Here is a 287,949-nt window from a genome sequence, read left to right as displayed (position 1 = left end):
TGTGTGCCTATCATGAATAAATAAAAATTAAAAAAAAAAATAAAACAATACACAGAGAGTGTAGTATGTAGGCAAATGGGTCAGGTTTTGTATATGATATACACAAAATATATGCTGAAATATCATATTACTGGGAAGACATTTTGAGTTGTATAATAGAAAAACATCCAGATCAAATAAATTAGAATTGCTATTTTCTCACTGAACAGAGAAAAGTGTTTACAAGAGAAAGAGCATAAAGGAAACTGGTAAGAAATCTAATTTCTTTTAAACTAAGATTTTATTTTTGAATAGTTTTAGTTTTATAGAAAAGTCTCAAAGCTAGTACAGAGGATTCCTAGATACCCTGTACCCAGATTTTCCTATTATTATCATCTCACAGTGTAGGATATAGTTGTAACAAATAGTACACAATTGATACATTCGAATTAACCAAAGTCTATGCTTGATTAGACATCCTTCATTTTTACCCACTGACCTCCTTCTGTCCTAGGATTGTATTCAGGATGCCACGTTACGGTTAGTTGTCAGGGCTGCTGAGTTGAGCCTCTGTACTGCCCTGTTTCCCACAGTCTGGTCCCTGCATGAAGCTGTTCCAGTCCTGCAGGCAGAAGCCTTCCATTCCTATCTTTGTTAAGTTGAGCTCGTACCAAAGACTACTGCTGAGGTACCAAGTTATTTCTGAAGTACAGGCTTTCCATGGTGCTCCATTCCAGAAACAGATTTCCTGAGGCCAAGACCCATTTCCTCTTACTTGATTTAGAAATAAAGTGTCTCCCGCTGACCTATGACCTCTGCACTCATGCCCTAATCACTGTCTCTCTTCCGGGCCATATTCTCAAAGGGTGGCCTTAACCCAAAACCTTACCCCTTTGCTATGTGCCTGTGATTCTACATTTGGGCTTCTGCCTTGATCCAATTGAAGATCTTTGTTAAATAACCTGCCTGCTTTACCTCAGGAAGCTGGGAACTTGTTTATTTTTCTGGGCAAATCCTCTACAGGGTATTGAAATCTCGTCCCTGAAATCTAGCACCCTAGTGAAAGCCTTGCTTCCCCAGGGACACCTAGGGCGCTTGTGGCGAGGACCCACCACCCACTGAGACTCTGATATTGTGTCATGGATGTGCCCTTTCACCCCAGTCCTCTGACATGCGTGCCAAGGACTCCCTAGAGGAGGGAGGATAATGATCGCCAGGGGGCTCCCATGGTTCCTGGCACTGAGGGGTGGACTCAGCCAGTTTTCTCTGACTAAATGCCTGTGAGCCTGAGCCTAGCTGTCAGCCTTAAAGCCTGGGTTAGGTTTCCCTGTGCACAGAGTGGGCCCTTCTGTCAAGCCTGGCTCCTCCCTGACTGCCCCACACTGTCAGTCACTGGCTACACTCTGCTAATGAAATACTCTTTCAAATAAACAACTCAACAAAAGGGGGAAATTGAGTCTTTGAGTGACACAAAATTTAGGAACATTTAGGACAATTTCTGACTTTATCTAAGGATGTGTTAAATTCCACACTATATTTTGTGATTTAACTAGCCAAAATTATAATAGTGATGGTATCTAACAGTGATTTTTTTCTTTGTTTAAGGCTACAGAAGTCATAATGGGGAAATGTGGTCAAGGTGAGCCATTTGCTTTAGTTCTTTTAACTGGACATGAAATTGATTAATAAAAATTTGAAAATGAAATAAAAATACTTGGAAATAAAACCATTGCTCATGGAAATACAAAACTATATTCACTTAGGAGTTTTTAAAAAAGATTTTATTTATTTATTCATGAGAGACCCAGACAAAGGGTCAGAGACATAGGCAGAGGGAGAAGCAGGCTCCCTCATGGGAGAACTTGATCCCAAGGACCCCAGGATCTCACCCTGAGCTGAAGGCAGATGCTCAACCACTGAGGCACCCAGACGTCCCTAGGAATTTTTTTTATTTGAAAAATATGAACATGTATTTTTTTTTTACCCAATACCCCAAATCAGATTTAGTAGCCAACATAAATCAGAATTCCTATAACAACTTCCAAAATTGGCTATGTTGATAAATACAACCTAGATGTTTTTCCTTATATTCTATTCATTTTAATTTAGAATAATGTTTACTATTGTTTGATAAAGTTATACTCTACTTATAATTATTGACACTTTTGTATTTAAGTGTTTCTGCCGTCTAGACAGGATACACTTATTTGTATGGTAAATAATAGATAAACGATTAGGTGCCATTTGCTGTTAATGTGATTGATGGATTCCCTATTGCATTACTTCTCTGTTCTTATTTTAGATCCGATGCCAATGATCTCTGTCATTGTACAATGCCTACAATGCCTGCATAAAAATGAATAGGGCTCCTCATGTTTCTGAAATTTGTTCTTTGTGTTTTCTCATTTCACAAAAAAATGATGTTAAAAATTGAAGGGTACAAATGGAGCTTCAAATCAGGATACATTTGATCTATTACCACCTTGCTATATAAAATTTATTTTTCAGAGGCAGAATCTTGGGGCTTTTTAGTGGGAAATAAAAAGGAAAATACTAGTAATGTAAAAGTACCTTTCTGTGGCTGGGTTTGCTGAGGTGATGCAAGATGGTGGAGTGGGGCTTCTTATTCCTTCTGTGCAAGTTCACAGAGCTTGTAAAGGGTGACTGTGATAGAGGCTGAGAATTTCAGGTAACCTCAGGAAGAGTGAAAGGCCTCTGCCCATCAAGCAAATAGCTATGCATCACCTTTACTCACATTAATATCAAAAGAAACATTGATGCTTTATTTCTACCAAGAACAGGACTCAAAGAATAGGCTTAAATTGAAGATGTTATATACATAATACATAATTATATATATATGTACATATACATATTTCATTGTAATCAGATTAAAATTGGAGAAAATATATCCATGATCACAGGATATAATACTAAATAAACCCAGTGTCAAGATCTTGGTTTCTGATACTTTTATCTCCAATAAAAGGAACCAGGCTCCATGGAGAAATGGCTGATTCTAGAACTGGGGCAGGAAATACACAAAATGAGCTTGGAGCATCTTGTAGTGTCATGAAGTAAAAAAGTGCTAAAGACAAAACAGACAAAAAAAACCAACATAACCAAAAAATCCTCAAACACCATCACCACCACCAATAAATCCAAAGATGAAGGTATGCTGAAGGGACCTAGGCGTCACTAGAGGAGCTCTCAATGGCCAAAGCTGAAAGAATTTGAACAAGAAGAGATATAATGTAGTATTGAATTATAATCCAAAGTCTATGACAAATACCTAAGAGTTCATAGTGACATAAATAAATGATTGAATAAATAACTTATCCGTGCAGAATAATTAGACATAGTTTGTATAGACACTGTCCCCTCAAGGAAGTAGAGAATAACTTCCACCCCTTAAGTATGGGCTACTCATAGTGACTTCCTTCCAAAGGGTACAATATGGAAAGGGGTGGAAAGAATCACCTCACAATGGAGAATCTTTAAGAACACTACCTCCACCAAGTGATCAAGCTTAATATCATCAACAATAAATCTGTTGACAGCATGTACCCTTGATATGATGTGATAAAATGGTATTCTACCTCAGCGTTCTTCTTCCCCCAAATCATTAATAACCTCTATAGTGATGAGAAAACATACAAGTACAAATTGAGTAGATTCAATCAAATACCTGACTAGTATTCCTCAAAACTATCAAAGTCTTCAAAAACAAGGGAAGACCGAGAAACTGTCCAGTCCAGAGGATCCTAGGAACACTTGATGGCTAAATGACCACCTAGATGGGAACCTGGAGCAGAAAAAGGACAACATATAAAATGTGAGGACATCTCAATAAAGTATGGGCTTTAGTGAATAATAATGTATCAATATTTACCTATTAGTTGTGACAAATATGTCCTACTAGGTGTTAACAATTGAAGAAACTGGTACAGGGTTTATGGGAACTTTCTGTACTGTATTTACAACATTCCTAAAAATCTAAAACTATTCCAGGATAAAAATATTTAGGGCGCATGGGTGACTCAGTGGTTGAGCCTCTGCCTTTGGCTCCGGTCATGATCCCGGGGTCCTGGGATCGAGTCCCACATCAGGCTTCTCCTGCTTCTCCCTCTGCCTATGTTTCTGTCTCTCTCTCTCTGTGTCTCTCATGAATAAATAAAATATTTAAAAATACATATAATTTAAAATAGTTTTTGAGAAATTTTTAAAAACTTTAAAAAGGTACAAGACCATGATATCACAATAGATAGATGTCGACATTCATAAGACCCTAATAACCCAAGATGCAGACAAAAATTACACATAAAGCTATTCAAAACAGAATTATTCAAGAGAGCAAAACATTAGGGAAAATCAGAGGAAGATAAAAATAAAATGATTATATAGTCTTATGCTATAATATTAGGTAGATATTTGATGTCAATTTTTAAAATATAATGGCATAGGAAAATGCATGTGAAATAATATTGAGTGAAAAAAATAATACAAACTTGTACATATAATATAAACAACAAAGGTATCACAAATACCCAATTAGAAATATAAAAGAATATAACTGGGCAAAAAAAAACTTGTTAATGTTAAAGGAGATATATTTGAAAATAGTTTTCTAATTAATAATACCAAAGTACAGGGCAGCTAGACAAAGGACAACTGACACTCTCCAACATTGTTGGTGAGAGTATATTTTGGTCATGTGTTCTGAGGGAATTTTAGCATTATGTTTTTTACAAAACTTCAAATAAGCACAATATATGTTGCAAGCCCTGAGGACAACTACCTCAAAGACATTCAAAGCCCCTCTTCCTGCCTTTCTCTAATATAGAAACTGAAAGGCTAAGATAACAACCTCCCACACCTGCGTCCCTGGTAATGAGGGTGTGTTACTATGCAATGTAGGTAGATTTCCCAGGGAAGGGCTTTCCCGAACAAATGATGAAGTGTCCCAAGAATAGTTTGGGGACTTTCCTCCTGCTTTGGACCAGCGACACTGACACAAGTATAGGCAAGTGGGGCAGTGGTTTTGCAACACAGAGAAAGCGAACCAAATGCTATTTTGCCAAGCTGGAAATCAGAAAAGACAGGCTCCCTGGTGATGTTGAGCATGAGTATCAGGCTGGCTCTGACCCTTGTTTTTTTTTTTTTTTTTTTTTTTTTTTTTTTTTTTTTTTTTTGTTTGTTTGTTTGTTTGTTTGTGGCCTGAGACAAATAGACATCTTTTTTAAACTGCTGTGGTCAGATTTTTCTGTTTCCTGTAGGCAGATGGAATCCTAATGATTGCAACAGAGACAGGGAAACAGTGCTTAAAGAGTGTAACTTGAGTAACTTGCCTACTTCTAGAGGCAGTATAGCAACATGTGATAAAAACTTTTAAATTTTAATATATATATATTTCACCTGTATGTATTTAAGGGAAAAGCTATGGATATGCATAAAGATTCACATATAAGAATATTAATTAGGCCACTGTTAATAATATTAAAAAGGACTCCTTCATGTCCCAACAATGTTATTTACATTATTATTATATAATACTTGGATTATTTATGGCTAATCATCCAATAAAATTATTAACAGTCATTAAAACTTGCATAAATTCACAGGAAAAGTTTCATAATACATATAAGAGGGAGTTTTTTCAAAGAAGTAGGAGCCATCTGATATTCTAATGATGGATTTATTAATATAAACATTATTATGCTATTAGTAAGTATTAATAGATATATTGATATAATAAAATTTAATATATGCCATATATGCCATATAATATGCATAATTTATATAATTATAAATGTAATCATGTGATATAAAAACATATAAGACAAGAAATAAATATTGGCAAGGGTGTAGAGAAAATGGAGCCCTTGTGCTCTGTTAGTAGGATTATATATTGGTAAACAGTATAAGAGTTCCTCAAAAAATTAAAAATAGAAATATGATCCAGTATTTCCATTACTGGATATTAACTGAAGGAAATGAAACACTAACTTGAAAAAATTTCTACACTTCATGTTCTTGCAGCATTATTTATAATTGCCAAGATAGGACAGCCCCGGTGGTGCGGCGGTTTAGTGCCACCTGCAGCCTAGGGCGTGAATCCTGGAGACCTTGGATCGAGTCCCACGTCAGGCTCTCTGCATGGTGCCTGCTTCTCCCTCTGCCTGTGTCTCTGCTGCTCTCTCTCTCTCTCTGTGTGTCTTTATGAATAAATAAATAAAAAATCTTTAAAAAAATTGCCAAGATATAGAAACAACCTAAGTGTTCATCAGTGTGTGAACAGATAAAAAAGCTGTGGTATATCTATACAATGGAATATTATTCAGCCATAAAAGAGAAGCAAATTCTGCCATTTGTGACAAGGTGAATGGACTGTGAGGAGATATGCTAAGAAAAATAAGTTAGAGAAAGACAAATACCATATGATCTCACTTCTATGTGAAATGTAAAAAATAAACCCAAAACCCTAAAATCAAAAAACAAAATGCCGAACTCACATATGCAGGGAACAGATTGCTTGTTGTTGTGTCAGAGGCAGAGAGGGTGGGTAAAATGGGTGAAAGGAGTCAACAGGTACAAGCTTAAGCTATAAAATAACTAAGATGTGGGGATGTAACATACAGCATAGTGACTAGTAGGGTTAACAATATTGTGCATTTGAAAGTTGTTAAGAGAGGAGATCTCAAAAGTGCTCATCACACAAAAAAATGTCTATCCATGCATGATGTTGAATGTTACCTAGATTTATTGTAATGATTATTTTGCAGTATATACATATATATGTCTTTGTGTTGTATACTTGAAACTAACATGTTATATATTAATTATATCTAAATAAAAATGCAAAAAAATGTATAACTATTTATTCATTTAAGAAGAGAGAGATTGGCAGAGGGAGAGAGAGAATCTTAAGCAGGCTCTATCTTAGCGCAGTGCTCAATGTGAGGCTCTGTCTCACAACCCGGAGATCATGACCTGAGCTAGAATCAAGAGTTGGATGCTTAAGCAATTGAGCCACCCAGGTGCCCCAAAATATAACTATATTAATATAGACAGAAATTTTTGGTGATTTTACTAACCAAAATTATAATCTTTAACATTACATTTTATTTTTTTTGCCTTACATTTACATTACATTTCACATTTTTTATATTACATTTTTCTGCATTTTCAAAGGGAGTTTACTGGGATGCCTGGGTGGCTCAGCAGTTGAGCATCTGCCTTTGGCCTAGGGCATGATCCCAGGATCTGGAATCGAGTCCCACATCGGGCTCCTTGCAGGGAGCCTGCTTCTCCCTCTGCCTGTGTCTCTGCCTCTCTCTCTCTCTCTCTCTCTCTCTCTGTGTCTCTCATGAGTAAATAAATAAAATCTTTAAAAAAGGGCGTTTACATTGATCTTGCATTACTTTTTAAGCCAGAAAAGAATAAACATTGTTCAGAAAATTTTAAAACCATGCTTAGAACTAGGCTCTAATATGAATGTAAAGTCAATGGGTATAAAGTTATTTTTAAATGGTTTGACATAGCCTTCTTGTTAGTTAAATGCATTCTACTGTGAGAAGATAGTCTGTCTTGTGTTTTAGAGTATAGAAAACCATGGCCTTATGTAACTCTGAAGTAGGGTCTTGTACATGTTAATAGAACTTTCTTGCATATCCCAAGGAGTATGAAGACAGTGGTTATTTTAAACATAGCCCTTGGAATCTGGAAATTTGATTTCTAAATTTGGATTATTTACATCTTCAACTGTGTTTCCACTAAGTCTCTTCACTCTTTGGGAATTCCATTTTCCCTTGTGTAAAAGGATACCTTCCATTATTAAATGAGGCATTCTGGAAAATGATGTGTTTGGTGACACTATGCCCTCAGCAAAGGGTGCCGCTGAAGTGCTTTCCTTTCATTTGAACATATATTTCCTCACTCATCTCTACAACCTCCTAAAAGGCAGATAAGCAACAGATGTTACCATTACAAACAATCATCAGATGAAGCAGTGGAATAAACAGGCACAGTGGGATGAGGATAAGTTGATTTGCAGACTATGTGGGAGGAGAAGCTTTCAGAGCCAAGGATGAATCCAGGGTTACAGTATCAGGTAAAAATGTACTTGCTCAACATTCCAGAGAGGGAACTCCTCCACTGCCTGACTTCTCAGGGCAGCTCAAGGCCAACTTCTAGGGTGGAATGAGAGGCACAGCTCACATGACTACTTTATAAGGTAGAAATGACATGCCAAATGGAGAAAAACCCAGGAGAGATCCACATTAGCTCCTTCTTATTCCCCTGATAGATTTCTAGGCTTTCCCAGTTAAAAAGGGAGTTAGCATTAGCACGATTCATGGCCCTGATGAGTTCTTTATCCTTGGCAAGTCTAACTTGACTCTGAGTAGCCTGGGATGGAAGGAGAGGAGATTCTTTCCAGTTCTTTTTTTTTTTTTAAATCCAAGTAGTTGAAAAACACAGACTAGAGAAAAAGATAGAGAGGTGTAGAAATGGATATAATGTACTCCTGAAAAAAGGTCAAGACTGTGCCCTCTCCCTCCCTCTCTCTTTATGACAAGTTGGGTGGGAAAATATGTACACATTCTGAGGGCTTTTTCATTTTTAAAAAAGCCTGGAATTTTACTTCAGTAACTTCAGGATTTGGGCACTAGGCAAGTAGTATGATTCCGGTTACATAGTAGTCATATCAATTTTTACTCTTGTGTTGAAAGATATGAAATGACATTTGAAGATTTTTTTTTGAAAGGATTCTATGTATTTATTCATGAGAGACACACACACAGAGAGAGAGAGAGAGGCAGAGGCATAGGCAGAGGGAGAGGCAGGCTCCCTTCTAGGGAGCCTGATGTGGGACTCCATCCCAGGACCCCAGGACCGTACCCTGAGCTGAAGGCAGATCCTCAACCACTGAGGCACCCAGGAGTCCCTAATATTTGAAGAGTGATTAAAAATCAGGAGAGTTGGGGTGCCTGGATGCTCATTTAAGTGTCTGCCTTGGGCTCAGGGTCCTGCTCAGCAGGGAGTCTGCTTTTCCCTCTCCCTCTGCCCCTCCCCGCTGCCTTTGCACTTTCTCTCTCTTTCTCTCTCTCTCAAATAAATAAATAAATAAATAAATAAATAAATAAAATCTTTTAAAAAATTTTCAGGAGAGTCATTCTGAAAACTGAGTTTATCAAATGAAATGGGTCAAAAGATAGTCATTTCTTTAAAGTTGTAACCAAACTTCCCCTTTTCACAGAAATACCGATGGAAAATGTCTTCTAGCATCTCAATCCCATTTCTCAATGTAAAAGACACTGAAGGTCTTTCTTGATTTCCCTCACAGAGGTGGTTGATCTTCAGCCAGAGCTCAGCTGGGCATTGTAGGCAATTCCCTTACTACCAAGTCATTTGGGGCACAACATGGCTCATGCATTGACTCTAAACTTAGTTTCTGGGCACCGTGCTCTAAGCCCAGAATTTTATGATGACTCAAACATTAGCTCTGTGGTCCTGCTTATGACCCATGTCTGAAGCCCAGCAAGATCCCACAGGGCAGTTTAACACCACCCCCCATCAACACTTTCTGACTCCAGTAAAAGTTTAATAGTGTCTAAAATACCAAGATACGTTTCAACTGGTAAAACTGAAAGCCAACAGCAATTTTTGTTTTAAAGCCAATCACTTGATGAAAACCCATACTTCCACGTGTCTTTTCTTGTCTTTCAACTATGATCTACAATTCATACTGTTTCCTAAACTAATATTTTAGGATTGACTTAAAGTGGTGGAATATGAGCTCTCATTTTCATTCACTATACATTAAACTAATCCTTAATGAAAGAAACTAAAACTCCGTAGAAAAATGGTGGATTCCAGGACTGAGACCAAAAAAAAAGTTCAGGATAAATCTGGAATACTCTGTGATACCAGGAAATAAGGAGGTGATCAAAAATGATGGGAGTATGTCAAAATGATACAGGAGTCAATTTGAAGGAAATCCAATGGCCAAATTTGAGGCAATTCATGCAAAAAATAAATGGTATATTCAGTGGTGGCTAAGACTCTGAGTTAGCTTCCCAGCTCCTTGTTTGGTTGTGGCCTGAATCAGGCCTAGTGTTCACTGAATTCCCTAGTGTGAGGCCCCTGGTTTTGCCCTGTAGACAGGGAGGCCACAGGTTGTGCTCTGTTTAAGGGCCACTGAATATAAGGCTGTTGACTGGGCTATGCAGCTTCCTATGTACTCAGGTCAAGTTCCTTGGTTGGACAGGTCGAAAGCTTTCGTCAGTGGTAAACAGGTCTACAAATTAGATTCCCTGCTCAGGTGCAGTGGGAGAAGCAACTCTAAAACCAGTAAAGCTCTTTGCTGTTGTAACTCAATCCGACTTACAATGCAAGTTCCCTGGGCAAATAGGGCCACTGATTTTGCTCTGTGAACTCTTGGCTCTTTCTGCTCTTCTTTTGCCTGGAGCGCCCTGGTACTGCACAGCTTTGAGATGTTTACACCAGCCCTTCTGGTTACCTAGGACTGGAAGACTACATCTCAGCTCCCTTGTCTAGGCTGGAGGAGATGCTCCAGACTATTCTCCATTTCCCTCTATTAGGCTTTCCTATAAGGGAGGGGCCAGGAGCTACCCTCAGCCTTGGCTATGAATTAATCTCCTGCCTATGGGAAAGCCCAGTACCGGCTTTCTTTGGGTATGATAAAAAAAAAAAATACTTATCAGAGATCACATATATGCAGTGACTGTTGCCAAACATCTAGACACCGTTGTTTTATGTTATTTTGTCCATTGTTCCAGATGTTTATGGTGGAAGAGTAGAACTGAGTTCTGTTCCTCTGTTAAGGCTATATATACAAGTCTACTATTTTTCTTTTGATTTGCTAAACTACATTTCACAAAGTCACTATTTCCTAAACCCATTTTCCCAGATCGACCTGTGTTTTATAGGCTGCAGAGGGCTTTCTGCTTCTTTTTTTATGATTCAGTTCCTTACAGCAGGACCTGAACAAGAACTGAGACCATATCAATCTCATGAAATAAATAATGAATAAAACATTGAAATGCTCTCAAGGTCAAAGTGACATTGAATAAGCATAAAGACGAGCTGCATCTTGGTGGCCCAATAACCAAACTCCTTTATAAGAAGAGAATGCTTTCCTATCATCATGCAGAATTTCATGAGTACTTACTGGGCACTTGGAAGGAAAGAGTTAATTAAATAAGAGATGGCTCTGGACCATTTTTGGCTGCTAAGACTTCTAACATCAATAAAGTCCTATCTAGGGATGCCTGGTGGCTCAGCGGTTGAGCGCCTGCCTTCAGCTCAGGGTGTGGTCCTGGGTCCCAGGATCGAGTCCCACATTGGGCTCCCTGCACGGAGCCTGCTTCTCCCTCTGCCTGTGTCTCTGCCTTTCTCTCTGTGTCTCTCATGAATAGATAAATAACATCTTTAAAAATAAATAAAGTCCTATCTAAAGATAACAATAGCCATATTAAATAAACAGCATGCTAACATTCTGTATCAGGAAAAGGAAAATGAAATATATTGTGTAGAGGTAATTATGACATTAAGTGTAGTTATTTCAATCTATGCTTGAAAACCTTTTAGGGACCCCCAATGTCCTCCAGATGATTGGAGATAATATAGACACTTTAGTATATGCTGAATTCTACTCTCCTAGACACTTCTCTTTTTTCTTTTCAACTTTATTGAGACAACCACTGACATATATACACGTAAGCTAAGGGTATACAATGTGATGATTTGATACATATTACAGAATGATAACCACAATAAGGTTGGTTAAACCTCCACTGCCTCACATAATTACTTTTGTGTGTGTATGGTAATATTTGAGTTCTACTCTCTCTACAGATTTCAAATATATAATGCAATATTGTTAATGGCAATCACCATGCTGTGCATTAGATCCCCAAAACGTATTCATCTTATGGCTAGGAGTTTGTACCCTTTGACGCATAACTCCCCCCTCCTCCACCCTGCCCCAACACATGGCAACTACCATTTTATTCTGTATTTCTATTGTTTCAGCTTTTTTAGATTTCACATATGAGAACATATAGTTTTTGTCTTTCTCTGGCTTATTTCATTTAGGTCCATCCATGTTGTCACCGATGGCAAGATTTCCTTCTTTTTATGGCTGAATAATATTTCATTGTATATACGTACCACAGCTTTTTAATCCCCTCATCCACTGATAGGCACTTAGGTTGCTTCCATTTCTTGAGTATTGTGAACAATGTTGCAATAAACATGGAAATAGTGTTTTTATTTCTCTGCAATATATACCCAAAAGTAGGATTGCTGGGTTATCTGGTAGTTCTTTTACTAATTTTTTGAGGAATCTCTATCCTGGAAAACCATAGTGGCTGCTCCAATTTATATTCTTACCAGCAGTGCACAAGAATTCCTTTACTTCCATGTCCTTGCCAACACTTATTTCTTATCTTTTTGATAATAGCCATTCTAACAGGTATGATATCTCATTGTGATTTTGATTTGCATTTTCCTGATGATGAGTGATGTCAAACCCCTCTTTCATGTACCTATTGGCCATTTGTATGCCTTCTTTGAAAAAAATGCCTAGATTCTTCCTTCGACTTGCTGCCTCCATCATTCCTCCCCTGCTCCCCAGTAGCCCATTCTCTTCCTCTCCACCTGATGGGGACCTACACAATTTTTATGACCCAACTCTTCTGGAAAGCTTCTCCTAGTTCACTCAAATAGTGTCTTTCATCCTCCTCTGTGCTTCCATAACAGCACTTTTATCTACCATACGTTGTATTTTGATTGTTTTTTAAACTTGTATCACCGTTAGTCCATGAAGACTGGAAAGTACTTCTAACCATATTTCATGTCTAGATTAAAATATTATAGCTGACACAGTCATATAATAAAAATTTGCTGGAAAAATAAATTCATCAGTGAGTGAGGGGATTAACATAAAACATCTTAATGAAGACACATGAAATTTCATTCTCGGACTAAGACCAGAAAGAATTTGCTAACTGGGAGTTTGTAATGAACAGAACAGAATCAGATCTTCTCCTGTAAAGCCTTGATAGTTTTGAGATGCAGTTTATGAACAACAACAAAAAAAAATGTGTGGAGAAAGAAAAGGCAGAAGTCAGCCAGGGGAAGGAGAGTTTCCATGTGTCTTGAGCTCATGGGGAATTTAATTGGTTGCCTTATTGAAGGTAGCTTTCGTTTAAGCAGCAATTTTGTCAAAGGGTCATGGAAAACACAGAATTTAAGGAACTTCTCCTATACCATTACAGGAACAAAAGATTAGCCAGACAATTGTATGTAGGCAAATTATGAAAGACATTACAGTAAAGCAATTGTTTTGAAATTATGATATATTGGGACACCAAATACACATGACATGATTCAATAGAAGACATTCATGCATTTTTAAATTTTGGTTTTAAAAAACAATGTTTTCTTGTTCTATTCATAGCCTTGGTTATTTCTTCTGTAAGCTGCCCACAGCTCAAAGGATAACATTATTATGTAAAAGAATAATAAAGGGCATTTTCAGGAAACTTAGAAAGCCTCAAATTTCAGTAAAAATCTCTATCCATCCATCTACTCTAATATCGTTATGAGGACCCAGCAGACCAAACAAAAGCATGGTGCTAGGAAAATAGAAAACTAGCATGCATAAAACAAAAATTTATAATAAATTCATTGAAAAAACCCATAATTCTGCAGAAAGAAAGAGAAGATATTGAACAAATAGGTTTATCTTGATAAAATGGAATAACTCGAGCACATAACAATACTTTGCTCATCTATAGAAGGGATCCATGCCCTACATATTTTACACCAAACCCTTTGTATACTTCTTAAAATATAAAAAAAGAAGACTGTAATTATTAAATTACTATATATTAGTAGTTAATTTGATGAATACACAGGAGAAGCCCTGAATTCTAAAAAAAATTATCAGAAACAATTTCCATCATAGCTTTCCATGGTATTTAAATTTTTACCATTTTAACTCTAAGTATTCTTTCATATTAAATCTAAATAGAAATACAGGTTTTTATAAAATATTGTTAATTTTTAAATATGATAAAAAGATACAGACACATACATTTATTGGTGTGCCTGGGTGACTCACTCAGTAAAGCATCTGCCTTTGGCTCAGTTCATGCTCTGGGGTCCTAGGATGAAGCCCCATGTGGGATCCCTGCTGAGCAGAGAGTCTGCAACTCCCTCTTCCTTTGCTCTTCCCTTCCCCCTTGTACGCTCTTTCTCTCTCTCTCAAATAAATAAAATCAGTTTTTGAAAAAGGATGTATTTATTTAAGAGAGGGGGAGGGGCAGAGGGAGAGAATCTTTTTTTTTTTTTAATTAATTAATTTATTTGAGAGGCAAGGTGGGGCAAAGGGAGAGGATCTTTCAAGCAGACTCCCTGCTAAATGTAGAGCCTCATGCAGGGCTCCATTCCATGGCCCATGAGATCATAACCTGAGCTGAAACCAAGAGTCAGATACTTAACCCACAGAGCCACTCAGGTGACCCAATGACAGGCATTATCTTATGTTGAGTTTCTTGGTCAGAGAATATCAGAGAAAGAAGGTATGAGGAAAAGAGAAAATCATGGTAAGGGAACTACTCTGAAACTTGTCACATGACCTTGAGAACTTAATTAAGATTAGACAGCAAGCTAAAATTTAGGACCACTATCCATTCTAAGGTCAGGGCATTCAACTCTAACTATTCACAATCAAAATACAATTCAGTAGTCAGGGTTGAAATTGGTGACATGCAGTAAGTAGCTCCCAAATGCAAGATCATATTGAAGAATTCTCTCTTTGTGTTGATTTTAAATCTTTTAAAAAAAATTTTAGAAGATTTTATGTAGGGGATCCCTGGATGGCTCAGCAGTTAAGAATCTGCCTTTGGGGATCCCTGGGTGGCACAGCGGTTTAGCGTCTGTCTTTGGCCCAGGGCGCGATCCTGGAGACCCAGGATCGAATCCCACGTCGGGCTCACGGTGCATGGAGCCTGCTTCTCCCTCTGCCTGTGTCTCTGCCTCTCTCTCTCTCTCTCTGTGACTATCATAAATAAATAAATAAATAAATAAATAAATAAATAAATAAATAAATAAATAAACAAATAGAATCTGCCTTTGGCCAGGCGTAGTCCTGGAGTCCCGGGATCCCACATTAGGCTCCCTGCATGGAGCCTGCTTCTCTCTCTGCCTATGTCTCTGCTTCTCTCTCTGTGTCTCTCATGAATAAATAAATAAAATCTTTAAAAAAAAGATTTTATGTTTTATGTACCTTTCAGAGAGAGAAAGAGAGAGAGAGAGAGAGAGAGCATGAGTGAGGGGAGGGAGAAAGAAAGGGAGAGAGAATCTGGAGCAGACTCCACACCTAGCAGGGAGCCTCACTAGGGGCTTGATCCCACAACTCTGAGATCATGACCTGAGCCAAAACCAAGAGTTGGAAGCTTGACCACCTGCATCACCCAGGTGCCCTGTGATTTAAAATCTTTATTTGAAAGTGTACATAGCAGTGTCTGATATAGAATATATACTTAATATATGTTGGCTTACCTTATGTGAAGTAGGAAATACAAGAGTAACAGAGCTTCTAGCCAGCTTGTACACTATTGAACAAATCACTTCACCCCTTTGACCTTTAATTTCTTTATGTAAAATTCCTACAATGAGAGCCCTTCTTATGCTAAGATATCCGCAACACAAAGCATTACAATTTCTATACACTGAAGACTAGCAATAGAGTACAATTCTCAAGTGTGAAAGATACCTCAATAGGCTGTTCATCTTTTCATGAGACTATTCAACTCGAAAGGCATAAGGCACTATGTTATGGAGGGTTCCAAGATGAATAAGACACGTCGTCCTCTCCTCTTGGGAAAAAAACATCTTCTTGAGCATAATATCAGTGTCATTAGGCACTTCTTTATTCCAGGCCCTGGACTACATTATCCACTTCCTCCCGTGTTTATGGCAACCTAATGGTTAAGGTACTAGCAGGGTTAAGAAGCCACTCAGAAAAGCCAAAGAAGAGGCTTATGGTCACACCTTACACAAACAGTAGGTAATACAATAGCAAGTACGACCCTGCAAAGGGAGAAACAGCACCGTGTCTTTTCTCAGGCCCTGCTTTACTTCAAGACAGAAAGGGTAAGTACTAAGTGGCTCCTTCAACAAAATGCTCAAGAGTTCCTGAGAAAGAAAGAAAGACTTCATTTTTTTCAAGAGGCTTTTGAATTGAAACTGTAACATGAGTAAGGTGATGTCAAAATAGTCCCATGTCCAAAAAGCTAGGTCAAAGTGGCTGTAACAATGTTGTGTGTCCCCATCATGGGTCAAGGAAGCAAATGTGATCCACCAGATGGGGACAGATAGTTTCTGAGGGAACAGGGTTGAATGACAGACAAGAAGTTTGGGACATGGTGCAAAACCTAAACGTAGTGATTGGTCTACCACTCCTGAGTCTAGCAGGGAAGTGGTTCTAAATTACACTTAGAACCACCTAGTGGAAGAGCTATTGCTGTTTGATATTTTCTGGTTAGTCAGAACTGTAGCTCTTTGCCTTTGCCAACGTTTTCACTTTGCTTAGGATATACTTCCTTTTTAGTTTTGTGTGTTAATGCTACCCAGTCAACACAAACTACATTCATTCACTCCATGAGGCTTTTTCCTGTGTAGCCTTCCTCTGCCCAGGTCTTTCTCATCTACATACCTGAACTCCTCAATAAAGGTTTTTTGAAAAAGATTTTAGGTTTTCAGAAAAATTGCAATGACATTATAGAGAATGCCTGTGTGCCTCTCACTCAGTGTCCCTCAATATTAATTCTGAAATTACAATAGTATATTTTTCCAAACTAAGAAATTAACAAAGGTATAATACTAGCAACTAAATTATAGACTTAATTCAGATTTCACTGGTTTTTCCACTAACATCCTTTTCTGTTTCACGATCCAACCCAGGATACTACATTGCATTTAGTAACCACGTTTTTTTTTTTTTTTTTTTTATCTTATGTTACTATTTGTGACTCATTCATCACTTTTTACCTTGCATTTGAATATTCTGTAGACATTTATTCATCTACCAGACTACTGTTACCTTCAAGGCAAGATTCATGACAGGTCTGATTCATTTTGTTACCCTGAAGTGACTTGAACAGATTATATACTTAGTAAATATTTTAAAGTTGTTGTATATTAAAGAAATTTTAGAGGAAACTTACCATGTCTTCACATTCACTTGAATTCTCTTCTCCCTCATGAGCCTTTCATTTGCTGGTTGCTTTTCAGGATACCAATTTCTAAATGTTTGTAGGCCCAAGCCTCAGACTTTAGGCCACCTTTCTATTTTTCTTTTTCTTTTCCTTCCTTCCTTCCTTCCTTCCTTCCTTCCTTCCTTCCTTCCTTCCTTCCCTCCCTCCTTCCTTCCTTCCTTCCTTCCTTCCTTCCTTCCTTCCTTCCTTCCTTCCCTCCCTCCCTCCCTCCCTCCTTCTTTCCTTCCTTCCTTCCTTCCTTCCTTCCTTCCTTCCTTCCTTCCTTCCTTCCTTCCTTTTGATGCTGCAGGTAACAGTAGGTGAACTCATGCAGTCTTAAGGCATTAAATACTTCCAGTATATTGAAGATTCTAAAAATTGTACCCCTCACCCTGACCTGTCTCTCAATTTCTAGACTTTTGTAGCAGCAGCCTTGTGGACCTCTAAGTTTGTATGTCTAATTGGTGTTTCGAAATTGACACCTCCAAAATGCAGCTGTGCCCTTGCTCCCCAGCCAGGCCTCCAGCGCCAGCATTTACCTCCACCTCAGTAAATAAAGCTCTGTTTACTCAGGTCAAACACCTGGGAGTCTCCTTCCCATTCTCTCTTACACTCCACAACCAGCCTCTCAGAGAACTCTGCTTCAGAAAGCTTTCATGTTTTAAATGATTGGCCCAAAGGTCACAGAGTGGCACGAGACTAAAATGCAAATCTGAGGCTTTTTTTTTTCTATCATCCCTTATCATCTTGAGCATTAGAAGCTATGGCAAGAAATTAATTTGGTACATGTGGGTCCAGCTGCAAGCATCAGGTAGAGGGAGTGTTAAAGTCAGTCACAGGACATGCGCTAAGTCAATGAGCAAAGAAGTAAGCAGCAGAAGGTGAAGTGAGGTAGGATCCTCAAATCTGGGAAAATAACTAAGAACTGAGTGACTTAAACTGGCAGGACATGAAAACCAGAGGAGATACGATGCTCCAATAATCAGAGGCCTTGTGAACAGAGATCTCAATCAAGGCTTTTTTCCTAAACATCTTCTTCAGCAAATAGGTGGCACAGGCTGCCAGAGCACAGAACGCACAACAATGGGAAAGAGAAATGAGGTTCACACTTTCCTATTTTTTACATTTTAGCCTCAGAAGTGAGGCAATGAGCAAGTCAACAAACAAAGAGACAAGGATTTTCAAATAAAGATAAGTGCTATGAAGAAAAAAGAGCAGGGTGAGGCACTAGTCAGTAAGAAGGTCAAGGAAGATCTCAAGAGAGGCTTCTCAGGGAAGGTTCCTGAGGAAATAACATTTGCACTGAGCCATGAAGATTGAATTGAAAGTATTTCAGATAGAGGGAACAGAAAATGTAGAAATAAAATAGAGAAATAAATACATAACAAAAATAAAATAAAATAACTTCAAATGTTATGGGAATATAAATAAGACCAGGGTGGCTGGGAAGTAACGGGGGGAGGGTAGTTTGAGATGAAAAGAGTGAGGATAGGCAGTGGTCAGACTGGACAAGGCTTTGTCTGCTCCGGAAAGGCATTTGTGTTTCTTTCTAAGGGCAATAGGAATCCTGATCTAATGAAAAATACGTAAGGATTGTGTCGGAATTTATCGCCATTTTACAACTTGAGCTGAACATCTGGTTCGTGGGAATTAAGAGGCTGAGCTAAATCTTGATACTCACTAGCATATTTGACTAAAACAAATGGTCAAAGATAATTAATGATAGTCCTAACTCTCTTGCTCCATTCTGCTTTTAGTCTCAGCAGAATCTTACTTAATCCTTTTATCAAAACAAAAGGTCAGAACCCAAGAACACCATTCTTTAATGATGGTATTCACCATTTGGTAATGAAATCGCTATTTCAGGCTAATGACTTTGTAACTATTGGCATTAAATGCTCAATATGTATTTCTTAAACAGATGTATGAAAGTAGGTAGTTAGGGACACCTGGGTGGCTCAGTGGTTGAGTGATCCCAGGGTCCTGGGATCGAGTCCTACATCGGGCTCCTTGCAAGGAGCCTAATTCTCCCTCTGTCTGTGTCTCTTTCTCTCTCTCTGTCTCTCATGAATAAATAAACACAATCTTTAAAAAAGAGAGAGAGAGAAAGAAAGGAGGTAGTTAACTTCAAGGAAAAAAAAATGAAATCACATTTTCTTTCTTCTCCTAAGAGCTTAGCTTAGCACATACCATGGAAGTCAGAGCAACGTGATTTAGATGTCTTCTCTGAACTGGTGGCCACATGCAGCATGCTTCAATTGCTAGCTGAATTCTTTCTCCCTCTCCTCCTCTCCCTCATTCCCTTCTTCCCCTAAACTCCCTCCCCATTAATCCATAATGAAAATTAAATCTATCAAGCTGAAGTACCAACCTGTGCTTGTCACACAAATCTGCATTCTGGGAGAAAAGAAACCTACACGGCAAGTCTGCAGAGCGGAATTATTCTGCTACCACTTTAAAAACGCTGCTTCAAATTACTCAGATTTCAATATCCCAGTTTTCTCTTCCGTTTGTAATTACCATTAGGATTCTATCAACAACAAAATTTTAGCCAATTATGCTACTGAGTGCTGGGTTAAAAAAAAAAAAAACAATTACAGATGGCAATCTACTTTGCAAATCTCCTATAAAAATAAAATAATTCGTTAAGTTGGTTTGCTGGCCAGACAAAAAAAATTAAAGCAAAGGAGTTTGGGATTTGTTTCTTATTTAGCAGTGGTCAGTTGCACACAAGAAAACTGGCAGGAGAAGCTGCAGTACTTTCCATTTGGTGAAGGTTGCCAAATAGAGTCAATTTATTTCCAGAATAACCTTGAAAATGTTCTTCTAATTTTCGGCAGATATGGTTTTGCTGAAAACGTTTTGGCCTTTCATTGAGGTCTTTCCCTTTTCTTGCTTCTTATTAGAGATTATAGTCTTTCTGATAAAGTGATATAAATCTTTGTTTCTGCCATAGATGGCATATGCTGAGTCACTCGGTTCTATAAAGGATCTGAGTCAGTGGGCAGAGTAAAAATACGATACATTTGCCATCCGAAATGCCCATCTAGAGCGTCACCATCCACATGTTTACAAGTTTTATTTTATTCAAGATAATTTTTCAAAAGATTAAAAAAGGGGAAATAGCATAAACCACATGAGAGAGTAGTATGTAGTAGGCTTGGAATATCTGGGTCATGTAGGATCATATTTAAACGGCATCCTGTTGAAAGTTGTATGTGTGTGCACACGTCTGCATGTGAGTGGGCCCATATTCCAATTTTATGTATTTATCAATCCACAGTCAGAAAATAGAGTGGGCCTCAATGAGACTAACATTCATTGTTTATCCAATAGAATAGGATAAATCTAATTATCCTTGAGATAATATAATTTTCTATGGGTATTGTTTTTAAAAACTGTTAATAACCAACTGGACATTTAGAATTTTAGAGAAGTTTTCTTTAACTAAACATATTTAACTATTACTTATGCACCGATCTACACATTAAATTTAATAACTTCAATGATCATAGGTAATTTAAGTAATGCTCTTTGACCAGTGAGTACCATATTCTTAGGTGTTGTGGTTATTTAGGTTATGATGTTTCAAACCACTTATTCTGTGTCGTGTGAAAGTTACATTTCATATTGGGGTTTCAGTAATAGTATAAGAAAATCTTAAATGAATACCAGAAGTATTATTTATCTTTAAAAAGCCAAACTGAAGTTTGTGGAGGAAAAATAAGTCAGCATTTAATGGATGGAACAGAGAGTGGAAACATCTGACAGAACAGTAGGAAACTTTGTACTGTTTTGAATGCCTCACCACTACTCATACCATCTGTCATGCATTTCTCATGAAATAAACAATTTTCAGAAATGTTTTGTCCAGGGAAGACACATTTTACATTTTATTGATTTATTTATTCTACGCGAACTAAGAGTCGTGGCGCTTAAGAAATTCACTTGTGAGGGAGGCAGTCTTATACTAATAGCTAGTAGTTTTCTGTTTGGAAGTATCCATTGAGGACCTGAGATGTGGATCGTAATATAATAGATAGATCAAATGGAAAATGTGGGAGGTGGCCTAAAAAGAAAGCAAGTGTTGCCAAGAACAAATGCTGAATTTCCTATCGTTTTTATTTTCCCAGATCGGAATTGCTGAGAAAAGTCTGGCTGCTAGAAGGATGGGGCAGGGGAGATGATCTTCTCCAGGGGGGTCTCCTTCATACAATTCTTGTACTATTGCCACAGTCTGGCCATATTTTTATGCCAGAGGAAGCATGGCATTCTCCTCATTATTTACAATTTTCATACTATGTCTCAGTTGATTAATATGACTCTTCCCACCATTCTGTCCGTGAAAATTAAGTTTTCTTAAATAGAAAATACCTCTTTTTAAAAAGGTAGCATTTCCTTAGTATAATTCCATGGGCATTTCCCATAGCAGTCCAGGGATACCCTTGACTTTGATGACTGGTGGCTTGGCGTAATGTTTTAACACCACATTTCTAAGATTTCTTCTATTTAATAATTTCACCTTAGCTTTTTTCCTTTTGTTTCTTCTATCCTATAGATGTCAGGAAGATGGACATTGTGATATTAGGTTCTGAATAAATGTCTCAGCTTCTGTGTGGCTCTGTGGTCTTGAACACATTACCTAACCTCTTGTTACTTCAATCTTAAGAAGGCGATATGGTGATGTGTGCTCGTCAGGGCTCTAGTGAACACTGAATGAGATAATGTGTTTAGAGCATCTGGTTCATATTAGGAAATAAATGTTTATTCCCTCCCACACTTCTTTCCTCTGTTTCTTTCATCATTATTCCCCTTACTGTATTTGTCTCTCCTGTGATGTCTCTCATCCATCAGCTTCTCTTCCTCCCTTGCATCCGTGGCACTGCCTTTGTCCTTCTCGTGGATTGATGACAGGACAGAGGTGCTGTGTGCTGAGACAGTGCACTCCCTGCATCTATTATGCTATGTTCAAAACAATTTCAAGGCTCCACAAGTCATACTTCACAGAGCAATATAAGTAGCAGGAGTTCTAAAGAAAGACTCTGGCCCTTTCTCATTTAATCTGTCTTCATTGACATATTTCTGAGCATTTTCAAATTTAATCTGTCTTTCATTGTCATATTTCTGAGCATTTTCTAAGCTCCAGCCATGTTTTTTTGCTTTCTTCTGTTGCTTCCCCACCCCCATATCTCTCATTGTAATTTCACTATTTCTTTACTTTTCTTGAATGTTCTTCCTCCCTTTGACTATCCCCCATTTGTGATCAACAGTGATTTCTTCTGATTAAATCCAGTGGCCTTACATCTCTGAATGTAGTGCCACACTACTGGTGTTCAATGCATTCCTGGTCTTGCTGCTTAATCTGTTCTCTGGTAATACCTTTTTCCTTGTATCACTCACGCCAGGTCCTCATGTTCATACATGGCTTAGCTTCCAATTCAGTACCTCTTGATGTGAAACATCCTTTATCAATTTTTTTCTCCTTTTTTTTTTTCTGGGCACTAAGAGTACTCCAAAACTGTACCTATTTTCCATTTTATTTGCTATGATGTTGTATTAGTCAGGGATCTCCAGCAAAACAGGACTGATAGAATACAAAGAGATACAGAGAGGAGGAGATTTATTATAGAAATTGGCTCACTTGGTTTTGGAGGCCAAGAAGTCCCACAATCTGCTATCTGCAAGCTGGAGAACCAGAAAAGCTGGTGGTATAATTCAGTCTAGTCTGAAAGCCTGAGAACCAGGGGGCCATTGGTGTAAGTCCTGGAGTCCAAAGGCTGGAGAACCAGGAGCTCAGGTGTCTCAAGGCAGGAAAAGATGGAGTCATCTGCCATATGAAGATATAACAAATTTGGTCCCTGGAAGAGGACCCTCATCTTACCATGCTGATCTCGGACTCCAGCCTCCAGAACTGTGAGCAATAAATTTCTTTGGCTTATAAGCTACTCAAGACTGTGGTATTTTGTAGTAATTTGTTACAACAGCCAAACAGACTAAAACAGAGCCTTTCTTCTTGGAATCTCCCATAAATCTTTCCAGTTTTTCCCTCATTTACCTTTTAACAGTTACTATAATTAAACGTTAAAATCCCATTTTAATTCTTGCTATCTTGTTCAGAAACTTGTCATCCTTCTCAGTTATTTTTTAAAATTAGTACCCAAAGCAAGTTGCACAGCTTCCCACCCAGTAGATTCCTGAAATCTGCTTTTTTTTAAAAATTTTTCTCTATAAGTTTTCTATATAGGCTTCATGGTATACAGAAAAGAATCCTGTAATGGGTGTACTACTTTGGATACTCCTTAGCCAATGTGTAGCCAGGGATAAAAGGTGAAGAGCATGTGCAGAGTTATTAGAAACCATCATGGCGAAAATGGAAAAACAAATGATTTGTTTGTGGATTTATTGCTAATTCATATCAAGACATCAATGTACCTATTTATGTATGAGCTTACTGGCTTTTCTCAGAATCACTGAACTGTTTGAGGCTGTTTAAAAACAATTAATATGGTTAGCTATTATTTCATATAGGCAAAATAAATAAATCCCTGTCAAATAATAACACCTTAGCTTTCTAGCTTTGCTTCTCGACAACAGCAAAGCCAAGTATTCAAACAAAAACATTTCTTACCAGCTCCTTTCACAAGCACCATCTCATGGCCTCCATGCTACATGGTGCATTTAGTATAAGGACTGGCGACTTAGTACTCACATTCCTAATAGATGCAAATACTTACTTTGCTGACATTTCTATTGATTTGGCATGGTCTCCATAGTCTCTGCAGTAGGGCAAGGCTAATTAGCCCATTTTCAACTCACAGGCCCAAGGACTGAGAGATTCTTCTCTCTCACCTTCTCCCACTACATAGTCTCTCTACTCTCCTTCCCTTTCCACATCCATAGGCTCATGAAATTTATGCCTTTCTCACACAGCATTTGAGTAGTTAGAACCAGATTGGTCTTTCTGTCCTCAGTTCTGCGTGACATTAGCATATCCACCTGTCACAGCAAGGGGAGATTTCCTAGAGCAGAACTCAGAGTCCTTCAACCTACTGCTCCAAGACTTTGATGCTCTTCCATTCAGGATATCAAGAGTGGGGGACAGTCAGGGACCTGCAGTTGTCCAGCACTATGTCCACAGTTCCAAACAAAACATACACTTTATCCTTTTTTTTTGTAAATTTATTTTTTATTGGTGTTCAATTTGCATACACTTTATCCTTACTGTGTCTTTTGCTTCTCCTTTTTCAAAAGGATCCCTGCCCTTGAAATATTTCACTACTTTTCCTCCAATCTCAGTTTATCAAAAACCCTATCTATTCTTTTTTTTAATGTTTCATTTATTTAACCCTATCTATTCTTAAAAAAAAAAAAAGAATCCAGACAAACTCCTACCTCCTCTACAAAGCCTTCCCAGTATTACCTTAAAAGTGTTTTATTTATTGCTCTGAATTATAATTATTTGTTACCTGTGTTATAAATGCAAGACTTTTTAAGGCTCTAGATCTACCAGGGAAGCTAACTCTTTATCTTGCACTTAAAATTGTTTTCTCATTGCTTCAAGAGACCCCATTGATAATAATCTTCTCATTTTATTCTGTACAGCTTTTGTTTCATTCTTCCCTAATATGTTAATCAGGACATATAGCATATCTTTTGGGGAAAAATGCTTGAAGTACAGTGATATACTGGATTCACACTGGCCAGCTGAGAGCTGGGAGTTAGAAAGTAGGAAGTGGGGGATCCCTGGGTGGCTTATGGGGATCCCTGGGTGGCTCAGCAGTTTAGTGCCTGCCTTCGGCCCAGGGCGTGATTCTGGAGTCCCAGGATCGAGTCCCACATCAGGCTCCCTGCATGGAGCCTGCTTCTCTCTCTGCCTATGTCTCTGCTTCTCTCTCTTTCTCTCTCTCTCTCTCTCTTTCTGTGTCTCTCATGAATAAATATATAAATAAAATCTTTTAAAAAAGAGAGAAGTATTTAAAAAAAAGAAAGTAGGAAATGGTAAGTGAGTAAAATATGCTAATTGAATAAAAATGATACACTTTAATTTCTTTTTAGTCTAGTCTTCACACTATAATGTACAGAGTGATTTCTATCTGTTCATATTGTTCCCCTGCCAAAGCCTTTAAAGTCTAGCTTTTGCTCTTAGGGTGTGTAAAGTCTTAAAAGTTCTAGCTATAATCTTGCTAGGTCCAATTTACCTTTATAGCCTTATTTGTCCACTCCATTCCACTTATCCCCTATGTTGAACTTCTTGTTATGTTTTGAAGAGTCTTTATTCTCTCTGGGTCTTTCTAAAAGTTATCACCTCTCTAGGAAATAATCTCCCTGTCTTTGTGCCACTCTCATTTCCCCAGAAAATTTCAACTCATTCTTTGATCTCAGCTTAGACATAATTTCTCCTGGGAAGCTCTCTGGGACTATCCAGAACTGGGATAGGTGGCCTTCCAAGATCCTCCTGTAGCTACCATACTTCTCCAGCATGGATCTATGCTGTTATTGCCAAGTTATCTGGATGAGTTCCTCACTAGTTTGACTGTGGAAGTGCAGGGCTATGTCTGGCTTATACTCCAGTTATATCTCTCTACATAAGACTATGCGTGTGAATATATATATATATTTATAAAATGTGTGTATAATGTATAAAATAAGAGGACAGATATGATGAGTGACAGGTTGGATGTGTCAAAAAATGACATAGACAAAATATTTCAAAAATCCATCAAACTTACATCCTGTCTTATATTTCACATCCTTAATAAACCTCCACTTCTTATCTGCATAAAATGTCTGCCTAACTCCTTTCTGACTTCCTTCTTCAGAATTATTTTTTCATATTATTCTCCTACTGATAGAGTTCCTCACTTTGACAGAATCAGTGAACACAGTCTTTGGGCACAGGACATTCATTTTGCACATCCTCAGGAAATCTTGCTTTCAGATTTGTTTTGTGATTTAAAGTAAACTAGACTATGGAACTAATGTTTTTACATTATCAACTCCACATTCTATTCTTGTTGTTATTACTATTATTATTACTAATTTCACTCCTGCAAACTCTCTGATGCCTGAAGCCCATTAGGAGGTCTTAGAAATCATGATGTTCTCAGTGAGTCTGTGAAGGAAGACATTCAGGCACTAGTAGAAATAAACTGAGATAAAAGTAACAGAGTACTTCAAAATGTAAATCATCGTTTATTTATTGGCAATTTTTGATGATTTTCATCCATCTTCTGGCCCATTAGCACAGAAACTTGAGGAAGTAGGAAGTCAGATCTTCTAATTTCTTATCTTTCAAATGTTGGATGACACCTTTAATAAACCGTGCAAGAAGTAGTCAGCATTCAGTAGGAGCATGCAAGTCTAGCAGCCCCATTGGAGCCTAGCCACATAGTGAAGATGTGCTATGGCCAAAATGGCTCCACATTCTTCACCCTATTCCCTGCCCAACTTAGTTGTTCTCCCTCTACCTACCAACAAGTGCCCCCTCTCTGCCCCTCCTCCATATACTTGGCATCTCTGACTTCTTCCTTCCCATCTCAACTACAGACTCATTATATATCTCTTGCTTTCTGGTTTAGCATACTATAAAGGACAACAGACTATTCCATTTCTCTAACTGGACGTAAGAGTTATTCTGGGTCCTGTTGCCTCCTCGGTTCTGGCTCCAGAGGGACCAATGTTGGTTGTTATCCTGAAAGCTTATAATCCTTGTGAAAATGGGAACGGTGAGATGCTTGAATTTTAGTCAATGTTATGATTCTACACTTGAAAGTGTGCAGTTCTTGAACCTATCCAAGTTCTCAGGTGAGGTGTTCTCCTCTGGGATTATTGATGCAATTGAGAAACTCTGTGTTCTTCTAGACACTATCATCTCCTCTTTTTGTAATAACTATCTTGGAATGCTATGATTCCAAAATAAAAGTCATAGATAATACAATCTACATACACATAGATTCAAAAATTCAACACAATATTCAAACTAATATAAAAGATATAATAGAAAATAATTTATAATAGACTAGTATGGATTTCATCGTATAAATGCTTAGTTAGGAATGAATACTCCAGAGGATATAATAGTGAGATGTTTGTATTTAAGGACCAAATCAACTTGTGGCTACTACAAAAGCAGATAGTTAGAGGTGTGTTTTATTTGGAAACTCAAATAGTATAGGAGAGGAACTAATGTCAGAATGTGATTTTGAGAAAACAGTGGTAAAGTCCCAGCAAAACAAAATACAATCTTCCTCCTGGGAAACCTAGTGATGCTATATAAAATGGAATGAACTTCTAAACTCAGATAATATAAATAGGTTTTTGACTTATACAAAAACCTTCTGGGGCATTGACAGGTGAGATGCAAGATTTTTACTGTCTGGTCTGTCTCCTGTCTTGCAGGACATCTGACATTCCTGGATCCTTTCTTCAGATTGAGTGAAAGCCAGTAGCTTCTTTGTCATGGTGGCAACCAAAAAATATTCCTCCTCCCATTTGTAAGAGGCCACCAAGAAAACAACAGAGCACCCATTGAAAACCACTGCTCTATCCATCTGCCAGGAAGTGTGAACAGGGAGAAAGAGGGAGTGGCAGAGTGGTGGGGGTGTGAATTGACATGTATTATGTACTTTCTATGCTGAAATGTCTGGGAAGGAATTTTACATGTTTTTTTAGCTTCATCTTCAAAATCGACCCTTGAGGTAGGAAGCCTAGAGAGGCTAAATAACTTACTCCAGGTCACACAGCCAGGAAGTAATGAGCTGAGTAGAGTTTAATCCCATAGTTGGTAGCATTCTTGGCTCTCTGGCTGTACAGAAAACTAAGAAATGGCCAATATCACACCCACAGCAGGAGAGATCCCTTAATGGAAATTTCAAGGGGGTTCCCAGCTGAGCCATGCCAGATGAATGAAAGCCCAGGCCAGGCAGAGAATGCCAATCAAGCTATTCACAAGCTCCAGCTGAGTAAGGCCCTGTCCACCACTGTGTTGCCACATCTAAATTTTGGCCCAAGACCCCAGCTCTGGAACAATGCTGCTCTCTGTGGGATTTTTCTTTTCTCCTTCTCCTTCTCCTTCTCCTTCTCCTTCTCCTTCTCCTTCTCCTTCTCCTTCTCCTTCTCCTTCTCCTTCTCCTTCTCCTTCTTCTTCTTCTTCTTCTTCTTCTTCTTCTTCTTGTCATTGGTTTCCCCTGTTATAATAGGAATAATAGATGCTCATTGTAAAATGTTCATACAATGTAGAAATGTATTAAATAGGAAGTGACAATTCTGTAATCCCATTCATCAAAGATAATTGTTGCTAATCACCTGGTAGATATCCTTTGGGATTTTTCTCCTGAGCATATAAAAATATGGACATATGTCAGAGATACCGAAGGTTCACTTCCAGACTATTGCAATAAACTAAAATTTTGGTTTCCCAGTGCATGTAGAAGTTATGGTTACACTGTATTGTAGTTTTCTAAGTGTGCAATAGCATTATATCTAAAAAGAAAATATATATAACTTAATTTAAAAATGAACATGCTAATCATCCCCTGAACTCTCAGTGATTCATAATCATTGATCACAGATTACCATAATGAACATAATGATAATGAAAAAGTTGAAATACTGTAAAAATTCCTAAGATGTGACAAACCACATGAAGTGAGTAAATGCTGTTAGAAACATGGTGCTGATAGACTTGATTGATGCAGAATAGCAACAAAACAATTTGTAAATAAACAAAGTCTGGGGCACCTGGGTGGCTCAGTCAGTTAGATCCCTGACTCATGATTTCAGCTCAGGTCCTGATCTTGGGGTCATGAGATCCAGCTCTGCTTGAGCTCTGCACTGAGCATGGAGCCTGCTTGAGATTCTCTCCCTCTCCCTCTGCCCTCTCCACTCCCTCTCTCTCTATAAAAAAAAATTACAATTAAAAGATAATTAATAAATAAATAAATAAAGCATCTGTGAAACACAACAAAGTGCAATAAAATGAGGCATACTTCTAGTAATGTTAAATGAGATCACACTATACATACTGTCTCTCATGTATTATTTTAAACTAACAATATATTGTAACATTCAATCCCTGTCAATGTGTGGAAAATGATCTCTCTCCCTTGTTTCTTATGGTTGTGTAATATAGAATTGTTTTCCTACTCTTACCCTAGACCCATAAGGAGATTTTGCTTGAGGATATAAACCACAAAAAGGTGATTATTTTTTTCATTTCTGCCATCACAAACAATGGTATAATGGGCATTGTTGGGCATATATCTTATATGCAAGGGTACAAATACTCCCACAGGATACATTCTTAGAAATTGAATTGTCAAATTGCCCTCCAAAAAGCTCTACCAATGTTCAATTATACCAATGGTACATGCAACTCTCAATTCTCTACAGCAAACTCTAGTTGTTAGCTTTCCTTTTTTTTTTTTTTTTCAATTAGTTTTGGAAAAATAATGCACGTTCCTTATTTTAAATATAGATCAGCACACAAAAAAGTAAAAATCTTCTGAAACCATACCCTTTGAGAATTTCCATAGAGTTGCTTGCTGCTCCATAGAGTTGCTGACTGGTACCCTGACAAGAGATATATCCAGTGGGAACCTGTGACTTATCTGTAGAAAAGTATTGGTATCAGTACCTGTATTATTCAAGGTTCTCCAGAGCAACAGAAATTATAGGATATATGAGATATTGATAAGAGGAGATTTAATGATAGAAACTGGTTCTTGCGATTACAGAAGCCATGAAGCCCCACAATCTGCCATCTGCAAGCTGGAGAATGAGGGAAGCTAGTGTTATAATTCAGTCTGAACCTGAAGGCCTGTGAACCAGGAAAAACAATCTCCCCATCTGAGGCCAAAATCCTGAGAACTTCATCTGCTGGGGTAAAGAGTCTGAAAGCCTGAGAGCCAGGAGCTCTGATGCTGGAAGGCAGGAGAGATATGACCAATGACTTTGAGCATATGATCATTTTTAAGCTTTAGAATATTCCATTGTATATGTATCACGATTTGTTTCATAGCTTATTTAAGCAGTTCCCTACTAAAAGGCATGCAGAGTTTTCCAAAATCTTTTTGCCATGTATAAGCAATTTTGCAGTGTATTTATTTAGTATGCTCAATCAGGAAAGTTCTTTAGTGTGAACTCCTAGGATTAAGATGACTAGTGACAAAGCATACTCATTTTACATTTTGACACATACTGTCAAACAGTCCTCCTGCATACTTGTGCTTATTTTTGGGTGGTGCCTCTTTCTCCCCCATGCTGGTTAATAGTGTTGCATCCAAGTCACTTTAAACCTGGGTATGTAAGAAATGTCATTTATTTTATTTATTTAAAACAAACCTAAATTAGACTCAGAGGCCTATCCTGTTGACGTGGAAGAGGGGATTAAATTCCACCCCTAATTGGGGATCTCCCCCAGATTTGGCCCCTAGGCGAAGCCACAAGGTCTTGCAGAGTTCCTGGGGGGTTTCTTAAAACCACTCTAGGGTGGAAGAGAGCTCTAGCCTTCTGCCTGCAGGGCTACTGCAAACACCAGTGTTCCGAGGCCTCATGGTCCCTTGGTGTCTGATGATTCTGCTGTTTCCATGGCACTCTTGGGGGTCTTTAAAGACCTGTGACTCTAGTGCTGGTGATTAGTTCATCAGGGTGCTGTCCCAAGGGGCACAAATGCTGCAGCCCTCACCTCATTTGACTCACTGCCTTCGTTCTTTTCCATGTAAATCACTCTGTGTTTCCATCTCTTTCTCTCTCTTTCTGCCTTCTCCCTACTTCTCTATAAAGCCAGATGTAATCTCATCAAATAAGTTCAGATGTAGACAAACGTCAGGAAAAGCCGGGCAGATTTGGCCTGCCATAGCCAGAGAAATCCATAAAATAAGGGAATAGAAAGGCTGGCTGGCGAAGGATAGGGCATCCTTACAGGGACACCAAACACATTCGGCTCTCAAGATCTTCTTTTTGAGTTCTGAACTTTTTACTGAGGGTCTCAATGGGCCTTTTTCATGCCAAAAAAATAGTCTCCTATATTTTGTTTTAGTGCTCTAGTGCTCCTATATTTTATTCTTCGTATTCTTTATTTGCATATTAAATTATCTAGGTTGTATATATGCAGAATATAATTTTATTTCCTAATTTAGCTATCAAAATTTCCCAAAACTATTTATGAGTGATCAATCAGTTATTCATTGATTTAAATTCGGCCTGCCCCCCATTATATTTTCTAATCAATATTGCCAATGTATAATGAGTTCTATGTATTTCCTTTACTTCTAGCCATATGCCTGAACTCGGTGCTAAGCTATCAGTTATTGCTCTTGGTTTTCTATAGACCAGAACGACGGCATCATCATAGAGAGAGAGCTTCAGCCTTCATGCAAACTCCGGTGAAATTGTACACCTTTCTTCATTCGAGTTTCATGCGTTTCTTGCTAAATGTGATTCCTGTTACTGCTATTGGGAATAGAGGATATATGTGAATTGTGGGTCTGTTTGTCTTATTGCTCAAGTAAGACATTTTGAACAATATTAAATTTTATAAAGATATGCCTTTTCAGTCTTTCTTCTGAACTCCTTCCCGTCTTTTAAAAAATCTTTGGCTCCTAGTGAATGCACATTTAAAATATTTAAGGGGCTTGTCAGTTTTTCTTCCTATTTGTACTCCCACTGAGTATTTGAGAGTGTCTATTTCCTACACCCATGGTAGAAAGAGGTCATGATACCTCATAATTCATCCACACACGTAAGCATGTCTTTGAAAGAGCAAATGAAATCACTCTAGCAATAGTCTGACATATTTTCCTCCTGGTCCTGTTTTTCCAGTGCACCAAGTCTGGGCTCAAATTCTTTGCCATACTGCTGGTACTTTCTTTACTCAGCTCACAGCCTCTGAATTTACCTCAATCTTGGCTCTACCCTAGCCATCCTCCCCCTGGTTTGATTTGCTAACTCACATCCCTACATGTAGGAGAAGGATCTGGCTTGGTCAGCCAGATACTTGCCAAGTGGGGCAGAACACGTCAAAGGTTGGGGTCCCCAGGGAGCAGAGATCAAACTCAGTCCAAGGCCATAGGTTGAAATGCAGAAGAAACCCTGTGCAGACGACAGGAAGAGCATATGCAAACGCTGCACTCAGATCTTAAAACCTACACCCAGCCAGCTCACTTCTGAGATTATGAGCCACTCTCCTACTTGGACCCAGTAACAAATCTTTAGGCATCATTTCTAATTTAAAAGCTCAAAGAGGGCAGCCCCAGTGGCCTAGCGGTTTGGTGCAGCCTTGGGCCTGGAGTGTGATCCTGGAGGCCCAGGATCAAGTCCCACGTCAGGCTCCCTGCATGGAGCCTGCTTCTCCCTCTGCCTGTGTCTCTGCTTCTCTCTCTCTGTGTCTGTCATGAATAAATAAATAAAATATTAAAAAAAAAAAAAAAAGCTCGGGATCCCTGGGTGGCGCAGCGGTTTGGCGCCTGCCTTTGGCCCAGGGCGCGATCCTGGAGACCCGGGATCGAATCCCACATCGGGCTCCCGGTGCATGGAGCCTGCTTCTTCCTCTGCCTGTGTCTCTGCCTCTTTCTCTCTCTCTGTGACTATCATAAATAAATAAAAATTAAAAAAAAAAAGCTCAAAGAGTGTTGATTAAAGACATTGCATATATTAGTTAGAATTATATTTGGTTGTGAGTGATACACCTAATTTCTCTGAAAGAATAGCTTAAATATGGTGAAAATTCTTTCCTGGGTTAAAGTGCAGAAATGAGTGATTTGGGGCTGGTATAGAGGCTTTTCTGTACAAAGTCTTCAGGGACCCAGGCTTCTGCAGCTTTCTATTTGACCACACCAAGAGTAACTTTTTTTTCTAAGAACCAAGATGGAACTTCAGTCATCATATCCATGAAGTAGGTTGGAAGAAAGGAGGAATAAAGGGCTAAGAGCTGATGTCAACTGCCTCTTATGGTTCTTGGATGTTGGCATAGGGCACTCTCACTTTGTTTCCGTTGGTTAGAACTCAGTCACATAGCCACACCAACTTGTGGAGGCTGAAAATGTAACCTCTGTTCTAGGTGGCCATGTGCTTAGGTAAAAGTTCTATTATTGGAGAAGGGGAGGATAGATATTGATGGGGTCATTAGCAATTGTTGACACAAGGATCTCCTAAATTAGGTATTGAATTAGGCCTCACAGTTTAATATAGGCAGAAAAACATGAATGAGCAAATGAAATACATTCCTGTATTATGGCTGTACATGGGTGAAGCATGCAAGAGGAAGCTGCGGTACAAAGGAAGAGTGGATCAATTCTGCTGGGCAAAGGGGAGGATGAAGAGGTTTCACAGAAGAGAAAACATTTCAACTATGTCTTGAAAGTTGAGTAGATTTTTTCCAGGTGCTCTATAAAGAAAGATATTTGAGGACAGAGGAGCAGCTTAGGCATAGAGGAATAAAATATAAAGGCACCTTAAAAAATATGGAAGCCTTTCCATTTAGATGGTAGGCATAAGGGAACTAGGTAGCTCAGCAAAGAGATGAGTCTGGAGAAGTAGGCAGGGACCAGATAATGAATAGCCATGTGTACCATATTTTAGAGATTTTGATCTCTAAGCAATAGGGAAAAGATCTGAGTTACAGAATTATATATCATATCTGATCACTATTTTAAAGAATAATTTGGAAGAGGTGTGACTGATGAAAGCCATAAGCAGAAGAAAGCATTGGGGAAGTCTCTTAGATTCTTAGCATGCAAAAAAAAAAAAAAAAAAAAAAGATTCTTAGCATGCTAATCTAGGTGGATGGAGTATCAGGCGTGTCTGGTATTTTCACGGTTAGCATCTTTGCGGTAAACATCTTTGCCACAAGCATTTTCACCACAAACATTGTTACCACAAACATTTTTACCATGTAACAAATTGGCCATAAGGCAATTTTGCCATAAAAGATAAAATAACGGTAGACAGTTTGGTTTCATTTCACTATTAGGAATCAACCACCTTCAGCAGAATTACTGTGTGGAAGCTAGTTGTCAGTTTGGTTTCATTTCTCCTTTGACAAGGTTCCTGTTTGTTCATTACATAAATTTTAGCTAGCCTTCATAATGGTCTATACAGAGCCCAGCAGACACGGTGGTCTTAAAATAGTAGTTGACCACTACTCTACAGACTTAATAAAAAATATAGTGACAAAACTTACTGAAAATGTAAATCAGAGCATATAAAGCTACGTACTAAATGGGACAATGACAACATATCAGTTACAACAGTAACAAAGCTCAGTTGCAAATGCATGACAGTGTTAGCACTTCTTCCACATTTCCAGTGGAACCTTGGAATGTCAATCAACAGACATGTGACAATATACCGAGAAGGAACAACAAGTGTAGAAGGCTTTCACAAAGCTCATTAATAAGTATGTGTCCTTGTATTTGGAAAACTGATACATTTTTAAATGCAGAGACGAATTAATAATTATTTTTATTAATTTTCCAAGTTTCATTACGTTGTTTATTAAAAAGGACATTAAGCCCCTCTTCTATTCTTTTGTGACTTTATCTCTTAGGCAGATTTGCCTTATGGCCAATTCATTTTGTGGCGAAAATGCATGCAGCAAAGGTGTCAATGGCAAAACTACCTTTACCCTTAGGTCAGAGCTCTTCCAGAGGAACAGAAGCAGGGGGACAGTGGGTGCTGGCAAGTCTGAATCATGTCAGGTAGGCCAATGGCTGACAACCTCCAGTCAGGAGCTGATGATACTTTTTAAGGTCCAAGTTCTTCTTCAGAGAACTCTCAGTTTCGTTCTTAAAGCTTTGCAACTGATTAAATGAGGCCCACTCAGATGATCAGAGATCATCTCTTCTACTTAAAGTCAATTGATTGCAGATGTTAAACCACATGTATTAAAATATCTTCTCAGCAAAAGTGAGATTTGAATAATTAGGTAATACAGCCCTGGCAGGTTCACACATAAAACTAACTATCTCAGAGAGTGACCCTATTAACTGTACAGGTACTATAGGAGAAGCAAATTTGGTGGCTTCTGAGAAAAATAATGCGTTTGGTTTTGGATACTGAGAATGAGGAATCTATAGTACATCTAGGGGGAACCAAGATATTGTGTAGTGTTTACAAATGTGTTCTGAATTAGAATTTTAGTCAGGTAGTTCAAACCACAAGAAAGGATGACATTACACAGTGTGAGTATATGAAGAATAGCTGCAAATGCTCGCCTAGGTGAACCAGTTAAAGGGGTGGGTCAGGGATTTAAGGCCTTGGGGAGAAGTGAGGACCATGGCACCTGGAGACCAGGTGTCCAATCTCTATGGAGAAACTTCCATTTACTTCCAGCTAATCATTGCCATACATAAATGTTGGTCTAATATTGTCAGTTCTTTCCATTTTCCAAAACTTGGAAAAGCCAAAGAAGTAAGTGAAGAGTTCAGGTTTTAAATACTATTTCTTGAATTTGCCTTCAAGGCTGTTGAGCCCAAACTGTATATATCTGTGCACTTTATCCAGTTTGTGGGCTTCTACTTTGAGAACTTTGATGAAGGATGAGAATAGAATACAATGGATGGGAACCCCAGAATTTAAGGATCAATAAGAGAATGTGCCAACAGCCTACTACAAGGACAAAAATGAGGCCTTAGAATACGACCATTAGAAGTTAATTGGTGAATTAGTTCAAGAATTGTTTTGGCAGTATTGTGGAGGGAAAAGGTGGATTATCCATGTTGAAGAAAGTTGAATCTATTATTAAGGCCTGCCTCATAATTTTTTTCACATAAGCAGTTTGGCAAACCTCCTTACTCTTAGCTCTTGAGAATGTTATATACATGTCTTGCTACCATCATGGTTCTGTGCTCAGACTGAGGGAACATGTGGTTCTGTGTTCCTAGAACACTTTAATATTCCTGGTTCCTGGTTAAACCTCAGGAAACAGGTACAAAAAAAAAAAAACCAATCCATAAACACAATTTATTTTTACCAATGAGTTATATATACAATATATAATGCAATTAACAGAAATAATACATTGCAATAATTTGTGAACACTGCCTTGAAAAGAATCCCTGTAAATTCACATATTCAGCAAAAATAAATAAATAAATAATAAAATTTACACAAAGTACTCATTCTTCCCAAGATTCTCTGAGACCTCCAGAGTGTAACTTAATCAAAGGGCAAACTTGAAGCTTGTGGCATCTACACGTTACTTGATAATTCAGGATTTAATCAAGCCCCAATCACACCTGTATTTTTCTATATTCTAATACCAGAAAGATGAAAATGTGCCCAATGCAATTGGAATTGTGTCTGCGTATGAATGAAGAGAAAGTGCTACTTTGTGTGTGTGTGTGTGCACGTGAATGAAAAACTTTATGGGTTTATGCCAATCAGTAGGACTCTGCAAGCTGCTTTCATGCTCCATGAATAAAGCTGCATTCTTGGTGTCAAACTCACGATGGCAGCCAGAAGTGACTCCTAATCCCTAAGCAGTAAGTCTTCTAGGGAAATAAATGCAGAGTCTCTAGAGATTGACCCTCACCAAAAAGGGAAGCGAGCTTCCATGTGAGTTAAAAGTTAAAGGAATGAAAAAAAGTTGTGGAGGCCGAGAAAAATTAAGGCCATTCCACCTCAAGTTTAGCATTAGCACAAGTACAGCCATCTTAGGCCCCTGGGAATAAGAGCTGAACTTTACAGGAAAAACTGCAGAATGTCCTAGGCAGGGAATCCCATATCGGAAAGACAATAAAGCTCAGAATGCCCTCGGCAGAGAATCCCATATCAGATCTTAAGAAACTCCCCCACCCTTTCCCCATATTGGAAAGAAACAAAAAATTTTCCTCCGCCCCTTCTGAAAATCCCCTAGACCAGCCCATAAAAACCCAGCTGTAACCCACTTCGGGGTCCAAGCCCCTGCTCTGCTGTGTGGAGTATACTTGGACCCAAGCTCGAGCTTGCTAATGAACCCTCATGTGCTTGCATCGGTGTCGGCTCCTTGGTGGTTTCTCAGAATCGCGATCTTGGGCACAACAAAGTCTGTTGCCCATAGATATCCCCACCCTGTAACCTCCATCCCCTTTAAGTTCCTTGGGATTCCACTAATTGTGGATGAATATGGGTTAACATGCTTAAATTGCAAAATCCCAGGAAAGAAAAAGCAGTTATTCACACGTTAGTCTTGATTAGTCGGTTTTTCTGTTTACATTCTCTCTGAGATCAGCAGGTTTGAGACGATGTGAGTTTGCTGGAAAAGGAAGCTGAAGAAGAAAAGGTAGTGACCATTTTAGGAATGAACAGCCTTCAGGGAGGTGCACTTAGCTGAGCTGCCAACATGAAGACATCAGATTCTGGGGAGCAGGGTGGGTGCAGCTCTGGAGAAGGATAAGGAAAGGGTTAGGAAAAAGAGGATAATGAGAACCAAGAAACTGAGGCAAAATGGTGAGTAATGAATAAAAATTCCATTTTCATCCTATTGCCACTTGACTCTCCTTGTGGTTCCTTGATGAAGTGCTTTTCCTGGTGGCTGTTCCCTAGCCAGCTGCCAGAGCTGGAGTGGGAGGTGCTGAGGGTGGGGGGGTGGGTGGAGGTCCATCCCACCCAGAGATGCTGGGCTAAAGCGAAAATGAGGAAGAATCTAATTAAAATGACTCAAATTAATTAAGAAACTGTGCACAGTAGTTGAGAGATGAATCATCAGACTACTACCATAGAAATTACTTCTAATGTGCTCACCTATGGGAAAGAATTTTACTCAAATCTGGTTTCTGCATTTGGCTACACCTATTGAAACTTTGTGTGTATGTGTGCATATCTGTATATATAATTATAATAGCTGATACAATTTAACTGTACAAGTTTACTTGTTAGTAACTTGACTTTAATTTGTCACAGGTTATTTTTACCTGTGTGACCGTATTTGCATCAGTTCTTGGATTTTGAGTATATTTTGAATAAATTTTGCCGTAATTTGCATGTCAAGGGAGGCATTAAAAAACTGGTGCTCAATTACCTTCAATGTTTTATATTCATATAGAGATTTACAGCACTTTTTTTTTTTTAACCAAACAGTTAAGTTTAAGAGAACATTTAACCTTTCCATTTTCACACATCCCCTGGGGAAGGTATTAGTATTTCTATTTTACAGCTAAAGAAATTGAGGCTCAGAGAGGTTCAGTGATTATGCTGCCAAAATGCAAGTACAGTGGTCACCTCTGAGCCAGAAATCTGGGCACCAGTATCAAGACATCCTTCTGTTATGATTCAGGATTATTCTCCACACTGCATTTGAGGGGAGAACAATTTCCTTCTCTATCCTGTCTGGACTATTTATTCACATGAGGTTGTTCAGAGGACATCAGGAACTGGCAGGCAATTAGGAGATAATCTTATTAAGGTGAACACTATATAGAATGCCATGGACTTTGATTAAGACTAGAGCTATTGATATTTAAAAGAGTGAAGTACAAAACAGGATTGCTAACAATTTGGCTGTCCATGGGTTTTTGTAATATCCATGACTGAGTCTAAGCAAATTTTGTTTTTGGTTTGTTGTGAAAGAGGAAATCCTTATCACTGCCTTATAACTTTGTTTTCTTCTGACGACCCAGTAAAATCAAATGAAGAAAAGAGTGTGACCAAATATGATAGATAAAAATAGAGGAACTATGTGTCAAACATGAAAACCTGAGGAGACCTACGAGGCCCCAACATTGTTATTTCTCTTACACTTCCCAGGGGATGCGAAATTTTTGCAAAAAGTCAGGAGGCTTAGAAACCACACAGAGAAACATTCCTTGGAAAGAGGAACTCTTCAATGGTCTAAGATTACAGATCCTTGAATTGGAATGGTATGCAGCTGAGTTTTCCATTCTCGGTTCCAGGAAAAAAATGGGATTTTTTTCCCATTAAGAATACTGTTAGTTAGTTATTTTGAAGTATACAGTACATACATGTTTTTTTTAAAAAAACCACTAAATTTCAAAAGTGGCACACATGCGAACCTTCTCTGTTGATTTTAGATCAGACCTAGAGCTCAACTGTAGAACAAATTCCATTTTAAGTACATAATAGAGCAGAAGCATCCATCATATAGCTCCTAAAGTGCTCAAATTTACTATTTGTTTCTTAAGAATGACTCCGCATTCATCTTTATAATAATATAATATACACAACACTGCCAATAAATATTGGAAAGCCTGAACTTTTTAAATTATGGTGCAGTAATTATTCTATCCTGACAAGACTTTTCTTCAGTCTTGATAGAAAAGAAAAATTGTTTTAAAACATAAGAAGAATCTTAATTAAATAATTAAATAATTAAAGCACTATGCTGTAAGTCAGTTTTTCCTTCTGTTTTGCCCGAGTAAGCGCAGGCCAAGCTATAGAGACTTGGTTAGGCTTCTGAAACCTGATTTCATTTTCCTATAAAGTAGAGAAAATGTCAACAGCTTGACCAAGAGCAACACAGGACTCTTTTGGCTGCAAGAAGAGATACTCAACTCAAAATGGCAAAAGGAAAGAAAAAGAATGCACTGACTCTAGTACGTGAGAAGTCCAGGAGTAGGCTGTGTCAGTGTGGCTGGGTCCTGATTCAAACAACGTTGTTCAGGATATAGTCACTGCTGTGGACTGAATGTTTGTGTTCCCCCAAAATTCATATTTTGAAACCTCAACTTCAATGCGATGGTATTTAGAGGTGGGGTCTTTGGGAGGTGATTGAGTCATGAAGGTAGGAAACTCATAAATGGAATTAGTGCTCTTATTAAAAAGGCCCCAGAGAGCTCCCTCATGCCTCTGCCTTGTGAGGGCATAGAGAGAGAATGGCATCTACGAACCGGGAAATATGTCCTCACCAGACATTGAATCTGCCAGCACCTTGATCATTTGCTAGCACCTTGATGATGCACTTTCCAGCTTCCAGGACTGAGAGAAATAAGTTGCTGTGGTTTACAAGCCACTCCATTCATGGTATTCTGTTAAGCAGCTTGAACATACTAAGACAGTCTCTGTGTGTCTGCTTTACTTTCTTCTAGTAGACCCAACTCTCAGGCAGGCTCTCCTCATGGGGCAAGATGGTCTCCAAAAACTCCAGCTCATATCTAGCTAACTTCAGAAAGAGAAAGTCTGTTTCTTAACTGTTACAACAGTAGTCCAATTATTGACTGGCAGTGCTCCCACTTAGCATGACTTATGTGTTGTGTTTATCTCTGAATCACTCCTTGAAGTCAGGCAGTTGTGAAGTTTGATTTGCCTGTTTTAGGTCAGGTGCCCATCCCCTAAATTAAAGGTAGAGTCAGCTCCAACCAAATGGTAGGAATTGGGGAGGAAGTGAGCTCCCCATAGAAAATCTCAGTACTATTAGGACAAATAGAATGTATTAGGGTCATTGTGATAATTAAATAAGATAGTACATGTACATAAGATAATAAGTAAAACAAAAGGCTTATTTGTTATGCCAGGTGTTATTTAATGAGAAATTTCTAAAAACCTATGTATCTTTTCAGTAATGACATTAGAGATTTTGCAACTTGGAGCATCAGTGTTATACACCTCTTAGAGGTCTCCATTCCAGTTTATCAAATTTTTCTCTGTAGTTATGGTAGCAAATTCCTTTAGAATTCATTGCAAGAGAAAAGAACCATCACTAAATATCATCTTCAGCATAAGGGTTTGAATTCCTCTAAAAGAACGAAGCAAGAATTAAGCAATTAAACCTTTGCCATCCAAATAGTGGAGTGTCTTAAATGAATAGAAGAGAATAGTATGATCTTGATTTGCCATTAAAAACAAATGATAAATTCTTGGAATAATAAGTTTGCACAGGACCACAAATTTTGACCACTGACATTTTATATTTGTTATTTGAGTACTTATTTGAAAAACGGTTCTTTGATTTTCAAGTGTTGTAGAGACCGGTTAGATGGTCATTGGTCTTAGTTTCTGTTCCTGTGCACACGTGGGGTCTGGATTTACCAGCTCCTTTGCATTGTGTTGAGAGAATGTGACTTTATCTGCTCAGTGGAATGGGGGCACTGATGATATAAGCTGCTTCTAGCCTTGCCCTTAAAACTTATTGGGTAATCCTTTAGTCCTATCATCTAATATGAGGCCCTCAGAAGTTACATCTTTAAGGTTGGTGTTAGATTAGATGATGTTGGGTTGTATTAATATTTGAAGCTTGAATCCCTGAGATAACAGAGAATTGGCCAAAGGGAACCACCAAAGTCACTTTGAGATGTTATTGAAGTGAGTAAACTTTTACTTCAATAAGTCTTTTATTTTGGAATTATTTCTTATGACTTGCTGAACATACGATGCAAGTCTAGAACAAAATAAAGTTTCACTAATAATAACATTACTTCATTTCTAGACAGATCTACATAGAAGAACATGAATTCATGGGAGTAGCAATTGATTCAGGCTTTCCTTGATGTTAGAGGAAGTTCTCCTTATCGTTTTCATCCTCAGGATAAACATAGTTGAAAAAAATTAACAAGTTTGACTCCTTCACTTATTTATTTATTTGTTTATATCATACAATGACTATATGTCAACATTGTGCCAAAAGCTTACTATGTGCCTTACATTGTGCCTCAAGGACAATATATCCACTACCTTTCTCTATTGGATGACATTGTCATCTACCCAACTGCCCAGGCCAAAAGCTTGAGGAATTGAATCCTTAATTTCTACATCTCTTCTATTAGGTCCTGTGGACTTTACTCATACATAATTCTCTCCTTTTCATCATCACTGATCTGGTCCAAAACATCTTTGTCTTTCACTTAGGTTGTTGAAATAGACAACTAATTACTAAAATTAATTGTTCTTATCCCAGTCTGTCCCTTATCCTAAATTCACTTTGCAGCTAGATTAATCTTTAGAAAAGGCCAGTCCGTTGTGCCAGCCTTATACTGAAAATCCTTCCGTAGCTCTACATAACTCTTAGGATACTCCAAATTCCTTAGTATGACTTAAAATACTCTGTGATCTGGCTTTTTAAAAAAATTTTATTTATTTATTCATGAGAGACACAGAGAAGCAGAGGGAGAAGCAGGCTCCCTGCAGGGACCCTGATGCAGGACTCAATCCCAGGACCCTGGGATCATGACCTGAGCTCAGTGGCTCAACCACTGAGCCACCCAGGTGCCCCATGATCTGGCTTTGTTTCCCTCTCCAGATTGTCTCTTGCCATTTTCCCTAACTCATTAGTCCAACAATTATTACTATGAATAATTCTTATGTATCTGATACTTCTGAGATGGTATTTTTGTTGACAGACACTAGAAGGTTGAAAGCAAGTTATATTTGCCTATTTGGTGCTCTTCATTCTGTCTTTCTGCCTGGCTTATCATATTTGTCAGACCCAGAGAAAAAGGCCCACTCACATTTTGTCTAAACATCTAAAAGTTAGCAGTAGAGCTCACAGACAATTACAATATTTTCTACCCTTCCATCTCACCATATACATTCAGACGAATTTAAATTCCAGTTTATTTTGAATTCTCAGTTTCTTCAGCTATATTGGAGCATGAAAGTAGTGTGAGGAGAGATGGCCACAATCAATGGAACGTAACAGAGTCCAGAAATAGACTGACACAAATATAGACAACTGATCTTTGACAGAGTGGCAAATGCATTTTAGTGGAGAAAGAATCATCTTTTCCATAAATATTACTGGAGCAATTGGACATCCCTATGCCAAAAAAGAAAATGAACTTGGATCTATATCTTGCATCTTATTAAAAAATTAACTCAAAATTAAATTGAGATCTAAATGTAAAACCTAAAACAGTTATACTTCTAGAACATGTAAGTGGTAATCTCTGTGACCTTAGATCAGGCTAAGATTCCTTAGTATGACACCAAAAGCATTAGAGGAAAAAAAAGGTTATATTAGGTTTCATCCAAAGAAAATGAAAGATGAGCCATAGACTAGGAGTAAATATTTGCAAGTCAGTTATCTGATAAAGAATCTATCCTAAATACTTAAAAGAACTCAAAATTCAACATTATAAAATAAACACTTCAAGTTTTGAAAATGGGCAAAAAGTCTCAACAAATGGTTGACCAAAGAAAATATATGGACAACTAATAAGCATATGAAAAGATGCTCAACATTGTTAGTCATTAGACAAATGTAAGTTAAAACCACAACAGGATACCACTTATACCTATTAAAATGGTTGAAATTCAAGGACTAACTATATCAGGTGTTGGCAAGGATGTAGCAGAACAGGAACTCCCGTAAACTGCTGATGGAAATATAAAATGTTTGGAAAACATTTTGGCAGTGTCTCTTTTTTTGGCAGTTTCTTAAGAAGTTAAACATATAGCAACCACCTGAACCAACCACTTCACTTTTAGATATTTACCCAAGAAAAAGAAAAGTATATATCCATTCAGAGACCTGTACATGAATATTTATAGATGTTAGATTTGTGATGATCAAAAACTGCAAACTTAAATGTCCATCTACAGGTGAATGGATGAAAAAAGGAATATAATCAGCAATGACAAATAATGAAATATTTGATACATACAACAGTATAAAACAATTCTTTCTCAGCTTTCTAATATTCTGTTTCCTAATGTTTGGTGCTATGGACCAAATGTTTGTGTTCTCCAAAAATTCTTATGTTGGAGCCTAATTCCTAATGTGATGGTGTTTAAGGAGGTGGGGCCCTAGGGAGGTAATTAGGTCATGAGGGTAGAGCCCTTATGAATGGGGTTAGTGCTTTTAAAAGAAAAGACACAGGGGCACCTGGGTGGCTCAGTGCTTGAGCATCTGTCTTCAGCTCAGGGCATGATTCCAGGGTCATGAGATCGAGTCCCACATCAGGCTCCTCACAGGGAACCTGCCTCTCCCTCTGCCTATGTATCTGCCTCTCTCTCCATGTTTCTCATGAATAAATAAATAAAATCTTTAAAATTAAATTAAAAATAAATAAAAGAAGAGACACAAGAGAGATGATCTCTGTCTCTATCATGTGAAGATGGAGTAGGAAAACAAAGCATGAGTTCTGAGAGCAGGGCTGGGAAGGCCTGGAAAAAACATGGCAACAGAAATAAAAAAGAGAAAAGTCATAGACTCTACAAGCACCTGGACACGTGAGCTTGGGCTGCAGCAGAAATGGCATCTGCGTGGTGCATCTGGAATAGAACAGGAGCTGCTCTGGCCTGTGATGCCGTGGAATGGACCCTGCTCTTGTGGCACGCAGCCACACCAAACAGTATCAAGGTAGAGGGGCTCCTTGGAGCACCAACGCTGTCAGTCATCTCGGAGCCCCAGAAACCTCGACCTATAGAAGGCTGGACTCATGATGAGGGCGCGAATGATTGATATGTGTGTGAGCAGATACACAGATGTATACTCATTTGTAAGTTGAGGTTTTTTTTTTAAAGATCCTAAAATTAAATTGCCACTAAAAAAAAAAATTTTTTTTTTTTTTTGTGGCAGGACACACTTTATTTTTTTTTATTTTTATTTTTTATATATTTTTTTTATTGGTGTTCAATTTACTAACATACAGAATAACCCCCAGTGCCCGTCACCCATTCACTCCCACCCCCCGCCCTCCTCCCCTTCCACCACCCCTAGTTCGTTTCCCAGAGTTAGGAGTCTTTACGTTCTGTCTCCCTTTCTGATATTTCCCACACATTTCTTCTCCCTTCCCTTATTTTCCCTTTCACTATTATTTATATTCCCCAAATGAATGAGAACATACAATGTTTGAAGGACACACTTTATTGAGCCCCTCAAGCCTAGTTCTCCTTCTCCTGCACAGTCTTGGTTCCCCGGAGACGCCCAGTCCGCCGGGCAGCAATAAGACCCACTTTGCGGCCAGCAGGGGCATCTCTGCGGATAGTAGAGGGTTTGCCCATGTGCTGGTGGTTGCCACCTCCAAAAGGATGCTCCACAGGATTCATGGCCACACCCCGCACACGTGGCCAGCAATTCCTCTTTGCCTTGTACTTGTGGTACAGCCTTCAGAATGGGCTTGTCAATGCGGCCACCTCCAGCAACCACACCCACCACGGCTCTGTTGGCAGAAGAAATGACCTTCTTTGAACCCGACGGCAGCTTCACTAGAGTCTTCTTGGTCTCCGGGTTGTGGGAGATGACAGTCGAGTAGTTCCCGGAGGCTCTACAAAGCAGGAAAAGGGTGAGCCAGGAACCAAATCAGGCAGCCTGTTCTTGGGCTTCCTAGCCTTCAAAACTGTGAGATTAAATTTCTGTTATTTAAGCAGTCTATGGTATTTTTATTATGGTAGTCTGAACTGACTAATATGTATGAATTAAGTCATTTCAGAATAAGGTGACTTCCATCTTGTAATGCTTATAGAAGTCTATACAAGGGGTTGGTAAACATTTTATGTAAAGGGTTGGACAGTAAATGTTTTAAGCTTAGCAGCCACATGGTCTCTGTCACAACTATTCAATTCTGACCTTGTAGCACAAAAGCAGCCATAGACTATACATAAACAAATGGGTGTGGCAGTGTTCCAACAACACTCTATCAAAATAGACAATGGGTGGATTTAGTCCACAGGATGTAGTTGGTCAACCTCTGTTTTAGACTGTTAGAATTGGTGCATGTCTTTCAGCCTCCCCCTTACTTGATATGTTGGATCTGGGTCCTATTGGCCATTTGCCGAAGCCATTGATCCTGGATATCAGGGGCGACATCAATGGATGTCAGCCATCTCTGTGGTGCCAAGAAGCCTGGGTACTTAAAGCTATCTGGGGACATTTCCAGTATCAGTAAGCAAGTTCTTTCTTTCACAAGATGCCAAAAGCCTATGAGAAGTGTGGTAGATTAAATATGACTGCAAATGATTTGTCATCGTCGTGGAGAGACAGAGTTTGTTTTGCTCCCCTTGGATCTGGGCTGGTGCTGTGACTAAGGTAACCAATAGAACTGATGAAAATGATGCTGTACCAGTTCTGTACCTACACCTTAAAAAGGTGGTAGAAGTGTCTGATTTTGTACTTTTAGAAGTCCTGAACCAGCATGTAAGTCATCTGCTGACTCTATGAAGAGACCATAAGGGGAGATCATGTGGTACAGTCATGTGAAGAGCTGAAGTCTCAGGGACCTCATGGACAGAGAGAAGCCCAGCCACACCAGTATCTGGAGCTAAGCTCAGCATTTCATCTATCCCTATCAAGGCATCAGAGTGGGTTTTCCTGATGTTCCAGCCAAGTCAAGCTACAGATTAATGCAGACTCAAATAACATTATATGGATGAGAACAACTTCCCAGATGATCCCAATAAACAAAGATGAGAAAACTATTTCAAGCTATTAAGTTTAGATGGGTCAAACAAGCAGATAAGAACACTGAGAGATTTATCTGAAAAAAAAAAAAAGGATTAGTTAGTGATCCTCAAAGTAGGTTCTGTGAGATGTGTATAGGTGTTCATCAAATAAGAGCATCAGAGTTTTGTGTTCAGTCATCAGGTTTTGTATCCAAATTTCCACTTGAGGTTGGAAACTATTTTGTGAACCAAATAGGTTTATTTACTGTGGAACTTCTCAGAGTCTTGAACATGTACATTTTAATAATAAACATTATGAAACTCTAGGAGAAGAACATAAGATTTGTTTGTGACTTTTTAAAAAGATGTACTTATTCATATCCTGAGAAGGATTCCCATAAGTGATGATGTCTTAGTTGTGTCCTGACCAAGAAATAAAGCCTGGGAGATGCAGAACAACATGGTCTCTAAGCTTATTTCCAGCTCTAAAATGTCATTATCTAGAATCCATTATGAGATAGTCTCTGTTAGCATTATTAGATCTCTAATACAAGAAGTGGAGCAAGCACTTGGAGTTCCTGGTGAATATCCAAACCTCTCATACAGTCTTCAATCAGTTCTACTCATTATGGATAAAGGCTTTTGCTTTGAGTACCTGAATACTTCTGACTTCCAATCATAACCTATGCCTTGAAGTGAAAATATGGTCATTGAGGATGGTAAAAAGTGTATATCATGATTTAATGGGGTAAGATCTTAGCAAAACCTTTGTATAAACAGAGATTGTCTCATTTGACTATCATATTTCAGAATAATATCATCTCTCCAATGACTTTGCTCCTTCAATTTGAAAATAGACTCAACTGGCTTTTTTTCTTGCACTAATAAAAGTGAAAACAACATAGCACTATTCAATCTCATCTACCTGTTAGGATATTACCTTGATTGCCCTACTTGACATCACAACACAATACTTTTTTTTTAACACAATACTTTTTGAATTAGTTGTCCACATTTTTTACATAAGAAATACAAAGTTCTCTCTTTTCCCACTTATTTCATAATCCCTCCTCAGGGACAGGGAACTAAATACAACACTTATATTTAGTATAACTAAATATAACACTTTCAATTATTTTAAAAAATGGCACCTTTTCCCAGGTTATCTCATTCAATCCCAAACTCTCAAGTCATATCTATATACAATATGACCGAGACTAAGGAGAGTTCTTATATATCTAAACCAACCTACATCCTGCCCATATCATCAGCCCAATACTCACACTGCAGACCAATATTCCAACTGCTTATTTCCCCCATGAATATCACACAGGTATAAAGAAACCTCTCCACTCCCAATGTCAATACAAGCCTTCCAAAATATTTATTCATTTTTTCAAATAATATTTGTTGAGTGCCCACTTTGGGTCAAGAACTTTACTAGGCATTAAATTCTAACAGTGAACAAGACTCCACTCTTAGGGAGCTTATGGTGCAGTGGTGATGACAGATAAATAACCAAACATTTTTTGGGGAAATATGAGTTTCTATGGAGTCATCCAGGACAGACCCTTCATTCAATCTTGAGAGTGGTGATGAGGGGTTGGAGGAAGTTGGTGTAAAGGCCTCCCAGAATAAAAAATGACTAGATGGAGTATTGAAGAATAGATAGGGCAGATGAAGAATAGAACAGCAACCAACAAGAGGAAGTACCTTGTAGGGAGACTTATAAGGGAGACCCTGAGTCACATACTCACAAACTCACACAGCAAGTCATTCTGCATGGCTGGGTGAGTGAATGAAGGTGGACAAGTAGCCATAGGTGAGCAGTACAGGTGGAGGAAGAGTTGCCTTTCCAAAAACCAAATTCATTGACATTTTGGCATTGTGCAACAGTTACATGTTTTGTTTTCGTGTTTTCCTTGTAGATGGAATATTTTAAGTACATATGCCATGTTTCTAGTAAAATTAAACATGCTTTACCTTGCGACCTAGCAATCCTATTTTCAGGTATTTACCCAAGAGAAAGGAAAACATACTATGTTCACAAAAAGACTTGTACATGAATGTTCAAAGCAGCCATATTCATAATAGCCCCAAGCTGGAAAGAATCCAAATGTCCATCAATGAGATGATGAATAAACAAATTGTGGTATACTTATACAATGGAATAGTACTTAGTAATAAAACAGAACAAATTACTAAGACATACTATCAAGATCAACAACATGGTTGATCCTTCAAATCATTAGGCTGAACAAATTAAGACAGACACAGATCACATACTGTATGACTCCATTTATATGAAGCCCAAGAATTGGCAAAATGTATTATGGTAAAAGAAACCAGAAAATGGTTGCTCTGGGGGTCAGAGTGATAGGAGAAAGACAAGAGAAACTTCCTGGAGTAGAGATGTTCTCTCTCTTGTTTTAGGTGGTGGGCTACATGGATTTATTCACAACTCATGGAATTGAACACTATATAAAATCTATACATTTTATTGAATGATAATTATACTTCAGTTTTTGAAAATGCCAACAATGTTGCTTTCAAGAGTCTAGGATGACAACGTGGTTTGCCCATACTAACGCTGCTCAGATCTTTCCATGTGCTACACTGCAGTATAATGATTCTAAAATATATTTTCAAATGTGTGGAAGAAAAACATAAACACAAACTAGATGTGAAAAGTTTATTCAAAAAGATGATAAAGCATAAATATTTTATTTTGATTGCAATTTACATAGATGTTTTGGAAATTTTACCTTTAAAAAAACCTGGAAATCAGTAACTTCTGATTGAGACATATATAAAGAACACTTCTTTTATCATCTGTGAATTAATTTATTAAAGCAATGAGACTAAATCCAGATGAAAATTAATGGAATATGAAAGAAAATTGAGTGACAAAATCAATAGAAGTTATTTTGACATCAAGCAATAAATTGTAATAATATTTTTCAGATAAGATAAAGAGGAAGAGATAAATTTTGAATTAAATTACTAAGTGACTATTCTTTGATAATCTAATTAATGAATCTAATACAAGAATGTATTGGAAAAATAAATTTCTTTCAAATTGAATATAGAATACTGAAACTGACAGAGATAAAATCATATTCATGATATACCTTTAAAACAGCACACCAGTGACAAGCTGATTCATAAATATCATCAACTGAAAGAGCATTTAAAATTATTCATATACAAGAAAATATGCAATGCCCTGAAATCTTACAGCTCTTACAATTCACATATGAAAGAAACCTGATTGAGGTTTCCCTGTGCTTGACAACAATCCTGAAACTTTGCTTATATAATTATGAATAAGCTGTGAATCAATCAGGAAGAAAACACATTTTGATCAAGCATACAGAGGGATGACTGAATTATCATTTTATTCTTTCTACAGAAAATGATATAAAAAATTCTTGTTCTGGGGTCACTAATATGCAACCAAAACATTGGACAAATAAAATCATAGATGTGAATCGGTCACATAGCCAACACTAGTTTTTTTTTTTTTCCCTAGATTTTGTGATGTTCCTTGAATTTGTCAGTTTTAAAAATTGTAATTTGTTGTGATTTCTTTTCTTGCTGCAATAAATATTCCCTTCCATTCTTAACTCCAGATTTGTAGTTTTCTAATCTTGTCCTTAAAATGCAGCTCCAAAATTAGATTGTTGTTAGGTCCCACCACCCCTGAATCCACCTGTTTGCTTTTTATTTTTTTTGATTGTGCATTTCTCAAGGTCAGAGTTTGTGACCCTTTTCTCTTTGTATTACTGGTACAGGGCCTAACAAAAAAACCCAGGAGCTTCACGAATACCTGTGCAATTAGATGGAGCGGTGGCAAATAGTCTGATAGCTTAGCATAAAACAAAATGTCAGTGATGGAGGCAGCAGTGTGGATATAACAGATCTCTGCAGAGAATACAAGCTTTACTTCTTGGGATCCTGATCTGGCAGACCCTAATTTTTAGTAAGGTTCTCCTATAACCTCAATCCCCTGGATACAAGTCCTACTAAGTTAAAATGAAAAATAGGATTCTGTATCTTGCCTTATCTATAACTTTCTTATAAGGAAGGACATAAACTCACTACCTTTCTGGTTTCATAATATTTTGAGGAAATCTTACAAATGGTTAAGTAAGGTTTGAGGCTTGGTGGTAAAGTCAACTATATCCCGAGTCATTTAGTTAACCTACCTCTGTACTACAAAACCCAATGAAAATAATTTTATGACAATATTAAAATGATAGACATCATCAGTCCCAGTTTGCTAGGTGAACTGAAGTTCTCTATTACTTTTCATGATCAGAAATAGAAGGGGTGGCATTACCAGGCTCTAGGTTTGCTTCGGCAGCTGTCTCATCAGGGAGAGCCACCATCATCCCATCCCAACAGATGTGATCCTATTTTTAAAGGCTTCTGGGAAAGGGAGATTCCCTCACCTCTCTTAGCAACCGGATTTGATATTTAACAACACTTCTGTCAAGAATGCTGGTCCTCTGAGACTGGACCATACTTTCACATGCTTCTGTGTTGGTGTTTCTCCTTACTCCCATTTCTTCTTTTAGTATTGATTCTACCTTTGTTTCGCCTTTGTTTCCCACTATTTTTTCTTGTAGATATCTTTTTTCCCCTCCAAATATAAATGGAATTTAAAGTCTATTACCAAAATCTAAAATAAAAGCAAAACAAAAAAGTAGAATGTTATTTTTGATGTCATACATACTTAAGATGGAAGTGAGCTTAAAACGTACACAAATGGTACACAGGCATTTGATGATCTCTCCCTATCTGCATCTATTAGACATTTGTGAACTTGGATAGGTTAAGGATATACATCATTTGATTGAAAAACAGTATATTGTGGTAGCTTTAAACATTTAAAAGTATTTATAATGTTTTAGTCTTTAGTCTCTTTTGCATGCTCTCAAATTTCCATATTTTTCCTTAAGTTGATGAATTCTGAATTGAATATGAATTCTAACAGAGGTCTCTGGTAGTGCTGGACATCTTGGGCTGAAGACATTTTATTTTTGCCTCATTAATTCAGTGTTTGCCTGTGAATCCATCAATACACTTACGTAGCTGATCACTAATGCTTGAATACCCAGCTGGCCAAGTCTCCTATGAGAGATGTGATTTGATGGGTGCCAGGAAAATAGTATTGCTTTGAAATAGTTCCCATTATCAGGTACCTGATTGCTTGAAATTCTGCTATTAGCTATTCACTTAATTGTACTTGTTGCTTTGTGGGCTTTTTTTAAAGTGAAAGAACTTCTGACAATAAGACTTTAATCAATTTGCTCCAAAAATTTAGCAATTGGCCAGAAGCACTGTGTACCTGGTAGATAGCTAGGAATGGAGAGATGTAGGGGGACGGTGACGATACATCCCAGTTGGCTCTGGACTATTTTGGTTCATGCCCATTGCCCAGGCAGACATATTTATAGTTTTTCCTTTTACTCTCAAATGTGTGATCACCTCAGTAGAGTCAACCAAAGTGGGAAATGGTTACTAAGTGCTGTGGTGAGGAGTCAGGGGCATAGCGTCAGAGGCCTTGGACCTGGACTTGAATCTCTGCTCTCCCACTTGCTGACTGGGCGACTGTAGGTAGATTACTTAACTTCTCTCACTCTCAGCCTCCCTATAGACAAACAGGGACTTAATATTAACTATATTTTGGATACATCTAGTAATGAATGGTGTAGCTATTATTGGAAACTCCCATTTTGCTCAGGCATCACATTTCTAAAGCATTCCAATCTACCAAGACATAGATATTTTTCTACTCTAAATCACTCTGCATCTTGCTATTTGCATTTCATTTCTAATTGCATTCCTAAATTTCACTCTTTATAATTTTCTTTGGGGTGCTTGGGTGGCTCAGTCAGTTAAGTGTCTGCCTTCCCCTCAGGTCTGATTCCAGCCCCTCATCGGGCTCTGAGAGGATTCTACTTCTCTCTGCCCCTCTCCCCACTCATGCTCGCTCTCTCTTTCAAATAAAGAAATAAAATCTTTTAAAAAGATAAAATTTTCTTTCATATGTACCAAGAAAACGGATGGCACTTATAATCTGCACCACTCAGGTTTAACACTGACTTTTACCTTCATCTATATCATTGGCTACGGTTCGGTGTGTGTTAACTATGTCTTTCTTACCTTGCCATAAATTTTTCGAAAGCCATAGGACTCATCTTACCTTTTCTCAGAACCCAGCACAATATGAAGACCACTTAAAGAACTGCCAGATTCGTTTGGCTTTGCTGAGTTAAAACTCCAGGCTACATCGCACTCTCAGTTTCATTCTCAAATTATTTTACCTGAGGCTAAAAGCTGCCAAAATTATTAACGTTTGTAAAGGGAGCCAAACAGCTTACAGGAGATTCAAACATGCTTTGGAAGAGTAGGAACTGCATCCTTCAGCATTGAGATCCAAAATAAAAATGACTTTGATAGTGACAAGTTCTTTGCAGCACAAACCAAGAAAATGAGGAAACTTCTACAGAGCTCGAGCTGTATCTCCATGGTTCACTGGGTTCTTAGCCTTCTCGCTGGACCTGCCAATCAAGATGCTTAGGAGAACGCTTTTTTGGCAGACAAGCCCTGACTACTTGAAATGAGGCAGACATCACCAGAGCATTTCAGAGGCCAGACACCAGATGGTAATAATACAATTCAACTATTAGAAGTTTGGATCAGAAAGCTAAAGGTGAAAGTCTTATCTCATTTGTCAAATGATGTAATTCATTATTAAATCAGGACAAACCAGTTAACATCTGAAGTATAATTCTGGTGGCTATTTAGAACACAGTCACCAGTTCATTTAGCTTGACTAGCTTATTTAATTGTGAGCAGCATTTCACAAAAACATAGGAAATGACCTATGCAAATCACAGTTCTGGATAAATCAAAATTTTTCTTCATGTACCAATGAAATGTGAGCATGTTTGAGTTACTTGAAATTTTGTCTTACTTAAAAATAAGTCAAAGCAGAAAACATGCCAGGTAAATTTAGTAGAGCTTTGACAACATGTGTAGGACTTGGGTACTATATGTTTTTTCAGAATGAAATTGCTCATAAAAGTGCTCATATCCAGGCTCGCAAAAAGAGAGGGTGGCCATAAATGAGCCAGTTAATTTTTCAAATGTTAATACCAAAAGTGAAAGCAAAGACATTAGCAGACTGGGATACATATCTACAGTGGAAAGTCTCTATATATTTCTTAGTGAGAAGTGAATGTGTTTAGTCTTTTTTTTTTTTTAAGATTTTATTTAATTATTCATGAGAGACAGAGAGACAGAGACATAGGCAGAGGGAGAAGCAGGATCCCTGCGGGGAGCCCAATGCAGGACTCGATCCCAGGACCCTGGGATCCCAGCCTGAGCCAAAGGCAGACGCTCAACCACTGAGCGACCCAGGTGTCCCTGTGTTTAGTTTTAAAGAATGTTTAGAAGATAAAATCTTTGTAATTCTAGCACTGACTTGGAAAGGAGAGATGATGTATTCAATCCAATACTGACTGTTTGACAGCTATCACACTGTACCACTGGAGTCACCAACATCCTTCTTTGTCAGCATCCTCATCATCATCACGGCGAAGATGTACTACGCACTTCCTATGTGCCAGGCACTGTTCTAAGAATTTCTACCTGTCTTTTTTTTTCTTTTATTATTTTTTTTATTGGAGTTCAATTTGCCAACATATAGCATATCACCCAGTGCTCATCCCATCAAGTACCCCACTCGTCACCCAGTCACCCCATCCCCCCGCCCACCTTCCCTTCCATTACCCTTGTTTGTTTTCCAGAGTTAGGAGTCTCTCATGTTCTGTCACCCTCACTGGTATTTTCCACTCATTTTCTCTCCTTTCCTCTATAATCCCTTTCACTATTTTTTATATTCCCCGAATGAATGAGACCATATAATGTTTGTCCTTCTCTGATTGACTCACTTCACTTAGCATAATACCCTCCAGTTCCATCCACATGGAAGCAAATGGTGGGTATTCATCATTTCTAATGGCTGAGTAATATTCCACTGTATACACAGAACACAGCTTCTTTATCCATTCATCTTTTAATGGACATTGAAGCTCTTGCCACAGTTTGGCTATTGTGGACATTGCTGCTAGAAACATCGGGGTGCAGGTGTCCCGGCGTTTCATTGCATCTGTATCTTTGGGGTAAATCCCCAGCAGTGCAATTGCTGGGTGGTAGGGCAGATCTATTTTTAACTCTTTGAGGAACCTCCTCCGCACAGTCTTCCAGAGTGGCTGCCCCAGTTCACATTCCCACCAACAGTGCAAGAGGCTTCCCCTTTCTCCACATCCTCTCCAACATTTGTTGTTTCCTGCCTTGTTAATTTTCACCCTTCTCACTGGTGGGAGGTGGTACCTCATTGTGGTTTTGATTTGTATTCTACCTGTCTTAATTCATTTTGTCCTCTCAAAAATTCTATGAGGTGAGTGCTTTTATTATCCCCATGATAAAGATGAGGAAACGGGTCCCTTAGTAAGAATCACAGAATATCAAAGTTGGAAGGAGACTTAGGGCTCACTTCTTTCAACTCTCAGTTTAAAAGGAGGACAAGTAGGCCCACAGATTAATGTCTTGCTCCGTGTCACTTAAAAAGTTAGTGGCTGAGCCCCAAATACTTAAACAGCTGGCATATATTAAGTGTTTACTATATGCCTTATCCTTTACAATAATACAATGAAATAAATCCCATGGTCTCAATTTCATGGAAAAAAAAAAGCTCTCAGAGATGTTAAGGTACTTGGACAATCACCGTCAGGTAAATTAGTGTGTTGGAATTTGGACCCCAGCCTACCCCTAAAGATCTTACTAATATCGATAGATTGCCTCTCCCATAGGACCACCTCTCCTCTCTATGCGCCTTCTCCTATGCCCTGTGGCCTCTTACCTATGCTATAAACAGCTGCCTTTTAATCTCTGGCCTTGGGAGGTCTCATGAGGGAGGAAATAGTTCATAGAATCCTGGAATGAGTAAGAAATAAGCCAAAATGAGTGACAGCCCCTTTTCTAAATTCTGAAATTAAATATCAATGATAATGGATACCTTAACAATATATCATTATGCTTTCAAATCTCCTGATATTTAAAATCATGAATATCTTCTTCATTTCTGCATTCATTTAGGTTTCTTGGGGGCATTTTGCAAACACTGTCCTTATGTTTATACAAATGCAATAAACCTAGTGATGACTCTCTCATTGAGAACTTAAACTCAAATGCAATTGTCTTGAGATTTTTCTTCCTCAAACTTCACTCTCATCATTCAATTTAGTATTTCCCATCACGTATGTTTGTTTTTAAAAAATAGCATCATGGTTTTCTTTAATAGAGAGTTTTAAAGGTGACAACCAGCAATTTGTTTTTAGCATATATTTAACTTTAAATATGTTTGGGTCAATAAATATTATTATGCATGTTTTTTTAAGATAAGAAATACACACACTGTATGTACTAAACAGAAGACATACACATATACCCAAGATCTTACATAGCCATTAATTTTTTTCTAGTTACATACACATGAAACTGTTGATGCTTTCAGCTGCCCAGCCAAACATCACATTTTCTGTATAAAGGGGAAAGACTGAAAAATTAGATTTTCAAGAGCAAAGTAAATTTGGGAGTCATTTCATTAACATGTAGACGTGATTTGATGTTGTTAAGTATTTGCTAATAAGAGACCCTTTATAGAGCTTCAGAAGGCTATTATTTTTACTCATCTACTCTGATAATACAATGCATGTTCTAAGACAAGCTGGGGGTGGTAACCAAGGGCTTCATTTATCTGAAATTAGAAGTGCCCATAATGGGTTGGCAGGGTTGTGGGCAGCATTGTGTGTTTCCCAGTTCTCTCTAATTAGCCATAGAAAAATGTGAAGAATAGCACCCACATTATCCAAATTCCCGTTAGGATTTGCTACCTTAAAAACTATTTTCCTTTTGTTATGTTCAATATGTATAATTATGCTTTCAGAAAGCCCTCGGCTTTGGAATTCTTTCCTTGCTGACCTGCCACCCAGTTTGCAAGCCCTCTCTAGCAGCCACTATTTTTTTACTGAGGGTTTTTTTTGGGGGAAAAGTTTTAAAAACTAATTAAGAGAATATATCAGGTATACATACCTGATATTATAAATATATGTTTTAAATATATATATATATATTTGATGTTATAAATATATATGTATATTTTAAATCTCCAATGTCTGTCTCTTCTTAATAAAGGAATCTTCCTCTGGCTTCTGGTTGCCTCTCTTACATCATCTTATGACTTTCTCCCCCAGCTCCTCACCTCTCACGTCTAGCCACACTGGCCTTTCATTTCCTCATGGCATGAACTGCTTCTTGGCTTAGGGATTTTACACTTTCAGTTCCTTCTTCCTGAGGCCCTTGTTCTCTGCTCTTCCTCAGTCAGTTCACAGCTCAAATGTCAACTTTGCAGATATCCCCTCAACCACTATTATTCCACCCCAATAGTTACTGTCTACCAAACATCTTGTTTTATTATTCATGCTATTTTTCATGATTTGAAGTGAGTCCAGAATGTGAGCAATACCGAGTCCAGAGGCCTCATCTGCTTTAGTATCTTTAATGACCAAATGGTGCCCAGCACATAGGCGTTGGATACATTATTTTTGGAACAAAGAGATAGATAGATAGATAGGTAGATAGATAGATAGATAGATAGATAGATAGATAGATAGATAGATAGATGATAGATAGATAGATGTCTTTACTTCAAGGTAGAAGTTATCATATTGATTACCTCAGGGGTACATTAGCTGAGAAGAGGCACAAGGGAGCATTCTGGAAGGTTAAAAATATTCTCCATCTTGATCAGAATAATGATTACACAAACACAAGCAAATACATATACAAAAGTTAATCTGGTTGTACATTTGTGGTTTGTTTATTTTGTGTACCAAAAATTTTTAAAAAATGACTGTTGTGTTAATCCATCAAGGACTAGACTACGTGTGTGACATTTAGCAATCTTGGTACCACTGGTGCCTGGGTCAGACATCTCTAGATGTCCAGCACGAAATCTTTGATTGTTGGAAAACAGTTGTTACATTAAAGGACAAATCTAAGATCAACCACACAACAGGACATCTTTCCAAAACCATGTGTTCTTCTAATGTGGATCTCTCTTAACTATGATCCTACCTATCTCATTGTATAAGACTCTATTTAGCTAAGGAGTCTCATTTTTATTTTTTTCAATGGTTATGCCATAGCTTATACACAGAACCTAGGAAAAGAAGGCAGGAATAAAATACTGACTTTAAAACTCAGAGTACTTATTCAGCATAATTCATAGCTGGCACAGCCTCTGCTAGTTGAGGGTTCCACAATGCAGATAGAAAAACTGATTATAAATAAGGATGGATGAAATTAAAGGGCCCTAGGGGACATGGGTATATCAGAATGCTAGAGAGAGGGTTTTGTATGCAAGAATATGAAATATTCTATATATGAAGGATGTCAATGGGAAATGACATATTGAATAAGTGGTTCCTTTATGAAAATCTTTTTTAAAAAGATATAAAACAAATAATTAGCTTTCTAATACTGTTATATTCTATGGAAATCAATGAGAATGGTCTCATTTACATAAGTGGACTTTTCAAATAATTGAATTTTAACCCTCTTGTGTAAAAAGTATTTTAAAAATGATTTTAATTTTCTATTGTAGAAATCTTTCTAAGCAATCATGAATTTATTCCTTCTCACTTTTGAAAGGTATTGCTGTGATACACTCCTCTCTCTGTTCTTTGGGCTCATCAAATGTGCTGATGGCTGCATGGGACCCTCTCAGCATTTACCGTGTTGTTATCCCAGTAACAAGTTGAACCTACCCCACTGCTTATCTGTGTACTTTCAGTATCTCCTTCCTTGCTGAGACCATTCTCCACTGGGTCTGGGATACTGTCCTCTACTAGCACATCTTCTCTTTAATATAATCCTTTTGACCTTATTTTACATAAAATTTCTAGCTAAGGGCCTGAATCATTGCACAAGCTTGTGACATTGTCACAATTATGTGACTGTGTTTTTTTTTCTCTCCTCCTAACTCATGGTTCAAAGCTACATATGAGAGGGAAAAATCTATCAGACATTTGACCAACAGGTAGAATAGAATGAGAGTGGATCAAGTCTCTGTTCTCAGAAATCCTAAGTTTAAGGACTGAGGTACCAATAAAAAATTTCATTGGCTATATCCAAGGGAAAAAAAAACACATTTGTTTCCCCAAAATATTTTAAGGCTTGATACTAAGAAATAACTCTTCTCGTTTCGGAACATATAGTATATCAAGTTCCTATGACATAGGTTTAAGCCAAAATCTCTATCCCCTCACCCACCACAAGAACTTGGTAGGAATACGAAGGTGCTTGATAAGCTCTCTCCCCTGTTCTTCCCCTTTCTGCTCTTCTCTCTTCCCATTCCTCCTTTTTTTTTTTCTCTCACTCTGTGTTGTCAGCAGTTCAAATTTCAGAATCTATGCTTATAAGGGAATCCCCTTGGATGAGGAAGTGGAGGCCCAGAGAAGGGAGGCAAGTCTGCTGCTGGTCAGGGTCAGAGCTGGGACACATGCTCTGGGCCACTGACTTTGCTCATGCATAAGAAGCCTATGTCATCACGGCATCCTCTCCATCGGCCCCAGGTAGAGGCTTTCTCAGTGGGCACCAAAGACCTATCTTTTGCTTTGCCTTTCACTTCATATTTCCACACTGTTTCCTCTTCAGTCTGTGTCCTATTCCTAGACCTCTACTGTTTCCCCACGTCAACCCTGCCCAAACTTTGAGCTTCTCTGTCTCACCCCCCCTCCACACCTGCCCATATCATCTCCATCCTATGCTTCGTCAAGATAAATCAGTTTGAGTCCTAAGCTAGCTGTCACTCTGGAAAGGCAATCTAATAAATTAATCTCTCATAAGAAGTTAATTACTTATTAAGAGCTTAGGATATTAAGAGTTCACTACTTATATTTGGCTTGTACTGGAAGATTTTCATCCATGCAAAGCCTTACCCCCAAGCAGTGACCGTTAAGTGGAGGAATTTCAACTATAACCCATTTTGGAGTGAGGGAAGGAAGAGAACATGATGGGGAGGGCTAATGTGATCCTCCTAAATTGTTAATGACGCACCATAAGCCTAAGTTCCCCTATATCTAAGGGGGTAGGCATTTCAGGCTTATCCCAGACAGTCTTATTCCTACTACTGTTTCCTAATAAGATTTTTTGTTCTCCAGTCTTCTGGTTTTCCTATCTTCCCTTAAGATAAAGATCTGATGTGGGCAGCCCTTGAGTGCTCTCGAGAATGTAAGAAGCTAGTCTACTAGCAATTTGGACTGCTTAAATGTGCAGAACCCTTCCATAAACTGTGGACATGGCTAGTCCTAAACTAAACCAGAAAATCATCAGTGTTTATTTGCATTCTGTTCTTTCCCACCAACTTACCTTCTCTCACCCTTCTCCTTACTGTGCATTCCTACTTCTGTGCCCCACAGACCTTTGTCATCTCTCCTTTCTTCTCATACCCAGCCTTGGTTCATTCACTGGGACCCTTTTCTTTCTTAACATATGTTTACACAGATGAGATCTGGTTAAAATAAGAGCCAGAAGAATATCTTTGAAGAATAAAAAGGGCTAACTTGTCATAAGGGATCACATGAAGCCTGAGGAATGTGATAAAGTGGGAAGAAGGGGTTTCTCAGGCAGTCAGCTAGCCCCATTTCAATCATAGAGGCAAAGTGTAAAGCAATGTTTCTCAGGCTTTAATGAGAATTGGAGTCACAGGTAGGGGAGACTGTTTATGTACCATGGAGTTTCTCAGGCTCTGTGAGGATTCCAATTTTACAAATTTAGGGGGTGGCCCAGACTTTTACAAAAAGCATTTCAAGAGATGTTGTTACTGGTAGTCTTTGGTCTTTGAAATATACCTAAAGAAACTCTGGAGTATGGGGTGATATGTGGTTGGTTGGAAGTCTATGAGCTCTGCCCATCCTATGAAAGCCAAGAGGATGAACACTTGATCCTTCAATCCTAACAGATGTCACCTTCAGTCTCAGAAAGTATGGCTCCAGGTGATTGGTCCTTAGTTACCACCTCCTCCCTCTACTCCCCAATGAATGGATGTTATAATGGAATAAAGAGACTGGTCCATATTAGAGTGTTTGGCTTGTATCCTAAGAACGATTCAACAGACAGGCAAATTCTCCCTCAAAATTCTTTTCTTCAACTAATTTTTGGAGTCCTATGTTTTCTTCACACCGTACAAGTCATGAAACTGCTTAATTCTTCTCCATATACCAAGTAAAGCAGGTGAGTAGAAAGTGGGCGGGGCATCAGTAAGGCAGTGCTAAGTCATCACTCTTTACTAAGACCGAAGGCTATATTCCATTTACTCATCAGAACTCTATGGCAGGTAACCCCTTTAGAGTCTTATTTATAGTACTATAAATTTATCTGAGGGAATGGCATGGTAGTTAATTCATTTTACACAGTTTTGTGGAGAGATTTATTGCAGTGATTTACATAGAATTTATAGCCATAAGGAGTTAGCCACGTCATCTTGACCAATTCCCTAACTTTAAAAATAGAGAAACTAAGGCCAGTAATTTAAGGGATATAGTGGACACCCCCCCCCCCCCACTACGACTCCTCTTCTTTCTTTGGGGAACTGCTCTTTCCATGAGGCCCATACCCGCACACATACCCCCCCTCAACTCCAGGTCTAGGTATGAGTAATCAGATTACCCTACCACCCAAGCCCAAGGACTTGACTAGGCTGCCTTGAATTATCTGGGAAGAAGGTCTTTTCCCACTGGGATTGCTAAATTGGGAAAATGATAAACTGGGACTGCTGCCATCACCCTGCAGAATGTTTGTCTAAAGAGTAAAGTGAAGCAGAGGGGTAGGAAGAGCTGAGAGAGGGCAAACAGATCAGGGTAAGATCATTTGAGCCCCAGGAGTGGGCTGACTAGGAATTTGGTTCTTGACTTCTAGCTGTACCAGTCCATGAAGTCCTTCTCATTCTTACACCAGTCTGAGATGAGGATTTAAACTTGCAACTGATCAGTAACATGGACATGCCTGGTTCTGAAGCTCTACGTACAATGTCTCCTGGTACTCAAGTCTCGTGCCTGGATGTATAGGTCTTTATGCTCTGTGGCAGTAGGTCTTGAGTTTAAGAATGCTTAAGTATAAACTGCATTATCTGCTAAAAATGCAGGTTTCTAGGCCCGCAAAGATTCAGATTTGATGGGACTGGCTGGCAAAAGGCCATAAACCTGCCTTTATCAAGCGTTTTCCTGAGTAAGAAAAGCCCTTTCTGAGTGGTTTACGAGGCTGTTCTGTTCACTGGCTGTCACCTTCTGTTCCAGTCACAGTGTTTCCCTTGAGGTCTACAAACATGCTGGGCTTGCTCTGGTCTTAGAGCTTTATCTTAGCTGTTCACTCTGTGTTAAGCCTCTTTACTCCAGCTAGATCTACCACTAAACCATTCCCTTTAATTATTGGCAAAAATGTCACTTTTGAGAAGTGGCACGTGTAACCTGATCCTCCCTATTTAATACAGCAACACATCTTACCCCACCCACATCCCTTAATTTATTTCATGTTTTCCCCCATAACTCTTTTTACCTTCCACAGTTATATACCCTATATCTCTTGTTTATTTTGTCTCCTCTTCCGCCTCCATCTCTCCCCCTTACCCCACTAGACTACAAGCTTCAGGAAAGTGGGCATCTTTGATTTGTTCACTGATGCATCCTAAGTACCTTCAGCACATGGCAGGTTAGTAATAAGTATTTTTTAAATGAAAGTGCTTAAAATCCAAGGTGATTTCTGACTCTGAAAAAAATGCCATACAGCCATGTGGACATTAATTATTTTACTTTCTTAATACCTCTTATTCCAGATCACCAGATTTTCTTTCCCTTTGAAATTGAGAAGCCGTAAGAAAGCTTATGAAAAGAAAGTTCTTACCTGACTGCTGCTGTTCCATATGGGTGTCCAAACTGGCTGGGCTATGCCCCACCCAACCTCACTTTCCTTAGACCCTCCTAGGGCTGAGTGCACAGTTTACCATTGCTGATTTCTTCTCTGGAGGTTCTCTGGAAAGAGTTGTTTTGTTTTTCTGTTACTATATTGCACTTGCTTTTAAGCAACTGGACAAACCTGTTGCTGCATTAGCAGCTGGAGACAGGGATGCATTTACTTCAACATAGTGATTTTTCCCAAGCTGAAGGGATGGTAGCTAGTTTACACATATTCACACATTCTGCTTCAACTCAATTCAGACTATCTCCTTTAGAGTTTGATGATTTTGGAACAGGGTAATAAAGTTCAATGAAACACTGCCTTTAAGGGTCCTCTTTGGTGGTGAAATCAGGTCATCAAAATTGACGTATATTTGCTTTTTTTAAAAAAATTTTTTTTACCTGCCCAATTAGCTAAATACCTTAATATTCACATTATGCCACTTAATCTCCTCTTTTAAAGAGACACAATTTCAACTAACATTCATTCTAGTGAAGCAAAACTCTGCCTACTATTCCTTTGCCTAGTTTCTGGGAGTTTGGGCAGCTGCTGTTGTGTGTGCTGAAGGGAAATTGGATTCTTAAAGAAACTGCTTAATCTTCTCTATTAAGCAATTAAATAAAATGGGCTCTGGGAGTATGTAGCAGGTGGGTTTGGAAGTGAAAAAAAACATTTTGAAAATCATGTTTTGCGTTTCAAATGGATGTTTAAAAATGCAACGGCATACATTTAAGAGAAAACGATGATGGGAGAGTTTTTATTAAGTGCTTCAAGTTAAGTGGAGAAAGGCTGAAAATTCAAGAACTTATACAATGGAAGAAGCCGGTTTAGTGGAAGTAGGCCCTGAATTTAAATGAGATCAATCTAAAAGGATACAGTGAAATTTATTCCAAATTACTCAGATTTTTTCTCCTTTGAAAAAAAAAAAAACCGCTAAAAAAAGATATCGCCGCTTTATTTTGCAGGGTCTTCCTTCACGGCAATGTCACCAGTGCACCGGGACCTGAGAAACAAACTGATTATAGGTCGAAATGAAAAACAGAACAAACCAAAACCGAAACCGGCAGTGCTAGTGTGGAAGTCATTTAGGGGGCTGTCCTCCCATCTAACGTGTTCGTTTTTAATGAAAAGGGAAGGGAATACTTGATACAGCCTGACATTTGGTGCCTTTCCGCGAAATCTGAAACTTGAGACGCAAAACATTCCGCAGTTGTCGGTGAAATACCTGCCTTAAAAGCAGAGGCACAGCGAGCGTCTCTGGCCCGGAATTCCAGAGACGAATTTCCACCCCTCCCACGGAGTCACCTGCTCAGGGGGAACCCCGGCCAGAAATCCGGGTCGCGCCAGGTCAAATCTTGCGCGTCTCTTGTTTACTCCGCCCGGGGCAGGGCGGCGGCGCGGCCGGGGGGGGCGGGGGGGCGGCAGGATGCGCGGGGGAGGGGGAGGGGGAGGGGGAGGCCGCCGGGGCCACCGGGGCCACCAGTGCCCGGGGCGCTGGGCTCCGCTCGGCTCTGCGCCGCGGCTCCGGAGCCCTGGAGGGGCGGCGCGCGGTCCGCGCCCGGCAGGCAGACCCCCCGGAGGCCGCGCTGCCGGCGCCCGCCCGGCCCTGCAGCCACCCGCCGCGGCCTCCGGGGAGCCTCCCCCGAGGGTGCACACGAGTCCGCACGCACGCAGGGGAGCGGCTGGAGGGAGCCCCGGTGTCCCCCGGGTGTCGCCGGGTCGGGGAGGAAGCCCAGGGCCCCGGTCCCCACTCGCCTGGGATTCCCCCGCCCCCGGGCCCCGCGCTCCCCGCGCTCCCCGCGCGGGCTGCGATCCGCTCGCGGGTCCTCCAGGCGAGGCCGCGCGCCGGCCAGACCCCCCAGGAACCGGCCGCTGCCCCGGCGGGTTGGAATCCCCCGCGGGGGCCGGCCGCGCGCCGCGAGCTGGGTGCGCCCCGGGCGCCCTGGTGAGTGACCCCAGGGAGAGCAGTTGGGGCATTTCAGGCGCGTGAAAAGTTCGCGCTTCCGCAGGGGCACGGAAAGAGCTAGGAAAAAGCTTTGCAGAGCTCCAGAAACGCCGCCGGCAGCGAGTCTGATTTTTTTTTTTTTTTTTTGACCCTAACAGAACCGTGAGCGGAGGCTGGGGGAGGGAGAGGAAAGGGGTCAGAGGTACACGGCCAGAATCCCGATGACAATACTAATTATTCTCTAATTCCGTGTGTCATCAAGACAGGGAACGATTAGATTTTAAGGGGGAAATGAGGAAGTTGGGGAGGGGGGCGGTTTCCACGTCCCTAAAGGAAATTCTCAGGCTCCTAGAGACGCCCAAGTGTTTTTTTTTTTTTTTTTTTTTTTTGCCTGACAAGCAGAGAGCGGCTCTCGGGGGAGTTCCCCGCTCGCAGCGAGCGGAGCGCGGCCGCGGTCTCCCCGGCCCGAGCGGCCGCAGCGGGGCCCGGCCCTGCCCTCGCCGTAGCCTCCCTCCCCGCCTCGCTCCCTCCCTCCCCGCCGCCCCGCGCGCCGCACATCCCGCTCTCGCTCTCGGGCTCCAGACTGGTTTTTCTGGTTCAGCCTCCCTCCCTGGGACGCGCTGGGGGATCCGATGACGTCGCTGGCTGAGTCTCTCCCTCTTCCTCCCTCCCTCCCTCCCTCCGCCTCCCCCCGCGCCCGCCCTCGCCGCGCACTCCTCCTAGTAACTTCTGTTCGGGGAGGCGCTGCCAGGAATAACCCGGTGCGTCCACGGCCCGGGAGGGGAGGCGGCCGCTGCGGCTCCCGCACGCAGCCTGCTCGCGGCCCGGGCCTCGCGCTCCCTCGCGAGCCCCGCGGCCCGCGCCCCGGGCCCGTCCCCGCGTAGTGTCAGAAAAATAAATAAAGGCAAGAGGAGCCCGGGCAGGCGGTCGGGATCTCTTCCCTCCCTCCGCGCCCGCCCTCCCTCTGTCCTTAAGGAAATGCTACCAGACACCCCCCACCAGACACGCTCAGCCTTGGCGAGGAGCGGCCGCCGCGCCAGCGAGAACAAGGGCACCAGGGGGGTTTCCTCCTCCTCCTCCTCCTCCTCCTCCTCCTCCTCTCCCTCCTCCTCTCCCTCCTCCTCTTCTCCGTCCTCCTCCTCCTCCTCCTCCTTCTCAGCGGTGACTTTCCAGGTGAGCGGCCGCCGCGGCTGCGAGGATCCCCCTCGCCCGCTCGGGCTCGGGCCGCCGCGTCGCGCCCTCCTCCCGCCCGGGTCACCCGGCGGCGGCCGGGAGCTGACAGCCGCCCGAGGGGCTCGCGGACCGGAGGCGGGCGGCCGGCGGGAGGCGGGCTGGCGGTGAGAGGGTGGAGAGGAGCGGAGCGGGGCGCCGCCGGGCGCTGCGTCCCCGCCGGAGGAGGGTCTCCGCCGGAACATCTGCGGGGACCGTGGCACAAGTCTTTGCCAAGTTGGGTCTTGGACCTGGAGGCTCCCCCGAGCCTGGAGCAACTTGGAGGGTCTCCCGGCTCCTTAGCACTGTTCCTGCACGCCTGGACTCTGGGGTGCCGGGTGCAGCCCCGGGGTGCGAGGAGGGCGGACCGGCCGTTCGGGAGAGCGGAGCGGCGGGAATCTAGGTTCCTCGGCGCGGTAAGTGGCCCGGGCGCGGGCGCCGTGTTTTTCCTGCCTCCCCTCGCCTCGGGAGCTTGTTTCACTTTATGCCGAGATCGCGTCCGCCGGCCTCGGTCGCCCGTCGCGGCGCGCGCCCCCGGCCCCTTGGCGGCGGCCCGAGGGTGAGGGTCGGAGGGGGCGGGGACGGGGGAGACCTCGCCCGGGGGGTCCGGCGCGCCGGGAAATGCGGGGAATACCCTGGCCGAGGATCTATGCAGATGAGGGGAGGCTGCTTTGCGTAATGTCCTGGGGGGAGGGGGCCGCGCGGGAGCGCCGGCGGCAGGAATGTGCCTGGGTACTAATGAGGGACGTGCACCGGCGCGCACCGCCGGCCACCGCTGCGGCTGCCGCGGCCGCCGGCCGCCCGTCGTCAGGTAGCGGGGGAGGGGGCCGCGGGCGGCGGGCGGCGGGCGTGCGGCGCGGGCCGGGGGCGGGCGGCGGGCGGGCGGCGCGGGGGCCGGGCCGCCGGCCTGCGGCCGAGCGAGCGCGGCGAAGGCGCTAGCGGTTGGCATTTCAGTGACTCCTTTCTCCTCCCGAGCGAGGAAGGAAGGAGGGAAGGAAGGAAGGAAGGAAGCAAGGAGGAGAGAAGGAGAGAAGGAAGGAAGCGAGCGAGGAGGGGACTGTCTCGATGGAAGGTTCAGGCGGAGGCGCCCTCGCCTCGCGGGTGCAGCGGCCGCACAGCGGCTCCCGGCGCGTCGGGCCGGCCGGGGGCGCGCGGAGACGGGTGGGGGCGGTTTGCATGCGTGTTGGTCTGTGCGTCTGCCCGGGGACCGGGAAGGGACATGTGTGTTTGCGCTCTGCACTGTGGGGAGCTGGGTCTGCGCCTTTATGTCTGTTCCCTGAAGTGGGTGGAACGTTGGCCCGTTCCGGGAATGTTCCATGACGTGGTGCGGCCACAGGAAGGGGGTTAACGAGGGGCTCTCTGCCGCGGCGGCTCCGCCGGCTGCTATCAAAGCAGATGTGCTGCCGCCGCCGCCGCCGCCGCTGCTCTCACCTCCCTCCACCCCTCCCCCCGCCTTCCCATTCCGTGCGTCGGGTGGTGGTAGGGGCGAGACAGGAAAACATTGCTCTGTGTGTGTGTGTGTGTGTGTGGGGGGGGGGGGGTGATGGACGTGTGGTGTCTGTCGTGTTGGGTGGGGGAGACTCCAGATTAGCTCTGCCACCCCAGCTGTTATCACAGATCGGTGCGCTTTATACGCATGTGCCTCTCGCGTTCTGTCCCTCTTACATAACACATCCAGTGCAGCAGAGGACACGGGAAAATGCGACCCCAACCCTCCAAGCCCAAATTGGGTGAGGGAGTAGAAGGTCAGGAAGTGCCCCCGGGTGGTGGTGTCCTTCAGGGACGTGGCTTCCAGTGGGAAAAGGGAGGAGGGGAAGAAGGGTTTTCTTCAAGTGGCTCCTCTCATCTCTGACTTGAAAGCATCTAACCGAAAAGGACTGCAGGAACTAGTCTTCTCTAATGGGAAAGCTTTTACAGGCTTCGCCGGGGGAAAGTGGGTACTTTAACCTCGGGAGTGCAGAGAAGACAGAGGGTCCTTAACAGACGCTTAGAGGAGCCGAGCAATAATATGTGTGGGGTAGGGGGCAGTGCGGGTGGCTTCGAGGGGACCGGAGGAATAACCTGATAATAGGTTTCGCTGGAGGCCTCAGGACACCTGTAATGGCTTAGAATTCTCACAGGAAGCAGTGTGTGCAACTGACATTGCAAAAGCCTTATTCTCTGCACAGTTTCTTAGGCCTAAAATGAACATAAAAAGGCTTGTTTCCGGTACTTTCATTATAATGGAAAATTTGAACCGATTGTTCTCCTTCCTTTTTTTTTTTTTTTTTTTTTGCCATTTTAAAAATAACTCCATTTACCTCCAAATAAATATTGGTACTCTCTCCCACCCCCAAAGGCTAGACCTTGATAATTCACAAGAGGACTGTGTTTTTCTAGCATACTCAGAGCTCTAGTCAAGGGCTATTGATTTTTCTCTTTAGTACAGTTGTTTCTTTTGTGGCGCATAATCAAGCCCAGAAATTACTTGAAATATTAATAAGATCCATTTTAATTAAATTTGCAATGATCTGTCCTCCTAGAAAAAGGCCATTTAACTTTATTAGAAACATTTCCTCCAGCGATATAGTAATGTTTGGTGATATTTGTCCTTGAGCAAACCGTTATTTTAAATCTTTGCATACATATATATGTACATTGATATGTATTAATTTATGTATTTGATACATATATTAGTGTTTGCACTAATCCTGTGCTTTTCACCTTATCAGGATGCCAAAACAAGATTTTAACCAAATAGATTGTGTAATGAAGCAGATTCGGTTTGATTTTTGAGATATAGGCCAAATGATTTGTTAAGACAAAAATGCCTTCTGTGTGCTATCACTTTCATTAGTAAGACTAAGAAATCATGTTACCAGATGAGAACTGTGCATTTTTATTTTGAGGTGAAAGGGATTTACCAACATCCACTTAATGATAGTGTGCTTCAAATGTCATAATCCCTTTTGACCGCTAGGTTTGAAATATGCAGCGTATTTTCTTATGTACAGAAAAAAGATACATGGCAATGGTGAATCTTTTGAAAATTGTCTGAGTTTCTTGCTTTGAACATAGGTCAGATATAAAACAAAATTCATTTGTTGGAATCTGTATTTCTGTACGGTGATTGTATTTTATTGGCTTTTTAAAGAGACTGCTTATGTTTATGGAAGAGTGTTTCTGATTACATTGATTTGGGGACGATTTTGGGAGTAGTAGCATATTGATGATGATTACAGACTTAAAATTCAACTGATTTTTAATCTGTTGGATCCTTGTGGAGGTCTTTGGAAAAATACCTTTGAAGTAGATAAAACATTTTTATATTTCTATTAAACATGGATGTGAAAGTGGATTTACAATATGTGTATTATTGCAGAATGAAATCATATTATTTGACTACATTGAAAGATTAGCCAGCAGAATCTTTTGATTGATTAGGCTACTTTTACATGAGATGTGTTTTCAAACGTTCTCGTTACTATGAAAACAAAACAGAGACGACACGTATGCAGGCGTTCCTTGTAGAATAATGGTACATGTGTCTGCTTGAGCTTTTGGCACTTTGTCATTATTCAGAAAACCAAGTTGAATTTTTTGTGCTGATTCAATTTAAAGTGAAGACTTTTTTTTTTTTAATTTGCCTATTTTGATTTTCAAAACAGGGCTTATTTCAACAGCAGCAACAACAAGTTAACAGTCTATTTGTGTTGGTATTAGATTTTCTTTAGTTATCAGTAATTAGCTGGAGTTAATCTGAAAGCTTCAGTGTAGCAAAAGTAGTTTTAAAGACCGATAGAAAATGTTATTTGGCATGAGTGAAAGGCGTATTCCATTACGGTATAGAATAATTTAATTCCTCATGTAGTAATTATTATAATAAGGGAAAAGTGGTTAAGAACAATTGGATGGATGGTCTGGGATCAAACAGGTTGCTACTCCCCTAAGTCTGTTTAAAAATGAACACTGCTTTCAAATTTTGGTTCCTAGTCAGCATCAGTAGGACTCTGTATTGGTCTATGCAACAATCCTGTAGGTGGAGAAGTGGTTCACAATTTAAACTTCCACCTGACAATTCCAGTGCTATGCTTCATATATAATGAATTTATGCACGAACTCATCATGAATCCATATTTTGGCTAAAATGTGGTATGTAAGTATTACAGCTTTTAAGGTGTTACTATATAAAAGAACAGAGGAAGTTTGCCATCTCAACTCAGTGGACTTCAGGCTTTATAAGGAACTTCACACTATCAGCGTGTATGGGTTTGCTGTAACCGCATAGGCAGAGCCTTCATTATTCTTGAGTAAAACTTCAGTGAATGTTCCAGTAAGGCTCCTCAATGCATGAAGTTGTGGATGAACACAGAAGATTGAGAGAAAATGGGAAAGCTTTATGAAAATAAGATGTTGCTTATTGGGGGAAATTGTACAACTGAAATAATTTTCTGTTTGTTCATGATATTTTATCACAATTTAAAAAAAACATTGCTTTCTATATGCTATTTATGGCAATGCTAACAAAAAGGAAGTTGTAAATCAGTATTTGTAGCTGTGAGATGGCTCTAAGTAATTTGGAAAAATATTTGAGCACTTTATCTATGATTGTGACACAGCCAGTCTTCACATACAAGAGGGTAACATAGCCTACTTGATTTGTGCAATCTTTGGCTTCTGTGGACCATGGCTACTAGCGTTAAGATAGATATAGGACTATACTGTCTTCACAACTGAATTTAGAATAGAATCCGGACTGCTTGATAAGTTGTGTCACCATTCTTTGAGCCAAATATGTGCTAATCTTAACATATATTATCTGTCATTTGAGGTATTAATTATGGCATTTGGTCTACTCTATAAGTGTCTATAACTTTAGATTTCCTCTCAGCTTAAAATTTGGAGCCTAACTAGGTAAACATATTTGAAGAAAGTGCTTTGGAGACAAGAGATGAAAATGAAGTTTGTATGCCTGAAGACAGCTCTGGGCGGAGAGCAGGTGGGGTTTGACCTACCACTTCTGGGTCATGAGGTGATTGGATGTAAGGGCTGGAAGCACTCAGGGCCAGGCAGCATTTTTGACTTGTCATTCAAATATAATCTTAGCTGTTTCTCCAGAGTACTATGACAAATGACCCAGTCATTGTTTATCAATACAACTTATTCATCCACTCATTCAACAAGTATTTACTATGGGTCAGGCCTTCTGCTAGACACCAAAAATATAATGATGATCCAGACCAGAAAAAAAGCTTCTAATCTAGTGGAGTTGACAGATATAGGCCATGAGGTGAACCAATAGCAGTAGAGCCACATTAAGTTGTGAGTGCTATGGAAAAAACATAAAGAAGTGTACAATAAGGGATATATCACCTCTGTCTGAGGAGGTAGTAATTGAGCTGAGACTGAAGAATAAGTTATAGTCAAGTGGAAAGAAGTGGGTGGGGAGAAAGAGAGTATTGTACAAAGAGGGGATAATGCAAATGCCTTGAGATTGGGGAATGTACAGTGTTTTTGGGAGCTGAAAGTGAGCCAGTGGGGCTGGAGGGCACCTAATAACAGAGGTAATGCAAGGTGCAGCCAGACAATGTGGTTGATATCACATCAATCATTCTGAATGTTTATGAATGATTATCTAACCTGGTATAAATGGGCACTGTCCTTGGAAAATCTGGGCATATGGTGACCCTACTCTTGGTGATGTTGATCATTGGAGAGGGAATTTTGGGGGGCAGGGTCTAGAAGTTGGAGGAGGCCTATCTATCTATAGCATGTTTACAATCAATGATACTTGAACAATGATCAATGATACTTTACCCCTGGAGGTTTGTTATGATTCTATGTGTTGACTTTCAGTTTGAGGAGTTTAGTTGTAGGTTAGCTATTGTTATTTGCAGATCACTCTTTAAAATAAATAATTTAAATGAAAAAATACGTATTAGAAGTTCAAGTTAACTAAATTCGTCAACATCATTGATTCAATTAATGAATAACTACCAATTCCGAAGTCTTTACAAGGTCGCTGTTTGAAGAACCAATTAATCTTTAGAGCCCTGCATGAGCTGAATCTATATGTTTCTAAAGAGCTAGTGAAACATTCAGTTCCCAGATAATTTCTCTACGTGACTGCAAATACCAGGACCTTTGGGAAAATGTGGATTTTATTTTTTTCTTTCTGTATGATTCAGGGTCAGTGTATCACAAAACAGTAGAGAAACAAGTTAGTGAAAATAACATTTCTTTGTGTAATTTTGGACTCATATTCCATTTCGTGAACTCTTGTCATTTAATTAATTTGCTCCCTGTTTTAAAATTTACAGAATGTAGAAAATTCAATTTATGTGGCAGAAGGAGTCAGTATGTATAGGAGAAGTCTCAAGCTTATGCCCTGGAGTCAGACTGGGAATCAGGATGAGTACTTGAGAGATAAGAGGATAATGAACCTTGGTTTAAGAATTTTTATAATCTAGAGAAGACATATGGCTTTTAAAATAAACTGTATTAAAACAAGTGGAAGTAGAGGATACATGGAGGCATTTTTTTTTTTTTTTTCCCAACTGGAAAGAGTAGAAGGTCCCTATGGGAATAAGTAAGTTTTGAGTGCGGGGCCTTGAAGGTTGAAGTGAATTTCAAGAAATCCTCCTGAGAGAGAAGGGAGGGGCACAGTGAATTTGATCTGGGATGGTGGGGCATAGTTGTGCCAAGGCGGAGGAGGAGTATGGTGAGCATTGGCTCTGGACCAGGTGGGATGTGAAGCCCTCCTGAGAAAGCTGGATTTCACTGAAGGTTTTTGAGCAGAGGAGTGATGCTAGAATGTGTGTGTGTTCAGAGAGAAAAGTTTATGGGCTGGATATCTTGGTGGCAAGGAGGCCATTAAATTGGTATCATGCCCCAAAAAGAAGTAATGAAGGTTGATATTACTGAATGACAATATGAATTTTTTATCTTATTCATAAACATTTAAATAATACATAACCAAGTGGTTAAAATAATTTGATAAGCATGACCAAATATGTATGATAGTCACTTTGTGCTACATCTTAAGAACATAGTACTACATTATTATTTTAACCTACTATAAAACTTTTAACCCTGAACATTATTCATAAATATTAATAGTAGAGGTTTGCTACCAAACACTAACTTATGGAAATGATTATACTTAAAATTATTTTAAGGTGTAAATATTTAAGGAATGGATAGATGATTCATTTTGTGGTTCATTAGAGTACTGCTTTCTAAATGATAGCTGATTATACCTAAATCATGACAATATTGGACAGATAGTGTAGTGCGGTGTCTTTGAAAGGCGGTGCTTCTTTGACAGATTTATTTGGTGGTTTCATTTTCTCGGAAAAAGAAAGCAGGAGATCAGGGAAGCTCTTATTTGCATTGTGGCAGATTCACTTGATTTCAGAAGGCCAAGGAAAAGGTGGGACTTTTGAAACTAGGCAGTGGGAAAATACAGACGCACCCTCATTTATATTTGCTTAGGGGTCTGTAGGTGTGCATATGTGTGCATGGACACCCATATATACTAATCTTAGAAAATCGTATGTATTCAGGGATCCCTGGGTGGCTCAGCGGTTTAATGCCTGCCTTCGGCCCAGGGTGTGTTCCTGGAGCCCCATGGATGGAGTCCCACGTCGGACTCCCTCCATGGAGCCTGCTTCTCCCGCTACCTGTGTCTCTGCCTTTCTCTCTCTGCATCTCTCATGAATAAATAAATAAAATCTTAAAAAAAAAAAAGAAAATCGTATGTATTCAGTGAGAAAGAAAATTTTGATACTTAAAATATAAGCATGAATTCTCATCCTGATAGTTGCGGAAAGAATTTCTTTTAAAATGGAGATTGGGTCTAATTCCATATAAAGAAGATTATAGGAAAGGTAATTTAAATTGTAAGTAGCTTTGTTCACTAAAATACTAGATTCATTTGAAACAGTGTTTTATTTCTTTTGGAAGCCAGACAACTAGTTTAATAGTGTACATATGAAACACTAATTTGGCTTGTTAATTGGATGCAATTAAACTGAGGTTATTTTATACTGCTTAATTGTCTGAAAATTACATGTGTTGCCATGCCTGTGTAATGTGAGGCAAAACTGGGGGTATAGTGAAAGTGGAGGTGGAGGGACGTAAGGTCTAGTAGTGTCTTTGCAATTAGCTTTCTGTAAAAACTTGGAAGCAAGTCGTTTAAACTCTCTGGACTTCATTTGGAAATGAAAGGATTGGAACAGATGGGCTTCTAAAGCCTCTTCCAACACATATTCTATCAGTTTATAAATTCTACTTTGTAGTTATAGAGAATGCAGTGTCATTATATTCTGTAATTATGGTATTACAAGGATGAACTAAACACTTTTATAAAATCAGCACAGTGCCAATTTGCAAATCCGTTAGAAGGAAGGGTATGTAGGCTGAAAGAGCACTTACTCTGTGCCAGGCTGCATACCAGGCACTCTCCAGTGATAGCTGTCAGAAGATTTGGTATTACCTTCATGTTTACATTTCAGAAGATCGAGACTCAGAAAGGTTAACAGACTTTTTACAGGGACACTCCAACAGTAGTGAAGCAGGATTTGAACTCAGGGCTATTTGGCTCCAAAAACATTTGGTCTTTTTAACATTTCATAAGCATAAGCAACTGTTAAACATCAAAATTACTACAGAAATTTTAAAAATTAAATTGCTAGCCATTTCGCTCACTTTAGCACAGTATAGTAGTATAGGCATATCCACTAGTGGGATACACACTGTGTGAAGGAGGTCACCTAGGAGCAAAGAGCCTGGATTTAAAGTCAGACAAGGGGCGCCTGGGTGGCTCACTGGGTTAAGTGTCTGCCTTCGGCTTAGGTCATGATTCCAGGGTCCTGGGATAGAGTTCCACATCAGGCTCCCTGCTCAGTGGGGAGCCTGTTTTTCTCTCCCTCTGCTGCTCTGCCTGCCTGTGCTCTCTCTCTCTCTGAGTCAAATAAATAAAAATCTTAAAAAAAAAAAAAAAAGAAAAGAAAAGAAAAGAAAGAAAGAACAGGGTAAATTCCAGCTCTATCACAAGCTCCAGGGAATTTCGGAAGGTCACTTAACCTCCTGGAGGTTACAAAATGAGGATGATAATATCTGTTTAAGGGTCGTTGTGAAATTTTTATGAGAATATGTGTACCTATCTCACTGAGTTCATAATAAACATTAAATACCTAATCACTATGATTATTATTAAGAAGGGATTAGACCAAAAGAAAAAAAAACACAAGAGAACTCAGTGTTGTGACAGTAAAATATCACTTACACATTTTCAAATGGTCTATTAAGCTCCTGATTGAAATGGCTTAAGAAATGATGTCAGAGAGCCCATGTTTTTCAACTTGGCAAGTGGAAATATCAGTTAGTTTGGGGATATTTCTCATTTAGCTCAGCCTGTGCTACACTAGTGAAGTGAACGAAATTCCCTGGTTCTTTATGGATCATCCTTCTGGAGTTTTTTGGTCTAAAAATAGCCTTCGGGGCCTGAATTACCCAACTTGAACTTCTATGTAAATTGCAAGAGCTGGAGAACCAGTGTTTACTCATGGGGCCTTGGACTTGCTTAGGAGGCACAACTGGAGTGTTCCTGGGACTGCTGGCTTTTAAGCAGACATTTATTAACTCAACAGAGATTTATTAAGCACCTACCTGCTCTGGGAAAGGTTCTGTTCTAGACATTGGGGATTAAATAGTTAAAAAAAAATTCCCTGTCCTCATGGTGTTTGTATTCTACTGGACTACTTTAGAAACTTTTTTAGGCAAATTTAGTTATGTACTACTTTCCAGTGTTTTTTTAAAAATCTCTACTTTCATCTTGTGTCTCTCAAACCAAATAATAGTTAGTGAAGTGTTGCAGGATTTACTAAATCACTAATGAAAAAATCCCATTTATTATACCCATATCTGTATCTATATTTTTCATAGTAGCATAGTACTATTTTTGCATGATTAAATATTATAGTACCTTTTTAAAATTCCTCTTTGTGGTTCAGCATGATGGCCTTTCCTAACCTATAGAATCAAGTTCTGGCTATTTTTTCATAAGGAAGAAAGAGAATGGTTTTTAAATGACACATTTTATTGTACAATGTATTCATAGTTTGTTAAAAGTGAAGAGATTACCACGACTTACATTTGGCATGTATATTTTTCATCTTTTTAAAATGAATTTTTCATTTTCGTATAATTTTTCGTGATCAAATTTCTAGTGGATTAGGGTGATTTGTTTATACTTTCCCCAAAATGTGGTAAACAGTCCATGGTAGATAGACAGTAGGAAGGCAGTAGGTATTTGGTGAATATTGAAAGTCATAATTCTCAAGAAACTCATACTTGAAATGGTAAGAAAAGACTTTGGACTCATTGTAAGATGGCAGGAGGGATCATCAGAATCAAATGATGGATGGAATCCTGGCTAGTCTTTGCTTCCTAAGTGTTTCTTCACCTTCATAAGATGTTCCCTGGGAAACAGCTGTCTCCCCTCTGCACCCACCAATCACACTTCTTACAGCCGTAGTCAGGGTCTCCCTGGGCTCTATGCTTCCCATTTGAATTTATAGCAACTGTCCAGGTAGAGCCATTTTGAGGTTGTTTTTTCCTACAGTTGGACCAGGAAGTTTATAGTGGACAAGGATTCTTCCATATAGGATAGTTTTCTTTGGCCATATTTTGTTTAGAGTGCTCTGAAAGGATCGCTATATGCAGGTAGTTACTGTATATAGGTGTAGGGGTTAAGGAAAAGTTGTTTCTTGGTAGGCCTGCTTGGATAGATTTAGCATAAAGAGAGAATGTATTTCTTTACTCCATTATGGATCCTGGCCCTTGGAAGCAAAGAAAAATACAGGAGGGAAGGCTGGGGGTGAATCTTTTCCTCTCAGGTGAAGTGATGAAATCTGTCTTGGCAATCCAGCAGGGGCCTGTGGGACAATCCTGATGGCCAGCCCCAACACTTTATGGACAAGTCATGGGAAGTTCAGCCTCTAATTATCCATGAAATAATTATCAAACTTTATTTTTCTTTCTTCTCCTGATGCCTACATTTTAAATAACCCCTGTTTGTCTAAGCAAAGGAAAAATCCAGGTTCATAAACATTCAATTTATTTTCTTTTTACTCAATTGATTTGCTATGTGTCAAAGTTTCTGTTTAGAGAAATACAAACTTTTTGGGTAAAATGAGGATTTTTAATATTTTGGGGGCTTTAGTGTCAGGATGTGCTCATTAGAGCCTACACTGGGGCCATAGAAGACACGAATGGCTGATAGTAAACCCTTATCCCACTAGTTCATTGCTTGCCTCATTATTGATTTTCAAAATGATTCAAGCAAAGTGGCTGTACTGTTATATTTCACTTCTTCTTCATCTGTAAAAATGAAGCATTGTTTATAGCACTGCCCTACCTCCTGGGAGCAGAGCAGGGTAACACAAGAGAATTGGAGTGGCTATTTTTAGAATGTGAAGCAACACTAAGTTTTGAGAATAATTCAGTTGTTGAAAAAAAATATGATACACAGCAATACATTTGTGACAAGGGTTAGTAAAGTGTTCTTGAGATAATTGACTGCTATTGATGCAATTTATTATAGGCATATGTAATTGTTTTCAGAAAGATAATGGTTAGCAGCTCCACAGCTTGTTGTAATATCCCCTGGTGCATTTAAATTTTGCGTAAGTCACTAATGCACATGTGTAACAAAATTTTGAGATAGTTATACCCATATTCAAGCAAAAGAAAAGGAATCCAAAGACAATTTGTTTTTGAATTTGTAATCTGTTTACTTGTCCCGATGGCCTCAGTAATGTCTATGGTGAACTTGGTGCCCAAATTTAATCAAGTGTAGCTTTTAAAAATGGGCCAAGTGGCTCAGAATATTCAAAATGACCTTTTAAAATAAATCACCTGACAGTATAGAATATAACAAATAATTGGATGCTGAGTGTAGAGATTAGACTTTTTTAATGGACAGACTCCAAATCTGTTCAGTCATCAGTTGATTTTGGCCATTTTTGGTGAGTTTACTAATATTAAATCTAATGATATCTGAAAGTAGTTATGATGGGTATCAATAGCTGATCTGGAAAACTTTCACATTTTAGCTAAACCCAGGAATTAATATTGTGAGGAAATTGTCCTGATAATTTGTCTTTCTTTTCCTATATTCTTATGGGTTATGTAGGATGGGAACAAAGAGAAGCAAAGAGAAGACACTTTGAAATTAATAACAAAATGGCCCTAGCTTTGAAGCCTGCTGTGATTATATTAATCTTCCTCATAGCTGTAAAAGCAGACCATGTCTAACAGTATCTCTAACATCTGTGATCTCCTTGACACCAACAGGTTTTGGGTTGAATTTCATAAGAAATTTTGACACTATGCTGCACAATTGTGTAAATCAAACTGCTGTTTTCATGTTTGACATAGACATGTTAAGTATTACTAAGAATATGAGGCAGGGAGAAGGAGAGCAGGATAGAAATGGGACTCTGAGGGTCTCTGGAGTATGCAAATGCCTTACTTACTTATTCAATGTAAACTTTCCCCGAGCTTTTATCCAGGTGGGTCAGATCTTAGGTTCTAGTGGGCAGCATCTTCCGTATCAGTTCAGCATCTAGTGAGAAGTTTTACTTCTTCCTACCCCCCCCTTTTTTTTAATATTTATTTATTCATGAGAAACATGGAGAGGAGACAGAGAGAGAGGCAGAGACACAGGCAGAGGGAGAAGCAGGCTCCAGGCAGGGAGCCTGACGTGGGACTCTCGATCCCAGGTCTCCAGGAGCATGCCCTGGGCCAAAGGCAGCACTAAACCATTGAGCCACCCGGGCTGCCCCTGTCCCTTTGATACAATTTGTAGTTCTGCAAGTTACACCTGATTTAGGGCATCTCTTAAAGTATCTGATTTCAGTTATGGTGATTAATTTGCATGGGTGTAGGACTGACGTATTGATTTGTCAAATGATGACAGGACATTTTGCGATGTAAGTCTTCTCAGAGAATGTCAGGATTAGATAAAGCCATTGGAGCCATCATTTAATCCCCAACTGAGCAAGGAGAAAGCACTCAGGACAAATCACCAACGATTACCTGCATTAGTCTCTACTTCTTTGCTTTGGGAGGCAGATTCCACTCCTGGAACACTGCAGTTTATCAGCAGTTTGGCCCCCTGTAGCTTTCCACGTTTCCTCATTCACTTGCATGACATTCCTACAACTATTTAAAGATAGTGATCATGTTCATCTTAAGTATTCCTTCCTCCAGGCTGAATATTCCTAGTTCCCTCAAGTAGACCTCTTATTATGGCTCTTTCATTTTTAAACTTTTTAAAAAATTTTTATTTATTTATGATAGTCACAGAGAGAGAGAGAGAGAGAGAGAGAGGCAGAGACATAGGCAGAGGGAGAAGCAGGCTCCATGCACCGGGAGCCCGACGTGGGATTTGATCCCGGGTCTCCAGGATCCTGCCCTGGGCCAAAGGCAGGCGCTAAACCGCTGCGCCACCCAGGGATCCCCGGCTCTTTCATTTTTATTCTATTAATTTCTTTAGGGATCAATCTGTTCATGTCTGAAATGTACTCTAGGCTATTGTTTGGTTTGAATCCTCAAAAGTAAATTGCTTATTGCTTTACTCTTTAGAATATAGCCTCTTATCAACTGGGTAGAGACCTTCTACAGGAAAGGCCTAAACGTGCTGAGACCTTTACAGCGGGAATAGAGTTGGAATGTGTAATAATGTAACACAAATCCATTTTTACAAATAAAGTTATTGAAATTCTGGTGTGACATGTATGGGAGTATAAAATACAATAGAGGTAGCAATAGAATATAAAAGATAAAGAGGAGTGTTTCACTATTCTCATCATCAAAACTTTTGTAATGTACGGTACTGAGCAAAAGAACTATTCAAAGGAAGCTATAATTAGAAGAAGCAGGTGAAGTACCACCAGAGAGGTGAAGTATTAAGGTGGAAAATCATCTCTGGCTGAGGAGTTCTGGGAACATTTCATGAGAAAGGGGATGCTTTAGATAGGCCTTGACTTTGATAGGCATCATGGTGGGAAAGTGTCGAGTATTATCACAGAAACATGTGATTTGAGGGTAGCACAAAATGCATATTTAGTGAATATTGGTGATAAAGTTAGAATACTTGAGATACATTGTCTAAGGACTTGTATTCCAGCTTACAGAGTTTGTATTTAATATGATAAGTAATGGTGGACGTACATACTGCAACACATTGAGAATTTGCCCCTGATTTTGGCAGTTTCATAACTTTGCAAACACAGTTAAATGAAATGAAACAGATAAAAGATATGTAGGAATTTTTATGCAGAAAATTCTGTTTCATGTGCATTTTTGCATGGGACATACTGGTTTTGAATTAGCATATCATTATTACTTTCTTTGTCCTAGAAGCTCAACAATCTTTAGGATAATGACTTTAATCACAAAGGTAAAGTAATTATATCACCAGTGGGCATTTTCCTGTGCTGATTATTCATGTCTTTTCTACTTCCTACTCTTTTTCCTATAAATGACATGCCATAGTGACACTAAGTTCTGCTCAAATGGTTGTAATTTTCTATGAACTAAATCAATCTTTTCTTTGATTTATATCTTCTATTAATAAAAAGTGGAGATATAGAATGTTGGGAAGTACTTCTATGCAAGTGTATGACTCGTAAGACCATCACCTTTGTAGTACCTGGGAGTATGCAATGAATTTTGTTGCATCTTAATAACAATTTAGAAAATTTTCTTACTTTAGATCTGGACTGTCTTTAGTGTCTGTGAGAAAATGCTTTTTTAATTTGGCTACATGGATTACTTCTTAATCCACATAATAAATAGGAAAGAAGATGATGAGCACGTATTTCACGGAACAAGAGGACCTATACACAGAAGTGATATACTAGACAATATATTAGACAAGAGTAACAAGACTCTATGTATGTTACTAAAACAAAAGTTACCATTTCCTGAGTGGGCACTTTGATTTTGGAACTCTCCTTTTAACCACTGTGGAAAGTAACTCATTTTAGATTTAGCTCTGGTCACACTGTTAGTCTCTAGAGAAGTACACAGGACTCTGTGAAGGACTAGGAGAGAATACAAAAATACTGTAGTGTAACATAGCAACTTATGCAGTTCATTAAATTTTAATTACACTTGAACGCATGTGGGAACACTAATATTTCAATGACACTTGATTACAGGCCATCTGAACACACTATTATTTAGAGTTTATTGAGGGCCTATTCTGAAATATTAAATATAGATGGAGGCTGGAAAAGGAGGTATGCTCTGAAACACTTAAGTACTACATAACATATTTCCATTTGAAGAACATACTGACTTTTATCTAGAGCCTAAAAAGTATGAGGTGATGATGTCCCATCTTGTTATGGTCTAGAAGAGGAAACGGACAGTCCTTGTACCACCTGTAGGTCCTAATATTGTTTTAAGTGACAGGTCTGTCTTTTGTGAAGTTGTCCAGCCTTGAGGGAATCAAGGCACTAATATTTTGCACTGAGGATCACTTAATAAATAGGAGGTTGTAGCTTTGGAGACATATTGTAAGAAAAATAAAATTATAGGGCTTGGAAATACTGAAGTAGAAAAAGATCTTATTGGAGCCAAAGATTGTGGAGCATGTAGTTAGATAGTTTTTTTTACAAAAGGTTTATTCATTCCTGTATGTGTGTGTGTAACGTAGTTCTCTCCTCATGTCTGTACCTTCTCCTTCCTGTTCAGTCAAGGAGCTGTACTTTTCTTTTGACTTTGCTTCACATATTTAATTTTGACCTGGACTCTGACTTGGGCAAGTACTAGCTCTAGAGGAACAATGCAGTCCTACAATGAGTAATGTAAGAAGGACATGGAGCTGAGAAAGAATAACATCCTAATGATTTTGTCATTGCATTTCTTGGGAGCTAGTTTTCTGGAAAAAAACATCAAATGATTGGTGAAGGCTTATTTGAGAAGAATAACCCTCAATATTGGATATTATGAGAGAAGAATAAAAACCTCATATGCCCTGAATACTTTTAGAGGTGCCAGTTTGTGTGATGAGTCAGCCTCTCCCAGTCAAGTTGTGTCGAAGTCCATTCAGAGTGTAAGGCAATGTGGAGGCTCTTATGGTAGAGAAGTGGGATCTCAGAAACATGGTGACCAAAATAGTACTGCAGCAGGTCACAGTTACTCTTCTATTGTAACTACATCGAAATGAGACCAATCCTGAATTTAATAATGAGTTTTAAAAGAATGAATTTGGAAAAGTTCAAGTCTTGGGACACCAACCTGGTGTCCCAGGTCGGTGGCTCAGTGGTTGAGCACCTCCCTTTGGCCCGGGGAGTGATCCTGGAGTCCAGGGATGGAGTCCCAGATCAGGTTCCCTGCAGGGAGCCTGCTTCTCCCTCTGCCTGTGTCTCTCTGCCTCTCTCTCTGTCTCTCATGAATAAATAAATAAATAAATAAAATCTAAAAAAAAAAAGTAAAAGTTCAAGTCTTAATTCTTCATAGTGAATGAAATGATAATATATTTTGTGAGGTTGGAACTGTGCAGTCTTGGAATGTATTTATTTATTTATTTATTTATTTATTTATTTATTTATTTATATTTATTTATTTGTGAGAGATACACAGAGAGAGGCAGAGACACAGGCAGAGGGAGAAGCAGCCTCCCTGTGAGGAGCTCGATGTGGAACTTGATCCCAGGACCCCAGGATCACAACCTGAGCCAAAGCAGACGCTCAACCACTGAGCCACCCAGGCATCCCTAGAATGTACTTTAAAGCACAAAATTAGAGCATTTTGTTTCTATAGACAAAGTGTAAAAATGCATTATCCTTATAAAACATCCTTTTGTCCTCACAGTTTCATGATCTAAAAGAGAAACCTTTGAAAATAGCACCAGGACCTAAGAATTCACCATAATTATGATTATGGTTTATATTATCAATTATGTATTTTTTCACAAGTTGATTTATTTAATGCTAACATTCAGGCCTTTTCTTTATCCTCGGTCTCTAATAAATTTGTGATAATACTGATTTCATTTGGTCTGTAATTAGGATTATAAAACAGGATAATTTTTAGTCATCCCTCCTTTGTTCTTTCCAAGTGCCATCATCAGCAGTTAAGCATGAACTAGAGAGCATGAACTTCGAATAAAATCTTCAGTGAGCTTAGACAGTATTTGGGCGGTTACTTGCAGCTTGTGGAGTGTTAATTATATACTATGGACAGGTGATTTGAAGGAATAAGTAAAAGTATGTTCTAATTGAAACCATGAGCATCACTGCAGAGATTTAATGGATAAAAAGATGATTGAATGAGGGGGATGATAAAAGGCAAGTGAAAAATGCTGGTGTGAGATGACCACTGTGCTATGTTCTAGGACTGGACATATTGAAATTACTTTTACATCAAGAATCTTTTGATAGTTTGGGAAGTTCAGGGAAGTTGCTTAAAAGTTACTGTATTCAAACTGGGGAAATAAAGCAGTTGGGGGTGTTTATTTCTTTGCTCCCCCTCCCCAACATTCATAAGCAAGAGGCACTGGCTACCAAGTTAGCCTAGAGCCTCCCCTGAAGGACTGAAGGGGTGGTTTTAGTTTGGAGTTCGGAGTATGGGAATGGGAAGGATTTGTGATTCCTTTCCAACAAGATTAAAAAGAGCCCATCTGAGTTCCATACTTTTAACTAGTCCTATGGTCTTTGAGCCTACTTTCTGATAAAATGGGGATAGGAATATATGAAATAAATGGTAAACTCAAATAAGCTAAGCAAGCTTAACATATTATATGTAAAGTATTTGTGTTAATCAGATGTTTGGAAAATAGGACAACCTAAGAAGTACTCAGGGGTTTTGGATCACTTTAAGTGGAAGCCAAGGTAACCTTTACTTTTTTTTTTTTTTTTTTTGAAGATTTTATTTATTTATTCATGAGAGACAGAGAGAGAGGCAGTGACTTTGGTCTAGAGAGAAGCAGGCTCCCTGTGGGAAGCCCAGTGTGGGACTGGATCCCACGAATCTGGGGATCACTACCTGAGCCCAAGGCAGATATTCAATCACTGCGCCACCCAGGTGCCCCCAAGGTAACCTTTAATATTGCCCCTAGGTAGTACATGACTGGGTAGAACAACCAACATTCATTAAATTATAAAGTCTTTCATGTACATTTAAATATTTTAAAAATTCAGTCAACTTTTAAAAATGTAAACTTCTTTATCAAGTTGGATGATGAACTTCATGAGAGCATAAAGATGATTTCTTTGTAATTCTTAAGATTTATTTACTTGTGACTCCATAGGTTACAATGCAGTGTACATTTTAAATATCATGACACTTAGCCTAAATATATTTTTTTAAAAATAGAGTTTATTTTTTAGAGCTGTTTTAGGTTCACAGCAACATTGAGTGGAACAGATTTCCCAGATCTCCCTGCATTGTGCCCCTCCCCCCACCAACCACACAGTCCTCCCACTATAAAAATCTTGCACCAGAGTGGTACAATTATTACAACTGATGAATCTACATGGACACAATCATTGTCACCCAACCTCACCGTTTATACTTGGTAAAGCCCTAAGTATTTTCATTCCATGCCCTGATGTGAAACGTGGCTTTCCTTAAATATTCAAGATGTTGGCACAATGTAACATTTGTTAACATTGTAAGAAGATGCCTTATTGTCTTCCTTTTAAACTTTATTAACCTTAAGCCACTGCTTCTCTACAATTACACATGCTTATAATTTGGTTCATGGTTTCAAACTAAATGGAAGCCTGGGAATGTAGGATAAAAGAAACGTTAAAAATCACCATTATTTTTACCGAATGGATAATTTCCATTTTAAAACATTCTGGCCCTAAGTTTTGTGTGCTATTAAAGTGGAGAAGTACAAGGTTGAAAGCTTTGGAAGAGACTGAGGTTTTTTTTTTTTATTTTTTTATTTTTAATATATTAGACATTTGAAACAGAACTAATGAAGGACCTGATAAGTGAAAGGACTTTGTATGTTGCGCAGTGGGTGTTTTAATAATGAACACATATAGACTGTGCTTTTAGAAACGACTAAACAGCCTTCTTGCCTCCTTTGGCCTCACTGGAGCTATGCGGTGTAGAAATGTTCTCTTTTGTCTTTTCTGACAGTTATTTAAGGAATCCACCATTAAGAGAAAAAGGAGGAGAAAACATACCTCAGCCACAACAGTAAAATCATATCCGCGTTTGATTATTTAAAAATAACCCTAGTGGGAGGGGAAAAAAAAAAAAAAGAGTCACCTTTGGGGGAAATTACGTTAAAAATTAAGCCAAGGGACGTGCGCAAGGCAAGTGCTTCCTCTAGGCCCCCGGGAATAGCGTCTTGCCCCGCGGGCCGGGGCGGGGCGGGGGAGGGGGCGGGGGCGGGGGCCGGAGAAGGGAGGGGGAGGGGGAGGCCCCCCCGCGGTGACCTGCGCGCAACCCGGGGGGAAAGGCGACTCCCTCGCGGCGGCCCCGCCGCGCCCCCGCCGCCGCGCCCGGGGCAGTGCGGGCACCGGCCCAGCGAGCCCTGCGCCGGGCCGGGGAGCCCCGCCGCCTCGCCCCCGCCCCCGCCCCCGCCCCGGCCGCCCTGCGAGGGGCTGAACTTCGGCCCCCGGTGCGCTGACACCCGAGGGAGTGTGAACGCAGTGACGTCTCCGCTCGGCTCAGCTGCACAACAGGAAATGCTCTCGGCCTCCCCCCTTCCTGCCCGGAGAAAGTGGGGCTCCTTTTTCCCGGCGGCCGCCGCTGCGCCGGCTGAGACCTACTTTCGGGGCCGCCTGCTCCGGGAGGCCGGGGAGCGGCGGGGCGGGGAGGGCGGGGAGGGCGCCGGGGACAAGGGACCCCCGAGGAGGATGCGCTGCGCTCGCTTTGCAAGGGCTTACTTTCCTGATTTTGCACGGGGACTCCCCTGTGCTGAAAAGCCCGATGTCGGTGGCAGTGGCCCTGGGCGGCCCCCACCTCTTGCCCAGCAGAGGGAACACCCGGTCAGGTGGGCCAGGAGCTTTGGCGGGCTCCCGGAATCCGGAATCCGACGAATAGTGCTGAATAATGCTGACCACAGAGGGCCTGAGCCGACTTTTCAGCGCCTTGATTGAATGGACAACCTTCCTTTTCACAAAACCCTGACAGGAAACCTTTTGTTTAACCTCCTCCTAACTGTCACCTCTTACTTTATTGTGGCAACAAAGATACGAAGTACGTTTAGTGCAAAGCACGAACATCATGCGGTTGTGCACTTCAAGACAGAATCATCACGAGAAAATCATCTCCATGTTCATGAGTCTAATCCTTGTTATTTAGGTAGTGAACCTTGTGTGAATAAATACTAATTGTTTTTGTCAATTTGAGAACGGTGCTATGGCCCTGGACTTACTGTCCTCAAGTTACAGATTTTTACTCTTTTCCTACATTATTATTATTATTTTTTTCTATGGTTAGGCTTACAAAATTGAAGCCAAGCAAGTAAATCCAGGCTTTTTAATTAAAGGCGTTTTATTTTGTACTAATGATCTTCCAAGTTACGCTTTAGAATATTTGGTATTAACAATCTGAAATCTAGTAACATAGATCTTGAGTGTTTCATATACTTGCCAGCATGTCAAAAAGAGTAAGTAGTATCAGTTGGGCAGTCATCATTGTGATTGCTTCTCTGGTTGACTCATGAATAGGCTTTGTAATGGTAGATTGTTCTTTTGGCCCCACAGCCAAAATGCCAAAGTTCACAGAGAGGTCTGCTAAGGTTTCTTCTATCAAAGACTTGACAGTGAAAAGATTTAATAGATGAAAATATCGCTTAGTAGTGCCTAGTAAATCTAGAAAATCATTTTACATTGGAATATACACTGTTTACATGTTTAACTGAGTCATAAGGCTATTTACTCATTTTGAGCTTTTATAATTGTTGCCAAAGTGTTTTTCTTTAAAAAAAATAAAGTCCTCATGGGATCATTGAGTGTGAATATAATACAGTATCATTTCCCTTGGGATGCTTTCAGCTGATTTATGCAATAAGGAAGTTGAAGATTATTTGAGACATTTGGAAGAAGAGCTGTAGATTTAAAAATTATATCTCTTTTAAGATACCTTTTTCCTTACAGAATTTAACACAAAGATTCTCTCTCTTTACTATCTAAGCCTTACTTTTTAGCACGCTTATTGGTTTTGAAATGCACAAACATATTTATACAGATATTCTCAGTGACCCACTAAAGCAAATAAAGTTAGAAGTTAAGAACAGAGGGGAGGTTGTGGCTCCTTGGAACTATACCAAAGAGAGTGGATTCCATTATAATACACTCTCAATATCTCAATAGTTAAATGGATTCAGGAGGCAAATGAGAGGTGTGAGTGGAAATGTTTCGAAAACTGGAAAGCACTGTGCTACTGCAAGATCATTTTTAAAAATATGATTATCTTTTCCCTTCTCTCCCCTACAGTAACATTATACAGAAGGTGTATCTGATATGACAAGGAAAACTGTTAATGTAAATGCTAGTTTCATCCTTTGTGGCCACATTATAGTTGGATCCCCTGTACTATGTTTGCTTGCTCTATAATAAGATTTAACTGCTTTTAAACTGACCTTGGCCATTTTAGAACTGGTGTTATGAAAGTATTTATTTAGCAGTATTAATCAAAGGATCAATTACTCCAGCTCTGTATTAACAACAATCTTTAGTTTTTATGCGGCACCTTGTTGGAGGGACTAAGTAGCATCCTTAGGCACATTAGTTAAGTCTCATAACAACGAGATCAGCATACTGTACTATGAAAGTCATTGTGTGAGGAGTTCTTACAGACTGTAGGTAAAACCTGAATTTCCTTAACATTAACCCAAACCCAATATTATATTTTGCTCTTTATGCTGCAGAAGAATTTTGTACCTTTATAGTGACCAAAACTACAGCTCTGACTAGGGTGGGTAAAAGAATATCTTTCATTTCTCAGCTAAGAAGCTTGTGTTTCTTGGAGGGAGATTCTGGAATAAATGCAGTCATCTATTATATCTTGGAATCATAATTTGAATCCTATCTTAAAAAGTATTTTTTAAAAATTGGGTTGACTACTGTCCGCCTTTCCTGACGAGGTACACAAACTAGGGCAGAGTTTGCCTCATCTCCACTTAATACCCAGGGCCTAGAACAGTGCTCTACCAGAAGCAGACGCCCAGTGAACAGGTGCTGAGTGAAGAAATTCAGATGATACCACTATCTCTCATGTTTCAGATGCTATTTCAAATTCCTGGGCCATAATTTCCAGAATCCTCTTTTTGTTAAGTGGCTTAAATTCAGTGATCATGGAACATTACTTGATTTTTCAATAGGATGTAAACATATAGTAAGTGTACAATAAGCATGTAGTAAATTGAAAAATATTGAAAGAAGCATGATATATAGCAGTAATATTATCATCCTGGGACACTAGTGTGTTTTGGATCTTCAGTTTAAAAGGTGGCTGCATTCAAACCCCAGGCTCCTTTTATCATGAATACAGCCTTCTTCCTTACTGGAGTTCATTATACATTTGTTGGATAAATGGGTGAACAGTTGAGTGAATTAGTGAAAAAGGATGGATTAATAATTACTTTATGCAGATGAGTAAATGTGAATAAATTTTTTTTCCCCTCCCTGTGGTGGTAGGTTCCTTTTGTTTTTCTAAGGGAAGTTTTTTCTTCTGTTATTTCAAATAATAATCCAGCTTCTAAATTCTTGAAGTTTAAGATGTATTTAGGAATTTGTTTCTTGGTAGTTGGGGAATAGCCAAAAGAGTTCTCCTTCTGGTGTGGGTCATGGGAGTCTTAGTTTATTGGGGGTGGTAATCCAAACACAAATGTATCATCTGGATGGTGCAAGAAGGAAACACCACTTGTAAAGCTGTAAACCATTGGACCAAGGCCAGCTTTGAGTTCCCTGACCTTTGGAAGCCAGGATTAGGGAGATACCAAGATAACTTGGTGACAAATAAGTAGCAGAAAAGGATAGGACGGACATTGTTCTTAGGTTTGTTACTTTCTTTTTAGCTATAACTCTGTGACATGTAGTGGTTATGCGAAAGGGCACTATAATTCTTATCTTTGGAGATGAAATGAATATGAAGGGACATGTTTGCTGGGCTTATAGAAAGATTGAACCACTGTGTCTTTATAATTAACAGAATAACTTTGTATGATGAAACTAACTTTCTGACTATAGGAATACTTTTAAAAAGTTTATTTATAAACTTTTATAAATAAACTGTAAAATCAATAAGGAAACATTGGCCTTAAATGACATGTTATACCAGATGGACTTAACAGATATATACAGAATATTCCATCCAAAAGCAACAGAATATGCCTTCTTCTCAAGTGCATATGGAACATTTTCCAGGATAGACCATACGTTAGGCTGCAAAACAAATCTTAATAAACTTAAGAGGATTGAAATCATATCAAGCAGCTTTTTCTGACCGCAGTGGTATGAAACTAAAAATTACATGAAGAAAATTGGACAATTTACAGACATGTGGAGATTAAACATATTACTGCACAATTAATGTGTCAAAGAAGAATTCAAAAGAGAAAAAGAAGAATAACTTGAGATAAATGAAAAAGAAAATATATCAAAATTTGTTGGTTGGAGCAAAAGCAGTTCTAACAAGAAACAAGAAATGTCTCAAATAAGCAGCCTAAATTTGCACCACAAGGAAATAGAAGAGAACAAATGAAGCCTGAAGTTAGTAGAAGGAAGTAATAACGAACATTAGAGCAGAAATAAATGAAACAGAGTCTAAAAAGACCATGGAAGAGATCAGTGAAACTAAGAGATATTTGAAAATAAAAATTGACAAACTTTAGTTACACTTACCAAATGAAAAAGAAGGAGGAATGAAATAAATGAAATAAATTTCAATACATGAAATCAGAAATGAAAGAGATGTTACAACTAATACTACAGAAATACAAATGATTATAAGAGACTACTCTGAACAGTTACATGCCAACAAATTGGACAACCTAGAAGAAATGGATTGATTCCTACAAGCATATGACCCACCAAGACTGAATCATGATGAAATAGAAAATCTGAACAGACTGATTATTAGTAAGGAGATTGAATCAGTAATAAAAAACATGCCAACAAACAAAAGTTCAGGATCAGACAGCTTCCCTGGTGAATTCTACAAAATATTCAAAGAAGAGATATCAATTCTTCTCAAACTCTTCAAGAAATTGAAGAGGAGGGAATTCTTCCAGACTTATTTTATGAGGCCTGTATTATCCTGATACCAAAACCAGACAAAGGATGTCACAAGAAAATAAAAGTAAAATTTAATCTCTTACAGAAATTCTCAACAAAATATGAGCAAACTGAATTCACTAATACATTCAAAGGATCATGCATCTTGATCAAGTGGGATTTATTCTAGTGATGCAAGGATGGTTCAACATCTACAAATCAGTCAGTGTGATATACTGCATTAACAAGATAAAGGACAAAAATCATGATCATCTCAATAGATACAGAAATATCATTTGACAAAATTCAACATTCATCTATTATAAAAACTTTCAACAAAGTGGGTACAGAGGGAACATACTTCAGTATGATAAAGGCATATATGACAAGCCCAGAGCTAACATCGTGCTCAGTGGTGGAAAGCTAAAAGCATTTCCTCTAAGATCAGAACAAGACAAAGATACCTATACTCACCTCTTTTATTCAACATAGTATTGGAAAACCTAGCCAGAGCAACTAGATAAGAAAGAGAAATAAAGTGCATCCAAATCGGAAAAGTAGAAATAAAACTGTCACTATTTGCAGATGGCATGATACTATATATATAGAAAACTCTCAGGACTCCATCAAAGAAGTGTTGGTTGCAGGATATACACAGTCAATACCCCAAAATATTTTGTGTTTCTATAAACTAACAATGAATTATCAGAAAGAGAAATAAAGAAAACAATTCCATTTATAATTACATCAAAAAGAATAAAATACCTAGGAATAAACTTAACTAGGTAAAATACTTGTATATTGAAAACTGCAAGACATTAACAAAATTGAAGAAGATATACACAAAAAAGGGAAAAAATGTTCTATGCTCATAGACTGGTAGAATAAATATAGTTAAAATGTCTGTACTATGCAAAGCAATCTATGGATTCAATGCAGTCCCTACTAAAATTACAATGACATTTTAAAAACTCACAATCCTAAAATTTGTCTGGAACCACAAAAAATCTCAAATAGTCAAAGCAATCTTGAGAAAGAAGAATAAAGCAGGAGCATCACACTTCCTGATTTCAAACTATATTATGAAGCTGTAGTAATGACAACAGTATGAGGTTGGCATAAAAACAGACATATGGATCAATGGAACAGAATAGAAAACCCAGAAAGTGTGTACATGTTCAATTGATTTATAGCAAAGTAGCCAAAAATATACAATGGGGAAAGGATAGTCTTCAGTAAAATGGTGTTGGGAAAACTGCACATGCAAATGAATAAATGAATGAATGAATGTACTACCTTAAACTATATGTAAAAGTAAATTCAAAAGGAATTAAAGAATTGAATGTGAGACCTGAAACCATAAAGCTTCTAGAAGAAAACGTAGGTGGTAAGCTCTTTGACATAGATCTTGTAGTTAATTTTTAAAATCTGACACCAAAAGTAAAAGTAACAAAAGCAAATATAAGTGAGACTAGTATCATACTAAAAAGCTTCTGCATAGCAAAGGGTACCATCAACAAAAGGAGAAGGCAGCCTGTTGAATGAAAGAAAATATTTGTACATCATGTATCTGACAAGGGGCTAATATCCAAAATACAGGAAGAACTCATCATACAACTCAATAGCAAAAACCCCATAAATCAAAAAGCCAAAAACAACCTCCCCCCCAAACCCAATCTGATTTAAAAAACAGGCAGAAGATTTGCATAGGCATTTCTTCAAAGATGACATACAGATTGCCAACAGGTACATGAAAGGATGCTCAATATCATTAATCATTAGGGGAATGCAAATCAAAACCACAATGAGATATCACCTCACACCTGTAAGAATGGCTATTATTAAAAAGACAAGTGTTGGCAAGGTTGTAGAGAAAAGGGAGCTCCTGTGCATTATATGGATGACCATATAAAGAAGATATATATATATATATATATATCATATATCTATATCATGATATCATATATCATATATGACATATCTATCAATCATCTGTCATATATATATTCTATCATGTATATAAGATTATCTATATAATATGATTTAGCCATAAAAAAGAATGAAATCTTGTCATTTGAGACAAGTGAATTAAGTCAGACAGGCAGGGGTGGGGGATCGGGAGAAAAGGGTAGAGCAGTACTTGAGTTCTCTTTCGAAGAAATAAAAGAAATCTTAAAAAAAAAAAAAAAAGGAAAGCTATCTGTTTTTACCCAGAATAAAGAATCTGCAGAGTGTTTTTTAAGGCCTATGGTTGCATCTTGTGAATAAGTAATTCTTTGATATATTTTTACCTCCATCGAGGACCAAGATTCTTTGCCATTTAACACTAGTGACCAATGTGAAGTTGGCATATATTTATTTAAATTTTGTTAATATTTTATGAGGATAGTCATAGTAAATGTGAAAGTCATGTCATGGTATCTTTTTAAAAATAAATATAATTATCAATATTTTAAAATGTGCTTTACTTTTCTTGCATAGATAGTGTATATTTCATTTTATTTCTTCAAGCTTAATAGGTTTGAACATGGAGTTTATTTGTAGAAGACAAATAAGAGGATATTTATAAAAGTGGGTCTTCGAATATAATTATGATAAATTTATCCATGCTATGAACTGTATTAGGACATGTGTTTTGTGAAGAGCAATGTGCTTCTGAAAAAAAGGCCTGTAAGTGATATTACTGTGGACCTAGATTTGTTTAGGGGATATTTGTAGGCAGTTCCTGATTTGAGTTGCAGTTGGGAAAGCACATTTCTGACCTCACCAATGAGAATTGAGTAGGATTCACTCTTTAATTTTTAAAACACAGTTATGAATCAAATATTAAATATAAAGCTCTGAAACTGGTGAAGAAAACCACTATTATCAGGAAGAGGGCAGAGAATATTTTATATATGTCACACAAAGGACATTTAATAGTACTGTGTTCTAATTTTCCTATTTTTTTATTTATTTTATTTTATTTTATTTTATTTTATTTTATTTTATTTTATTTTATTTTATTTTATTTTATTTATTTTATTTTATTATTTTAATCTTGTCTCATTAAAAAAAGAGAGTTGAGGGAGTGTGCCTAGATGGCTCAGTCAGTTAAGCAGCTGCCTTCAGCTCAGGTCATGATCCCAGGACCCTGGCATTGAGCCCCATGTGGGTTCCCTGCTCAGGGAGGAGTCTGCTTCTCCCTCTGCCCCTCCCCCCAGCTTGTGCACTTCTCTCTCTTTCTCTTAAATAAATAAATGGATTTTTTAAAAATAAGAGAGTTGAGATGTCTTACTTCAAAAGTCTTTATCATTTTTGAGAGTTCTTTTTGCTTGTGTTTCTATGAGAGCTAAAATAAAAACACATTGATAATACACTGAATTAAGAAAGCCAGTGTGAGTGAATTGAAGATGTCATTAAACTAGGTAGTGTTATGACATGTCTTGGAGTTAACAAGACATTTAATTCAAACCAGAAGAATATGTCTTAAAAATAAAATAATCTCAATTGTATGATTTAAAAGTGAAATAATATGTAGATAATTATATGGTATGAAGAAACACATGAAAGTGTTAACTACAGGTGTTTATATTTAAAGTAACATGGTGAGAATGATTTAATCTGTGACTTCAGGCTCTTTCAGTTAAAATTGCTTTTATGCCTTCATGTTTTCTGAATTATTGGAACCTGTTTGTGTCGGAGTTTGTTTTTACATTTCTTGGTCATGGGAAAACCTGTTTATGTAAGTTCAGGCTCATTCATTCATTTCACCTTGTATTTATGTAATTATATGAACATGTTAGTTCTCTAAAATTGAAAGAATGGTGTGTTTGTTGGTGAATAAAAAGTTGTTTTAGGGATGCTCTATTTTTATAGCTGTGTTTCAGCTTATCAGGCTCCAAAGAGGTCAGATGGGCATGACCTCATGGGGCATGGATCTTGGGGAGACAATTCTGGAACAGCCACAGGCCTGCAGAGTTGAAAGCTAGTGCAGAATATCCAAATGCTATAGTTTAGGAGGCATCTAGTCTGTTAATGCTTTAATAATTTTTTCTTACTAGCACCCACATTCAAAACTCAATCCAAAGATAAGAGGACCAGGTAGCTGTGTAAGGACCAGGTGGATATAGCTAGAGGGAAGTAGTATTTGCATCCGTGAAAACTCTCTGTGGGTACTTCACAGTTTTAACTGTGCATCTGTTTAGAAGAAAAAATAAATAGGAGGGTAGGTTATTAGAGAATTGAAGAAAGAAGGTATTAAGAAGGGGATAGAGAAATGATTGTGATTGTTTCATTTCATTACTAACATTGTTCTTGTTAAAATAATGGGAAAGTCTTATGGTTTTGAAAGTGTGTATTAAGCCACTTGAGAAACAGAATTTATCTGATATACAGATAGGATTGTTTTTGATATTGCATAGCATTGTTGTCTACCATGGACTCCTTTGTAAATCATGTTCAAGGTTGTGGCAGCTTTTGGGTTCACACATATCCTTAGAAGTTGTTTATAAGATTCTTCTTTAATTAAATAAATTCAGAAATACTAACATCTTACCATCTTTTAGAAAAGATGTTACATTGTCTTTTATCATCACTTTTAATGAGAATAAAATCTGTTAACTTGGAGTTCGTGTGCCCTCATGATTGTTGCCATCTGTTGTAGGTGTAAGTTTTCATGGAAGTCATGCATGTGGCTTCTGCTCTTCCCTTCTCAGCAGCATACCAACATAGGCACTCAAAAAGATTTGAGGAAAATTTACTAGGGCTGGGGTAAGTGATTCTTTAATTTGGGTGATGTAACATCACTACTTTATTTTCTATTATTAGCACATTTTATTTTTCATATAAAGTAGATTGATATGGAGAAGGAAACATTGGCGATAAAACCAACAGTACATCACATATGAAACTTTTAACTTTCACTTATACATAGACTATTAGGGTATGAGTAGGAAAGAAGTTGTCACTGATCAGATTTGACATTTTCAGTGACGTAAGTTCATAATTGCTTATGGCAGCATAACTATTAAGAATGCTGTATTAAAATAAATGTATTTAAAATCCAGTTAAACTAAACTGAACTATTTCCCGTTACATTGTTGTATGTATTACATTTGCTGTATTGTTGTATGCTGGAGTAGAAGCTTTTTGGAAAATTAACAAATACTGTATATATTTTTCTAAAGAAATAATTCGCATTACAATATGATAGACTAAACACAGCAACTTGTCTAGTGTTTGCTTACCATTCTAATTTAAATTTAAAGAATTGAAACTTAAATATTTAACAAATATTTATTGTCTCGTTATGTGCCTGGCACTATTCTAAGAGCTGGGGATGCAGCAGGAGCAACATAGGCATGGACTCAGCCCTCATAAGGGTCACTCATTCATACTAATCCAATAATTATACAGATGTATAATTACAAATTATGCTTAGTGCTATAATGGAGATGAATAAGGTGCTAAGAGAGAGGAGACGGGGAGAGCTTTGTCTCTGATGAAATCAAGGAAAGATACTTTGAGGGAGGGGTGTGTTGAGCCAAGTTTGGCTTTAACTTTAAAACTTAAAGTTTCACACATTAAGTGAAGGGGCTGTGGGTTCTGCAGGTTGAGGGAGCAGCCTCCACACAGGCCCTGTATTGGGCAGGATCATGGTTTTGATCAGAAACAATAAGGAACTCTACTGTAACTAGAGCACCAGGAGCAAGGAAGGTAAGGCTGGGAGAGTCTGCAGGGCCAGTCTATGCAGTCCTATAAACTTGATTTAGGATTTTGTTTTTAATTGTAAAATTCATAGAGTGGAAAGCCATGGAAGTTATTTAAGCAGGATGATGAAAGGGTCATATTTGCATTTGTAAGTTACTTGGTTTGCAGTATGAGGAAAAAATTGAAGGATGGCAAGAGTGGATGTAGGACTAGTCAAGAATCTATCATGGTATTTCAGGGAGTGAATCGCTACACTGGATTAATCCACTAATTCCATTATTCCACAGTGGGATAAAGTAAGGTAGTGGAGGGGGAAAATGGAGGCAAGTAGGAAGATATGAGAAATTCAAGAGACTTCTAGGAGGAGAAATAGATGGAATTTGATTGTGGATTGAAAATGGAGAATGAAGAAGAGGAAATAGCTAAGAATGCATCTGTGAATCTGAATAGCCAGAGGTGCTATTCACTTGGATGAGATTCACTATAGAAGAGCTCAGTGGTGGTTTAAGGGAGTGATGACTTTTGTTTTTGAATTTGAGTTTAAAGTGGCTTTGAATTATATAAGTGGAGATGTCAAGTAATGAGTTGAACATGGGCATCCAGAAGAGAGGGTGGACTGGTAGTTAGAAATTTGAGAGTCATCAGCATATAGATGATTATTGAATTGGGGTCCATGAGAGTATAAAGAGAAATATTGAATGTGAGAAGAAGAGATGGCTTGGGGCTGACCCTGGAGAAACCCCAACTTTTAAAGGCCTGATATAGAGGAATGTAAGAGCCCACCAAGAAGATGAGGCAATTCTGGCCAGAGAAAACCAACAATGAAGAGTCACTCCAGTGTCACGGCCTCTCGGTGAGGAGACATGTTAGTTTCCCAGGGCTGCTATGACAAAGTACCACAAACTAGGTGGTTGAAAACAGCAGAAATTTGTTTTCTCATTGTTCTGGATGTTTGAAGTCTGAAATCAAAGTGTCAGCATAGTCAGTTCCTTCTCAGGGCTTTGAGGAAGACTCTCTCCCACGCTTCTCTCCTAGTCTTCTCTCTGTGTTTTCACATGGCTGTCTTCTCATGCATAAGAACACCAGTTTTATTGGATTAGGGTCCTACCCTATTCCAGTATAATCTTACCTTAACTAATTGTATCGGCGATGACTCTATTTCCAAACAAGGTTACATTCTGAGGTGCTAGGGTTAAGACTTCAATATTTCTTCTTCTTCTCCTTCTCTTTCTCATTCTCCTTTTTGTTTGTTTTGTGGGGGTGGGATACCATTCAATGCATAAAAAGAGGATACAAGCAGATTGCCTCTCTGGAAGTCTTCTAGGGGAGACATAGATCCCATTCCCATTTTCACACTATATGTTAATACAAGATAGTGATCTTCTGTCTAGTAAGGTCCAAATAAAATGTGTATAGCTGAGATGAATGTGATGGGTAGGAATAGAAAGAGGACCAAATGGGGTAAGATAAAATGGGAAAAATTTTTCGAAGAGGAAATTAAATTTGAATTGAGCCTTGACAGATGTCCAGAATTTGTGTATGTATGTATGTATGTATGTATGTGTATGTGTGGTTCAGAATTTAAATTTGTGGAAAACTGAAGTCAGGGAGTGTGGGGGGGAATTACAGCAGAAGCAAACCTGGATGGAATTTTGATCTGGAAACATGTTTCCAGCCTTTAAAAAGTAGGAATCTGTTAACTGTAACTTGGCATTAAAAACCATCTATCTACTAATGTCCCTTTATTTACAGGGCTAGTAGGTGTTTTATGTGTTATGGGGAGGCTTTTGACAGGAACAGGGCTGGGTGATGCATTCAGTTGATTTAGTTAACAATTATTTTTTGAGAACTTAATATGTACCAGGCACACTGCAAGGGCTGGTAAAAAATCAGATTGTGATAGGCATTTAACCACTACCAACAACCCCCAACACCTCTGCATTAGTCATCATTTTAACAAACAGTTAAATGGGTAATAGTAGGATTTTTTTAAATGACTGCATCCATTTTTAGAGTCCTAAATTTAATACTACAATAATTCAGCATCTGACTCAGGGCCAAGCAGTATCCTAAATACTTAAACTACACTAATGAAATTAATCTTTACCTAAACCCTGTGAAGTAGGTTATACCACATTTCATAGATGCTAAGGGGCCATCAATTGTAAGATGCATATTTATTTGTTTAATTAGTTAATTAATTGATTTTTTAATTTTTTAAAAAACTATTTTATTTATTTGTTCATGAGAGATACGGGGAGGGGGGGGGGCAGAGGGAGAAGCAGGCTCCATGCAGGGAGCCCGACATGGGACTCTATCCAGGGTCTCCAGGATCACACCCTGGGCTGAAGGTGGCGCTAAACCGCTGAGCCACCAGGGCTGCCCTGTTTATTTAATTTTTTAAAAAAGATTTTATTTACTTATTCATTAGAGACAGAGAGAGAGGCAGAGACAAAGGCAGAGGGAGCCCGATGTGGGATTTGATCCCAGAACTCTGGGATCATGGCCTGAGCCGAAGGCAGACATTCAACTGCTGATCCACCCAGGTGTCCCAAAGATGGCATTTAAAAAAATATTTTATTTATTTATTTATTTATTTATTTATTTATTTATTTATTTATTTATTTATTTATAGAGTGTGAGTGTAGGGAGGGTTAGAGGGAGAGAGATAATCTCAAGCAGACGCCCAACGTGAGTGGAGCCTGACTTGGAGCTTGATCCCTCCATCCTGAGATCACAACCTGAGCAAAAATCAGGAGTTGATGGCTTAACTAACTGAGCCAACCAGGTGCCCATATAGGATAGCATTTGATGTACCTCTAGGAAAGTATAAGAAAACTTCTAGTTTATTGAGGTGCTATTGATAGTAAGATAGTTTGATTTCAGAAATGTTAAAATATGAAAAAACATGCTTATGACATAGAATTGGTGGACAACTTAAATTTAATGGCTTATGGTTGGGAATGGAGGCACCGAGCAGGTATACAATTTGCCCAGGGTTACACGTGGGTATGCAGTGAAGCCCAGATTCTAATCCAGGAGGCAAATGCCAGAGCTCTAGTGCTTGACCATTATGCTTTATGGCCTGTAGCATGACTACAAAATCTGAGCATGTTCCCAGGGCCTCATTTCCTATATTGAGAGCCTGCTGATGTTTCAGGTCTCCAGGCTGACCAAGCATGGGGTACATTGTGGCGGAAGAGGCGCTTGCTGCTGACCAAGAGCTCTGCCAGGGCTGGTCTTTGGTTGGCTACATTTTATCGATCTAAACTGTGCACAATACAGAAAGGCCATAATGGTGAAAGCCATGAGACTGATGGTGAGGATGGGCCAAGAGTGGGTGACTTTTCTTATGGAAAATGATGCATCTCAAGCTCTGTTGTAGGTTTCACTTACTCTGAGAGCCACCCTCAAACCCTTCCCTCATCTGTGAATCTCTCTGAGCGTCATTAGCCGTATTCACTGTTTTCCTTGGTTTCCTTTCCTGTGAAGTTACCTTTCCTCTGGGCTAAGGTGGCCCTATCCAGAAGCTTAGATAAGTGTGGGAAACTGCATTCAAGTTGGCTAAACAAAACACTCAGCGGTGAATGTGTTAACTTCTCACCTCCTTTGGCTTTGTTTCCGTCCTCATAGACATATCCAGTTTGTCCTGATGCCGTGGGTTTTCCCCTCCTCAAACAGGTTTTTGAAAGCAATCACATCTCGTTGGTATTTCAGATACATTGAAACTATTCAAATGATAATGTGAAAGAAATTTTGTTTTTTTTAGTAGTCCCATAGTCATTCTCAGAGTAGAAGTTTCACTTGGATGCCAAGGCTGGAATTCTTAAGGATGTTGTAATTGCATGAGTAAGACTTGAATTGATACAAACTTTTTGAAAAGTTCCTCCTAAGCTGTGCATTCCAGCCCCCATAGGTCACTGTGAGCACTGGGTTTGTCATCCTGCCTAGTGGTAAGGGGCCGAGGGGCCAAGTTCTGTGTGCTGGCTGATGGTAGTGTCAGAGGTGGGTGTTAGGTAGCCCAGCACCTACCCTCCTCTGATTTCTCAGCTAAGTACATTTTTGGACCCACTGCTAAAACTATTTGATTTTTCTCCTTCTAAGTGTGCTACACAGCAATATTTGCAGCTAAGCAATTGCCTCTTAGGAATGATTATGAAACCTTACCATGCTTTAGATCCTTTTTTATTTCTTCCTCCCCTTTTTATCTACATTTGTATTTTCTAGATGTTCCCAGTAGTAATAGATTCTACCTAGAATTCTTTTAATTAAGAATATACTCTGTTTATGGAACTCTTATTGTATAAGGTTGTGAGAGTGTGCTCCAATGACTATGACCCCCATGGTCTTGAGGAGCTAACCTTGGGGAGATGGATGAGCACATAGCTTTCAAACCAGCATCAGAACAACCATGAAAGGGATGTATGGTGAACAGAGAGGGTTGAAGGACTTCTGAGGAGGAAGGCTTGCATTTCTACTCCCAGGACTTGGGAAGGCTCAGCCAGAGGAACAAAAGTTTGATCAACCAAGGTTAGCATGTGTTTAGAACTAGATGTCAATGATGATTGCTGTATAGATTGGGATCTGTCATTGTGCTTTCCATACAAGTGCCACTCTGGAGCCGTGCTGTCCAATTGAACTGCATAATGATGGGCATGCCATGTGTCTTGTGCTGATCATATGGTAGGTACTAATCACATGTGGCTTTGGAGCACTTGAAATGTGGCTAGGGCACCCGAGGAACTCATTTTTAAAATTTATTTAATGCTGATTTTAAATTTAAATGTAGCTATCACATCAGATAGAATAGCCAGAGGAAACGTGTGTCACCAACCCAGTATAGTGATTTCAGATGATCATTTGTTCCTAAATCAAAGAGACTTTAATGTTTACTTTCAAACATGATTTTCCGTAAATGTTAGGTCCAGGGCACTCATTAGAATACTAAAATGCACTAACTCATTTATTAAGAAATATTAAGTGGTTAGTTAAATTAGTAATACCTCCTTCACACACTCTTGTGCGTACACATGTATTCATATGTGTGTGCGTGTGCACACTCACACACACGTACAAATTTTCCCTGGCTTCTTGAAATGGAAAGAGGGAGAAATATGATGTTTTTGAAAGACAAGTTTACTGTTTTGAAAGACAAGTAATGAGTTAGTGACCCCTCTGGGTGGGCAAAGAAGAGTCCGTGGTGGATGGAAAGGATTGGCTCTGACCGACAATTCAAACCCTGGACAAGGATCTCAGATGATTCTTAGTTTCCTCATCTGTAAAGTGAGGATAAAATACCTCCTTTGTTTAGAAAGATCATATATGTTTTTTATAAAAGCTCCTTTTCAAGGAGATTTTTCCAAACCAGAATCTCAGCTTCTTCTTTTTTTCTAATCCTGCGCTGGGGCTCTTCTCCTTTTCTCTGTGTTGACTGTGTGGTACCCAGAGATATGATTATACATATTTTCTCCTTGATCTTAAATGCCCTCTGGCAATCTCCACACCTCTTCAGAAACCCACACTTGAAACATCTCTCTTTTTAAATTATGCCCCAAAGTTGTTTTGGAAGTCTTCCTTTATGAGTTCCAATGTTATTCTGCTGAGTCCTGGACTCTGCCCCTCTCACAGTACACTGTTCACCCATGCCCTTCTCCTGAATGCTGCATATGTGTATTTTCATGACTTTTTCAGTCCATATCTTGTCTTCGTGGTTAGAATGGAAGCTCCCTGGGCAGAAGTGGCCTTTAAACTTTGTGGGTTTTTTTTTTTTTAACATTTTATACTTAATTTTATCCAGTGTTTTGCAGAGGGGCATTCAGATGTTACAGGCTGATAGTAAAATAGAGGGCTTGGCTCTATAGGGCACTGATGAACAATACTTCAATAAGTATTGTTTGATTATTCAGATGGGTATATTCTAGTCTTATCATGCTCAACAGGCTCCCAAGATGCTTTAAAATAATTCAAGTTCTTAGGCTCTGTAAATTTGATTCACTAGGTCTAATGTGGGACTTAGGAAACCTGAATTTCAATAAGCAAATCTGATAATTTTGCTGCAGGCAAACAAGGGCCAGTTTTTGAGAAACAGTGGTCTACACGTGTTTGATACGTGTATGATACGTATATACATCATACATGTATGATCATACATATACATACATATACATCATACGTGTATGATACAAGCAAGTCCTTATGATCTCTAAGGACTTTGCATGAAGAAAACTTTCCTGGCAGCAGGGATATTTAGTTTAAGCAGATGTGTAGGGTTTTTGTTTCTTTGTTTTTTTGTGTGTGTTTTTATTATTTTTAAAATAAAGAAATGGAAGAAGAGGTGGGAAATTATAATAGAAATATCACATCAGAGAGATCTGGCTAATTTTATCAAGCCACCATGACATAAAGCCCTTATTAAGCCTTTACTCAGAGCCTGTTTGTCCTTATTTTAGGCTCAGTTTTGATAGGCTTGGTAATTTGATCTGAGAGAAGTTTAGGAGCTGTGTGTTAGGTGGAAGGAGAATGGTATCGCTGGTCAAGAATGACACATTAATTGTAGTAGTAACAGCTGACAGCCTGAAAGTGAAGAAGGAAATAGGCGAACTGTAAAAATCAGACCTACGATCTTAGAAACGAAGAACAAAATGTAGGCCGATGTGGAAATCAAATTAAGGATAAGCAGTTGCATACATCTTAGTAGTTTCAGAAGGCATTTTCCAGTGACTCCAAATTATAGTAGAAATAATTTGTTGATTTTTCTTCTTAGAATCTACCTTCCACTAGGGCTGAGACCATGCCTATCCCAGCTGACACTGTATCTCCAGGGCTAATGTACTGCTTATCTTATAGGAAAAAAAACTCCACAAATACTTTTCTAGTAAATCAATTGGATAAATAAATAAACAAACAAGTAGATTTGCTTTGGTAACCTATGTTCACAATAATCACCCTGAAAAAATTTTGGCTAAGAAGAGAGCGAAGTACCATAACTATACATATGTTTAAATAATATAGTACAAATATATAAATATAACATATAAATATATATAAATGTAATACACTGTATTATTATATATATCATCTCAACAACTTTTGGCATGTAGTCTTACTCTATATGCTTAGGAAGCAGTTCATTCTCCAGTTCTCCTCTCTTTTAGATTTTTTTTTTTTTTTTTTTTTATTTATTCATGATAGTCACAGAGAGAGAGAGAGAGAGAGGCTGAGACACAGGCAGAGGGAGAAGCGGGCTCCATGCAGGGAGCCCGATGTGGGATTCGATCCCGGGTCTCCAGGATCGCGCCCTGGGCCAAAGGCAGGCGCCAAACCGCTGCGCCACCCAGGGATCCCCAGTTCTCCTCTCTTTAACACTATTGTCCCCTTGCCTACTATATTCATAGTTAAATTGTCTTTAAATGGGTGGGATTTATTTTTCAGATTATCAGTGCCCATATGTGTAATTATATACTAAAATAATGAGAATCATCAACAATATACATTATACCGATGCTGCATAAACACAGAATATTTTTAAGTATTCAAAAATAATTAGATTTATGTATATAGATAGAAAGCTGTATACTAATTTGAAGATGTCTCTATATGTTAATATTGAATCATATTTTATATGGTTAATCATCCTTTAGTAGATCATAATGGTTTCCTTGGAGCATGATACATCTATTAAAATAGATATTTTAGCATGCATACTAATTAAGGAAATGAATATTATATGCTAGGCAGACACATGGGCTCTGTATAGCAGAGAAAACTGTATTTAGATACTTTTAAAATGGTATACCTGCTCTCAAATTGTTTGATTTGTGTTCTTTAAATTTGTCCTTTAGTAGAGCTTTGTTAGCTAAAAAACAGTTGTTTTTTTGATATTATATAAAACAGATTAAATGTGCTTGGTTACTTTGTACTTGGTTTCAAACCTGTGTTTTAATGGGTTGTGTGAAATTCGGAGTTCATTTTGTCAGAGGGTTGAGTCTCACTGGAGGGAGGAAAAGGTGAAGAGAAGGTCTTCTTCCATAAGTACAGTTTTGGTCCTAGCAAAATTTTGAAATATGGGTAAGTGTGGCTTTGACAGTGACATCCTATCACTTAGCACTCTCCAGTCCAGTGGGCCTGAAAACACCAAATTATCAAAATGTACCTATGTCTCTGATCGCTATATTCCATTCTAACCTAAACTGCTTCCTCAAACTTTTCTAGTTTCTGAATCATCTCTGTTTCTTTTCCAATCAAAAGTCCCAGCCAACAGTTAAGTACTTACTCTGGTTTTGGCAATGGGCTTGGGACTGTGTAGAAAGAAAGGTGAATCCTAAGCTATTCTCATTCTCACGGAGTATACATAAAATCTGATATTGAAATGAGACATGTATAACTAACTCATTATACTAGAAGACAGAATATGCATTAAAGAGGCATAAACCAAATAAAGGGAAAATTTAGAGAAAAAATATTAGAAACAATTGTAGGAACCAGGAAGGGCTTTATGGAAGGCCTAGGCATCTTAGCATCTTTAGGATCAGAAATGGGGTGGGGAGATGGCATTCTAGGTGGAGAAAATGTTACAAGTGAAAGTTCAATCACCCATTATGGCTGCTTAGGAGTTGAATATTGCTAAACTTTTGAGAGCACCATTTACATAGAGTATTATATAAATGGTGCCCCCTTTAGTTGTGCAAACATAGTAGCCAGGAGTAAAAGTCAGGAGGCAAGAAATGTACAGGGATATAATTAGAGAACTGTAACTTTTACAGCTTAGACCATATTTTGATGGATCTTCACTGGAAAAGTGAAGTTGCTATACCTCTATCATTGGATCATTGAACTAAAAGTCTTTAACCTCTTTCAAACTCTGAGAATCTATGATTTCTCTAATTCAGTTGGTATGAAGGGGCTGAGGAAGATTTTTGAGCAATGAAGTTGCTTAAAATTGCAGAAGATGAATATGTATATAAAGTGAAATGAGTTGAGAAGTCCCTAGACTTCACATGTGTATCAAGTAGTTCTGCTTCTTTAAAGCCATCCAAGTGAATTTGTGGTAATGCATCAGACTGATATCTTGAGGTGTCACAAGATTAGCCCCAAACCAGGCCCAGCCCACCCTCCTCTTGATGCCATTTTTACTTCTAGATCGCAAAGTCTTCTAGACAAAGACTTCATTTCTTTGGTCTCTCATTTGGTATCCTTATTAATAAGCTTTGCTACACTTTCACCTTTGACTTTCTTTCACCATTTATTTCTTGTCTTACCTTTCTGTAGATCATGTGCTCTCTGCCGGTCCTTTTGGGAACAGATCTTTTAGGGTTGGTCTGGGCTTGGGCTCTGTCCTGTGAACCTTCAATTAGGCAGCCTGTTGATCGCAGCTGTTTGTTTCTGGGTTTCGGTTCCCTGCTTTCGCTCCAGCTCCATGAATCAGTAGCCCAAGAAAGAGGCATGTTATTGGGTTATTGGAATTGGATAGGGACAAGGTAATTGGACTCAAACTGTGGAAGTGAAAAATAGAAATTCATTCATTCATTTATCAAATGTTTATTGAATACTATGGAGGGTAAGCACCAGCTTTGTGTGCTTTCCCTACCTGGTCCTGCTTTCACTGCTTTGACCCTTCCTCCCTTCAAATTCTCTGAAAGATTCCCCCCCTGCCCCCCCGCAACAGCTGAGTCTCTCTGGGAGTATCAGCAAGACCTCTGGTAGTGTTAGAAGGCGACAGCCCCGGGGACAGCGGCAGCTGGTTTTATTTTTGGTTTTTGTCAGTCAGGTGTTTGTAAGTTGAGAACTGCCTGTATTTATACGACATGATTTGGTAGTGTGTCATGAACTCCTGTAGAAATAATGGATGTGGTACAGTTAAAAGGGTAAGAGTGAACAATCCCTAACATCACATACTAGATAGTCAACTTTTAAAGGCCTGGGCATGGATTAATGACTCAGAGTACATGGATATGCTGCGGATGGGTTACAGTCTCATTTCATGTAAAATCTGAGTCTTACTTTGCCTACAGAGACCTGGCTGTTAGGTGAACTTGCCTGGGAATATAGCCATTGTTTCGTGATAGTACAGACTGATGTATTGGGGAGATTTTATTCAGGAGCTGGTTAGATTGCTACAATTCATTTGTTCTTGTCAAGTTTTAAATTTATCCCACAAGTAATATCATATCACGCAAAAAAGAAAGGATATAACTATCCTGTCATCTTTTATGATGTGTCAACTTGATTTTTAATTTTTCCTTGTATACTCCTCTGATCTTTGCTTGTATTCAAGTGGTTATAATCATAATATTGATATAGTCTTTATTTTCAATATCACATTCTCCTATACACTTTCTCTTTTGCCAATTTCTATATTCTAATTAATGGCTATATCGTTTTTATCTAATTTCATGGTCACAGTTTTCTTAAAATCCCTTTACTTCTGAATATTCAGTTTTTCTCCTGTGGGATTATTGGTCGAATGGTATGAATATTTTTATTATATGTGATCTGTTTTTTCAGATAACTTTCCATTTTCATCACAATCGTGCTAAAGAGAAAAACTTCACTGCATTGTTTTAGTTTGCATTTCTTTAATAATTTAATAATAATAAAACAATCTTGGTTTAGTCCTATTTGGTTTGTCTATTTCTGGTTAGTTTTTGATGAATATTTTCAAAGTTATTTATTTTTTTGTTTATTTTCAAGTTATTTAAAAATTACAGTCATATGGGTAGTGTGGTCCTCTACTTGTCATTATTCACGTTGCTTCTTGGTCTAGTGTTGAGTGGATTGGATTCTTATAGGTAAGTATAATCTAGAATTGTGGAATTATCAACCCAGAGGGGGACTGTCAGTTTTTATTTTTAATATTTAGAGGATCTAGTAAATAATATTTATGGATAAATGCAGAGTAACAATTGAGAGTTTAGAATGTAGATGAAAACTACACTGAGATCTTCTGAAAACAGTGAATCTGGTTGGTAAATTAAGACATGTTTAATTTCAAGTCTTTTTTTTTTTTTTTTTTTTTTTTTTAATTTTTTTTTTTAATTTCAAGTCTTAATAGCAAAAAATAGTTATGTTTTATATTTATAGAACACTTTGAAAACATTCTATGTTTGGAAATTAATGTTTCCATGTTTTTTGAGCATTTATGACACTGCCTACCAGTGTCTTCATTTTAAAGTTTAAGTATAATTTCAGAAATATGGCTTCACATCACCAGTCATTTGCAAAAATGATTTTAGCAGCCAGTTATGGATGATCTAAATTATCCCCTGATACTGGTTTTCTTCTTCTGAGCCTAGATTCCATTTTGTAACTGAGATATACTTTCAGAGTTTATAAATTATTTCAACATTTTCTTTTTGTTGGTTTAATTAATCTTACAATCTGTCCAAAATAACCTAGGTTATCTGAGAAATATTTAGTTTATTAGTTAGTAGTTGAGCAGTATAACTCAACTGTCATTCAGAGACAGGAGTTCAGATATCTTCCAATATTTTATACAAGGGAGGAGAAGTTTATAAGTAAATCTTTAAAATATTTATTCATGAGAGACACAGAGAGAAAAAGAGGCAGAGACATAAGCAGAGGGAGAAGCAGCCTCCCCATTAGGAACCTGATGTGGGACTCTATTCTGGATCCTGGGATCATGACCTGAGGCAAAGGCCGATGCTCAACTTCTGAGCCACCCAGGCATTCCATAAATAAAATCTTAAATAAAATAAAATAAAAATAAAAAGCTTATGGAAGATTGTTCCCTTAAGTAATTTCAGAAGATAGCCGTTCAAAAATATTATAAAATAAGGGCAAACAAAATCATCAAAAGTTATTAAGAAATTATGATTAAATTGGTTTTAATAAATCATACAGGAGGGGCCATGCTGGTTGTGTGCTGATAACATATTAATCTACTTGTATTCCAAATCAATAGGTATGAAAACCACGATTGCCAGTGGTACTTAACTGATAAATGATGGTGTGGGCTGTGAAATTGAACTGATACAATTAGAAAGTCTAAGAATGAAGTCAGGTTTGACGGATGGGAACAAATGAATAACAAAGTATTCTTATGAATATTATAGGTTTAGTTGTTACATTTTAAATATCTTTAGTCTTGGTAAAGATATTCCTATATGTGAGACTTTCTTTTTCTTTTGAAGGATAAGAAAAAGGAATTTAGTTCCTTCTTTGAGCACATGATCAGTTTCATTGAGTTGCCCTATTTTCATTCAGAAAGAGCAAAGAACTAATATATATCCAGAGTGAGTTACTCTTAGACTGGAGTCCATTCATAGGAAATGTATTAGTTCTGATAGTGTTTGGGATGAAACTGTGACATTCATCTCTGATTCTGCACCTACTTTATTTCCTTACAGGTTTGAGCTTGATGTCCTATTGTTCATGCTGAACAAGAGGTTTACAGATATATTTCTAATGTATTATTGAAGGAAAGTACCTGTGATGCTGTGACCTGTACACTCCAGCATTGCTTTCAAAATGTTACTGTTTTCCAGAAAATTTCTTTTAAAGAGGAGTGTAGAAAAGGGATTCATAGATCATATTTTAGAATGATTAGCATAACAGATGGAAAACAAAAGTAGAACATGTGTCTTCAAATTCATCCATATAATTTCCTACTCCTTCATTTGGAGGGACTTGTCAACTATACTAGGAGAAGTTTAGGCAGGGAGAATTGAGCCTGTAAGTCTCAGGCTACTAGGGATGTTCAAGCTTTGTATTGATATAAGCTTTTGTATTTACACTAAAATGAATGATCTTGCTACGTCTTGCTCAGTTCTTGCTTCTCTTCTCATTCCCCAACACCAGGTATCATTCTGTCTTCTTTCATGTAGCAAAAGAATTGATCAGTGTTAGGACACTTTGAGTAAAGAGATCTTCAGAGATTTGTTTAAAGTGGCAAATTGTACTGAGATGTGCTTTATTTTTTGGCTTTTACTTTGTTTTGGTGGAATGATCAGCAAGAAGGCAAGAGAGAAGTGAAATAGGAGGGGGGGGAGAAAGAGAGAGAGAAGTAGTGCAGATTCTTTTTTTTTTTTTTTTGAGGGGGGTGTAGGGGAGGGCCAGAGAGAGAGGGAGAGAGAATCTTAGGCAGGCTCTCCACCCAGCATGGAGCCTGACTTGGGGCTAGATCTCCTGACCCTGGGATCATGTCTTGAGCCGAAGTCAAGAGTCAGATGCTCAACCAACTGAGCCACCTAGGTATTGCAGATTCTAAAAAGGCATTGTTGGTGATAACACTTTCTTTAAAAATGGATCCAAAAGGGTACCACCATAATGACAGTCTGACCTTTTGTTTTGTTCCCTTACTTGATATCAGATACCAGAATCACAATGTGAATAAATGGGGACCACAGGAGTCATGTGCTCTGAGTCTTGAGACTCTATGTGAGTGGCATACTATGTTTTATTTCAGAATTTCTTGAATTTACTCTTGACAAGGGAACTCCTATACCTGTAAATTATATTGTCATTGACTACTACTAAGTGGCATAGGTAAGAGGTTTAACTTAGTAAATAGTCATTTACGTTATACATTCAATCAGCAGCAGGGAAGATCTGTTGAAAGCTATTGTCTTTCTGACCTGAAAAAATTGTATTTTCACATCATTGTTTGAATTTCCTTCCATGGACAATCACATTTGTTGAGGGTTAGTGCCTATGATTCAGTAGTCCAAAATCTTAAATCCTGTGCCTGGGTGATGTGTGGTACAGTAAGTACTAATTCTACAAATTATTTACAATGAAGGAGAAAACACTGGATCTGTTTACTGCTCCTAGTTTTACAAGGGAATCTTGTTAAAGTTCCAAAGTAGCTTCAGTAGTTCAGTAGTTAAAATATTCTGCCCCCTTGCTCCTCCCCCCAACATCCTGTTTCATCACAAATATTTATCATTTTATTCATCGGTTCTCCACCCGCCTTGTGGGCTGTTGTGGTTGCTGTCACCCAGCCAAGAGGCTGGGGAATGCCTATCAAGAAGCAGCATGGGTTGTCCAGCTAGGGTGCTCACAAGGTCCTGTTACGGCTAACGTTGAACTGTTGACATCTTTGTGCCATTGAAATATACATATGGAGTGAGCCTATTTAAATGATTATCAGAATCATCAATAACAGGTGCATTGTTCCCAGTCATAGTGAAAATATACATACTATTTGTGGTGAGAAAAAAAACTGAAGTCTACAGCATTTGGAGATGTTATCCTGATGTGTTTCGAAACCATCAAAATTAAAAAAAAATTATTAACTAAACAAAATTATTACTTAAAAAGGCTGGCCTGCCAGAGTGTCTTGGTTAACAGTGTTAAAGAATCATCTCTGGGCAGCCTGGCTCAGTGGTTTAGCGCTGCCTTCAGCCCAGGGCGTGATCCTGGAGACCCGGGATCGAGTCCCAAGTCAGGCTCCCTGCATGGAGCCTGCTTCTCCCTCAGCCTGTGTCTCTGCCTCTCTCTCTCTCTGTCTCTCATGAATAAATAAATAAAATCTTAAAAAAAAATAAAAAAATCTTTAAAAAAAGAATCATCTGGTTTTCTTGCAAAGTTAAATTAGTATTAATTGGCTACTCACTTTTAGCGTATTTAATATTACACAAAATATAATATGATCTATTATAACATAGCATACCATGACATACTCCACTTTTTCACAGAAGGGATGGACATTTTTGAAAACTGTAGGCCAGTAATTTTGTAGACAAGAGTTATGGGTTTTAGAAAAGGTCACAGAGGTGACCTGCCCTTCTCATCACATCATATTATCGGGTATGTCTTTTAAACATAACTGATTACTGGTGACGTTAACCTTGATCCCTTGGTTAAGGTAGAATCTGCTAGGTTTTTCCACTGTGAAGCTACTACTTTTCTCTTCCCATAATCTGTTCTTTGGAAGCCAGCCCACACTTAAAGAGAGAATAATTAAGCTTTACCCCTTGGAGGAAGGGAATATCTACATAATTTGTTTGTTTGTTTATTTTGGAATGGATGCATGGATATTTATTTTATTCTTTGGATTATCATCCACTGCCATCACTATTTGTTTCGTTGCTCATAAACTAGTTTTTAACTTTCTAAATTTTATGTTGCTTAGCCATTTGGTAGTATGTGTAGCTTAGTGCAGCATGCTTTACCCACCTTTTTGGCCTCTCCTTCCTCCACATGTTTACACTCTCATCTTTTAAACTATTAGACTCAGTGTTGCTGCTCTGGTTAGCACTTAAGATCATTTTTATAGTTGAGTTTTAACGTATGTAGTGTGGGAAGAGAAGTCGTAATGCAAAACTTCTTGTCAGCAGATTGGCGATTTTACCTGAGAAATTGAGACCAAAGGTTATGAGAATGTGTAACTGGGGAGCAGGAGCAGATTTCCAGGCAAGAAATCAAAATCCTTTTCTTTAGCTCCTTTGCACTTGATTTTGTATAAATCAAATCATCATTCTTTTAGGAGATGCAAAATCCAAAAAGGAGTGGTGGCAATAAATATTAAGATTGCATTAGAAAATCACTTTGTGTTCCTTGCTTAGGTTCTTTTTAAGATTCTTTTATTTTATTTTGAAATGATAAGATAAGAGCTGAGCTTTGAAATGAAACCTAAGAGGAACTTGCAGAAGTACTTCTATATTTGCAAGTGTTCTAGATGTGATGTTGATTGTTGAGGCCTCATTGTAAGAGTACTCATGAAAGTATTAATAGTATGAAGATTTATATCAGATTTATGATGTCAGAGAAAATAGCTACTGGTTATGTTTTTTTGTAGAATATTTACTAACTGCAGATTGGTTTACATTTTGCATTTCTCATGGACTCGCCTAAGATGTGATCAGGTCACAAACTCTGTTAGATGGGAGGGGCACCAGGAGAGGAAGCTCACAGATCACACATGTGTTCAAGTTTCTGCATACATATTTTACAAAAACAAGAGTTGGCCAGCAGCTTCCATTGTGGTAAATCTTATAAAGAGTAATTTAAAAGAGAGTGTGAGAGAGAGAGAGAGAGAGAGAGAGAGAGAGAAAATGTTCCTTTAAACATGAAGACAAGCAACTGGAAATCTGAAATCTAAGTGGAATTAATACTGTGCACTGATTCTTACCTCTGCTGTTGGAAATACAAAAGCAGTGTGATCCTCCATCTAAGCTACAGGGGCTTCAGCTCTAAGACAACATGAAGAACATCTTCTGTCAGAGGATGTGTATACAAAGTGCATTCAAAGCACAGGGCTGGGGGTGAGTTTGGGGACAAGTACAGAGACCAACCCTCTAAGTCTTGCCCAACGTGTTTTTATATGTGTATTATAATAGGGCCTTTGTGCAAGGAGGCCAGATAGAAGTTCATATCAGTGGCCTTGTGGTCTTTTACACGACCTTGCTGCCATCACCCACCTTCCTTCTCTCCAGAAAGGAAGCAAGAAAAGGCAATTAAAGAATGCTGCTAGGAGGAGGATGCTCTTTCCCATTTCCCTTTTTGTAATATCAACATAGTTATTGCTTTTCTGTGTGTTTCTAGGGGTGTTTGGCTGCTACCTTCCACAGTCTTTTTGTAGGGAGAGCCCTTAACTTGTAGCCTTCATGTCATGTGGGAGCTTGTGAAAGCTGTGATCAGATTCCTCCTCTGTGGGAAGGAAGGCTTTCTGTTGGTCCTTTGGTGTCTGGCCTTTTACTGAGGGACCCCAGGTGGTGTGGAATGATTGGAGAATTAAATATTCCTGCCCACAAATACATGGCTTCTGGCTAAGCTCTGAAAATTGTAAGTTTCTTCTCTCACTCATGCTTCACAGCTATGCTTATCCCCATCCATCCCACAGTCCTTTGGTTAGCTTTTTCACTTTGAAGAGATAATCTTACCACTGGATTATTTATTATATGGTCATGATCCTGTCCTGCATTTTAGAAATGAGAGATCAATGTGAAAAATGTTTATTTTTACTGTGCTCCAATTTTGCTGATCCAGGGGATAAATGGAATGTTCTCTTCTGCCCTGGTTAGCTCTGTGAATAATTTCTAAGAAATCTTTGACCATTTTTGTACCATCTAAGATTTGAGGTTGAATATGGATGATTATCTTTGCTAGGTTCAGAGATTAGGGATCCAAGAAATATCCTGTTTAATAGAGATCTTTACCCTTTTCATTTTACTCCTGAATATATTCCCTGCCCAGCACCTTCAATGGCTCTGATGGTGGTAGGAGGGAGTACTTGAGGGGCAACCTGAGGATCTTATATTCCTGAGGATACTTGCACAATACCTAGATATTGTTTTCAGCTTACACTTTGGGCTGCATTTGTCATTTCTTTACACAAAGAGATGATCTACTTCCTCCATCGTTTCTGCTTGGAACAATCTCTTTGGCTTTAAAAATAAGTGACCTGTAACTAAGATTATATATATTCATTCTTCTAAGGTTTCCAGACCCAATTCCAACATGTAGGGGAGTCCTGGACACACAATAGCCAGCAATTCTCAGGTTCTACTAGTGTGTGAGAAGCCAACTCAATTCTGACACTGTTTACCTGGAAATAGTGTCAGATTTCACAGGTTCAGGGTTTAATTTCTGTCCTCTACCCCCACTTCAGATGTCAGTCATGAGTCTAGGTTGTCACTTGTGATTCTGATCCATGAGCTACAGATCAGAGGTTCCAGTGACTTCCTTCTTCTTTTGATTTGCTGGAGTGGCTCACAGAACTCAGGGAAACATTCATTAACCTATTTATTAAAGGATATGATAAAGGATGCAAATCAACAGCCAGGTGAAGACATATAGAAGCAAGGTCCAGGGAAGGGACAAGCCACTCTCCCAATCTCCATGTGTTCAACAACCTGGAAGTTCTCCAGACCCACTCCTCTGGATTTTTATAGAGGCTTCACTATATAGTCATGATTGACTAAGCCATTGGCCATTGGTGATTGGTTCAGCTTCCAGGCCCTCCTTGGAGGATAGGGTGTGGGACTGAAAGCTTCAACCGTCTACTCACTTGGTTGGCTCCACTGACAACCATCTCTCATCCTTAGATGCTTTCCAAAAGTCACTGCATTAAGATAACAGAAGGCACTATGATCACTCTTGACACTTAGGAAATTCCAAGGGTTTGAGGAGCTGTGAGCAAGACACTGGACAAAGAGCAAGTGTTTATGAGAAACAGATGTTGATCATCAGAGTGACCAAATATATATTTCTTATAAATCACAATATCATACCTACATACCATTGATTTCATTTATTAATTACCTTATTTGACTATTTTTGACTTATTGCTGTGTGCTGACCAGAGCATACAAAAAACAACAGGCACGTGCCTGTCTCTGAAGAGCTAATATCTTAAAAGTTAAGTGCAGACTACAAAATATTGCAATATCTTGTGACATGGGCTGTAAGAGAAGGATGCATGAAGCCTGGCTGTGACATAAAAGGGGCACAATCAGCTCTGCTTGAGGAGAGTACCTGAGATGTAAATACTTGAGCTGCATCTTGTGAGATGTCTAGGAGTTTGCCTGGTAGACAGCTGGAGGAAAGGCATTCCAGGAAGCTAGACACTGACATGCAAAAGCCTAAAGACATGAAAATGACAAGGCGTTTTGTGAGCATTAAATTTTCATATGGCTGGATGATAAAGTATAGGAAGAGGAGGAGTGGAGGTTCCAAGGGAAGGATCTGGAATGCTTGGCAGGGACCAGGTCAAGGAGGGTATGGCATGCTGGCATGTTGGAACTTTATCCTGTAGGCAACAAGGAGAGACATGTTCAGATTTGCATTTACAAAGACTCTCAGGTAGCATCATGAAAATTAATTAGAGAGACCCAAGCTTAGATTGGGAGACACAGTGTTGAAGACTTACAGTAATCTTTAAAAGAATAAAACACAGGCCTAAACTAATGTTGTAATAATCACAATAATGAGCACAAGATGGATTGTCATGCTTGGGATACAGTACTAATGACTGAGTCAGTGTGAAGCATGAGGGAAGAGAAGGCAGTTTTCAGGACTCCAGCTGGATGACAAGGTGAGTAGTGATAACATTGCCCAGGATGAGAATATAGGAGGAACACAAGCAAGCCTTTGAGAAAAGCGATGACTTATGTTTTACATCCATGGTCATATGTGGTCAATGGGAAAGATCACTGGTTGGGGGATAGGAAAGATCTGAATTTCAACTTTGCTTCCCCAACTATTTTTAAATAAGTTACTTAACCTCTGAGGTTCTTGTTTCCTGGTCTGTAAAGTAGGAGTAGTAATTATTGGCTTGTAGGCCACCGGTGAAGGGTAAAAGAGATATGTGTAAAGCTCCTGACTCAAAGCAAGTTCTCAAATAAAGGGCAGATTATTATCCCTGCACTGTTCTGTAGGCAGATCTTGAGGTCTGGAGTCCATCAGAAAACTGAAAATGCTGATTTTGGAATCAAGAGCATGTAAAGAGAATAGAATTTGTCAGTGGAGCTGAGGCAGTGTACTCATTCATTTGTTCAGGATCATTGCTGGAGAGCTGGTGGGTGCTAAGTTCTGTGTAAGAGCTACAGAATCCAAGGTCTCTGGCTTCAAGGACCTTGGAGTCTATGAAAGTTACACAGAGAAGGAAATCAAGAATGTTTAAATAAGAAGAGGATCAGGGCAAATCAATATATTTAGGGTTTAAAAAACTTTTTAAAAAGTATTTTATTTATTTATTCATGAGAGACAGAGAGGCAGAAACATAAGCAGAGGGAGAAGCAAGCTCCATGCAGGGAGCCCGATTTGGGACTCGATCCCGGGACTCTGCGGGATCATGCCCTGAGCCGAAGGCAGACACTCAACTGCTGAGCCACCCAGGCATCCTAATATATTTAGGTTTAAAAAATTGTGTAATATATATTCAGAAAAGTACATATCCAAGAGAATGGATTTTTACAAATGAAAGAGTAAATCATCAAACACAACACTCTCTGCATTCCAAGAAACTACTTCTGTCATTCTTCAGTCACAGTGGAACTCAAGGGTAACTACTGTCTAACTTTTAATGTCATATGGGTTTTACCTATTTTTGTATTTTATGTATGTGGAATCATATGCTATGTTCTCTTTTGTGTCTGGCTTCTTTCACTGAACCATATGTTAGTGAGCTTTATTCATGTTCTTGTATGTAACCATCATTCTCATTGTATAGAATTTAATTGTATGAATGTAACACAATGTATTCATTCTACCATTGATGAATTTGGGTTTTGCTTTTGGCGATTACAGATAATGTTTCTATGAATAATTTAGTATGTAGCTGTTGGGTGTATACCTAGGGGTGAGCTGCTGGATCCTAGGGCTTGCCTATATTTGGCATGAGTTGTTAACTGCCACACACTTCTTCATAGTGGGTGTCCCAATTTATACTCCCTCCAATAACGTCTGAGGGTCCCAACTGCCCCCACTCTGGTGTAATATTCTCATCTTCCTCATTTTGGCCATTCAGGTGCTTAAATATTTAGTAGTATAGCCTTGTAATTTTAATTTTCACTTCTCTTATGATTAATGAAGCTGTGCCATTTCAGCTATTTTGGCTATTGGGTTCTCTTTTAAAATACCTATTGACATGTTTTGTCCAATTTATTCAATTGGGCTTTCTTTCTTTTTGCAGCATCAGCATTAAACAATGAAAAATATTTATTGAGAGCCTACCAGGAACTATTCTAGCACTGGAATTAGAGAACAATATAGTCATACTTTCTGCCCTCATGAAGTTTCTAACTTTGACTACTCTTTCAAAAAGCTTGGCTATGCTTAGAAGGAGTGAGATGATAAACAGAGCAAGATATGGGACCCAGAGAGCATTTTTAAATGGCTGTGAACCTTTTTATCTGTGCTGACAATAGAGAGGCACTGGACAGAGAAAGATAGCTGAAATAAAGGCAAGATGGTTACTGATTGCGCAGAATCCTGGAGTGGCCAAAGTTCTCTGAGCTCTCAGAAGCACCGGTTGGGGCAAAAAAGAGGGTAGGATAGGGAGGTGTGCTACTAAGTTTAAGTTTCAAGGAAATATTTACTTGAAAACTTGAATATATATAGCAGCCATTTGTCTGGAAAAACTGGATAATATTGAAGAAAATGGTGACCAGAGGAAAAGCGAAGTGACCAGACCATGAGGAGATGAAGATGCTTGTGGTCAGAAGGCTCAGCAGAAGTAGCTCTTGTCTCAATAGTGGATTTTCCTCAGCCACTCTGAACAGGCAGAGGAATGGAAGGTTTGGTGATCCAGAGTAGTGATCCATTTGAGGATGAGAATAGTGAAGGGCACGGTGACAAATGAGTGAAGATGCTGGCAAGGCAAAGGTTCAGTGATTCACAGGGGGATCTAGACAGGACAGTGAAATAAAGCCTGGAGGAGAAGAAGGAGTAGGGGGAGTGGAAAGGCCTTGAGGAAGTAGGAGGGAGGAGGAAGAGGTTCAACTGTTGGGAAGGTGGGGTTGAGGAAGTGGGTGTCTCTGCGAAGCTGAAAAAGAATAGAATGTGAATGTGACAGGTTAGGTGATTTGACAAGAATACTGACTGGAGTAGCCTGTCATATTGACCCAAGTAGATTGGATTTCCCTGTGAGGTTTTGTGAAGAATGATCAACACTTTAAGCCCAGCACCTCTTGAAAGAGGTCACATTTTAAGTTTTAGCTTACCTCCTGATGAGTCAATACCTATTTTTCATTAAATGAAGACTTTTGAAGAATTTTATTTTTTTTTTCTGAAGAATTTTCATATATTTTTTTCTCCTGTCAGCCATTTTAAAAATTTTTTCTTACTTTGTATGCCATACTTTGCATTCCTATGTCAGCCATTGGTTCTTAGCTGGTTCAATAAAGTTGGTTTTAGACAATACAGAATAAATATAGGGACCCAAATGGTCAGGTTTTACATGAAAATGAAATGCTGAAAATAAAAACTGTTGCTTCAGCAGCCTCAGTCGAAACATGTCCCTTTAAGCAATTACATTTTTGGGCCTCCTTTGATCCATTTGGAGTTCTCATTTGATCCAACAGTCCCTTGTTATGTCTCTTCATTGCTACACACTGAAATAAATAATAGAATGTGCTAAAATCTTTGCTTTAAATTTAGTACATAAAATGCGTGTTGTGTGACACTCAGGTCTAGAGAGTGAAGTTTACATTTTTATAAAACTAACATATACACATTGCTAAATGTATATTCTGCCTTCAGCAGAAGAACTACTTGTAGGAGTTGGCAGATTGAAAATCCTCTGATTTATCACAGGATGTAGAGAACTCACCTGGCCAGCGGCTGAGAATGCATATTCGGGGGCCCATCCCTGGTGCTAATGGTATATGCGGCTGTTTATGGACTCTTCTTGAGAAACCCATGGTAGAGCTTCTAGTTTGGGAAGATTACTAATGGGCACCACCCTAAGTCATTATGACAAAGAAATAAAATAAACAGAAATAAAATAAACAGGAAAAATAGAAAAGAAGATAAGGGAAAAAGATGAATGAAGTCAAGAAAAGAGATAAGACTAAGTTCTGAAGTAATCTGTCCACAAATCTCTGTTTTAAAAGGCAACTTTCAAAGAATGCTAGATAGAATCACAGCAATTTTAAGATCACAAATGAAAAACAATGTCAAGGATATAAGATTATATGCAAAAAGTATCAAATTCTACGAAGAGCTAAGTTGGCCATAAATTCAAACTACACATATTAAAATTAAAATGTAGCTACAAATTTTATTTTTCCAACAACCTTTTAAATTGTAATGTGATGGGTGTACTACTTATGATAAGTTTTGGTTATGGAACAGGACTGTTATTATAAGCAATTAAGTTGGATAATTTTATTTTTTCTCCTGAATATCAGATTACACCAGGGTATTATCAAGGCAGCCTTCAATCTCCAAGATGATTTACTACTGCTGCCCATCGTTGTTGTGAAGATTAAGTGAGATCTGAATTTTGGATGCCTGAAGCCCTGGATTCAAGTTATTGCCATACCACTAGCAGCTCTATACTCTTAGAAAAGCTGTGACTCAGTTTCCTCATCTGTAAAATAGGAACAGTAATAGTGCTTACCCATAGAATTGTTGCCAGGAACAAATAAATTAAGAAATCAATAAACTTAAAGCACTTGAAATAGTCTGAGGCACATTGTAGACATTTAGTAACTGTTATTCTAAATTCTGTTGCCAAATTTTCTGTCAAAAGTACCCAAATTAAAACCAAAGGTTATTCAAGATATGAACATCCATATTTTATATAGTACTCCTGAAAAAAAATTATAAAAATTAAAAAATAAAACTATACTACTCTTGAGCCTTATTTAATTAAATCTTTAAATACCTACTACTAAATGCAGTAAGACATTCCAGACTCTACGATGATAAGTAGGATGTGGCTCTGTGCCCTAGACACACAAGCTTTGAGAAGTGACACGATTGACTTGGATTTCTTGGGGAGATATCATGCCATACTAGGAAATAGTGCAGCAGTTAATTGAAACTATATTTTTGAGCACCTGTCTTTCAAAGCACCAAAATATAGTACATTGAAAGACAGAAAGAGGTGCTAATTATTGATCATACCTTGATATATTTCTAAGGATAGCAGGTCACCCAAGAAAAGAGGCTGATATTCTTCTAGAGATAGGTACAGCATAATGGCTGGAATATAGATACGATACCAGGAAACCTAGGTATTCAAACCTGACTCTCCTATTTCCTGATTATGGGGCTACATCCCCACTTGCTTTAACCTGTGCCTCAATTTCTTTACCAATGAGGAACAGTTACATACTACCTTGCTGCATAGGTTGGTTCCATGAGCTGATGTTTGCAAAAATGCTTTATGAACTAAGAAGTGTAAGCATTTGTATGTTTTTTCATGATTTATATTATCTGGGGCTTGTGACTTTCTGAAGATCTGTGGTTCAGAAGTGGACACTTTATATAGTTTTAATAGGTTTACAGAAAACTCTATTATTATTGTAGAATTGCCTGTAGATCAGTACTGGATGTGTAGTTTGCTGCAGAGATAAGACCAAATACCAAAAGCATTCATAGCTGGAAGGTGAAACTAGTTGAGAGGTTATGTGACTGACCTGGGGAAAAAGTTGTTATTCTTGAGCATTCTTCCATTTGCTTTCCATGCTGTTCCCTGTTTCTCAATGGAGTAAAAGGAATCCTGACTTTGAAGTTGCACCAAGTTAAAATCCCTGCTCTGTCATTTACTCGGGCAATGAGCTCTGCTTCTCTGAGCCCCGTGTCCCTCATGTGCAAAAGGGAGTAGAATTACCTGCCTGACAAACTTGTGAGCGCTGGAGAGCACGTCTGCAAGGTACCTGCCTAACAACTAGCTGATGCCTGTGACTAGACATCACCAAATTTCAAGGCAACTTGAATTACACACTTGCCTGATAGGAATATGGATAGAACTAATACTAGCAACTGTTTACCACATGTAGGCATTGTTCCAAATACATAACTCAAGAGATGATCTTATTTAATCTCCATAAGCAGCCTGATGATGCTGGTGTTTCTCTTACTGTCTCTGAGGCTCGGGAACTGTACCTGACTTGACCAAGGTCACCCGGTGGATTTGTGGTAGAGCAGGTTTGCAAATCTGGGTGCTTGTGACTCCAGATCCCACTTTCCTAGTTACTGGATTATTCCTGTTCCTCCCTGGCCAGTTTGGGGATGTGGGGCAGGGAATGAAAGGACTGGTTGTTCCACAAGAATTGTTTTTGAATGGGGTATTTGCTTTCCAAATCTTCGCATCTTCACCCGCGCAGGTAGAAGGTGGAAGGGGGCCCGCAACTGGCCATTACCTAACTCCTGAGTGAGTGATGAAGGCTTCCTGAGCTCCACTTTCCTTCTTGTACAGCGATTATACTTGTAAGGGCACAGTGAGCATCGAAACAGGGTGATAACTGTTGAGCACAGCGCTGGCAACCTCTCAATCTCTGCCCTTCAGTCCCTTCTTAAGTGGCAGTCCAGCACTCAGGACACAGCCTGCTTTCTTGTTACACTTTAAACCAGTGGGGTCTGGGGTATTTATTCAGCATATCCATTGTTTAAAACTATGATGCTATATCATAGGATATTACGATCGAGTCCTTTAAAATATTGCCCACATATTTTCTCATTGATTTGTTACATCCTTTCGATAAGCCGCATTTAATTAAGATAGGGACATCACATTGGTCTTTCCATTGATTTGCATTCTGTGTCTGGATATGTGCACGTAGACCACAGTCCCTTTAAGAACCACTAGCTCTCAGCAAAAATAACCTAGAGCAGCTCAGGTTACTGCCAGGCTCCAAAGACTCTTGAGGGGGTCAGGTTGCTTATTTCTCTGGCACCTGCTTCAGCAGAGATGTAGGAAGAACTTTATCTGTGCCAGCAGAGGGGGTCTGTGTGGATGTGGGTCCTTGAGTGCTGCCGTCAGCTAAGCCCCCTCAGCCATGACTTCTTCTGGACTTACCCTCCACTCATGGTAGAAAGTTTCTTGTGGGGCCACTTAAATTGCTTTTAAAGCAATTGTGACCCTGTCCCTGGACCTAGATGCTAGAACTCGTCTTCCTATTAACCTTAGGTTTGGTACTGTCCCTTTGGAAAATAAAAATGAAAAAGATATTACATGCCATCAAAACAACCAGGTACCTTCCATCCCCGAAGAAGTGAAAGTGTAGCAGGGAAGTGAGAGAGCCACAAGAGGAGGACACACCCTCTTCCCTGGGACCCTTGTGCCTGTGCATGTCTGTCTTGCTAGTCTTTCTTGTAGAAGAATGTTTTTGCTGGCTGTACATAAGCCAAGTGATCAAAGAGTAAGTGGGGCCTAATGCTCTCTCAAGATAGACCAACAAACAAATAGAATGAACTCCTTAATTAGGTCCAGTTTGTTCAACTGTGAAAAAGCAGTGAGATATCTGAAGAGGCAGGATGATGTATGAGAGGGGATGGAAAATCAGCGAGATTTTAGACCATCTGGAGCCTTGTCTCTGCAATGTTTCTGAGGTAGCTGAGTTGCAGAATGACAGCAATTTAACAGCAGGGTGATATCTGTGAGACTCACATTCTGTGAGGTCCAGAGAGGTTGAGTGACTTACCTGAAGTTACTCAGCTACTTGGCAGTACATGTGGACCTACAGCCCAAGTACAAACATCCTTGTTCTCATTGTACCGCAAAGGCAGGGTTCAGGGTCAAGGACTCGCCAAGCCCCTCTTTCTTGTAAATGGGGATCATACTACCTGATGCTTACCTTCTTTGTAAGGTGTTATAAGGATCTGTTGAGTGTGCAGAGAAATGCTTTTTAAAACTATTAAATTATATATTAATATTAACCAATATTAAATTATGTATTATATACACACATGATAGTCATGCAAATGGTGTAACTGAGAAAGTTATAAAAGTAGCATTTAACTCTTTACCTTCTATATTATTATAGTACATGATAATAGGTACTAGTGTGATACCTAATATTTTGTTAAAATTCTTCTTGTGAGGGCAGATGAACACAAATTTGGATTCTCTTTTGGAGATTTCCCCGCAGTATAATGTCAAGAACTCTAGACATGGAATTATCAACGTGATAGTGTTACCTACTAACCATGTTATTTCTTTGCCTTTCTGAAAAATGGGAATAATAAAATTATTGGTCTATCTTGAGTTGTCTTGAAGATGACTTTAAGAATGTGAAAATACAGAACAGAAATGAAGCATTATTACCAAATATTGCTGAGGGCCTCAGATCCTGTCCCTTTAGCACATGTGGTATAATAAAGGAGACAGGTCGTATATCTGAAAGCAAATTTCTTTTTTTTTTTTAATTTTATTTATTTATTTGAGAGAGAGTGGGAGAGAGCACAAGTAGGGGGAAGGGCAGAGGAAGAGGGAGGAGCAGAGACTGACATGGGGCTCCATGCCAGGACCCTGAAATCATGATCTGAGACAAAGGCAGATCCTTAACCAACTGAGCCACCAGGCACCCTTTGAAAGCAAATTTCAACATTACCCGATGTTGGTGTCAGAGAGATTGTATACTACAGTTATTGATCACAATGAACTAATGAATCCTTTTATTATAGATTATAAGTGGATGTGTAGTCATCCCTGTAATAGTTATTCTTTCCCTATAGGCATTTACCCAAATTGTCAAGACTCATGTACAGTACACCTCATATTTATAGGATATTATGTACTATAATACAGAGGTAGAGATTTAAATGTTATTTTTATAACTTTCTCAGTTACACCATTTGCACTGCTATTTATATATCTGATTTATCTCCTCCAATTATTACAGATATTTGTGAGTTGTCTTAATATTACCATTATTTGACAGATAGGAGGTCAAAAGAATTTCACGAGATCTCATGGAATGTGTGAATGGCAGAGCTGGAGTTTGAAGGAAGGTCTTGGGCTCCCAAATCCTGTGCACTTGCCACTGTAATCTTTCTCTCTGTGTTGTGGTGGGGGTTCCATTCTCTGAACTGTATTCTTCATTTGTTTCTTTAAATGACACCATCATTCACTCAACATGAATACTCCATGTGGAACTCTGTCATAGGATCTTCTCATACTTTAGGACTTAATCTCTTTGGATAGAGTGAATTATTTGGGGTCTGATTTCTTTAACAGGAGAAGTATTGACCTTGATACTTGAAACTTACAAAAAAACTGATTTGCTTGGAAGGAGAGGGGACAGCACCTAGTGGGGGAAACCACTGATATCAGAGTTGCAGTAAATCTTCGCAGTTCAATAAGGGAGTCCTCTGACCTCATGGGGCTATTTATGTTTAAATTATATTAAGATTAAAAAATCAGTTCCTCTGTCACACCAGCTGCATATGGTTACTGGCTACACGTATGGCACTAGACAGCTATATAGATATGTGTCTAGTCAACAGCCCTGAAACAGATAATTTTGTTGTCTGATATATGTATGTATGTACAACTGATCATTGGAGATGAAATTATTGTTACACATTTCTACTTAAGACATAATAATAGCTACCATTTATTTAGTACCTTCTCAATGTATGTCATCTGTTGTCTTAGGCACATAATGTATACTATTCTTTTTAATCCTGACACCATTTTTTTGGAACCTAACATTTAAAGAGGTTATGTAATTGCCTAGGATGGCTGTGGGTTGAACCCATTGGTCTGCCATGCTGTCTCTTTATGTAGTATAGTGGAACTACATTTGGAGTTGTTGTCAATGCATTGTCCTACCATTTGGTCCACTTCAATTCAGCAAATGCAGGCACTCACTCTGCCGGGAGCTGGAGATGCAACAAGCAACAAAGCATAGTCTCTCATCTCAAGCAGCTTCAAACCTAAAAGAGTTTAGACACATAATGAATAATTATGATCATGTAAGATGTTCTCTGATGCAAGACTTCATATGATGCAGCCAGGAGCCATTGAAAGGTTTAATCCGATGAGTGCCATCGTCAGATTTCTGTTTTATAAAGGTTACTTGCAGTATTATAGGATAGTTATTGTATTTACCTAGGGCAAAGTACATGGAAAGCTAAGACTGAGGTCACAGTGGTGGAGTTGGAGAGAAGAAAGACAAGGGCATAACTTGGGTAAAATTGTCCAGCTTTTGGATTAGAGCTGAGAGCAAGGAGAAGTTAAAGATGACTCTTACATGTGTTTGGTGAAAGTTTGGCCTCATCAAAGGAGATTAGGTGTAAGGAAAAGGTTGTACGTGTGTATATGTGTGTGTGTATGTGTGCTCACACACGCTCATGTGGGTGTGTTGCATGGTGGGAAAGGGTGAAGACAATGGCTTAATTGACTACAAGTCATAAAATGTTCAGAAAGCAATCATAACTGTTAAGTGGAAAAGTCTGCTGTTAAACAATGAGACATTTTAAGTATGTGATTAAATAAATTAAAAATAAACAGAATCCTGCAATAATATTGAGACTGGAAGGGAGAATTAACCTTATAGTCTGAATGGAATGGGTCTGTCCTAGGCTGGGCCCAGGATAGTGAACCAGGGATGCATTTTCCCTTTTTTTAATAGAGCCACAGCATTCAAAAAGATTTATTATCCTGGTATTCTATAGTGACATAGAGGGAGGATATAAATATGGCTTTTAGAAAGAGCCTAATGTTGAAAAAGCAGATTTTTTTTTGCTACATTGTCTTCAGTGATGCTCCCCAAACCAACCCCCAGTTCTGTCCAGATCATTAAATAATCTGGTCCTAATTTAGTAAACAGGTGATTGTGCTGTTTAATATTTCTAAAAGATAAAAGTTAGCACTGCCCCTTGACATAGTTTTTGGCATTTCTTAATATCAAGCAGTGTTTAGCTTCTTTGTTGCAGCAGAAAATAATATCACAGACTTAACTAATTATAATGGTACCACAGGTTCTACTCTAGGGTGAGGAAGTTCCATTTTCTTTAAAAGAAAATCAGTTGTGCTGGTGATAGTAAATTTTAACAGGCGTGGAATTACCAAAACCAGGAGTGCTGATGGAAATAATTTCTTATGGAATTCAATCTGTGATCTCTGTATTGATAGGTTATGTCTGTGCAATTTTAAACAGTGCCAGCTTTGGAGATAGGCTTTGTTTTGAAATTATCTGAGGTCCTCAATTCAGACCTGACCATCATAGATCACTATGACAGAAGGCTGTCAAATGTATGATGCACGATGAAACCTGATTATTTCTGGGTGCCCTGTCTAGTTTTTGAGCTATTTAAAAACATGAGCTTCTGTAAATTTCATGAAACATTTTTGGTCTCTGAGTCAGTTAAGTACATTCTCTCTTCTTCTGCAAATACAAATATGTCTTATTATCTTGTCTGTTTGATTTTTTTCCCCTTAAAAAAAATTGTTATTTTCTTGGGATGCATGGATGGCTCAGCAGTTTAGCGTCTACCTTTAGCCCAGGGTGTGATCCTGGAGTCCCAGGATGGAGTCCCACATCGGGCTCCCTGCACGGAGCCTGCTTCTCCCTCTGCCTATGTCTCTGCCTCTCCCTCTGTGTCTCTCATGAATAAATAAATAAAATCTTAAAAAAATAAAAAAAATTTCTTTATGCATTTTCAAAAATGAATAATGAAACCTTATGAAATAAAATAGACCCTAGATTTAATTTGTTTTATTATTCTACCTTTTATGTGAATAATTAATTGCAGAGCTGTTGATGGTTTTTACAATATTTGTGAGTGGGTAAGGTAAAGTACACGTGTGTTTCTTCAAAATTGCCTTAGCAATGCTCAACTAGAGGGCACTAGTGAACATTTCCGCTTAGATTCTTTAAACTAGGCCACATACTGTTGACACATATGCACAGGAGAGAAACGTGAATGCTTTGCGAAATCTTAGTACTAAAAATAATTTTCACTTGTATTTATAGCAGTGTTATCATACTTGAGGAAAGTGATGTAGAACCTATCAGTATAGGAAGAAAAATGTCATCTGGTTACTGTTGCTGGAAGTGTACCCTGTAGAATAAAGCCCTTACATTTGTCAAAAGTTATGGCAATGTTGCTAATAGGTATTTGCCAATTTTGGGGGTAGGATAGTTAGTATTATTAAGCACCGAGATAAATTCTCTCACAGAGAGATGTTCCATAGCTAGTACTTAACTGGGTAACAATGTAAATCTGTCCACTATTAGGAAAGGATTTATAATGAAGACTAACAAGTAGGGTATGCAAGTTCGGGGGCAGAATTTTGGGTTATGTCATAGACAGTTGCCTTTATTGTTCATTGTGTCAGCACATTTGCTTAATGGAGACCATGAAGGGAACATTTTTATATATTCAAATATTAAAATGTGCAAAAATCCAACATTTCTAATATGAAAGCTATGTGAAAAGCCCTTTCTATGCAGGGTAACTATGCATATGTTTGAGTGGGAGGAAAAAGAGAACAGATGACTTGAAACTATTAAAATTGTTACACATGTAAAAAGTTAGTTTCCTCATAAAATAAAAAACCAGGATTTCAGTCTTAGTTACCATGTTACTTGTCACTCAATTAAAATATTTGTACATAGCATTTCGTTGATTCATTGATTCATTCGCTTATGTGGCAAACAGTAATAATGCCTACTATGTGTAAGATACATAGTAGGTGTCTCTAATGCATGTGATCATTATTTCCATAAGGGATCAGACCAATACGGGAAAAACATAATTGTGAATACGGCATGCAGAAGGTCAGTGAAACATATAATTAAGCTTCGCTGTCCTTAGAAACATGTTTTAAAAGGATATAGAAGCAGAACTGCAATATGTGTTATTTTCCTAACATCGATTTGGAAAGCAATGGATGTTGTTTTTCTTTGGGCCAATTATCAAGGTTTGGAGAGCTTGCTTTTTTAAAAAAAAAAAAGGAATTGTTATATGAGGGAGGACACAAATAAAAGAGATTACGTGGCATTTTATAAGATAGTTGGTGGTTCCGTTTAATGCTTGTAAAGTCGTGTTAAAATTTACTAAACTAAAATTTACTAAGTTATTGCAGGCACTTATTTAAACCAGTGATTTGTGGTTTTGTCTGTTGAGGAAGCTTAAAACTTCAACTCTATCCAGCCATTAAACTGCAGCACGTTGACTTCAGGTCTCTTGTAAGAAAGTCTAAATGTAGGCTGTTGAATAATCCCTTTGAGGGCCCTGTAACTATTTTTATGCCTGGATATGCGTCATCAGTGGGTATTTTCTCTGGTGACTTGCTTACATCAGGTCTCCTACCATACATTCTATCAGTGAGTGACTTATGATTGATGGGAACCACGGCTGTTGTTTAGCTTTATCTGTGACCTCAGCGAACGGACAACAGGAATTTCCAGGCTGTTAAATTCTCTGAATGCTTGAAGACAGGGGCTTACGGTGTTGATCCAGGCAGGTAGCAGAGTGCTATTATTCACCAGCGGATGATGGGAGGAGGGACGAGAGAAGAAAGGGGAGGGAGAAGGAGGGGAAGGGAGGGGGAATTCCTTTTGTGAACAGCAGCAGTTCTGGCTCAGCTGGTTCCTTAGCCCGAGAGGCTGTGTGTGGGGAAAGGTGCACCGCCGGGACCGAAGCCCAGGAAGCGGACAGTCAGAACCTTGCTGTGGAGGCACCAGGGGCTCTGCGGGGTTGGCGGGGAAGGCACCGAGTTCTCTTTAATGAGTTGGGCTTTTGTTTCTCAAATCAGCTAGCCAGATTCCATCGGCGAGAGCCTGGGCTGTCAGGAACCCGTGTAGCACTAGGGGCTCTGAACCGAAAGGTGTGCCAGCGTTCATAGAGATACGTGGGAATCTGTGCTGTCTTTCATCGGGATATGTTTGGAGGGGATTCTGAAAGTTTGCCTGCACCTCACATCGACATGCTTTGGGGAGTAGAGCTGGGCACCAGTGGATGCGCGTGGAAGGGATTTTAACTGTATTCACAACGTTTTCGCATTTTCTTCTGTTTCCCCATGTCTTTCTTACACCTGTGAGAGTGAGGCTCCTGAACTCTCTATGGAGATTGATTCACCAGCCTGTCAGCAGCAACATTTGCTTCCCCATGCGGGAATCCATCTCCTAAACTTTTTTTCCTAGTCCTGTCTTCCTGTCTCCTTCTTTCCTGCCTCTTTCTCTTTTCATCTCCTCTTCTCTCTCTCTCTCTCTCTTTCCCTGATGGTGCTTTGTTTGCAAAAGTAGTTCTTAACCTTGTGCTAAGTTAGAGAATAGCAGGTTCTATTTAGATGGGCTGAGGTACACACGTGAGTCAAACCAACTCTGCTTTGCCTGTGTTTGCAGGCTATCCTTTCAGCAATGATTTTGTTTTTTAAATGACAATTATACAAAATTAAAACACTCCTTTTAGTGTAAAGCAATTACAACATTTAAGCATTTAGGCAAAATTGGTTTTCTGATCTTTTAAGACTATTTCTTTATGGAAAAATAACATTGATTAATTTGGCTTTAGCTAGTCTTGTTCCTTTTTTTTTTTTTTTTAATTTCCTAGAATGAAGGCATAGCTCCTTGATGTACAGATTACCAAGGCTACTTATCACTGTAACTAATTTCTTAATGGCTTGCCTCCTAGGAACCAAATTCAGAAATACATCCCAGAGCCTAGGACCCTAAACCAGGTGCTGTGTGGGGTAAATAAGCCCTAGTGGAGGGATTTTTGTCTCTTTTTGCCTCTTACAATTCCACTGAGTGGGCATGGGCATACATAATTCCTTTTATAGCCTCATTTCCAATTAGCTATCCTAATGGTAAAAATCTATCCAACGATCTAGTCATATTGTTTCAATTTTTGACATTTTAAATTCAGATGATTGAGGGAGAAAGAAAAATGAGTACCACTATCAACCTCACCTACAAAAAACTTTCTTTTCAAACACTTGCTTTTTGAATAAGCAGTATGACTCATGACAAGCAATTTATAATTTGAAATTGCAAGTTTAAAATTAAGTTTCATGAGTTTTGAGTCATTAGTTGTTGAATGAATTTAGCCCTTTTAATGTATCTAAATAGAAAGAAATCACTAAAATTTTGGTAAGATCCATTGTTTATGTTGATTTCAGCATACTGTCCCCCAGGAGCCATTGGTAACTTGTTTTATTTTTATAAGAGTAACATTATATGAAAAAGATACATTTGGGGGTTAGTTCAGATGTTAATATTCCTTTTTGCCATGCACTGTAGGGGATGTTATTAGAAGCTATAAAATTCTTCACCTTCTCTTTAAAAAGTATGTATGCTTTTATGTGGAGGAGTGTGAGAGCAGAACCAAACGTGTAGGAGGGCTATGTATTCTTCATTAAAAATATATTTCACAAAAGATTATAGTTTGTGTGGGAGGGAAATCGCTGCTTGTCTGTTGATTGCATTGTGCTTATTCTGTATAAGAACTATTTGAGTGTAGTCAGGATAACCTCATTTTGATAATCTGATGACTGCTTCTGCAGGGAGAAGAGAATATAATTTCAAGGCTGCATGCTGATGGGCAATGGTAATTATTCTCCTTTGGCAGAGCTTAGCATGGAATCTGCTTTGGTATTTTTATAACTACATATGCAAATCTTTTCTTCCAAACCTTTTTTTCTCTCTCCCCATGTGCAGAGCTTTTGTAATCTTCAAGACTGTGAAATCCTAAAGGTGTAGTAATATCTAATGACATCAGTGTATGATGATGTGTAAACCTAAGTTATAGCAAAATCTTGGCTTGAAGTCTTTTTGTTAAAGCAAATCCTTCACTATAAGTGAATTTCACTGTATACTTGGTTTCTATGGAGACACTTTTATTAATTATGGATAATCAGACTGTTCAAATGTAGTATGAATGATTGGTGTATCGACTTTGGTCAGAGAAGCTGATAGACTTTCCTGGTTAATATGTTATCCTTTAACTGAGATTTCTATTATGTTGTAGGGCTTACAAGGGTGATGCAGACACTAAGTGTCTAAAACACTAACACTGAGGTGATATGATACTTAATTTTACCTTCTCGTAGGTATGTTGCTCTAGTATTACATAAGGATAAAAGAAACCCCCCAAATCACCTACAATTAGGATAATACCTAATTGATAGTGTCAGAACAATTGAATGACCCACTTATAAGGCTCCTTCTGGGAGGGTGTAAAAATATTTCATTTGGTAAATGATTCTCTCCTACCTATGTAACTAGGTACATTAATAGCATTGAAGGATTCCTTAGTTTTATGAATTCTTCTCAGTGATTACTCAAGTTTTAAAAACTTTTATATCTTACTGTCATCATTTACAGATGAAGATTATGAGACCTCATAAACCGATGAGCCTTATACTCAAAACACATTGTCTTGATGTAGCTAAAGGACACGCCTCCCCTTGGAGATTATCTGTTGGGTTTTAGGAGCTGGAAGGCTCTAACCTCCTGTGTGCCATGTCAGGAGAGAGGTTGGTGATTCTGGGCTCAGTCCTCCTGCAGCCCTGATAATGCAAACAAAACTGCTAATTAGTTAGGGCAATGTTTGCAGCTTTGAGTGTGTTGTCTTAATCTTCTTGTGACAGAAGTTGGCAGCGTCCCTCAGTGACTGATGCGTGGATCCACCGTGAGGTGCTCAGATTTCTACAACAAGATGTCATCATTTGAGTCAGCAGCGTAGAAGTCCGTCCCTGTGGAATGGTGGCAAAGGGAAGAGCTTTCATAGAATAGAAGACTGGGAGCTCAGGGGTAGAAGAAAAGCCGTGTGTAAACAACGGTGGATAGAGATAGATGCATTTGTAGTGGAAATATTTTACTCTACTCTTTTCACTTAGTCTGGAAGAAGACATATTTTCTATAAAAGAAAAATTTGTGTGGGTCTAACTGTTCTGAAAGCAAGACCTTAGTGGCCATTTTCTTTAAAATGCAAATGATGGATCTCAGGTCCAAGAATTTTCATCGGAGGCATTCTTCTAACTTACTAAAGTTACATGAGGCTGTCTGGTTGCTTCAAAACTAAAGGATGGGTAGGAATCTCTTCTAAGCACATTTGTGGGGGAATTCTTGCCTTGTGTCAGGCAGATTGCTATAATTATCTACACTCATTTTCTCAAATTCCCATGTTGCAGAATATTATTTTACACATTTTCCCCCTTTCTAAACCATTAGATTTTTTCTTACTGGACATTAAAAAATTCTTAACATGAAGATTTATAGATATTTAAATAAGTAATTGCCCACAAGTGCCTCATTTTGTGTAAAATCACAAACTGACTCCTGTGGGTAAGGTCATATTGAAAACGGTTTCCTTCTATTATGTAGGTTAGTTTTATGTGCGTTGAGAGGTATTCATAAGACCACATAGCATAGTCCAATAAATAATTTATCTTCCTAGGGGGGAATAAATTTAAGAAAAACCAGGAATATATATTACTAAGCTTGAAAAAGGATAGATCCTCCCTAGTATGGGGAGAAGATGAGTATGTCCCATGCCTGGTCCAGACCGAGCACTAGAAGCATCAAAGATGGTTGAGATTGGCCCCAGTGGCTCAAGGAATGAAGGTCCCAGTAAGAGAGAAAAGAAAGGCAAAACCACGGGGGCAAAGACATATTTGATTTCATGTAACTGCTCTGTCCAGATAGGGCTATGAGGAACCTGTGGTTATAACTGTGGCTTTGAGTTGTGCCTGGGCATTGGTGGGTAGGAGGAAATATGATAGAGCCCAGCTAGAGGCTGAACCTTGCGTGGACACTTACTCAGAGTCAAAGCCATGTAGGCTAAAGGGGAAGATTTGGAGTAGGGTCTCAGTGGAGGGCCAGTTTTCTCCATTTCTAATGAAGCGCTGAAGCAAACCTTTCTCTTTTAGGTGAAAGGCTGTCATAGAGGAAGGGTACCCAATGACTTTAAAGGTGTAAAGCCCTCAGGCCTCAGAGAACCTGGACTTTTAAAGGCAATTAATGATTGCTGAGAAAAGAGGCTTCTTTGTTATTAATGTAGGACAAGTTGGTGACTGTGTCTGGTGGCAAAGGCTTGCCGGTCAATCCCACTTGAGGCTCAGTTGTCCCCACTGGGAGGGTCAAATTCTTCTCTGACCTTTGTTCCTTGTCATTGGAGTCTTTCTTTGGGGAGGAGGATGGGGTGAAGCTTCACCTTCTGGAGCAGGATTCAAGTTGTGGGACTCTTGGCAAGAGTGTGGAACTTGGGTCCTAATGAAAATGATCAAAATTCTCTTGGGTTTGTGGGTGGCAACTGGTCTTTGTTGGAGAGTGAACAAAAGGGAAATGTAAGGGAGTTGAGTTTAGGACCCTGGGAAATACTTTTATTTCGAGGATAGGAAGAAAAAATATAACCTGATAAAGAGGAGCAGAAGGGATAGGTGGAAGCCAAGAAAAGTGAAGTAATAGGAGACATAGATTATAGGATTTCCAGATATGATCAATTTCACTCATGCAGTATACATTGAGGATGTTTTAGATGCCAGGCCCTGGGCTCACTTCTGTGGATACAGTAATGAACCAGACAGCATCCTTGTCCTGAAAGAATTCATTAGAATTTGGAGATCACAACCCAGGTGGCACTATTCAGTGGCTTTTGCTGGTATTGCCATGCAACCCAGGGAATCAGTGAAAGCAGCCTGTGGAGTGAGCCCCATTTGAAGGGGGGCATGAGAAGGATAGGTGAAGTACAGCGAGAAAAGATTGTAGAAGGCTGATGAGGGTGTTGCTGAAATGTCTGACTCTGTGTTCCATGGTTGCCAAAACAGAGAAGTCAGATGGTCTGGGAAGGGACCTGAAGATTAAGGGACGAGAAGTCAATATGAGGTCAAAGAGCCTCCTCAGCAGCTGTGAGGAAGTGAAAAACATTTTGAGAAAGGAGTCTGGCACTAACAAGTAGAGGTCTGAGTTTGAGGTAGGGGAGAAACAGAAGGTCCAGGAGAGTAATGGGATTAAATTTGGGATGTTAGTGGAGGGCTGAAGGATTGAGTGATTGGGTTGATTCAAATGATAGTTCATGTAACATTCTTCTGTAATACATTATTATTCCTCATGCTTAACATTATCCAAAAAAGGTCCCCTGCTGTGTGTTTCAACCACCATGACCCTAGAAAGGCTTTCCAATGTCACACCTAGTCTCCCACAGCCTGTTAGATGGTGTTCCTGACTCTGGTTTCTCTACCAGTCACTAGTCAATTCTTCATTCTACTGCAAGGCTCATCTTCCTAAAACACCATTTTTAATGGGTTACTGTGAAGATCTAAAACCTTCCCTGGCTACCTAGGGTCTACAATTTAAAGGATGTGCTCCTGGCCTGAAATGAGAAATCTCCATTTTCACAAGACTTCACAATTTACCAAGAGCTTCCAAATACATACTCTCACTGAATTCTTATAAAACTCATATGGCAGATAGGATAGATGCTGCTCTCTTCCCAAGTTTCTAAGTCACACAATAGAGGATCAGATAGACTAAATAACAGGCCCAGGGCCACACAGTTTATGAATGGCAAAGCCAGGATTAGAAGTCAGGTCTTCTGAGTTGTATCACACCATGGTCTCTCCTCGTCAGTGGAACTTCATTTCCTTTCTCACCCTCTAATTCCTATAATTAGGATGATGAGGCCAGTGCCTATGGTTCTAGCATTGCAGAAAGGCCTCTTCCTGTCCCTATCATCTCTGTCCTGTCATTGCTCAAAAGTTGTGATCTAGAGCTGTCAACTGAGCCACATTTGCTGACTGATTTTCCCTTATAGAGGGAAAAAGTCTGTCTGCTACCAGGACATCTGGGGAAGCACAGACAATACTCTGTACCTCCCTGATGTCATTCCCAGTGCCTTCTTGTCTCTTAGGGACCTTGGAGAGGGTTGCTGCTGACTTTACATTGGATTATGGGATGGCTTTTGACCACTGCCAGGGCCATCTCTTCCTCCCTCAACTGTTCTCTCTGATAAGGTATACCCCGAAGCATGTTTGTATTTTTACCCAGAGCAATTGATGGTCTGATAACTTGTTTAAAAATGCTTTCTCTTGTTGTATTAATTAATGTATAGATTTGTTACTATTTAGAAATGAATAGTTCTAGAAAATGTTGTATATAGAAGAATGTGGAGCTGTGTTTTGAACTACATATTAAAATCTGGAACATTTGTTAACAATGCAGTGATTAATGAGTCTTTGGTAATGTGATTTTAGAATACACTCTGTTTTCATCATTTTCTCATTGTACTGAAGCCAATATGATTGGGGTTTGACAGAGTTTTTGGAGACCATTTACTGCATCAGAAGTTTAAATGACATAAAAAATACACCTGACAATTGTCTAAAATATCAAGAATTGCCTCCACTCCCATAAAGATGGATGAAGGAAATATGTGCATGCAGATTAGTTAAATAATATTCCAAGCATGCTGCATTGCCCTGTGGGCTGCTCTTAGAGCTGCACGCACAGAAAATCCCAGCACCTCTTTGTGACCCTGCATCCTTTAAGTTGGGTTTCCATGATTAAGGGGTGCATCTTTCTTATGCGAAAAGCTAAGGAAGAATAGTTGCAATGCTTTTTTGTAAAACAAACAAACAAACCAAAGTAAGTGTTTTATAATCCTCATCGTTTTCTACCCCCTTGTAGAATATATTCCCCCTAGAGGCAATCACACAGTTCCTTAGGAGGCTGAGATACATCTTCATTTTTCTAGTGCGTTTTGTGTTGGAATGAAAAGGCCAGTAAAGATATGGGGGAGAAGTATGAAGGACCGAAGTGCCAAACTCTGGACTTTGGTAGAACAGCATTTTAGGGTGGCAACAAGATGTGTAAATTCTTAATAGCATTGAATTGAAATGTTTCTGAAATGGGATTTTAATTCTGAACTCTTAATGCTGTATTATTTACCTTCTAGGTGATCGTGTTAGTACACATGTTGGACTGTAAGTTGAATGATGGTTAGGAAGACTAGCTTATATTCTATTCAAAGTATTAGCAATTATAAAAGAAGACTGCTCTTAATATATAATAAAAGAAGAAAAATATGGAAAGTTGATATTTTTATAGATATCTTTTAAAATGCAGATATCACACAACATACCCTGTGATGGCAAAAAGTACTTAGCCATTTTGTGTTTAGCCACATTATTTTCTCCTACCTTATTGAATGACTTTTGCTCTCAGTGGTACTCAGTTGAAAGCCATTTTAGTCATTATAGCTTGCTTTGGTGCTGTGTATTCTTTAGAGCTGCCCCTGTGGGTCCATGCATCCCTATTCTTGGCCCAAGGAATGCAGGCTCTCATCACCCTGGAGCTATAGATCTTGGAGTCTTCTACCTTGAAGTGATTGCCACCCTGCTATCAGATTAACTTTACAATAACTCTCTTTCAGCATCCCTCTTGCCTGCTTAAAATTCTTCAGGGGGTCTCTAAGGTCCACAGATGAGAGGCAGCTGAGAGTCAAAAAATAGCGCAGGAGGTGGAATCCAGAGACCTGCCTTTAGATTAGTTGGCCTGGAAACACCACTGTTCATTAACACTCCTCAAATTCACATAATCTCTACTAACTTCTCAAGTTCCTCACCTCCTGTACATCTTGCCAAGGCCCGTGGTCATTCTATGTCTTCAACTCTTTATGCATTTGGGATAGTTGACCATCTATCAAGTCTTGCTTGATGAAACACTTGGTTCTCCCAGCTTCCTTGCAACACTGTTGCTGTGGGACTCTTCTCCCACTGCCTCTTCTCGGTCTTCTTTGCTGGCCCTTCCCCTACGTGTTATAGTCTCCTTGGGCTTAGTCCTCAATCCTTTTATCTTTACTTAAATGCTCTTTCTGGCAGATAGCAATACTCACATGATTTCAAACATCATGCCTATGCTGATAATTTTCAAAGTTTTATAGCCACAAATGGATCTTCTCCTGAGTTCCCAACTTAAATATGTTCTCAATTCGTGCACTTGGCTATCCCACATATCAAAGTTATGATAGTCAACGAGGAGCGATCAGTGTCCTTTGGGCCATATATCGGCCTTGTGTGCTGCAAAAGCTCTTAACTACCCTCCCTGACACTCCTCAGAGTAGCATACTAAGTATAAACTATATGATTTTTTTTCCTTGCTCAAAATTTTCCAATAAATTTTCATTGCCCTTAGAATAATATCTAAGCTATTCACTGTGACCTGCAGCATATCCTTCTCTACACGCTCCATTCCCTATGAGGCTCCAACTATATTGGCCTTCATGCTGATCCTTAGACTTGCTAAATTGTTTTCCTGCCTTGCTCTTTGCTCTTACTGTTTTCCTATTTAGAATGCTCTTTACCCACATCTTCTCAGGTATGGCTCCTTCTTGGTTCAAGTCTCAGCTCAAATGTCACATTTTTTGATTGAACAAGCCATCTGAGATTCAGGTTTGAGAGGTTTTGTCCCTCTATCTCCAGTTTGCCTTTTATCACATGATTTTCCTCCTGGGACTTACCAGAACGTGAAATGATCAATTTAATTGTGTGTGGGTTTTTGTGTTTGTTTGTTTGTTTGTTTGTTTGTTTTGGTCTGTCTCCACCCCTCACTTAACTCCTTGGACTTGCTGAGGTCAATGACATTTTGTCACTCACCCTTGCATCTCAGTGCTTAGTAGAGTAAATAGCACTTCAAAGTATTTGTTGATTCATTCACCACCTTGAGCCTGCTTTCTTTATTTGTAAAACAAAGATGTTAAGACAAGTGACCTCTGAACCTGTCCCACCTGGATAGTTTTAATTCTTAACTTGTCTCTAGCCCTCTGATCAGTTCTGTTGACCTCCTTGATGTCCTGCAAATGAGCTGTGTTTTTTCAGATTTTCAGGCTTTTGTTTATTCTATTCTTTCCCATGTGTCCTTTCTTTTCTTACATGCTAACCAAATTCCTTAAGGATTTTCCTCCTCCTTTTGTCTATACCTCTCAGAGGGAAATGTAATAATTTTATGTATGCATGTCATACTAAATGGTTAGCTCCTAAGCATGGGGCTTTGATTTATAGTTATAAGTCTTGAATCCCTATGGCAGCTATTATGGTGCAGGCATATAGGGCATACTCACTACATCCCTTACAATCAATGATGAGGGCATGTCTTTCAAAAACTTTGCTTTCAGAACAATAATAATATTTGGACTGTTTTACTATTTTACATGGGACAAAATAGATATTTATTTTTTAATTCATTTTTATTTTTTTAAAAGATTTTATTTACTTATTCATGAGAGAGACACACACACACACAGAGGCAGAGACGTAGGCAAAGAGAAGCAGGCTCCCTGCAAGGAGCCCGATGTGGGACTTGATCCCAGACCCCAGGATCAGGACCTGAGCTGAAGGTAGACGCCCAACCACTGAGCCATCCAGGTGTCCCCAAAATAGATTTTTAAAAAGCAAATAGGTATATATTTATTAAGCCGGAACTGGAGGGAAAAAAAAAATCTGAAAAAAAAAAAAAAGAAAGAAAGAAATTTAGACCTAGGATGGCATGGTTCTTTGCAAACATTTGTGAGCAGTCTTATCAAAAGTTTTTTTTATAAAAAATATACTCATAGATAGAACTGAATAGAGAAAAGGGTGGACATTGTTTTTATAATTAATATGGGTCATAGCTTGAGTTGGGGTTTTAACTTGGTTTGGTTTGTTCAGGTATTTGGAATTTAGAGAAGCTCTATGAAAATATCCCACCTACACATTTTGGATATCCTCTTCCTGCTTGTCTTTAGAACAGCTTGGTTCTTTTAATAGCAATGGCTGAGTGGAGGGGAACCATTTGTAGTGGGTAAATTTAAGTACAGTATGTCCTCCTGTTCCAAGCAAAAGTCATGCTAACTGCTTAGGGATTGGTGCAAATATGTTTTCTTTCTTTGCTGTTGGTCAGTTCCCTGAAAACACAGTCTTTTATAAGGACATTACTCATTCCTTACACAAGTAGAAGCATTACTGGTCAACCTTAACAAATTCAGGAGCTAGGGAACACCTCATCTATTCTGAGTTTATTATCATCCTTCCAGAAGCTGCTCTTAAAATGTCTAGAGGCGAGCTCGGAAAAGCGAGTGTAGTCACAGACTGGTTTCTTCTCTGGTGTGTGCTCCTAACGCTGTATGATCATGCTTAATTCAGTATACACAAATGGTGGATTAAATTGCTTTTAATCCAGAGTACCTGGGACATGTGTGCTCAAAATGAAGAGTAACCATATATTCCATTCATGGATTAACTATTTTAAAAGAAGTCAAATACACTTATTTTTTATTATGATTAATTACATTAAAGGCACACATGGTTCATGGTAATCATTGTGTACATCACTTATTTGTGAATAGTATTGTCATTCTAAATAATGCCTGTGATTGGATTAATTCTCAGTCTTTCCCAGATTTTGCTGTTTTGCATAAACAGCTTTTCTCAAGAAGGCATCCATTTCCTTTGCAAAAGTAAAGATGAAAAAAAAGTCTGTTTCTATAAATATCTTGTTTGGGGTAACCCCCTCCCCACCCTTTTTTTCCCTCTAGTGAATAGATGTAAAAGATTTTCCAGAAGGTTAGTGTAGTTTTGCATGGGAGAGCTAGGAGAGTATGTGTTGGGTACCCTGCTGGGAAGGGAAGGGAAGGCAGGAGAATCTTGGTTCTGTGTTTCTGTGACGCAGCCTCATGCCATTGTCTGAGGTGCATGGTGTTTGTAAACAAGATGTGTAATGCTTTATGACTGGCACTGCAAATCCTTTCTGTTAGGGAAACGTTGCTGATATAGGTGGTGGAAAAGCTGTGTCCTATGGCTGCTGGTGTAACCTTGTTAGATCCCACAGAAAATTAGTATCTACAGAGGTTGGGATTGGGGGGGCTGAAATACAGAGAAATAGTGGATTAGGGGTGCCTCAGTCAGAAAGGGTGGGAACCAGGGAGTGATAAATTGAAAACTATCAAATGGGAAATTTGTAAAACAAACCCCAGTAATGCATGAAATCTTACTTAAAATCTCAAAATTGACCAGAAAAGGGCTAACTTCAATTTCAGGAAAGGGGTAAACATTTATTTTGAACTTACATGTGTCGATAAATCACAGTATCTCCTTAAGTTTTGGTTTGGTAGGGTGACTTGCCTTTTTCCTTTCATTTCCAGGTAAAGATATGAATGCTGTTTAAATGTGTTTCATGGAGTAATACTGTGATTTTCACTAATCATTTATTGAAAAGAAAAAAAGATGTCATCAATTTCTATTTTAAAATAAAGTGAGTTTGAAAGGTTTTATGAAATCACTGTCCATTTTGTTTAGGTTTTGCCAGTAGCTGCCTGCACTTAGGCTTTGTTCTTGGTTAGTCATAACTGTTTAGGAAAGATTGCGGCTTTTTGGAAGTGGTCCCAAAGACTCATTGTTCCAGACATCGGACATCCTTATGTTATTCAGGTCCTACAGTACTTGGTCTAAAACAGATTAATTACTAATCTCTCAGTGAATAATTAACCATTTGACTTGTTCCCAAGTTACATACTCACTGGGTTAGAAATGATTTCCCAAACTACCGCAGATAGGAGAAGGTTATTCCTGGTTTCACAATGTCCCCATTGTTACCAGCTTGTGTGTATGTGTGAGAGACATCAGCTGATATCTACGCACGGGTCCAGCTCCTCAATCAAACCACTTCCTGGGGTTTTCTCGGGTAATGGCAGTGATTCAGAAGATACCATAGTAGTTTTAAAGGACTACTCCCTGTGTTACCCTGGGCCCAAATGACTGAGAGCTATGAGATTCCAAAGGAGCATTTTTGTTGCAATGCCATTAAATCTGTGGCTTACTTTTGCTCAAATTTGCATTTCAGCTGAGTTTAGGGTTGCTTGTCTGTGTGTTTTCAACAATATGTATTTTAAGACTGTTGTAGTGAGCTACCAGCTTAATTGCCATTAATTAGCCTATCTGTGCCTTGGTTGAGTCCCCACCATGTACAAAGTCCTGTGTTAGGCTTGAGGCATAGGTAAAGGTAAGTGATTTGTGGCAGCACAGATGAGAAAGCAAGATGAAGGGGGTTGAGTGGGGTGTTAATGCAAACATATGCAATTGCACTTTTATAAGTACGTGTTTCTATGATTTTAGCTTCTGAATCGATTCACATAGTGTGTTTCAGAAGATTAGATTTGGGGGGATCCCTGGGTGGCGCAGCGGTTTAGCGCCTGCCTTTGGCCCAGGGCGCGATCCTGGAGACCCAGGATCGAATCCCACGTCGGGCTCCCGGTGCATGGAGCCTGCTTCTCCCTCTGCCTATGTCTCTGCCTCTCTCTCTCTCTCTCTCTGTGTGTGTGTGTGACTATCATAAATAAATAAAAATTAAAAAAAAGATAAAAAAAGAAGATTAGATTTGTATTTTTAGGATTTTTATTTATCATACAAAAATGCACATAGAACTATTTTTATAAAGCTTTTGTTTTGTTTTGCTTCATTTATCTTTTTTAGAAGAAATAAGAATTTCAAAGTTATTTTGGAATTACAACAGATGTGTTCTGTTCTGGCCCCTCAGAGGCTCCAAAATCTCATTTTTGGCCATAGAATAACCAATTGAAATTTGGGTATTTAAGACACTAGTTCTTTTCTTGAATTTTCTGACACTTGACTTGCTTTTTTCCTTTTGATACTTGCAAATCTACCTTCCTCATGGCTGGATGATCCAAATCTAATGAAACAATGTATATGGAAATACTCTGTAAGCTATGAAATGTTGTGAATAAGCACGTGTCAATATGATTATCATTGTCACTATTATTTTTATGTATTCACTGCTTTCTGTTATCTCACTACACATGCCAGTAATTCTGCAACATCAGAGATTATCTCATTGGAGAAGCTACTTTCTTCTGGAGCTTAAGAAAATTTGGTTCATGATGGGACCCTGTCTTAGGCAAAAAGTTGATTTCAGCAATCTTGCCGTCTATGTCCTGAGGCTGTCAGGAAACGGAGATGATGGGGAGGTTTATGAAAGAAAAAGATTCAGTGTGTTTGTGCTGTGGGGTGACTGTGCATTGTGTGGCTATCTGTGCATTGTAAGGCTCATTTTTACAAAAACTGATATTCAACTGTATAAATAATGTTAATTTTGAAGTGAGAGATTATTCTTGGTAGTGGTTAAGAGTGTGGGCTCTGGAATTAAATTATCATGCTTCTTGTCCTGGTTCCCTTACTTCTAACTGGGTGAAATTTTTTTAATAAAGATTGTATTTATTTATTCATGAGAGACACAGAGAGAGGCAGAGACATAGGCAGAGGGAGAAGCAGGCTTCCCCACGGGGAGCCCGATGTGAGACTTGATCCTAGGACCCCGGGATCACTCCCTGAGCCAAAGGCAGACACAACCAATGAGCCACCCAGGTGCCCCTAACTGAGTGAAAATTGGACAAGTTTTTCTCTATGTGCCTCAGTTTTTTTCTATATTGTAAAATAAACATAATGTTATTCTATTGCAGGGCTTTTGTGAAGTTTGTTTTTTTAATTTAATTTAAATAAAAAAAGATTATTTGAGAGAGAAAGAGAATGAGTGAGAGGGGCAGAAGAAGAGGGAGAGAGGGAGAGAGAATTTCAAGCGGACTGTGCTGTGAGCGTGGAACCCCATGTGGCACTGGATCTCATGACCCATGAGATCGTGACCTGAGCCTAGACCAAGAGCTAGATGTTCAACAGACTGACCCCCTCAAGGTGTCCTGTAGTGAAGTTTAAGAGGAAAAATGGATCTGAAGTAGTTTGCATTCATGTAGGTTCAAAGAGGAAATAAAATTCTATATTGAAGTGATGAAATGTACCATCTCTTATACCGTTTTAGGTTCTATTTAATGACACTTGGTTGACTTTAATGATATATCTCTGGAGAGGAGGAGGAAGGGTACAGGGATGGATGGTTAGAGAGAGCAGAAAGATGCATGTAGAAGAATAGAGAAAGAAGGTGCTCTGCTGTAGTGATCCTTCATAGGAACAAACTCATGTGCTTTATGGGGCTTGGTGGTGTGGAAAGGTCTCCTGTATACATTCATTTAATCTTCACAACAACCCTGATTTACAGATATGGGAATTGTGCCCCAGAGACACTTAGTGACTGGCTCACAGACAAGCCACTTGTGAGGGGTAGGGTCAGATCAGAGAGCAGACTTCCTGAACTCAGGTGGTAACATCCTTTCTTCCACGGAGCTTTCTCTGCTACACAAAAATGTTCACATTTATAATAACCTTGGTGCTGAATCCCAAAGCAGCAGAGGGTCCTCTGCTGCCACAGATACACTGAGGGGTACTGGTGGGGGCCTAGGGACCTCCTCCTGTAGTTCTGAGAGCACTAACCTGCAGCTGTTCAGGGCTGGCCTTGCCACTGTGGCTGGGAGGTTTTAAGCGTCCCATGTCTCCTCCTGCCCTCTGAGCGAAGATTGTGTTTCATCTCTCTGAAGGGCCCTTTCGGATCAGTGTTCTGTGGGAGAAATCGCCAGTCTTTCCTTTCTGCTAGGAAGGAAGGTAATGAACACCTGTTCACTGATTGAACACATAGACTACAAGATTAGTTGTATGAGTATAATTCTAACTCAGGTCTTTTTTGGCATTTCTGTGTTGATTAACTTAAGTTACTAAATAAAGCTACTAACATATATAATCCAAACCTTAGTTTGATTTAAGTAAGTCTTCTGATTGTGATTCAAGTGTACATTTTATGATGCTGGTTGTCATATAATTTAATCTTTTTTAAAATTTTTTAATTTATTTTTTGGTTCTAAGATTAAACACAGCTTTAAAAGTTGGATTTTTCTCCATATTCTGGTTATCCTATTTGTCATATTAAAGATCATGTGATCAGAGAAAATTTAGTGTTGTGCTTCAGTATCTTGGAAACAAATTTTAAAATTGGAAGAATTGCTTCATGCATGTTAACGACCAATGATTAAATTGATTTTAGTATTATATTTGAATACACGGCTTTTATGAAATCCTTTTCTACTCTGAATGAGGAATTTGTATATAATGCGTATGTTTTTGGCAAATAAATTTGTTTTATGCATTAAATTTTTGATTAGCCATAATACAAAATTTTTTTGTCCATGAGCATTTTATTTTTCAGAGAAGAGGTGATGTGACAGTGACATTTTTTTGAAACAAAATCTAGACTAAGGTTGTTCAACCTTCGTACTGTTGACGTTTGGGTCCGGGAAATTCTTTGTTGTAGAGACTCTATTTTGTGCATTGTAGGTTGTTTAGTGGTGTTCCTGGCTGCTACCAAGTAGATACCAATAGTACCAATCCCCTGTACTCAGTCCTCACCACCAAAAAATGTCTCCAGACATACCCAGATGTCTCTGAGGGAGCAAAATCATCCCAGATTACAAACCACTGATCTAGGGTTTTTGATATATATTCAAACTTTCTGTATCACTTAGATCTGGATTATTCTGTAATTTTGAAAGATGTTCAGAATCACACCAAGGAGGAGAAAATACTATAGAGACAATAAATTGTACTTCTACATTATGAAAAAAATAAGATTTTTCAACAAAATGGGTTGAAATGTTTTCTGATTGACAGTTATCATAACAAATCCAATTAACCAGAATTCCAAACATTTGAATAAACATTCTGCCTTCTTATTTTCTTTCAAAATAGATATCTCTCCTTGATTCTGAATCTGTAACCATGACTTGATAGTGTTTTTTAAATACTGCAAATAAATGGAAATAATAGTATGATTTGCCATATATTAAATGTTCTCTCTGATTAGAACATTCTGTGTGTGCCTCTTGCACATACTGAAAGGCTTAATTGCCTTTACAGATGGGCATCTGCCTCAAGAAGTAGCACAAAAAGTGCTGAGGTTGGGTTTTTGAAGTCACTTTATGGTCTTTTTAGTAGATGTTTTAGCATAAGGAGGCAGAAAGATACACCTAGTTATTAACTGCCATAGAGAAACAGACATTTCACTTGGCCCAGGAATTAAGGGACTGCTTTTTAAAATGTGTTTTGCTAATGATAGAACCTGTCTTTATTGTGTGAACCATGGGCTGAAGCTTTAGCCAATCAGAGGAAGGAATTTACTGTATGGCAAAAGGAAGTATTTGTTCCGTTATTGTAGTACATGGCCTCTTGCCATCTTTGATAAAGGATTGAAGTGTAGTGCACCCAAAGTCTGCTACCCTCTTGACCCTTCATCAATCATCAGCTGGGCTGTGAGGTTAAGTGAACTGTAGCTCAGTAGGATAACTATTGTTTATGCACTGTGTCACTCTTAAAAACGGAAATTTCTGACACAGCGGTCTTGCCATGTGATGTCTTTCTAGTTTTAAGATGATAGACAAATGTTTCCTTTCTGTTGCTAATCTGTGCCAGATTAGTAGTATAAAATGATGATATAGAAGGCTTGAAACTGGGTTATTCAGATGGGTGATCCTGAGACTGTTGGGAATTTCTTTTTCTTTCTAAAAATGAGAACATATACAAAAGTAAGTGGCCTGTTCTAGCACATTTCAAGACCTTCACATGGGATCCTCTTGGAATTTTCATTGTCTTAAAAACACGGGGTTACTTTCCAACTCTTGCATGCTACTCTTTCACTGTGAATGTTTTAATTATTGAAAGGAGGTTATTTATCCCTATGTTTTCTAAGTAACTGATGACACATACAGATTCTTTCATCAGAAATCTTTTCCTTTTTCCTGACTAGTTCAGGAAAACTTTAGAAGAGCTATGTCTAGTATTCAAGGCTTTATGTCATCTAATCTCTATATTTCTGCCATGTACTCAGACAAGTAGAGTAATATATCAGTTGCAGCTGTTGCTGACCAAAGCTGTCACAGAAGTGGGTGGAGGAAGAATCAGGGATGGTGTGTTCAGGTTCTGGGTATCAAAAGCATATCTGTTGCAATCAATCTGTGATGATGACAACTGGTTGTAGAAGGCAGTTCAAGCCAGATATTTGTTTTATCTTTGACCAAATGTACAGTAGATTGATGCCAGAGTGATAAATACCACTGGCAGCTAATAACATTTGGTTGAATATATACAATTGCCTGACTTGTACAATAAGAAATACTCATTATATAGCCTTTTTGTAAAGTTGTAAGCATAAAGCTTGATTCTTAATAGCATGCATTTTTAAAAAGACAAATGAAAACACGTAATAGCAAAAGAATAAAATGTTTGTTTTCTTATATAAGCAGGCAGTGGTGCTTTCTAATTGAGTGTATTTTGATTAAAATAAATATTTACACCAAGGCATATATCCAGCTGGTTATTAGAGGAATAATAACACCATGCTTACCAGAGCTGGTTAGAAATATGAGAATCAGTATAGCCGTACTTAAGATTAATCATAACCCACTGGATCTTATTCCCCGTCTTCTGTAGTCCCCATTCTGCAGTTTACTGTGGGGGCAGGGAAGAAAACTAAAAATCCCCATCAAAAAATTGTAGCTCAGGAGCACCTGGGTGGCTCAGTCTGACTCTTGGTTTCAGCTCAGGCCGTGATCTCAGGGCCATGAGATCAAGCTCCTACATTGACTCTGGGCTCAGCACAGGGTCAGCTTGAGATTTTTCCCTCTCTCCTCCTCCTCTTCTAAAATCAAGCAGTCAATTAATTAATTAATTAAATCTTTAAAAAAATGTTGCTCTATTTTTTATCGTCTCTTTCATTTTTTTTTTTTAATAAAGACAGTTCAAAGGAATAAGAAACTTTTTGTTGTTCTTTTAGCAGTTAGAAAGGGATAATTGGCCTTTTTGGGCTGAGTCTCTTTGCATTTTAACCCATTTGGGGTAAATCTTTTTTTTTTTTTTTTTTTTACAGATTTTACTTATTTATGAGAGACAGGGAGAGAGAGAGAGAGAGAGAGAGAGAGAGAGAGGCAGACACACAGGCAAAAGGAGAAGCAGGCTCCCTTTTGAGAGCCCGATGCAGTACTTGATCCCAGGACCCTGGGATCACGACCTGAGCCGAAGGCAGATGCTCAACCACTGAGACATCCAGGTGTGCCTGACCCAGTTGGAATGAAATAAAATTCTGATATGGTTAAATCACTTAAGGGAGAGACTCACCTTAAAGATAAAAAGAAAGTCCTTTTACACCTTTACCTATTAGTCCTTGAAATAATTTTCCTCATTGTCATTAACATCAGAATACGAACTGCTTTTAGGATTGTCCACATGTTTTCTGAGTAACTGAAGACATGTCCAGATTCATAAGACTGCAGGTGCCTCACAGAAACAACTTTCCAGACAAAATACTTGTGCTCTAGAAACTTAAATTTAAAGATAGGTACTGTGGTATGGAGACACATACATAGGGCAAAAAGAGAAAGCAGTAAGCCCTTACCTAATTCCAAAAGAAAGCTTTACAGCCTGAGATGAAGTTTCAGGAACTGCCCATTGCTAGAAATATCTGTGTGGCTGGGCGTTGGGGAAAAGGAAGTGTGTGCCAATGACCACGCTTAGTGATTTGTTAATAGCTAACATTTACTGGGGACTTTAGATGTGTCAGGCAAGTGTGCTTTGGGTGCATTAATCTCATTTGTTCTCCAATGAGCGTTTGAGGCAGTCACCGTTACTGTCTCCCATTTCCTAGATGAGGAAACGGAGACACAAGGAAAATAAACACCATGCTTGATTGAAGGTAGTAAGAGGCTGACGTATGCCTCTTAGCCAACACACCACCCTATCTATCCAATTTGATTTACAACCCAGCCCTGTGAAGGAGGGATTTTCTTCACTTTACAGACAAGGACACTGAAATCCATGGAGGTCAATTTAGTCACAGTTGCAGGTGGCCAGTGCCAGATGAAGGGTTGGAACCAATTGTGACCCTCTCAGAGGTCTGCTTTTTCACTGCAAGAGTCTTCTTGGGAAGGTTATACCTTCTCGGAAAGGCATAGCTGGCAAATAAAATATGGCAGGTGCAGCTCCTTCCCTGTAAAAACAGTTAAGGTTATAAAGAAGCTATATAGGTTGTTCATAATTTGTCGTGAGGCAGTAGAACAGTTGTTTACTGAAGCATGCAAAACCCCTTCTGGTTCAACTCTATCTTATAGAAATCGTCTATCTCTGTCATCATCCTGGGTTGTGCTTCATTTCATTTGGTGTGCCTCTTCTCAATGTCCGGGGCTGTTCTATTCCTGTTTATAAATCTTTTAAGTGTGCACATTAAAGAAGTAATTAAATTGTCATTATAATTTATAGTATGCCTGAAGTCAGCCACCTAATTAAACTGCAAAAGAAGTTAGGTGGTAGGTTCATATACATTTATTAAGTATTACTGTATTCATTATGCAAGGATTTTGAACCAAGTAAAAGAGAAAACTAATGGTGACACTAGTCTTTAAAAGTTTTTCCACTTCTGTTCTTCTCAGTTTAGTAAGTTGAGACCCTCATTACTTCATAACATAACCCTAATGTCTTGTTTGGTTAATTTTTAATGAAGATTAGGGTTTTTATGTCTTTCACTCAGCATTTTCTTACAATGTTCCTGACAGCATTAATGCACACCACCCCACATCCTAACTGAATAAGCAATTAGAAATACAATAGAAAATGGAATTTGAATTCTTGGGTTATACACAGCAGTCCAGACTATCTTGAATTGTAAAAATGGCAGCATGTTAGATACCTAGGGTCACTCAGAGGAGATTTGATTTTTCTAGAGCAATATATTGACAGTATATTGACTGTCAATATACTTATTTTCTTACTAGAGAATAAAAAACTACAACAGCAGAAACAAAAACCACATAGACTGTGATAAAACTCTTGCTGCAGGAAACACTTTTTGAAGAGTCTAGTTTTTAATTTTAAGCTCTAGCACATATATATGTATATTTAATATGCGAGGTGAGAATTGATCACTTGCCTAGGTGTTTAGCCCCATGGAAGATAATTGCAGTTTGAAAAGGAATGCACTTGGATCCCTGGTGGCTCAGTGGTTTAGCGCCTGCTTTCGGCCCAGGGTGTGAACCTGGAGTCCTGGGCCCGAGTCCCACCCGCACTGGGCTCCCTGCATGGAGCCTGCTTCTCCTTCTGCCTGTGTCTCTGCCTCTCTCTCTCTCTCTTTCTGTCTCTCATGAATAAATAAAATCTTAAAAAAAAAAAAGAAAAGGAATGCACTGAATTTCTTCTTTTGGGCTTTGGGCCTTTGAGGAAAGAAGAATACCGACGGACATAAAGTATCATCCAGGCAAAAGACAGATTATGTGGAGTAAATTTTCCCTTCCTTGTATTTAATTTTGTAGGGAGGCAGGGTGGATTGAACTGAAATTCCAAAAGAGGCAATCTTTTAAAGAAAAGAACAAGCAATACAGAGCAGAATAAAGGCATTTAACAGAACAGAATAAATACATTTGCTATTACATAGAAGTTTGAGCACCTAGAAGTTACTAGGTGCTCAAAAAATTATAGATTGTAGAAGTGTCATGTGTAAAGATTCCAGTTTCTTTGTCCTTCTATGTGCACAGAAGATACCCAACTTATAAAACTTTGGGGGGTAATATTTTTCTTTGCTAAGTCACAAAACTGAATTGACCTGTAAAGCGCTTGCAGTATTAGTAATAGGTAAGGAATTATAGACTTGGGTGTCAGTTTCTCTGGAAAAATGCATTCTAAGTGACAGGCTGTGACATTGGGGAACATGACTTTTTCTGCTATTGTGGGAGAAGCATCTTTTCCACTCCTGATTTCTTGGCTACTCGGAGAGTTCTTGGTTGGAGGGATCTGGGGAGGCTCTTGCTGACATTCCTGTAGGCTGAGAGTCAGGGAGAGAGCCAGAGAAGATGGTTCTAATTCCAGGCTGCAGGATTAGGGGGAGAGTGAAGTCTTCAACATAGGTAACAGAAAGAAAAGAGAGGGATCCCCAGACAGCCCTCTTGCTGGTCTGACTTCTTACTGGGTGGTCTTTTCCAGTGGAAGAGGCAAAGGTAAATCATGCATGTTTAATTTGAGAATTGCTAACACATATATATCCTTTTAATACAATCTTTGTTTATAGCAGTATAAACATTTTTTCTATGCTGGAACAAAAGCTCCATAAAAAAATAAGGATGAGATTTAAATAAAGATTTTGCTTATAAATGTGCTTTAAGGATATGTGAACTATAAATATTCCTTGAATCAGTTCTCAGTGGAATGAATGTAGGCTTTCCATAGAAAGAAATACATCTTATTCCTTATAAGATCCTAGCACCTGTCCCTGAGTTATCAAGAGTGGACCTTTGAAATATGTAACATGTAAAAGCATGGTTAAATGAAGATAGATGTGAAGTATTGTGAAAATTTTGATTTGATACTTTTGATATTCTAAAACTGGCATAGTATTTACTACTGAATTTGATCTGTTTGGAGAAGGACTTTCTATACTTATTTTATTTCCTCTTTACTTCTGAGAATTCAATTAAATTTATAGGATTCATAACTTGATATTTGACATGCACTGTCTTTAAAAATATTTTGTGATATTGTACCTTGTATGCTTTTTGATTCTTCAGAAAGCAATGTTTTAGGAATTATTTTATGCATAGTAACTATTAGTATCCATTAATAATCTAAAGAAGTTAATTTATAATTCCCAAAAAGATTCAGGGTCTTAAAACAAAAACAGTGTATGCGTTAATGTCAGGAACATTGACAAGGCTGAGAAAAGATTTGGCTTGTATTTGGGATTAATACAAAGTACTATAATTCAGAGTTTATTTATGCATACAGTTCTGATACCTGAGTTTTCATATTAAATTTTGTGTGGAGCCATGGGCAGAGAAGTTATAAGAAAAATACAACCAACCATTTTTTTCCACTTTTATGTATTTCATTTGCTACAACAGCAAATCCATTGCAATATATATATTTTAATATATTATACATGCATTTTTTAAGTGTTGAAAGTAGTAAAGTTGTTTGAGGAAGAATTGATGCTTGTCTTTCACATCTGGAATCTAGTACAATAAATTTGTTTCATTCTTTCTTGTAATTATATTAGCTAAACCCATGTTTCGTTTATTAGTGCTTCTTGTCTGTTGTGGAGATTTATACAGTGGGAAAAGAGAATGTAGGGCAGCAAAAAAGATTCAGCTATAAAATATTGATAACAGAGGCTTACAGAGATTGCCAGGCTGATGTGCCTCCTTAACTTTATAAACCTAAAATTTCCTGAGAAAATTTTCAAGTAACATTATGAAAATCTAAATGCTGTTTTATTGTTGTTGGCAATGTTTTTAATCATTACAGAAATCAATAGCTCTTAAGCTATTTTCCCCATCTTCCTGCAGCTGTCCAGAGTAACCATCTGCTCTTGCAGGTGGACCAAATTCTAATCTCCAGTAAGGCTGCCACGCTGTCTGGTCTGCTTACTTACCATTTCTTTCTTAGGAGTCCACTTTGAAATGGAATCCTTTTCTAAAAAGAAGTTCCATACACTGAATTTTATCTATTTATAATCTGAAAGTATGGGGCTGACAACTTAGAACTTAAACAACATTAAATTGTTCAGAAGGAGAGGGGTAATTTCAAGGGTATTTATTAATGAGTTGGAATGAAAGCCAAAAGATCTATTTCATGTAATGTTCATTTTATTTTTTGCATCAGCCCGATTGCAAAATGTCTTTTTAAAGACATGTCTTTAAAGACATGTGTATGTCTTTTATAAATTTGATTTATTTGTATGGAGCTATTCTGTTTTATCCAAGGACACCTAGAAGAAACAGAATTATTTTGTTGGGCTGTCATATTGCTCACAGTTAATCAAATGTTGTATTAGATCTTTGGTTTATGTGAGACATGGCATTCCATTTTTTTCATATATAGAACCTATGGTTTATTCAATTCAAGCCTATAGTACATATGTTAGAGCTCATCATTATTAGTACGTTCATTCTTAAAGATCAATCATGTGAGTATTAATATTGGGGAAGGTAATTTTAACTGATCTGTGGTTGAGTAGGGAAAGACTTTGCTCCTTAGTAACAAAGTATAACAATGGCCATGTTTATTTCCAAACATACAGAAGCAAAGAGGCTTTGTTATTCTAACCAACATTTCCCTTTGTGAATGCACTTAAACATTTGAATATGCTGTTTTATTGCCTTCGTGTGTCACTATTGGTATGTGGCTCCGTTGTGTTTTTAAGTTATCTGATATATGCATGTACTAAGTAGCTTTTTAATTTCCTTGAAAATTGATCCAAGTCTTCTGTGAAATGGTGGTTGACTTAAGTTGTTTCTATTTTTATTTTTTTCATAGTTAAATGAAGCACATAGGAATCAAAGAGGATTTACTTCCTCTTAAAAAGTCCATTTATTACTTAGACAAGTTGCAAAATTTGTTAGGAATAAGGCCTATTTCCAGGGCTCGCAGTAACAGTAATGGATAGCTTGTAGAACTTTACAATTATGAGTGTACATATAAGAAATTTTTAAAAATCTTGAAACATGATAAACACTATAAATTTATTTCTGCTCATTTAAATTTTTATCTTCTTGGTTCTTAACATTATGGGAGTCAGCAAAAGCAGCGCATAATTGTGGCTCAAAGTTTTTCTAATCCCTTTTAGTTTCAGAAAAAAATTTAGAAGGTCTGAGGGAATAGAGGCCTTTGATGAATTTCTGCCTTTCTTTTAAAAGGAGAGTTTACAGGAGGAAAAATTTTTATATATTCCCTATTGTGAAGTTTAACCAAAATGAAGATTTGATTTTGGTTAGAATCCTTCCGGTCCAGTGACTTTCAAAGGATATTACCTCAACTTCTTGCCTAGCAGGACAGCAGTAAACATTTTGTTTCCAACTTCCTTTAAAATTTTTTTCTCTGGTCCTTGTTTTGACAAGTTTATGTGGATTAATTCTTACTGCCTTGCCTTTAAGCCAATGCTGTTGGCTGAGGAAATACTTCAGACTTTTCTAGTAGTGACCAAAAGCTATAGAGTAGGTAAAGGAAAAACGTTATGGAAAGAAATCTGTGTTTTACCCCTTTTTATATTTCTACAGTGTCTACACCAGCCCTGGCCTCAAGCTAGGCAATCACAGGTGATTCATTTAACATCATTGAGCAGATGTTTATTGAACAGTTATTATATGCTAGGTCCTGAGCAGTGAGCACAGTGCAGTTTCCAGCTCTAGGAACTCTGGGTTTATAAGAAAGGTGGAAGCAAACAAACTACAGTACAGTAGCTAAGGGTTTCCACAAAGCTGGGACAAGGGGTTAGGAAGTGAGCTAAAGGTGGTTGTGAATTAGCAGTATGTGGGGCGGGGGTGTTCATTCTGAGCAAATATTAACCAGTCACCTGCTTTTTTCCAGGTATTATTCATGTGCTAGAGATAGCAGGGGTAAACAAAACAGTATTGCCTCTTCTGAGAAGCGTCTGGCCTAGCATGGGGGACAGATATATGTCAACCATACCAACACGTATGCTCTGTGTGTATTAATTGGATGGGGAGAGAGTATGGGAGAACATGACATTGAAGCAGGGACCTTATTGGGATCAAGTGGAAGGGGCAGCCGCCCTTGTGATGATTTGTACTGAACATGATTACTTAGATCTCTCCTGGAAAGAAAGAATTAACATTTCAAAGTGAGGAAGAATAGCTTAGAATAATTGAGCTGATATATCAGGCAGGGCACTTGATGCTTTGTGCCATATTAAGGCCACCCAACTCCAGGACTCCAGCCAGGTTCAGCCAACCTGGAGGTGCCATTGTCCTGCTCCTAGTTCTTGTCCCAGTGATAGAGTGATGGGGTGTTGCCCAAGCCTGGGCTGAGCTCCCTTTCCAGGGGGATGCTCCCTTCCTCTCCTTGATAGAGGGCAGGTGTTGGCTTGGAAAGGATAAATCTGACCTAAAATTAAACCCGAAGCTGTAGTGTGTGTGTGTGTGTGTGTGTATTGCCCATGATTAGGTGTTTACAGCACCAAATCTTCAACAATTAAAGAGAAAAGGTGTGGGTGGGGTAAAAAATAGCAATACCCACACTCTGAAGTTTTTGAGAAAAACAGGAAACTAGTCTTTTTTAACCAGTGATGCCCAGAACTGGTTATTGCAAAGAGGGTTGTTTTTCTAATGCATTGTGGTCAGCACAGCTGTGCCAGAAGTAGATTTCTGCTCATTATGACAGCCGTCTGTGGATTTCTTTAGCTGACAAACCTATAGACAGGCAAGCATAATTATCAGTAGTAACCTGGTCATTATGGCCGGATGGTGCTTGGAAAACAATTTGCACAAGCCCTGAAAGCCCGTGAGAACATACAAAATAAGAGCATTTGGCGAACATGCAGCTATTTCCGGGAGTTGTGAATGACCCAGACTTATGAACCATACAATAGCTTATTGTAGGACTGTTTGAACCTCTCTTTATTTGGATTCTTATTTTAAGTTGACAGATAACATTTGATGGCAAGTGACATAATATTTTTTCTCATTTGCTCGTTAACTCAAGCTCCACTTTCTAAATGTTGTAGACGTCTTTATTTTTTGCGTATGTTTGCTGGTTGGTGGCAGTTAAGTAACAATTTCAAAAGTGAAATCGAGATCACAAAGGTGTTGTCTCTTGTTCTCAGAATCTCAGAAACGCATCATCACTGCTGCATTTGTGAACAACATGGGAAGAAAAATGATCACAGAAGCAATTGGGCAATTATTGATTACTTTTGCCTTCTTCCCAATAAAGAAAATGCTTTAGAGCCAAGTTGAAATGGAGTAGTTCCCTTATCTGCCGTCTTTCGTACGCGGAAGGCTAGGTTAGTACAGACCAGTCACAGAGGTTTCCCCTCCACTTCCTGTGTGTGGGTTCGGTGTAATCGGGAAGCCCTCTAAACCAGAGCTCTCCCTTGCTGGCCATTTCTTTGTGCACGTGGAGATGTCATCTTTTTAAGGCTAAAAGGGGGGTATTAGAATTTTGGAAGTTGACTAATGTAGCCTAGATTTCATTGCTCATTGCATTTTATGGTCACCAAGCTGAGCATTTGGTCTGTGCGTTGAAGGATTTACACTTGTCTGTCTGTATCAGACTTTACAGTTATATCTTTAAGAAGTAAGTTACTCATGCTTCTCAATCGTGAAGCTTGTTTGCAGGCAATGAATGTTTGATCCTTGATCCAGGCCGTGTACCTGGGCTTAGCAATGTCCCCTGTCCAGCTGACTGCTGGGGTCCCTCCACAAAAGGCGGTCATTACTGCTATTGATTCTTTTGTAGCCCATTGGCCATGTTAGAGTTCTTTGTAGTGAAAGGGAACTCAACTCTTGGCATCTGTCTGCCTTTTCATTTTACCAGAGAAGTACTTCAGTCTTTCAATGGCAGTAATGCAAGTTGAAGGGGAGTCTTTTCCTTCCTTTCCCTTGAGGAGGCTTAGGGAGAGGACTAGCTAGTAAAGAGGCGTAGGAGATCGAATTGGATTTGGGGGGGTGAGGTGGGGAAGGGCTCTGATTTTTAACCCCTTGCCGTTTATTTCTTAGTGGAATGGGGTGAGAGTACCTGCCATGTCCCCCTCAACAGCATGTGGCAAAAAGTAGTGAGACGGTGGTTGTCCAGCACTCTCAAATGCATATGGCGGTTGTTTGAGAAAGATCAGCTCTTACTGAAACAAAACAAAACAAAAAAACAAACACGCTTTATCAGAAGGCCTCGTATTTCAAACACATATAAAATCCTGGTGTTTCTGCTGGGAAAACATAGCCTTGGGAAGTTGTGATAAAGTCAAAATGACAGAAATACGGATTTTTATTAGTTCTACTTCTTGCATATGCCCGGGCATGGCATATTTTTAATGTGTTTTTTCATGTTCAGGTTTTTAAAATCTTGAGGACTAGAAATAGAATCTTTTACTTTCCATACTTGATAGGACCTGAGTATGTCTTTGATACTGTTACTTTTAAATAGCCACAGTAAGTGTATGAGCAGAAGCATGGCATAAAAATCTTGGTGTCGGGGAGGGGGGTTGAAGTGGGGGGATACTCATGAAAACAGTCTCCTTTCTTACGGTAGAATAGAACAGTGAATGGAAACTATCCCAGCAGATCATTCAGTCCTGCTGAGCCATTCCCTAGCACTAGAACTAATTTGGGTCTCTACCAAATGGATATAAATACATAAAGCATTTGTCCGTTCCATCTAAAAGCTGCTCAAATTGGTGTTGTTGTTGCCTTCCCATTTTGCTTTTGTCTGTGATTTTTATTACAAAGGCCCAGTTAAAAACACACTGTACTCTTGCTCTGTCCTTCCTAATGAGAAGAGGGTGCTTGGGAGGTGATGGCTATCTGTGCAGGAGGCTGTGGCTGACGAGGCCAGTGTGTAATGATTAGTCCTTTCCCTGCTGCGCACACATGGAGATTGTTCCTTGATTTCTTACAGTCATCATTTCTAATACAGCCTGGAGCTAAATGGAGACTTGCTCTGTCAAGCTTGGGGCCATTTTTCGCTTTTGTTCAAAAAGGCTTCTCTTATGGGACTGCTTACTGCCTGGGTGGTTCATCTGCTGTGTTCACAGACTCCCCACAATGGGGGCCCTCACTGGAGAGGGCTTTACAAGGCCACTTTTTCCAACTTGCTTTGGAGCAGCCCCCCTTCTCATTACCATCTGGGAAGAAAACAGATCATGGCAGTGGGGATTGAAAGGGAGGCTGGAAATGACTAAGTCAACCTCTTTCTCTGTTCAGTTGAAGAAAGAGAGGACCAGAGAAAGGTTATGTCCCTTGTCCTGGTCACAGAACTACTTGTGCCCTGATGAGTGACCCTGCTTTCATTCTTTTTCACACATCCAGCCCAGTAAATGATTTCCTGGGGGAGATGATTGCTCTAACCCTGGAGCGCTGTGAGCATTCCGGGAAGTAGCTGACACTCCTGGGTTGTCATTGGATGCTCAGTGAGGAATACAGCTGTTGTTTATGGAAATGCTTAAGAAGCAGGATGTGGCATTGGTGGCAGGGTTTGCATTCACACAGGAGCTAGCACAGCGCTGTTCTCTAGAAAGCTGCAGTTTGATCCTGGTGATATACCAACTTCATGCCACAGTGTTACTGCCAGGCTCTCAATGTTTGGCTCTCTTGATTTTATTTCTTCAGTTAAAAATCAAATGTCATACTCTGTTCATTTTGAAGAATGATGTCGATTGTCGAATTTCTCTTAGTTGAGTATGATTTTCACAAAGGAGTTTGAGTAATATAGTGATCAGCAGGATTTGTGTGCTATAATCACTTGCTTAGACACATCATGAGCACAGTAACAAGTAACACAACATTACCCTTGCACAGTTACAGAGTTAGAGTGTTTCTCAAGTAGGTGCTATTGAGATTTGGGGATAGATGATACTTTGGTGTGGAGGGCTGTCCTGTGCATTGTAGGATATTAACCAGCATTCCTGATGTCAACCCACTAGATGACCATAGCACCCCCTCCCCAGCCATGATAACCAGAAATAATCCCAAACATTGCCCAGTGTCCCTTGGGGGGTAAAATCACCCTGGTTGAGGACCTCTGTAGACCAGCAGTAAAGCTGGGGAACATTGCACATATGCCAGCCTGAAGCAGTCTCGTTTACAACAGAAGGCTTGACTTTAAGAAACCAGAGAAGAAAGTAAGGTTTGGGAGGGTTAAATTACCAAATGATGAATATTCCTAATCCCATGACTGAGTGACTAGCAACCCAAACCAGGGGATTTCCCCTGTTGGCTTGTGGCAGGAATTCCCTTTCTCTTCCTCTTGCCCTCAACTTGAGGACACTTCCTTTTCACCACTGTTCAAGTTTCTGATTGACCTATTCTGAGGGCCAGCTTTTCTCTTTCACTCTCCCATCACCTCAGTAGCTACCAGTAACCAGACCACCACTGCAGCCTTTGCAAAAGACTAGTGTCACCAAGATTTTCCCTGCTGATGCCCCTGAGCCATCACTCTGCCCCTGAAGAACGTGTATTGCTGTTCTTATATTATTATTTACCTCTTGGGATTCTACCTAGACTTTTATGGCCCATGTAGAAAAAAGTAAGGAGTAGTTTGATATCCTATTGACTCAAGTCCTCAATGAGACTATTTCTTCGAATAAAAGCTATGACATGGGCAGCCCCAGTGGCGCAGCGATTTAGCGCCGCCTGCAGCCCGGGGTGTGATCCTGGAGACCCAGGATCGAGTCCTACATCGGGCTTCCTGCATGGAGCCTGCTTCTCCCTCTGCCTGTGTCTCTGCCTCTCTCTTAGCTCTCTCTGAATGAATAAATAAATAAATCTTTAAAAAAAAAAAAAGGCTATGACATGTAAGGTGACTTAGGTTCTCTAGTGCTCCTACTACATCGCCTTAGGCTAGCCTGGAATGCCAATCACTGTTTGTGATTCTGGTTTTAGAGGGAGACATTCCAAATTTCAAGTAGTAAACATAAAACTGAGCTTTTGGAATATGACTTATTTTAAGAAGGAACCGTTTTGGCATGCTGGAAGATGAGGTATAATAGTCTAGCTCCTGCCTATTCCAAGTGAGTTCTTCACCGAAACCACAAAGAGACCCTCAATAGGCAGTTTGGACTCCCCCTTTTGTTGGGATTTCCCACTCTAAGTCCCAGACTTGGAGGGCAGACAGGCTGGACCATCTATGGTTTGCTTCTCTGATGTGGAAACAATAGTCATCTGGCGGTTTCCTTGGATTCCATTTGGACATGCTTTTGTATACAATCTTTGCCAAATGGACTTAGTAAGCCTAAGTCGGCCAAAGGAGGAAAAGACAAACACCTTAATCTATGGACTGAGATACCAACTGAAGAAAATCCATAACAAAACAGCTCGAATCTTAGCAGATTTTTAGAAAGAGTAAAAGGAAAAGATACATGTTGTACAAGTGTGCGGTAACTAAGGGGACTTTATTTTATTTTATTTTATTTTTCTAAGGGGACTTTAGATTAATTAAAAGAGAGGAACAAAAATACCTCACTTTTTATTTTTACGTCAAATACCAGATTTTTACATCAAGTTTGTCAAAGCTAGAGATGTTTATCATTTCAGACTACACAGGTATAGCAGAAAAGCCTGCTACTCCAAGTCTTGAAAGGGTCTCCCAATTCTGATAATGCTGTCTGTTCTTTCTAACCTTTCTCTCTAAATTTGTCAAGTTGCACAAACTGATATGTTAGACTCTATGATAAATCTATGCAAGCTAGGATGAGAGAATGGTGGCTGGTGACTTCTATTGGGAAGTTTCTAGATCATCTGTACTGATGATTTCCAAATAGGATTCCGGATGCTCTAGGATACTTACCAGTTTTGAAAGAAAGCATAGTTGTGGTAGATTTAACATGTGTCTGTTTTAACCACCTCTAAATTTGAGGCTTTGGATCATGATGGGAGAGATGCTTAGCTTCCACATTTTAAAATGTGTACAATTAGAAGAGAGTCACTTTTCTCAAATACTATTACTTGGCTCTCTGATTATATGTCTTGCCTTTTGTTATGGGATCTACACAGTAACAATCTGTTTTCAATGTCTGTCCTTCTCAAGCCCTTAAGTTCCATGAGGACAAGAATCACGGCTTTGGGAGGGCACAATTGTTGTTTGTTGAATGAAGAATTTAATAAATGAGGGGAAATAAAGAGTTCATCATGAACATTTTATAAGAAAAGTGTATTTTTTGATAGAAAAATTAAATAAAGACATTTCCCAATAATGAAGTTAAGACACAACTTAAAAGAATATCTATGTAGTGAAGTTTTGTTTCTTTTTTGGAAATTTGTGGTTTTTATTTAAGAACAGAGAAATATTGTATTTTCTGGAGAAGAAAAGCATGGCATGCCCTCCAAAAGTAATCTAGTGGAACACAGGCATATAAAGTCCTCCAAACCCATCAATTTTCATTTTACTTTATAGTAATAAACACTTTTCAGTGCCAAAGTAAATTAGGACAATGATCTGGGTAAAAGAGTACTCTTGAACTGTATAAGAAAGATTTTGATTCTGTTGCCCAATTTAGAGCAGTGACCTTCATTCTAAGTGTGAAAGTGTTTTATCACTGTTGTATATGGACATGGTTCACCCCCATACTAGACACCCAAAACTACTGCTATGTGGTTCAGTCATACCAGTATAGATAGTGAGTAATAGAAATGCTCAATATATTAAACTTTCTTTGGTTTGGCACTGGTTTTGGATTTCTTCAAATCACGCATCTTTTTATATTACTATTATGTATATGTTTTCAAAAACATTGGTTTTGAGTCAGACTAACTGGATTAAAAAAACAGTTTCAGCCATTACTGTGAGGCAATGGATAAATTCCTTAAACTTGGGGCCTCATGTCATCCGTAAGGGAGGTAATATTAGTGCCTGCCTCATAAAGGATTTAATGAGAAAATACATGTAAATCACTTAGCACATTTGCTGGGGCACAAAGATTTAGTAAATGTTGATTATTTTTATCATTCTATGTGCTGATTGTTTCAAACTCCATTACTATTTCTAGATCGTTCATTTTCTTCATGTTTTCAGTAGTAAGCCCAAACTTTTAAGCTTCCTTTTTATGGAAATCAGAGCAGTCTAAACAGAGTCTAGGCTGCCAAACTATCTGCTACATCTCATAAAGAAATGAGATAATGTTTGGTGTATATGTGTATGTCTAAATATGAAGGAGCCACAATTCTAAGTCGTTCCAGACTGAGGGCAGGTGGACCCCACTTGGCTGGGAGTCAGATCCTATTACCAGACTTTATTTATTTCAGGCCTGATAAAGTTGCTTCCTCTTGGTGAGATTTTTTTTTTTTTTTTTGCATTTCTTACTCAAGACAAAGACGAAGGGAGTTGGAAAACTTTTTAAAAAGAAATGCAAAAGAAACTCTCTTATTTTTATATCTTCCAGAAACCAATTTGATAAGTCATTTTCTAAGTTCTAAAGAAGCATTTTTTTTTCCTCAATTTTTCATCACGTGAATAAAACTGGGTTTTCAGTTTTAATCAGACAACACAAACCATTACACTGTAAAACTACATTTTTCATTTGGCACCGTTCCTTGTTTACTCTTTTCAATGCAGATATGTCCTTGTCCTAAGACAAGGGGTGAAAGCCACCATGAGGCGTGACACCAGCCTGAGCAGGAGGAGTTAGTTATTAGTTGCTAAGTGTGTGAGAGGTCAGTGAATTTTTCAGGGTACCGCTGCAGAAATCTTCGTGCACTCACTAATAATAACTTGTAATCACCAGGTTTAGGAACCTCCTCCTATCAAGATGGCTGAATCAAATGTTTGAAGGTTTCTGAAACAGGCTAGTTTGTGCTTCCTCTTTGTTACAAGCAATTTCTTTCATCTTGCACAATTTAAATTTGGTTTTGATATTTCCCAATGGAAGTTGTTATTGTTGCATTGCTTTGAAATTTGTTTTCCAATAGGAGCTTGAAATGGATTATCTATAAAGTTTTGTTCATCTTGAAAGTTCTATGATCAGAATTTACTTTTGCCTTTTAGAAGTTTTAAGATTTCTCCAGTTTTATATGGTTTCTTACTGATTCTTTTTGGCTTCCCAAATCAATAAATCCCCATTAGTAGGTAGTTAATTGTGGAGAATCTGAAATTTTACTTTAACACACTGAAGTCTTAATTTTATCTCTCCTCTGTGGCCAACATTTAATCCAGTAGAATATTGTTAAGACTTTTTTTTTCCTCCCCCCAGGGCCACAGCTATTAAGGTCTCTCAACTTGGAAAATGAAACATGCTTAAATTTTTTCCGTTTTGATACTAGACAAACTAGAACCGATAATCTTAATGGCTTTTCTAGCTTCTACATTACCCATCTCAACTGCATCACGGTTTTGGCCACCTGCTTCAGAAAGGAATATCAACAATCTCTTAATTTTGAAATTCAGTGACACCCCTTAGGTCTTTTACTTGACTTACTGTTGATTTGTATTCAACTGTCTTTATCATTTATAGTTTTCTTTGCATGTCTCTGTGATACTGTGAACTGCTGCCCTACCTCTGTTCCCAGCCTTTCCCATATTCCCCATCTTGGTAGTTTTCTCCAAAGTACAGCCCAGGCTTCTTCTTTCTCTACCTCCCCAAAACCAGCCCCATTGTTTTAAGTATCAACTCTAAATGCTGGTGATCCTAATGGTGTTCCAAAGTGGATTTTCAGCTTACATTTCCTGTGGGTTCTGTATCTATGTCTGCCTGGACATTTCTGTTTGAATGTTTCTAAAGCACCTCAAAACTAGTTTGTTCTAAAACTGAATATACTCTATTTCCTCTCAAACTTGTTTTCTTCTCCTTGTCTGCCTTGGCAAGCTTCTGCTGATTACTCCAGATCCATTTCAAATGTGTCCACTCTCAACCCTTTCTTAACACCCACCACTTGGTGGGGGCCTTATTGTAACTTATACAACAGCACTTTTCATCCTACCTGTAAGTCACAGTCACTGAGGTCAGAAAACACATTTGTGTACCTTCTGATGCACTACAGTCACTGGTGCATGTGGTAGGTGCTTAGTAAATGATGTTGAGGGGTGCCTGGCTAGCTCAGTTGGTAGAGCATGCGAATCTTGATCTTAGGGTTGTGAGTTCAAGCCCTACGCTGGGTGTAGAGATTACTTAAAAATAAACTTTTAAAAAAGTGATTGTCTAATATGCTAACAAATGGCAAAAATAGTATATTATAGATATTGAGAAAGGAAACAAAATTTTTATTTCACCAGGTGGAAAAGTTTGTAAGTGGCTAGATATTAAATAGATATTTTTTATAGTTCTATAAAAAATGAAACCATCAGCCTTATTGATTAGATGTAGGCCCTAGGACCTCAGAGAGTAAAAGAGGCTTGTATTTATTTCCTTTCTAGACTCATGGTTGACTTGGTGCTTGGACTTGGTTTGAATGGAGACTCAGTCATGGCATTATGGCAGCAGGTGCAGTGTTTTGAGTGACTTTCCCAGCTATTTCAAAAACGTCTGAATGCACAGAGCAGAACTCAGCTATCTGGTTGGGAGAATATTTAGGTGCAAATATTTCCTATATGCGCCTCTTCTCATTTATTCTACCTCCTCAAATGGGGCTCTGTGGGTCAGGATAAGGGCATGATATGTATGCTTCTGTTTACTTAGGCAAAAGGTAATGAAAATTCATGATTTCAGTTATGAGATGATAACCATCTCCCCTGCTATATCCTTCTCTTCCTCCCCGCTACATACAGATAAAATTGTATATCTGGATGTGCTAGTCATACCCATTTAAAATTACCCACAAGCCATTAATATTAAGTTCATCCTTTGATACTGATAGCTTCATCACATTGCATTGAAGGATCATTAGCAACAGTTTGTTACTGGAATCTTTATATTGTTGGGATTAGCGTCTAACTAAATGGAACAGGTATCCAGATAACATGAATTAATTCATGTTAATTTTAAAAATAAGAAGTCTTAGCAGCAAAGACTGATCTGTGACTGTCCTGTATTTAGAATTAGGTTCTTTGCACTAGGATGCTGGACCATTGCAGAATTATGTAACTGTTTCCCTTTTGGCATTCATAAAAACAAGAGCATGTTACCAGAGGTCATCCCACATTGAGCAAAAATTTTAAATACATGAATAAAAATTCCATCTGTCTTTTTTAATACTAGAAACATCACATAGATTTGTAATTTTGATGTTTTGTAGTCTTATATGGGTTTGGTAGTCTTTTATGAAGAACAACAAACAAAACATCCTGTTTTTATAACATCCAGCATAAATCCCAGGGGAGTTATTACAGAAATAGCTTAGGTTCTTCCTATATCAGTTAGCAGCTTTTTTATTTCTATTATTTAATGTTTCTCCTCTCTTCGAAGTGTGACTAAAACAAAATCGATTTGTGTCCTCAGGCACCGAAGTACTGCTAAGTGTTAATTGTCCAGGGTTTCTTAAAGGGCTTGAAGATCACAGAAGAAATTGTAGGGCCTGACCCACCACTTCTTGCAAGGGTGACCGTTTTAAATTGCAGGTATTTGTAAAACTCTTTTTGATCTCTTTCTTTCTTTCTTTCTTTCTTTCTTTCTTTCTTTCTTTCTTTCTTTCTTTCTTTCTTTCTTCTTTCTCTCTCTCTCTCTCTCTTTCTTCTTTTCTTTCTTCTTTCTTTCTTTTTTTCTTTTTTTTCTTCCATGTCATGGTTTCATCTTTTTGAAACTTAGTGATATTCCTTTAAGTGTTTGCTTAGGAGAAAATATGTGAAAATTGAATAGGGAAGATATTTTTGAAGAGTTGTAATATGGTTTAAAGGGTGGTGAAACAGCCAGAAATGATGATTCAGAAGCTGAAAATAGCTCTACGTTTTATGCAATCAAGTAAAACTCTGTACCTTGGCCTTCCCCACACCGGATTAGCAAGGAGTCAGGAGCATCCACCCCCAGCATGCACTATGGATGACAGGCGGGGTCATGACAGACTGCTGCCTAAACAGGGCATGTGCTGCCCAGAGGCTAACCCTGAGGTACAGGGTGGATTAGAGTTGAGTGATCTCAACTCATATTCATTTCCTCTGAAAGGAAAACTCACAAGGTCCTCTGTGTCGTACTGAGCGTTTAGGCAGCCAGGATTCTCACGATGGCACCCTGTCACTCCCGAGGCGGATGGACATATGCCACGTTTGCCTTTGCTGCTTGCTTCCCTGGCAGGGCTCCAGAAGCTTATGGCATTTGTCCCCGTCCTTAGGAATCCCATTTTAAGACCACGAGAGGGAGAGGGATTGATCTTGAGTTTTTTTCTCTATGCTCTTGTTTTTCTTAGTTTGTTTTCTGCATGTTTTCGTGCAAAAAGCTGTACCGACCAGTGGGGAGGCTAGGAGATGATTCTTGAATTAACTCCATTTCTGTGGAGCGAGTGGTCAGGTTGCCCAGGTACAGTGTCTTGGGTCCAAGAGCTGAGTCATGCTCGTGACTGAGAGTTTGATGCTTCACCTTCAGTTCTTGTTACCCAAAATGAGACTCTGTGCTTGGTCCTGTCAAATAAACCAAACTGTCAGGTTGTCATTAACGAGTGATGCTTCTCTAATTAAACAGAACTGATGGGAACGATCTGGGAGGATATTAGCAATGGAACAGTGATGTTTGCATTTAAATGATCTTAATTACCCCTTAGACTTAATGCCCTAATAAGATGAACGGGAGAATGTCACATCTCACTTAGCTGTATTGTTTCAGACAGTGGCTGCAGGCTGAAAAGGACCAGAGTGCATTAACTTGCACTGTGGTGTCTGCTTTTGCAGACAGAAGGTTTGGGGATGTATATTCTTTTCTTTTTCTTGTTTCTCCCTCTCTCTCTCTCTCTCTCTCTCTTTCTTCAAAGGAAATTAAATCACAGCCCTGACAGGAGAGGGTAAAATCTCTGAGCAGACCTCCCCAGTGCTTGGAATTTACAGACTCTACCACGTCCCAGTTTGCTATTGTCCTAAGGCAACACACTCCCCTGCTGCTCTTTGCGTCTTTGGCCACAGGCCAGCCTCCCAGGGCCTTGGGCTTTGATGTGCGGAGCAGACTGTCCTCAGGCCAGGCTGTTGTTGCCCCTGCCTAGGCTCTACTCGCCCAGAATGCCAGGAGGGATGTCCTGTCTCGCAGTATACACTTTCCACAGCTCAAGCCATCATCAGAGGTTTCTAACACTCCCACGGCAGAGGGAGCCTGCCTTTGTGTCATCCACAAGTGGCTGCTCCCAGCTGCTCAGCTTTGCTTAGCTGGCTTCGGTGCTCTGCGTTGTTGGTGGGGGTGGGGGCCTCCTCCTGGGGAAGAACCCAGCTCCACCAGGTGGACTGTCAGTCCGAAGGGCCTCCTTGGCAGAGCTCAGGGGAGCCCACTGGGTGAGTTGAACAGCTTGCTCTGGGGACATTGCATCGACCTTCATTTGATCTAGGCCTAGCAGCCTGGTTAGTGAGGACTTAAGTCTTGGCTCAGGAAATCTTTCTCAACTGAACTGATTTTCACCAGGGTCCCAGGCCTATAGTGAGAAGTCTGTGCTGTTGCAAATTTAACTGCTATCACTTCGGGTGATATATTTTGGTAACTCTAAAAGCACGTGGACACATAAACATGGAGGATTGTAATGATAGATATTGAGTAAGTAAAAATGGGACCATGCCTTGTAACTACTGAAAAGGCCAGACCCAAGAGAGAGGGAGAGAGAGAAAGAGAGAGAGAGTTTCTCACCGATGAACTGTCTTCTGAAGGGCCAATTTGATTCAAATAGAAATTGCCTCAAAAAACTGAAAGCAGACCATATCTTGTTCTAGTTTAGATGACACGGTCCCTTGCACTGTATCTTAATAGGATTGATAATAGCATTTCCCACAGAGGGGGCTTCTTGCTTCTATTTGAGTAGAAATAGATCTATTCCCTTAGATGTGTCTCTTCACCAACCATTATTTATTTCTTTATATGAAGTTTTATAATGTCCCAAGGTTGGCTGGTTTGTGTATTGATTTCCCTAATGAGAACACATTACATTTTTGGCAGTCAAGTCTGAAAATGGTTATTAGCTCTTTTTTTGCAGTAGTTGGGGAATGCGGTCTGCATGATCCCATGACCTAGTTGGAGGAGGACACCTGAAAAGGTTCAGAGTAGAATGGGGAAGACATTTGTAGAAGACAAACTTGACAGTCTTTTCAGGACATGACTACATTCTCTTTTAGAAGTCACTCATGAGTAACAATTTAGTGTCCTTGTAGTACTATCATTTTGTCAGTAGTGAGTGTTGGTGTGTGTGTGTGTGTGTGTGTGTATTAGACTGGGGGGGAATAGGTAACTCCATTGGTGCATCTTGAATGCTAGGGTGCCTTATTTAGCACAGCTATCATGATGCAGGTATTTTTTAAATATTCAAATCTAGATACTTTGAAATTGCAGAATTTTGTCATAACCCATTCCTTTTTTAAAATTTTTTTTAATTTTTATTTATTTATGATAGTCACACAGAGAGAGAGATAGAGAGAGAGGCAGAGACATAGGCAGAGGGAGAAGCAGGCTCCATGCACCGGGAGCCTGACGTGGGATTCGATCCCGGGTCTCCAGGATCGCGCCCTGGGCCAAAGGCAGGCGCTAAACCACTGTGCCACCCAGGGTTCCCTGTCATAACCCATTCCTAAATTCCATCAGCCAGCAAGCATAGGGAATTTTTGTAGGACAGGAACACGGAAGGGAGAGAAGCTATTGGTTAAACCATAGTTTTGGCATTTAACATTAATAGGAAATGCAGTGTTTGCCAGTATTCCATATATCATTTCTTATTGCTTACAATAAGATGAAGTTGGTAGTTCCAAAAATGGAACTGAAACTCAGTAAGGTTGTTGACCTGACCCAGGAATGCTAAAATGTACTGTATGTCTTTCAGATGCTTCCCTTCCCCCTGCATCTTACAGGTACCCCATCTCCCTGTGATTTTTTTTTCAGTTAAAAAAAAGTGTAGAGATTGAATTTTCATGTTCATACTGACTTTTGCAATCTTCTAGTCTTTTTTTCCTGTGAAATTCACTGCGCAATATATAGAACATATTGTAGGTTGACAGGAAAAACTTTCAAAGGAGATTTAAAAAACAACTAAAGTATAATTCATTAATAATTTCATTCTGTTTCTGGATATGTTTTCTTCCCATTGTCAGCCAGTGTGGGAGGAAAGGGAAGAATAATGCTGGAGCTGAGGGTGTGTGTGGGTATGTGCCATCCAGAAGTATTTTATAGAAGAAAAAAGTGTTTATTTTTATAATAAAAGTAAAATTCGACACTCTGAATAACAGGTGACCATTAATTCTGTTGTGAAAAATTATATTCCAGTGCTTTTAAACTTGTTAATTATTAGAGACATATGTTAATCAACGGCATACATATGCATACACACACACACACACACACAAAGTGGTTTTGTGTGCTACCAGTCTTTTTTTTTTTTTTTTTTTTTTTTTTTTTTATTCATGAGAGGCACAGAGAGAAGCAGAGATATAGGGAGAGGGAAAAGCAGACTCCCCGAGGGGAACCCGATATGGACTTGATCCCAGGACCTCAGGATCACAACCTGAGCCAAAGGCAGACGCTCAACCACTGAGCCACCCAGGCATCCCTGTGTTACCAGTCTTAAATCTAAAATGTCATTAGTAATACTGTTGCTATTGCCAGTGGAGAAAATTTGCATCAAATTAAGGTAAATCTACTCATCTCTTTTCTGCCCTGGAATAGCATTATCTTTCCCAAACTTAAAAATGTTAAACAAGTCAAAAGTTCCCCTCATCTGCTGAAGAGTGAATTCAAGTTAAAATTTCAAATGATAATATCTACACCCCCAAAGTAGGTGCACTGCAGTTTTCTCTTTTCAGAACTCTCCATATCCCTTCCAGGATTGTCTTTTCTGGGGTCCTGCTCTCTCTCTGTCCACACCACCCTGTATCTGGGGCTTGATTGAGTACAGCCTGCTCTGGGAAGCCGTTTGCCTCTATTCTAGCCCCTACATAACTCTTCCTGCTCTCGACTTCTGATTATGCGTAGAATCATTACACATTCTAGCATTTAACACTTATTTTTTTAAAATAATTTTTATCTATTGGCTCATGGCTTTGCTAATGTGTATTTTATTATTTCTTATCACAACTACTTTACTGTTGCAAATGTTCTTAATTGGTTGATTATTTCTGTTATCTGGCTGTTAGTAAACCCATGTTACACACTAGAGCTGCTCTTCTCAAAATGGGGACCTCAGGCCAGCACATCAGCATCACCAGAGAACTAACAAGTTGAACCCCAACCAGACTGATAGAATCAGAATCCACCTTTTAACAAACTGGTGACTCATAAGTGTGTTAAAGCTTTAAAGCATTTGTTGAGGAAGGTCTCTCTCCCTCAGAGGGGTAGAGACCCCAGAAAAACCTTCAACTCTCCCTTTGCCACTGTTGTATTGGAGTCCATTCGGTACCTGGCTGTATTGGAGTGAAACTGCCTGCTCTTACTGTAACGAGGTTGGAAATTAGTCTTTACACAGAAACTGCAACCTTTAAAAGTGACCAGAGGGCCCTGGTTAAGTATCCAAATTGTATTTATCTTCTGATTCAAGACAACTCTAGATGCAAGTCATTAAAATCCCTTTAACTGGCTTCTTTTAAAATTCTCATACTGAGAAGCAAAAAGTATGGTTTCCTTTTCCTTAGTTACCTTTTTTTTTTTTTTTTTTTTTAATTCTTTTTGCACTTGAAGTGCTTACACCCACTCAGCTTGCTATTTTGAACTCTGGGAAAGAAAATTTGTGGGCATCCTGCAGTCTTTCAGGAAACAAGGCTCAGATTAAATATATGCCACATTTTCTATGTGTTTCTTCAGGAAATTGGAGAAAGCACATCACTCGTGCTTTCACTCAACTTGACACATAGTGTGACGTTCAAAGTGTGGATGGAAACTAGCTTCTGTCCTTATTTGCCTACCTTCGCACAGATATTCCTGGTGTTTCCCTTTCCGTTTTTTCTATTGGTCCTTGCTTCCCTTTCACTATAGGGTCTAAAATTCTTCAGGTACTCATACATTTTATAAAATATAACATTCCTTGAGAGTCCCTAGGTTTGGTACATCAAGGAAGAAAACACATGGACTCAATTAAATGTGCAACAATATGTGCAATATTCTCAGTCAAGCTTACTTTTTTTCTTTAAAGATATATTTATCTGAAGGGGGGTGCACAGGAGCCAGGGAAGGGGGCAGGCAGAAGGAGAGGGAGAAGCAGGGAGCCCTACTTGGGGCTCAATCCCAGGACCCTGAGATCCTGCTTGGAGCCAGAACCAAAAGGAAGACGGTTAACCAACTTAGCCAACCAGGTGCCCCAGTCAAGTTTACATAATAGATTATTATAACTTTAAGTTATTTGCATTTCTTTGTTGGTTTTGCCCTATCTTTGAACCTAGTTTACAGATAGCAGGAATGAGAGACATTGGTTGGGGTGGAAAATGAGGAAGATACTAGGTCATCTCAGTCATTCTGCTATGTTTTAAATGAATTTGGGGCTGTGTCTTGTAAAAATACTAAGAAAATAAGGTGGTTGCATTTGGTGGTGGTTGTGTCATTTATATACAGTTGAATTTCATCTTTGTTGAGGCAATTAAGAGGTTTTATTTAAGCTAGAACTTACACTTTTCTATGTAATCACTGTTTGCTTACATGTAAAGGATATTATTCAGGGGGTCTTGTGAGGAAGTAACACAATTCAGTTGCTGAACTTGAGAAATTAAGTATTTTCAAGCAAGTGAAATGGAAATGTGGGAAGACACAGAACCAAGAATCTTAGAATGCAAATGTTTATTGAATGTAAAAATGTAGTAAACGTAGAGATGCATGATAATGCACTTTTTTTTACATGGCAAAACAAAATATTGAAGGGATGCTTATATCTGATTCAACATAATTGTATTTAAACTCTTAATGGGATTTTTTTGGGTATGACTAAATATGGAAGGCAAATATTACACTTAATTAGATAGTATAATCTGGGAAAAATGGGTGAGAATTTTGCAAGTATATATGTGCACAAAAAGAAATATCAAGAAGTGTTTGAAAAGAAAAAGAGAACAAAGTATAGATAGAATCTAGCCCTACTGTAATTCAAACACCGTAAACAATAGTAATTAAAACTACCCAACACATGAACAACAAGTTTTTATCATAATACCAGTCACATTATATTTACTCAGTCTGAACAAAGTTTCCATTTTAAATATGTAGATCAGTGTAACAAATCCCATTATTAAAATAATATAGCAAGCTTAGTAAATGGTACTTGGATAACTTGGAATTTGTCTAATTCATGCCAGAGATATTAAATGATTAAAGATCTAAATATAAATAAATGTACAGAACACCTTGTAGAGAACTTAATATATACATCATATTAAAGTGCCATTTAAATTTGAAAGAAAGGGATGCCTGGTTGGCTCAATGGTTGGGCATCTGCCTTCAGCTCAGGGTGTGATCCCAGGTCTGGGGATTGAGTCCCACATTGGGCTCCCTGTGGGGAGCCTGCTTCTCCCTCTACCTATATCTCTGCCTCTCTGTCTATGTCTCTCATGAATAAATAAATAAAATCTTTAAAATAAATAAATACATATATACATACATACAAAAGAAAGAAATAGGACCAAAATGTAGTCGAATTACATGAATAGAGATAATTTTTACATTAAAATGAAAGACAATGAAATTATTTTTAAGTGGTAGAGTGATTATGATCACCATTGATATAAAAAGGCAACCCAGGAGTTCCATTTTACATTAAATAAACCACCAAAAGAATTTAGTCACATAAAAATGTGAGGAAGTTTTATGAAAGTGAAATGCTCAGATATTGTTGGCAGCTTTATAGGTGATTTCAATCTCTTGACATCAATATGGCTATAATGTGAAGTCCATAAAAACATTCATACTCTTCAATGTAATAACCCCTTTTTTGTTACTGTTTTAAGGAAGCATAGTATCTCTTGTTAAAAATAAATGAGAGCATCTTACATGTTCCCACATACAGGAATGGTTGAGGAAATGACTAAGTATGCTAACTATGGACTATTATATGGCTAGTAAAAATGAGAACTATATGAATTACATGGAAATATGGAATGTGTTTATGAAATATTAAATGAAAAAAATCAGAAGGCATTGTTATATGTGTGTTATGAGAGCATCTGTGTGAAAATATGCCTACATAAGCAAATAACACATTTGTAAAAAATGTAAATAATTATGTTTGGGTGATGGGATTAAGAGATTTTTTGTGTTTTAGGTTTTTTTTTTTTTTTTTTTTTTTTTTTTGTTAAATAATGTCTTCAATGTTGTTATGTACTTCTAAGAAAGACAATACAAATGACCAAGTAGGGCTGTTACTAACTCTGGCTATTTGGGCACTGCTTTCCAAATGTTATTTTGGAACCCTGCCAAAATATGCCAAGTTGTTTTGGGTCTCTAACAGTCATAAATTATTCTGTTACCTTATTCTCCTTGGCCAGTTTTTTACTAGGTTTACAAAAAAGCAAGTTACTTGTAACCATGATGAAGGAGGGTGGTGTGGAGCTTGTGGTATTTGCCCATCTATTCCCACTCACTTTGCACTCATCCTGCCACATTTCTCTCCCATCCTATACCGAGAAGCATCTTTAGCATCGTTGAAAAAGAAAAATGATGGAATAGTAGTCAGGAAATTTGCCTTCTAGTTGCATGACCTTGGGCAAATGTCTGTGACCTTCTGAGTCTTAGTCTCATCATCAATAGAAGGATAGTGTTTGATGACCAGGACCCAGACTAAGGATTAGTCCAGGGATATAAAGACACCAGAGTTCACAAGCTTACTCTAGGGTGCCAAGTGCTACTCTAATGGCAAGTTTACTAAAATGGCAAGTTTACTGTGTCACTGTTGGAAAGGCGGAACAGCTAAAGTGCTCCCAGGGAATGGAGAACATGGTTCCTGTATACTACATGGAGAAAACCATTCGACTGGAGAAAGTCACTTGGTTTCAGCATTGTGGCTACATCTGATTTATTATACATAAATATAGACCAGTTAGTGAGAAGCATGATCAAATATTAGCTAATGATAAATTAGTACATTGTTTGGACTACATAACTGACTGAAATACAAAGTTTCAGATGTATTTAGATTTTCTGATGAAGCCAAAATACCACTGACTGAGATGTTTTGTTTTGTTTTTTCCTTTTTCCTAATGTGTAGAGGCAGGCAATAAAAAGAAATTAAATGTAAGCAGGTTGAGATTTAACTGCCTTCATCAGTTTATAAAATTATTTTAGGCATTGCACTACTCTATAATATAAGAAATTGTAAGGAACCTAGTATCATATCTTAGGTGTCAGTATTAGTTTCCTTAGAAATGAACATTTCTAAAGAATGTTGTATTGTGGTTTGTACACATGAGGCTCACCTGTTATGCAGGCAACAGATATGTATCTTCTCTGCTGATCAGGAGCAGTCATTTGACTGAATCATCCATACAGATGACTAATATATTTTGTACTTACTGCTTTTGAGATTTAATGTGAGGTGCTCATACCACCAGTGAGAAATTCCTAAGTAACTTGAAATGCCTGGCCACTCAGATAAGCATAGTTAGACTGAAATGAAAACATATTGCCGTATTATAGATGAAAGACCTTTTGAGATACTGGCTTAATGACTGGCCCCACGCATGTATTTAATAAGTCCTTTTATGAGGCAAGAACTACATTTTAAGAAAGCAGTACTCTGAGAAATAAGCACAGGAAGAGGGATGGTAGATCTAAATGTTTATACAGGTCAATTTCACGTTACATATTGATGAATCAGTGAGAAAAGGATTCTTGAGAATCTTCAAGTTGTTCTGCATCATGAGGGGAAGTGCCCCCTTTTCCTTGGAAAGTGACTAATAGAAGGATAAGTTGTTAAACCGAGTAATAGCGCAAACCACCACAGCAGTAGTTCAGACACAATATTATAAAGCTTGCTCCCAAACATTATTTGAAAGAGCCTTTGAAACTTTCATAAAAGGCCTAGAAAAGTACAAAAATATTTTCACAGCTCTAGATATTCAAGTGCGAAAAATGTGTGTTGTACCAATTTGCAACACCTTCTTTAGGTGCTTATATTTGTTGATCCAGAATAATTTCAAATAACCAAACCATTTGACTTTTGTTTTGCCATATTTATGGCAAGAGCCCTACAATAATAATTACGACAATTTGTGAATGAAGAAGTCTTTTGAGACCATTTCCACGTGAGTTTTTTAGATAACTATTTCTTGAATAGCAGTTAGAATCTAGAATCTAGGCATTAGATTGTCTTGGAAGTGAAAATGTATTTCCCATGACTACTGTGGATTTCTACTTAGTGTGTATTGTATAATTATTGCTATTTGTCTTCTCCATTGTTAGGAGCGTTTTTGTTTTGTTCTGGTTTAGTTTAGTATTTTTTTAAAGCATCTCCTTTTTAGTAGTGGATAGCAAATCTATTTCAACCTTTTTTAAATACTGAGATTAGCTAAAATAATTTTACTAATATGTATGGTGGGACTAGAGAGGAGTGGCAGTATGTGGCTAATTCTAAATTGCATGATTAAAAAAATCATGTGTTTATGGCTTTGGGATAGGTTTTTGAATTTGCACTTGAATATAGTTGGGTTTGATGGTCTGGGACTTTAAAACATACTAAATCTACCCTGGGGATACTTGATTCAGGAGTAGCTGGACATCATCCAACCTTCTATCTTACTCTTCTGCTCAGCCCTCCAGCATCCCATTTATTTTAGGCTCTCATCAGTTGGGCTATAGCTTGCTTTCTCTCAAACTTTCTCTTAGAGCTGCGATAGTAACTTAATATTCAGGCTTCAGAAAAGGTGTGTCTTCTGGTAAAGTGAATGGAATTAACTGATATTTATAAACCTAATTAAGCTGTTTATAGGTCTTTAGTAGAATAAAGGCTTTCTGTGGGAGACCAGGTTTAACATTCTGAGAATGATTTTGAAATTCATACCAGTGAATTCTCTCCAAACGATTGATCTGAGGTATTAATTTATATTTCTCAACAGAGATTATATGTAACTAGACCTTAACTACTTTGAGAACTGCAACCTACACATATGTATTTCATTGGTAAATTAATAAGAATCAGTGAACCGAATTCTAAAGCAATCAGTTGCCTCTTTTTCTCACATCTAATTTTACATATCCTAATTGATATTATATAGTCATTGCTTCTATGTGTCAATCAATACTGACAATAAACTTTTCTGCTCTCATGTTAATTGTGTTATTTTGTTGTTTTCTCTATGCTTGAACATTCATTTTACCCCAAACTGGAAAAATTTACTTTAGTTGGCAGATGCTTAGTTGTTTTATACTTTTAAGAAGCACAGTAACTTAGAGGATGATTTAATAATAATCTTGATTTGATTTCTGTGTTATTAATGTACTGATCCTATAATGCTGCTCTGGTTTAAACACTATTTGTTTTTGTTTTTGTTTTCCTTTCCTCATTAGGTGGAGTCTTTGAATTTTTAAAAAGACAACATAATGAGATCCACTTGAAAAATTAAGTGAATTGATTGGATTGGAACACTCTTTTACCAATTCATTAACGTTCAGCTGCTGGGTAAGTTGAGTCAAGTGATTTTTATATGGCTTGATTTCAAAATTATTGGAAAGACATTTTAAGCAAAATATTAAGCTGTTTGTGAAATGTTGGCAGTAATGATTTGAGGCCTTTACTGCCTACAAAAGATGTTTGGGATGCTATCTAAATGAACGTGTTTGTAAGTTTTCATAATTTTTTGGAAATGTACCAATTAGAAAGATGAGAAAATGTTGTCACTTGTAGTTTGGAACCAGATACTTTTATTTATTATTTTAATTATTATTTGCTAATTGAACACTTGAGGTAATGTAAGAATATCAGATTTTACTGTTAGTGAGATATTTATGTGTTATTGTACTGTATTGTATCAGATTCAAATCTAAAGTCTAATTAACATTTTGAGTAAATTAGTATCTCTCCTTATTTAAACCATTCTCATTTTACAGAAGGCTTGTTTTCTATGATAAGAATAGAAACCTTAAAATCTTGCTCAATTCAACTTCCTCGTTGCACTCTGTGTGGAAAGCTCTCGAGGTAGAGAACTCCTAACCAAGAAGAGTTTGGGCTTTTAGCAAATTACTGGTGCTGCCAAGACAAAATTTAGTGGGAACAGGACTTTGGCTACTGCTAAAATGTCAGTTTTGTAAAGCCTGCTCTGTCAAACAGATTTTTGGCATCAGAATTCTAAATGATACTGATTTTAAGGTTTGGTAATTTTTTTTTAATCCAGGCAAACTCATGCTTTAATTAACCCTTTACACAGTAACAGAAAATTTGGAAAAATATTTGTATTTCTAGTCCAGGTCACAAGACTTGAATTTCTGAAATTCTAAATGATATGCACAATTCTAAATTGTACAGGTTGTCATTCAATTTTCCTCTGAATGAACTGAAGCTATTTAAAAACCTGATGGCTGATAATGAATAAGAGAACAAATGAATAATCATTTGGGGAGCAGACTTTGAAACCAAACTAACTGTGTCTGTTTCACCTATGGGCATCTTAAGACATGATGAGGTCAGGTGGTTTTTCAGGGATCTGGTTGCATGATTCATATGATTCCAACAACTGCTTTAGATTTGTCTGAAATAATCTCCCTTGAGACAACTGCCCTGGAACTTGATTTGTTAGTGTGGCTTTTGAGTATTCAGTGAGTGTAGAAATATTAAGCATGGAAACCCCAGGATATCTTTTCATTTTGTGTATAAGGCTCATGACCCAAGATACATTTGTGACCAGTAATTTACATTGTTGTGGGCATATGGTGCCATTCAGAAAAAAACAAAAAAAAATTTTGGTAATTAAAGAGATATAAAGCAGTTAGATGAAAAACTGCTTCCTGAAGGAAGAGAAACATTAAAAAAAAAGTTTTAAAAGCAAAACCTTAATTCTTCAATAGCTGTAATAGATGCTAGAAAATTAAAATTAATGCTGCACACCAGTGCTGCACTTATTTCTCTATGTCCTCACAAGATTGGCTTTTACAGTTATTCGCAAAGTACCCCACAGTGTTACAGTTAAATTTTGGTTGGTGGGACCTCACTTAAGGCATGTTTAGGAAGACTATACAGATTATGTTCTGTGAGTACTGCTAGGGAATGAACATGGCCTGGCCATTGAGTACAGCTGGACTTCTCGCCTATCACATCGTGAGCTCTGGGAGCCTTTGCTTAAAAGTCAGCTCACTGGGGTCACTGTGTTTTAATATAATAATATTTTTTTAGTCAAATAAATTCATAAGATTAGCTGAGGATTAAACTCCTGGCTGTTAGTAGGGGCTCAATAACTAAAGGTATTTCTAATGATGGTTAGTAATGGTGATGGTAGTTGTATCATTATTTAAACATAACAATACTTAACATTTTCCTAATCATGTGACTGATTCTTTAGCCTGTCGTTGAGGACAGGTTAGGATGGGTAAGGAAACACTTCATAGGAAATTGGCATGGTGGACCTGACTTTGTCCATTAGCCCAAGTGAGGATATTTTTTTCAAATGATACATCTTAAAAATTTGCCCAATTTTCCACCCCAGATTAGGTGTAAATAGAAAACAGTTTCCAAGATAAGAAAGTAAAACCCTCACCATTAGAATTACCTTTCTCTTAGGATGCATTTTGTAAAATATAGTAAAAACAAGTGATTTTATCTTTTTATCAATAATATTGTTCCTCATTCATTGCCATTTTCTTTCATGTCGCCAATGCTTTTTTTTTCTTTAATTTAAATTCAATTAGCCAACCTATAGTACATACTTAATTTCTGATATGGTGTTCAGTAATTCATCAGTTGCATATAACACCCAGTGCTCATCACATTACATGCCCTCTTTAATACCCATCACCAGGTTACCCCATCCCCCTACCCACCTTCCCTCCAGTGACCTTAATTTGTTTGTTAAGAGTCTCTCATGGTTTGTCTCCTTCTCTAATGACTTCCCATTCACTTTTTCCTCCTTTCCCCTATGATCCTCTGTGCTGTTTCTTATATTCCACATATGAGTGAAACCATGTGATAAGTGTCTTTCTCTGCTTGACTTATTTCACTCAGCATAATACCCTCCAGTTCCATCCACGTCAATGCAAATGATAAGTATCCATCCTTTCTGATGGCTGAGTAATATTCCAGTGTGTGTGTGTGTGTGTGTGTGTGTGTGTGTGTGTGTGTATACCACATCTTTATACATTCATCTGTTGATGGACATCTCAGCTCTTTCCACAGTTTGACTATTGTGGACATTGCTGCTTTGAACATTGGGGTGCAAGTGCCCCTTTGGGTTGCTATAGTTGTATCTTTGGGATAAACACCTAGTAGTGCAATTGAAGGTCTATTTTTAACTTCTTGAGGAACCTCTGTATGTTTTACATAGTGAGTGTACCAGCTTTCATTCTCATCAACAGTGAAAGAGGGTTGCCCCTCACCAACATTTGTTATTTCCTGTCTTCTTAACTTCAGCTATTCTGACTGGTGTAATATGGTATCTCATTGTGGTTTTGATTTGTATTTCCCTGATGCCAAGTGCTGTGGAGCATTTTTTCATGTGTCTATTGGCCATTTGTATTTCTTCTTTGGAAAAATATCTGTTCATGTCTTCTGCCCATGTCTTGTCTGGATTATTTGGGTGTTTTGGGGATCTTGAGTTTGATAAGTTCTTTGTAGATCTTGGATACTAGCCCTTTATCTGATATGTCGTTTGCAACTATCTTCCTGTTGCCTTTTGGGCAAAGCAACTTCTTGCTAGATAGGATTCCAAAGGCAAGGGGAACAAAAGCAAAAATGAACTATTGGGATTTCATCAAGATAAAAACTTCTGATTTTTTGATTCATCTTGAAATTATTCATTTTAAGGTAATATTAGCTGGACTATGGCCTTTTAATAATGTGCTCAGATTTATATTTTTTCATTGCATCAGATGTAATTATTTAAGAATTATGTAAGTGGTGGGGCACCTGGGTAGCTCAATCAGTTAAGCATCTGCCTTTGGCTAAGGCCATGATCTCAGGGTTCTGGGGTCAAGTTCCACGTGGAGTCCTACATCGGGCTCTGTGCTCAGTAGGAAGTCTGCTTCCCCTTCCCTCTTCCTCTGCTCTTCCCCCTGCTTGTGCTCTCTCTCAAATAAATAAATGAAATATTTAAAGAAAAGAATTACATAAGTGACATTTTTTCTTTAGGCTGAGGAGAGGTAAGAAGGAAGGTGAAAATTCTTAACATGTTCTGTGAGTTGGGCTCTGTGCTACAGGTGCTTAATCTTTTTAAAGTAAGAATTAAGAATCCCATATTCACTTGAGGAAATTGGGTTTCAGAGCAGTTAATTATTTAGCTGAGAATTATATGTCATTATAGATAATAATTTCTGGATCCGGAAGTCATTGAAATCAAATTTAATTTATAAATAATAAAATAAAATAACTAAATGAATTAAATAAATAATTTAAATATATACGTCATTACTTGCACAAATATGGAAAATAAAAGTGAGGACAGCTTTAATGCATTCTATGTGGATGCATTTTAGCAGACCTTATAAGGACTTGATAAAGTTGCAACTTAGATTTACTCTGTGCTTTCTACAGCTTTGATATAATTTTTCCAGCTACCACTTCGAATTCAGAGTAGATCTTATGAGGTTCAATGTGTTGTGGCCTTCAAAATGTTTCCTTTTATGTGGGGTCATTTTTTATAGCTTTTCAGATACATACAGCTCTTCTGTTTGGGTCCTTAATGCTTTTAGGTAACTGAAGAATGTGTCAGTATTTATGAATGAGCATTACCGCAATGATAGGAAGCCTAGACCCAATCTCTACTTACCAGTACTGTGTTTCTTTTGCCATTACAGTCTGTGTGAATGGAGCCCATTACTGTTAGCTTCTTGGGCCACATGGTTTCATTTTTCCAATATTATCTCTTTCACTCTTAACACACATGTGATACTTCCTGCTTTGTCTTTCAAGCATTTTGCTTGGCTGTACCTTCATACATTCCTGCATTCAATAGTTTAATTCTTCATTTATTTGTCATTCAGTCAACAAGCATTAATTAAACCAGCAGTATGAACAAAGCACATTTTGTTTCATGAGAGTATTTTGTCATCTGAAAACCAACTGAGGGTTGCTTTTATATCATTTCATAGTATTCCCTTCTGCCTACCCTCTTGCCTCTTGAATTTAGCTTGCAGTGAAGGGTGGTTGTCGGGGGGGTAAATCTCTCCTCCTTTATCATCCACCCAAAACCTACACAATGGGACTTAGTAATTATATTTCTTGTTTCTCTGATGACGTGAAATTACCATTTGTGTAATGCTATACAGTTTACAAATGGCTTCCATGTTGCATTATCTCACTTTAGACAATAAATGTTATGTACTTACTACTCACATTTTATTTTGTGTATGCAGAAACGGAGGCTCAAGGGGTTACAACTGAGTGATTTGCTCAAAGTCGCCGACTTCAGCTCTGGTTCCCAAAACTTTAGATAGCATGTCATTCGCTGCCAGGTCACCAGTCTAGTTGACTGTCAGTGTTCAAATATTGGAACTTTGTTGATGCAGTCACTATATTCTGTTCAGTATGAATCAAATAAGGAAATAGAAGCTATATGGAAATTTTGGAGAAGAATCAGGTCTCGTAGGGAATCTTAGAGGCAGTGTACCTTTACCTTCCTTGATGATACTGTTAAGTTCACCCAGTCACTCTCCCTGTTTTGAGAATCTCACAGACTCCAGACAACCCCATAAATGAAGAAAGGATGTTTAGATAGTTTTCGTAGTAAATTGCTAAAGTGGATATTGGCCCAAATCACTCAGAGATCTTTATTTTTGAACCCGATATCACATTGGATTCTCATCCATGAATTGTCAAAAGACAAATTAACTTTGCATTTTCTACATCATCTATTTTTTGTATTATTGGATTTTGGTTAATTGTTCTTTACTGATATGAGAATCTGGTTAATTCTTTTATTTTAGTACTACTCATCTTCATGTTTTACCTCATTTCCCTCTGAGTTCCCATAACACTTTTTACTTCTCTCACATCACTTTTTGTATGTAGTTTTGTGCTTTATATTAAAGTAATTTATGTGAAGTTTTTCTCTCACATGCCACCCTGTAAGCTGTTTGAAGGCAAAGGCTGTCTTTATTTTGTGGATGTCCTCTTCAGCCTTGAAAATGATGATTGAAAAAAATAGTAGATATTCAATAAATATTTGTTGAATTCAAAAAAATATTTGACTGTGAGTTTTCTTTTGAAATTCATTTTGGGGACTGCAAATTTATACCTGGGCACCGATTTAATTTTAATCATATTAATGAGATGAATCAGCAAGCCTGATACTTATTAAATATCCAGAGCAGAATCATAAGAACAAATTTATGTGTTTTTTTAATGATCTCTTTAAATGCGAAAAGCATCTTCTCTAAGTAGAATAAAAACAATACTTTCCCTCACAAATAAAACAAAACAGAAGCCCCTCTATTCCCCTGACAAGGACATTTTATTGTCCTTGTCTTGACCATGGGAACAAAATACAACGACCTTTGAAAAGATTTGATGAGATAAAATACAACATGGCCTCTAAGATAAAGGCTTCCTGGGAGATAGAGTGTAAATGTAATGTGAATGTGGGGCACAGCTGTCTGGGACAAAGGGTATACATTTAATTTGGTCTGTGGTGGTGGGAAGGCCCTGAACATTTTTAAGCAGAAGACAGATGTAGCGAGAGCTGCACATCAGGAAAATAAATCCAGCCAGGTTGTGCTGGGTGGCGTTGGGTGGGAGGTAGATTTGAGAGTGGGGTGCGTAGGTGCAAGAGTCCCTGAAAGCACAGAAGCCACTTAAGAGACACTTAACATGAATTTGCACTAGAGCTGTCACCTCATGGTGTGCCTTTTACATCTCCTCCCACACTTACATCCCAGACGGAGGTACTTTAGAAAACTTTAGTGAACACTTGAGCCCAGATTCAGGGAATTCTTTCAGACTTAACTTCTCTAATCTCTTCCTCAGTTTCTGATTTCTCAGGTATGCATCATAGTATCCTTGTGACTATTTTCTGCTCCAATTGATTTCCTTAAGACTCTCCTGATACTTCCACAGGTCACTGTCTCTGGTCATTATCCCCAGATTCCATATACCTGAGGATACTGTGCCTAGGCCTATCCTTTGGAAATTTGCCAGTTGGACCCAGAATACCTTCTGATCTGATTTTGTGTAGCTGGTTCTCAGACTAGTGTGGAGGGCCTAGACTGGAGGGGTAGCAGTAAGGATTGGCAGGACACAGGACACAGATAATACAAAGGATAGTGTGCAGGAAGCCAATGTAGGCCTTCCTGATTGGGTGTAGTAGATGTGTATATGTGTGTGTGTGTGTGTGTGCACATATGCCTTTGTATGTTTGCAATCGGAGAGTAGGGGAGCTGGAGGCAGGTGTCAGTGATGACACAAGGCTTTGAGCCTGGGAGTTTGAATGTTACTCTTACTAGGAAAAGAGAAGGGATGCCTGGGTGGCTCAGTGGTTGAGCCTCTGCCTTCAGCTCAGGGCGTGAACCCAGAATCCCGGGATCTAGTACCGCATTGGGCTCCATGCAGGGAGCCTGTTTCTCCCTCTGCCTATGTCTCTGCCTCTCTCTGTGTGTCTCTCATGAGTAAATAAATAAAATCTTTAAAAAATTAGGAAAAGAGAAGTGAAGAAAGAGACTGCTTTCAGTAGTAGGGTGATGAACTTGTGTACTTGTTGATTGTGAGATAAAAATAGATTTAAAAAGCATATATCATATAGTACTTGACTTTTCCTTTTTCCGGGAGGGTTGATAGTTGGAAACAGGAATTCACTGGAAGACTTGAGTCTTCCTCCTCTTTTTGCTGTATATTCTAGCTACTTAAATATTTCCCAAGAGCTTAGGGTAGTTTTAGGTTTTCTCAACCTTACCCCTGCCAACATCTCCCACAAATTCACCTCCTCAGGAACATGTGTACTTGTCAGAGTACTCACAGCAGCCAGAAGTGTGCCTTTCAGCATCCAAAAATAAAAACAGGGGGGAAAATAGCTATCTTTTCCTTTTGAGGAGCATAATCATTGTCATCTCACGACTTGCTGAAATAGCACAGCAAAGGAACATTTTTTGGCAGGCTGGAAAATCTAGGGAATGCACAAACATATGCAGTTCTCTTTTGCTATGATGTGTTCAATTGAAGCAGTCCACTTCAGGAAAGCAACAGAATTTTTACTTGAGTATTAAAATTAAAAAAAAAATGTATTCACTATTTGAATCTAAAGCCATTCTCTCAATTGGTAGTTTCTAACAACCAAATCCTTCAATTCTTAAATTTGATGGTGGCAGTGAGTTGGCGAGTTCCAGTGTAATCCACTCCCATTCCCATCCACTGAGAAGTTTTTGAATTTCAGAAGAGATACTCTTGATTGAATCAGTTTAAGAGCATATAATGATCCTGTAATTATCATTTGTCATTACCTTGTGTACTAATGATTAAAGCAAACATTTAATAACTGTGGGGCAGTAAATATATTTTAGATCTTGAGCCATAAAAAGATTTCCATTAACAGAATGTTTTGTGCACAAATAAATTATTCATTGACTGTAGCAGAGCTTAATTCTGTCATCAGCCTTAAGTGGAAATTTTGAAAACCCCAGTCATCACAGATGCCAGCACTAACTTGGCTTGAGCCCCCATCCTTCTTACATGGAACCTGAGTTTTTTTTGGCTATTTGTAAAAGCTGCAGTTAGGTTAAATTCAATGAATATTTATGACATTTCTGCCATATGCAATTTAGTGTTCTGGTGGTTGGAGGAATAAAATGATGAGGAAATCTACATTTTAGCCTCTAAGTTGCTTATAAATCTAAAAGAGAGATAAGACTGCTACGTACCTGACTTGGATAGAAGAAAGCTCAAGTAGCATCCCCAGAGATGTGGAAGTAAAATGTGTTGCCCATTCAAAGGAAGAAACCATATGCACTTTCTTGTGGGTATGTGAGGGGGAAGGGCTTAAGGATCAAGAAGTATTTCCTGAGGAAAGCTTTAAAGACGGGTGAGGTTTTGACAGGTGGAGAAAATTATATCCACATAGGCAAAGAAATAGGTGGATGGTGTGGGTGTCCTCACAGAATGAAAAGTAACATGGTGTGTTTGCTAAGTGAGAAGGAGACATGGAAGAAAAGGAAAGAATAGTGTCAAGAGACCTATCGTGGGGAGGAACTTCAATGCATCATTAGCACATTAGTTTGGTTAGACATTTGAGAACCTTTCCCCATTTTTGAGTCAAGGAGTAATACAATGGGATTATTATTTTTTTATATAATTATTTATTTATTTATGATAGTCACACAGAGAGAGAGAGAGGGGGGCAGAGACACAGGCAGAGGGAGAAGCAGGCTCCATGCACTGGGAGCCCGACGTGGGATTCGATCCCGGGTCTCCAGGATCGCGCCCTGGGCCAAAGGCAGGCGCCAAACCACTGCGCCACCCAGGGATCCCCGGGATTATATTTTTGAAATATACCTCACCTCACCTTCTAAGTAAGAGGTAGAAAACCTGGGGGAATAGAAGTTAGAGGCTATCAGGATAATCTCCATGAGAAGTTATTAGGTTCTAAATTGGGTTGGTTGAAATAGGAATACACAGGAGGGGACACATGGGATTGAATTGTCTGTAGGTTTAAGCCTGTGATTGGCAATGGAGGGGTGCAGAATAGGATGGAGTTAAACATTGCTTTCGGGATCCCTGGGTGGCGCAGCGGTTTAGCGCCTGCATTTGGCCCAGGGCGCGATCCTGGAGACCCGGGATCGGATCCCACGTCGGGCTCCCAGTGCATGGAGCCTGCTTCTCTCTCTGCCTGTTTCTCTGTGTCTCTCTATCTCTCTGTGTGACTATCATAAATAAATAAGAAAAAATTAAAAAAAAAAACAAAAAAAAAAAACAAAAAAACAAAAACATTGCTTTCAGTTCGACAACTTCAGTAAACTTTCGAATCTCACTAATATTGATGGAAAGCCAGTCACGTGCAAAACCTTGTGCTTGGTACTAGAAGTGTGTAGTGATAAAAACAAGTGTGATCCTCTTTCCAAGTAGCCGAAAACTTAAGTGATAAAATACATCCTCAGTTAACTAAAATCCAAAGCAGATCATGATCAGTGCGATAGCACGGGTAGTACCGAGGGTTATGAGAACACGAAGAAGAGAGGTATTAATTTTGATACTGAAAAAGTGAGGAGCATACAAGGGAGAAGATGCTTCATCTGTGCCTGGAAGATTCGAGAGAGGATTGATTCCAAGGTATTTTAGCTATCAGAATTGTAGTTGGAAACCAAGAGAAGCAAGTACCAAGCTAAGAGGGGAGGAACTTTATAGAAAGAAGAGCTTTTACTTATTGTCTGTTGTGTGTCAGATTTTGAGCTGGGAGCACAACACTTAATTAAGGAAGGGATGTCTAACAGTGTCCAGTGCTGCAAAGTAGTCATCAATGTTATGGTCTAAGAAAGGGCCATTGTCTTCTGCAGTTTATAGATCACGGGTGGCCTTTGAAGAGATTTCAGTAGGGTAGGAGTGAGAACATTCTAAAGATTATAACCTATCTCAAAGATATAACTAAACTACATCAATGAGGGGATCCCTGGTTGGCTCAGCGGTTTAGTGCCTGCCTTTGGCCCAGGGCATGGTCCTGGAGTCCTAGGATCGAGTCCCACATCAGGCTTCCTGTGTGGAGCCTGCTTCTCTCTCTGCCTATGTCTGCCTCTCTCTCTCTCTCTCTCTGTGTGTGTCTCTCATGAATAAATAAATAAAATAAAATTTAAAAAAAACTACATCAATGAGATGTAGTGATTCCTCCTTAGTGGGTCAAGTTTATCTTAGCCCTGGTAGATCCTAGTGCCTGGCTGGTCTTAGAGATATCACCTGAGAATATGTTGGTCCTGAGAAATCTTTGCAAAATATTTAAATATTACAAAAATGTTATATTCTTAGACTGTTGTCAGACAAATAAAAGATTTCAACACTTATTACCAGCTTCCCTCTTCCTCCTTCCCACTCCTCCCCTTTGAGTACTCAGCTGGTTATGGTGAGCATATTTACCACACCCTTGGCTCAGGGTCGGGGAAGTCCTCGGGCTCTCCTTGGCCCGTTTCCCATGTGGGAGACTTCCATGGAGAACAATCCAGGGAAGTGTGTGCCCGCATGCGCGCGCGCTTACACACACACACACACACACACACACACACACTAGTTCTTTTCCTGTCCTCAAGGATATTCATGTGCCAATAAACAGACAAAATATAGCGTCATAGACAGGCATATTGTGTTGCATTCACTATGAGGAAACAGGGAAAAGATGCAGGGATCTAGGAGGCAGGAAGGATACCACTGACAATTTAACATTTAGGAATAATAATAGAACTTAAAAATTTTAAATTGCCTTGTGAAAAAAAAATAAATTGCCTTGTGAGGATGACTAGCATATAAGCATGGAATGTAAAGGAAAAAAGGTAAAATTTATATCATAGTTATATTTGGTTGGTTTTTGTTGTGTGGGGGGAGCGTTAAACCAATTATTACAGCAAACTGGACACAAAGAACTTTCACAGATGTGCCCAAAATATTACAAAGGAGAATTTTAAATTATATCAGACTACTTTGCAATTTAAAAGGAATAGGAGAAAACTTAAAAGGAATAGTAGAATTGAGGAAGAAGCACTTTCTCCTTAACCCCACAAATGCATAATAGTACTTGTTAAGTATGTTAAGTGTGAATGTGTTTATAATCATTCATTCATTTATCTGTTCAGTCCTTTGATCACTCAATCAATAAACATTTCCCGAGTTCCTATTGTATCCCTGGCTGGGGGCTGGGAAATATAGCTGAGTAGAGAAGAGAATTGTAACATTTTAAATAAAATACATTCTTCTTAAGTGTTCCATCTGCTAGAATACAGTAATGCAGTTACTAGATTAATGGTAATGAGACTCCTCAAAGCTTTGGAAGAAATTGCAATGTGTTCTCATCAGACTTTATGTAGTACAACAGGTGAGATTCTTTTTCCATAAGAGTTGAATGGGCAAGATATTTTATCGGGCTGCTTTTCCCCTTGTCTTAGCAGAAGTCTTGGGATAGATAGAGTCAGTATGTTTATTTGTGTATATTTGTAACTATTCTAAGTATCCTCAGGGAATTCCCCAAATGTAGGGGCACACTCTACCTCTGAAAGCACTGTCAAGATTTTTTTAGGTAGCAATCAAACTCAGGAGTGAGAAGGAACAGTGAGGCTGACTCAGGCTGGTCTCCCAGGCACAGTAAATTTAAGAATGTGGGGATATGTTCCTTGCCAGCTAATACTTTTTTCTTTTTACTCTTTTATTTATTATGTCTCCTTGCCCCATTTTTGTGATTTTCTACTATGTTTTCCGACTGGTGATGAGGCTCATCAGTTTCTGTCTTGGAAGATTTATTTTAATTTTGGTTTGATGATATTGTATGAGAGGACAAGCAAGGCATTCTGTTTTTCCCCCAATTGCTTTGCAGTACACATTCACAAATATTTGGGTCAGTGTAGCATGCCACCATGTTTACTTCTATTTTAAGTAATTAAAATTCAGTTGAACTAAGAAACCTATGGAATCTTCATCACAGAACTCTTAATCTTGAGTTCTTTTGTTTTCAAAGCATATAAAACATAATATGTGCATCATATATACATAAATGGCAATAGTTTTCATTTTAAGTGGCAATGGTTTTCATTATGTCAAAATGTAAACTGAGTTTTGGGAGGCGATGAACATATTAACATATATTTTACAGACTTTCTAACATATTTTAATTAAACTATGTTAATATGGAAGTTTATTAAAATGTTTATGTGGATTTTTTTAATTCTAGGGAGAAAGAAAAGTTAATTTCACTTTGGTATTATTTTCTAAATGGTTTGCGTTTGTGTTTGTATTACTCTAAATTTCCAAATATAAAGGGACAACTCTGTTCAAAACATTTATTGTGCTAGTGTAAATTGTTGGAAAAAACTTGCTGCAAGATTTATTCTCCAAACTTCAGAACTGGATAATGAGCAAAAATGTGAAAGGCTCACTTCATTCTCTTTGGCCTTCACTGCCATTCTTCCTTTTTCAAGACCTTAATTTTAATAGTCTGGTAAAGAAATGCACTGGGGGTGTGAAGATGGTGGAGTATATGTCAGCCAAAAGCCTTGGAGGGAGGGAGAAGACAAAGGAAAGAGGGAAGAGAATACACCAAGAAAATGGTTTTGTCTATAGATGTATGCAATTTATCAGACTCAAACTACAGAATCCCCTCCTCTCTCACTCTGGTACATGTTTCACTCAGGGATATTTAACTGTGATTTTATATCGAGCTTAGATGAGCAGAGGATATTCAATATGGGCATTGAAGGGCATTAACTATTACGTCCCTAGCTCCTTGGACTGGATCTGAGCCATCACATTATGTGGCGACAAGATATGCACAAAAATCATTGTGAGATTCTAAAGAAGAGTGGAGGTAAAAACCTGATGAAACTGTTTCCATGACAATTTTGAGGGAGAATTGGTTTAGAAGCCAAAGTTGGTTTGGACCTTAAGAACACATAACTTGAGATTTGGCTTTACCGCCTTTATTTGTGGGGCCTTCAGGGCAAGAACGCAACTGGGGGCCCACAGGCATTCTTCTTAACTTGATCAGTGATGAAATCTTTATAAAGAATATGAAGTTGCAGGGGCTTCATCTGACCTGGTCAAGTTGTGAACTTGATGAGAATAATTTTCTGGCTCAATTTTTGTTGTTTTGAACAGTAATTAAATGATCATTAAATAAAGAATTTGTCATGTCCTGTTAGTGAATTTTATGTGGGTCATGCCTGATAAAAGTCTGCTTATTATCATTATTTCCAGCTTAAAACATTTAAGCAAAATGATGGTTTTATATTTTCTATTGCTTTTTTTCTTTCTTGACTTGTCCTCATTCTCAGTTACCTAAAGGATTTAAATATAAAATGTTAACTGTATTCAAAATATATAAAGTATCAATATGTTTTTCTTAACAATGTAAATTAGAGTAATTAAAAAGTAACACAAATGTTAGCTTTTGTAAATCCAAAAGCTAAACATTTTCAAAAAAGCTATTTTTTAATTAAATATCCAAAATAACTTTGAAGTCAAAAGGCAATCCATATTATAGGGAATGTATAAGACATTTTAAATCAAAAAAATTTTAAATAAAGCTAAAATCTCTTCATGTACTTTTTAGAAATGTAATTGTCTTCAAAACTATTTTAATTGAAGTAATGTATATACAGGCTTAGTGCTCAGTGTTCTTTTAGTTGCTAACGTAAAGAATTAATATCACATTTCATGCACTTTACATCAGCACAAATTTAAGAATAAGAATTATTTACTTATAAAATATTATTTGGGCACCATGTGTGATTTTTCCAGTTGTACCACGGATGCATTCATCATTCTAGCACTACTGATCAGAGTGCTATGAGAAGCAAGAAAAAGGCATGCTTGGCAGTACTTTGTTATACAAGAATCTGTTGCATTTGTGCCATTTAAGAGCAATGACCAGGTACTCTGTGTTTCCTTTTACTTAGGTATTAATGCTGCTCACATTTTTTCTGCTTTTGAAATGGTGTCTAACTCCATGCTCTGCAGTGGCACACCCCACAAACCTTCAGGGCATTTAAACTCAGTCACTTTCTGATTGGGGCAAAGAGATCACCCACAAAATGTGGAGATACATTTCCCTGGCATTGAAACAGCTATCGTCAGGAGCTAACGATAACGTTTAGGGTTACAGGACATTTTGATGCTGATGACAGAGGTGCACATATAGTTTTCAATGCATTTTTTTCTTTTCTTTTTTTTTTTTCCTTTTAACTGGGCTCCACAAGTGTGAAGCCCAATGCAGGACTTGAACCCTCTACCCTGAAATCACGATCTGATCTAAAATCAAGAGTTGGATGCTTAACCGACTGAGCCACCCAGGCGCCCCTCAGTCCATTTCTTCTGGGTGTGTGTGTAGTATGTGGGCTTTCTAAAGTGTGGGACCCAAGGCAAGAACTCCTCCTGCCTGCCTGTGGGATGTCTGAGCATTAACATTCTCAAGAGTGGGACCCTTTGCAGAGACAGCAGAGGGGTTCCTTGCTGAGGACACTAGGGGAACTGGTGCTGGAAGGAAGAAATGGCAGATGGTGTTGTGACGGTCTGGCTGTCAGGCTGCCTGTGGGTTCTTGTAAGTCTCCCTTGCTGGCATTCTAGAAATACTTGGTGAGGGCTTCTCAAGGGGCATTAATACCATGTGAGTAGGTAGCGCTGGGATGGGATCTGTGGTTAATTGGTGGTGATGCCCCTTCATCTGTGTATTCCTATAGGGTGAGAGGGAGTGTCTGGGCAACTTATTTCCAAGTCCCTCTTGGATAGGGATGGGGAACAATGCTTCCATCCTGTAAGTCTGCTTCTCTCCACATATTTGGAAAGGATAAGAGGATTCTTTTCCTTCATGAATACTCTATGGAGGGAGCTGGGTACACAATTCAATCACTGATCCTAGATCATTAGAATTATAAATGGATTTGTTATTTACCTACACTGGAGATCTTAGCTCCAGATAGAATTCAGAGGATCTGAGAATTTGATTTAGAAAAAAATTCTAATTTTATTTTCACTAACCTCTAACTGAACTTCAGCACTCCCTACATTATTAATGCAGACAACGGACAAAAACCAGTAGTTGTAGCAATATCTGTGCCTTTATCTGCAGTAGAATTAACAAATATTTTTACATCACATTACTCTTATGGCTAGCATCTCAAAGTATCTATGTGATTGTGACTACTCAAAATTATGGTGGATATTATCTTGCTCTCTATCTTGTTTCTAATTTTTAATAATCACATATATTCTGTCAACAAATTTGTTTTAAAATTTTTCTGAGATTATTATATGTCATTATAATCAGTCTCCTTTATAATCTTCTGTATTTAATTTTATGTAGTTAAAATATTATGGTAAGAAGGGGTCCACAGTCTTCATCAGACTGCCAGAGGGGCTCATGGCAGCAAGAAGGCTGAGAAGCTTTAATGTATATGAATGAGATCCCATATTTCCCTATGAAAGGTCAAGACTTAGAGAGTGTAGTGAGTTACTTTAGGTCACACAGTACAATAGAAATTAAAAGAGGTATCCTTCCTGCACCATGTGGCCTCCTGGCACCTCAATCCTGATCTCAGGTGCCAGGGAATTAGCTCCTTAGTTTTATTCAGCAAACCCTTTGATTATGGTGAAGGCCAATTCAGTGTCCTTTGTTTGCACTTCCCTAGCCTGTGTTGTCCTTCCTCCCACTTCTCCTTTCCAGGCCTGCTGGTGGTGGTGATGAAAGGTGGTTATCTCTAGGAGTACTTACCCCCTAGATCCCACAACATCACAAAGCACATGCCCTAAGATACCTGAGGGGGTCAACAGAAAAAATAGAAAATTCAACCCTGATTGCTTGGCCCAGTTTTAATGATGGTATTTTAGGCAGTATTGATAGCCTCATAATAGCTGGGGAAATCTTTCAGCCAAACCCCTGGGGTCTCTTAAATTAATTTAGGAGCTCTTGTAAGATTCTCTCCTCTTTATTTTAGACTAACACATGCCTGAAATATCAGCGGAAAATTATAGAATTAATAATATTTAGATTTTACTCGTTAGTGCCATTTCTAAGCACTGTATAATCTTCCTAACAGTTTTAACGTTGTTGTTACCCATGTATTACAGATGGGAAGATTAAGGCACAGAAGGCCTAGGTAACTTGCCGGAAGTTATGTCTATGTCTACTAAGTGTTAAAAGTGGGATTTGAAAGAGGTATTCTAATTCCAGAGTCCACAATCTGGGCCACTATGCTACATGTCTGGCTATTACATCAGTGCTTGATACCACTGTTATCCAATCCCTGTTTTCCTTGGTTTGGGGTTAGGCTAGGAACCTACATATCTGGGGTGAAGGCAGCCTTTGGATTATTTTGATTCAGTTCTAGGAGAAACTCTTTTCAGTCTCTTGGAGCTGGCCCTAAAAGGTACTGTGTCGTTTAGTTCAAAGTCTGTTGGGCTTTTAATCCCTTGCTCGTATGTAATCAGGCAATATGGAGAAGGAAAAACATGTTCATATTCAAAAAGTTTAGTAGTGCTGCAGAATGCTAACTCTGGGTTGACTTTGTCTCCATGTTAAGGGCATGACAGTGCTTTAATCTTTGCATTTGAAGCCTTCTTGTCAGCGACATTGACAAAGACACCTTTGAGAATCTATATCTGAATTCTTGTGTTTTGAAAAATAGTTTGTTAGTGTTTCTCTCTGAGCACTAGTTGGTGTTTTGCCAACTAGCTAAACGTCTGCAAATCTGAATGCTGGCTGAGAAGCTAAAGCTTGCCGTAACCAGTTATCCCCAGATGGCCAGATTCCGTTGGTACCACTTTTATAGATGCTCACTGGTTGCATACTTGGGGTTATGAGGTGTACTGTTCCACTTGTTTTTGCCAGCCATGCACAGTACATTACTTGATAGGTTGAGACAGATGGTATAGCTCAAACTAAAATGATGAGGGAGAAAGAAAGTGGAAAAAAATAGAAAAGGGGCACTTGATTTTCTAATTCGCATTTCGGAAGTGAATTTTAACTTCTGTGATTGACTAATAAATGCAGTGTTGCTCTAGACTTGAATTCATTAACGTCTGTTTAAACAGATATAACTGAGTAATCAGCAGGAAGCAATCTCTTCCTTCATGGATGCTGTCCCAAACTTCATAGAGTCTACTCCAGACTTGAAAATGCTGGACCATTGGAAGGTGTCGAAAATAGACCCGAGTTTTTCAGAACAAGATACACCACCACCAATACCAATCAAAACAAAAAGATCCCAAATATATATATATATATATATATATATATATATATATATATATAGCCTGGTGAAGTAGTGGTGATAAGCACAATTAATCAGTTTTTGTGCAGCTGCTTCCTGACATTTCTGCAAATTGTTGTGGAAAAATTAATGAAGGTTAGATCAGTAATGGTTTCAAGCTTGGCCAGTGGAAAGTATGACAGTGTTTCCATCAGCAATTAAGCTGGGCTGCTTTCTTTTTTCTATAGGGGAAGTGGTATGATGTGTGTTCTCCACAGGAAATGGAAAAGGGCAGCTGAACCGTGAGCAGAGTTATGGAGGAGCACCCTGGGAGTGCTCCACCAGGCTCCCCTGGATGCGCACTGCAGATTTGCATTTGTGGCAGAAAGGAGTTTGCTATCCAACACTGAGAAATCCTTCCTGAAAAAGAGTGAGAATTTGGGGATTTGACTGAGCTGCCAATTCAGAAGCACAGATATGCTATGAATCTTAAACTTTGGGAACCAGAAAGTGGAACTTATGACAAACAGAAAGTGAAACTCACCTACCTAATTTTATTTTTGGAGCCAAAGGTAGTTCAGTATGGGCCCGGTTCACATCCTGTGTAACCCTATGGGATTTTCCCCAGTATTAGCTAAAAATTTTCCCATAGGGTCACACAGGATGTGAATTAAAGTAAACAGTTAACAAGCATGATGAAAAGGAAATTAGCTTTCTAAATGACCCTTTCACTGTTAACATCCTGAGTGGTGATTGGAACATGGGAAAGCGTCCCTTTAGTGTCTCATTATCAAGTGGTTATATTAGCAATAGAATATATGAATGCTCTTCCCTATTACATATAAAATGTATTTCTTTATATATGAAACTAAATTTTACATATGTATTTTTCTTTTTGGGAGAACATTAAAAAGCCCAGCAAAACTTTCTGTAGATCAGTGGTTCTTAGACTTTTGGAGAGAGGTGTTCATAGACCTCTTTAGGACTGTTGAAAGTTCCTGATCCTTACCACCAGAAAGATGCATGTACACACAACATTTTGCATATGATTTTAAAAGTTTCACAAATCCCTTAAGTGACCTTGAGCCTCAGGCATTTTTCAAAGGACAGAGTTTTTATGGCTTTTTATAGACAGAAAATTATAGCTACAGCCATAAAATGTTAATTCTTTATGAGTAAAGTATTACAGGAGGCACTTCTTAAGAATTTAACTATAGCAATAATAATTCTTTCTTTTTTTCTACATGAAAAATGCTCCCTTGTCCTTGGAAGGGAGGTTGTACATTGAACAGGACATACAAAGCCAGGTTTGAAGCTGGCTGTGTGATGTTTTAGCAAGTGACTTCAGTTGTCCAGCCTTAGTTTCAGCTCCTTTAAAATGGTGGCAACGAGGTGATAATATGTCACTTGTGTCTGACAAATAGTCCACGCTCAATATATATACCTTCCCTTCTCTTCTTCCTTCCTCTTTTGAGATCTAACTTATTTCTCTTTTTAAGTACAATTTTTTAAAAAGTACATTCTACACCTAATGTGGGGCTTGAACTCACGACCCTGAGATCAAGAGTCATGTGCTTTACCGATTGAGCCAGCCAGGTACCTCAGGATCTCATTTAAGTGTCACTTTCTTGCATGTCTTTTGCTATTCCTCAAGACACATTTTTTTCCCCCACTTTTCCCTCAGTGACCCTCTCTTTTTTTGTAAATTTCTTACTCTTAAAACTATGTTGTCCTTCACTGGTTACATCTCCAGGTGTGACTTTTGAGGATCTTGTATCTTGTTAGTAATGTTCTCTTTATCTCTAGGCATGTTGTATCCAGCACAGTGCTTAAGGCAGACAGGTACTTCCTGTTCATTGAATTAGTAGTAACAGTCTAGTGCTTATTAGAAATGAAATAATTCGAATGTGGGCTTGTGATTGTTATGAGATTGTGTTGATATGACTACTAGTCATCTCAGAAGAGAGGTCAAATGACCAGTGTATAGCCAAAGTGAGATTTAGTGGGAGCATGGAGCCTGGAACTGAAAGCATGTCTTTCCTAAGCTGAAATACAATCAGAATGTATTCTAAACCAAAGCCACAGTATTTTGGCCAGAGTTTCAGTCAGGTGAATTACAAGTAATTGGGGGAAAACCAAAAAATGGTGCTATTATATTTTTAAAATGTATAGACCCATTCATTACATGAGTCTCAGAAGAAAATTTGGGCCCCAAAGCTTTAGTTAATACTTTATTTTTTAGAATCTGGGTTCCAACAATAGCTTGAAGGACATACCCATTTGCCTTTCTTTGGATTAAGTCCTCACCGGTCCTGTTGATGCTTTTCAACTCTGGTTAGACAAAAATGTGGCCTGTACTCAAGGAGCTGTCATATTTAAACTCCTCTTTCTCCCTGCTCCCCTAAAGGAGGTGATTTGCACACCAGATCCAAGGAAGGGACTTCAGAAGTAGCACTGAGGATCCATCGAGGTGCTAATAGTGTGGAGTTGAGTGATGAGGGGATTGTCATAGTTGGAACAATATGAACAGAGGCTTGTGCCCATGAGTTGTAGATAAAAAGATGAATTTAGGACAAATACAGAAGGAAAAAAATACATGTTGGAAATGGGCTGAACTCGGAGCAAAGAGCAATACAGTTGAAGATTTTGTTCAATAAATCATTGGCTGTGAATTTTTGGCTTTCATGAGATGCACAACCGTTCCTTCACCCAGGCATTTCCACCTCCTGGAAAGTCTTGTCTCTTCCTGTCAGAATTTTCAAGCCTTTATTTAACTTCTACCAGCTGCATAAATATTTCTTTCCCAACACTAGCTCATAGCAATCTCTCCTTACTGAACTCATATCGTACTATTATAAATGTAGTGGCACTTAATTGATGTTTAAAGCTGTAATTTAAATTTTCACTTGCATGTCTTGTCTTTTCAATGAGCCTCTAAACTTGTGTAGAATTGGATAGTGTAATAAAAATATTCTCTAATGTCTAATATGAAGTAGTGCATATGGCAAGCACTCAATATATTTTTAAGACTTTTAAAGGATGTTGAGCTTTTACTACATCCCTTAAACTTTACTGGATGGTACCAAAAAAAAAGTATTAGACACAGTCATTACTCTTAGAATACAGATAACCAAGATGGATATTTTGCTTTGATTAGCAATGTGATGGAAATTTGGCATTACAGAAAGAATGTTTTAGAAACATCTAAGTTTTCCAGAATTAAAGATAATACATATAAAGTGCTCAGTATACTGCCTGGCAGATAACAGTCTCCGTAATTACTTTTTAAAATTGGAAATTATTAACATTCATATAATCTGCTTCACTAAGCCTTCCATCACTGAAGTTCTTAAAGATTAATCTGTATTAGTGATGCCAGGTTCTTTACCTCGTATCTTCATAGGAATCTGGCTTCAACACCTCTACTCCCCTGCAATTATTAATGTTAAAGACACCGGTGATCTTTTCTTTGGCAGCTCTAGTGGGGACTTTTCATTTCTTACTTATTATGACTATTCTGTCACATTTGACTCTCTCCTTGAAATATTCTTCTCCATTGGTTTTCACTCTCACCCTGCCTCTCCAACCACTTCTTCTCTATATCTCTGTCTTTGGTTCTGCCCTCCATCAGCCCAGTAGGCATTACAGTGCAGTGTTCTATTAGAGGGCTCTATCACTTTACATATTTATAAGGACTAAGTGTCTGTATCCTCTTTCATTTCTTTGGCTGCTATTCTGTAGTGAATGTTCTAGGTTCTTACTTCCATACTTCCAACTGTATACTAGATGTCTCTGCTTAACTTGCCCAATCAAATCAATTTCATATTAGACATGTCCAGAACTATATTTTCCCTTTAATGCTTGTTCCTTCCTCCGTCTTTCCATGAAAAGCCTTTCCATCCCTATAAGCCATTCAAGCTAGAACCCTGGAATTATTCTTCACTCCTTCCTCACCTTCATGTCACACAGGCATATACTCTTGGTTCTCACATTCCATCGATTCTTCTTCCTAAACACCCCTTTCATCAGCAGCTCCTCCCTCGATCCCATTCAGTTTATCACTGTGTTTTTTTTGAACTATTGCAGGAGGCCCTTGACTGGTGCCCTTGCCATAAGGCCCAGACACCTCCAGTATGTTCTCCACACTGCTTCCTAAGCTATTTTGTTCCTAGAAGAGAAACCCTCGTTCTGCTTTAGGATAAATTCCAAAATCCTTAACATAATATACAAGGTACTTTATATCTTGGCCTACTTTTTAGTTTTCAAATCATTTCTCTCATCTTACTATTATACCACACATAACATACCTCAATCATACCCGTGTTCATTTACCCCTAAACTCTATCTCCTTTCCTTATGCTTCTATGCATTTATAGCTGCTAGTTCCTCTGCTTCAAATGTCATTTCTGACTTCTCCAGTAGTGAACTTCCACAGATAATTCAAGGTGTAAGGTCACCCTCATCCCTCATCTCTGCAGTTAGTCACCTTCTCACTTCTGCCCCCATAGTGCTTTGTCCATACTTGACCGCACATATGGTATACAATTATTTTCCCCCATCTGACCCTAGAGCATCAACTCTTTGAGGGTTGTGTCGTATTCCTCATTCTATTTCCAGTGACCAGCCATGGACCTACAAGGCATCCAATGAAGTAATAAAGGAAAGATTGTGAAGAGATGATGAATTTATGTTCTATTATGAAACATCTGAAATGATGGTGAAGCATCCAGATTTAAATGTCTTGTAATTTCTAAATTATTGAATTTAAATGATTTAACAATATTCTATTTCTTACTCCACTAAAGGGGCAAATGAATGAAGATTAACTAAATATGTGTGTCATCCATGAATATTTTTTCAAAGATTTTATTTATTTATTCATGAGATATACAGAGAGAGAGGCAGAGACATAGGCCGATGGAGAAGTAGGCTCCCTGCAGGGAGCCTGATGCAGAACTCAATCCCAGGACCCTGGGATCACAACCTGAGCTGAAGGCAGATGCTCAACCACTGAGCCACCCAGGCACCCCTCATCCATACGTATTGAGTAATTAAATCTTGAGTGTGAATGATATTTTCAGAATCCAAAATATTCAACAACAGAAACTGGGAGATGTACATGAGCCAAAGGATGGTTCAGTTAGAAACTCAATAACAAAAAGACAAAGAACATTAATTCTTCAAGTGAAATAAAGGCCTCCTAACCATTTTGGTTGCATTAATATAATTGTCTATGATCATTGAAAAATAATAGTCTCCCCAGGGTGTTTTTTTAATTGCAATCTATGTACATTATATCCATATATTATATGTATTATATAATATATAATATAATATATATATATATAGCTAGTGAAGTCAAACTAGTTATTTAAAACTGTAAAGTTATTTATAAGTTTGGTTAGTCCTCATTTAAGGTTCTTTAGCAGGTGCCAGGGCTTATAAACTGTGTATAACTTTCATTAGAAAGATTATAAAGTGAGACTAGTTTATAAAGCCATATACTTTTATTAATAGAAAACTGAGCACTTTCTTTTCATAGTGTTACGTGTATCTCCAACTATATATGAATTTCATCTAAGCCTCCAGACAATTGGCCTCATTTAACTTTCAGACGCAGTTTTAGAACTGTGGACTTTGAGAAGGGCCAAGTACTTCGATTCACTGTTTCATTTTAAGTAATTTCTATTGCTATATTTTCAAGTTCGGCTGTCTTCTTCTATAATGTTGAGTCTGCCATCCAGTGTATTTTTCATCCCAGTTTGAGGTTGTCCTCTGTAGAAGTTCAATGTGGGCCTTTTTAATGTCTACATATTGCTACTACTTAACATATTTATTCTTTAGTTTCTTGAGCATATGCAAAATAGTTAAAATAACTTTCAATGGCCTCTTCTACTAATTCTGTCATCTGTGTCATTTCTGGGTCAGTGTCGATCCATTAATTTTTCTTCTTGCTATGGGTCAGATTTTTCTACTTTCTTGCTTAGTTGGTAATTTTTTTAGAAGATTTTATTTATTTGACACAGAGAGAGACAGACAGAGAGCACAAGCAGGGGGAGTGGGAGAGGGAGAAGCAGGCTCCCCACTGAGCAGGGAGCCCAATATGGGGCTCGATTCCAGGACCCCAGGATCAGGACATGAAGCAAAGGCAGATGCCTAAAAGAGGGAGCCACCAAGACACCCCAACATTCTTGATAATTTCTTATTGGGTGCTAGAATTTTACCTTGTTGGGCACCAGAGACTTTTTTATTCCTAAAAATATTCCTGAGTTTAGGCAAATAGTTTGGTCCTTTCAGATCTTGCTTTTAAGCTTTCGTTAGGTAAGACTATGGTAGCATTTATCAAGGGTTAATCTCCACTTCCACCCCCCAACTCAAACCAAGATCCTTCTTAATACTCTAATTGATGGTTTCATGAATTATGAGGCTATCAACTCTGGTTGTTGGGAACAGGCAGTCTTCTTGGCCCTTTGTGAGTACTGGACACTGTTGCCTCTCATACTTTTAGTGTGTTTCTCCTGACTGAGGGTGGTTTCTTCATATGCGTATGCTGGTCAGTACACTACTGAATCCTGATCTTTGGAGCTCTCTGTGCAGTGCTGTCCTCACCAAGCTCTGTGATCTCCAGACACTTTAGGTTCCCAGCACTCCCATGTCCATTTCTTCAACATGAGAAGATCACTGGTCTCTTCCTAAGATTCCCCATTCCTGACCATGCTGAAAACTTTCTCTAGGTAGTAAGCTGAGGGTAATATAGGGCTCGTTTCATTGGTTTTCCTTCTTATGAGAATCACTGTCATTTGCTGTTGGGTATCCAGTATGTTGAGAGCTATCATTTCATATCATTTGTTGTCTACCTTTATAGTGCTTTGCAGGCAGGAGAATGGCTGGTGCCTGCTACTCCATGTTTATCCTGAGGCTGAGTCAAGACTTATTTTAGTACTTATTTACTCATTTATATAATATGCATTAGCCTGAAGAATTCAAGGCAATATTAGATAATTGCTAAATAAAGGACTTAACATCATGTACACACCTATCATAGGGAGTTAGGTTTGTGAAATCTTTGTTAGAGAATGTGTTAGGAAGTGTTTTCATGGCATGATGCTGGCTCTTCCTTTTTGAAAACTTTTATCCATTTTTAAACACTTAAACTAAAACTTGTGTGGTTTAAATTCAATTCTGAATTTCTTCTTTTATTCTCAATCAGAATTTTTAAAAGCAGCCACATTGTATGGCAGGGGAGGAGGGGAAAGACTTGTGACATGCATGAAATTTTAGCCATTGCACAAAATGATAGGGTTTAGAAGATGTAAATAGTGTGGTTTGGACAAATCCACCTACTTTCTCCTATTTGTAAGAAGCCAGGTTTCTTAAATTGATCTTAAATGATCATCTTGCTTTCACTAACTTCTCTGCATCTACAATAGAAGAGAGTTTGCATGTGTTGCATTTTTAATGATTTGTCTTACAGTGCTTCTAAGGTCATTCTGTGGTGGAATGGTATCAGATCTCAATCTTTCTCTCCCTCTCTCTCTCTCTCTCTCTCTCTCACACACACACACACACACACACACACACACACACACACACACCCCTCATGAAAACATAGACATCTTCCAGAGAATTTCCTGATGTACTGTTCTTTGAATGTGATGACATTTGTTTACACAGGAAGCTAGACACTAGATTCTTTTCCTTGGAAACTGTGTCAGATGCACATTTTCCACATTGTTTTTTTCTCAATATGGCATACATATGTACCACTTACATATTTAATGTTTGGGAGTCATGGAGACTGATGAAGAATTCTTGATATGAAGTGCTCTTATCGATCCACTTTTAATATTTAATGTTGAGAAAACATCCTCTTTCCTCCCCACTGATTTTCTTTTTGAATTCTCCTTGGCAAACCATGGGACAGAAATCAGATTGAAGACAGACCTTAAATCTTACCTCTTGTACCATGTTTTGCCTGTTTTTCCATCAGCTCAATTCAGCCCCTCTAAATTCCATTATATTTTTTTGCCAGTTGGATTGAGATTCTTACTGGAAGCATGATAAATAACATAGCCCCAAGGATGTAGTCTATGTCTGTATGGGTTCCTAAATCAAATTTTTATGTTTGATTAAAAAAAATACTAAACATTTTAAAAATTATTATTTATTGAAAAAACTTATGTATCAATATTTACTTCTACCTGTCCTCTTAATGTAATACTTGCAATTGCTGTCATTATGAAGTACTAATTAATTGCCAGAAGCTGTGTTATGTTCCTTATTTACATAACCTTTAGCCCTCACCACAGGCTACCGGGTAGATTACTGTTATCTTCACAGGAGACATTGGAAAATCATCCCAGAGATACAAGTGATTTGTTCAAGATCACATCCCTAGTAAGAAGCAGAGCCGCTGTCAGATTAAGTTCTACTACTCTAGGAGATTTAACGACATGTCCTAAGTTAGTCAACAGTGATAAATGTACTTAGTGGTAGTATTTAGTACATAAACTAAGTACTTCTAAAGTAAAGTACTTGCTAAGAAACTTATTGAGAGCCAAATGTGGGCCAGATCCTGCTCTGGGGATGATGGATTATAGAGATGAGTAAAGCTGACTTCTCTGCACTGAGTAGAGACACAGGGAGCAAAAGTTAGATGGTAGTGTGCCAGCCTTGCTTTTGAAGTATTCATGCATGTAGTGCCTAGGGAGCATGGAGAGGGGTACTTAGAATCTTTGAGGGAGTGCGGTGGGGAGAATGTTCTTAGAAGGGGTCAAGGAAGAGATGGAATGTTAAAGTAGAAGTAGAAGGTGATGACCATGACTGTCTCTAGCAAAATTTAACTTCAGCCTAGATACCTAACCTTTGTCTGCTTGTAGTTAAGGCTAACTCAGACGCATTTACTGACACAAGTACTCATTTGCACCTAGCACCTATCTTTCACATGTATTAAACTTGCTATTATGCACATTTGCCACTTATTGCTAAGTACACCATATCGCCTTATTTCTTGTATCATAGAACACGTATGTTACAAACGACCTTGCACTGAAAGTTGTGTGGGATACAAAGATGAATATAGTTCACACTTCAAGGGCCTTCCATGTAATGAGAGAGAGAACTGTATTCAGATATTTATGAAAGAAGGGATTGTACAGAGAGCTTCACAAAAGGAACAGAAGTATACTATGGGACATTGACAGGAGAATGATGACTACCAGTTAAGAGATTCATTCATCCGTCCATCCAACAGATATATACAGAGCATTTATTATGTATCAGGTTTGTGGAAGAGCAGGCACAAATGCTGAATCATATGTATAGGTAGGTTGATAGATCATGATGAAGAAGCTAAGGAGAGTTTGCCAAGCAGAGCTCATAACTTGAACAAGGGCATAAAGATGGGAACAGCCATGCTCAAGAATAATGACTAAGTCATCTTTTCTACAGCTGTGATTATTGGAGTAGATGTAGTAGAAGATTAGGGTGCATAGACAGATACAAACTAGATTCTGGAGGGTCATAATGACAGTCCTGGAGATTGGAACTTGGTAGGAAATGGGGAGTCACTGAAAGTCTTTGAGCAGGAGAATAAGATTAGAGATATTATTTTGGGAAGCTTCATGTGGCAGCATAGTGTAGGGGTTAGGTCTGTGAGGGGGAGGAGCCTTGGAGATAGGGAGACACCCCTGTAGCTCCATTACCCCAGGCAGTGCCAAAGGTGACTCCACATGTTTGGGGACCCTGGTCACTCCCTCTGTCCATGGCTGTTTTCCTTCAGCTGGTGGGCTTTGTGGCCTTGTGCATAGCTTTCCTCCTGGGAATCACTTTGGCCTGTAGTCCCACAGCACCTCCCAGTCCTACAGAGGCATTGTTTCAGAGGATGTACAGAGGATGGTTTCAATTCATTAAGATTATGACTGTGACATCCTCTAATTTATATGTACACACTGAAAATATTATTCTTTGGTAAATATAAGCTATGGGACCATGGTTATAGTATTTGGGGTGCTTCTTACTAGAACAATTGATATGAAATGTTGTCCTCATTATAACATTGTTTCTCTGGAAAAAATATGGTTTGATTCACATAATTTTAACTTATAGGGATTTCCTAGGACTGTGTCCAGCCCCAAGTTGGCACCATTGCCTGTCTTTGGATGATATACATGTCTGCTGGTCTTCCTTCTGGCTACTTCCTTTAGCCCAGCCTTATGAGGCATTCTGCTTTCAAAATACCTTGATCTGGATGCACTGGTCATCTTCGATGCAAATTAAATACAGAGTATACTGAGGGCATGCAAACCGAGTTTCATATTTGCTTAAATTAAACATGAAGGCAAGGTGGCCTCAGCTGACCTTTCCAGCCTATAGTTCTCAATTCCTCTATGCAAAAGTACAAAGTACTAGTCAAGCTGGCTCCTTGCTCACCCACTATTTCCCATCTCTGGGCTATTGGTTCATTGTTCCATCTCCCTGGGTTGCTTCCCCTTTAATAACTGTTTTTAAAAGACTTCTAACTCTTTAAGGTCCATGTCTAATACCACTGTCCTTCATTCTGCTATCCAACATTACTCCAACCACAAACACAATTTTTCCTCCTTTGGATTATTGTAGTTCTTGTCATAGGTTAAGAGCTGAGTCATTGCAGTGGGACATACCTGGTTACAATGTCAGCTACCTAGACAAGTTACCTAACCCCTATAAACCTCCTCTGTAAAATGGGAGTAATACCACTTATCTCCAAGGGTTGTTTTGATGGTTAAACGAGATAACGTATGCAAAGGCTTAGCATTGGGTTATCTGTCACATGATATGTATTCAGAATACGTGAGCAATTTTTATGTCTTCTCTGGGAATAAGCATTGTGTTTTATTTATCTTTGTGAGCTCTTTTCCTAAGCCTACCTCTAAAAGAGCCTATCATAGGGCTTCAAATATAGTAAATATTCCATTAGTACTTCTTTGAGGAAGAAACTAAATTTTGTTTTTACGTTGCAGAATTCATTCCCCAAAAGGGGATTTATTTTAAGAAGTTGACAGGCTCTGGTTTGCCAGGGGAAGTCCCAATATTAAGTATTAATAGCGCCCCCTTTTGCTCTAAAAAATGAAATGGTTTGGATAACAAATTTTATGGGCATCCTATTTATGGAATATTTGCAGTTAGGAATATTTATTGTTATTTATATTTCATATAGATATTTTGTCTCTTAAAGAAGATTGTAAACTACTTGAGAATAAAAACCATTTTGTATCTTATTTCTCCAAACTCTACTGAGTGTGTTAGTAGTACTAACAGTGCATTGGGACTATTGACAAAGTAGTGCCCAGTAGGTGCTAAGGTCCTAATGGTATTGACTATGATCTAAAATCTGCCTTTTTAATTAGAGAATTAGTTAATGTGTAGATATATTAAGCTATATGCAAGTGGAGAATAGTAGTTTTAACCTATGATGGGAGGTCTGTCTACCAGACTGAATTTCTCTAGGGCAGAGCTCATGTCTATTTGTTTCCCCAGGATAAACCAGGAACTACACACAGCATCTAAAATATGATATGGGCTCAACACATACTTGGTGAACAAATGAGTGAATGATGAGGATTTTGGTATTTCAGATAATTTGTGCGTCATGAATCTCTACCAAATTCCTCTTTGTTCCTTTGTAGATAACATAATAAAATACATTTAGAGTCAGAAGAGCTCTCATATACCTAAAAATGAGCTCAAAAAGTTTATGAAAGGATAAAGCTAGGCCAGGAGACACCTAGCTTCTCAGATCTTCTCTGAAAACTGTTCTGTGTAGCCTTTTTTTCTGAATAAGCTCCTCTTCCAGAAGTAAAGTGGAAGATTTCTTTCTGTAAAACTCTGCCCTACTTGATCAGAGAGCAAGTGAAGAGCAAATAAAGGCAGGATCCCTTTTCCTCTGTGTTCCTGTCTTCCCACTAAGGGAAGAGCAAGTTCTGTGTGAAAGCTTCCTGTTTTAGGATCTGGCTTTTTTTTTTTTTTTTTTTTTAATTTTTTATTTATTTATGATAGTCACAGAGAGAGAGAGAGGCAGAGACACAGGCAGAGGAAGAAGCAGGCTCCATGCCGGGAGCCTGACGCGGGACTCGATCCTGGGACTCCAGGATCGTGCCCTGGGCCAAAGGCAGGCGCCAAACCGCTGCGCCACCCAGGGATCCCAGGATCTGGCTTTTTACCATTATATTCTCTGAGGCTTGTTGGAATCTCTGAGGGATGGGGAGGATTTGGAGGGCTGCTTTAAAAAGGAACATTCCCTTTTCCTGCAGGGGGAATATAGGCAATACCCTTTACACTGGGGCTAACTAGAAGTGGCACGAGATCATGTACATCCTTATCTTGCTTCTTTGGCTCCTTATTTCCCTAAGGATGCCTGCTGGCCCTTGCGTACTCACATAATTACTCTTCTGTTTACAGCATATCTTCCTATTCAATTACCTGGTGTACATTTTGCATATAGTTTAACTGAAAGGATAGATACCTCACAATCTAGCATCATACAAAGTGACGTTCTGTTAGTGCAATCGTAAGGGATTTTGTTGAGTATGTGTTTCTTGTTTTTGTTCTTTATTTTTTGGACAAGAGCTGAAATTTTGTAATCAGTTTAAAGGACTGATATTCCCCATTCATCTTTCTCAAGTCTATTCAAAGTAATTTTCTAGCACTTTTCCTGTGATAATTCCTTCAGCCTTTCTCCATGCTGAGGTGAAATGGACTTATATTCAGGCAAATGTTCTTGTTAGGTTGCCATATTTTCTTAAAAGAATGTCAGCTTTGTCCTTATCCCATTAACCATTTGTCTTAATCAGTTTGTGCTGCTGAAACAGAAGTACCCTAGACTGATATAAACAACAAACATTTATTTCTCACAGTTCTAGATTCTGGAGGTCCTGGATCAGAGTGCCAACATGGTTGAGTTCTTGGTGAAGGCCTTCCTCCTGGCTTACAGATGGCCATCTTCTCATCTTATCCTTTTATGGCAGAGAGAGGGAGAATGCAGGCTCTCATCTTTTAAGGGCATTAATTCTAGCATGAGGGCTCCCCCTTCATGACCTAATTACCTCCCAAAGACTCCATCTCCCAATAACATTCCACTGGGGCTTAGGATTTCAACTTGTGAATTGGGGGGGGGGGTGTCATAAGCAGTCCATCACATTAAATTCATATGAAACCTAGATATTTAGATATTCATTTTTCAGTTGGTTCTTGGATACTACTCTTCTTCATGTCTTCACCATGCCATTCCACACATTTTCATTATCTGCCTTGTCCCAAAGGGACGAGAATTGTGTACCTTGATATTCTAAGATTTATCCTGGTATCAAGCTAGATCAGGACAGTGTGAGCCTATTGTTATACATACCTTCCAAAACTCAGTCTCTGTGGGACAGTCAACCTGGTTCAGTATTGATGCAATTTTTGAATGAGTGGCCAGGCCACCACCATATGTAGTATTCATTTATAATTATTCCCAAGTCCTTTGAGCTCTTTGCCACTAAGACATGATTGTTGAAGCTGTTAATAAATCTTCCCATTGGAATTTATACATGTTGGGTAAAAATAAACCGGTATTGCTCTTCCGTGTGCAATTAAAATTTGAACTGGAGTTCACTGAACTCATTGTAAACTGGCTCATAAATCTCATAAAATAATCAAAGGAGATTATGGAAATAGGTGAAAAATAGCTTTTGATATTCATGGTTGAGAGCTCTGCTTAGAAGTTGAAACCCCTAGGAGCTAAACAAAAGTTGATATGAAAATGAAAGATTTTGGCTCCCTTTCCAGTCCTTCCAGGCTCCCATCCCTGAGGACTTGGGTGCATGAAGGGCAATGACACAAGGCACCAAAGAAGAGAGATATCTTCTGTGCGATTTGGGCAGCCCTTGATTGGAAGGGAAGATTCATTTCATTTTTCTCTCTCCTGCTTTTGCTCTGTCTGGATCCTGGCCACCTATGGGGTGAAGGTAACTACTGAGTTTATTTTCAATGTAGGCATTTGTGCTGTCTTGGGTTTAGGAAGGATTTCTTCTCTTTGTGACATGTGTGCATGCACATATGTATAGCTGGTGCTTTTGCCTCCGTGTTGGTTACAGTGTGCAAGATCCAGACAGCAGCTGTTTCACACTTCATCCTAAGTCTTTATGCCCACGTAGTGTAGGTGAGGTCTTTTTTTACCCTCTTTTTCAACTAATTATATGCCTTGCCTGTGCAACTGTTATTATTTCACCAACCTGTGAAACTGAGGTCCTTTCTCTTTTAAAATATAGTCAGAAAAATCCCAGAAATAAGCCTATTTTGAGAGCTTGTGTAGTGAAGCAAATTCCACTAAAGGAAGGAGATTCTCTGGATTGGAACAGGAAGCATAGCATTTCATCACCTGGAACTTCAAGGTGATGAGGAAACACTGGCATATGGGCTTACTTTCTGAGTGCAATTTAAACTTATGCTTGATAGGTTTCTTTTAGTAACAAATACATACCAATCTTGGTCAAATGCAGACTTCCAAAAAAGTACTTTACCTACTACAAAGTTTTATATGATGGCCTTAAAAGACCATGCATTCATTTTTGGCATACCTACTGCCTTTACTTATAACAAAAATTTTAAGTGTTTTTTTCATCCATACATTCCATCAGTTTTTAAACTTAACTGATATTAAAGCCACTTAGATATTAAAGCACCAACATCAGGGTTTTATGATGTAGAGTTTAGCTTAGCTAAAGCAACATGACAGGACTTTCCCTCTTAGCATTATAAATGTGTAAAATTCTCCAGTAAATTGAACAGCAAGTGGACTCTGTCATGTTTCACCTCTTCTTTTATGTATTGCTAGTGAATTTAGTCTCTGTAATATTCCTTTTATTTATGGGGTGATTCCTTTTTTTTGGAAATTTAGGGTTTTGCTTATAATGCTCTTCTTTCTTTTGATGATGTAGTTTTTCATCCTTCATATGGGTTTGGGTATGATAGGAAAAGGAAGAGAAGCAATGAATTAGTGATTTGATGTGGATTAGATCTAAATACTATATGCTTTATATATGGTTCTTCCCCTCCCTCCTTCATATCTATGTGGCTAAGACTTGGGTGTACCTGTGGTTCCTTCAGGAAGTATCTTTGAAGTTTCTAGTATAAGTGTGGCAGAGCCTGACTGGCTGTTCACCAGACCTGCATTCTTCTCCTCTGGGGTTCACAGTTAGATTGCATTTCACGGTCTCTCCTGCAGATAGTGAAGCATGAGGCTGAGTTTTAGTCGATGGAATGTGAGTGGAAGTGCTGTGTGCTGCATTTATGCCTGACCCCTAAACCCTCCCATGGAAATCCCCCCCTGTCTTCCCCCTTTTGCCAGCTTGAAGCAGGCTAATCATAGTGGCCTTGGAATCCTTGTTGCAGATGGTGGGCTATAGGTTCAAGAAACTTGTGTTCTTGGATTGAGGGGAGCCATCCATCAGGACCCTCATTTTAGACCACCATTATAAATGAGCCACCATGCATTTTGGATTTTGTTACATTTGCTACATTCATTAACAAATATAGATAGAATTCCTGCCTCCAAGAGCCTCCCATTCTAGCGTGAGAGATAAGTACATCAAAATGATGGCACATGGTGATGAAATCATTAGTAGCTGTCTGTCCTCAGGGATCATAGAAGACTTGGGATACCTCAGAGAGGAAGGGTATACTTAGACTTAAAGATGAATAGCGATATACTAGATACCCCCTTAGGTCCATGAAATATCAAAATCCTAAATTAGAACTTAAATCATGACACAGAGGCCTGTGATGAAGGTATCTGTAAAACAGTGACTGTAAGGACCGTGAATGTAGCATTCAGATCTTCCCACAACCTAGTGATTTCCATTGTACTATTATTTTCATATATATAGATTGATTTAATTCTTTTTTTTAAGATTTTATTTATTCATGAGATATATACAGAGAGAGACAGAGACATAGGCAGAGGAAGAAGCAGGCTCCCTGAAGGGAGCCCCATGTGGGACTCGATCCCAGGACCCAGGGATCATGACCTGAGCCAAAGGTACGCAATCACTGAGCCACCTAGGTGTTCCTAAATTCATTTAATTCTTAAAATAACTACGGAAGGTAGCAGGGCAGGAATTATGATGTCCATTTTACAGGTGTGGAAACCAAGGCCCACTAATTTTAAGTGATTTATCCAGGCATACATAAACAGGGGACCTGAATTAGTGTGCTGAATGAGAGGTGATCTGGATCAGTGGGGATACTGGGGTTCCAGAGTAAAAGACTTTTAATTAGCTTAAAATCCTGTTCCCGATGTTTACTCTCTGTCTGTCCTTTGGCCTTATTGAACCTTCTCAGCTATAAGAAAAGTTGTATTTCAATGGTATCATGAGAATTCAATGAAATAAAATATTTTAAAATGTACTGGTACTTGCTGTAATCCAGTGTTCTTTTCATGTTACCATATTACCCTTACATATAGCTTTGCATCTCTGAGCCCCTTGTTCCCATTTTCTTTGATCCTGGCCCCTGCTTTATCACATAGTTGATGAAGTTTCGGGAAAGATTCCTCTCCCTTCTGATCTGTAGACAGCATCAGAACAGTATGGAAGGGCAGGCTGAGCCAATGTATGAGCCATCTGGCCGGCGCTTTTGCATGCATGGTGTTCTCCACTCCATGCAGTGAAGGCACTCCTGCCAACCTCAGTCTGTTCAAAATGTAGATGCTTCGACATAATGATCACTATATTACCAGCCTTTGTCAAACAATGCTATTATTTACTCATTAATATGAAGCATCAAAAGATAAAATTATGATGCCTCTAAAGCTATTGTTTGGTATAGATGACAAGTTCTGTGCTGTTTGGATTGCTTGCAGTTAGCTTGGAGAGAGACACTCAGTACTAAAACAGAAGGATATTTCCAGTTTGGGGAGAGAAAACCAGATCTTTAAATTATTTCTGTAGATGTGAATATTTTCCATGTGCTTAGAGAAATTTGTCCTCCTAAATATTCCAAATTCTCCTTTTTCTTCTGCTTATCATCTCTCAGGATATAAAAAGAAACCACTTCTAAGATTTTAACTTACAGCTTTAAATTTAATTGAAATTTGAAAAATGAAAAATTTGAAATTGAAAAGGAAGTTGAAATCTTTCTCATCAAATAGCTACTTTACGTAGTAAGAAAATGTATTCTTTTATAAACTTTCATACATAAATGTACTCATTATGATTAGTTATGCATTTATTATCTCTAAGGCATATTGGGTATATATAAAAATGAAGACCAAATACTTAGAAACTTGAGGTGAGTTGCTTGGATAGGACTCAAATGTTTCATAGAGAAACATAAATCAAGTGAAGCTGCCATCTGGCAGTTGGAGTGCCCACTTCCCACTTTATTAAACTCAAATTCTGTGCTCTGCATGGTAGAGGCAGAGGTGCTATTTAATAAGTGCTAATAATGACTAATATATCATGGATGCTCATCAAAGTTTGATAAGCATCTAAAAATTGCAGTAATAGAGACACACTTCAGCAGCTGGATGTGATGACTCTTTCTTTCCTGGGTTTCATGCCTCAATTATTGCGAATGTTTAAGAGTTTTTTTGACACCAGGCAAATGCAGACATTTTCAAAGTTTTTTGCTGCCATCCAGTTGTGTTGCAGCTGAGACACTAAGTCTGAAGAAAAGGGAAAATATTTGCTGCTTAATCAGATTTCTGGGAAAGTTCTTGGGCAACAAGGTTTTAATCACATTCGGGGCGGGGGTGCGGGGGGAGGTTGCTGGAAATTGACTTTAGCTGTTTGACCTGCATTTGAAGAGAAGCCATTATTCATTGACATTAAGTGATAAGTGGATTTTCATGTACCAGGTGAAAATGGTAAATTCCAGATTAATCAGTGGGTCTGGGTCAGGGGCTGAATGTCAGGGGTTTGGTCTTGATTCCTTGCCAGCCTACAAGGGGACTGGTGTCTCCCGCTAACCAGATCTTAGCCTGGAGGTTTCCCCTCTTTCTGATGTCACTAGTTTGCTCCTCTACCACCCTGAACTTTACTACAGTTTCAGGTTGCATGATAGAAGTTAGCTGGAGAGCTCTGATGTTTGGAACATTGATAATTTTTTGGTAGAGTAGGGGGGGATTGCTTTTAGCAAATGTTATTTTTTCAACTAATTCATTGATTCTGAAACCAGCTGCTAGTGACCAGAGTATGTAGATAGATAGATAGATAGATAGATAGATAGATAGATAGATAGATGTGTGTGTATATATATATATACACACACACACAATTATATATATATATGTAATACATATATATCATTATATATATGCATACATACAGAACTTCTTGCAACATAGATTCTCCATTTAATAATTTTTACTTTATAAAAAACAATAAAAACAGGGTATTGAGATGGAGCCCCAAATTGAGCTCTGTGTTCAGCAAGGAGTCTGCTTGAGGATTTTCTTTCTCTCTCTCACTCTCTCTCTCTGTCTCTCTCTCCTCCTCTGCCCCTCCCTCTGCTCTCTCTCTCTAAAATAAATAAATACATGTTCTTAAAAAATTGTAGATAATCACTGACACTGTTAAAAACTCTTAAATATTCACATTTGCTTAGTGATACTTAGTCCACAAAAATGACAAGGCTCTGTTCTTGAATACACATGGCATATTTACCGTAAGCTTTATCAAAAAAAAATTGGCCATGGTCCTTTTGACTGTTATGATCCCTTCTCTTCAAAGGTGCTAACAATAAGATCCATTTTCTTTTTTCAGAAATTGGAGAGAAGTGAATAGGAGGGTGGTATAATAAATAAGCTTGTGGGAAACCTTACTTCATTATCTGCTATCATGACTTGTTTCATTAAGTAGATTTTCCTGTCTTTTTTTCTCATAAAGAAAAGGAGACCTGAGGGTGGAACTCCTTACTCATAAGAAAAAAAAAAGCAAGAGAAAAGAAACAATACGGGCATAGTACTCAGAACCCAAAACCCTAAGCACATCGTATGGAAAACATTTATAAATAGTACCTCCTCACCAACGGTTTACTATAAATGGAGGGTGTTCATATTCTTGTCATCTTTTTTTTCTCTGACAAAAACATCTCAAAGAAAATTTCAAGAAACTATATTGTTATTTGGTTTGATCTCTATGAGACACAAAATAGAGTATGAAATGGTTATGCTCAAAAATTCTGGAGGGTGAATTTTTATTTTTTTTATATTTTTAGGCATTAACTAAATTTGATCTGCACAAATTAATCCAAATTGAATTAAAACATTTAGTTCTAAATTGTTTCACAACTTTACATGGAACAAAGGAAAGAGTTGTTAACTCATCAAAAGTAATACATTTGAAATACTTTCTTCTTTTTGTTCTTGAGTCAATTTTATTAAATTATTTTCCTAGAAATTTGCCCTTTGAGTTTTCATATGTATTTTCATAAAATTATTTATAATATTTTCTTATCCTCTGAATCTGTAGGATTGGTGGTAATGTCCTCCTTTTTATTTTTGATATTGGTTATTTGTATTTACTCATTTTTTTTCCTTCAAAAAGACAGTAATTGGGACTTTAAGCTAAAATGAGCACAAATCATTTAGACAGTGAATGGAGATGATGTCACCCAACATTGTAAACAAAGGGCTATTCTGGAATAAGAGTTTTCCTGTTGTGTACATATGTGCATGGTGAGCCAGAACAGTATGTACACATATGCCTGGAAAATCCTTTCCTTTGTAGTGACTTTATGTCAAGAAGAGTATTATAAATAATTCTGAATTGGCCTTGTCAGTAATAGTAGGCAGTGCCTGTCAAACATGAAAGAAGATTTTCATCCTGAGAAGCCACAAGTTTTCTCTTCTTTGATTTGGTGGTGAAAAGAGGAAGTTAGGAATCTCTTTTGTCATTGCTACTATCAGGAAAGGGGCCAGCCTAAAGACAAATCTGACACACAGAGGAAAGAGAGTCAAAAGAATCTCAATAAATAAACCAAATCCTGAAGGCTTCACAAGTCTCTGGATCAAGCCTAGCCTGAAAGCATACTACCCGTGGACTATTGCAGATCATGAGTCAACAATGTTAATATTTTTGCTGTAGAGTTTGGATCAAGTTCTCTGGTCTTTGCTATCAAAGGCATCACACAAATACTATGGTTAAAACACCTTGGTTGGTGTTTCTCACTTCTTAGGTCTACCTGCATGCCCACAAAGAAGGCATGACACCAAGGGAAGAGGAAGTTTGTACAGTTTTTCACCTGGGTTGCAATTTTCTGCCTCCCTTATTCTCTCAAAATGGGCTGACCTTGATGGACAATCCAGGAGTCACGTTAGTCGTGTAAAAAGCTTTCTGACTGGTTACTATGTTGGTAGAACTTAGGGCACTCAGGGAAGTAGGAAGTATTAGGGCTCAGGCCTTTGAATTTCTTCTGTTTTAGTTTCTTTAGCAAAAACCTGCTTTGTTCATTAGTATCTACAATAACATCTACTATTTGATGATTTAAAATTGACAAGCTGACTTTCATATATCACATAAATTATCGGCTTACCAATAGAGGGGTTGGAAAGTGGGGTCAGCATCTTTATTCCCATTTTACATATGAGGAAATTCAAACTCAGAGAAAGTAAGGGAAACCACTCAAGGTCAATACATGGGAGAGGGGATCTTAAACCTGTATCTTCTGCCCACAAATCCCACACATGCTCTCTTAAAACTAATTTATAGGATCCGTTTGGTCCACAAAAGGAGCCTTGTGTGGGGGGACAGGAGACCAGGGAACTGCCCACTGACTGTGTGACCCATGAAATATTGTGACAATGGCTTCGCATCTCTGAGCCTCAATTTCCTCATGCTCTTCTTACATTAGGAGGATATTAGGAGAATGAAATGATAAGCTTTGAAAAATAATGTAATGTACATATGCAAGGTATTATTAAAACATTTTCTTTTCTATATTGGATTGCTACTCATCAATTCAAAGAAGTATTATAATCTGCCTATTCAAATAATTTACTCTTATGTTAAAATCAGAGAACAGATGCTGCAATAAAATTAGTTCTGGCCCCTTATCTAAGGTCCTTAATGAAATCAGAGCAAGCCTGATAAATTAAACAATATGATAAAATATTTAATTTTGCAATCTTCTCTGTGTTTTCATTTGCTTAATTGCTTTTGCTTCTTTTTCTCTACTTTTGTTTATTTTGATGAGAATTTGTGCTAAGGAAGAATTCTTAATGAGATTTTTAAAGCAAATTCTTTGCTCTTCAGTGGTGTATCAGAGAAGATGAAGTGAGATTCCAAATAACATCAGTAAAAGGGAGTCAGTGAATTAAGACCATTTCTTTATAGGATGGCAGAGTTTAGCATACTGCTCCTAAAGCTGAAACAAAAGTGTATATTTTTTTATTGCTTTCAATTTTTTTTCAAGGTGAATTACATCTGGCTGCATTGTTTAAGTTGTGTTCTTCAAATTATTTATATGAGTGTGAAGAATGTAGAAATTGGGCCAGTATGTCCATATTGGATACTGGTCAGTGTTGACTGAAACCCAAAATTGTGAATCCCACACATTATCTAGTATTTGGATTTATTTGAAAACAAAGATTAAATTAAATCGCATAAAATTGGTTAATCAAAATGGCACTGAAAATGGTTTTTAGACTCTTAATTCATTGTTTAAAATTTTAGTAACATTTAGAATAGTTGATGCTTAGAAGTAGAGGTTGATTTGAGACTTGAAATGCTTTCTGATCAAATGGATTCTAAACTTGCTCAAGTACATGTGTCCAAATCTGATTTTATACCTTATGGATGTTCAACAAATAAAAAACATTCATCCGACCCCTTCAGTACACCATGCAGGATTTGTGTGTAGATCTGCCAGGGTAAGTTATCTGTGTCCAAGAATATGTCAGATGCATTTACCATGTCTGCCGCTGAGCCTTGACAGTAGCTGGAAATTTGACCATGTCTCAAAGATAATATAATTTGAGCATATTATTTCCATATTATTCATATGCAATTCCTTAGAGAAGGAAAAATAATTAATGTTTCCCTTGAGTTGTGTTATATGTACCTTTGCAGTTGTATTTATGAAATCCTTTCTTTTCTTGGAATCAATGTAGGTTAAAGCAAAGGGAAAAGACAAATATTTGGGGAGTTTCCACATTACTTTTTATATTCCTGGAACCAATTCATTTTCACAATTGTGCTGCCCAAACACTTTTGAAGTATACAAATAGATTCAATTTTGGAAACAGTTCCCAGCTGCATTTACTATGTTTTTTGTAATTGTTCCCATTATTGAGGTGTGTATGTGTGTACATATTAGTAACTGTGAGTACAAGATGATAGGAAACAAAGGTAGGAATAGTACTTGGAGCTAGAAATGATATTATTGTCAAAATATGTGCCAGGAAGGCCTATATACTTCCTAGAGGAAGGCCCCAAATTTAGATCTTAGCTTTCTAGCAGCCATCCTAATGAGGAACACTAAATATGCTTAAAAATGTAGCATCTATAAAGTCAGTTTTCAATAAAAATAAAATTTTTCTTGATGCTGACAACAGATAAATTTCTCACACGTCATCACTTTAGACAATTAAAAATAATAAATTATACAACTTTTTAATTGCTAAGTAAACTAGAATAGACACCTGGCCTTGTCTATAGTAGCAAACAACATATGTTTTAGTAGCCATTGAATTGGACAAAAAATGTAGTGTAGAATCATCATCAATTTTCTTTGATAAATTGTTGATTAAAACATTGAAAAAATCACCTCAATCACTAGTGATACCATAAAAAGTGATTATTTAGGACATGATAATATTTTCTAAATGTTGACATAATGAAACACAGCATATTACGATATTCTGCCTTAGGTAGTAATATAGAATTATGAGATACAGTATCTTTAATTACTAGATCTTTTCCTCACAGAATACCCCCTTGATCTCATTGTCTTTTAAAAATCAATTAATTGAGTACCTACTATGACAGACATCCTGGTTATAACAGTCATTATTGGGAAGAATTTTTGTTTTTATTTTCTGAGTGAAGACAGAAGGATCAAAAATGCTAAATAAATTGTCCAAGATTTCACAACTACCAGGTATTAGAACTGGCACAGTAGTATGGATTTTCTTTCTCAAATTCATTGCATGTTTTCTCCCTCATCTCAACAATTTCATGTACTTTTGTAAAAGTTTGTTAATTATCACATTAGTCTGCTCAAGCTGCCATAACAAAATACCATAGACTGTGTGGCTTCAACAACAGAAATTTCATTTTCCCGTTTCTGGAGGCCATGTGCCAAGACCAAGATGCTGGTAGGGTTGGTGTTTATTCTCTTGTCTTGTAGATAGCCATCATTTCATTGTATGTTCAGAGGACCTCTTTTTGGTGTGCATGCAGAAAGTGAAAGTAAGAGAATGCTCTCTGATGTCTTTTCTTATAAGGACACTAATCCTATGGGATCATGGCCCCACCCTTACAACTTTAATTATTTCCTTAAAAGCCCCATCTCCAAATATAGCCCCATGGTGGGCTAATGCATCAGCATATGAATTTGAGGGAGATACAAACATTTAGTCCATAATAACTATCAACTATGAGAAATTTCATGTAGAGGAATGCAACCAGTCACTCCTCCCTCATTCCTGTGCCTGGGACATACATGATGATAGTTTGGCTTAAGGGCTTAGGTTACTACTAGAGCAGGCTTAAGTGAGCCACTATTATCCAGTGCAGTCGCCTGGCACTGTAGATTGGCTCTGTAGTCTGGTTCCATTAGGAATTGGAGTGACCAAGGCCCAGGCTAAGTCTCTGAGGGCAGTTGTAACCTATAAAAATAACAACAATAATACTTGAACAATTACCATGTGTCAGATACTCTACTAAGTGCCTTGGGTTCATTGAATCATTATGTCTCGTTGAATTCTCACAATTGAATAGGATTGGTAGGTGACATTTGATATTATTACTTACCTTTGCATTAAGATTTTTGTGGTCACATAGTTACTAAACTTAATCCATGATTTATTTGAACTGGGCCATCTGACTACAGTGCTTTCAATACTATCCTATTCTTCTCTTGGAGTTAGCATGTAGACTGGGATCTTGATAGTGCAGTAAATGTACTCTGAGACTGCAAGAAGTAAGAATATTCATGAACAACCCCAGGAGTGTCTTATTTTCCTTAAGGAAGGGGGTAAGGGCAGAGGGAGAGGGAGAGAGAGAGAATCTTAACAGACTCCACCCCCAGCTTGGAGTCCACTCTCACAACCCCGAGATTATGACCTGAGCCAAAATCAGGAATCCATTGGTTAACTGACTGAGCCACCCAGGTGCCCAGGGGGTGACTTTTTATATCTTGAGGGCCATTGGTGTCGACATTGCCTTATTTGTCTTGACCATTGTTCAGAGCAAAGGTAGAGGTTTGTTGTTGTGTTACCTCAGGGCTTCAAGTTCTAATCCAGGAACCATCTTTCTTCCCCTTGTTTTCAATGATCTTCACATTTGTATATTTGGCATAAGTATATGTAGAATCAACATCTAATCTCACAAATTTAAGCAATGAAAATGACCACTCTAATCAATAAGGAGGCAGGAAAATGAGACTGAAAAACTGGAGAAATCAAGTTAAATTAAGATTTTATTGTTTACATTTTAGGTAGAGACAACATTTAAGCCTCTTAATCACTTAATTTAGTTACTGCATTGAGATGAGATCTTTAAGAAAAGTTAAAGCAGTTAGATGTTTATACTTAATATTTGGCAAAAATATATATATTTCTGTTAACTTTTTTCTACCTAAATTTCTAACATAACATCTAGCTTTTACAAAATTTTCTTTCTTTGTGTTTAGTAGCTGGAGAAGAGCCAGAAATTCTAAAATTAATCCTCTTTAAGGTTCTGGGATGCTCAATTTTCTTAAAATCCACTCAGATCAGCCACTAAGTTTTAATTCGTTTCTGTGTCCTTGATTGTTGGATATGGTGGTGACCTGCCAAGATCCCTTCCGTGCTGTATAGATTAGGGTTTATGATGCTTTTTTCAGTCATTTAGCAAATCTTGTCCTGGACACACACATACACATACACACATACAGTGTATTCACAGTTCATTCATTCACTTATTTACAGTTATTTATATAATTCTTTTTATTATTCACTTAACTGACAGTATCTATTGACTTCCTACTCTGCCAGCTGCTGTCCCATGTCCTGTGAGAGATTCAAATGGCTGTTAAACTTTCAATGTATTTCAAATGTGTTTGAATATATGCAGTTATTTCAATAAAATAACCAATGTATATTCCAGATATTGACTAATGGTTTGATCTCCTGAAACTCAGAGTTCTAAAATCAATATAGATCAACTTTAACGTTTACAGTATAAGAGACCTCTTCAGCTGTGGTTTTGAAGAAACAGTAAAAAAAAAAAAAAAACCCAACAGTATACAAATTTTTAAAAATTGTTTTAAATCTACTCTTCACAAAGAATGGCTTATAGTTCATCAGCCTCAGAGTTTTATTAAAAATAAAAGATAAATGCAGTCTTTTATTATGATATTTGATATGATAATATATTATTTGGGTATATGTATCAATGTAGGTAAATTTTGCATATATTCTGGTACAAAATCCTCTTTTTAAATAGCCTAACAACAAATAGTGCTCTTCCTAGGACTGTTAAACGGATTAAGAATTTAGGACAACTAGATGTTTAAACTCATGATGCCCTCATGAACTCTAGCACCTTCTCCTACCCCTCATCAGATGATCAGCCTTCTACTTTTCTGAGCAGAATAAAAAACATCTTCAGGAAATTACTCCATTTCTTTTTTCTCTATTTAAAGAGCAATCTTGCTTCATTATTTCTTCTGTCCTTCCAGTCTAAAACAGAAAAGTTTCCATTCTTCTTTCTGAAAGTGATCCCATAATTTATGCTTTAGAGTTTCCTACCCCTCCCCCACTTTTCTGAGAGTTTATTCCACTAATTATCTTATTACTTGGATCTTTCCCCCTTAGCTTCTCATCTCCCTTGTCTTAAAACAAACTTCTCAATCTTAATTTTTTTTTCAGGCTACACATTTGCGGAAATTCGTTCAAAAAAAGATGGGAAGTGATGAGCTATAAGTGTGAACTTTCTAAAGTGTCTCTGTGATTGTGGCAATCTGCTCAGAACCTCTGCTGGCTCTCATTATCTACCAAATAAAGCTCCTTTATGGTCTGCCACCACCTTTCCTTCTCAGCCTCAACTCCAGTATTTCAAGTATTTCAGTCACTGTTGCTTCAGCAGCCCTTCTTCTCTCTTGAACAGTATGTCCACATTAAATGCCTTTTCTCTGCATCTCTACTTGCCAAATCCTAGCCTTTCAAGGCCAAAAATGGTGTTTCTTAAATATAACTTTCCCAAGCAACCTTTTGTTTTGGTGCATCCATAATACCATTTTATTCCTCTTTTGCTTTTATAGCCTATTTATGTGGTTTTCTTGCCTACAAAACAGTAAGCTCTTTGAAGGCAGGAATCTTGTCTTACTTATCTTTGAATTTCACACCTGCACATTATTCTTAATTCAGTCTTTCTTGGTAAGGTTCACTGAAGTTAATCTAACTTTCATATGTTATACAATATATATATTTTATACAATATATGATATTTAAATTACATGTATATTATAATAAAACAGTAATATATGGATTCAAATTCAAATAAATGTGAAACTTATGTTCCAATAGTGTTTTATTTCATTTTATTACTATGTAAAAGTTTTGGGAAAAAATATCATTTGGCTAAGTTACAGGGCCTATATAGATGGAATTCTGGAATTATTTGACAGAATTATTATCTCAAGAGGATCTTATAAACACTTGCTTGGAACTTGAGTATTTTTCTAGCATTAAACTTTGTGGGCAATGATATATTCCAATAGGCTAAAAATATGAATGCTGTTCAGAGTTTATCAAAGTACTAGGAGAGTATCTGAATAACCACATAACATAGGTAACTTTAAAGGTATTCTGGTTATTTCTTTTGGATAAAAGCTGGCTTCTGTTTGAACCATGTACCTCTATTGAGTCTTATTTGGTTGTTCCAGCCCTTTTTGATCATATGCTTTCTTGAACTTCAATAATAACTGAGTGGGGTTCAGGATGTTTACTGTGTGCTAACATTATGTCTAATTCTGAAGTCTATGTGCCTCACTAATCCAGGGACAGTGCTAAATCAAGAGGTGCTCTTTGACTTACTAAAGTTGGATACCTTTACACTGACACATGGGTCAATTTCCTCACTCTGTAAGAATTTTCAAGAGGGGAGATAGAATTGATTATTTCAGCTGCTTGGTTATTAGAGGCAGACAGGGCCCATCTGGTTAGGTTATATATATGATGTGTCAGAGGCTTTGCCTTGATTTCTTTTTTCAGGGATCCTTATTGTATGTAGACCTAATGTAAGGAGAGTGAAGACAATTTTTTTTTCTCCCATCTGAGAATTGCTTGTATCATGAGATACGAAATACAATTGAAGTTTTCAACTGTGCATTCATTGCTTTTGGTATTATTTCCATTGACATGGGAGGGTCTACTGTGAGAGACAGATTTTCCTTCAGGCAAGGTCAGCCTGTTTTATGCATACTTATAAAATAATACATATTTTACAATTTGTTTTCTCCATTCTCTTTATTCACACAATCCAAAGCTAACATTGGCCTTTATGCTAATCTTGGCATATCCAGGAGTAAAAGGAAAATTGGAGAAGGAATTATTACCTTATTTATGTATACCTATAGCAACGAAAGAGTAAGCATAAGCACTATAAAAGGTAAACCCTGAGAAAACAGGTCGTTGGAATATGACTTTGTTGCTATATTTCTTGTTAGAGTATAGTTCAAATAATCCTCCTTTGGTTTTTATCCTTCAAATATTTAGTTAGAGTAAATATTTAAGATAGCTTGGCAAGAAGTGGTTATTTACCTACCATAATAACATTAAGGGATAGAATAGAGGGAATTGAAAGGAAGGGTAAAAATAGTAATTGGAATATAAAAATAAAAATGTATCACAACCAAGAAAATAAAAAGAGTTTTTAAATTTTAACTCCAGTATGATTAACACACAGCATTATATTAGTTTCAAGTGTACAACATAGTGAGTCAACAATTCTAAACATTACTCAGTACTCACTGTGATAAGAGCACTCTTAATCCTCTTCATTTATTTCACCTATCGCCACCCCCCCCCCACCTCCCCTCTGGTAACTGTCAGTTTGTTTGCTGTAGTTAAGAGTCTGGTTTTTGGTTTATTTGTTGCTGTTATTGTTCATTTATTTTGTTTCTTAAGTTCCACATATAAGTGAAATTATATGGTATTTGTCTTTCTCTGACTTACTTTACTTAGCATTATATTCTCTAGATCCATTTATGTTGTTGCAAATGGCAAGATTTCATTCTTTTTCATGGTGAGTAGTAGTTCATTATGTATATATACCACATCTTCTTTATCCATTGAAGCTATTGATGAACACTTAGGTTCCTTCCATATCATGGCTATTACAAATAATGCTGCTGTAAACATATGGGTGCATATATCTTTTCAAATTAGTGTTTTCATATTTTGGGGGTAAATATTCAATAGTGGAATTACTGGATTCATATTGAAGTTCTATTTTTAATTTTTTGAGGAACTTCTATACTGTTTTGCACTGTAGCTGCACCAATTTGCATTTCCACCAACAGTGTACAGGGGTCCCTTTTTCTCTGCATCCTCATCAACACTTACTGTTTCTTGTGTTTTTGATTTTAGCCATTCTGACAACTGATATCTCATTATGATTTTGATTTGTTTCCTTGATGATGAGTAATGTTGAGCATCTTTTCATGTGTCTACTAGGCATCTGTAGTCTTCTTTGGAGCAATATCTGTTCATTTCTTCTGCCCATTTTTTAATTGGATTATTTGGGTATTTTTTGTGTGGAGTTGTATAAGTTTTTTATATTTTATATGCTAACTCCTTATTGGATATGTCATTTGAAAATATCTTCTTCCATTCAGTAGATTGTCTTAGTGTTGTTGATAGTTTCCTTTGCTGTGCAGAAGCTTTTTATTTAGATGTAATTCCGATAGTTTGTTTTTGCTCTTGTTTCCTTTGCCTCGGGAGAGATATCTAGAAAAATGTTGCTATGGCTGATGTCAGAGAAAATACTACCTATGCTCTCTTCTAGGATTTTTATGGTTTCAAGTCTCATGTTTAGGTCTTTAATCCATTTTGAGTTTATTTTTGTGTATGGTGCGAGAAAGTAGTCCAGTTTCTTTTCCATGTTGCTGTCCAGTCTTCCCAACACCATTTGTTGAAGAGATTGTCTTTTGCACATTGCATATTCTTGCCTCCTTTGTCAAAGATTAATTGACCATATAATCATGGGTTTATTTCTGAGCTCTCTACTCTGTTCCATTGATCTATGTGTCTATTTTTGTACCAGTACTCTATTGTTTTGATTATTACAGCTTTGTAGTATATCTTGAAATCTGGAATTGTGATACCTCCTGTTTTGTTCTTCTTTTTCAAGATTGCTTTGATTATTCAGGGTCTTTTGTGGTTCCATGCAAATTTTAGAATTATTTGTTCTTGTTCTCTGAAAAATGCTGTTGGTATTTTGATAGGGATTGCATTAAATCTGTGATTGCTTTGGGCAATATGGACTTTTTTTTGTATATATATTTTTAATTGAAGTTTGATTTGCCAACATATAGTATAACACCCAGTGCTCATCCTGTCAAGTGACCCCCTCAGTGCCCATCACCCAGTCACCCCAACCCTCCACCCACCTCCCCTTCTACTACTCCTTGTTCATTTCCCAGAGTTAGGAGTCTTTCATATTCTGTCACCCTCTCTGATATTTCCCACTCATTTTCTCTCCTTTCCCCTTTAATCCCTTTCAGTATTTCTCATTTTAACAATATTTGTTCTTCCAGCCCATGAGCATGGAGTATCTTTCCATTTGTTTTTATTGTCTTTACTTTCTCTCATCAGTATTTTATAGTTTTCAGAGTACAGGGTTTTCACCTCCTTGGTTAAGTTTATTCCTAAGTATTTTGTTATTTTTGGTGCAAGAAATCAAACAAGAAAAAGAAATAAAAAGTATCTAAATTGGTAAGAAAGAAGTAAAACTTTCAGTATTTTCAGATGACATGATCCTATATATAGAAAACCGTAACGACCACCAAAAAACTGCTAGATCTGATAAATGAATTCAGTGAAGTTGCAGCATACTAAATCAATATACAGAAATTTGTTGCATTTCTATACACTAATAATGAAGAGGCAGAAAAAGAAATTAAGAAAACAGTCCCATTTAAAATTGCACCAAAAATACTAAGATTTTTAATTATACAAAACATCTAACTGGCGTTAGATGCCCCTTTTTAAAAAACAAGGCAGCATACACCATTCTGCCAGAAAAACAATAATTGTGGAGATAGGGTTACTATATCTCCACAGGCCTCCTTGGTGAAATTTTGGTATTCTGAACCAAGGGACTTACTTTTATTGGCTGTCGATGAAAAAGCTATCCTTGCTTTGGGGAAGATAATCTCATAACTTAACTTAAAATACTTACTTTAAAAAAGCTTTTAATTATAAGAACATAAGAAGCTAGATAACAAAATAGCTTATGCTGGAAAATGTTCGAGAATTAAATAAACATTTTTGTATTTGTTACAAAACTGTGTACTACTTGTAGAAATTGATTATTTTAACAACTAACTTTGCTACCATTTACTCACTTTGGAAACATTAAAATTTTCCTTGAACTCATTTTATTTCTGTAAAAATTGATAATCAGTTCAATGGGAGCATTGGTTTTGAGATACTGATAATTCTGTTTCTTTGACCAATTCATTTAAAGTTATGAAGTTATGGATGATAATGTGTTTACTCTAAGGTCATGCTATTTAGTCTTCAGTTTTCATTCCTTTCAACCAGTTTCTGCAATTAGTCCAGATTAATGAAATTTCAATAAGCGGAAGTAGTGTAGAGAGTGGGAAATCATTGACTTGAAAGTTTGAAGACCTAAACGATAGCCCTAACCCATCATAATGCCCAATAAATCCTTAAGGAAATCTTTTGATTTCTCTGGTTCTCACCTTTTTATTCTGTTAGTCGGCTGATGGGATAGATGATTTCTAAAATGCTTCATAGTACTTAATACTCCCTGTTTGATTTAGAAGAGACTCAAAATTAATGGTCACAGAAGTGAATAGTTATATATCTCCTCCTAAAACAAGCTAGTCAAATGTGACTTATTTGATATCAAATATGCAGTCAAGAAAACAAATCTCAATTACAACTGTGATCTTGGAAAGTATGACATGTGCTTATTTAGGAACACATGTGGGGAGAAGTTTGCATTGCCAATACCAGATGATCACAGCCCAGATGCAGAGTGAGGACTAGAGAGCACTATTCCATACTGAATCATCAAAGAAAGATTAAATTATGTTCAGGAGACTCTAATTAACTCAAGGAGAAGGCTAATGTACTTTGGAAAATAATCACTAGCAGATGTTAAAACAAAAATCATTCTTTCTGTGGTCTTTACCTAGCCATAAGGTATTAACTAGAACACCTTATTCCTTAAGCAACTCTGTGAACTAACATTTGACCATGCTAAAAGTATACACAATTAGAGAGAAACTGGAATGATAGAGTCTTATATTTTTATTTCATCAAACAAATGTGTTTATCTCTCAGCCTAACATTGAGAACTGTGTACATTTGTGCATTTGCATAGTTTTCTGTAAAGACTTAGTACCACTGCCTCACTAAGCCTTTCCTAATTCTCTTGATAGAATTGACCATTCCCTCTTTTGTGGTCTCCCTGTACTGTGCTTATGTTTATGTCCAAGCTCCTAAAACACTTTATTGAACTTATTTGTTCACAAATGTCTCCCTGCCAGTCTCTGTAGTCTTAAATGGAGAGTTTAGAACTTGCCTTTTCTGTTTTGTATTTTGTGAACTTCGCCCATAAGTAGCCCACAGCTTGGCACATAGTAGGCACCAATGAGTGCCTAAAAGTGTCATAAGATAGTAAACAAAAAACAAAAAACAAAACCCTAGTTAAGGAGGCCTAAGGTATAATCCCTAATTTGCACGTGCCTACTTTTTTGGTTGTTTATTTACACAGTGTTTTATTTTATTTTGTATCTTGTCTATGCTCCAGCACCAACTACCTGCTGAGAAGCAGCAATAGACCACAGGTAGCTCTGGGATCATTTTTACAAGCAGTTTCTAGAACCAGAACCCTAGACAAAAAGACAAAATAGGTGAATGTGACTCAGTTTGCTCCTACTTCCTCTTGTGGAAACTCCCTTTTCCCACACACATCTTTTGACTTTTCAGAGCCTCTGCCTTGTCCTCGTAATGAATTGCCCCATGTTCCAAAAATTACTACTTTTTTCTATTCCTATTTGTGTCTCTTTCATCCTTTTTCTCCTTCTTTCCATTTCAAACCTAGCCCCAACCTTCACTTTCATTTACAGATTGTTTCCAAAGGTCCAAAGTGTATAGTTATCACACTCATCAAAGTGTATGTGAGTTTGAGTATGTGTGCGTGTGTGTATTGTCACCACCTGCACTGCTTTCTCCACCACCTCCCAGGTACCTCATACTTTGCCACTCCAGATACTCCGAGGTGGAACAAGGGGTCCATTTAGAGCCTCTTGTTTGTTCGCTTGCTTATTTCTTTACTTTTTTTTTTTTTATGTGTATGTGGGGAAAAGATGCCTCCCTTAAAAAAACTGGTGCAAATAATAATGTGTATCTTGAACATATGTTTCTCATTAAGTACCCTTCTCCCATCTTTACCTACTATTTTGGAATTTCTTTTACTACTGGTAGATATTAAGTATCTCTTCTTCAGTGTGTGAAGTGCAGTGTTCATTCTTTTAAACATGTCATATTTAAACACTTCTTTTAAGTGAAAAATATAAGAATCATATCTTGCTTCCAATCCTATTTGCCATTTTTTCATAGAGTTGATAAAAATAATTATTTTTAATTTTGACAACTCTCATCTAAAATCCAGCCAGTTTATCTTATCAGTTCTTCTACTAAAATTATGATCTAGTGTGCATTTGTTTAACCTCAGGAAAAACAACAAGAATGATGGAAGGTACTTATATTTGTGCAAGAAGTTTGCCAAGTTAAGCCATAACTTGTCTTAAAATAATGTGGAAGAATAGAGAACTGAAATAAAAAAGGATCCTAGCAACAATGGATATTTTAAAATCTATCTATCTATCTATCTATCTATCTATCTATCTATCTATCTAATCTATCATCTACTATCAAAGCAAAACAAAAAAACATAGCATGTATGTTCCTTACTTAGCTTAGTGACAATACTTTGTAAGCATCCAAGAATAAATATCTAATGCCAAGACTTTTTAAGAGTAAAAAGGTTGAGAAAACACTGGGACAGAAACAATAATGCTCAAAATTTCCAAGTGTTTGTTACAAATTGGAGATGGGGAAATTGGAAAATATTTTTAAGGAACTCTCCTATAAATCTGTATGTGACAGAAAAAGCAGTCTGTGCTTCGTTAGTAAATTGAAAGATAATTTTCACCCCAAATTTAGGAGTGAATTTTAAATGACCTGGGGATATTTAACAAGATCCATTAACACTATTTCCTGAAATAAAATGGTTAGTTTTATTAAATATTAAAGTTTCATTGCTTGAAGACTTCTTATGAATCTAATAGCCTAAAAGTATAGTTAAAGATGTGAAACTCTCTCCTCCTTTATTCCATTTTTTGAGTATACTGTGTGAATTCTTGATTTCTAGGGAACATAAACCTAAGTTGTCACACTACATTCTCAAGAGCTACACAAGGGGAGATTTTTCTTATATTTTGAGAAACAAGCACAAAAACTCACTTAAAATTAATGCAAAAGTACTTTTCTGAGATGGTTACCTTCATGTCTTTACGGTAATAGTAATAATTGCCTCCCTTGTAGAGGCTATTCCTGATTCTAATTTGCAACAAAATTATTTGTATGAAATCACTGAAGTTGGTGTCATATCTTTCATGTTAATATCTCCCAGATCTTTGTTTTTAAGATCATACTAATTACCTGGAAGTTTCTGTAAGGTAAAAAAGTATAATACCCTTGCCATTGAATTTTCATTCTTTAAGAGAAAACCAAGCATTAAAGAAGTCATAAATTATAAGTCATGTGACAAAAAGAAATGTTGAATCCTCTTATTGAGTGAAAGAGGGATCTTCTCTAGTCTAAAATTCCAGATAAATATGCATGTCATGAGATAAATGTTTCCTATTTCCAGTAGCCATAGTCCTGGAAAGTAAGATTGGAAAAGCGGAGTCAGAACTGGGAACATTGCCCTGTCACAGCTTGTCTGAGGGATACTCTTGTGCTCTGTTTTGCCTGTGGAAGCTGTTGGCAAGAATGATGATTTCTGGGATAGGGAAAGGTTGGGTGCCTGTCTAGAGTTGCAACTCAGTTGGAAGGAGTGAGACTCAGTGCTGGCCTTCTGAGGGTTATGTTCTCCTCCTGCTTACCTTTTAGTTTAGTGACTATGGGATTGCCAATCATAGGTAGTCACTGAATACTGCAAGTTGTTGTTCCCTATAAATAGCTATATCTGTAGAATCTTGGCCCATTTATGTCATAGGTGAATTTTGCTCTGAGTGTTAACTAGCTCTGTGATTTATTAATTTTTTTTTCTGAAGCATGCCATACTTTACTTTAGATTAGGTCATATTTCCAAAATAGAGTTGTTGTTTTTTTTAAAGTACATTAGCTTATTTTTTTAAAAGAGGTGCTATGTGGTTTGTTAAAAATATAGATACAGTTAATTATCTTATAGAATATATGTCTTTTTTTTCAGTGTTTAATCAATCATGCTCCTTGGCCTTGATGAAGCTTTTCAATTTGGAAAATAGTAGAGGTTGTCAAGTGTCATTTTAAGTACCAGCAAATGGTTGATTTGAGGCAAGAAGAACATAGTTTAAAAAAGAAAATAAATCTAGCATTTGCTTAATAATTTGCCCTTTGCAGCAACGGAATCTTATCTGACCACCCACATTCATCTGGCTGCTGAGGAGGTTCTTGCTTCAATTGCAGAGCTATTTTTGTACCTTTTGTGTCTTTTGAGGAACCAAGTGGGCCTACTTGCATATAATGATTCACGTCTCAAAGTGCACAGGGTGTCCTGAAGTGCTACTGTGGTGATGTGGAAAAGGTGGGGAGGGGAGTAGTTAAAGCAAACTACTTCCTTCAAGCACTTTGCTCACATGAAGTGGGACTGGATTAATTCACATTTTGCCATGTCTTGAATCTTTAGTTCTTCCTGTGAGATATTAACTTGTCTGGAAGAAGAAGCAATATTTGAAAAAAATGAACAAATATACAAAAACCATCTAAGGATCGTGTAGTAATATTTTTATATGGACCTTTTATAGTGGGAGATAACTGTCTCAAGATGGTTGATTGATGAATCTATTTGGATTAAGTAGTTTGACTGACTTTCCATGCATCTCTTTGGATTAAAGTTGGATAAATATTAATTCTGAGAAAGTCCCTTTCTTTTTTTCTTGTTAAGTCTAAGGATTTTACTTGGTTAGTTTTGGCTTCTTATTTCAGAAATTAATTTTAGCACAGAACATAACATTGCTGAAATAAACTATAGAAAAGAATTCGCTACGAGGTTATCTGAGACTTTGTCCTGTAGAGTTTAGTTGCTGATGCACAAAAGGAAGTTTTGTGAGAATCTCAGCTTTAAGGCAGAACTGTGTCATGCACTGCCATGGCATAATTTCTAGCTCTAATATGTTAAGTTATAACTCTACCATTATTTTCCTAATTGCCTTCACTTTTGCTGGTATAGGAAATTCTCTTTTGAATACAAGTACTTGTTTAAAAGATTTGAACTACGTTAAAAGAAAGGAAATTTTTTTCTTTGGAAAAAAAATGTCTTCTTGAGAGATCCTCTTCCAAATTTTCTTTCCTCAAGGAAAGCAGTTTCTGTGAATGAAGAATAAGCATGCCTCTTAAACTGGCTACAAGTACCATCATTTAAAAAATCTTCTTGTTCATTTTTCAGGTTCCCCGAAGTTGTGCATGAGTTCCTGTGGGGAGAGTCGGCATCGTGGAAAGTATTAATGGTTGTGATGCTGTTTTTTGATATGTGGATAACAGGTTAATAACTAAAATTTATTACTTTACTATAATTGTTTTTACATTTAACTTGAAAAGCAGCTTTGGCATGCCATGTACCCATATGTAAACCAACTTTTTTTGTCATTAAATCTGGGAGGAAACAGTGTGTATGCCCTCTAGAGAGAAAAGTGTTGTGAAAGTTTTGTTTTGCAAATCAGTTTTTTTTTTTAATTTATTCATGAGAGACACCTCTGTGTCTCTTGGCAGAAGCAGGCTCCATGCAGGGAGCCTGATGTGGGACTAGATCCTAGGACCCCTGGATCACGACTGAGCCAAAGGCAGGTGCTCAACCACTGAGCCGCCCAGGCATCATGCAAACCAATTTTAATTATAATTCCCCTAATGGAGATAGCTTCATTTAAGATAATTTGTTTCTGGCAAACTTTATTTTTATTTAAAATTCTACTTAGTGAATCCTAATTACTTTAGCTATACAACGGGGGAAACAAAACCACAATTATAAAAAAATTGCAAAAAACTTTTTGAACAAAATATGAAAGTAGTAGGCTGCAGTCAAAATAAGTCATAAATGCCTTGACTAAATAAATATGCAAATGATACAAACATCTGCAATCATACCCTCAGTGTAGCGAGTGTGGAAAAAAATATAGTTTAGTTTTCCATTAGCTTTTAAATATCAAATTGGATTTTAACATATGTCAAATTAGAGGGTATTCATCAAAATATTTTTACTTTTTTCCAAAAGTTCTCTCAATTGCTTGGCAGAGTTTTATATAATATAAAGTATCCACCTCGTATTGGCAATTTGCTTATTTTAGGGAGAACTAAGGTTGTTATGGGGATTTTTACTAATAAAAGAAGCATTTATAATGAATTTGGCTCTCAGGATGGTGCCTTTTTTTAATCATCCTGTGGAAATAAGTCTGTATTCAGCTGGACTCTGGCAATGGTCACGGTTTTTTTGTAGATCTTTTTTTCCCTTATCCAGTCCTCCTATGTGGTAGTGATTTGTGAGACCATCATTGTGCCCTGAGATGCTCATGTATTCCTTAAAATATTTGGTAATTGATCTCTGGCATTTAAAAAGCAAATATATGGAAATGCCTTCTGAAGTTTTATTCAGTAATTGCTATTTTAAGATGTGTATATTTGTTTACAAGCATAATATTCCCCCAATTCTGAAAAAAGACCAAATAACCATTTTGATTTTTGAAAATGTTTTATTGCTAAAATTTTGGAAGTAGAAAGGTGGTGTTTGTTGCCAGTCGTTTTATACTGTTATTATTTAGGATGTTATTATTTGATGCGCACTTGACTTTTGCCACCACTCAAGTAATGATTAATTTCCTGAGGTAAAGCTTTTTTCTAAGATAGTGTTTTTCTAAGCAAAAGATCCCAGATTGACAACCCTGGATACTGTAAGCCTTTATTCAACTGCAGAGCAAGTCTGCCTTTCTGCCAATCCCACCCAGCTGTTATCCTGAAGAGACCTCTGTTGAGGTCTATACGGGAGGCTGTTTCTGTGCCTTTCCTTTCAAGGCCTGTCTGAGGAAATTATTTAACTGGGTGCCAAATTTATTTGAGTGGGACTATGAAGAGTGGCCAAAGGAGAGGGCACACTTTTAGAAAACTGGCAACTCTTTTATGTAATAGCCATGCAGAGGATAATATCTTTTTCAACACGATCCCCCTCTGAAAAATGTGCTTAAGCTGCCAGACAATGCCTGTCTTTACTGCCTGAAGGACTCCTACAGGCTGGGGCACCAGCCACAGGAAACCCCAGAGTCATATTCTCCAACAAAGTATCTCCCTCCTTTCGTAGCACTCAAAGATACTGGGAAAATTTTAAATGTGAATGTGAAATTGTATTTGGAATATCTCTCCTTTGTTGGCAATGGGTGCCAAAAATGATTCTGTGTGGGTTTGGTTACCATAAAAAGAAATCTCACAGAATGAAATAACTGGCTGGTTTTTTTTTCTTTTTTTACATATGAGGATTGCTCTAATATTACATTTTTTAAACATATCAATTGATTGGGAAAACTGGAAATTTATTTTTAACATATATTTAGGAATATGAAAAATGAGATATATCTACATGGTAGAAAAGAAATATAGCTATAATTAACCACATTACTGTGTCTTTTATGGTGCCAAGTAAATCCATATTGAGAAAATGCAACTAAAACTGCAGGTATATACAAGGTACATTTGATGGGTTGTGATAATATTATGAGGCCCAAAGAAACTATTTCCCCATTAATAAGCATTTTCATACATTTAAACAATAAAACACAAGCTCAGTACTTTACCATTATTGATAGATTGCTCAGTAAAAGTATAATCTAAGAAAAAAAGACGAATGTCATCATTGTGTCTTGGATTCAACTTTGAAAACCTTAAGATTTTTTTATTATTTTTTTAAGATTTTATTTATTTATTTGACACAGAGAGAGAGTAGTGGCAGGGGGAGCAGCAAGCAGAGGCAGAGAGAGAAGCAGGCTCCCCACAGAACACAGAGCCCAGTGAGGGGCTTGATCCCAAGACCCTGGGATTATAACCTGAGCTGAAGGCAGATGCTCAACCAACTAAGCAATCCAGGTGCCCAGAAAGCCTTAAGATTTTAAAAGTGAGTTCTTCTCCTGATTGAAAGTTGAGGGGAGCAGCAAAGAGACTGTAGAATACTCCCAAATCCTGTTTGGTTTTAAAGGGACAAACCAATAGCAGATCTACAGTACACACAATATACATGGGTATTTTTTCCTATTTCCAAGATAAAACCATTGTAGACAAGAGATTAATGAAAAGGAGTCCACATTTTTAATGGTTCAAGAATATGATCAGTATATTCCTCCAAGGAGCCATCACTCATGTTTTCTCCCCTCTATAGTTGTCTCCATATGCCTCAGAAACTGGAAGAAGGAAAGTGATTTTATGGATAGCCGTTATTTGAAGCCTCTCCAAGGCTGGTATTGAAGAGAAATACTGTAATATCAACTATGTTTAAAATCTAACGTAAAAGGCGCATGTGAAAGAGGAAGCATTTCCAATTCTCTCATGATTCTTAAGCTTTACACTGAAGTGAAAAGTTAGACATTGAGGATCAGAGGAAGTTAGACCAGAGGGATCCTCAGGCCTGCTGAGACCTCTAACTCAGATACATACAGAAGGTCCTCTGTGTGATCTGGAGTAGGGAGTGTGACTCAAGCAATCATCTGATTTCATGTTAAAATGATAGGACATCTTAGGTAGGCTTGCTTGTCATAGAGATGTAAAAGGAAGAGGTTTCCCTGGCAGAAGCTATTTACATAATTGAGTCAATGTACTTTTTGAGTGGGATCAAAGTTTTGAATTTTGAGATTTTTTTGATCCTATATGACTGTCAGCAAAATTGATTCTTAAAATTTTATTTTTAAATAAAATGGTAGATTTGACTTTTTTAAAAAAGATTTTATTTATTTATTCATGAAAGACACACAGAGAGGCAGAGACATAGGCAGAGGGAGAAGCAGGATCCCTGTGGGGAGCCTGATGTGGGACTCAATCCCAGGATCCCAGGATCATGACCTGAGCCAGACAGTTGCTCAACCACAGTGCCACCCAGGTGCCCCGATTTGACTTTTTCTGATTAGAGTCTTTTCCTAAAATTTAAATCCCACAATCAACTACGTGTTCTAGGGAATTTTGTTCTGACCATGAAATATCAGGTTTTGAATCTTATGTATGTCACTTTTCTACATCTTCTAGTTCATTCTTTAAGAGAAAAATAGTATTGCCTTTATGTGAATTTAATTTGTACATCTCTTTTTTACAATATGTTCTTAGTGAATAAGAATTGTATATGTGTTGTTTAGGATATAATGGTTTTAATTTACTACTGTATAACACAGAAATTAAATAGCAGAGGTGGATGAGAGAGGCGAGACCTTCTAGGCTTAGAAGTGAGCCAAACCTGGGTTTGATTCTGGTTCTGACAGTCTACCTCCCTAAGGATCATCCTTCACTATAAAATAGGTATAATCACACTTATTGCATAGAGTTGTCATGAAGAGTAAATAAGGTAACTTATATGAAGCTCTGTACCAACCAGTATCTGGCATATAGTAAATGCATAATAAACACCCAAGCATTATCACTGTTATTGCTAGCACTGATCTGTGCACACAGATCAGTGTCTTGTAAAATATTACATATGAAAAGTAACTTAGAAATTATTCAGTTCAAGCTCTGTTCCTAGTTAAGGAAAGACTCACAAATGTTCCTGTTGAATTGAAAATACACTGTATTTCCATTTTAGAGGATGCTATTCACCTTTAAAATTCTGATGGTGGTTGTGTCTAAATAAGCCTTAAATATGTAGCTAACTAAGAAAAAAATGCAGTCAATTTGGGTTTGGCATTGCATATTCTTCTTGTTAGCACAGTTGCTCTAACTGATGGAAGTAAATTTGCATTACAGTATTATGAGGCCATTACTTCTCTTTCAGGTTTTGTCTTATTACCTATAAAGGGATGCAGAGGAAGATCATTATGGGGGAAAAATTCAATGCAATAGTAAAACTTCCCAGCAAACCAAAGTTAAGATGCTTATTGTTTAGTTTTTCCAGCTACTGCTTTGCAAATTTCTGGCTCTTAGCAGAAGAAACTTTTGATTACAGATGTCTTGCTATAAATATCTGGGGGCTACTGATTTCTCACCCAAAAGACTTACTGTTCCTGTGGGGATTCCCATGTGCTGTCCCCTTCCTGAGTGCACCTGCTGTCACTGTCATCACAACTGCAGTTTGTATTAGGGGCGAATTGGACATGGAAGCAAGACCAGCACTTGAGTTTTAGTTTGAGAAATTGCAGTACATTTGCATGGTGACATCCTTTTTCTTAACCAATATTTTATTAAAAAGGTGAATATGCTCATGTTAAAAAGAAACAAGGGGTGCCTGTTGGCTCAGTCGGTTGAGTGCCCAACTCTAGATTTCATTCGACTCAGGTCATGATCCTAGGATTGTGATTTGAATTCCACTCACTAAGATTTGAGATTTTCTCTCTCCTCTCTCTCTCTTGCCCTCACCGCCCCCCCCCCACACACACATACCTCAGCAAAAGGAAAGATAAAGAAACTAAAAGTACCAAAAGTTGTAAGAAATTTCTTTCCTCCCCACTTCTGACTCCCTGATTCTATTTATGCAATTTAATTTAACTAGACTTAAAAGTTGTTTGACATCCCTGTAGAAATTCTCTGTTTACCACCTGTTTCTCTTATATACAAATGGGATTGTCAAATGCATTCTAGGGTGCAATGAGTTTTTTGGGTTTTTTGGGGTTTTTTGTTTGTTTGTTTTTTGGTTTTTCAGTTTTAACATGCAATGTTAATGGATGAGTTGCTATTATGGGTATTTTTTGCTCTATTTTTTTTTTTAATGGCTAAGTTTTATGATGGAGTCATATTTTATTTCAGCAGTCCTTGTATGCATATCTTCGTGCATCAGTCAGGTAAGCGTCTGACTGGCCTGGGTCATGATCTCAGGATCCTAGGATCAAGCCCTACTTTAGGCCTCTGCACTCAGTGGGGTGTCTGCTTCTCTTTCTCCCTCTGCCCCTCCCCTCACTCTTTTTTTTTTTTTTTTTTTTTAAGTTTCAACCTTTTTATTGTGCAGGTACATCTGTAAGGACAAATTTCCAGCAGTGGAATTTCTGGGCCAAAGTGCATGTGCTTTCTTACTTTGATAAGCACTGCCAGCCTGCCTATCAGGGAAACATCTCAGTTTTCATCATCATTGATACAGTTGAGCACTGAAGTTCTCAGACTCCTCTGGGTATGACAGTGGCCATTTGCTTATGGAAGAAGAGTGTTCACTTAAAATCTAATTGTTTCTAAGTTGTCAAGTTTCCCTGAGCCATTAAGGGCCATCTGGGAGAATTCCTTGATGTGTTGTGATGTAAACTTAAATGTGCAAACCTATAGGTTCAATAAAACCCCCTGCTACTTTCAACTTTTTAATATTTGAGGAATTAGGGACATCTGGGTGACTCAGTCAGTTAAGCGCGTCTGACTTTGGCTCAGTTCAGGATCCCAAGGTCCTAAGATAGAGCCCCATATGGGGCTCCCCACCCATCGGGGAGTCTGCTTCTCCCTCTCCTTCTGCCTCTCCCGCAGCTCGTGCTTGCACTCTCTCTCAAATAAATAAATAAAATACTTTTTTAAAAAATTAAGGAATTAGAACCAAGCAAATTGTGTCAAAAAAACTAAGATGTTTTGATATATCAGAATATATTGGAAAATACTACTCTAAATTTTTTGCAATTTTTTTCTCTTTCAGTTATTTTTGGACACAGTATCTGTATAAAGTTTACTGCTTTAGCACAGTGTATTCAAAGCAGCTACTGATTAATGTTTTTTTCCTAGGGCACATTGCATTGTGAGCCCTATGTATGTGAACTTTAAATTGACCCTCATATACATCCATGTTGTGGTTTCATGGAACAATTTTTCCTAACTGCGTTTGTTTTCTACCCAGGAAGCGTCAAGACAATCATGTCCATAAGAATGCTACACCAATCAGGTAATCATTACATTTTTAAACTGTCCCCAAAATATGTTTTGTTTTTCATATTATGAAGGTTTTAGAATTATTTATCTGGATGCACTTTCCTGCCTTTTCCAAAGTTCTGGAACAACCTTTAATTCTTATAGCCTTAGGCTAGCTCTGCTAATCACCAGTTTTAATCTATAAAATATATCTGTATTGTATGTTAACATAAATATCCATATATGTAAAAATACATATTGAAATCCTTAAAATATACTTTACATATATCTATTTTACATGTAAAATATATGTATGCATATGTATATTAATCTATAAAATCTGTCTAGAGAAATATGTAGTACATTTAAGCGTGCAAGTCACACAAGTTGGTTAGAAATAGCTCTAAATTTATTTTAATAAAGACTTTTAAAAATCCTATGATTTTATAAATAATATCTACCCAAAGCTTTCTCTTAAATACTTTTCTAACCAAAATTAAGGTGTATTTAAAAGGATGACCAAAATTAAAACATTGAAGAAATTTATGCTTATGACTTATGCCATGTTTGAAATTAATATCCTTTAATTGTGAAACTAATGTAACAGCTATAAAAAGTATTCCTTGGAAGGGCACCTGGGTGGCAGAGCCTGTTGACTCTTTGGTTTTATCTCGTTTGTAATCTTAGGGTCACAAGATGGTGTCCTACATTGGGCTCTGTGCTCAGTGGGGAGACAGCTTGAGATTCTCTCTCTCTCCCTTTCCCTCTGGCCCTCCTGCTCATGCTGTCTGTCTCAAGTAAATAAATAAATCTTTTTAAAAAAATATTCCTTAGAGTAAAAATCAGTTTCAGTTTTTCCAATTGTCAGGCTGGCTATTTGGGATTGGTTTTGGCTTTTAACTTGATAACTGTTATGACAATCTCTTTGCATTTCTTTTTCTTATAGATCATTTTATCTCAGTGAAACTGGCAATTAAACTTTGCTCTAGTTGATGGGCAAAATTTCTCCCAGATTATTCATCCCAATTTCATGCTGGTTGAAAATATTCAAATGTCATAAGAAATCTTTCTAGATTTGCACTTAGCTTTTGGATGGACGTTTCTACAATGGAGAGAACTGTGTTATAGCTCTGGTCCAAGGACATTACCATCTGATGCCCGTAAGACCACGGGGTGGATGTGGAAGGTTCCAAAGAGAAGGAGCACTCGGCAAGTTTGCAGACACCCTGGAACATGGAAGTAAGCAAGCTTTGAAAAGCACAGCTTTGAAGATACTCCATGAGTCTGCCTGGCTTTCAAGTGAACTAGTGCTTAAGACCTTGTAACAAAATGGACACTGGGGACACAGCTCTAGGACAAACAGCTACCTCAAGGTCTGGAGAAACTGACAAGGTGTCAGGTAGATGGAGACAGGAACAATCGGCTGTTATTAAGATGACCACTTTTGGCAGTCAAGAAGGACAGCGGCAACCACAAATAGATCCTGAGCAAATTGGAGACACAGCATCAGCACAACTTTTTGGTTCTGGGAAACTGGCCTCCCCTAGTGATGTGGCACAGCAAGTCACGGAGAAGCAATACCCACCCCATCGCCCGAGTCCCTATTCATGCCAACATTCACTCTCTTTCCCTCAGCACTCATTGCCACAGGGGGTCATGCACAGCAACAAGCCACATCAGAGCCTTGAAGGCCCTCCGTGGCTTTTCCCTGGCCCTTTGCCATCTGTTGCCTCTGAGGACTTATTTTCTTTTCCTCTCCATGGCCACAGTGGTGGTTACCCTAGAAAAAAGATTTCGAGTCTGAACCCCGCTTATAGCCAATACTCTCAGAAAAGTATCGAACAGGCAGAAGATGCTCACAAGAAAGAGCACAAACCCAAAAAGCCCGGCAAATACATTTGCCCCTACTGCAGCAGGGCGTGTGCCAAACCCAGTGTACTGAAAAAACACATCAGGTCCCATACCGGTGAGCGGCCATATCCATGTATACCTTGTGGTTTCTCTTTCAAGACAAAGAGCAATTTGTATAAGCACAGGAAGTCACATGCCCATGCAATTAAGGCAGGATTAGTCCCTTTCACAGAGTCAGCTGTATCTAAATTGGACCTAGAGGCTGGTTTTATTGATGTAGAAGCAGAAATACATTCAGACGGTGAGCAGAGCACAGACACAGATGAGGAGAGCTCTTTATTTGTTGAGGCTTCTGAGAAAATGAGTCCTGGCCCACCAATCCCGTTGGATATTGCCAGCAGAGGTGGCTATCATGGGTCATTGGAAGAATCACTGGGAGGGCCAATGAAAGTGCCGATTTTGATTATCCCCAAAAGTGGGATTCCTTTACCTAACGAAAGCTCTCAGTATCTGGGCTCTGATATGCTATCAAATCCATCTCTAAATACTAAGCCTGATGATTCTCACACAGTTAAACAGAAACTTGCACTAAGACTCTCGGAGAAAAAAGGACAAGATTCTGAGCCATCTCTAAACCTCCTGAGCCCGCACAGTAAAGGAAGCACTGACTCTGGTTACTTTTCTCGCTCAGAAAGTGCGGAGCAGCAAATAAGCCCTCCAAACACAAATGCAAAGTCTTATGAAGAAATCATCTTTGGAAAATACTGTCGGCTTAGTCCCAGAAATACACTCAGTGTTACAACCGCAAGCCAGGAGCGTGCCACAATGGGGAGGAAGGGCGTGATGGAATCGTTGCCTCACGTAAACACCCGGTTAGATGTTAAGATGTTTGAAGATCCGGTTTCACAGCTGATCCCAAGCAAGGGAGAAATCGACCCCAGTCAAACAAGCATGCTGAAATCCACGAAATTCAACAGTGAATCCAGACAATCCCAGGCTATTCCGTCATCTATCAGGAATGAAGGAATCAGGAATGAAGGAAAGCTTTTTCCTGCAAATGTCCAAGGCAGCAACCCAATTCTCTTAGAAGCTCCTGTGGACGCTTCACCCCTTATTAGAAGCAACTCAATGCCAACTTCTTCAGCAACAAATCTAAGTATTCCTCCTTCTTTAAGAGGAAGTCACTCATTTGATGAAAGGATGACGGGTTCTGATGATGTGTTCTATCCAGGGACTGTAGGAATACCCCCTCAGCGCATGTTAAGAAGACAAGCTGCATTTGAGCTGCCTTCGGTACAAGAGGGGCACATGGAGGCAGAACACCATGGCAGGATGTCAAAGAGTATCACAAGCTTATCCTTGAAGGAAAAGAAGTTGATTTCTGGGGACCGAGTGGGGTATGACTATGATGTCTGCCGGAAACCCTACAAGAAGTGGGAGGACATTTCCTGCTTAGGCTCTTTAAAACACGGGGGTGAATATTTTATGGATCCCTCGGTGCCGTTGCAGGGAATGCCAACCATGTATGGAACTACATGTGAAAATAGAAAGCGCCGGAAAGAGAAGAGCGTAGGAGATGAGGAGGACACCCCCATGATTTGCAGCAGCATTGTGAGCACTCCCATGGGCATCATGGCTTCAGATTATGACCCCAAATTGCAGATGCAGGAAGGCATGAGAGGTAGTTTCGCCGTGTCTGGACACGAGAACCCTTCTCATGGTCACTCTGAGCGCTTTGACCCATGTCGGCCCCAACTCCAATCTGGAAGCCCATCTCTTGGGTCTGAGGAGTCACCCTCGGCCACTGATTCAGACAAGATGTCAGAGCTAGGGAGCAGAAAACCTCCGGGAAATGTGATTTCTGTCATTCAGCACACAAACTCGCTGAGCCGACCCAATTCATTTGAAAGGTCTGAGTCAGCTGAGCTGGTGGCTAGCATACAGGATAAAGCCTCTTCACCTTCTGAGACCTGTGACAGTGAGATTTCCGAAGCCCCGGTGAGTCCAGAGTGGGCTCCACCAGCAGACAGTGCTGAAAGTGGGGGGAAGCCGTCCCCTTCCCAGCCGGCTCAGCAGCAGTCCTACCACGCACAGCCCAGGCTAGTTCGCCAGCACAACATTCAGGTTCCTGAGATCCGAGTGACTGAGGAGCCTGATAAACCAGAGAAGGAGAAAGACACCCAGGGTAAAGAGCCAGAAAAGCCTGTGGAAGAATTTCAGTGGCCCCAGAGAAGTGAGACCCTTTCCCAGCTCCCAGCTGAGAAGTTGCCACCCAAGAAGAAGCGTCTGCGGCTTGCAGATATGGAGCACTCTTCAGGGGAATCCAGCTTTGAATCCACAGGCACAGGTCTCTCCCGCAGCCCTAGTCAGGAAAGCAACTTGTCCCACAGCTCCAGTTTTTCAATGTCTTTTGAAAGAGAGGATACCATTAAGCTTGCTGCACCGCCTAAGCAAGATGAGTTTGGGAAGCATTCCGAGTTTTTGACTGTCCCTGCTGGTTCATACTCCTTGTCTGTTCCAGGCCACCACCACCAAAAAGAGATGCGGCGCTGCTCGTCCGAGCAGATGCCTTGTCCTCATCCAGCCGAAGTCCCAGAAATCCGGAGCAAATCATTCGATTATGGAAATCTGTCCCATGCTCCCGTGGCAGGGGCCTCGGCCACCACATCATCTCCATCACGGGAGAGGAAGAAATGCTTTCTGGTGCGGCAGGCTTCCTTCAGCGGCTCTCCGGAGATTGCCCAGGGTGAGGCTGGGGCAGATCTGAGTGTAAAGCAGGAGCAGATGGAGCACCTGCACGCTGGCCTCAGGGCCGCATGGCACCATGCCCCTACCTCTGTCCTGCCTCCTCTCCAGGCAGAGGACCCCGGGAAACAGGTGGTGGGTCCTTGTGCCCAGCTGAGCTCTGGACCGCTCCACTTGGCCCAACAACAGATCATGCACATGGACAGTCAGGAGTCTCTAAGAAATCCCTTGCTACAGCCAACATCCTACATTGCAAGCAAGCACTTGTCTGAACAGCCGCATTTATTTCCACATCAAGAGACTATTCCATTTTCTCCAATCCAGAATGCCTTGTTTCAGTTTCCATATCCTACCGTCTGTATGGTTCATTTACCAGCTCAGCAGCCTCCCTGGTGGCAGGCACATTTCCCACATCCCCTTGTGCAGCACCCTCAGAAGAGCTATGGCAAGCCTTCTTTCCAGGCAGAAATCCATCCTGGCTATCCCTTAGAGCATGTTGCAGAGCACACTGGAAAGAAACCTGCTGATTATGTACACACAAAAGAGCAAACTTACCCATGTTATTCAGGAACATCAGGGCTACACTCAAAGAACATTCTTCCAAAGTTTCCATCAGACCCAAGCACCAAGTCACCTGATACTCCCTCCGAGCAGGTTCTTCAGGAAGATTTTGCCTCAGCAAGTGCTGGGCCTTTGCAGTCCTTACCTGGAACAGTGGTGCCTGTTAGGATCCAGACCCACGTCCCATCCTATGGGAGCGTCATGTACACAAGCATTTCTCAGATACTTGGGCAGAACAGTCCTGCAATTGTCATCTGCAAAGTTGATGAGAATACTACCCAGAGAACACTGGTGACCAATGCGACCATGCAAGGAATAGGATTCAACATCGCCCAGGTGCTGGGGCAGCATGCAGGCTTAGAAAAATACCCCATTTGGAAAGTACCTCAGACCTTACCCCTCGGCTTAGAATCCTCCATTCCCTTATGTTTACCTTCCACCTCTGACAGTGTGGCCACCCTGGGAGGTAGCAAGCGTATGCTCTCTCCAGCAAGCAGCCTAGAACTCTTCATGGAAACAAAGCAGCAGAAAAGGGTCAAAGAAGAAAAGATGTATGGACAGATTGTGGAGGAACTCAGTGCCGTGGAGCTAACCAGCTCAGACATCAAGAAGGATATGTCCCGCCCACAGAAACCCCAGCTGGTTCGACAAGGCTGTGCTTCTGAGCCAAAGGATGGCTTGCAGTCAGGGTCATCTTCTTTCTCCTCACTGTCCCCTTCCTCATCTCAAGACCATCCATCTGCCAGCATGCCCTTGAGGGAGCCATTCCCGCCCAACTCCAGGGCACCCTCTCTAGGCCAGAAGTCCAGTGGGCCTTCTGAAAGCAGAGAGTCCTCAGATGAACTTGATATTGATGAGACAGCATCTGACATGAGCATGAGCCCACAGAGCAACTTGTTGCCACCAGGAGACAGTCAGCTTGAAGAGCAAGGAAAGGGCCAGAAGCTGCCTGTTGGCATGCTGGTGCACATGGCTTCTGGCCCAAGCAGGAAAATGGCAAACTCGACTCTTCTTTTCACGGATGTGGCAGATTTCCAGCAGATTCTTCAGTTCCCTAGTCTGCGGACAACAACTACTGTGAGTTGGTGCTTCTTGAATTATACAAAACCCAATTATGTGCAACAGGCCACCTTCAAATCCTCGGTTTATGCTTCATGGTGCATTAGTTCCTGTAACCCAAACCCATCGGGATTGAACACCAAGACCACTCTGGCTCTTCTGAGGTCCAAGCAAAAAATCACTGCAGAAATTTATACTCTGGCTGCTATGCACAGGCCTGGAACTGGCAAGCTTACATCATCGAGTGCTTGGAAGCAGTTTGCTCAGGTAATGAATACCATTTCTAAAAGCACTGTAGTGTGCATTTGCTCACTGAGCAGAGTACATAGTGAAGTACGTAAGGTCTAAAACATGCAAGTGAAATGAAGGTCAGAGTTGAGGGCACCCTCTGCAATGCTGATTTCCCTTCCCTGGTAAGAGAAGAAGCCACTGACCATGAACTAGGTCATGGGGAAGTCTCTTCTTCATCCAGGAGCCATGAAATTCTACTACTGGGACTCAATTCCTTTGGGTTCTTCTCCTTTCTGGCCTGTGTTAGTGACCTAGCAGATCAAATTTTCTTTTGATATGAGGAATTCAGGGGATTATGAAATGTGGGTACAGGACATAGAACATCATGAATGTGGGAATGGACACTGAGAGGAAGGATGGGGAAGGAGGTGTGCAGATGTCATAACTGAGCTTTGCAAACTTCAGAGTGGACCTTCTGACAATCTTGCTTCCATGTTCCCACTAGCAATATTTTTTACTAAAATGCATTTTCTTTATTTCTCTCTCAAAATTCATTTTTCCAAGTGATTTTTTGGTTTGGTCCTACGTGAACAATTAATACCTTATATGTAAAATTACAAAAATGCTAACAGGGACACTTTGGAATTTTTGCTAAATTAGTAATGAAACAAATAGAAGATTTATAAATATATATTACTTAATCCTAGAACCATTTACCTTCAACAATTTACCATTTACCTTCAACAATTTTTGAAAATATGTCCTTGTTATTGTTTTCATTGCTACTTTTACCTTCAACAATTTTTGAAAATATGTCCTTGTTATTGTTTTCATTGCTACTTCATAATATAGAACATGTTTTCTGTTTTTATTAGTGTTGCACAGAATAAGTGCCAACAGAGGAGTATTTTTTTAATAAAATGTCGAATGACTCCATAAAAGCTGTCATTCTTCTCTGATTTTATCTCTAGTGTCCCTTATTTCATGTAACTGGGCCATGGCCTTTTAGCATGGAATTTAGGCTAATTTTCAGAGATCAGAGAAGAGCAGAATGTGTGGGCTTCTCCTATGTCTATGTCTTAGAGAAATCATATGAAATGATTCTCTCTTTTGTTCTACAGATGAAACCTGATGCATCCTTTTTATTTGGCAGCAAACTAGAGAGGAAACTAGTTGGAAATATCTTAAAAGAAAGAGGGAAAGGAGATATTCATGGAGATAAAGATATTGGATCCAAACAAACAGAGCCAATCCGAATTAAAATCTTTGAAGGAGGGTAAGGAAACATACGTGCATGTGTGAAATATTCAGTCCTAGATCAGAGCAAGCAATCACGAATGTACAGATGGAAAGAATAGTATCTACTCTGGTTGGAAGTATAAGGTGAATTCCTTCTCAGCTCACATTTCTGAAGTCTGGTAATAGATAATGAGTTTATGCCCTTGCTTTCAATGACTTACTTTCACTGAAAATGTCCCTGTCAAATATAGTTTGGGCTTCTGCTTTAAATTTTCACATGTCTCATGCACTATGAAATAGACTAAATTGGTGAACTCTTGATGCCATCTAAGCTTAATCATTTCTTAATATTTTTATGGACATCTTAAAAATATTTAATATTAATGGACATATTTTTATTCTGTGCTTACAAAAATGCAATCATGCACACTCATGTATAATCCTAGGAACTAGTTAATTTGATGGTTCATTTTATTGCTTTTATATTACCTAAACTCCAGACTGAGAGGAATTCATCAGTTCCATTGATGTCCTGTTTCTGTTCCAGGATCCAAGCCAGGGTACCATGCATTTAGTTGTCATATTTTCCTAATCTCTTTCTGGTTTGTGGCAGTCTCTCTGTTGGGAATTTCTTTTTAAATGTTGAATCCTGAGTTGTATAAACACAAGTGATAAGATCCATTGACTTTGATATCTGTACAGTAAAAAAAAAAATTACATATATGTGCAACAGCTAGTTTTAGATTTCAGTAGAAACGTATTTTCAATACAGTCGGTCACATGGGAGAAAAAGCTCCAACTTATGCTATTAAAATTTTAAAACGTTAAAGCATGTTAATCACATTTGATTAGCCAGCCCTATCTCTACAGTAGACCTTTAATTAACATGTTTCCATGAGCATGAATTTATTCCAGTTATATTTGAAAGACAGAGTAATGCTATCTATTTGATTATAAAATGTCAAATGTTTACGAATTTGAAATATCTATTTCCCACGTTGATTTACCAGTTTGAAGATGAATTATTAAAGTTGTTTCCCCCTTAGTATTGACCCCTTTGAATGTCTAGTATTTTCACCACTGAAACCACAGTTGTATGGATTCTTGAAGCTTGTCTTGATATTTTTTTTGACATCCCTCATCTTTTAACACAAACGAGAGAAATATAGATTTTATCTTTCCTCAGAGACTGAGAGGTCCCTGTGACTGAATCAACACCCTTATATTCAGCAGTCTTCATAGCTGCACTTGTACTAGATTAGCAGAGACCTTCCCATTACATGTGCTTTGGGGAGCCCACCTCCACTAACGAAGGACACAAGTGAAAAGCGTATGTGAACATTTTATTGCTGTTTTGATGATTCACAAGGACTGTCCCCATATATCATTTCTTCCTCCTTTCATTGCCCCATTGTATGGGCTACATCCCAATCATTTCTTAATCTGTGATACAACTTCTGCCTGTTGGTTACCAAGTGTTCATTCCAAGCAATGTGGTATCACCACCTCTTATTTTGGTGATGACAAAGTGATAGCTTTAAAAAGAACTTTTACTGATCACATTTTTAAGTGGATGTGTTCTTTATATTATCTAACTCCTAGATTTAGTAATTTAATTGAATGTATCTTTTGGCTTTTTTCAAAAGCCATTCATTCTTGTATTAAGTAGATTCATGGGTCTGTAGACCTGTTGAATGGTAAATATTTTATATGTACAGACTTTTCTAATATGCAGTTTTATTCGGTACTGAATTTTACTGTTTTCAAGTTAATCAGGTAAGGCATTAAAAATAAAGTTATATCACTTGAAGACAAAATGCATTTCCCATCACTACACTAACTTTAAGGTGAAGAAAACTAGCTTTCTATTAAATCATTTGTTTTATTCTATATTTCTTTGGTAACTTTATCTATTGAGGGGCAGAGAATAGTGAAATTAAAAGGTGAAAGAAAATTTGCATCTTGAGATTCTTTTCCACTTTGTTACAAAAGACAGGGTGAAATAAAGCATGAAGTTCAAGAAAGTTTCGAAGAACAAGTTGAAGTTGAAAATTCTTTGTGGAAGGAGAAAGACTTAAAGGATGAAAAAAAAAACCACACAAAACTATTTGTATTTTTGATACTACTTAATTCCTACCTGGAGTTTTTGGTACTGATCAAAAAGTAAATAATGTTAAGATTGCATAGCATCCGTAATAGAGGTAGTATTTAAATATGTGGATGGATTTTCTCTCTTAAAAATCCTTCAGTAAATTGGAGGAATAAAGTTGAACTTTTATTCCTGATGACAGATTAGCTAGGACAAAATGGAGAAGTGTGCAGTACTCTTAGATTGTGAAAGAAATTAAAAAACCAAACCAAAACAAACAAAAAAAATCTGTAAATCTAGTGCCTTTAAAGTAAATCCAAGGGGAATTAGGGCATTTTATATGTCAGTTTATGTTCTGAAGTTACAAAAAGAGTCCCTTGAGAGGAATATCTTCCCAAGAATGACATCAGACCCATAATTTTAGCCTAGCTTTGATTTAAAAGATAATGATATTCATTGAATTATTCAATAGAATGCTACTGTACTCTATGATTGATCATGTTTCATTGTAGTCTAAACAAAATATGATGTTGAGCACTTTGTTTTATAGATTATTACAATGAATACCTAAGATTTGGTGAACTGATTTGATTAAACTAGATGACCTCAGACAAACCTATTAAGTTCTTCTGGAAACAAATGCAAATTTGATTGAAAAATAGAACCTCCAGTTTTTATTATGTAACAGTACTTACCAGAAGCTACTTGAAATTTAGACTCCACTTTAGTACAAATTCAGGGTCCTTGGGAAGAGCGGATCAAATCTGTAGACAACAGTTGGTGAGCTCAGCTCAGCCTGTGTAAGCTAGAAATTTCAGAGGCACTCTCATGCCAGGATTGTAAAAATAGAGTAAAAGCTTGCAATGAGGAATTCTATTATCAGTTATACTTATTTTAGCAAATTTAGAGGGAAGCGTGTGTGTTCTGCATGCACATCTTAGACGATGTAATGTTAACAAATGATATATGATGATTTGAATATGTTGGTTTAACTTTCTGGATAGTTCTTGTGTGGAGGCTGTACTAGAATCCAAAAGTAGTAAGGCACAACACTGCAACTCTCTGAGATTTATAGAAGTCCATTTGAACAACTCTATCCCAAGTCCATGTATCTACACTCAATAGAGGGACCCAATTCCATTTTGAACACTATGTAGAAAAATTACATTTTGCTTTCAATGCCAAATCAATTATCTAATTCTTTCAGGCATTTATTGCATAAACTTCATAGGCTTCATAGAAGTAAAGTTGATAACTATTTGTCAAAGAACCTCATACAAATTTTGTCACTCAAAAAAAAAATTACCACTCCAAAGATTAGCTTCTGGTTTGACATATAAAACACTAGAGTATTTGAAAACACACTGAATTCCCTTTTTCTAAACAGGTATAAGTCAAATGAAGATTATGTATATGTCAGAGGACGTGGACGTGGAAAGTACATTTGTGAAGAATGTGGGATTCGCTGTAAGAAGCCAAGCATGCTCAAAAAGCATATCCGCACTCACACTGATGTCAGGCCTTACGTATGCAAGTTATGTAACTTTGCCTTCAAAACTAAAGGTACAATTCTCATCTCTTTAGATGAAAGATACTTTGTTTATGGCTATGTTGGATTCAGAATACCATTTTATAACTAACTTGCATTGACTGTAAGATGGTTTTGTTTATGAAATATATTTTTCCCTTATGTAAGTAATCAAAGGATGTACATGAGACAGCGAGTCTCCTTTTATGACTTAAGTAAGAGCTATAGACTTGGGGCCAGGCTGGTTGTTTCCGAAGGAAGTGGCTAAGAATTGTCTGGATTGCTATTGCTATTACTGCATGTTGGAAGTGTTGTGTGGTCTAGATAATCTTTGTACCAGTATTGAAATACCACCGGGAGACAATCCATGCGGTGGCATTAGAAAAGCAAGGCAGCAGCTGGGAAGAAAACATGTGCCCATGGTCAGTTTCAAGATTATAAATAATGTAGAGACCCACAGACTCCCAGGTGGGCCCCTCCATCCACAGTTGCATTAATTATACATAGAAATTTGATAGCTTGTGTTCTGTGTATTTATCAGCACAGAGACAATTTCTTACTCTTAGGCCACAACTGTGAATCTCATAAAACTAGGACCTGCCTTAAAATTATATTCTACCCTAAAAAAAAATCTGTTTTTTACAGGTAGATTTATATAAAAATATTTTATACAGGAAGGTTGCTTTGATATTTCCATCATTTTATAAAACAATGGAAATGTTCATAAGCCCAGCACTCTCAGATTACATACAGTAGTGAATTAGAGGTGGTTGGACTTTTGTAGAAGTATGTTTACTCCTTGCTGTAGAAGTACTTTAGATCTAATGGTTTTTGCCCCCCTCACTAACCTCATATGATTTCCTATGTTTTAACTTTAAACTTGCCTGCTACTTATTCTGCTCCACTACTTGTCAAGAAAAATACGTATCAAATAAGATAATCTTTGGTAGAGAAACGGGTTTTTATTTTCTCCTATAACCCAAATCCTAAATTGTCTTATTGGTTTGTCAGAGGTATAAATGTGTAGACTCTCAGTATATCTGTTTCTTCTGTATAAAAAAGGTATCTATATTACAAAGATGCTTCCTTTGAAGCCACATAAAGGGAGTGTTCATTTGCACTTCAAAAGAGATAAACATAAGGTCCTTTAAATACCATCCACCTTTGCACAGTGAAGCCTTTTATTTAGAACTTCACCAAGAGACTCCCTAGGACATAAAGTCTAAATTTTGGTTTTATAGGCTGCAAATCTGCCAGTCAGTACAGCTGATAGATCTTCCCAGGGCATAGGAGTCTGCTGAAGGTATAGCTGATTGAAACACTGGGTGAAGAAATGTCATATTTCTAGGCATTTTTAAAGTCAAATAAATATAATAATAAAAAATAAAGAGCTAGTTTCTATAGTCTTAAAAAATCACATTAAATTTGGCTCTGAATCATTGTCATGGAGTTTCAGTAGGAAATAATTTATTCTTGGTCATTATTGGAGTTTCCTTGTCACCCTTCAGGAATGTCCAAATGTCTCAGGATCTTAAGATGAGCAAAATATCCCAGGAAACCCCTCCATTTTTCCAGTTGAAGTGACTGTTGTCCCAACCCATGTCCTCTGAGTGCAGATCCTGAGTGTCCTTGTAGGACCAGCACCTTCTGAACACTGGTGCCACTCCAGGCACCCACCCCCTGCCAGCCACTTCCCCCTCCTTGCTGGAATCCCTGCAGAAGCTCAGCACTTCAGTCAACCACAGCCAGGGTAGAGTTGTTTCAGTGCCAGATTTCTAACTACAAACCTATGCTGAAGATGAGAGCCCAAAGCCTGACTGCCTATTGAAATGGAGAAGAAAAGAGAGAAAGATAGAGGAGGAGAAACATATCAAGATCTAAATAAAGTATCTTGACACCTAACTTTTACACCCACCCATATACACAGGTTACTTTCTCCCTTGCAGAAGCAGGTAACTTCCATTAATATACAGATGTATTCATTAATTTACAGATTTAGGAATTCTTAATGATCTGGCTATAAAAATTTTTGAGGTCTTTAAAACATTTTTATATAAATAAGAGTAGTAAGGACCTGGAAATCTTTTTATGCTTGGAATTACCAAAATAGCACATAAAATTCATAGATTTAAGATCAGTTAAGTAAAATACCAAGTAAATAAAATAACATAAGTAAAATAATAAACAACAGTAGCTCATATATCACATTAATGGTGAGCTAAACACTCCTACAAAGGAACAAACTATTTTATCAGGCTAAGAGTGTCCATCTACATTCAGTGAGCCTACTCTTAAAAAATAAAGTGTTTGCTGGTACATCGCTACAGCATCATCAAAGGACACAGATAATAATATGGCCCTTACAACTAAATTAGTTCCTGAATGTCTTTTAGTAAGCTATATATATGACATGGAATGATATATAGATAAATATATAATAAAATATTAATATATATATATATAATTTCATAGATCCTAGGTCAAAGGTGATTGGATAAGTGTCTTCATAATCTTTCACATCCTATATAACAACATATAATTCTATATAAACACACACAAATGTATGTATAGATAGAATTCTATATATATCATCATCATCATCATCATAATACATGTGTGACAGAAAATCTTTCTCTTAGAATGATGGGAATTTCAAGATAAATAGGGAATATTGAAGAACTTTAGAAACTGCTGTAATAAACTTTGCTAATATATACCAGACAGATAGATGCTAAACACTGAGAATAATGCTCCCTTTAAGTAGTTAGCCAACTATTTTTATGGTTCTTTGAATTTATTTTACAAGGTTGACTTTCCCATAAGTTTGCATATGACCCTATTCTCCAAGTCTTCTAGAATAAGGAAACTTGATTTTGTCAGAATTCTGAGTGGCTGTATATTCAGGAACCAGATTGTTCCTCTTAAGTTCAAAGCAAAGGGTAGTGGGTATAAACAAATCTGTGTTATCTCATGTTAGTTCATTTCTAATTTTGGAGCAATCATCACATTTTTGTAAACAATTAATTTCTCTTTTTGCCTGTGTTTTCTAGGAAACCTAACAAAGCATATGAAATCTAAAGCACACATGAAGAAATGCTTGGAGTTGGGAGTTTCAATGACATCAGTGGATGATACAGAAACTGAAGAAGCAGGTATTTCAAAATTTAGTTGACTGACCTGTTCGTTCTTCACACTGGAGCTTCATGGCTGGGGTGGTAAAACAAGTTTTGATATTTTAAAAAACTGATCACATTTAGTTTTATTTAATATGAAATATATAAAATAAATCTGACATGTTGAATTGCTTATAACCTGAGAAGAAATAAATGCATTTCAGTTCTGACTAAAGGGGGAAAAAAAGACCTCACTATGAAATACTCCTATTTAACCATAAAGGAAATCTAATTATGCTTGTGTTGTGACAGAGATTTAGATTTTATGAAACTTCTGGGGAAATTTGAAAAACAATTTAATGCATTATTATTCCTATTAAGAGGGAAAAAATCCATCATTAACCTAATAGAAAACCTGAGGGCCAGTCAGACTTCCTGAGATATATCACTTACACGTAAGTTTATACCTATAGAGATAGATCGTTGCTTTCTTTTTCTTCTAGCCTCATTATTAACAGCATTATCCACACCCATTTCTTGAGGCTTTTCTATGGGCCAGGTGACATCTGAGATTTAAGATTCCACATTAGAATCCTTTTGTTGGGTTGAGATGAATCAGATCAGTCATAAAAGGATAATAACCAGTGTAAGGTCTTCCAGATAAGTGCCCAATGAGTGTTATAGGGGTTCAGAGATAGAACTATCTCTAGGGGCTGCAGGGTTGGAAGAAAGCTTTTAGAAAGAGATGGGGTCCAAATTAGTTCCTCACCTTGACATTTAGACCTTGATCTTCACTTTCTGTTCAATGTTTCAGAAACGATGGAAGATTTGCACAAAGCAGCTGAGAAGCATAGCATGTCCAGCATTTCAACTGATCATCAGTTCTCAGATGCTGAAGAATCTGATGGTGAGGATGGAGATGATAATGATGAAGATGATGAAGATGATGATGACTTTGATGATCAGGGCGATTTGACACCAAAAACAAGATCGAGAAGCACCAGTCCTCAGCCGCCTAGATTCTCGTCCTTGCCTGTGAATGTTGGCGCCGTGCCCCATGGGGTTCCTTCAGATAGCTCCCTGGGGCATTCTTCATTGATCAGCTATTTGGTTACTTTGCCAAGTATTCAGGTTACTCAGCTGATGACGCCCAGTGACTCATGTGAAGATACTCAGATGACAGAATACCAGAGGTTATTCCAGAGCAAGAGTACAGACTCAGAGCCGGACAAAGACAGGTTAGACATACCGAGTTGTGCGGATGAAGAGTACATGCTGTCTTCAGAGCCCAGCTCCTCACCGAGGGACTTCTCCCCCTCGAGCCACCATTCCTCACCGGGATATGACTCTTCACCCCGCCGAGATAATTCACCAAAGAGGTATCTGATACCCAAAGGAGATTTATCACCCAGAAGACATTTATCACCTAGGAGAGATCTGTCACCCATGAGACATCTCTCACCAAGAAAGGAAGCTGCATTGAGAAGAGAGATGTCACAGAGAGATGTTTCACCGAGAAGGCATCTGTCTCCAAGGAGGCCAGTGTCACCTGGGAAAGACATCACGGCAAGAAGAGACCTCTCTCCCAGAAGAGAGAGAAGATACATGACCACCATAAGAGCGCCATCTCCCAGAAGGGCTTTATACCATAACCCACCATTGTCCATGGGGCAGTATTTGCAAGCAGAACCAATTGTATTGGGGCCTCCTGTAAGTATGATTAGCTTTCCCTTTATAATTTATAATCCAAAGCTTATTGGAACCTCTTGATAACACACTAACACACTAGTGTGATATTTATTATAACGTGGGTATCTCTCACGGGAAGCAGGGAACGTGGTTACTGAAAATAGCAGGAAGACATTTTCTCTCATGCTGTTGTTAGTAACATAGCTGTGGCATTACCCCAAGTGTAGTATTGCATCAGAGCAGTGGTGCATTTCCAGCTGGGAACAGGTGAGGCTTTTCTAAATGCTTTCTAAGCTTAACTAATTATGGGCATGAGCTGAAACCTTTACATGAGCAGGAAAGGTGAAGTCTTTGGAATGACATGACGGCATAGACAGACACTCTTAGGGCCTTTGTGGTGTCAGGTGTAGAACTTTGTCAAGTAAGGATCAGGCATTAGCATTGACTTTCAATACATTTTAAAAAATAAACTCTTTACCTTGTCCACAGTAAGTGGATGTGTGAAACCAGTGAGTGACTAGGATAGGAGAGAGTGACCCCCTGGATATGTTGTGAGTCAAAGGCATGAACCTATCTGCTTTTCTTGTCATTACTACCACCTCCTGCTCAGTGAGAGGGCACTGGCTCAGTGAGATGGTGGGCACAAAGTTGGGAGAACTAAGGGAGAGAGTTTCTGAGATTTCTATGGTATGCCCTCATGATAAACTTAGATAACAACAGTAACAATCATGGATTAAGTTTAGGCAGTAGGTTTAATGCAAATCTATAAAAAAGCATCTGCCCTGCCTCATTCCATGGTATGGCTGACCTTGATGTTTCTTTCAGTTTGTATAGGATTTTTTTTTTAAATGAATAAAACAGACACTTAGCATAGACAGATGAATGACACCTTTTGAGTTTCTTTGCTTTACATGTATTTTTGTTTCCTAGTCTCCATTTCTTGCTGTTCTTCCTTTGTTCTGGGTTTCTGTTGTGTGGCTCCACACCATCCTTCCAGCCAAAGTCACTACCAACTTCTAGCTCTGTCTTATCACTGTCCCAGTGGCCAGGCTCCCTCATCTTTGTTGCCTTGTAACAACCTTGAGTTGTGAGCTTAGGTTATCATATGTAAACTCAGGAAAGCTCCCTGCTGCAATTCCCTCCCTGATCCCCAACATCATCTTTTCACAAGTGGTACCAGCTTAGTCTTTATGGTACAATTACTGCAGAAACACGCATACAAACAGGACATGATTTATTTGCCAAGATAATGAATTAACCAGCTAGGAAAAAAAGAGGTATATTTACACAAGTTTTTGTGTCTTGGTGGTGTTAAGTAGAAAAGAGGGGTCTTCTGGAGTTTATGCCACCACGGCCTAAGTAGAGAGTTGTAGATACGCAAATCCCTCTGATGGCAGGATACCATATCTGAAGAAAAAAATGCTTTCTCCAGTATAGACCAGTGATGCTGGCAGAGCATGTGTGGCCTTGGCCAGGTGGGCTCAGATTGGGGTATTTGTGAGACGTGGGATATCTTTGGTCAATTGTAGTCGTGAAAATGTAAGCCTTTAGTGCCATAACACTATTGTTATTAAAGCAACTAATAGCAACTCGCAGTCAACTCAGGCATAGGAATCAAAGGTGCAGACTAAGGAAGTTCATCTAATTTTGGATATGTGACCAGAAAGGAGATTGGTTTTACTAGTCACTGAGTTTGCAACCAGTTGTATTTTTTTATACCAATTTACCTGGATACTTAATACGATTATTAAACTTTACCATTTATGAAGGCCAACTGTAGAGCCATTGGTCTATTACCCAGTTTAATTATCTTCAGAGAATTTACAGCCTCCTGCATTCTCCATGTGATAAGAGGGAAGAGATCTGGGAATGCTCCCTGAAGAAGGGGCACTTGTTCCAAAACACTTGCCATTTAATGTTTTATCACATCCTTTTTGAGGGGCAAAGGAGGAGTTTATCTTTCTGTGATGTATGAAGAAAATTTTTGTTGCCAAGATTAAACAGAAGTGATGACACAATGAGGATTATTTCTCCTGATCTCTATATTGGCTGAGTGCTGCACCCTCTCTGAATAATGTATGAAAATATTAAATTAGAATAACCCTAAAAATAAACCTTTTTGATAAAAATTCTTTTAGCAATACCTTCTCTTGTTGCTTAACATAGGCTAGGAGCTCACAGGTCAGTGACTGTAGCATGAAAGGATCTTCTAGCCTAGCATGACAACACTCATCCTCTGGTTCAGTCTGGAGTGGTGTAGTACCCAGGGAACAGGTTTGGAGGAGATGATACTCAACCACCAGGTTCCTACTACCTTGCTGTTCCTGCCCTACTGCCTTCTGGTTAATTTTAATATAGATAGATAATTGTAGATGAAAGAAAGGAAGGAAGGAAGGAAGGAAGGAAGGAAGGAAGGAAGGAAGGAAGGAAGGAAGGAAGGAAAGAAGAAGAAAGAAGAAGAAAGAAAGAAGAAAGAAAGAAAGAAAGAAAGAAAGAAAGAAGAAAGAAAGAAAGAAAGAAAGAAAGAAAGAAAGAAAGAAAGAAAGAAAGAAGAAAAGAAGGAAGGAAAGATCTTTTGCTCATCAGTAAATATTTTTTGAAGGTCTAACATGTACAGCTCAAGGATGATGATGAAAAAGTCTTATGATTTCTGGCCCCAACTTTTTTAAACAAACTAATTTCCTATTCCATTTTTAATGTTTTGGTACATAAATTAGCAAAGGAGACAAAAACATGTTCTGGTTTCCACTATGTAGTGCAGAAGAGCATTGTCGACATTCAGTTCTATCACTTGCTATCTGTGTGATCTTAAACAAGTCATTTAACTTCTCGGCCACAGTTTCTTAATCTGCTTGTGGCAGCTAAGGAGGTGGGCCAAGCAGATTTCTGTCTTTGGAAGAATTTGCCATTCCGCTGTGAGGAATGCTGTAAACTGACAGCCTCCTGCTGTTAGTGCCATCATGATAGGTCTCAGTTTTCCATCCAAGGCTACATACTCCCCTACAGCCCCCAGCCAGTGGCTGAGCCTGGATCAGTCCCAGCTGAGCACCTGCCTCCTCTCCTGCTTATCTTCATCAGGTTCCCTGCTTCCCTTGCCCCACAATGAACTCCTTGAACTCCTGCCTCCTTCTTTGTATTTGTTTCCAGAGCACCTACTGACAATGTTGAAAAGATGAGTGGGATATTAAACCTGGTACATGGGATATATAGGCACACACATACATACATACACATAATACAACCCACATGGGTTCATTATTCATATTTCCGTATCAAGGTGTTTCTTACCAGGACTTACAATGATATTATAATGATAAGCCTCAAATTACAAAACTAAATAGGATTGCAAATGGGGTAAAAACCAAGGTAGAAAAATCTTATTGAGAGTTTCTTGGGAAGGTGAAGAAGAGATGAATGCAGGAGAAGAGGATGTGTGGAAAGGCCTGGTAGCATTTGGAGCAGGGGAAGTGCTTACATGGTAAAAGTTCTACTGGCACCCTTACTTCTGTGACTGTAATCATTTAATTGCTGATCAGAAAAGGTCTGAAAATGACATTTTCTTTTTCTTTCTTTCTGTATTTGAGGAGAAGGACAAAGAGCATGAGCAGGGGGAGGGAAAGCAAGAGAGAGAGAGAGGGAGAGGTAGAGGAAGAGGAAGAAGTAGATTCCCCACTGAGCAGAGAGCCTGATGGATTCAGGACTTGATCTCAGGACCCTGGGATCATGAACTGAGCTGAAGGCAGACGCTTAACTGACTGAGCCACCCAGCTGCCCTGACACTTTCATTCCTAACACAAATAAAATTCTATTGGATTTTGAACATTTTGAATATATCTTAGTGTTAGAGGACACTTCATTCATCACTCCTCTTGTTAGCCTTGAGTCAGGGCTCTCTTTGGCCCTCACAGAGCCCCATTCTGATTAGGTGTAAGCAGTGGATGTCATAGAATAGCAACCAAGAGCAAAATGGAAACATAACCAGGTTACATTTTATGTTAAACTTTTAATTTTTGACCATTATAATTAAAAGAGGATTCATTTAATTATCTTCAAAGATTATTATTATCTTATTAATATTAATATTAATATTATCATCATCATCATAGTTCTTGCACCTTAACTGGTGGTTGCTGTAGGAAACATGCCTTTTTCCAGATTGGAGCAAAGACAAGAGGGATTTGTTGTAGTAGCATTTAAATGACTCTCATACTATCAAATTCTCACCTTCCCTAACTCATGATTATAGGATTTCATTACTTCCTGCCCTTCCAGGATAAGTCATTTGTTTCTAGCTCGAATAAGGTATAGCCCAAAAGAGGGTAAGAGCTAAGCATGGCACAGAGTAACAGATCTAATACATAATTTATCATCCTCAGGCTGTCTCACAGTCTAAAAAGAACTGAATGAATCATTAATGGTATAGAGCATACCTTGAGCTTTAGAACTGAAACATCCTTGAAATGAATTAGAACTTTTTTTTTTCTCTCTCCTGGATTACTACCATTCTTGACAGGTTTACACCTATCTGATTTTAAGTTCTCAAAAAATAAAAATAAACTGAGTACCTTTTAAATGACAGCCCAGTAAAAGAATAAATCTCAGGAATTGAAACCTGATCATCTCATTCAAGCCTGATAATCTCGTAGTCTAAGTTGTGTTTTGCTACAGAAACGACGATAGAAAGTAAGTTCTCTTTCAGGAGTGGATCCATGAAATCTGGATTTCTGGCTCTTAATTTTAAATGTTCTAACTCATTAATTGCCAAGATGGGATTTAAATGAACATAATAATATAAACAGACGATGGTAAAATGTAATAATCTTGAGGTCCCAGCTGTGTAGTTGAATATAATTTGAAGCTGTTTGACATAGTTAATGTTAACTACTTTGATGGATAGTTGCCTTACAAAAACTGGCCTAATGATTTATCATTTGATAAAGCAGCTAGTCTTCCACCCGGTGTGCCTCTTGGTGGGAATTTATTCCTTTAAACCAATGTCTTGCACATTGGACTAACCAGTTTGTCTATCACCACCATTTTGTCATCTGTTCTGCAGAAAACTTAAAAAAAAAAAAAAGCCAATTTTCAGGCTTGTCACTCCAGCTATACTCATCAACACTTAAGAAAAATATTAAAAATCTTCCCAGTATGTAAACAGATGGCAACCTTTTTTACTTTTTTTGATTTAAAAACCTACTATTAGTGTTTTTTTGCTCAGCAAACTTTTTCTGGTAATTATCCATTATTTTCATTTTCTTTTCTGAAAAAAAAAAAAAAAGAAACAGAACTGAAATGTGTCTCATGCACTGAATGATTTATCACATTGCTGTTTCAAAACAAAAGTCACTTTTCATAGACCGACAGCTTCATTCAAGGATTCTAAAAGACGACTGAGAAATCTCTTGTGTCATAAAGTGAAAAATCAGTAAAGGGATGAAGTAGTTTTAAAGTGTTTTGAATGATTGAGTGAGTGATTGACCAAGTGACTGAAATAGCTTAGCCTATTTGACCTAGCATGAGGAGGACTGGGTGCTAAACGTTGTGGTCTCTGCTTCCCCATGCAGAATTTAAGAAGAGGATTACCTCAGGTTCCTTACTTCAGTCTCTATGGAGACCAAGAAGGTGCTTATGAACATCCAGGCTCCAGCCTTTTCCCTGAGGGTCCTAATGACTATGTCTTCAGTCATCTTCCACTCCACTCTCAGCAGCAAGTGAGAGCTCCTATCCCCATGGTGCCAGTTGGTGGGATCCAAATGGTTCACTCCATGCCGCCGGCCCTTTCCGGTTTACATCCTCCACCCACATTGCCTCTGCCGATGGAGGGCTCTGAGGAGAAGAAGGGAGCTTCTGGGGAATTCTTCCCTAAGGATCCCTATGTCCTTTCAAAGCAGCATGAGAAGCGATCGCCTCACGTTTTGCAGTCATCTGGTCCACCTAGCTCGCCCTCCTCCCCTAGGCTATTGATGAAACAGAGCACTTCAGAAGACAGCCTAAATGCAACAGAGAGGGAACAGGAGGAAAATATACAGACTTGTACGAAAGCCATTGCCTCTCTCCGGATTGCCACAGAAGACGCCGCTCTGCTTGGGGCCGATCAGCCAGTGCGGGCACAGGACCCCCACCAGAAACCCTTGGAAAGTGCACACGTTAGCATTAGACACTTTAGTGGACCTGAGCCAGGTCAGCCCTGTACCTCAGCCACCCACCCTGACTTGCATGATGGTGAAAAGGACAATTTTGGTACATCACAGACTGCATTAGCTCACTCGACGTTTTACAGCAAGAGTCGTGTGGATGATAAACAGTCTGGCTTTCACAGCAGCAAAGAGTTACCTTCAAGCACAGAGGGAGGCAATGAGCCTTCATCAGAGAAGAGTCAACTACCTTGATCTAAGATGCATGGAGACTTTCATTTCCACATTTTCCCATTTTGTTTTTGTTTTTGTTTTTCTAGAAATAGAGGTAATCAAGTTTATAGCATGCCTGTCCTAAGTTACAGTAGTTTGCTATTATATATACTTTTGTTATATCAAAAGAATTAGGTAAATTAACAAGTCATCATGAGCCTGACCAAAACAAAATTTGAAATTAACCTATTGGGTCTGGTACTTTTAAAATTGTACAGATGTTTGTGCCTTTTCTTTACTTTGCTTATATTCTTATAAGCATTTTTTAGCAGTAATTTGTACATATTTTAGAATTTGTGTATCTGCTTTGTAATAAATGTAATTTCTTTCCTTTTTTGGACACTTGGATCTAAATGATGTAAAGCAAAACAGCATCAATATATATGTGAGGTTGCACTAAAACATATTTTTATATGATTAAAACTGAACAGCTTTTATGTACAGCTCTGATTCTGTAATACTAATATTTATTTACTTTGTTTCATAAATTGTACATTTTTTCTTAATGTTGTGGATTGCTTTTCTATGTGAAGCATGGGATTTACTGTTGCGTAACTAGAACAAAAATGTATATTGTAAACAAGATATTTAAACTAGAGTATCTTATTCTGCACTTATGCATTAGTTAAAAAAAAAAAGATAAAGGATGTATCAGTCAGTTCTTAACTCTTGTAAATTTTTTTGTCTCTTGTTTGCTGGATTGACTATAACTTAAGTGCTGATTGTGATTTTAAACTTATAGTACCGTAAAGCATTAAAGTAAACAATGTGCTATTGTGAGTTTTTTCAAAGCTTTATAAATCAGTTATAAATAATATTAAAAGTATTTGGTCTTATGTGAACATGTTGATCTATATACTCATCTAAAAATATGGGAAAACATTCCGCCCCATGTAAATATGTACAAGTGCATCACTGGTACAATTTTATGTAACTCAGTTGGACACTAGGTTGCCACAGACCTATGCTAGGGTGTCTTTAAAAATTAAAGTGACAAAGCACATGGGACTGTGTAGAGCTTGGTTATCGGCCGGCCCGGTGGCTTGGCAGGCAGTGCTGTGCGCTGCCCGTGGAGAAGACCTGGGCTTACAGATCTCCTTGGTTCTTGCTGCACAAGATGGTGACCGGAACTAAGGCTGCGACGGAGGGGACGTGCTTGGACTCTGAGGGTTAGGAGTGGACGCAGGGAAGGGGCGTGGAGACCTTTCAGCCAGTCCACATGGTAACAGGGTTGGCATCAGCTTTAGGGGAAGCCACTTCACCCTCTTGAAGAGGGGAAGAGTGTCAGGCTCCTGGTTATCTCAGGGGGGACAGGAAAAAGAAGCTTTCCAGGGAAAAGAATTTGTGGGAGGATGATGTCTTTTGTACACAACGTTCAGAATGGGCTTTGGTTAGTGTGGAAGGTAGGCAGAGCCTTCGTTTGTAGGTCCGGAAGAATGGAAGGAAGGGAGGGGGTACAACAACACGTGTGCACACACGCACATGTGTGTGCATGCACACACACACACACACACAAAATCTGGGTTATCTTTGTGCTATATAGTGGATTATAATTCTGTGAAACCAAGTTTGTATATTGAATTACATTAAGGAGTGTTCTTTAAAAAGAGAAATAAATATACAATTACATGCTTGAGGTGTCTAGTTTTTAATGTGTTGTTTTACATTTTAATTTTTCAATTTTGTTTCTAAAGAAATTTTGATGCCACCAACATACCATCTGTGCTTTTAATTGCTAGGCTTTGCCCATTCCGAGGTAAGCTGAGCATGAATGCTTTTAACAAGTGAGAAGACAGTCACTGGCTTCCATATGTCATTCAATTGGGACAGATAGTGGTCACCACCGTGTGAGCTCTAGAAATGGAGTCACCGGATCCTAAGCGTGGGCTTGGGAAGAATACATTGCATTTGCAAAGAGTCATGAATAAATCAAATGATCATTTCCTCTTCTGACTCCCTCTCAGTATGCATACATATCTGAAATTCCACTGGGGAAATCTCTTTATTTTTGCTGAGGTGACTGAAGGCAAAAAACCAACTGAAATAAATATAACCACAAATCACAATTCTTTAGTACAAAAGAGTAGAACCTTTTTCATAGTGAAAGTGGAAGCTCCTTAAAGGTCAAAATCTATCAGTATTTCCATTATAAAAATTTCAAATTGGTGGATTTTCAACTTACCTGTGTAGTTTTATGAGCCAGTCTTTTTAAATTGTTTTACAAAATGAATTAAAGGTCAACACAAGCAGTCAGCCTAAAATCTGTCTCTCATTAAGAAGAAACCCCTAACATAAAATTACATAAGGGTAATTTGTATGTCTTATTCCTCATTGTGTGTGTGTTTGTGAACCTTTCTAATTGCTTCCTCTTCCAATTCATCTCTTGTATTCACTCATTCATAAAACAGTTTCTAAGTGCCTACTTTGAACTGGCTACTATGATGGGCATTGAGGATGATAAAAGTATTCCTGCCATCGAGGAGCTCAAGTAAAAGGAAAGACAGGTATATGAGTATGTGCAATATGATATTAGAGCTAAAATAATGATATATTTGGTGTGTTTGCTGTCAAAAAGCAGAGCAACTTCCCTGCAGGATAGACTTCATCACAGAGGTGGCCTTGGAACAGATCCTTGAAATAGGAGATTGACTTATTCAACAGAGAAATTCTCATCACCTACCTTAGGACACTGTTCTCTGTGCTAGGTGTACAGTACTGCACAAAACTAAGTAAGTTCTTGTCTTCCTAGAGTTCATATTCTAATAGAGATGTGCTAAAAAAAAAAAAAAGTGGGGAAGGGCATGTTAGATGATCAAGGATGTGTAAAGCAGAGAGGGTAGAAAGCCAGATGGAGCTGGCTCCCTATGGATGTGATAGGGTGGTATGTAAACCGGAAAGACACAGCAAAGTCCATATTCCTAATCCAGCCTAAGGACATCAGATCTGGCTCTGAAGCAATGGGAAGCTGAGCCACAGAAGGATTGATGCAAGAAAGTAGCATTGCTGTTGCTAGTGTTGTTCTTATTTAGAAATAAAAAAATCACTGTGGCAGCAATGAAGAGAGTGGATTTGAGGCAGAAAGATGGAGGCAGGAGACCAGTTGGGAGAATGATGGAGTTGTATTATTTCCATGGAAATAAGAGCAGCAACAATTCAAGCAACTGATGGGGATACAGAGAAAGAAGGGACAGTTTTACTTAATGAAAAACTGATAATAACTAGTGACTGACTTGGTGTCCGGGATGAGACAGATGGAGAGGATAAAGATGACTGGAGCTCTCGACTTGGGCAGTGGAAAGACGGTGTCCTTAATCATCAGAATGGATTTGTGCCAGATGCAGGTAATGAAATGAGCTCTCCTAAGCAGTTTAGAATGAGTTTAGTCTCAAGAAAGACCTAAGCTGGAGATTGGTTTGTCACTTCTTGTCACTTACTCATAGCCGAGGGTGCTGACTTGGAGGAAATCACTCAGGGTTTACAAAGGGGCAGAAGATGTTTGAGGACTTCCAATAGAAAGACAGGTGACTTGGGAGTGAGCCAAGAAGATGCATTTCAGATGGCAGCACATCTCAAGTGCTGAGCCCTACCTATACCTAATTTATGAAAACTTGATTTTCTTAAGTTCTCCAAGATAGTTTCTAGAAAGCAAAACCTTAAGAACACCATTTTTGAGGCCAACTCTAGTTGTGGAATTAGAAAGTGATGGCATTTCTTTAGCAGCATCATGGCAGCTTTATTAAAAATTAATTAGAGGTTTTAAAACCAACCCGTCATTTACAAATGCCTCTCTAAAGCCTGTGATTCAAAGAAGTTAGGTGAAGTTTTCAAGGAGAAATAGATTGTTCACTGAGGAACCAAGGCTAACACCAAGATACCCCAAGAGCCTGTCCATACTTGCTTAAAGAACTGATAACTTAATGCTGCTCTCATTTTGATCAGTGTTATAATCATACCAATGGACAGTGAAGATGCTATAGTTGGATGAATTCAAATTAATATAAGCAACACAAATTCCATTTATGCCCTGGATAACCAAGGTTATTATTAGTTTGGAATATGTTACTAAATATGATTGTATCTATGTTGCCACAGTATAATTTTTTTTCCTTAGAGACCATTTGGCATCATAGAAAGCATGAAGATATTCTCATTGGTTCTTGAGTATAGAGAAAACCTCTTCTCATCCATACTCTATATACATTAATAAACCAGTCTTGGCCATGTGGTAGTTGTACTAAAGAAAGAGAAAATGACACAAAATCCTTTATTTGGCATTAAAAAGTGCCAAAGATTAACAATCAGGAGGTATGACTCTACTTTCTAGATCTACTTTCTACTTTATGGATCATTTTATGTGTACATGTCAGTTGCTTAGCAATAATTAGGATCATTAGGATCCTAAATAGGATCCTAGGATCCTAGGATCAATAATTAGGATAATTAGGATCACATTCAGAAATATATGTTGGAGGACGCCTGGGTGGCTCAGTGGTTGAGCATCTGCCTTTGGCTCAGGGCATGATCCCAGGGTCCTGGGATCGAGTCCCACATCAGGCTCCTTACAGGGAGTCTGCTTCTCCCTCTGAGTCTGCTTCTCCCTCTGCCTATGTTTCTGCCTCTCTCTCTGTGTCTCTCATGAATAAATAAATAAAATCTTTTTTAAAAAAAGAAATATGTGTTGGTCATTAAAATGAAACAAACCATTGTATTTTCTCTTTATTCACCAAATACCTAAAACATATTTTAAATTCAGGTATATGTCCCTGGCACGTTTTATATTTCAAGTAGATTCCAAGCTTTATCTTGTTGAAATACAAGTTTGTGGTTTGATGTGAACAAAATTTCTGAAAAAAAAATAGAATCATTAATGATGATACATTTTATCAATTCATTAGAAATCATGTTAATGGATGAAATACTCTAAAGTAAAAAGTTTTCTATTAAAAATGCCTAAGGAGCCACAAAATTATATCAGTGATTGAGTCATACGTCCAAAGCACAAGGAAAAGCTCAAAATGTTTTGCAGATCATTAAGAGAGAGAAAGTGAAAAGTGTGCAACAGGATTTCTCCAGTGGGAACAAGGCATGGGATGACTTGAATAGCTGTGGTACTATTTGCATATATCAAACAGAAAGCTAAGCAGCAGGAAGCTGGGGCACTTGACTCTGAGCCCCTGATCTGCCATTGGAAATCCACATCCTCACAGGTACCCATTTGCGACCATGTGCCCAGCTCTGGGAAGGGCAAGGACCATGGGAATCATTTCATCTTGAGCACCATTACCTTCAGGGAGAATCTTTCTTGAGTTCCAGATCTGAAAGAGCCATCAATTCTAGGAATAGAATTGATGATTTGAGGGTAGGGGGTGACTTTAGAGAGCAGACTCCTTGTGTCAGTTCTTACTGTTGTACTATGTAGGAAAAACTATACACACATACACACACACACACACAAACACACACTGTATTTGGTTGGGGGACCCAGCTCTGGTATTGGAACAGTGTCCTTATACAAAAGTGTTTTAAGTTAATGATGATAAGAGATGTGCTGGCCCTGTTTCAAGTGCTTTCATCTATTCCCCCATTTAAAAGTCACAAAACAGAAATAAGTTGCTTAAGTTTACACAGCTACCAAGCGGTTGGGTTCTAGAGTAGCAATATCCCACAGATATTATCCCATCTGTACTGACAAAAATGTTCTATATCTGCACTTTCTCATACAATCACCTAGCCCTAACTACTTGTGGCTATTGAGCACTTGAGACCGGCTAAGAGTAATTGAGAGACTGGATTTTAAATTTTACTTAATTATACTTATTTTAACCTTCAGTGACCATATGCAGCCAGTGGGTCCTGAATGACTCGGGATAGCCCAGCTTAAGAGACTGCCCATGTATCTCCAGCAAAGCTGTACCCCACAACAATATCTGCATTCCTTCATTTTCTAAATATTGAGCTCTCATCATGTGCCAAGCTTTGTTCTTGGTATTGCATATATACTAGTGAACCAAAACAAAATAAAACATCTGCCTTCATAGCACTGTGCTCAGTGCTTACTATTAAATATCCAGTTTAGGAATTTGGTGATGCAGTCCTATTAACTGCTCCTCTTTCTATTGGGTCTTGGACCTTGGAAATCACCCGAGGAGTAAAACCTCCAAAGCATAATTTTACGAAGGAGTAGACAGGCTTCCTGTAAGTGACTCCTTTTCCTCCTGCTGGAAATCACTGTCAAAAGTTTGGATGCAGATATATCACATCCTCAGGACTGATATGGAGCCTCCCACTTGCTGCCTTAGTCTAAATGTTTAGACGTGTCCAGGCTCCAAGAAGGGACTCAGCTCATCCTATAGCTTTTACACAAGAAGTAGAGGTCTGAGTGTGAGAGCTGTCCCCTCCTAGGCCCTGGAAATCCCGACCTCCTTTTCTGCTTATCACATGTAAGTAAACAGGAGGGAGGCAGAGAAGAGTCAGCAGAAGGGTTTTGTCTTGAAGTCATAGGACAGCTCTGCCTTTTTTCTCCCGCAGTAATGAAGGGAGCAGAGGGAGGGAAGAAATGGAAGATGTTCCTTTCTCTACCTGAGCTGCCGTGCTGACTCCTAAGTGAGAAACCTGGAAGAAAAGCCTTCTCTTTTTCATTCTTTTCCATTGTTCTAAATAGACAAACTTACAACCACATGGTGAATTATTCCCTCTTAGAGAAAACCTATGATCACCAAGGACCTACTACTTCCCCCAAAACAGATTCTCTGATTCTCTGTTACCCTCTTGAAACCAGTGAGATTATAAATCAAATGATACTCAACTGAGACAGATGAATTAAATAAAATAACTGCATCTTAGGTTAAAAAAAAAGACATGTAGCATTTTCTAGAGAGAATTAAGCTCATCAGAAAATGATTTGAGTAACTATTTTCTCAAATTTCCTAAGGAGACTACCTAACTAGGACCATCCTCATACATAAGATAGAAGTTAATTCATTACACGCAGTGGGTGTTGTAGGGCATTCGGCCCTCTATTCCTACGGAACCCTGTTTGTGAAGGGGTGGACCGGGGTATGTTGCACAACTCAGCAGAAGCCTTGTTGCATTGTCAAATCTGGCTTACCAGAAGTTATGTATTGACTATCACAGGAAAGCATAAAATTCTCTCAAATTGTACTTGAAATGAGGCTAGTTAGAGTTGAAATATGCTGTAAATATAAATCGTATGCCAGATTTTGAAGCATAAGGAGGATGCTAAATATCTCATTTATAATTTTTCATATTGATAACATGTTGAAATGATTCAACTTTGGATATAGTAGGTAAAATGAAATGTTATTAAAATTGATTTCCCTTTCTCAATGTTGGTACAGAAAATTGGAAATTGTATATGTGGCTCCCATTGTACTTCTGGATAATGCTGGGGAGAGAATAAATCTGATAGGATGAGGGAAAAGATAGCTCTGCTCAGAGGTTATTATGCATAATCAAGGCAGGAGATGATAGTTAGCTCTTTCTCTTTTTTTTTTTTTTTGGAAAAAAGTTATATCAGTGGCTTACAATCCTGTCAAGCCCAGTGCCATCTTCCTCTTCTGATACATGTTTTACAGTGCTTCTTCAAAAATGTCAATATAATATCCTAACAGCATACAAGGGAGAAAAGGCAGGAAAGCAATTTATATTAAATTTTTACTTTTTTACTCAATAGTTATATAGTCTTTAACTATTACAGTTAAAGATTACAATAGAAGGGGCACATGGATGGCTCAGTTGGTTGAGCGACCACCTCTTTGTTTGGGCTCAGGTCTTGGTCTCATGAGTCATGGAATCAAGCCCAATATCAGGCTCTGCACTCAGCACGGTGTCTGCTTGAAGATTCTATCCCTTTGCCCTTTCTCTCACTCATTCTGGCTCTCTATACCTCTTGCTCTCTCAAATAAATAAATAAATCCTAATAAAGAAATATTACAATAGAAGATGTAATGAAGGAGTTTGGTGCTTGACCCTCAATTGGTGACAATTGCCTCTAGGACATGATTTTCTGAAGCAGTGAACGATTCTTGGAAAGTTCCCAACAGAACAAAATACAACTTTTTCTTGATTTACATGCTCGTTGCCCTTCTAGAAAAAAAAAAATCAGTCCATAGTTCTGCTATAAAACTTGTTTTAGAATTTGTTCCAATGCAATTGATATGTTTAGGGAACAATTTGAACATAATGTGTTTGCTTGTGCATGACTTTTTCAGGGAAAAACACTAAGTGAAGCCAGACACCTGCCCTCAGCTGAGTGAGCCCATAGGAATACACACCTGTAAACACTAATACACTTCAAATACCTACCAGCCATCTCATCTCACCACCTGCATATAGAGCCGCCTGCATGCACATAGTTTATGTTGTTGAGATTTTCTATCCAATTTCAGATAACCCTCCTCCCACTACTTCACAATAACACAAACTGCAGCTTTTTAATGGCCCACTTCCACTAGCTAACTTCGGGGCTTTTTCAAATCAAGTCCTGTATTTATTGTAGTACTGTAGTACTGTGCTGCTATAGTACTATAGTACTGTATTTCTTAACCATTTAATGTGTGTAAAACGGTGCTACTATTTTTATGGGGGTTATAGGTTTTTCTTTGTGTGTCCCTGGTGAGTGTTATGCCTAACCCCATTTTTCTAATATGTGCTGTGGTTTTTACTGCATGATTTTTCACATTTTAAGGAACACCCATGTCTTCTTATAGTAGAAATGACTTCCTGAACATCTATCCCTCCCTCAAAAAATGTGTCTTTAGAATATAACAGAGTTGGGTTTAACATTCGTATAAGTCTAAATAGATGTTGCACTTTCATTAATGTCTAGAGAGACATTAGAAAGTAGTGCAAAACTGTCCTATGCCTTGCTGGGACTCCAGCATCCCAGAACCCTGTTTACTAAATACCAGTCATACCCTACAATCACAGCACTGATCCAAAAGCCCCCATAAATTTCCAAATGACCCTGGAGGGTTGCGTGTTATGCTGCCCCGGTTGAGAGCCACTGGTCTGTTTGAAGCTGGGGGAAGCAGATAAAGAGGATTAGAAATTCATCAGACAGAAATGTATTTACTTATCCTAAAAAGCTCATCCTCACTAACTCAGAGTCAAATATTTTGGGTTTATGTCTGAGAAAATATTTCAAAGCTTTCAACGGTTTCTGTAAGTCTATCCTGAATATATTCAGGTATCTACACATAAATAAACCCATAGTATGTTAAGAAGACTCTCACCATTTCAGTCAATTTAAAAATAATGACCACAAGACCTGCATTTATACTACGGCATTTTGCTGGTATTACAACGATGATCAAGTTCAAATCCAAGTAAGCCAGACACCAGGATTTCTACTGTTTCTACTGTTGTTATTATACTATTCTAATCCATGAAGTGTCACTATTACCATGCTTATTTGATGTAGTAACAAAACAGGTTTGGAAAACCTACAAACATGAAAACATCACTTTACACACGCATTCCAAGATCTTCAAATTGAACTCTATCTAATGTACTCATAAGAGTAACCGCATTTCTTCATTCTCTCCACTAACCAAACTGAAAGTTCAAAGCTGCTTTCTATACATCTGCACATTTTTGTTGTCACCAGTTGAATTATATGCAGTTGAATTGAATCCCAAACCAGTTTATGCAAATTTTGTGGATTACCTAAGTTACATAATTTAAATCTACTATAAACCTCTAAAGGTGTAAAAGGAGTGCTTGCACCTATAACTACTAAGATAAGTGCTTTCAAATGGCTTACTAAAGGTGAGTCATTAAAAATTGCCATTATGTTATGTGTGGTTGACACAATTATAAAAAATTCAAAATAAAAAGTAGAAACAATTAATGATGCTACTTTTTGATTGATTACTTAATGTCTTTAAATCCTTACTCCTCTTTAAGTAAAGCGAAATTGGAATTTAGACAATACATTATGATTAGATTTTACTTAAGCTACCTGACTAGATCTCCAAGCACAGACTCATGGTCAAAGGCAAGGTGGTACACTACAGTATAGTAATGGTAAATGGTAAATATATAGGCATTTTAGACTTTTACATTGCAAGAAAATATTTATTTATTTATTTATTTATTTATTTATTTATTTATTTATTTTGGAAGAAAATATTTAAAGATGTATGTAACAAGTTTTTATGATCTTTGAGTTTTTTAAATCAACCAACAAACTACTAGTTCTGGTTGCATTGTATAAGGCGACTTTTACTGTGCATTGCATTTCTAGAATTTGGCATGATAGAATCAAACCACAACAGCCAATAATGAAGTATTCACAAGTAGCAGAAATTATACAGACACAGGTCATCATTGGTTTGTCTTCATAACATTTGGTACAGTAAAAATGAAAATAACCTCTCTCATCTACTTTCCTGAACCAAACCAAAAGCCAAAAGCCAAAACAACAACAACAACAAAGTTTTAAGGAAAATTTCAAAATGAATAGTTATTAACTGTTTTCTAACAACATCTGTTTTCCTATTAATCATCTTCATTTTCCTGAGATGGATAGAGGAGATTAATTGGCTACACTCTTAATTTAAAAATACAAACATCACCACAGAAAACTCCTTTCACATTCTTTATCCATGAGCGAGATCTCAGAATTAAAATAGTTATTTTGAGTCCAACTGGTAACTATAAACACCAATGTAAACAAATCTTTCATGGTGGAGAAAGATGACAAGAAAGAGCAGGAGCGGTATTTAGAAGGTAGATTTATTTCCTTGTAAATTTATTCCAGGGAAGGCCTGTTTTGCAGGTACACTACTCCATCCAACATTTGGGATGTGTACATGTTCAGGATAATCTATACCAGAACTCCCTCCTCTCATTTTTATTTTCTGTAAAGCTGCAGAAACAAATCCTTTGTTTCCTTAGTCATTTTAAATATCTCTAAGGGATTTAGACCTTAGAAAATATGGGATGATCCCAGAGCCAGGCCTACACATCTCTGCATTCCACCTCCTTTCAGTGGAAGTGCTGTATGCTTCCAGATTTGGGTAGCTTCTAGAAGTGGAGACACTCCTGAGAAGGTGGCAGGTAGAAGTGGAATTGGAAGAAACGGCACTCGTGGGTTTTTATAAAATGAATAACGTTAGTCCTGCTCCTCGAAGGAATGGTAACAGTACCAAATGAGGTCTCTTTTTATTAAAATTGGTCCTCCAGTGAGTTTTCAAGGCACAGTTATACAAAGTAGAACTCTTGCTGCTTGTCTTTGTGCATTTCCCTCTAACTCAAGATTTAGAACGGGAGTGGCAACGGGAAGCACATGAGCTTCCTCAGCTCCTTTCCACACTTTGGTGGATGTTATAATCAAACTTTTGTTCCTTCTCAAGAGGCAGCTTTGTGCAGTGTCAATGAGTAGAGGCTTGAAACTAGGATTCAAATCTGCACTTTGCTACCTCCTAGATATGCAGCTTTGGATGAGTTCTGGAAGACTAATTCTTGATCAAATGGCCCCAAATGACAATGGTTTGATAAACAAGCAGTATACTAATTGCTCACGGAAAGTTTTTCCAGATAATCTGGTGACTTTTCTTTACTTGATGATGTAGGTCAGGGCTCAGTAAACTACAAACTGTGGGCTATATTTGGCCTGTGGAATGTTTTTTTGTATGACCAATGAGCTAAGAATGGTTTTTACATTTTTAAATGGCCAGAGTTTTTGATGTTCTAGAAGTATCTGCATAATATTTTCAATTTTGGTTCTTGGTCCTCAAAGACTAAAATATTTACTCTTTGGTATTTTAAAGAAAGAGTCTGCTGTTCCTTGGTAGGGACTCAAGCTCCATCTACATTATGGCTCCACCATCATCAACAAGAGGCTTCCAGAGACCATTCATTAATCCAGAAGGGACAAAAGCACATAGGATGGATGGTACATGAGAAAGTTTTATGAGTCAGGCCCAGAGGGCTGCATATCAGTGTCCAACCCTGCCACATTCTATTAGCAAGAAATTGGTCGCTTGGCCATTTCTAGCTTCAAAGGTGACTGGGATATATAGCTCAGCTGCATTCCCAGGAGGCAGAAGAGAGGGGATGGATAAAAATCAAATAGTCTCTGCCACAGCAGATTACTTAATTTCTCTATGTCTTCATTTCACCCTGTGTGAAATGGGAATAATAAGTAGGATTCTAGAGAACTGAGTGAGTTAATACATATAAAATGCTTAGAACAGAGCCAGAACCTGGAGGACCACAAGTGCTGTATAAGTGTTTACTATTATTTCTCTTTGCCTGCAGGTTAGAAATCTAGGTATCCTTCTTGACGTCTACTTTCCCCCATGGCCCCATATTCAACCCATCACCGTGACCTATTGACCTCTAATATCTCTCAGATGTGCCCTTTTCTCCAGGATGCCACTGCTTTAAAATATAGGTCTCACTATTATTCAGGTACGATGAGGTCAACAGATTTGGCAATGACTGCCATTGAAAAGATAGTTTATTAAGCTCACAGATCTCCCAAAGAAGGGGCACACCACTCCATGGAGGGCCACACAGGAAAGCACCAGGGTTAGTGAGGAGGCAGAGGGAGAGAGGAATAGGCCAAGCAGGGTAAGCAGGTTTAGGATTGATTAGTTTGAGTAATTTCAGGGGACTCTGGGGCTGTCTCTAGTTGTCTGGCATCTAACCATGGGGTGATTGAGGCTGGTAGAGAGTGGCCCAGAATGTAAGAGCTTGATAAAGGGGACAGTTGTGGGAATGGGCTCTGAATTGGTTGGTCTGCATACGAAAGACATGTTTGTAGGCCCATTGTTTATCATCCCTAGGAATTAGCTAACACGGGGTAAGGCAGTCCCTTCAGATCAGCCAAGGCCCAGATGTCAAGCATCAGGATATAGAAAGTAAAAAGACCTGGTTAACACAGTCACTATCCCTCAACTGGATTGCTCACAGTTTCCCCCCTTGCAGGCAGAGTGACCTTTTGAAAGCCTACATTTGATTGTGTCACCAGCCAGCTTACAACTATGAGGGAGCTTCCCCAAAGCCATTGGGAGAAAGATCAAAGTCATTCACAGGGCTAGAGTGTAGGCCTCTCTCCCACCCTCTTCCTGCACTGCTCTCCCCCTGGGCCTCTGTGCTTTAGGCAACCTGGCAAGCTAGTTCCTCCAACATGCCTTGTTCTTCCACCTACTGGGCCTTTGCACCTGCTCTGCCTTCTGTCAGAAAAGCATTTCCTTGCTCTATACCCTCTCTTCCTTCCCTGTTGAACACATGCTACAGATTTCAGCCCAGATTCACTTCCTCAGACAAATTTGCATGCCCCCAATCCAATCCCCCCATTGTGTGATCGCTTGCCTGGATGCACAATGGTAAAGCTGTGCTAGTCTGGCTGAGTGGGTTCAAACTGTAGCTTCATGACCTCTACCCTTTTTGATTTGAATAAGTTATTTAATTTTTCTAAAACTTGATTTCTCCTCTTATAGAATAGGGATAACAATAGGAACGTTCTCTTGGGTTTCCTGTTAGAATTACATAAGATAATCTGCATGCAATGTTTAATAATTTCTAAAACTTAAATGTTTGATATTAATATTTCCGATTAAGCCTCAGAATTCTCTACAACCCAGGACTCTTGGCAGCTACTAGCAATTAGTCAGGATTCAAATTGAGACCATTTTTACATTCCTGATTAGGAGAATGGTTTGTTAATTATTATCAATCACTTCAGAAGGTTAATAGAAACAAATTAATAATTTAGATACTGTTATGAGACTGACATTTGCTCACCATGGGCACCAAAATGATTTTTTTTCTTATCTGACATGACATATACTATCATCCTTTTTTTGTTAGCATTGACTTCCATGTATTGTTATCATAATACAGAGAAAATAATTAGAAATAACATAGGATGAAAGCAAATGTGAGAATATCATTATTAACTGTTTTTTTTCCTAATTTTCTGCAGATAAAATTTCATTTTGGTTTCTGAATTCCTTCTGATAAAGTCTTACTTTTATAAAAGTAGAAGAAAGAGGTATGATGAACATGTTCATATACAAAGATTGGCTTGATTAATGGTTACCAGGAGCTGGAAGTGGAGGAAAGGATTAACTAAAAAGGGCCATGAGAGAATTTTGGTGGGTGATGATTGTGGTGGTGGTTACACAATAGTATGCATTTGTCAAAACTAATGTTGACATGTAAGAGGTGAATTTTACTCCATACAGATTATATCTCACATAAAAAAAAAGATCAAATTGATAATTTGGGTTTCTCTTAACCTTAGGAAATATAAGTAGTGACATTGGCTTTCCATTACATATTGAAAAAGTCAAGAAGAATACATTGGTATATTCACAAGACCATGATCCAGTGATAACATTAAGCCTTAAAATTAATCACAAAATAGTGTAGTTATACTTAAGTAATTGTTGTCCTTACTTCGTAGGTAGAGTACTGCATGTGGAAAGTGGGAAATGGGAGTTGAATGCACAAAACATAGCATCCAAAGGAGACTTCTAAGAGGCTGCAGTTTTACCTAAATACATGGAATTTGGAAAATTCTAGAGTTTTTGCAAAAATAATGAGAGCATCTTTACATGGTATAACTACTACTATATTATCAAAATGGAGTATAAAGGTATAAATTGAGCACTCTAGAGTGCATGCTTTCAAAACCAAAATGACTTATGCCTGCTAATTAAACCTCGCTGCAAATTGAATTGCATTCTTATTTTTTATGGGTAAAAAGATATTTTATTAAATTTGCTTTGTTCTCATCCCTAGTTAATACAGAGGGTGAATGCTTTGTACAGAAAGATATGACTTTCTTGGGAAGTATGAGTCATCAATTGAACCAGAGGTACCAAAAAACTACCCCCTAAACCAACAGCAACAAACCAAAAAACCCAAAACTAAACCAAAACAAAAGTTCTGAGAAGGTGGTAACCATCCGGAGATAAATGCTATTATTATTATTTCTTTTTAAAAATTTTTAAAGATTTATTTATTTATTTTAGAAATTGAGAAAGATAGAGAGTGCGGGATGGGGGGCTGGAGGGAAGGGGAAAAGGAGAGAGAATCCCAAGCAGACTCTCTGCTGAGCATGGAGCCTCCCATTTGGCAACCATCAGTTTGTTCTCCACAGTTAAGAGTCTGATTTTTGGTTTGTATCTTTTTTTCCCTTGTTCATTTATTTTGTTTCTTAAATTACACATATGAGTGAAATCATATGGTATTTGTCTTTCTCTGACAAACTTATTTCACTCAGCCTTGTATTATTTAGATCTATCCATGTTGTTGCAAATGGCAAGATTACATTTCTTTTTGTGGTTGAATAATTGTCTGTTGTATGTATATACCACAGCTTCTTTAACCGTTCATTTAGCATTGAACATTGGGCTGCTTCCATAATTTGGCTACCATAAATAATGCTGCCAGAGCATAGGGGTGCATATATCTTTGCAAATTAGTGCTTCATATTCTTTGGGTAAATATGCAGTGGTGGAATTACTGGATCATATGATAATTCTACCTTTAACTTTTTGAGGAAATTTCATACTGTTTTCTACTATGGCTACACTAGTTTGCATTCCCACCAACAGGACATGAGGGTTCCTTTTTCTCCACATCTTCGCCAACATTCCTTGTGTTTCTGATTTTAGGCATTCTGACAGGTATGAGGTGATATCTCATTGTGGTATTGATTTGCATTTCCCTGATTTTTAGTGATATTGAGCACCTTTTCATGTGACTGTTGGCTGTCTCTATGTCTTCTCTGGAGAAATATCTGTTCATGTTTTCTGTCCACTTTTAATTGGATTATTGGGGATTTTTTGGTGTTGAGTTTATAAGTTTTTTCTGTATTTTAGATACTAATCTCTTATCAGATATGCCATTTGCAAATATCTTCTCCCATTCAGTAGGTTGTCTTTTAGTTTTGTTGATAGTTTCTTTTGCTGTGCAAAGGAAGAAGCTTTTTACTCTGATATAGTCCCATTTTTTTGCTTTTATTTCCCATGCCTTGGGAGACATATCTAGAAAAATGTTGCTATGGCTGATGTCAGAGAAATCATTGCCCATGCTCTCTTTTAGGAATTTTATAGTTTTAGGTCTCACATTTAGGTCTTTACTCCATTTTGAATTTCGTTTTGTGTATGGTGTGAGAAAGTGGTTCAGTTTCTTTCTTCTGCGTATAACTGTCCAGATTTCCCAACACCATTTGTTGAAACTTTTTCCCATTGAATATTCTTGCTTTGTTGAAAATAAATTGACCAGATAATTGTGGGGTTTGCAGCGGGGGGGAGGGGTGTCTCTATTCTTTTCCATTGATCTATGTGTCTATTTTTATGCCAGTACCATACTGTTTTGATTACTATAGCTTTGTAGTGTATCTTGAAATCTGGGATTGTGCTCCTCCAGTTTTGTTCTTTTTTGAGATTGCTTTGGCTATTCGGGGTCTTTCGTGGTTCCCTACGAATTTTATTTATTTTTATTTTTTTAAAGATTTTATTTATTCACAAGAGACACAGAGAGAGAGGTGAGACATAGGCAGAGGGAGAAGCAGGCTTCCCACAGGGACCCCAATGTAGGACTCAATATCCAGACCCTGGGATCACACCCTGAGACAAAGGCAGACGCTCTTCCATTGAGACATCAAGGCGTCCTGATCTTTTATGGTTCCATACAAATTTTAGGATATTTGTTTGAGCTCTGTGAAAAATGCTGTTGGTATTTTGATAGTGATTGTATTTAATCTGTATATTGTTTTGGGTAATATTGACATTTTAAAAACATTTGTTCTTCCAATCCATGGGCATAGAATATCTTTCCACTTGTTTGTATTATCTCTTTCATCAATGTTCTATAGTTTTCAGGGTACAGGTCTTTCACTTCCTTGGTTAAGTTTATTCCTAAGTATTTTATTACTTTTGGTGTACTTGTAAATGGGATTGATTTCTTAGTTATTCTTTCTTCTGTTTCATTATTAGTGTATAGAAGTGTAACAGATTTCTGTATATTGATTTTGTATCCTGTGACCTTACTGAATTCATTTATCAGTTCTACTAGTTTTTTGGTGGAGTCTGGGGTTTTCTATATAGAGTATCGTGTCAACTGTAAGAGTGAAAATTTTATTTCTTCCTTACCAATTTGGATGCCTTTTATTTCTTTTTCTTGTCTGATGGCTATGGCTAGGACTTCCAGAACTATGTTGAATAAAAGTGGTGAGAGTGGACATTTTGTTTTGTTCCTGATCTTAGGGGAAAATCTCTCAGTTTTTCACCACTGAGTATATGTTAGTTATGGGTTTTTCATATGTGGCCTTTATTATGTTGAGGTATATTCCCTCTAAAACTAGTTAATTGAGAGTTTTTATCAGGAATGGATGTTGTACTCTGTCAAATGGTTTTCTGCATCTATTGACATAATCATAATGCTTTTATTCTTTCTCTTGTTGATATGATGTATCCTGTTGATTCATTTGCAAATATTGAACCACCCTTGCATCCTGAGAATAAATTGCAATGAATATGGCGAATGATTTTTTCAATGTATTTGTGGTTTCGACTTGCTAGTATTTTGTTGAAGATCTTTTGTATCTGTTTTCATCAGAGTTATTGGCCTGTAACACACTCTCTCTCTGTTTTTGTTGTTGTTGTTTTGTTTTTGTTTTTGCTCTTGTTTTTGTAGTGTCTTTGTCTGGCTTTGGTATCAGGGTAATGCTGGCTCATGGGATGATTTTGGAAGCTTTTTTTTCTCTTCTATTTTTTGGGTGGTTTGAGAATAGGTACTGGCTCTTTTTATACGTTTCTTAGAATTCATCTGTGAAGCCACCTGGCCCAGGACTTCGGTTTGTTGGGAATTTTTTGATTACTGATTCAGTTTCATTGCTGGCAATCCATCTGTTCAAATTTTCTATTTCCTCCTGATTCAGTTTAGAGAGGTTATACTTCTGGATGTCCAATTTTTTGACAATTAACTTTTCATAATATTCTCTTATATCCTTTGTCTATATTGTCTATATTGTCAATTGGTGTTTCTCTCTCTCAGTTCTGATTTTGCTTGAGAACTCTCTCTTTCTGTTTCTCTCTTTTCTTGGATAAATCTGGCTAAATGCTTATCAATTTTGTTGATCTTTTCAAAGAACCAGTTCCTAGTTTTATTGATCTGTTGTATTGTTTTTGTTTTAGTCTTTCATTTATCTATAATCTTTATTATTTCCTTTCTTCTACTGGTTTTGGGTTTTGTTTTCTTTCTTCTTATAGCTCCCTGAGGTGGAGGATTAGGTTGTTTATCTGAGATTTTTTTCTTTCTTCTTGAGGCAGGTGTGTAGTGTTATAAACTTCCCTCTTAGAACAGCTTCTGATGCATTGCAAAGATTTTGCACCATTGTGTTTTTATTTTCATTTGTCTCCATGTATTTTTTAATTTCATTTTTGATGTTTTGGTTAGCCAACTTATTGTTTAATAGCATATTATTTAACCTCCATTAGTTTTTTTCCTCAATTTTTTCTTGTGGTTGATTTCTACTTTCATAGCATTGTGGTCAGAAAAGATGTATGGTAGGACTTCAATATTTTTTAATTTGTTAAGACTTGTTTTGTGGCCTAATATGTGATCTATTTTAGAGACTGTTCATGTGCACTTCAGAAGAATATGTATTCTGCTGTTTTAGTTGGAATGTTCTGAATGTATCTGTTGGATTCATCTTGTCCAGTGTGTCATTCAAAGTCATGTTTTCCTGTTGATTTTCTATTTGGATTCTTTATCCATTGATGTAAGTGTGGTGTAAAGTCTTCTATTTTATTCTATTACTATCAATTATTTCTTTATGTGTGTTATTAGCTGTTTTATGTATTTGGGTGCTCTCATGTGAGATGCATAAATATTTATACCTGCTGTATTTTCTTGTTGGATTGTTCCCTTCATGATTATATACATACTGTCCTTCTTATTACAGTCATGGTTTTACGGTTTGTTTTGTCTGATAGAAGTGCTGCTACCCTAGCTTTCTTTTCACTTCTATTTGCATGATAAATGCTTTACCATCCCTTCACTTTCAATCTGTATGGGTCTTTAGGTGTGAAATGAGTCTTTTTTAGGCAGCATATAGGTGAGGCTTTTTTTATCCATTCTGTGGATCTCTGTATCTTTTGATTGAAGATCATCCATTTACATTCAAAGTCATTATTGGCAGGTATGTATACTTACTGCCATTTTGTTACTTGTTTTATGGTTGTTTTTGTAGATCTTCCCTGTTTCTTCTCTTGCTCTTTACTTTCATGGGTTTTTGCCTTTATTTAGTGATATATTTAGATTCCTTTCCTTTAGGTTTTGTATATCTATTACTGGTTTTTGAATTGTGGTTACCATTAGGTTTGTATATAACCTCTTATGCCTGTAGCAGTTTATATTAAGTTGATGGTCACTTTTCAAGCTTGAAGCCATTCTTCACTCCTCTTTCCTCCATGTTTCTGGTATATGTTTTCATATTTCACACCTTTTTATTTAGGGAATCCTTTGATTGAATTTGATAGGTATGCTTATTTTTGCTACTTTTTTGTTCCCTACTTTCTACTCCTATTCAAACAGTTCCCTTTAATATTTATTATACTACTGGTTTAGTGGTCATGAACTCTTTTAGCTTTTGTTTGTATGGGGAACTCTTTATCTCCCTTTCTATTCTGAATGATATCCTTACTGGGTAGTGTATTCTTGACTGTAGGGTTTTTTGTTTTTTGTTTTTTCTTTCAGCACTTTGAATATATCATGCCATTCCCTTCTAGCCTGCAGTTTCTGCTAAAAAATCAGCTGATACCCTTATGGGGTTTCCTTTGTATATATCTGTTTTCTTTTCTTTCACTGTTTTTAAAATTCTGTCCTTATCACTACTTGTTGCCATTTTACTCACTATGTATCTTGGGCCTCCATGGGTTGATTTTGTTGGGGGATTTCTGTGTTATTGTTATTCCTAATGTTACTTTCCTCTTGCTGTCATGAACTTTTTTCTTTTAGTTAAAAAATGAGTCTGTTTTAACATTTGAGGGTGCAAAACTCACCATCTCTCTTTTTATTTTCCCTGGAGTGACCACTTATGAATTATTGACAGGTTATTTCTTGCATGTGTTGAATATTTATGAATCATTTACTATATTCTAGGCATTGTACTAGATATTTGGAATTCAAGGACACATTAGTAAGAGATTTTCTTATTAATGCCATGTTTTTTCTTTGATTTTTCACATTAATTAACTCTGTCACCCTACTTTAATTTTCAGATCATCAAAATTTCATTATTTTGAGTGATTTATGTTTTTATTCCCCAGAGAAAGAGAGTGTAGGAAGGGTAGAGGTAGAGGGAGAGAGAGAATCCCAAGGAGATTCCCACTGAGCATGGACCTCCATGTAGGGCTCGATCTCACGACTCTGAGCTCATGACCTGAGCTGAAACTAAGTGTCAGATGCTTAACCAACTGAACTATGCAGGCACCTTCAGAATTACATTTTTTTTAAAGTTTCTCTTCATCCTCTAGTACTTCTCCTTAACTTCTCTATGATAAAACTCTATGTTTGATGTTCACCTGTATTATCATACTATTTTCCACAAAAATTCCTGTGACAGACTAGTAAAGTCTATATATATATATATATATATATATATATATATAGTCATATATATATATATATATGAGTGGAGAACAAATAGTAATAGATCAAGTATTTTAATTTCAAAGGTTTAGATACTTTGGCACTTAACCATTTGTCTATTCATTCAAAAATATTTCTTTAAGACTTATCATATGACCAGCAATGTTTTGGATATTGGAGGCATAGAGGTAAACCAGATGGATAAGACAACTGCCCTTTTGAAGTTTATATACTAGTGAGGTATAATAAACAAGTTAAAGAGTGAGTAAAAATGGTAAATTCAGAGAGTAAGGTGAAATAGAGCAACATGACAGAAGACAGGCTCCTTCAGTCAGAGAAACTTTCTGAGGAAGTGACATTTGACAAAACACCTGAGCAATGAGAAGGGATGCTTTCAGATGGAGAGAACATAGGTGTAAAAGTTCTGTAGAGAGAATGTCCTATTTTAGGAGCAGAAAGCACACAGGACAAACACGGGTCTATTTGGGAGGTGAGTAGAATTAGCTGAGGTGAAGAGTCAGCAGAGCCTGGGCCACTTACTGTCTTCCAGGTCAAGTGACAAAAGTTGGATTCATCCATAGTGCCTAAGAAACAGCTGGAGGATTTTTAGCAGGGTGCTGAAAGGCTTTTAAGAAAACTTTATCTGAAAATAATTTCTGATTTACAGAGAATTTGAAGAGCACAAGGACTATATATTCTTTACTCAGATTTACTTATGGTTAACATTTTCTCAATTTCCTTCATCATTTGCAAATCTCTATCTCTGTCAAAATCTTTTTTATTAAACCACTTGAGAGTAAATTGCATATTTTATGGCCCTTAAACTCTAAACACTTCAATGGGTATTTCCTGATAAAAGACTATACCCTCCTGTGAGAGAGTCAATTTGATGTGTCAACTTGACTGGGTCACGGAGTATCCAGATATTTGGTCAAATATTATCTTGTGTGTGTCTGTGAGGGTGCTTTTGGATGAGATTAACAACTAAATCTGTAGACCTACTAAAGCAGATTGCCCTGCCCAATGTGAGTGGGCTTCATCAATCAGTTGAAAGAATGTATAAAATAAAAAGACTGACCTTCTCCAAGTAAGAAAGCATTATTCCTGCCTGATAGCCTTTGAACTGGAACATCAGTGTTTTTCTTGCTTTCAGATTCAAACTGAAACATTGCTTCTCTCTGGGTCTTAAGCCTGCTGACCTTGGGACTGGAACTACATCTTAGCTCTCCTGGGTCTCCAGCTCACTGATTCACCCTGCAGATTTGGGGACTTGCAGTCTCCATAATTATGTGAGCAAATTTCTTATTATCTATTTATCCATCCAGCTAACTATCACATATGTATGTATGTATGTATGTATGTATCTATCTATCTATCTATCTATCATCTATCTATCATCTCTATTTCTCTATGCCCTATTGATTCTGTTTCTCTTGAGAACCTTGACTAATATGCCTTACATAATGACAGAGCAGTTATCAACTTAAGTAAAATGTAGTATTAATATAGTATCCAGAATATTATCTGTTTTCCAATTATATCAATTGAGTCAGTAATTTCCTTTTAGAGTTTTTTTTCTCTTCCCATACAGAATCCAGTCTATGATCACATTTTGCATTTGTTTTTCATGTTTTAGCTCCCTTAATCTGGAACAGTTTCCTGGCTTTTTTTCTTTTATGATTATTGACAGTTTTGAAGCATTCAGTCTCCCACTTCCCATCCATTCCTGCCCTGACCACCCTGTTTTAATAGCTCAATCCCCATTCTGGGTTTGTTTAATATTTTCTCATGATTAGATTCAGCTTGTGCATTCTTGGCAGAAATGACATAGAAGTGATGTTTGCCTTTCTCCGGATATCCCATCTGGAGACATGCAATGTCCATCTGCCCACCGTTTGTGATGGTAACGTTAATCACTCAGTCATCGTGTTATCTAGTGTGTCCACTGTATAGTTACTATTTCTCCTTGTAGCTAATAAGCAATTATGCAGATATCCTGGTCCATACCAACATTACTCCCTAGATTTAACATTTCTTAATGATCCTTGCCTGAATTCTTCACTGTGAGATTTACAAAATAATGATTTTCCATATTTACTACTCATCCCACATTTATAGCATACTACTGTAAGCAAGAGCCTTCCCTTCCTTTCACCCTTATTTATGTATTATCAGTGTGGACTTGTAGATTTCTATTTTTTCAATGACTTCTGATTAATCACTGCCCCTAAGTATTTTATTTCTCAAATTGTCCCAATGGGAGCTCCTTCAATCTGTTCCCTGTGTCCTTTTGACAAGGCCTCCTCATTTTTGAGGGGCATTTCCTTAAGTTTTCAACAAAAAGGTGTAGGTTCACAACCATCTCACACAACTTTCTCAGGAGTTTTCCTGATGTAACTTGAATCAGTCCCCATATGCAGAGGGTAGGTAGAGACTGAAGAAAGAGGCCACCCCAGCATGGTAGGTGGCAATTTTAAGAATAGCAAAGGGAGGGCAGCCCGGGAGGCTCAGCGGTTTAGCGCCACCTTCAGCCCAGGGCGTGATCCTGGAGACCAGGGATGGAGTCCCACGTCGGGCTCCCAGCATGGAGCCCGCTTCTCCCTCTGCCTGTGTCTCTGCCCCTCTCTCTCTCTCTCTGTCTCTCATAAATAAATAAATAAATAAATAAATAAATAAATAAATAAATAAATAAAATCTTAATAAAAAAAAAAGAATAGCAAAGGGAACTTACACATGAGGCTTGTTTTGGGCAGCAGCAAGATGAATGGATCCCCACACCTGCCCTCCAAATCTTGAGAGGCCCCACTAGGCTCAGTCACATATACTGTGCAAGTGTTTTCGACATTGCATCACCATCTCAAGGCTGTGTCCTTGGAGCAGCCTCTGGGAGTGTGAAAGGCAAGCTGATCTCACATTCCATGGACAGGTGAAGGGAGTGAAGAGCCTTGGGGTGCCTAGATCCAACTCACAGGTCAATTGGTGGTCATATCTTTTTGACCGTGTTCCTCGACAAAAGCAACTTTTCAGTATCTTATTGTCCTTAGCTTACCCAGCCTAGGAAACTCAATTCTCTGAGAATCTCTGATTCCTTTTAGTGGAGATGGAGTCAGAAGTCAAGATCTAGGGGCACATTCACTGCGTTAAACATCATTGTTCTGAAGTTCTTTCAGTAGACAGAGCTAGGAAAAGTGCATGTGTGCGTTTATCTGTGTGTGGATACATACATATATTCAAATACACATTTTAGAAATCATGAGTCCTCATCAATACCTCCAATTGCAATCCATCCTGTCAACATACTTTCTTGCCTTCCACAACATCATAATGGGATGATGAAAGATCCTTCTGGCTACTCTGTGGACAATGTACTCCAGGGTAGACAAGTGTAGAAGCAGGAAGGCCAATTGGAAGATATTGTAACAGTTCAAGGAACAAGGGATGGTAACTCAGACAAGAATGACAGTGGTGGAAGTACTAAGGAGTGGTCATACTTGCATTTTTAAGGTTTAGGTTATAGTGTAAGGGCAGGATATGCTGTGTGAGAAAAGGAGAGAGATCAAATATTACCCCAGAGATTTAATGTGAGCACTGGGTCTGAGCAATGACTCAATTGGAAGAATTTTCAGTGAAATTGATTTGACACTTAAAAAAAAAAGAAAAAAAGCCCTATTTCAGTAGGATCCATTTAAGATGTGGAAGTGAACACAAGTTCAAGATGACCAATGAAGTCTCTACAAACCCAGATTCTTTCATTAGGAAAATATTTGAAAGTCAAACACTTACATACTTCCTTTACCCACCTAAAGGAAGTGTTTGGGATACACAAATCCCAGAGGGGAATCTGTGCAGCTGAGGAAGATGCCTAACATGAACAAGTTCTGGGAGCAAAGCAAGAAAACAAGCCTGCTTTCCAGGCATTCCTTTATTTTATTTTTTAAAATTTGTTTTATTGCAAAGAACACTTAACATGAGATCTACTCTACCCTCTTAACAATCTAAGTGTACAATACAACACAGTTACCTGGAGGTACATTGCTGTACAGTAGATCTTTGAGTAATTCCCTAACATCAGAACACATTCAATGTACATTCCAAAGAAATTGCAAAGAAAGCAAGAATCACATTGCCTAATGACATATATACACCCTATGTATGACAATCACAGGGGAGCAAAAGGACTCATCGTCCATCAAGAATATAACTACTTTCATTTTCTGGTGGCAGAGTCGAGAAGACGTACAGAAATGGCTCCTCTCAAGGGGAAGGAAAGGAAGGAAAAATAGGTCATCAGCTTGGACCTCATGTAGTTGAAGGAGGAAATGTGTTTGGTGTCTGCTACATCTTTGCATCCTTCAATGACAGTTTTGTTCATGTCTCCAGTCTTTCTGGCAAGGAAATCATCTGCTGTGTGACTAGAGAGATGAAGGTGAGGCTGACCTAGATGGGTCTTCTCCCTACACTGCTGCCATGTTGGCTGCCCAGGATGTAACCCAGAGGTGCAAGGAGCTGGGCACCACTGGCCTCCACACCAAACTCTGGGCCACAGGAGGAAATCGAACCAAGACTCCTGGACCTTGAGCCTAGTCAACCCTCAGAGCCCTTGTCCACTCAGGAATGGAGATTGGGTAGATGGAAAATGTCACCCTCGTCCCCTCCAATAGCACCCACAGGAAAGGGGGTCACCATAGTAGCCATCTGCGAACAAGATTCCTCAAATTTTTGTTTTCTGTGAGTAAATTGCCTTTGTGTAAGGAAAAGTAACAATATGACTACTTTCATTTCTTTACGTTTCCCTTAGTCATGTTAACAGACATGCAATTTCTACACTGAAGCTATCAACGCATGTTTTATGATTTATTTAACTTTTAGTTCCTGCTTTTATTTTTATTGAGCATTATAAGAGAAGCATTTAAATGTATCTGACTATTCCTTGTTTGGGATTACTCATGTCATCTTTTCATAATGTGGACACTTGCTTTTGCACCCCCACCCCTGAGAACCTTCCAAACAAATAAAGCCTTCCAGAGTGCAGACTTCACAACTCTTATTATGCTTTACCTTATTGCTTACATCCTACCTTACTTCAGGATAGGGATGTGTTTCAAGTCACATAAAGAAAAATGATTAATAATTTATCTACTGATTCATTTGATCCTTTAACCAGGCCCCAGGATGTCAAATCTAAGGCCGCTTTCATAGATGAACCTACCAAACACAGTTTGATCTGCTTCCTTTACTATGGACATTGCTCTCATGAATGAAATTCCACAGCAATGGCTGGATAGGCATTTGGATATAAGTTTATCTAAACATCCACACAATAGCCTATCTCAAACCCAGAGAGGAATCCCAGCTATCCATGTTTCCCAGGTCCAGACAGACAGTTCCAGTGGGTGATGACACCTGAGGAACAGCTTCCTATCTGTTCAGTCTAGAACTGCATACTCCATATCTCGTGCAAAATTCCAAAGCTCTATCTGAAAATTCTGAACACTGCAGAGCTTTCCTTATCTCTGAGAGCCCAGGGGCCTGTGGAACCAGCACTTCCTGCATGATGGGAATAGGAAACACAGCAAATATGATTTATTGAAGATGTTTCATGCTGTACTTGTGCATCACCAAACCCCACACTGTCTGCACAATTGTTGATCTCCCCTGGTTACGGAAACATTAATGTCTACGATGCACTCGCCCAGGAAATGGTGTGGAATAGATGCTGGTATGTTGACCTTCAAGCACTTGAGAAGCCTGATTGGGCTAGACCGATAGGAGGAGGAAGCTGAGGCAAAGGAAACAACACAGAACTTAAAGGCAATTGTTTCAAAACTGCAAAGTCTGTGGGAATGTGATTTTACGCTTGTTTTCCCATCACAGTTTTGTTCACTACATACTCCTATCATTGCCCCTCTGCAGGAGATGATCTATTTACAATGGCATGGACCTGGAAATTTTAATATTTTATCCAAGAGAATGCTGTTAAACAGATCAAAATTTGAACCTCTAAATCCCAAATATCACACACATATGGGAATAAAAAATAGGATTCTTATGCTGGAGAAAGGGGGCCTCATCTTGCACCTCACAGCCACTTTTTCTTGGCATTGTGTTAGCAATTTCCTGGTAGCAATTCTCAGTGAGGTGTTACCTGGAAGTCTGCCAAATCGGTCTTATGCAATTTGTTACAATGACTGTAGGTCACAATCTTTAACTGTTGGCAGGTGCTCTGGGCTTGCCCTCACTTGAGGAGCCCAGCTAATCCAGTTTGGTATAATTCTTTTCTGTTGAGTTCTTGAAGATCCTCTTATATACTCTCTGGACCAGAAAAATTAGCTAGTGTGAGCTCAAACACTCAAATCTCCACCCTGCTCAGAAGGTCAATTTCTGAAAGCTGAGAGATCTTTTGAGAGCTCTTCACATATCTCTGTCTGTTTTCGAAAGATTTTTCAGAGTATTTGTGAAAATGAAGGGAATGTCACAGGCAGCAACATATTGTCAAGGGTTACCTGACTGCTCCGTAACTGTAAGTATGAGTCAGCTTGGGTTGCTATAACAAATACCATAGATTGAGAGACTTCAATAACAGATGCTTGTTTCTCACACTTCGGCGGCTGCAAAATCCAAGAGCAAGGTGCTGGCCAATTCTGTTCCCAGTGATAGCTTTCTTCCTGGCCTGCAGAAGGCCGCCTCAACAAAAGAATATTTGTCACCTGGGAAGGTGCCACCTTAAGCAGTTATGACTTCCAGAAGTTCAAGAGCAGCAGAATGTTTGTTGTTCTTGGCTGTGAAGCCGTAGGGTGACATGCAGGGTATTCATTCAAAGCCCAGGATCAAAAGATAGCTTATGCTGCAAAAGCTGTTTGTGACACAAACACTAGGGACAGGCTAGCCCTTGAGGTCCCTTTCACTGTTGTGTCTACCCAAGTTTTGTGAGTAGAGAACTGGGAGAAAGGGATGATTGTTCTAATTACCTGGGGCTTCTGGGTCTCCCTTCTGTTCAACTATCCTGGTGCATGGAGATGGCTCTTCATCCATGGATTCTCTCACTATCTCACCCTTTGGTGAAGGGCTCTGCCTTCCTGGCTATCATGTTGCCTCTCACTCCAGGGCTGCCTCCTCACCTCAGAGAGGATGCCCCTCCAGGCTCCGACTGGCCTTGTGGTCGCTACCTACTGTGTTTGGAGATTAAGAACAGGAAAAAAAATCAACACAAAAAGATATGTTACCTGTCCCATGTTCCCCAAATTCCCAGGGTGGAACATCTAAGCTCCTTTAGATTTTCCTTACAACTGAGCCAGGATTATTTTCTTCCAGTTGCCAAATAAACACTACATGGGGAGCCTCACTTCTCTCCAGTTTTATCAGACTGCCTGCCCCACTCTTCCATGCTAATACTAGCTATGGCAAATGACTGGGTTATCTGTTCTTTTGTACTTTGTTTGCCTTTTATGATTAACTTTTATCTTAAGCAAGTGCTAACTTTTCTGTAAAGAGCATTTCTTCCTGCCAGGTCACAGGATCATTGTATATTGGGGAGAAATAAAGACTTTTTATTACATCTCTTTTTAAAATGTTTTAATTTTTATTAATATATAGATAATGTAACCGGCTCATTTCTCTAGGTTCCTGTCCTTCTGTTTGGAGGACTGTTGATTTTAAGTGATCATAAATAACAGAAAGAATGGCTATGGCTCACAAAAACAAGTGATTACCAGAAATAACCTAGAAATGCTCAGAAAACTTTCCCATGTGCTATGTTTATGGCACAGAATTTATTATTCAAAACGCATGCCTGTCTTGCAGTCTAACCAGCCTCCCTTAAATTTTCATACATGGGAATGTCCTTTCTATGACTTAAAAAAAATCATAGGCCTATAGTAGGGAAAAGTTGAGAAAATATCTGAAAATACCATAACTTTAACATTTTAAGATGCAGTTGGATTTTATCAGTGGTCAAATCACCTAGATACATTTGAATAATGATAGCACGTATATGTGAGAAACTTATTTGGGCTACAGGCAAAGCTTTTGTGACACACATATTAAGCACTTGAAAAATATTGAAGAGGTTGTCTTTATTACTCTTTCTATATTTTTCTTACTCAAATTATTTTTTACCATTAATTTGAAAACACATGTAAGTCACACAAAAACATCCTGAGGTTTATGCCCCCTTTTATCTTCACATTTATTTGAACATTTATCTGATGGCCTGTAGTATAATTGTATGGCCCCAATGGTCCCTGGAATATTTAACAACAGGCTCTGTAATTGGGGAACTCTCAAGTTTGCTTTCTAGAAATTGTTCAATCAATGATGAGTGTCTGAGATGCAGAAAGGTCTAAGATAGTGGTTCTCAAATACTCTTTTTGCCCTAGAGCCCTTCCTACAAAGCCAGTCTTAGTCAGAAGCCTCAATGTAAAACATATTGTTGTGGAGGTGTGCTCATTGAGGAAATGTCCTGAAGCCTCCCTACTCTCTTATCCCATAGAAGTCTCTGGAGAACATCAGGGAAACCCTGGTGCCCTGAGGTGCATAGTCTGAAAACATCAACCCTTCCACCAGGAGTCTGGCCATTCCAGTTCTGCTAACCCTGGCTAAGTGATATCTAGCAAGTCCCATTTCTAGTTTTAAATGTCCTCATCTGTTTAGAGAGGAGTTACAGCCAGATCTGTCAAGACCTCTGTTCTAAATTATAAACTCCCACTTATGTCTTAATACTTTTACTTTCTTTTAATTTTCTAAGAGGCTGAGGTTCTCTTTCAAATAGGGTCTGTCTCCAAAGAGACAAAATCTCTGTGTGTTCCCAGGAGAGGTGGGCACCCAGGAAGCTGAGTGGCAGTGCTGCTCTGTGGCTGTTGCAGGAAAAAGTCACTGAGAATGAGCCTAACTTCAGGAGAATCTATTCCATGAAAGCCAGAAGCCAGCTTGGAGTCCTAGGAAAGAAGGAAGCCATGTCAGAGGTATACTTCAAGGTCATGACTGGAGAGCCAATGGTGGAGAGCTTGGGTCTCAGCTGGAATAACCTTCAATTCCTCAAGCACCCTTCCCCTCAATCCTTCCTATATTTAAATCTTTCCCTAACCAAGGAGAAATTGTTCTGCTACCTGTGAACAACCAACCGAGGACAGGAACATAAAGCTCTGTCCTTTGAGGAGCTGCCTGGTAGCCGAATTCTTACCTTTAATAATAGTAATAGTAATGTTAATATATTCTATGTACCAATTGCTATGCATAGACACCTCACTGCAAGCCTTCGCTATATTCATGACTTTGATTCTCAGTTTATAAATGAAGAAAGAGGCAGAGGCTAAGCAGCGTCCTGAAGTCACAGTGTTAGTAAGTGTAGAGCTCTAATTCAAACCCAAGCCTGTCTTATTTACTCTCTTCTTGCTCTTCTGACCCAAAGACGGACATTATCTCTGTATCTACACATGGGATTCTCTTTTGCTTTTGTTAGACTCCAATCAGTTATAATTCCTTCCTATTCTTCACCCTTAAAATACACTGTTGGAGACAATAAGCTATAGTGAAAAAGGGGAATTCTGAAGCCATAATGCCTCACTGTATATTAGCTGTGTAATTTTGGATGAGCTATTCAATCCTCTCTGCTTCTGTTTTCTCATCAGTAAAAGGAGGTTAAGAATGAGTCTTACCTCAAATGGTTATTTGATGTCGAAAGTAAATAAGACAAAAGACCAGAATCTGTTACAATAGTGTTTGAGTGTATAACATATACTCAATGAATATTATTATTACTTTCCTCGCTTATAAGAAATACATTCTGCACTGCCTATGTTGTTGAGCTATATTTGTAATGTTTGTGCCTACGGTTATCTGTACCAGCAGGGACTGGCAAGGTCAGCCAGTGGGTGACCAGCAGGGTCACTCTGTCAGTACCACTCATCACAATGTCACATGAAACCAAATACTCACTAAATGCTGTGAGGGTGATTGTCTTAGTCTGTTCAGGATGCTATAAGAAAAATACTATAGACTGAGTTATTTAAACAATATGCATCTATTCCTTAAATATTTCTGGATGCTGAGAAGTCCAAGATCATGGTGCTGAGAGATTTAGTGTCTGGTGAGAGCCTGCTTCCTAGTTCATAGATGGCAGTCTTTACACTGTGTCCTCACATAGCAGAAGGGAAAGGGAGCTCTCTGGGGTTCCTTTTATGAGGGCACTGATTCCATTCTTGAGGGGTCCACCCTCATAACCTAATCACATGCCAAAGACCCTGCCTCCAAGTATGTCACACTGGGGGTTGGGTTTTAACATATGGGGGAGAAGGGGACACATTTAGTTTATAGCAACAATAATGGTGACTGTGACACATTATTTTGGGAATTTATGGCCTGAATTTGTCCCTCTGAGGCGAGAAGGAAGGTTGTCATAGAATAGGACTCTTCATGCCACAACTAGTCTTCACTTATCTCCTTATGAAGAGGGAAATAAAGATTCTTGAAAACATCACATTACAACAACCCAACCTGCACTCCTAGGAAAAATGGAACTGTTGTATTGAATTCAACAGATTCTTTTCCATCAAGAAAAAAACTTCATTTTCCTGCTAAAATTGAGTTTGGAGGCCCTTTCTCT

At 38.4% G+C, this 287,949-nt stretch overlaps 2 protein-coding genes and 2 pseudogenes across 6 annotated transcripts; 2 read left to right on the top strand and 2 right to left on the bottom strand.

Moving 5' to 3' along the window:
• Nucleotides 1-28,015: 28,015 nt before the first annotated feature.
• Nucleotides 28,016-30,815, bottom strand: LOC112643781 (DDT domain-containing protein DDB_G0282237-like). Its single transcript, XM_049111068.1, has 3 exons — nt 30,609-30,815; nt 29,782-29,875; nt 28,016-28,453 (listed from the first exon to the last, which is right to left on the bottom strand). Exons 2-3 carry the CDS (start codon nt 29,816-29,818, stop codon nt 28,212-28,214), a joined length of 279 nt encoding a protein of 92 aa, XP_048967025.1. The 5' UTR covers nt 29,819-29,875; nt 30,609-30,815; the 3' UTR covers nt 28,016-28,211.
• Nucleotides 30,816-44,990: 14,175 nt separating this feature from the next.
• On the bottom strand, nt 44,991-46,009 carry LOC112643449 (60S ribosomal protein L8-like; annotated as a pseudogene).
• Nucleotides 46,010-63,879: 17,870 nt separating this feature from the next.
• HIVEP2 (HIVEP zinc finger 2) lies at nt 63,880-258,343 on the top strand. 5 transcript variants are annotated; one of them, XM_035700836.2, is made up of 10 exons: nt 63,880-63,953; nt 173,972-174,083; nt 227,596-227,690; nt 234,187-234,231; nt 235,144-240,680; nt 241,766-241,920; nt 245,360-245,535; nt 248,551-248,652; nt 249,428-250,323; nt 255,867-258,343. In XM_035700836.2, exons 5-10 carry the CDS (start codon nt 235,527-235,529, stop codon nt 256,689-256,691), a joined length of 7,308 nt encoding a protein of 2,435 aa, XP_035556729.2. In that variant the 5' UTR covers nt 63,880-63,953; nt 173,972-174,083; nt 227,596-227,690; nt 234,187-234,231; nt 235,144-235,526; the 3' UTR covers nt 256,692-258,343. The 5 variants fall into 5 exon arrangements, with proteins under 5 accessions (XP_035556729.2, XP_035556726.2, XP_025278224.3 ...); XM_035700833.2 differs by lacking the exon at nt 63,880-63,953 and adding an exon at nt 65,618-65,724; XM_025422439.3 differs by lacking the exon at nt 63,880-63,953 and adding an exon at nt 66,039-66,176.
• A 23,241-nt stretch (nt 258,344-281,584) lies between these two features.
• On the top strand, nt 281,585-282,110 carry LOC112643448 (40S ribosomal protein S14-like; annotated as a pseudogene).
• The last annotated feature ends 5,839 nt before the right edge of the window (nt 282,111-287,949 follow it).

Source organism: Canis lupus, chromosome 1 (assembly GCF_003254725.2).
Source record: "Canis lupus dingo isolate Sandy chromosome 1, ASM325472v2, whole genome shotgun sequence".
In the NCBI taxonomy this organism is placed as follows: Eukaryota; Metazoa; Chordata; class Mammalia; order Carnivora; family Canidae; genus Canis; species Canis lupus.
The sequence above is the reverse complement of the archived record's forward strand: the minus strand, read 5'-3'. Positions and strand labels throughout refer to the sequence as shown.

Excerpts from the sequence above, each read along its gene's own strand:
- HIVEP2 (XM_035700836.2), top strand. The coding sequence starts at position 235,527 with ATGGACACTGGGGACACAGCTCTAGGACAAACAGCTACCTCAAGGTCT. Across the intron at positions 241,921-245,359 it reads ATTAAAATCTTTGAAGGAGG|GTATAAGTCAAATGAAGATT; the intron begins GTAAGGAAACAT and ends TTTTCTAAACAG. Across the intron at positions 250,324-255,866 it reads CAATTGTATTGGGGCCTCCT|AATTTAAGAAGAGGATTACC; the intron begins GTAAGTATGATT and ends TTCCCCATGCAG.
- LOC112643781 (XM_049111068.1), bottom strand. The coding sequence starts at position 29,818 with ATGGAGCAGCAAGCAACTCTATGGAAATTCTCAAAGG. Across the intron at positions 28,454-29,781 it reads TCTATGGAAATTCTCAAAGG|GGGAAACCAATGACAAGAAG; the intron begins GTATGGTTTCAG and ends CTATTATAACAG.